General features: G+C 50.4%; 10 protein-coding genes, 1 long non-coding RNA gene and 1 pseudogene across 26 annotated transcripts; 8 read left to right on the top strand and 4 right to left on the bottom strand.

Moving 5' to 3' along the window:
- Window positions 1–11,474: 11,474 nt before the first annotated feature.
- FAIM2 (Fas apoptotic inhibitory molecule 2) lies at window positions 11,475–44,915 on the bottom strand. Of its 2 annotated transcripts, none has more exons than XM_027594979.2 (12): window positions 44,593–44,915; window positions 41,388–41,439; window positions 38,517–38,617; window positions 37,993–38,057; window positions 37,539–37,592; window positions 31,874–31,924; window positions 31,497–31,536; window positions 30,700–30,737; window positions 30,077–30,164; window positions 29,712–29,807; window positions 27,953–28,006; window positions 11,475–15,322 (listed from the first exon to the last, which is right to left on the bottom strand). In XM_027594979.2, exons 1-12 carry the CDS (start codon window positions 44,605–44,607, stop codon window positions 15,173–15,175), a joined length of 804 nt encoding a protein of 267 aa, XP_027450780.2. In that variant the 5' UTR covers window positions 44,608–44,915; the 3' UTR covers window positions 11,475–15,172. The 2 variants fall into 2 exon arrangements, with proteins under 2 accessions (XP_027450780.2, XP_027450779.2); XM_027594978.2 differs by having other exon boundaries at window positions 11,476–15,322; window positions 41,244–41,439; window positions 44,593–44,905.
- A 28,948-nt stretch (window positions 44,916–73,863) lies between these two features.
- Window positions 73,864–74,932, bottom strand: LOC113922333 (annotated as a pseudogene).
- Window positions 74,933–83,198: 8,266 nt separating this feature from the next.
- LOC113922075 (40S ribosomal protein S14-like) lies at window positions 83,199–83,750 on the bottom strand. Its single transcript, XM_035729289.1, has one exon. It carries the CDS (start codon window positions 83,702–83,704, stop codon window positions 83,249–83,251), a length of 456 nt encoding a protein of 151 aa, XP_035585182.1. The 5' UTR covers window positions 83,705–83,750; the 3' UTR covers window positions 83,199–83,248.
- Window positions 83,751–93,701: 9,951 nt separating this feature from the next.
- On the top strand, window positions 93,702–101,929 carry AQP2 (aquaporin 2). Its single transcript, XM_027595720.1, has 4 exons — window positions 93,702–94,128; window positions 97,200–97,364; window positions 97,740–97,820; window positions 98,532–101,929. The coding sequence occupies exons 1-4, from the start codon at window positions 93,769–93,771 to the stop codon at window positions 98,739–98,741; spliced, it is 816 nt and encodes a 271-aa protein (XP_027451521.1). The 5' UTR covers window positions 93,702–93,768; the 3' UTR covers window positions 98,742–101,929.
- Window positions 101,930–105,704: 3,775 nt separating this feature from the next.
- Window positions 105,705–109,980, top strand: LOC113922947 (aquaporin-5). The gene is made up of 4 exons (XM_027595355.1): window positions 105,705–106,722; window positions 107,769–107,933; window positions 108,338–108,421; window positions 109,250–109,980. The coding sequence occupies exons 1-4, from the start codon at window positions 105,958–105,960 to the stop codon at window positions 109,433–109,435; spliced, it is 1,200 nt and encodes a 399-aa protein (XP_027451156.1). The 5' UTR covers window positions 105,705–105,957; the 3' UTR covers window positions 109,436–109,980.
- A 1,616-nt stretch (window positions 109,981–111,596) lies between these two features.
- LOC113922949 lies at window positions 111,597–114,945 on the top strand. Its single transcript, XR_003520114.2, has 3 exons — window positions 111,597–111,946; window positions 112,425–112,608; window positions 114,304–114,945. It is a non-coding gene; the product is annotated as an uncharacterized LOC113922949 (long non-coding RNA).
- Window positions 114,946–115,360: 415 nt separating this feature from the next.
- AQP6 (aquaporin 6) lies at window positions 115,361–120,664 on the top strand. Its single transcript, XM_027595356.2, is given in 9 exon segments — window positions 115,361–117,001; window positions 117,003–117,137; window positions 117,139–117,318; window positions 118,106–118,176; window positions 118,178–118,285; window positions 118,527–118,579; window positions 118,582–118,607; window positions 119,271–119,525; window positions 120,257–120,664. Coding segments are annotated over 8 exon segments (822 nt in total). The 5' UTR covers window positions 115,361–116,965; the 3' UTR covers window positions 119,484–119,525; window positions 120,257–120,664.
- A 9,559-nt stretch (window positions 120,665–130,223) lies between these two features.
- Window positions 130,224–160,421, bottom strand: RACGAP1 (Rac GTPase activating protein 1). 9 transcript variants are annotated; one of them, XM_027592612.2, is made up of 18 exons: window positions 160,099–160,421; window positions 156,109–156,239; window positions 149,167–149,255; window positions 143,760–143,962; window positions 142,653–142,789; window positions 141,630–141,699; window positions 139,488–139,541; window positions 138,742–138,822; window positions 138,017–138,143; window positions 137,340–137,470; window positions 136,523–136,687; window positions 135,205–135,300; window positions 134,737–134,935; window positions 133,412–133,517; window positions 133,103–133,235; window positions 132,841–132,976; window positions 131,816–131,924; window positions 130,224–131,489 (listed from the first exon to the last, which is right to left on the bottom strand). In XM_027592612.2, the coding sequence occupies exons 3-18, from the start codon at window positions 149,249–149,251 to the stop codon at window positions 131,414–131,416; spliced, it is 1,908 nt and encodes a 635-aa protein (XP_027448413.1). In that variant the 5' UTR covers window positions 149,252–149,255; window positions 156,109–156,239; window positions 160,099–160,421; the 3' UTR covers window positions 130,224–131,413. The 9 variants fall into 9 exon arrangements, with proteins under 9 accessions (XP_027448413.1, XP_027448412.1, XP_027448417.1 ...); XM_027592611.1 differs by lacking the exon at window positions 160,099–160,421 and adding an exon at window positions 159,878–160,091; XM_027592616.2 differs by lacking the exon at window positions 156,109–156,239.
- ASIC1 (acid sensing ion channel subunit 1) lies at window positions 159,234–202,621 on the top strand. 3 transcript variants are annotated; one of them, XM_027592609.2, is made up of 12 exons: window positions 159,234–159,374; window positions 179,205–179,582; window positions 180,228–180,423; window positions 196,705–196,855; window positions 197,483–197,610; window positions 197,893–198,043; window positions 198,428–198,484; window positions 198,923–199,076; window positions 199,514–199,605; window positions 200,110–200,189; window positions 200,278–200,382; window positions 200,564–200,900. In XM_027592609.2, the coding sequence occupies exons 2-12, from the start codon at window positions 179,221–179,223 to the stop codon at window positions 200,666–200,668; spliced, it is 1,581 nt and encodes a 526-aa protein (XP_027448410.1). In that variant the 5' UTR covers window positions 159,234–159,374; window positions 179,205–179,220; the 3' UTR covers window positions 200,669–200,900. The 3 variants fall into 3 exon arrangements, with proteins under 3 accessions (XP_027448410.1, XP_027448409.1, XP_027448408.1); XM_027592608.2 differs by lacking the exon at window positions 159,234–159,374 and adding an exon at window positions 177,844–178,369; XM_027592607.2 differs by lacking the exons at window positions 159,234–159,374; window positions 179,205–179,582; window positions 180,228–180,423 and adding exons at window positions 186,278–194,026; window positions 202,490–202,621 and having other exon boundaries at window positions 200,564–200,698.
- Window positions 202,622–203,511: 890 nt separating this feature from the next.
- SMARCD1 (SWI/SNF related, matrix associated, actin dependent regulator of chromatin, subfamily d, member 1) lies at window positions 203,512–217,475 on the top strand. 4 transcript variants are annotated; one of them, XR_003519760.1, is made up of 14 exons: window positions 203,512–203,817; window positions 204,481–204,668; window positions 204,954–204,996; window positions 205,091–205,213; window positions 205,682–205,804; window positions 206,835–206,951; window positions 208,230–208,331; window positions 208,628–208,789; window positions 208,886–208,983; window positions 210,584–210,719; window positions 212,190–212,312; window positions 213,674–213,775; window positions 213,899–214,531; window positions 215,026–217,027. XR_003519760.1 is itself a non-coding variant. In XM_027592620.2 (13 exons), exons 1-13 carry the CDS (start codon window positions 203,641–203,643, stop codon window positions 213,950–213,952), a joined length of 1,548 nt encoding a protein of 515 aa, XP_027448421.1. In that variant the 5' UTR covers window positions 203,512–203,640; the 3' UTR covers window positions 213,953–217,475. The 4 variants fall into 4 exon arrangements, 2 of the variants coding, with proteins under 2 accessions (XP_027448421.1, XP_027448422.1); XR_003519761.1 differs by lacking the exon at window positions 215,026–217,027 and adding an exon at window positions 213,385–213,559 and having other exon boundaries at window positions 213,899–213,913; XM_027592620.2 differs by having other exon boundaries at window positions 213,899–217,475.
- Window positions 217,476–218,303: 828 nt separating this feature from the next.
- Window positions 218,304–225,422, top strand: GPD1 (glycerol-3-phosphate dehydrogenase 1). Its single transcript, XM_027592622.2, has 8 exons — window positions 218,304–218,546; window positions 219,056–219,233; window positions 220,052–220,192; window positions 220,774–220,912; window positions 221,142–221,254; window positions 221,945–222,178; window positions 222,401–222,507; window positions 223,505–225,422. The coding sequence occupies exons 1-8, from the start codon at window positions 218,506–218,508 to the stop codon at window positions 223,599–223,601; spliced, it is 1,050 nt and encodes a 349-aa protein (XP_027448423.1). The 5' UTR covers window positions 218,304–218,505; the 3' UTR covers window positions 223,602–225,422.
- A 650-nt stretch (window positions 225,423–226,072) lies between these two features.
- Window positions 226,073–231,065, top strand: LOC113921682 (cytochrome c oxidase assembly protein COX14). 2 transcript variants are annotated; one of them, XM_027592623.1, is made up of 2 exons: window positions 226,073–226,226; window positions 230,657–231,065. In XM_027592623.1, the coding sequence occupies exon 2, from the start codon at window positions 230,665–230,667 to the stop codon at window positions 230,836–230,838; it is 174 nt and encodes a 57-aa protein (XP_027448424.1). In that variant the 5' UTR covers window positions 226,073–226,226; window positions 230,657–230,664; the 3' UTR covers window positions 230,839–231,065. The 2 variants fall into 2 exon arrangements, with proteins under 2 accessions (XP_027448424.1, XP_027448425.1); XM_027592624.1 differs by lacking the exon at window positions 226,073–226,226 and adding an exon at window positions 226,233–226,415.
- The last annotated feature ends 11,602 nt before the right edge of the window (window positions 231,066–242,667 follow it).

Below are 242,667 nucleotides of genomic sequence, written 5' to 3'. Positions count from 1 at the left end.
ATAATTGGTGTATGAGTTTTTTATTATCTCCTTTGATCTTGATAATTTGTGTCATCAAAAAATATAAAGATAGGAACTCTTAGAAATTCTATTTCGAACAGTTCCCATCAAAAAAGAAGAGAATGGGGTGCCTGAGTGGCTCAGTTGGTTAAGCGACTGCCTTCGGCTCAGGTCATGATCCTGGAGTCCCAGGATCGAGTCCCGCATCGGGCTTCTTGCTCAGCAGGGAGTCTGCTTCTCCCTCTGACCTTCTTCCCTCTCATGCTCTCTCTCTACCATTCTCTCTCTCTCAATAAATAAATAAAAATCTTTAAAAAATAAAAATAAAAAAAGAAGAGAATGTATGGTACATTTATAATGATATACTGTTTTATTGAGTATATTGCCAACAGGACAAAACTTACTTTGACTAGATGTCAATATGGACAGAATCCTCTGCTTATATTTTTGCACAGCTGACAATCGGAAGAATTTTCTTCAGACTAGCTTCTGGCTTCATACATCTTCTAAGCCTTATTTTTTCCTCCACTCCTGCATACTTCTGGTACAAGGTGCTAAATGTAGGACAGGTTTAGATCTTGATTTGAACTCTGGCCTTGCACCTCTAGGTCATAATAGTGGTGGATGAGAGACTTCTAGAGTTATTCCTTCAGCAGGTAAAAGTTCAGCTATGCATGGAAATAATTTAAAACCATGTGAATAGATCCTAAATGGAGTGTATCTCCAACTAAACTTCCCCTTAGCTGGATTCCAAAAATACCTGTAGCCATTACAATGCCATTTAACACAAGGGCAAATGTGAAGGAAGGGACATCGAAGTGGAAATCCAAATTTTAACCACCTGTAGCTAAAATATCGTATTTTTGCAAATTTTACAAAAACAAATGACCCTGTAGACACATTTCTAGGGCCTTAGACATGTTCTATGAGTAAATGAGGACCCTGAAGTTTGAGCTTCATTAGCTCCATGGAAAATTCATCTCTGCCCTGCACAGAACATAAACCCAAGAACAGTTAAAATGCAGAGGTATGTATATATAGAATTGAAAATATACGGGCACCTGGGTGGCTCAGATGGTTAAGCGTCTGCCTTTGGCTCAGGTCATGATCCCAGAGTCCTGGGATCGAGTCCCGCATCGGGCTCCCTGCTCCTTGGGAGCTTGCTTCTCCCTCAGCCTCTCTCTCTTTCTCTGTCTCTCATGAATAAATAAATAAATAAATAAATAAGTCATTAAAACATATATACAAGTCAGGAACGATTGACATATATAATGGTTTCTATGGCTTCCTAAGGAACCTTATGCAGCTGATGTCTTGGCCCATGGTCTAGTCCATCTTACTCTCCCTCCTTTCCCTTTCAAATCATGCCCTAGAGCCCCTGCTCCCTGCTTTTCCACCTCACTCACTGCCTCCATTTGGGGATCAGAGGGCCTCAGGACTGAGGGCTAATCAGGAGTCTGTGTATATTTTAAAATATCAAGTCTATTTTCTCACAGAAACTCCAACAAGGGACTCCTGCCTGGACTTTTGGAACACAACCCATCTGTAAATGGAGAACTTACTCTTTATTATAGTTGAGAAGTTCTATAATTAGTCCTTGCAGAGTTTTAAACCACTTGGAAACAATAACCATACAATTTATAAATGGAGTGTAATAGCTGATACGCAACCAAGAGAACCCCTATTTTGAACCTCTTATTCTCTGATGAGGAAACTGAGATCCAGGAGGTAAAGGCAGTTTCTCCAAAGACAGAGCCAAATTAGTCAGGGCAGGCTAAATGCGATAACAAGTAACCCCCAAATCTCAGTACCTTACCATAATATAATAAAGGGTTATTTCTCCCTCGTTGTCACAGTCCATTGTGGGTCAGTGGGGAAGAAGGGAAGGGCTCTAAATATACTAAAAAATATTACTTTGTACACTTTAAATGGGTGAACTCTACGTTATGTAAATTATATCTTAATAAATCTGTTTGAAAAAGAAAAAAATTGAACAAACACCATATCACCCAAGCCATCACACTCCTGGGCATTTATACTAGAGAAATGAAAATTTATATCCACACAAAACCTTTACATGAATGTTCATAGGGCTTTATTTTTTTTTAAAGATTTTATTTATTTGAGAGAGAGAGAGACAGAGAGAATGAACAGGGGAGAGGGGCAGAGGGAGAGGGAAAAGCAGACTGCCCACCGAGGAGGGAACCCCACATGGGGCTTGATCCCAGGACACTGAGATCATGACCTGAGCTGAAGACAGACGCCCAACCAACTGAGCCACCCAGGCACCGCAGGGCTTTATTTGTAATAGTCAACAATTGGAAACAATCAAAATGTCCTTTAATAGGTGAATGGTTAAATGAAATGTGGGACAGCTGTAGCATTAACTATTACTCAGCAATAAAAAAGAACAAACTGCTGATACATGCATCAGCTCACATGGATGTCAGGGGCATTATGCTGTGTGAAAAAAATCCCCGCAAGATAAAAACTATATGATTCCATTATATAACATTTTCAAAATGGAAAAAAATTATGGAAGATGGAAAACAGATTAGTGGTTGCCAGGGATGGTAGGGGTGGATATGACCATAAAGGGATAGATCAGGGCAGATGTTTGTGACAATGGAATGGTTCTGTGTCTTGATTGCTGTGGTAGTTACATGAATCTGCACGTGTGATAAAATGTCACAGAACTATATACACACATACCAGTGTTAATGTCACAGTTTGGGTAGTGCATTATATGCACAAAAAATGTAATCATTGAGGGAACCTGGTGAAGGGTGTATGGGACCTCAGTGCACATATAGTTATTTTAAAATAAAAAGGTTTTTTTAAAGATTTTATTTATTTATTTATTTGACAGACAGAGAAATTCTGAAGGAAAGTTATTTCCAAACTTTCATTTGATACACAGCCAAATGATGAATTGTGAACACAAAATGAAGACACTTCTAGACATGCAAGAAACCAAAAGTATTATTTCCCATCAATTCTTTCTCAGGAAGTTGTTGGGAAAGGTTTTTCCACCAAAATGAGTAGAAAGCCCGAGAAAGGGAAGTTCATGGGATCTAGAATGCAGGTTTCCAACAGAGGAAGGTGGTGAAGGGGATTCCCCAGGATGGAGATGAGGAGAGATGCCTGCATAACAGCTGCACAATAGAGCTCCGGAGCATCCAGTGCAGGCTAGAGAAGTCAGAAGATTTGGAAAGACGATATGGTGTCAGCAAGATGAAATGATAGAACATCTAGTATATTTGAACATACTGGGAGGATATTTACCCACTTAAGGTGGTGAAGAAAAATAATAAGGACATAGGAAAGTAAATGTACAAACAACTAACAATAACCGATTAATCTCCAGAAAAGCAAAACGTTGTGCAAGAAAGGAAAAATAATCACCATATACTACATAGTCCCGTGGTCAACAGGGTTTACAGTCTTAATATGTAAACATTCAATATTGATCAATTCATAATTATTGATATAACCATACCAGAAGGACCTAGGGAGTGGGTGGAAGAGGAAGAGAGAGAGTGTGTGTGTTTGCATGCCCTGATTTCCATCTCTCTCTCCCAGTTTTTTATTTTATTTTATTTTATTTATTTGACAGAGAGAGACACAGTGAGAGAGGGAACACAAGCAGGGGGAGTGGGAGAGGGAGAAGCAGGCTTCCCGCGGAGCAGGGAGTCTGATGCGGGGCTCGATCCCGGGACCCTGGGATCATGACCAGAGCGGAAGGCAGCCACTTAATGACTGAGCCACCCAGGCACCCCTCCCAGTTTGTTTTGAAAACTTTCTGTTTTTCCCTCTGGCTGCCCTTTTATTTTCTTCTTCAAACTAATGTATTTCCCATGCTTTCAATAATGCACATGTATTCGTTTTTATAGTCAGAAAAAGAAAAAAACCAACACAGCTTATTACAAAGAAAAGGTCAGGAATGATGTCTCCCAAGCATCCTCAGCTCCCATTCTTAATGCACTATGGACTTAGCATCTGTAAATTTTTCTAAATATTATTTGAACCTATGTACGGTTTCAGCATATACAACTGCTTGGGCATAATGAATTTCATAAGGTTACCATGCTATGCAAAGAATTCGTTTATAGAATCATAGAATCCTACCTTTTCATTTGCCATCTTTCAAATCCAGGGGTTCCCTACAGTCAAGGGTTTTTTAAGGTGTGTTTAGGACAGTGTGGCTGAGGCAAGGTCTGGGAAGGGAACAGAGGCTGGAGGCCTGGGGTGCTTTGGCGTTAGAGGAGGCAGAGGGGCTGGTGAAGAAACCATGAAGAGAAGATGAAGAACCACTTCCTCTCCCCTACTAAGGACACAAAGGGAAGACAGATCTGACTGGCAGGCTCCCTGGTGCCTTCTGAAACATGAATATGCAAATGACTCACCTGAACCTCTTGTTAAAATGCAGATTCTGATTTGGAGGTCTGGGGTCTGCATTCTTTTCTTTCTTTCTTTCTTTTTTTTTTCTTTTTCAGAGAGAGAGAATGTACTCTCATGAGTGTGAAGGGAGGAGGGGCAGAGGGACAGAGAGAGAGAGAGAGAGAGAGAGAACCTCAAGCAGGCACCACGCTCAGCAAGGAGCCTGACCCGGGGCTCCATCTCCGATATCATGACCTGAGCTGAAATCAAGAGTCAGACGCTTAACCAACTAAGCCACCCAGGCGCTCCTGGGATCTGCATTTCTGACAGGCCCCCAGGTGATGCCAAGCCTGCTGGCCCAGGGACAATGTTTTGAGTGCCTAAGATGATCTGCAAGGTCCTCTAAAAACTGACCTGTTTCTTCAGCTTCCTCTCCTCCACCCACTCCCCACCCCATTCTAATGTCTCTGTTGCAGCCGTGCTGAACCACTCAGGTCTCTAATGTGCGGGGTGGGGGCTGCTGTCCTTGCACAGGCTGTTCCCTGGGGTTGGATTCTACCCTCTCCCTGCCCCCCAGGATTGCTACTTTCCTGAGACCCAGTTCGTGTGTGTCCTCTTTTGTGAGACATCACCACCCACTCTTCTTCAGAAAGAGTATTTCCCTCCCTCCAACTAGATGTGTGTCTATTACTGCCTTTCTCATACAAGATTGCAATTTTTTATTTATTCTGAACTTACTGAAGGAAGTGACCCTGTCCTGTCTTTTGTATCCCCAGCATCTGGTACAGTGCTGGCAGCTAAATAAATGCCACCTAACGGAATGAATGCTTGTTTTATAAAGAAGGAATAGATTCTCAACAATGTACAGTTTTACATTTTTTTTGTTTTACAAAGAGGACCAAAAAAAAAAAAAAAAAAAAGACTGGGAAAAGGTGCTCAATGCACCAAGTAGGTGATACTTGGTAACTGTCAATAACTGCCGGTTTCCTGCCCATCTGCCTTCCCTTTCTCCCTTCCAACCATCCTTCCCTCTCTCTTTCCCTCTTTTTTCTGTTTATTCTTTGAATTTTTTATTATTTATTTTTTAAAAAAGATTTTATTTATTTGACACACACAGAGAGAGAGAGGGCACAAGCAGGGGGAGCGGCAGAGGCAGACGGAGAAGCAGGCTCCCTGCTGAGCAGAGAGCCTGACATGGTGCTCCATCCCAGGATCCCAGGATCATGACCTGAGCTGAAGGCAGACACTTAATTGACTAAGCCACCCAGGTGCCCCCTTTTTATTTTTTTAAAAAGATTTTACTTATTCATTTGAGACAGCAAGAGACAGACAGAGAGAGAGAGAGAGAGAGCACAAGCCAGGGAGGGGCAGAGGGAGAGGGAGACGCAGGCTCCCCACTGAGCAGGGAGCCTGACCCAGGACCCTGGGATCATGACCTGAGCTGAAGACAGATGCTTAATCATCTGAGCAACCCAGGCGCCCCAATTCTTTGAAATATTTTTAAAAGATTTATTTATGTATTTGAGAGAGAGAGAGAGAGTGAGTGGGGGAGGGTGGGCAGAGGGAGAGGGAGAGAACCTTTAAGCGGATGCCCGGCTGAGAGCAGAGTCCAACGCGGGGTTCTATCCCAGGACTCTGAGATCATGACCTGAGATCCTGACGTGAGCCAAAATCAAGAGTCGGCCGCTCAACTGACTGAGCCACTGAGGTGTCCCTATTCTTTGAATTTTTCTTTTTAGTATACTTCATTATACAAGTTATGTAATTTTTCAGTATAGAAAACTTAGTAAATCTAGATAAACCACAAGAAAAGACCTGAAGTCTTATTCACCACCTGGAGATAACCACAATTAACATTTCGGTGTATACCCATCTGATTTTTTTCTTATCCATAAGTGTACATAAAATGTATGTGTGTATCTATGTATTTAATTAACATTAAACAAATTAACTTTTAAAATAGTACTCACTGGGGCGCCTGGGTGGCTCAGATGGTTAAGCGTCTGCCTTTGGCTCAGGTCATGATCCCAGAGTCCTGGGATCGAGTCCCACATCGGGCTCCCTGCTCCTTGGGAGCCTGCTTCTCCCTCTGCCTCTCTCTCTCTCTCTCTCTCTCTGTCTCTCACGAATAAATAAATAAAATCTTTAAAAAAATAATAATAAAATAGTACTCACTGAAATGCAACTGTGGGTATAACCTCCTTTGGAGATAACAGTAGAAGCCTGCATTTCGGAACATTTTTAAAAATTTATATCTTTTTTTGTACTGTTTTTAATTTTAATTCCAGTGTAGTTAAGTACAGTGTTATGTTAGTTTCAGGTGTACAATCTAGTGATTCAACAACTCTACATTATTCTGGGCTCATCATAAATGTACTCTTTAATACCCAATCACCTATTCATTTCAGAACATTTTTAAGGAATATAAGCCAGTTAGCTTGTGGCATATCCCTCAATTTGGTTTTGTCTAGTGTTTTCTCATAAGACTCAGGCTTTGAGCTTTTTTGGTAGGAATTACAGGGGTAGAATGTGTCCTTGTGAGTACATCACATTGGAAGAGGCACATGTTGCTGATTATTTGGTCCCCCAACCTGCCCCCCACCACACACACACCAGGCCTTTATTCAAGCTGTTCCCTCTGTCGGAATGGCCCTCTTCTCTCTTGCCTGCTTGACTAAAATTTGCTCCTCCTTTACGATCCAGCTCAAAGTTCTCAGAGAAGACTTTCCTAACTCTTCATCTAACTACAGTAGTGTGGCACTTACCACGTGACAGTCACTTCCCTGTCATCTCCATATCTGACGGAGCTCCCTGACAACAGGCTCTCTGTCTTAAGGTGGTAGATATGTCATTCAGCATTCTCCTGGGAGCCATACTCTGGTTTTCCTTTGGGGAAATACCCCTCATTTTCCCTATCCCCATCCATGAGTGCAGCTCAGGGCTGAATATATGACCTGGGTCCAGTCACTCAGTGCCTTCCACCCCAGTGCCAGAGGGATTGGTCTAGTGAAGAGCTAGCTTCTGAATCCAGGAGGTCTCATCAGGGTCAACCAGGACTTCTGCCAGAATTGCTGGACCAGAGAACTCATGGAACACACACAATAGCCCTTCCATCACATTCCATTAGTCAAAGAACTGTGCTCATTGTGTTAAACTGCTCCCTTCCACCCCCTGGCCTCATGCCCCTCCCAAGATCTCCCAAGTTTCATTCCCCTACTATATCAGGTTTAGGCTTGAGGTCCAGAATCACATCTAAATCAAGTGTATGTGCATGTGGGGCTCCTCAGGTTTGGTTCCTTAGGTAAGGCTGTTCTCAATCTGAACTAAATCTGAACTAAAGACATATGAATATATGTCTTATTAAATAACTAAAGTTATTTACCTGCATACACACACACACACACACACACACACACACACACACACACACACACACACACGACATATAATAGCAGGACAGGCATAGGTCCAAAGCCTCTCCATTTTGTATTATTTCCTCTCCCTTTCAGGTTGAGCTGGTGGTGCTTCTACCAATACAAGGCTTTTTTTTTTTTTTTTTTTTTTTAAGATTTATTTATTTATTTGAGAGAGAGAGAGGGAGAAAGCCAGAGAGCAGGGTTGGGGAGCAGCAGAGGGAGAAGAGAATCTCAAGTAGACTCCGTGCTGAGTGCAGAACCTGACGCGGGGCTCCATCTCATGACCCTGAGATCATGGCCTGAGCTGAAACTAAGAGCTGGAAGCTTAACCAACTGAGCCACCAAGGCACAAGCCCCCCCCCCCAATATAAGTCTTAAAAACTCTGGTTTTTCTATGAATCTTACTGGGGTGCAGTAACAAGCTTCATTAGACAAGTTGCACTCATAAATCTAAGGCAAGACCTCCTCTGTCTTGGGCCCCCAAGGAGGCTGCTGAAGGCTAGCATCTTTAAGATTTTGAGAAGCCCTATTGTTTAGCAGAGGGCCTGTGCAATAAACACCTTTAAGACTTTTAGGAGTACTTCCGTCTATTGGAAAGATTCTATGAGGCCCCATCTTAGATCTTTCTGAGGTCTTAACAAAGGGCTTTATAATCACACTTTTGGCCTCTTCTTTACCAGGAGACCGTGTTTTCCTGATAGTGTCCTGGATTTGATTTTTGCCGTGGGGCCCTTTATTACTTTGAGAATTCTTTGCTGGCTCGAAAGACTGTCATGGGGCTTTTTATGTCTCCTCCAAATTCTGCTTAAAAACAGAGTAATTCCTTCTTTAGCTTTCCACTCACTATCTGTTTCTTAGGATACAAAGCCAAGATAAACCCATGGACACTCACAACATTCTGCCTGGAAATCTTCTTAGCCAGATCCATCAGTTCATTAGGTCCTTTTTCTGTTTTTTGTTTTGTTTGTTTGTTTGTTTTTTTATATTAGAGCAGAGAAAAGTTTTGCCAAATTTTCTACCATGATGCAGCAAGGGTCTTTGTTCCTCCAGGTTCCAAGTACATTTTCCTCAACTTTCCTTTGAACGTTCACCTGCAGTCTCCTTGAAGCCCTTCTGGCCTTCCCTAACGGACTCACTGAGGCCTGTCAGGCATCTCCTATCACCTGGAACGCCAAAGCAATGCCAGATGTTTTAAGTTTTGTTATGGCAGCGTCTCACTTCCAGGGACCAAATTCTGTTCCAGTTATCTCTTGCCGCAAAGCAAACTATTTCAAACTTAGTGGCATAAAACAGCAACTATTTTATTATCCTCATGGGTTATGTGGATTAAGAATGTGGACAAGGATGGTTTGTCCATGCTCCATGATGTCTTGGGCCTGAATTGGGAAAACTCAAATGGCTGGGGGCTGGAATAGCTGAAGTTAGGGAATCAACTTCCAAAATGGCCTCTTCCCTCTCATGGCTGCCTCTTGATGGGCACGGTTGGTAGACTGGACTCAGCTGGGGCCCTTGGCTAGAGCACATGGTGTCCTTATCATGGAGAAAAAAGAGCTAACAAGAGGGCATAGAGCTATTGAGGGACAGGGTAAGGCTCACTTCTTTTGGCAAGGTTTTCCCAGTAAAGAAAGCAGAGATCTTGGAGAGGGTTTGGGGCTAGTAGGCTGGGAAAAAAGATCTTAGTTCTGTGTGTGTGTGTGTGTGTGTGTGTGATCAGCAAGAGGGCAAACACTAGTTTGCTGGGAATAGCCATACTTGAGTGAAAGCAGATGGCATATTTATGAGCTGGATTAGGTCAGCTCAGCTCCGTAATTTCTCCAACCTAATTTAGGAGCCTGGGAATATGCGAATGAAGAGCTTGGTGTGGGGACCATCCCAGGGGTGGGGGTAGGGGGATGTGCTTGGAGGCCACCCCTTAAGACAGTAGCTGCCAGAAGGGGATGGATGGTATGGTGGGTTGTATAGTGATATCCAAAAAGAGATGTACAAGTCCTAACACCCTGGTACCTATGAATGTGACCTTTTTCAGAAATAGGGTCTTTGTGGATATAATTAAAGACCTTGAGGAGAGATCATCATCCTGGCTTTAGGGTGGGCCCTAAATCCATGACAGGTATTCTTCATGAGAGAAAGGAGAGGGAGATTCAAGACACAGAGACACAAGGGAAAAGACCGTGTGAAGACAGAGGCAGAGATGGGAGGGCAGCCCCAAGCCTAGGAACAGCAAGGATCTCCAGCAGTCCCCAGAAGCTGGAAGAGAGGCATGGAATGGCTTCTCCCTTGGGGCCTCCAAAAGGAACCAACCCTACTGACCCCTTGATTTCAGGCTTCTAGTCTCCACAACTGTGTGAGAATCACTTATTTCTGCCCTTTTAAGCTACCAGTTTGCAGTAATTTGTGACCGCAGCCCTAGGAAACTACTGAAGAATGAACAGGCCGAAGGCAGACAGAGTGGGGCTGAAGGGCCGGCTGGAAGCAGGAGGAGGAGACCAGGGAGCCCAGTGGTGCCAACCCCGCCCCCACCTCCTGCGTGGACCGCCTTCCCTCCCTTTCCACCAGTGCGCGTGCTCAGCCTTCCATGCGCTTCAGACCCTGACTCGGAGGGCCCCCCCCTCCCGCCTTGCCACTGTTCCACACCTCCTCAGTACTTGCCTCCCTGCCAGGCATGCTTTCAAGAGCATTAACTTGGGACCGTGAGCTAAGTGGCTGGGAGCTGTCGTGTATGTTTTTTCTCCTGCGACACTGCTGTCTTCTCCCTCGCCTATCTTTCTTGTCAATGGAAGTGCGTTGTACACAGTGGGTGCCTAAAAAATGTTATTTATTCTCTCTTCAGAGTCCCCTAAATATTGCCGTGCTCCTTCCCGGCTGCGGCTGAATTTATACCCAAACCTTGTCACAGGTGCGGATAATGTCCCCCACTGCGTCAGTGTGGTGTGTTCCCATCCCACACGACACCCTGGGCCCCAAGTTCCCTGAAGGAACCTGGCAATGTAGTCATCACCCCATGTGCCTTCTAATCCCACTCTCGGCACTAACTTGTGTATAAACTCGGACAAGTCACTGCACCTCTGCTCCTCAGTTTCCTCTTAAGTAAAGCAAAAGGATTGGAGCAGGTTCATTCATGCCTCCATTTATCCAAAAACCACTTATTGAGACTATTTGCCTTAAGTCCTGTGAATTCAAGGGTGAACAATAGTTTGTGCCTTCAAGGAGCTCGAGTGTCATACATAGAAGCAGACAGGAGGAGAGGTTAAAATGCAGCTGGGGTGGTACAGGGCAGGGGGGCTCCAAGGAGGGGGTGGCCAGGGCACCTGGGGGAGGGACTGAGAAAGGCTTCATGGGAGAGGTGACCCCTAAAGCTGCTGCTCTTGGGGATCCTTCCAGCTACAACATAGGCTTTCCTTCTAGGGACACAGGTTTTGGGTCGACATAAGGAAGACTCTTCTAACAGAAGTAGAAGAGAGACACCTCCTGCTCGGCGGCGACAGGAACAAGCATCCAAAGAGCCTCTGCAAAGGGTATATATCGACAGGAGGACCAGTGTTTCTTTTTTTTCTTTTTTCTTTTTTATTCATCTGAGAGAGAGAGAGAGAGGGAGGGAGGGAGGGAGGGAGGGAGCATGAGCGGTGGGGAGGGGCAGAGGGAGATTGAGAAGCCGACTCCCCGCTGAGCAGGGAGCCTGACTCCAGGCTCCATCCCAGGACCCTGGGATCACAGACATGAACCGAAGGTAGTCGCTTAACCATCTGAACCACCCAGGCGCCCCCAGTGTTTCTTTTTCCCCATCAAGATAAGTGTGGAGATTTAATTCACACTTAGCTGTGCTGGGAGAAACAGTTCTGGTGTGAACCTTTCACATCAAATCTGAGTTAAACCTCACACGCGGACTCCCCGGCCATCTGAGGCGACAAGCAAAAGGCAGGCGAAGGAAAGGGTTCAGGTGTCATAATTTTATTTTTATCTCCTGTCAGTCACGGACCGGGAAGGCGAGGCCAGGGAAGGGAACAGGCGCGGACCCTGGGCAGCTTGGAGGAGCTGAGGCCAGAAGGGCTGTGTGTGGCGGTAGGTCTCTGCCCTCAGTCACTTGGGAGAAAGCTCCGGGGCCCGGGCTGCACAGGGTGGATTCCAGCAGACAGAGATGTGACAACGGCTGGACTAAGGGGAACCATCGGAGGCTGATGAGGAGGGAGGTCTGGGGAGGTCTGAGAAGGGTCACGAATGAAAGCCAGATCCCGCCTGGAACCTCAGGCCATACAGCCCTCCTGCTTCCCGCCTGCAGAACCAGGCCCTGCTTTTCCTCCGGCAGCCACCACGGGGCAGCAAAGTGCTAGCGTGAAATCAGCCCGCAGGGAGCTCTGCTCCCTCCTGGCCTTGTCCCAGGAGGGCCGGGGAGGGAGAGGCAGGGCCTTTTTGAAATCAGGGTATCTGTTGGTTCCTGACTCCACTGGGAGGAAGAATCAAGATTCCTGGGGCTTCCTCAGGTGACACAGGAGCCACAGACGCGCCTGGGAATTGGGGCAGGAGTCTGGGGAATTCCATGTGCCTCCGGGGACCCCAGCCGCAATCCCAGCAGAGGATCTCTTGATCTGTCTTCCTCTTGGCAAGAAACCTCTGGCCTCCCATCCCAGATGGTCAGATTCCTGGCTGCCTCGAGCTCTATAAAATCCCACCTACCCCTTCCTGGGCCCGGCCCCACCCCTGCCAAACATGTGAGGGGCCAGCAGGTTCTCCTCCTCCTCTGCAGATTGTGGCACCTGCTCAGCTTCAGGTTCTCAGTTTCTCCTAATCCTGCATTCCTGTTCCTCCGCCCTTCCTCCTTCGCACGTCCCGGCCAGGGGTTCCTAGGGCTCCTCCTGGCCTCGGCGCAGGCGGAAGGCACAGCCCCCAGCCCTGGCTCTGCTGCCAGCTCGGCGTGTCCCAGATCCCTCACAGGACCCGGAGCAGGAGGCTCTGCAGCATATTCTCGCTGCTTTGAGGATGCCCAAGTGGCCCCGCCAGGTTTGTTGCTGAGGGCTTACCTCTTCCCCCCAAGCTTTCGGAGCTCAGCCTTGGATTTGAGCTTCTCAATCCTATTTCTGCATAAACTGTCCTAGGAAGAAGACCTGGACAGAGGATTCTGGGAAGCATGGCCAAGGCCCGGGCTGAGCAAGCCCTTTGGAACTGGGGCCAGAGATTAGGAGAGGAAGTGAAGGGGCCTTGGAGGGAAGGTGGCAACCAGACCAGGAAGTCAGTGGAAACAAGTGTTCTGGCGCCTCTCCCTGCACTGTGCAGACCGAGGTCTTCCATCTTGCTTAATACCATGACCCTGCGGCAGTGAGGCTGGGAATCAGACACCAGAATCCTGCTCCCCAGCTTGTGTCTAAAAGGTGGAAATGACAGAGTACAAAATTTGGTGGTGGTAGTTGGGGGCAGGGGGGAGGCCAGGGGTGGCACAGAGGACAACAAATCTCCAGAGACATCAGGAGATGTCTGGCCTGACCACCTGGTCTCATTCTAGCCCCAACCTAGTAGGTTAGCTGTATGCCCTTGGTCTTGTTACCGATCCTCTCCATCACCTCAGCCTTTCCCTCCGCGATTGGCATGTGCAGACTACTCCCTTTATAGGATTGCTTTAATGGATTAATTGAGACCAGCACACAGTAGGCATCCAGCCATGCTCCCAGTTGCCTTTGTCTCATACACAAACACCACCGTCTGTTTTTGCTTCCCTCTTTCCTCAAATGCCCAAGGTGGAACAAAATTTCAAAGGCTTCTGAAATATTTCTTGAAAGCTGAAAACAGGAAGGGTGGTCTGAAGGAAGAGTCAAAACAGATTGATAACATACCTAAGTCACTCTCTCCAAGGGCAAAAGAGCCCCCAGCATAGGGGAAAGAGGTGAGCCCGGAAGGGAGAGGCCAAGGGAAGGTCAGGTATCTGAACCTCCCTGACCCCACCCAGTAACTTTCCACTGGCCCAGAGCTGGCTGCGAGGTGCCGGCTGTACACTTCCCCCAGGTGTGGCCCCCTCGTCCCCTCCCCAGCAGGGCCTGCAGGGGGCTGGGTGGCTGACGCACACCCTACCCAAGTCTCAGCTCTCAGCTGCCTAGAGGCTGATAAGGAGACCAGACCTCATCACATGGGACCAGCTGGAGGGACGGGCTCTGCTGAACAGCTACCAAACTGGAGAGATAAGGAGATAAGGAATGGAGGGGGCTTAGGATTCCAGGCTGAGTGGCCACAGAAGCCAGGGGGAGGGACATGGGCACTGCCAACTGAGGCCTCAGGAGGCCTGGCTTGGGGATCAGCCAGCACATGGCAGCAGGGGATGGGGGAGAGTTTAGGAAAGAAGTGCAGAAAGGCCTCAGGGTAGGGCAGGATTCCCTCCCAGTGGGGCTGTTTCAGCAACTAGTATAACCATCCCTCTCTCAGAGCATCCAATCCTCTAGGGCCCAAGCACTCCACTCAACCCTAGGCCTAGGGTGGGGGACAACCCAGGGGGTCCAGAGAAGAGGGTGAGAGAAGGTCAGTCCAGCCAACCTCAAACGCCCCCCAGGGAGATGCAGGTCGGGGTGAATTGGTGCTACTACAGAGCCCACGCCTCCCAGAGGGCTGCCTGTTCGCACTTCCCTTACAACCCCTGGACAGGTCCCCACTTTAGAAGCAGAGCCCCCTGTCCGCACCTCCTACCCCAGCAGTGCTCTGTCATGACCCAGGAGGGTAAACCAAGGCAAGTGCAGATGGCTTCCTGTCCCTCTCCCACGGGCCCCAGGGCTCAAGTGCCTAGAACAAGCTGCTGGTCTCAAAGCTGCGAGGATGGGCAGCCTGGGACAACCATTTGGTCCACCCACATCCCCCCCACCTGCAAAGCAGCCTCACTTCCTCGCCCCGCTTCCTCCCACCCCCTTATAAGTGTCAATGCCTGATCTGGAAGGAAAGAACAGAGGGGTGGATTGGACAGAGGACAGTGTACCCCAAGGTCACACAGCTGTGGCAGCCATAGGAGGAACCTCAGTGCGGTGCAGGCTTTAGCTAGGCTTCCTGGGTTCTCTTTCTCACATCTGAAATCCTGCTGGTCCTCAAAGCCAGGGGAGCCTCTGGCCTTGACTGTCCACTTTGGGAGATTAAGTGGGGAGAAGGGGCAGCACAGAGGGGGAGGGTGTGACCTCGGTTCCACAGGGCCCCTAATGCTTGGGTACAAGCTGCAGAGAGTGAGGATGAGCATCGGGCTGAGGGGAGGCCAAAGGATGGGCTGGCAGCTAGTTTTATATCTGGGCTTACAGGAGTACAGGGAGGGTCAGAGGACCAGCAAGGGGACATTCTTGGAAGGAAGGAAGGAAGGAAGGAAGGAAGGAAGGAAGGAAGGAAGGAAGGAAGGAAAGGAGGGAGGGAGGGAGGGCTCCTCATTCCCGGTTGGTGCCAAAAAGCTGCAGGAAGAAGGTGAAGATGTAGATGATGTCTAGGTAAATGTTGAGGGCTCCAAAAATATACTCCTCGGGGCTCAGTGAGTGGCGTCGGTTACCCATCAGCAACTGCGTGTCAAATGCCAGGAACTGAGAGAAGGGGGAAGAGAGAGAAGTCAGAAGGTCCAGCACTGTGACACCGACTAAGGGGCCTCAGTGTCCCCATCCAGCCTCCCCCCCACCCCGATTTTGTTACCATCATCTGCTGCTTGGCTGCTCAGTGACCCTCCTGGAATGGCCCAGAATCTGGAACTTTCTCAACACCTTCTGTCCCTAATTAACACCTATTTCCCCAAGCATCTACTATGTGCCAAGCACAGGGAAATAGTCAAGAAAGACAGACAAGATCAGGCCTTAGAGTCTAGAGTGGAAGTAATCGTTAATATGAGGGAAACCAAAGAGAAATGGGAAGTGTCCCAGGAGGGTGGCTAATAATAAGGATCTTGACCTATGTGAGTGTGGCAGGGAGCTAGGGAAGGCTTCCTGGAGGAAGGGACCTTCAAGCTGAGGCCTAGTCTTCTAGCCATTGCCTCAGGGCCCTGCTCTTAGAAGATGAACAAATGCTTCATTTAACAGTGAGCAGAGAACAGGCACTTATTCTGTGTTCTGTGGACATTAGCCCACTTAGTCCTAATAACATCCCTTGAGTAGGGATTATTCCTAGAGGAAACCATGGCCCAGAGATGTTAAGCTCTTGTGGGAGGTCACAGAGCTGGGAAGTGGCAAAGCTAGGATTTGAACCTGAGCAGTCTGGCTCCACAGGCCCCACCCTTAGCCATTCTGTTCTGCGGTTTGTGAGCAGCACCAGTGGTTAATGTGTCTCCTGCCAGGAAACACTCTCTTCCCGGGGCACCTTCTTGGCCTAACAGACTATGAACAGTGATTCCCTTAGAGACAGCTCCTCTCTGCCCCCCTACTGCCCCCCACAAGGCCTTCCTACTGTCTACACCAAATTAGCTATTCCCTGGGGTCCAAGCACAGGAAGCAGAACCCCCTAGAAATAGCATATGACGCTTCACAGGCACAGTGTAGTTTTCTGGGAGAAAAGAAGCCCAAAAGTTCCACCAGTGTCTCAAAGGTTATGAACCACTGGCCCACATGGGTTTGGAATTCTTTAAATCCATTCACATTCTTGTTAACTGGGCTGTGCCCAGCTCTTCTGTCACTTGTGTGTGGAAGACCTATGTACCTTGAGTCCTCTGGAACATTCATTGCGCAATAAATATGTATGAGGCAAGAGTTGGTGTGAGCAACTTCCTGGCAGAGACACCACCATGCCGTGCCTTCCTTCCAGGACTCACCACTTTGTGGGGTGATTACAATAAAACTCAGTAAATGCCATAATTAGGGCTGATTGAGCAGGAGGAGGGTGGCCCAGGAGAGATGACATTTTACCTGGGGCTTGAAGGACGACTTGGAGTTTGCTAGACTGAGAAGGCCTGGGGAGGTGCAGGCCATGGTGGGGAAAGTGAGGAATTCAGCATGGCAGGAGCAGGGGGCAACGGGGCAGAGGGAGAGGGACTAGAGCCCAGGGGCCGGAGGCTCCGATAGGGAGCATCTCCAGCATGTGGGACATCAAGGCATGACACCCTGGAAGGTGGGGGGTGGGGTGGGGGTGATTATGAGCATGGGCTTGAAAGTCAGCCCGAACTGAATCCAGCCTCAACTCCACTCCCCACTAGCTCTGGGACCCTGGGCAAGGCAGTCTCCCCGAGCCGGAATCCACATCTAGAAAAGGGAGATGAGTGTGCTTGCCTCCTGAGGTTGTGAGAATGAGGATGCGCACAGAGTGCCTGGCCTGGTGCCTGACACGCGGCAAGAACTTAAGGAATGCTGGCTGTTAATGTGGGCTTGTAGTTATTATCTGCAGAAGGAAAGGTGCCCCCTTGAGAACATGTCATAGGCTGCTGCCAAGACCCACGGGTCTCTGGCGGCCCATCAAGAAGGAGGAAATGTTTCTAGGGGACGCTGTGTAGCCTTAACAGAAGGAACGGGGAGAGCCACAGTGGGGGCTGAGGGGGGCCTTGTGCGGTGCAGGTCAGGCTCCCTGAGCTCAGCAGCACTGAGGGGAGGGTGCATGAGGACACAGGACCGGAGTCAGAACACTTGCATTTGAGCACTGTTTCCATCCCTCCATAGCCATCACCCGCCTGACTTTAGTGTCCTCATCTACAAAATGGGACAGTAATAATGACCACACCATAGCGTGGTGTTGAGGGTAAACGTATGACAGTGTATGTGGCATCAAGCATTATTATTCTCTCTCTTCATTCTGCTCTGCTCCTTCTGATTTGGATTTGGATTCCCACGGAAGTTTTCCCCTCTCCAGAGAGAACGAGCAAGGAGAGGGACCTCCATGCTGCCAGCAGAAGTTAATAAATTGCTGACCTGGCTTATCAATCAGTGGCTTGCTTCGTTGATTTCTCAAGAGCCCGGTCACCCCTGGGTGAGCTAATGAAATTGAATCTCTCAACCTAGAAGGCTTGGACCTGACCAGGTTCTGGGGGTGGCTCCTCCAAGGAGCACCCGCCCGGGAGGCCTCCCAGAGCAGCCAGCAGGCTTTGCTCTTGCAGAAAAGAGGAATGAAATGGTCTCTGCCCCTGCCCTTGGCCTGTGGCCATGGATGCTTATCGACGTGGTGCGACCTGGGATAGCCTGGCCCAGATTTCAGTTGCCCTGCCTGGTACCACCCAGCACTGCAGCCTCACACCTGCGAGTCAGCTGACGGCTTTCCACTCATTTAGTCCCAACAATATCGATCGAGCACCTACTATGTTCCAGGGAGCTTGCCTTCAGACGGCCGTCGGTCTAATGAAAGCAAATTATCAGGGATTCCCTTATGAGCATGCACTTATTGCAGGGGAAAGGAACCTGATAACCTTGGGTGATGGTGAGCATTGTTAACTAACGTCTCGGCTGAGAGCAGCTATGTTGGTCATAAGTTAACATCTTGGCAGCTAAGATCTTAGTTGAGAGCTAATACCTGCGTTGACCGCTGACGCCTGAAAGGTCACAGGTGCTTCAGCTGGCAGCCAGCTGAGCACGAGATGAGATGCTGCAGGAGGAGCACGCGGGAGGAGGGGCACGGCTCAGGGCCAAGAGGCAGAGGGGGAGTAGGAGGCTACTAACTTACCTCTGAGGCACCCTTTCACACACTAATCCTTGATCTCAGCTCCCTTCATAGGAGGTGGTATTATTATCACTGTTTTACATACGAGGAAAGGCGTCTTGAGCAAGTGAGTGGCTTGCTGACGGTCACTTCCCTGGAGCTGGATCCAGACCATCTGTCTCCCATTTTGATAGAGAAGCAGGTCGTGGTGGCTGGTGGGGGGGCGGGGGGAGGTCGTTCACAGAGGACAGAGGAGCCAAAGGCCAACTTGCCTCATCCACCCTGTTGGCCAGGCTGGGCCCGGTCAGGGCCCCCTGGCCACACTCCTGGCCTGAGGCTGCTGTGTCCTCGGCTTATGTCTGCTGTCCTCCCAGAGGTGAGGCTGAGAGACACTGGGAAGCCATGCCAGGCAGAGGCCCGCTCAGAGCCAGCAACAAACAGGCACTGAATACAAAAAGCTGGGGTTACCATGTGTTGAATCGGCATAAAAAAATAACACGGGGACCGTGTCCAACCTACAGAAATGCCAGAGTGAGTGTGCCAAGCAGCATACGCCCAAGGCCACGTGCAGCAGTGCTGGTTCTAACAGTGAAGGGTTTGGAAACTCCAGACGTGCAACCAGGGGTGGGTTAAATAAACCGTGGGCAGCACTATTGAGGTAGAAACATCTCTGAAATAAGCTATCATGAGAAAAGAACAGGCTGCAGAAAAATCTACATCATAAAATCCCCTTTCTGTAACAACAACAACAAAATACCTGCACAAGACTATGTCATAGACGCCTATATAGCAGTTACCTATAAAATGAATATAGAAAGGTCTGGAAGGAGAGACAATTGACCACAGCACTTACCACTGAGGAAGGTAGCGAAGGACATGCAAGTGACATTTGCTTTATCTATATTAACTGAAATAAATGAATGAATGTATTCATATATTAGTTAATTGGAAATTTTGAAAAGAAGGATCAAAGTAACACACAAAAAAAGAGCTGGTGAACCTTTTCATTGAATCCTCACACAAGCTTCTAGGACAGGCGTTCCGTTATCATGTCCATCATGAAGCTGAGGAGTCTGGGGCACAAAGAGTGTAAATGACTTGCTCACTTCACATAGCCAAGAGGACGGACCCAAAATCCCGTTCTCCTTCCACCATGTGACACTGCTTTGGGGCGTGTGTCTGTGTGTGTGTGTGTGTGTGTGTGTGTGTGTGTGTGTGTGTGTGTGTGGAAGGCTGGAAGAGGGGGGAAGAGAAGCACAAACAGAGCGCAAGGCCAAGAGTGCTGTAGGCTTCCTGGGGGGCTGTAGGGAGCGCTGGGCCCACCTGGCCTGGGCCTGGGGGATTCTATAGAAAGAGGCTGCCAGCCTTAAGCCCTTGTGCCCTTGGCCGGGTTGCGGGACAGGATGAGGGAGTAGGGGAGTGGAGGAGAGGCTGTGAGTGGAGACCTGGGGTCCACTGTTGCCTGGTGCCAACAGAAGATACTCGGAGTGTCAAAAGTTTAAATGGCAAAACAGCATCTGCCTGCAGCCCTGGGTCCTGGGGAGCACCTCCAGGTGGCCACTGAAGAAACAGGGTCTGGCAGGCACGTGAGCCAGAAAGCCTGCCCCAGGATAAAGGGGAGCAGTACATGAAAGTGTGTGAAAGGGCCCCTGTGTGGTCCTCTGAGGAAGGGCATGAGGGTAATACAGTGCTTAAAAACACGGACTGGGGAGTCATGCAGACCTGGGTTCAAATCTTCCAACTGACTACTAACAGGTGATATTATTTTTTTTTAAAGATTTATTTATTTATTTGAGAGAGAGAGAGAATGAGAGAGATAGAGAGCACGAGAGGGAAGAGGGTCAGAGGGAGAAGCAGACTCCCTGCCGAGCAGGGAGCTCGATGCGGGACTCGATCCCGGGACTCCAGGATCATGACCTGAGCTGAAGGCAGTCGCTTAACAACTGAGCCACCCAGGCGCCCGACAGGTGATATTATTGATTAATGATGTGCCAGGCACTTTCTGACTGCTTTGCATATAGTAATTCACTAGCAAGTCACAACAACCTACGAGGCAGGTACTATTATTATCTGCATTTTAGAGATAAGGAAACGGAAGCACAGGGAGGTGATATGATTTTATCAGCCCACACAGCTAGAATGTGGCAGAGAATGGATTTGAACCCCAGGAACTCTGCTCCAAAATTCGGTGCTCTGAGTTACAAGGTTAACATTTACAATAAGGGTGAAAGCTCTCATGGTAGTTGAGAAAGCACCAAGTTCCAGGTGCTAGGCTGTCTTCATTTTTCCTTTCGTATGTTGTCTTGTTTAGTTATTACCACGGCTTTGTGGAAGAGTTCATAGTAGCCCATTTTGAAGATGAAGCAACTGAGGCACAGAGAAGTCAAGTAACTTGCCCAAGGTCACAGTGGTAAGAGGATGAGCTAGACCTTGAAAATTGTTGGGGTAGCGCGCATGTGGACACCTAGAGAGCCCCCCGGCCCTTCTGATAGCACCTCTTTCTGGCTCTGCTCTGGGTACGAGGGCAGCGACTTGTGCCTCCCCTGCCCCAGCGTGCCAGTTAGATACTCCTCGGCCCTGCAGGAACTCTGAACCACCCCTCCCCTTCAGTCCCCCATCCCTGGGGGGCTGGGAGACGGGCTTCTTGCACCTTCTCCAGGTCAAGATGTCGGTTTGAAGGGCTTGGTTTGAGCAGGGCGTTTGTCGCTGAGCATTAGTGCCTCAGGAAGTGAAACTGAGGAGAGTCCTGGGAGGGGGACGCCAAGTGCACTTTCCCCCTGAAGGAGCAATCACCCGGCAATCCACCCTCCCACCTGTAGCCCTCAGAGGAAAGCACTCCATTTCTGGAGGGTTCAGATGAGGCCTCAGGGGAGGTGTTATAGGGCTGTTTTAGTGGCTGGAGGGTGGGTGGCAGAACAGAGAAGGTTCTCACAAGATCTTTCAGACTCATGTAAAAAACTGAGGCAAAAGAGCCTCTAAGCTCTGAATGAAATAAAGATAAGACTAAAATAAAATCATACACTTCCTTGGGTTTGTGTAGCCCTTTTTGCTTTTCAAAGTGTTTCTCTAATTGTGAAGAAGATAAGGCACATATCATGGCCCTGACTAGAAAAGCAGGGAGAGGGGTGGGGTGGGGGCAAACAGCAGTCTCTTTCCAGAAGCCTCCAGATGCTGTGGGGCTGGCCCAGGCCAGTCATGGGGACACAGGGGACACAGATTCTCTGTTGGGACTGGCTGGAAGTAACTGCTAAAAGCCTGGTCTCAGAGGTTGAGAAAGCCTCTCTGGGTCCTTCTGCTGTGGAGGGAGTCAGTCGGGAGGCCTGTGTTTTCCCTGTGAAATGGACAGGGAGGCAGAGTTGAAAGAATACTGGGCTGAGAGTCAGGAAAATGGGGCTTTCATCCAGCTTTGGCAGCTAACACTGTGTGCCTGTCTATGTGTGTGTGTGTGTACATACATGGTGTGTGGTACATGTGTGGTGTGTGTGGTGTGTGTGGTACACGGGGGGTTGTGTGCTGTGTGTGGTACGTGGGGGGATTGTATGCTGTGTGTGTGGTGTTTGTGTGGTACATGTGTGGTGTGTGTGGTACGTGAGGGGGTTGTGTGATGTGTGGGAGTGTATGTGGGGTGGGGGGCATCTCTCGAGGCCTCAGCACAAATAGGTCCATGCCAGCTCTGAGGGCTCAGTCTCTGCCCTCCTTTCTTCCAGGGGCTGAGGACAGATGGCTGTGTGCCTCTTCCCCATGGTCAGGGGCCAACAGCCAGTATTGGAGGCCCAGCACGTCTACAAACAAAGCATCTTCCTACCTAAGCCTCACTCACCCAAACACCATCGGGCCCTGAAATGTCCAGTTCTGACCAGCACATGTTCTTTCTACCACATATTCTTTCTGTCAGCCTGTCCCTGACCCTGGGGTTTCGCAGTGGCCTCTTAACTGGTCTCTCTGCCTCTGGCCTATCCACACAGCTTCTTGATAATCTTCCTTAAAACACAGAGACTGTGATGTTTTCTGAGGTCCCCAGACTGGCCAGGCTGGGCAGGGGAGAGTGTGTTCCTACTGGGCTTGTCACCTAATTTCTAAAGTCCTATGCCTAGTTTCTTCCCTAAGTTTCCTGGCTTGGCTTCCTGATTTAGGTGGCTGGGAGAAGTTAGCTTCCCGAAAGAAGGCCCAGCTCTGAGGTAGAGCCATGGAAGCACAGAGGCTCAGCCACAGTGGGAAACCTGCTGGCCTGACCTGCTCTCTCTCTCCCTGCCCCAGCCCTCCTGCTTTGTCCCAGCCCCTCCACCTTGCCCCATCATCCCACCCAGCCAAGCCCTCATGCTCCCCTGCCTGATCTTCCACGAGCTTCTACATGAAAGCACCCAAGAAGAGGGAATGACAGGGGTGAGGAGGATGAGGCCGCCCTGAGGTACCTGTGGGCTGACTCACCCGCTTCTATTGGCATTTGTGTCTGGTGCCCAGTGGGGGGTATGAGATAGGGGTGAAGCAGAAAACCCAAAGCCTCTTGAGAATGCACCAAGGCTAGACAGGTGAGGCCTAGGAGGGGCCTGTTCCTCAAGGCTGGACCTCGGCTCTAAGAAGCCCGGGCTCCCCCACGCCCCAGCTCAGCTTCATCCAACTTGGTGGCTCTGCGCGGCCAGATGACAGAGACTGTCAGGGAGGGGCTGAGGTCTCTAAGAGAGGAGACCATTTGATTCTAGCAGCCCTTCCAAGGCCCTGGCTGGGAGGATTGGGTAGGGGAGGGGGCTCCTCCCTGGGGTCTGGGACCCCCTCTGACGCCTCTCGTCTCTCTCACACATCCTCCTTGCAGCAGCTGGGCCGGGATGCTCTGAGCGCTGTCTTGTCATTCTAGTTGCAATGCTGGGAGGGCCCCTCATGGTGCTGAGACTTCTCCACAGGCTGGGGTGGGAGATGCCAGGGTGGGCAGATGAAGAGACGAGGGGACCACAGCTTCCACAGGACAGAACTGACACCGGAAGCAGGGTCATATTGAGGTCAGGGACATTCTGAGTTGGGGTTAATGGAAAGGACCCAAGACAGTTCTTGTGGGGCTGGGCCTCTGATGGCCTCTGTCCACCTGAAACTCAGAGGAGGGAGGAGAATGAATCGAGGGCCCCTCCTCAGCTCTATCCTACCCCAGGGGGCCCAGAGGACCTGTGGCACGTCTCCCCTCCTGGTGACCCAGGTGAACAAGGGGCAAGGGACAGAGCCGGGGGATTCACACTACACCATGCACTCCTGACCATTGTTTACATAATCGGCAGGAGGAGCAGGGCCTTTCAGTGTGTTGCTCTCCTAATGAGACATTAACTGGTAATTAGGCGCTGAGGCTTCTCCTCCCTGTGACTCACTGTACAACTGAGACTGACCAGCACCTTAGCCAGCCCTGACCCCTCGGCCGGCCGGCCTCTCAGGCCTCCACTCATTCCACAAACATCAAGGGGGTGCCTACTGGGTGCCAGGCACTATTCGAGGCACTGGGCATGTGGCGAAGAATGAGCCAGACAAAAATCCTTGCCCTCAAGGAACTTAAATTCTGCTGCAGGGAGACAAGCAATCAACAAAGAAATCAGGAAAATATAAGAGTGTGTCAGAGGATGAGAAGTGCTATGGTGAGAAATAAAGCAGGGAGTTGTGTGTGTGCGCGCGTGTGCGCGTGTGGGCGTGTGTGCATGCACAGTCACACAGGATTATAAACAAAGTGAAGACCTGAAGGCGGGGACACAGAGAGCTGGGAGTGGATCCGAGGGGACAGACGGAGGCAGCTGCAGGTGCAGAGGCGCTGGGCTGGGCGTGAGCCTGTCACGGCCAGGGGCAGCAAGAAGGCAGCAGAGTGAGGGAGGGGGCATGGGAGGAGGTGAGGTCAGCAGGGGCCTGGGGAGCGATCTCTGACGGCCAAGGGGAGGAATGATCTGACCTCATTCACCCTTAACAGGATCACTCTAGCTGCTTGCATTGAGCATTGACTGTGGGGGCCCCACCAGTGGGAGCAATTCAGGACATGGACAAGGGAGTAGCCACGTAGGTGGAGACAAGTGGTCAGATTCTGGCTAGAAGGTGGAGCCAACAGAATTTGCTGCGGGGCCAGATGTGGGGTGTGAAGACAGCAGAGGAGTGGAGGATGTCAGCAGGGCGTTTGGCCTGAGTGACTGGAAGGAGGAGTTGCCATTGACAGAGATGGGGAAGTTGTGGGAGAAGCAGGGGTTCAGGGAGAAAGCAGGCGCTCGGTATTGTACATAATAGGTTTGGGGTGCCTCACAGATTTCCAAATGGGGATACTGAGTAGGCAACTGGAAATTCTAGTCTGGAATTCTGGGCTGGAGATGAGTTTGAGGGCCATCAGCATTAAAGATGGTATTCAAAGTCTTGAGACAGTCTGAGATCCCGTGGGGAGTTGAGGGTAGAGAGAGAAGAGCTGATGGCCCGATGGCGCTCAGTGTGAGCAGGGAGGCTGGAGGAAAACAGGACAGCTGGTGGCCAAGATGCCCAGGGAAGAAGATGCTTCTGGGTGGAGGAATGAGCAGCGGTATCAAACAAGCTGAGTCTGGCAAGGTGAGGGCTGGGAGATGACCTCTGGATTTAGCAACATGGAACCTGTTGCTGACCCTGGTGAGAGCATTAAGAGGATTCAGAGAATTGGAGAAGGATTGGGAGGAGAGCGGGTAGGAGACAAACTGGAAATACAGGTACCCCCTCTTGCCGAAAATTCAAGTTACACCATTTCATTTTTACCAAAGACATGCAGTAGTACCTGATTTCACTAACCAAAAGAAATCCAAAGAGAATTTTCACTTTTATAAAAAAAAAAAAAAGTATCAGCCATAGCATCCAGGATTTGCTTTGCAGGGAGTTGTTATAGAGGCGACATGCACCCTGAGCAATGAGCGGCGCCCCCAAGCTCCTTGCCTCGGAACCACACCCAGCATCTCGGCATCAAGCTGCCGCAGCTTGGAGACATGTCTGTGAGCTCCTGTGTTTTATCTCTATTTATTTTGTGCCAAAGGTCAGCAAGATGCGTCCTAAGGTAGCAGAAAAACCTAAGGGGTTATTTTTGGGGTCTGGGACACTCAAAATCTCTTCCGTATAAATTAATGGTCATTGCTTGTTCAGTTTACACCGTTCTAGTTTACGAAAGCTTTCATAGGAACGCTCTGCTTCCAAGGGGGAGCCTCTAGTCAGTGTAGATTCCCTTATTAGAGCTTCTTGCTCTAAATGGGGGTGTTAGAAGGGGATGTGGGTCAAGAGTGGGCTGTGTGTGTGTGTGTGTGCATGTGTGTGTGTTTCCAGACGGGAGAAATTATAGCCTGTTTCCACGCTGATGGGAATAATCCAGGAGAGAAGGCAATGCTGGTGGGGGTGGGGAGCAGGGGGGTTGTTGGAGAGAGCTCCCCAGCTTCCCCCCAACTCCGAACTCATAAGAGTTGTCTTCTTTGAGGGGGACCACAGGGGCGCTGGAAATGACACCAGGCTGGGCACAGGACACCTGGGTCCTGTCCTAAATCTGCCCCTTACTGGCAACGGGACTCTGTACCAGCCCGAAATACCCAGGGCTTCAGATGTGGAAAGCAGGTCTTATAACATCAGCCGCTGCCTCCCTCCCTGGGTTGTGGTGGAGAGCCCATGAAGTAACAGGCGTGAAAGTGTTTTGTAAAATGTAAAGGGTGGAACAGATGATTGGGATTATTTTTATTATTCTAATAACACAGGGGATTACTAAACAAATTTTAGAGATTACTGTTCATCCAGCCCCACTTGTATGTACAGCCTTCCCGCTAAGCTGACATACTCACTGTGACCTGATCCACATGAAGCCAAGTAACCTCCCAACCCCCCACTGATGCTCCTCTGCCTCTCACTCTGCCCTGCATATTCACCCCTCTTCTTCCATTCGTCCCTGGCAAAAGCTGCCCTCCGAAGCCTCCCAGGCTCGCTCCACCCTGCCCCCCCCCCCCCGGGTGGCCCTGCCTCTTTCTTTCCTCCTGGCCCTATTCCCTATCCATCCTCTTCACCGAAATTTGTTTTAAGTAGGTACTGCCTGGAGGAGAGAGCTTTGGTGCAGGAGCCAAGAGAAGTTAGTGCTGTGTGGTGACCAAGCTTCCCGATTTGCCCAGGATTTAGGGGTTCCCTCAAGAAGTGGGACTTTCAGTGCTCAAACTGGGAAAGTTCCGGGTAAACTGAGATAAATTGGTCAACCTAGTCTTGACCAAGGCCATGGTTAGTTGATATGCCCTTCTCTTGCCAGTCATTCAACTTCTTTGTGGTCCAGTTTTCTCATCTATAAAAGGAAGGGCTTGGAGTTTCACTAGATTCCTTTTCAGTCCCTTCCAGCCTCAGGTTCCAAGCCTGAAGGTCATTTCCTCATTCCACAGATATTTCCTGAATGCCACTATGTGCCACGCACTGTGCCCCTCCTGTTGACCGTGGCATCCTGGGCACAGAACACAGTACCTCACACATAGTAGTGCTCCATAAACAGCTGTGGAGATGAATGAATGAATCTACCACACCCCGTTTCTTGTCCACACCCCTCAAAACATCTGCTCCTAGTTCTGACCCTCCATTTTTTCCAGTCTGTCACTCACAAGCCTGTGGAACCTGTGAATAAGCCTAGAACTCTGGCCAGACTGAGCTGAGCTGAGCATTCCAATGAAGGAGGGAAGGAGGGCCGGGTGGTGGCTGCTAGTGCTGGCAGTGAATGTTGACCTTGGGTGCTCCCTGAGAAGATGTTACCAAGATGAGCTTGCCCACCTCGGGGGTGGGGGTCCTGGAGCACTGTCACATTCAGGTGCACGGAGCCCACCTGAGCAAAGGGCCTGTGGTGGGCTGCTCCAGGCAGTTGTCTGCCCCTGGTTACCTCCTGTCTCCTGGGCCTCTGCTTCCAACCACCCCATGCCCCTCCCCATGTGGCCTCAGACCCAGAGTGGGGCTCTGGAACGAGACCATCCGGGTTCCCAGTCTGGCCCTCCACCTCCTAGGACGCCGTGTGGACTTGGCCAAGTCATTTGGTCTCTGAGCTTCAGGTTCTTCATCTGAATCTGATAACAATAGATCCTATTTTATAGAGTTTTGGTGAGGACGAAATGCACATGAAGGGCTTGCTGGTGGGGGAAGTGCTCAATAAATATTAGCTATTACTGTTATCATCGTCATCCTCATTGTCATTGTCAACACTCTCAGTCCAGTGAGAACAACCAAGAGCGAGCTTGAACTAAGTGCATCTCTCACACTTGGAATCTCCCTGACTCCAAGAAGCCTTCCCACATTACCCCTAGGAGAGCAATGACTTAGTCCCTGTGGCCAGGGCACCCTCATTCTCTCACCCCCCCCCACAAGCAGCACTGGCCCTCCCCAGGACCCAGGGGTGCCTCTTCTCAGCTCTGGCTAAAGCTCTAATCCTGTTGTTACAACCTCCCTCCTTCCCTGCCCAGCTAAGCTGCGTGTCCCAGAGACCAGAGAGAGTTCCCTGATTGCGGCATTGAGCCCTGACCCGCCCCCAGGAGCCTCACATGGTGTCAGGGAGGAGGACGGTGAGGAAGACAGGGACAGAGGAGGGACCTGGGGAGGTGATCAGAGGTTGAGGAGGCGGGGCCCCCCCAGGGAGCCACACTCACCAACGTAAACACGCCCGCTCCCAGGACGGCATATACTGCATGGAGCCAGGGCACCTGTGGAGCAGACATGGAAAGGGTTTAGGTTGGTGGGGGCGAAGGGGCAGAGAGAAGGGCTTAGTCCAGAAACCAGAGGACATAGCACAGACCTCCGTAGTGGATTCCATCTCTCACGGGACCCCCCAACTCTCCCCAGCAGTCCCTAAAAAGCCCCAGAACAGAGAGGGGTCCTTGATTCTCTGTGGGCTCAGGGTGGGTCTGGGGAAGCCCAGGATAGCAGTGATCATGGAGGGACTAGCAGGGCCGTTCCCGGGTGATTGGTACTTGTTCCCTGCATACACAGCCCCAGACTCAGGCTGAATGAGGGAGACTCATCCTGTGGGACCCCTGTCATCTTCCCAGCCTGAGCCTGGCCTCAGGTTGCTACCTCCCCACCACCGCCCAGTGCGAACTCATCCCTGTCCTGTGTGGGGTCTGTCTGTTCCTCTGTAGGGGAGCTCCCGAGCTTTGTCTGAAAGGGTGAGGGGCTCAGGGGGGTGGGGGGGTGTCCTCTGGAGTCCCTACCAGGTGTGCATGATGGGATTGCTTGCAGAGACTGGAACAGCACCCCTGCCCAACCTTGGTTCCCCCTAGGTCTCAGAGGCACCCAGGTGGGTGTGGAAACTCTGCAAGTTTCCAGTCATGTCCCCCTCCATAGGGCCTTCACCCAGAAAAGTCCTGGAAACACAAGCACCCCAGTGGCCTGCGCTGAGTCAATAAAGGGTTCTTTGAAGCTCTGAGGCCCCTTCCTGTAACTGCACCCCCATCCTAGATACACAGAGGGCCCCCAGACCAGCTCCGGTCCCTCCCTTCGTCAACAGGATCTTGGGAAGTGCCAAGGAAATGCTAGAGTCAATCCTGAGGTCCTGGACTTGGAGCCAATAACCCTGGGGGCCGGAGCTGGGCAGGATGGGGTGGGGGAAGGGGAGAGTGAGGAATGCGGCTCCTAGCCTAGCAGAAAAGGGGCAGCGGTGGGGATCATGCACCAAAAGTGGTTAAGAGGAGCCTTGGGTGGGGGCTGGGGGGTGTAAGAACTGAGCCCTCTAGCAGGGGTCTAATAGTCTCATCCCTTGGGTTCCCAGGATTAAATCTCAGGCCCCTCCCGTGATGCCCTCAATCTGCCCCCTTCTCCATCCGCAGCAGCCTGACTGCGTCAGTCACCACTGAGCCCTCTGCAGTCCTGGTTGGATTTCCCGGGACCGACCGGCCGGCTGAGATTCGGCTGGCCCCACTGATACTCTAATGGGGTCGGGGTATGCTCAGAGCCCCACTGCCCCACCTCCTGCCTGCCTGGCCAGCCAGATTCTGTCTCTCTGGACTTCGCTGCTCCCTCAAGAGCTCCGGGGGGCCCTTGCTCAGGGCCCTTCTGGGCCTCGTGGCCCTCTGGCGCTCCTGTGCTCCCTTCTCTGCTCCGGGATTTAAATGTGTTGTGCTCCCCCCCCTCAGCCTCACCTCCCCCCTAGAGGGGAGGATGAGAAAGATGAAGCTGGATGTGGCCCGTGGTGCAAGCAGGTGCCCAGGCCTGCCAAGAAAAGCCTCCTTGTTGGTTTGCTTCTCCTGCCGACAAGCCCAGGGCAGGTGCCAGGAGGCCTGGACAGGAAGGCAGGCTGTAGGCCTTTGGCTCTGGGCCTTCCCCAGAGGGCGGGGGAGGAAACAGCACGTTTGGGCAAGGTGGGCTCTCCCTCCCTCCCCAGGGCCCCACTGAGAGACCCGGGGGACTCACATATTGGAAGGGCAGGAGGATGGCCAGGATGAGTCCACTGAAGAAAAGAGTCATGAGCAGCACGAAGATCACACCCTGGCAGGAGGTGAAGTCAAACTGCAGGGATGGGACAGACGTCAGCTGTTGGGCCTGCACAGGAGGGCTGCGCATTCCCGGGGGGCCCCGGCTGGGCAGCGTGCTGGTGTGCTGGCCAGAGGGCGGAGGCCTACACGGCAGCCTCACGCTGCCCCCTAGAAGCCGGCATTCCTCCTCCAGGGGGCCTCCGCAGACCCTACTCACCCCTCTCACCTCTCCCTAGCCAGGGACCCAAGCCTGGGGCCCCCCATCCCACAGGCCTTGCCCTGCCCACCAGCCCCAGAGCTGACCTTAGTCTGGAAGCTGAAGACGGTGACGGAGAGGCAGACAAGAGCCGTGATGCCCAGGCACAGCAGGACGGACGTGGTGTTGTAGTAGCTGCAGGACGTGGGCCAGGGGCTCAGCTTCAGGCAGGCCTTCTGGTCTCCCTGGCCCTCCCCCTCTGCCAGCACCTGACCCCTTGACCTCAGCTCCCCACCCTCCCCCTTCCCCTGGCCCTCCCTCTCTCTGCCTTCCCAGCTCTTCCCTAGGCCCTGCCCTCCCCAACATGCTTAGACTCAGACTCCTGTTAGAAGGATCTTGAAGAGGTGGCAGTAGAGGGTGGGGGGAGGGGAGGGGGCTTTGTGCTGCTGCCAGGAGGTGGCTCCCAGGGACTGGGGTGATCAGCCAGTCTGGGGTCCTTCAGGCTGCAGCTCGAGAGAGGTCACCTTGCTCCCCTCCGTTCCCCACCTCCACCCCGCTGACCTGGCCAGGTCCCGCTGTCACTGTGGAGTGGAGCGTGCGAGAAGAGGGCTCCAGGCCAATGTTTCCTGCCCGCCTGAACCCCCTCTCATCTGAATGCTCTCTGAAGGGATGTGGTCGGGAGCAGCTCCCCTCAGAGAGTGGTCCGCCCCCCTCCACCTGTCCCCTTTACCTGGACAACATCCCAGTGAGGTAGGCCATGGACAGGGTCTGGAAGGAGAAGCAGGATGAGGGAATGCTCCAGGACTCAGCCTCTGGGGGCCCGAACACCTTCAAGGCCCAGCCTGGGTCTCCACCCCTGGTGCACACCCCTCAGCCCTGCATCGGCCTCGCCCCCACATACATTCACTTCCACAACTCAGGCCTGAGGCCTGGTGAGGAGCGTCCTGGCAGGGCTGCCCTGGCTGTCCCCTTCCTTCTTTTGCAGTCCTGCTTCCACCTCCCCGCACCCCAACTCTCTGCAACCCACCCCTCATTATCCAGAGCTCTAGGATGCCTCCTTCAAACCCCTTAAAGACAACATCACAAAGAAAAGAGAGAGTGGATGGAGTCGGGGGGAGACTAAGACCATTTGGAAAGAGAGGGTGGGACGTCTGTAGCAGAAGTGGGGTGAGAGGGGCGCCTGGGGGGCTCAGTCGTTAAGCGTCTGCCTTCGGCTCAGGTCATGATCCCGGGGTCCTGGGATCGAGCCCCGCATCGGGCTCCCTGCTCCGCGGGAAGCCTGCTTCTCCCTCTCCCACTCCCCCTGCTTGCGTTCCCTCTCTCGTTGTCTCTCTCTCTCTCTCAAATAAATAAATAAAATCTTAAAAAAAAAAAAAAGAAGTGGGGTGAGAATACTCCTGCCGCCACCAGTGACCTCACATTGGACATCCCCATCCCAGACTTCTGGGCCCTCGAAGCCCAGCCTCCTTCTCCGCTCCCACCACCTCCACTCGCATCTGTCCCCAGCCCCACCCCTCGGTCACTTACGAAGATGGTCAGGAGAATCAGGTTCCAGGGGAAATGCCTCCTGCAAGGCAAGCCACCGAGTTCAGAGGAGAATGGGGGGGACCGACAGCCACAGGCCGGGTCACTGCCACGGTGAGGAGGTCTCGGCCTCACCACATCCCCACTCCTCGGAGCCCCTTCCTTCAGCCACATCCCCAGGTACCCCCATCAGTGGATCCACACCGCTCTGTTGCTACCTCATGGGCCCCAAGTAAAGGAGGGAGGGGCAGGCTTGATGGAGCCCAGAAGATAGAGCCCTCTCAGAGATGCACAGACTACTGGGGGCGGGCAGGACCGAGGCCAGAACTTTCCAGATCCTGCTCATGTTCCCACAAGTTGCTCCTCGAGCCATCACATACCTAGGTCCAGAACAGCAGGCCAGGGTCAGATAGGTCGCAAAGAATACAGCGCTGTGAGAGACAGAAGGACGGGCCAGTCAGCCCGTGCCCCCTGAGGCCACTTCACCCAGTCCCCTGCTCCTTCTCCTCTCTGCCACCCCTGCCCACAGGTGCCAGGCAGTAGGATCGGGTTGGGGGAAGGGTGTTTAAGAGGGCAGTCATCCTAGAACCTGGCAATTGGCAGGCTGGTGGTCCAATCCCCAAAGGACAGGAATGGGCATTGGACGAGCTTCTGGAAATACTGAGTCTGGGGTGCCACGGGGCAGCTGACCACCCGATCCAAAGTGGCTTCCCCAGACACTCTCAATACTTCACACAGAAAGTTTGTCTACGGTGTTTTCTATGTGCCAGGCAGAGTGCTAAATGCTTTATGACTATTAATGGATGCAATCCTCGCACCTTCTTGCTCCAAGTCCTAGCTTGTGACCACTGCCTCATACTGCCTCAGCCCCTCCCGCCCTTCTCACTAATTGTAATCATCACCTTGTTACTTTATTGTTGGTCTACCTAACTAGAGTGCAGTTGAATCAAGGGAAGGGCCCTCATCTGTCCTGCCAGCACCTGGCACAAGCAGGAAGTACCTGTGGCATGAATCTCTGGATCAGGTGGCCACGTCCAGCGGACGACTGCCCGGGAGCTCCAGTGCCACACAGTAACAGGGGCTGAGGATTGAGGATTTTCTAGAGAGCAGTGGAGGTGAAGGCCAGTCCAGGAGGTGGAAGACGAGGAGCTGAGGACCCCAGGGGCATGTTCATGCCTACCTAGATTGGTGCCACCACCAACGAATGGTCTCCAGCCCCCAGTGGGCTCTCAACATGGCGCCCGCCATCCTTGCCCTTCTGCCTCCTCGGTTCGTCACCTATCCCCCACAGCAGCAATTCCAACCATCCTCCTCCACCCACAGACCTCCCAGGCTGCCTCACTCCTGCACGGTCCGGCCTGATGCATCCCAGAAAGATTTGAGATGATGCGGGGCTCCCTTGGCTCCCTGGCTGCCACCTGCAAACATCGTATCATGCGTCTATGTGCCCTTTTTCCTGTCCTTCCCAGGTCCCAGACCAACCCAACCATCCCAGGCTCAACTGCCCCACCACCTCTATCTCTAATACCTCACCCTTTCCCCTGGCACCTCTCCCACACAGCCCTCCGCAGCTCTTTTCCATCTTCGGCCTACGTCTTCCCCAGTTCCAGCTACTGCCACTTTATCCACCCTCACAGATAAGCTTGAAACAGTTGTCCCCACTTCACTGTCTCCTTCTTCATCTCCAAATTATTCCCCAACCCCGCAAACCCAAATCCAGCCCCACTTAAGGAGAGCCAGCTTTGCCACATCCCTGTGACCTTGTTGAATCCAAGTGACACTTGTCAGTCCCTGTCTTACCTGACTTTTCAACATCTGATCACTCCCATTGTTCCCCTGGTTCCACAATGACACACTCTTGGGTCCCCGTCTACCTCCCGGGCCACTCCTTCCCAGTCTCCCTCAGGGTATCTAAGTATTGCCTGTTCCTTTGGTACAGAGTCCCACCCGGCTGTCTCCCCTCATGCTCTCCCTGGGGGCTCGCTCTTCCGTAGGACTCCCTTTAGCAGGCAAATGCTCACAGCTCCCACGCCCTTGTTTCTCATCTAGATGCTCCTTCTCAACCCCAGACCTGCAGAGGCAGCTGCCAACTCGGCAGACATAGCCATTCAGAAACGTGCCAAACCCAACAGGTCAGGAGTGAACTCGCCCTCCTCCCTGCCCCTGCTCCTGCGTCTCCTATTGCCGAGAACGTCATGCACATCCAGGTCGCCCAACCAGAGAACTCAGCATCCTTGACTCTCACCTGGCCTCGCCCGATTAATCATGGGGACCTGCCGATCCTCTTACCCAGGCAGCGCTCAGATCTGTCACCTTCTCTCCATGCCCAATTCCACCCTTTTAGGTGGGGCCACCTCTCTCTACCTGGTCCTGCTGCCTCCAGCCCTACCTTCCACCCTCCAAGCGATAGACAGATCCGACCATGGGGCTCCCTTGTTTTAAAATTCCCAAAGACCTGGCAAGGCCCTGCTTGATCTGCCCCGCCTACATCCCCCTGTCCTCTGCACCCTCATAATGTGCCCGCCACACTGTGCTTCTGCTGGAAAGGGCTGACTGGCAGGGACGCCCGAGGCCTGGGTTAGAGGGGCTCCCTCCATGCACCATGGCCGTTCCTCAACTGAGGCCCGCACTCACACACCCTACGGGCCTGTTCATCTGACCCCCCACCCAGATGTAGCATCTGGCGTGAGCTACTCATTTTGCACTCCTACAATTAACCCGGGGCTTGGCAATGGTTAGGTGACCTTTAAATACTTCTGGATGAAATGCAAGAGCATAAGGGATGTAGGGCGGAGAAAAGCCGATTGGATTTGGCAAATAGGACCCCTCCATCTTCACCTTCTCCTATACTTTGGTGGCTCTCAAGTGATGTGGGACAGTGGTCACAGTGATTAAGGGGCTCCTAGTGCCAGGGACCAGTGAGGGACAGTAGAATTGTCCTGCCCCAGTTGTGAAACACTCCAGGATCTGCTCTCTTCTGGTCTCAACTTGAGTCATTGGTCGGTCACGTCGGCAATATTGATAATAATAATACCCTTGTCTATGTGCATCCTGGTTGTGAGTCCTGTCTCCCTACCGGACTGGGAGCTTCCGAAGGGCAAGGGCCCAGTCTCCTTTCCTCCCTGACCCTCAGTTCCTCAGCCAGGAACTCAGACCAGGGGTCGGAGGAAGGGCAGAGGGACACCACCCGAGGGTTATGATGCAGCTTTGGAGCCTGACACCCCTATTCTTAGCCCAGCTTTGCCACTTTGATTGTGTGACCTTGAACAAGCTACTTAATTGCGGAGCCCCCTCGTTTCCTCCTTTGTAAAACAGCAATACTGGTACCAGTTCACGGGGCTGTAGCTGGATTGACAGAGAGCATGCACGCCAGCACTTAGCACAGGGCCTGGCACAGGGTAAGGACCTGAGAATGGGAGTTGTTATTACAATTAGACTGACAGCCTCCTGGAGAGGCTCTGACCCACGTCTCCCAGCTCTGGTCTCACCGTTTCCTCCTCTGCCTGGCCACCCCCAGCCCCGCCCCCCAACAGCCCCAACTCCTTCCCACCGCCAGGGCTCAGAGGGAGCAATCAGACAATATGGCAAGAGCTCGCTAAGGGAGATGACTGGGGCCTCGAGAAGGTGGTGAGTGGAGCGGGGTGCTGGAAGGCCACCATCCCAGGGGGCAGAGAATGAGTCATAGAAGTGAAAGAAAGACTAACATGCATGTCAGAGCCTGGGCCCCAGGGCCTGGGCTGGAGCCACCGTCTGTTTATAGAGTTTCAGAACAGGGGAGTGAGACTCAGGTGGAGGCCAGCGCCCAAACCCAGTGCCTCCCTCAGCGTGTCCCGCTCTAGGGCCGATCCTGGGCCAGCCGAGCACTTAGGGGAAGTGCACAAGACTGCACTGCTTAAGAAGCAGTAACTTCTCTCTGAGCCTCACATCCTCATCTGTAGAATGGGGATAATCATAGTATCTGCCTGGTAGGGTTGTTTTCAGGATCAAATGATAAATACCTGGAAAGCACTTAGCACGGTGCCTCACACATAGGGAAAGAGTGGTTTTACTCTTATTGCTATTAAGGGCTTGGTGTGTGGTAGGAGGTGAGACCCACTAGGTCTCAGACCCAGAAGCGGATTCAGGGGGCAAAGTTGAGGGGCGGGGAGGGGGTAGGGCAGGGCAGAGCCACAGGCTGGCTTTCTGGAGAAAAGGGCAGCATCTTGATGTTGGAATTCCCAAGCACCTCCAAGGCTTTGTGACACCCCATAAAAAGCACAGTGTCCATGCCCACTCCCAACTTCTCTCCGCCCCCACCCCCACCAAGCTGGGGGGAATATCTCTCCTTTCTGTCTAGAGATGTTGAGGAGGAGGGCCATTCAATCCCACCATCCACAGGCCAGATTCTCATGCCTGCCCTCAGTGGGGTGAACTCTGCCCCCACTTGCGAGCCTGCTCATTCCCCGGCTGTGCCCCTGCCACCATCTGCTCAGGACGTGGAATCCCGCCGACCCTCCCATGGAAGGCCTGGTGAAGGGCCTGGGGACTCCATTCCCGAGTCCTCAGGGCACCTGAGTCTGCAGGGCAGTGCTGACGTGCTGGGAGCCATGCCAACCTGCCATGTGGGCTGGCCTGGCAGGCAGTCCCTGGGGTCTCATTAGCTTACCACACAGTGCCTCCCAGTTCCCCAAGTTGTATGCCTCCCCGTGGGGTCTGCAGACAGGCCCTCTGTCCTACGCCCTAAGAAAGACTCCAGGTGTGAATGTCTCCTCCCCTGGGACTCCCAACTTGACTGAGCCACCCGTCCACTCCTCTGCTCCTCCAGGGAGCCACAGAGGCCAGGATGAGGCTCCTTGCTGTCAGCTTATGGTTGGCTTGTGTTAATTCAAGGCCCACTCTTGGACTGTTCTGGACTTGGGGTGGTGCAGGAGGCTGAGCAAACATCTCCACCATTTCTCCGCCCAAGAGCAGGCCTAGCACAGCTGTAGTGGGCCAGCGCCTCGCCAGACGTTCAGAGTTTCCACCCCGTAAGGCTCCACGGCTCTCTCAGGCGTCTCAGATTCCCTAACAGGGAGCCTTCCGGTCCTCCGCCAGCCTCGGCCCTTATTTACCAAATGGACCATGGGCAGTCCCACTCCTATGCTTTTGTTTGAGCCACTCCAGTCCCCGGAGTGGACTGAGGGCTTGGGGATCTCGGGCTCACACCCATGCCGCTTTGTGTTGCTCACTACCTTCCCCTCCAGAGGCTTTCCCCCCAGCAACCCCAGGGGCCAGTACAGGGCTGGGCTCACAGGCGGTGCTGAAGGAGACTTAGGTGAGAGCAGTTCTGCTCTGAGCCCAGGGTAGTTCTGGCCTAGAATTATCCAGAATGACCCCACATTGCCCAGATAAGAGGGCCAAGAATCACCTATACCATCAAAGTTCTTCTCTTAAGTTACCCGCCATGTTCCTTAAAAAGCATAGGACAAGCAGGAGCCAAGTGGCTTGAGAAGAAGGGAATCTGCCAAGCAGAGTGATGAGGAGCACAAACCTCAACCTGAATCCTGGATTTGAATCCCAGCTCCACCACTAACTAGCTGTGTGACCTCGGGCAAATTACTCAATCTCTCTGAACCTTAAGTTTTCTGAGGTAATCCTACCCAGTTGACTCGAGGTTCAAATGCAATACTGTACATCCAGCACACAGAACAAGGCCCAGCCCTTATTAGGCACTCTATAAGTGGTAGCTATTATGATGAATAATTCATAGGCATTAATAACAAAACATTGATAAGAGTCACAACATCATCATTAGTGTGGGCCAAGGTGTTCCAGCCCCCCTTTCCCTCGGGGCCAAGGTCTGGGTCTCTCCAGACAGGGCCCCAGCCCCACCCTCCCCTCTTTGTGCAAGCACCAGAATGTATTCCTGTCTTCTTCCCTCCCCCTCAGATCTAAACACGAGAAGGGCCCTCCTGGCCATGCTCTTGTGAGGAGGTGGAGAGGGGCCATTTCTGTCAGGGGAGATTTCCCACCTTGTGCCACTGAGGGTTCTCTGGCAAGGGGCCTGGAGGCCTGGGGTATACTCACTAGGATGCCCAGTACCATCCTGGGTTGGCCTGAACATAGTCCTTAACGGGGTCACTGTGGAGAAAGGAGGGGGGGAGAATCAGAATGTGCCCTCTGTCTCCATCTCCACATCTGCCCCCCCACGGTTCACAGGACTTGCGAGGAAGAAAGGGGGAAGGCACCCCTGGTGGCACAGGGAGCCCCAGCCACAGTCCCAGGCTGGGATGGGGAGATGTGGGGCTGTGGGCTGGAAGATCCAAGAGGATGTGTGCTTCACAGACACCTGCTGGCCCAGAAGGTACCAGGTCACCCTCCCAGGGAATGGAGGACTCCTCCGTGGGCACTCCCTGAAGTTCCTCCCCAGCACAAGGGCATCCACTGCCCCCACACAAATCTCTTCAGGCAGACATTCCAAGAGCAGTCTGGCCTCGCCATGGCTGCCCTGGAAGGTGCCCGGTCCACACTGCCAACTCACCAGAAGGTAAAAAGAGCCACGACACCCAAGGTCACCAGCAGCTGGATCAGCAGGATTGTATAGACCTAGGGGTGGGAGGGAGTTCTGCTCAGCGTGGGGAGCCCCATTTGTGGCCAGGGAGACTTGGCCCCGCAGTGAAGCTCAGGGAGACCCCAGCTTCCCAGTGACTCAGTCTCCTCTCCAGACCTGCCTCCTGTACCCTCCACTCTCCTTAGGGGTCACCAGAATGGACCCAGGACAAGGTGAAAGAAGAGCAAAGATGTTCCAGAGCCTACCCCCACAGGACAAGGGATCCCAAGTATCTGGAGAGAGGGTGAGACAATGAGTTTAAGAATAGCATGGGGCAGTGGAGTGAAACCTAAGGACACACTTCCCAGCAGGTGTTGTCATCTGTGGTCGCAGGAGAAGGGGAGAGGGATGGCCTCTGCAGGAATCTGCAGACAGAGGGATGGGCCAGGGTCTTCTCAAGGGACTCCCCCTACCTAACCCCCCCACCATCTGGTAGAATTGCGGGAGGTGGTTACCTTTCTGATGAAGACTCGGCGAACTTTCTGGTCATCCCAACTGAAGGTGGTGAAGAGCTCATGGTCTCCAGCCGGGAAACCATTCTCATAACTGGAGCTGCCTGGATGGACATGGGGAGGGCCGTGAGGGCTCATCACTTAAATGCTGCTCCCAATGGCCACCTGCTCAGAGCTGACTTTTGTCAAAGTGGCTATCTGGACCAGGCAAGCCTTTCTCTCTAGCCCCGTTCTCAAATGTCTCACCCCAACCCCATCCCATCCCCAGATCTCTCTCACCACCTGCTTCTCCTGTCTGAGTCCTGAGAATAAACTGTCATCTCCCCTCCCCTTCTTGCACGCTGGCTGGGGCTCCCTGGGGCCAAGCCCTGCCAAACAAATATGGCCCTTTCCTCTTATGTCCCCCACTCTCCTCCCTGAACATGCTGGCTCCCTTGTGGCTAAGAACCAGAGAGGGACAGCCTCTCTCTCCGGGCCACCTAGCACATCCCAGGATCAAAGGTCCTGCCCCAGCTTGCTCTGAGGCCCTTGGGGTGAGACCTGGGGACTAGTGTGGAGGAAGGACCTGCTGGTACTCCAGCTGGGAAGCAAGGCAGGGGGAAGATTGGAGGATGAAGGAGAGCCCGGACAGGGCAAGGAGGAGGGTATGGACGGGGGTGAAGTTTGGGGGCCTACTCCCAGAACTCGGGACCCAGCTATCAGGCCTTGGGAAGAGCATGGGATCCACAGTCGAACAGACCCACATGTGGGTAACTTCCTCTAAGACTAACTAGCTGTGCGACCTTGAGCAAGTCACCAGCCATCTCTGAGTCTTCTCTATGATATGGGTCAGTGATACTCACCTCATGGGGGCAAAACTAGATGAAAATGGAAGCCTCCGGCTCTGTGCCTGTTGGGGACTGTGCTGCCCTCTCCTTTACACCCCTCAGCTCAGCTGGGCCGTTCCTGAGGCTTCTGCTCTGTTCTTGTCCACTGTCATTTCAATTCCCATAGTCTCTTCCTGCAATTTCTCCACGATCTTACCCTCCACAGCCTCCCCTGAGCCCTCAGCCCCAATGCACATTCCTCCCTCCTAACTTTTCTCCAGCCTGACTATATTTTTTCAGCCACGTGCTTTCTTGCCTCTGGACCTCTGCACATCATATTCTTTCAGCCTGAAAACTCATTTCCCCCTCTCTTCACCAGTCGAACTCATGTCATCCTTCAGGACTCGATGTGGATACCCCTTGGTCCAGGCAGTCTTCCCTGACTGCCGGGTAGGTTAGGCAAGCTGCCTAGGCCCCTATCATTGCATACTTGTCTATACAGCCAGGTCTGTGAGGGCAAGTCTTGCAAATCAATGCATCCCCAGAAATTTAGCTGAGTGCTGGACACAGTGCTTGGCCCACACTTAGAAATGTTTGTCACATGTTGACCAAAATGAGCTTCCTTCCTGCCCCAACGGTTCCCTGGAAAACATTACTTAGGGCAGCTAGTCTTGGCCACCTGGAAATGGGAAATGAGGAAAGGGGAGAGAGGGGGAAGCCGCTGCAAACCTGGGGCCTGGATATTTAATATTTGCCCATTAATATTCCACTTCTCTTTCACGTTCTGTCTATAGTCCCTGCCAAAGCCTGAATGGCCAGGCCACAGAGTGGGAGAAGAGGAGAAAGAAATCAGTCCTGTGGGTATGGGGCAGTAAGAAGGCTTCCCACAAACACTAGACCTTCACTGGCCCTCCAATAGGTCACGGTGGGGTAGGGCTGCTTGGCTCTGGGCCTAGGGGGTTTGTGGTAAGGGATGTGGACCACAGTGGCCGCTCCTGGTGAGTAGAGGCTCTGTCTGAGGCGTTGTTCTTGAGATTGCTTCTAGAATTCTGCTGGGGAGGGTGGGAGTTGATAAGATGGGGGTGGGTGGGTGGGTGGGTGGGTTTGAGGGGCTGCTGAGGGAGGCTGCAGGGGCTGAGGAAGATTTGAAGGGGGCCCTTCCTTATAGCTTGTGGGGAGCTGTATGTTCCTAGCCCTGAGGCAAAGCTCCCACAAGCTGTTCATCCTAACAGAGGGGCTCACACTGGCTGCAATCCTTGGTCTGCAAGGAGCTGGCGTTCACCAAGGTGAGTCTGCCTATGAATTATGCCTGGCCGTGAGGGGCTTTGAGGCTGGCATCCACACACCTTCTCCACATCATGTCCTCCTGTCCCCAACAAAGGCTTGGAGAAGGGAAGAGAGACAAAGAAAGTGAGGGTGGAGGGATCCTCAGACCCCTGGCCCCCAACAGCCCTGGGGTCTTCATGGGGACATGTCCCCACTAAGGTTTCAGATCAGCCCACATGGAAACACACTGCACCCCCACTCACAGGGAGCCAGCCACAGCTTAATACTGCCCCTTCCTGTGTCCACTCTCCCCACCCTTTTTATGCACCCCTTTCTTTGAGGAGAGCCTTTCTAGAATGGCCCCCGGTTTCCCCCTCCCCCATCCCCTGTATTTGCCCTAGCTTGGTGACTTGAAAAAAATCCCTCTTCCTTATCCAAGAGCACTGTGACTGCAGACATTGTGTTTCTCCCTTTTCATGGAGTCCTCCTTGACCTACCCTTGGAATAGCCCTCCAAATCCAAAGCCTTTGACTACAGAGCCTCATACAACAACCACACAATGCATCTATTTATGGGCAACTTCCTCCTACCTGGGTTTTTTTTATCTGGGCCCACCACTCCCCTTAATGTTCCTGCCTCCAGGAGCCGAGAGACTTACTAGGGTCCACATAGGCCCAGCTGGGGTGGAGAGGCACAGCCGAAGGGGCTGGGGGGAAGGCCCCTGCCTTCAGTCCCTCCCCAGAGGTGGCCTCCTCATAGGAGGGCGGGGCTGAGGGCACTGCTGGAGTCTCCTTCTTCTCACCATTGGCCTGCTGCTGCCCCTCCATCCCGGGGGCCTTGTTAGCCACGGAGATCTGTGGAGTAGAGGCAGAGAGAGACAGTCACCGGTGAAAGGGAGCCTTCCAAATCCTCCTCACCAGCCCCTAATTTCTGGGACCTTCTCACCTGCACTAGGAAGGGTGCGGGTACACCTCTTGTATGCGGGATATGAAATATTATTCAGCCTTAAGGAAGAAGGAAATCCTTCATTTGCAACAACATAGGTGAATCTGGAGGATGTTATGCTAAGTGAAATAAGTCAGACACAGAAGGACAAAAACTGCATGGTATCATTTATATTGGGAATCAAAAGTAGCCAAACTCAAAGAAGCACAGAGGAGAATGGTGGTTGCCAAGGGCTGGGGGGTGGGGGAAATGGGAAGATGTTGGTCAAAGGGCACAAAGTTTCCATTGTGCAAGATGAATAAGTTCTGGAGATCTAATGTACAGCGTGGTGATTTTAGTTAACAATACTGAATTGTATACTTGAAATTTGCTAAAGAGGGTGGATCTTAAGAGTTCTCACCACACACAAAGAAAGGTAAATATGTGAAGTGATGGATATGTTAACTAGCTTGATTGTGGTGATCATTTCACAATATATATGTATATCAAAATATCAAGTTTTGTACCTTAAATATGTATAATTTCTATTTGTCAATTACACCCCAATAAAGCTGTGGTGGGGGGATTGACTCTCCCTTTTTTTATAGATGGTTGAACTGAGCTCCAGGAGGGTCAGGGCTGGCCCAGGGCACACTCTGAAGCTGGAATAAAAACCGAGGAAGGAGAAATTTTCAGGAGAGCCCACCATTGGCGGTCATCGTCCCTGGGGCAGAGAATGCATTTGTATGATTCCACTGTCTCCCTGGGGTCCAGGGAAGGGCCTGGCACAGAGCAGGCACTCAAGAATATTATTGAATGAAAGATTCTTTGACTTAATCTTCCTGCTACCTTGCTAGTTGTATTTTGACCCCTGTTTTAAAATGAGGGAACTGAGGCTCAGAGGGGAAGAATGACTTGCCCAAGGTCACAGAGCCACACATAGACCATTGGGCTGCAGGGCCCAGGCACCATCCACTGGGACTGGTCTCCTTCTGTTGGGCGGGAGATGACACTAGGCAGGTGGGGATGGGTGAGCAGGGAAACAGAGAGGGGTGAGGGGGAGACACGAAGAAGAATGGGGACTGGAGGAAGGGCAAGAGGTCCTTGGTAAAGGGTCCTCTTTTGGCCTTGTGTGTTGGAACCTCAGCTTCTCTCCCAAACCAGAGCAGAATCACTGGCTGTCACTGCTAGAAGGGACCTCAGGAGGCATCTAGTTCTGCCCCTTCCTTCATTTTATGGATGAGGAAACTGAGGCCCAGAGGGAAATGTACCATGGCAGGTTGAAAACTCAAGTCTATTCACACTCAGCTCTGCTTGCTGCCCCAGGGTGTCCAGTAAGCTTTGGTGAGAGGATTGGAGCTGGGGCTGGGGGGCCCTGAATGCCGCTGTCAGCCAGGGGAGACTGCGGGGGAGGGGCGGCATGAAAACTGAACTGACAACAGAAAGACTGAACCTCAGAAAATGAATGGGAGTCAGGTGTGGCTGCAGAAAGAATGTGTTAAGCCTGAAGGGCCACAGAGCAAGGCCGCAGAGTTCCCTCTTTGCAGGGTGCTTCTAGCTGAGGCAGCCCAGAGGTGAGCGAGCACCAGATCTCTGCCTCCATGCAGCCCTAAGGACCACTGAACTGGAGGGTTCTTTTCCATCCCCAGAAAGCCTGTGAGCAAAGCTGGGGGTGAGAGGGAGAGGGGGCAGGGCAATGCACTGCACTCATCCCAGGACAGGGAGCAGTGTCAGCAAAGTGACTGGGGGGAGGGGGGTGATCAGCAGGGGTGGGGGGGGGCCGGGGGGGAAGCTCTTCATTTTCACCACGGTGAATACCCTTAGGGAAGGGCCTTGCGGAGCCCAGGCCTGTGGGAATAGGGCCCTGGCTCACCGCTGCCCTCCCACTCCCCGACCTCCTCCATCACCCAGACCAGAAGGGTCACATCCAGGAAAATCCAGTTCAGCCCACCAGAACCAAGGTCCTTTGGTTCACCCCACCAGACCCAGGCAATGGATTATCACCTCTGACTTCCGCCCTGTCCAGAACAGGTCCTCCTCACCAGCCCCCACCCTGCTGATCAGCCCCAGAGACTCCAGGGCCCTGCCCTCATACACACACACACACACACACACACACACACACACACACACACACACACACATCCGGCATTCCCAAGTGAGGTCTGCCCAATGGCAGGAGGTGGTATCACCCAATGACATCATTTTGAGGTCTCATGAGATTAAAAACAGAGAGAGGAGGGTCTGAGAGCCCAGAGAAGGATGCCATTGGCTCTGAGGCTTATCTTGGAGAAAAGAAGGGGGAGTGTAGGGGAGGTTCCTCTTCTGTTTTCTCTGCCCAATCCTTAGCACCCTCAAAACAGAGGGCCAGAGGACCCTCCCCCTTTGCCCCAGGCCCTGGTTGTTGTATAATTCCACAGGCTGTTGACATTATGTAACCATACTAGGCAAGCCAAGTCTCTGCCCCAGCCCCTCCCCTCCATTTCAGGCCTAAAACTGGGAAAAAAGAGAAGACATTTTATCTGGTCCCATCTAGTCCCATGCCCAGCCAAAACAAAAACAAAAATTAGAGCATCCTGATGCAGGGTTGCCATGGTAAATGCCTCCCCAACCCAACTACAAGGGATGTGTCCAGATGTGGAATAATGACAGGGAGTTGGGTGAGGGGTGTTTCTGTGGGGGTGCAAAAGATGAGCATAATGTGGTTGGCATTGGGATTGGACCAGAGGAGGGTGCAGGATAGGCATAGCCTCTTGGGGCTCACCCAGGTGCCCTCCACCACTCCCCCCACCACACCCCGGACACCCAGGCTGGTTCCTTAAGGGAACCTAGGCACCTGTGAAGGGTCCTGAGATGCCAAAGCCCCCTGAGGTGGCAGGGAGGGGAGGTGGGCCTGTTGGGCAGGAAAAAGTCTGGACCCACTCCTTGAAATGGGCCTTTAGGTCCTCTGACTTCAACAAGGACCACAGAGGACCTTTGCACAAGCACCAGGGGAGGATGCTTATAGCGGTCCAGAGAGTTTGCTTAGGAGGGGCCGGAGGATGGAGGATGGTGCAGGTGGGGGGTGGGGGAGATGCCGATACCTTTCCTTGGGTCATGGTGCCGTGTCTCCGGGAAGGGGTCCCTGAGGCAGGGGCGGCCGCTTGGGTCACCGCAGCCTGCCTGCGTCTCTTCCTTCCTCCGCGTGGGTTCTAGCAACATCCACTGCAGCCGGGCCAGGCGGACCGGAACGTACCATTCCAGCGCGGGAGGAGGAGGGGGTCGGGGGCGGGCCGGGAGGCTTGCTGCGGAGGCCGCTGCGGATTTACAAGCCCAGGGGTAGGAGGCAGCGCACCGCCGCCTCCCCCGTCCCCTCCATCCGGTGCCCTCATCCCGGGACCAGGGAGCGCGCACTGCAGAGCCGCCCCAAGTGGATGGGTCCGCAGGGCGGGAGGAGGTGCGGGGACTCCGTGACACCCGACCAGCTGATGCTGCCTGCCTGTAACCGGAGCTGGGTGTCAGGGCCTTATCTCTCCACCATCTCTGCTGCTGACAGGCTCTCTCCAAGCTTCAGCCTCCCACCTCCCCGCCTCTGGATGCGGCCCCAGATTTCTGTCTCCATTTCCACCTCTCTCCTCCTCTGTTTCATCACCCATGGCAGAGTGGGGAAAGTCTCCCAGGGCTTGTCTACCCTCCCTGGCTTCTAACAGGGAGTTAGTTCCTATGGGTCTTTGGGCAAGCCATGAGGGCGCCTCTCTTGCCTCCATGTTCCAGTCTGTGAAATGGGAGCAATGGGCCCCGCCCCACCTTGTCACTGAGGCCTGGTGTGGGAGGATGCTGCTGCTGTTTTTTTCAACCCTGCTGGACCATTTGACCAGACCTTTCCAGAAAGACCTCTAGTTCTGTCTCAAAGCCTCTCCAACCTCCATCCCCACCCCCAAACTGCTCCCTTTCTGCCTCCACTCTCAGCCTCGATCACCCCACCTCCATCTTCCCCCCATTCTGGAGCCCGTCCCATCCCCTTTCCCAGGCTTGTCCCTGGGAATCGGCCGTCACCAGGCCCTGTTTTCCAAAGCTGCCTCAGTGTCGCTGTGGAGTTTGCAATCTCAAGAGCTGGGCTGGATTCCCAATTTAATCACCCACTGGCCTTGTGACTTTGACAAGGCCTTAATGTCTCTGAGCTGCAGCATCTCCTACGGAAAGGAGGAGCTCTGTCCTTCCCAGATGGACTGTAAGACACACAGGGTATGGCAGGGGAAGCACACTGAAGACCACAGAGTGCTATCAGTGTGTGAGTTATTATTAACTGAGCAGCCTCCTACCGGAGTGTCTTGGGCTGCCCCAGGGTGAGGACTCAGAGATCTGCCTAGAAGGATCTGAACCTCATAGGATTGGATGGGAAACCAAGACCAGATGCGGGGGTGGCCGCTGACCTGCTTCTCTGTCACCTCCCAGCTAGACCCACCTAAGGGTGGTGAGAAAGCAGGGCCTTGGGTGGGCAGGTAGATTACTGAATCTTGATTCCAACTCTGCTCACTCTTTGTGCCCCAACTCCCATAGCTACCAACTGCCCACATGCTTTTACTTATGCAACTGGGCCTCCCTGTCTAGAGGCTCTCTCAGCCCTCAAAACCCTGAGGCCCCCCCCATCCTCTCCTCCCTGTCCTTTCAATGGCCTCCCCAGCCCTTCTCCCAACCCCTTCCTCCTGCAAACTGTCGTCATGGGCCCCACCCCGACCCCACACCACTGCGGCCCAAGGGCTGCCTGGCCTGCCGCTCCCCTGTCTGAATCTGTTTTCTGGAGTGGTTTTCTTCTCCTGTTTGACAGCTTAAGTGCCTCCTCCTCCGGGAAGCCCTCTTGGCCCCTGGTCCAGGTTAGATGTTTTCTTCTCTAGTTTCATAGCACCTGTCACATGGCACTGTGGAGTTTCTTTGTCTGTCTCCCTGGTAGATTCTAAGAGATCCTGTCTAGAGGTTTTTATGTCGCAGGACTGAGTACTACTATGCTAGGCATGCGGAATGCGCTCAATAAATCCTCACCGTGACTATTACCCAGACATATGGTGTTACACAGAGCCTGGATTTATGTAGGCCTGAATTTATTTGTGACTCTCACTTGCTCCTTCTCTCCCCGTTTACTCCATTCCTGCCGCACAGGCCTCTTGGCTGTTCTTTGACGGGCTAAGCATGCTGTTAGCTCAGGGCCTTTGCGCTTGCTATGTCCTCTGCCTGGAATATCTACAGATTGCTGCATGGCTCACTCCATCACTTACTTCATGGCTCTGCTCAGACATTACCTTATTGGGGAGGCCTTCCTGATCCTATACAAGTAGTAATGCTGCCAATGTACCCCCACCCAGCTCATTGGACAGTCTCTTCCTTGACCCAGCTTTATTTTTCCTTCCTTGGCAATTGTCATCTCTGACACATACCTTTTGTTTAGATTTTTGCTTCCTCTTTCTGTCTCTCTCTCTCTCTCTTTCTACTAGAATGTCAGCTATACGAAAGGAGGCACTTTGATGGGTCTATGCCCATGCGTTAATATACTACCTGGCATGGATGTATCAGGTGTCGATAAATGTTTGGATGAGCAAAGTACAATATACAGAATCCCTATATTCCTCAGACATTTTGACATTGTCAGTGCTGTGATGTTTCTCAGATGTGGGACTCGATTATCTTGTGTCATCTATATGTCCCCATTTCATGGTCTTTAGCCAATACCTGGAGTTGGGGATGTTTGTTTCACACGCCTCTGGCCTCTGGAGACAGTAAGGTGTGGTGTTAAGAGCACGGACTCCATACATCAAAAACTAGTGATGTAATGTATGGTGATTAACATAACAATAAAAAAAAAGAGCACAGACTCCAGAGTCAGGCGGCCTGGGTTCCCATCCCAGCTTCTCTACTTGGAAGCTGTATGACTCAAACAAATCAGTGCCGCTCTCAGAGCCTCAGTTTCCTCATCTGTGAAATGGGAGATAGCGATCGTACTGACTTCCTAAGATTATAGAGGGGATTAAGTCATTATATAGAGAGAGCGCTTCACATGGTACCCAGCACCTGATAAGCTCTCAGTGTCAGCTGCTAGCATGAGCCTTAAGGGTTCCACAAATGTTGTTTAAAGATCTTATTTTTTTAATTTATTTGACAGAGAGAGAGCACAAGCAGGAGCAGCAGGGAGAGGGAGAGGGAGAAGCAGGCTCCCCACAGAACAGGGGGAGCCCGATGTGGGACTCGGTCCCAGGGCCCTCAGATCATAACCTGAGCCCAAGGCAGATGCTTAACCGACTGAGCCACCCAGGCACCCCTCCAAATGTTGTTTAACGAAATAATTAATTTCCACCCTCATAAGGCAGCTCAGTCCCACATGTGTCGTGCCTACTTCCATGTGACTCACTGTGGTAGAAGCTTTGGTGGCTCAAGAAGGACTCTGACATGCAGCCTTTCTTTGAGGAGGAAAGGTCCATTCAGAGCTCACCTCTGTGCAGTGCTGGGGCAGGAGCAGGCGTGGGCAGGCCCACCAGAGAGGGGTACCTGAGGGGAGCAAGGGACAGGGAGGGCTTCCCCAGGGGAGCCGGGAGCTTATTGGGGTCACATCCCTGAATCCCTTGCCCAGGGAATGGGTTTTATTCTGTTAGCACGAGAAGTGGGGGTGGGGGGGAACTTTCAAGGGTTTCTGAGCAGGGGAATAGCAGGTCAAAAATCATGCTTTAGAAGGACCAAACTGCCACAGCAATTTTTGTTATTAAAGCGTTTTTTCTTCAACAAGAAGGGAAAAAGGATCAGTCTGGGAGCAACGTGGGAGGGCCTGAAGGAGGGCGAGACTGAGGTGCAGCAAGGAGCTTGCAGACTCTGTGAGCTCTCGTGACAGCCCAGAGCCCAGACTTCAGAGCAGGCTGCCCCAGCTCAAATCTGTAGAATGAAACCTGCGAGTTAGTATGGGTAAAGCACTTAGAGCAGAGCCAGGCATTTAACAAGTACTCCATGCATATACGATCATTCAAAAATCGGACAAATAACCCAGTGGCAAAAAAAACTGGAGAGAGGCAGACGGCTGGGGGCAGGATTGACAGAACTTGGGAAGAGGCTGGATGTGGGATAAAGGGAGAAGGGGGGTCAGAAGAGATGGGGCTTGGAGGCTGAGGCCCTGGGAGAATGGTGCCATTAGTAAAAGGAAGGAAGGAGCTGATGTGTTTGGTGGGGTGGTTGAGTTCGTGGTGCCCATAGGACATGTAGGTAGACATGTCCCGTAGGCCTTTAGCTAGAGGCTCCTGGTGCCCAGAACAGAGGTCCAGGCAGAGCCTTACAGAGCTCAGGGGGCACCCTGCATTGTATTCTAGGGGAATGCAACGCCCTGGAGCCCAACTCTGGGGCCTCATCAAGCTGAGCAGTGCAGCAGCTGGGACTGGGCTGGATTTGGAGGTTTGGGACTCCTTGGTAATTAGCTGAATAGTGGCTGAATCACAGAGTACGTGACGATATCCTGCACAGTGAGGGCAAGGATAGAAGAGGGGGAGAGCAGGCCCAGAGCAGCACCTGGGGGTGGTGGTGCGGAGTCGGAAGGGAGTTCTTCTGTCTCCCCAAAACCCCCTCACTGTCTCCAATGACCAGGCCAAGATGAGAGGGAGACCACCAGGCAGTGTTGTCAGGGCGCCTCTCAGGGTAGGGGAAGGGGTTGGCCCCTGTGTTTCCTGTCCCTTCCTCTCAGGCCCACGCAAGGCAACCCCTCCCCTTCCCTCGCTCTACTCTGCTCACCAGTTAGCTCCGTTTGCGGCAAGGCAGGCGCAGGGAGGGGAGGGGGTGAAGGTGTGGGCAGAGGCGAGGCTTCTCCTTTTACAGCCATAGCAGCAAAGGGCCAAAGAGGGTGTGTGACTAACTCAAAGTTACAGGACGTGTTGGGGGCCAAGCCAAGATGAGAAGTGTCCGTGACCCCAGCTCTGGGACCCTCAGGCCAAGTATTTCAGTGACAACACTCATTCGGGGTGTAGGGGGGCCTTGGGGGGGTTCTCGGGCTCCCTAGGTGGGCAGAAGCTGAATTACCCAGGCACCTCTTCCCAGATCCTCACCCATAACCAGATCCTCCAAACCGGCAATAGTTCCTGCCCCCCAGGGATGGAGAGAGAACCGGAGGCAGCGGAGGCAGGGGGGCTTATGAGGCCGCTGAGGAGGAAGGGCAGAGGCAGGGGCTGGAGCCCAAGTTGCTCACAGCAGGCAGGTTCCCCGGGCTGGGCTGTAAGAGCTGGACGTCTGGGCGAGCTCAGGCTCCAGGGCACCCTCCTGGCTTTACCTGAGCCTCAGCTGTGGCTGCCCCCGCCCCCAGCCCTGACAAATTTCAAAGCCTGTCATTGCCCTGCAAGTCCCTGGCCCCCTGCCCCTCTCGCTGCTATCCGAACAGGCCCTTCCTCCCTCCCCCTCCAGTAGCCCCGCAGCAGAGAAATGGACCTCCTATCCTGGCCAGCCGTAGCCTGGTTGTACAACTCCCCTGTGCTGGGGTCTCCAATCCTGCCTCCCGACCCCCCTTCCCTATGACACACTGCCTCCCCAGATACGGTTGCCAAAGCACAGGGGCAGGAAACCTTTGGCAAGCATCAACACCCTGAATCACCCCTCTTCCCAGCTGCAGGGATTGCTTACAGGTGTGAAACCACATTTCTGTCCCTCTCTCCCCCACCTCCCAACCCCCGGGCTTTTGCTGATTCCTGGGACGGTCATGCATTCTGTTATGATCAGGTGTTGTGCCATGTGATTTCTATATGTGCATTTCTGCTTCTCCACCGAATGGAAAGCTCCTTAAATGTAGGACTGTGTATCTCCATCCTTCCAGCCCCAACTCCTCTTCCACCTGGTAGAGCTCCATGATAAAACAGGTTTTGGAATTAGGTCTATCTGGGTGCAGATTTTGACCTTACCACTTAGGCAAGTCATTAAACCTCTCCAAGCTTACTTTCCTCATCTGTAAAATGGATATTCACTAATTAATTCACTCAGTCAGCCAATATTCATTGAGGGCCTGCTACATCTCAGGCGATCATGTATATACAGCAACTAACACAAAAGACACAAGTCCCTGCCCTGTTGGGCTTGCTTTTTAGTGGGGGATATTAGCACCTGTCTCAAAGGGTGACTGGGAGGGCTCGATGAGCTCACTTAGGAACGAGCTTAGCGCAGCGCCTGACATGATAGGCCCGACAGATGAGAGCTGTTGTGAACACCCCACACAGAGCCCCTTTTCAAGAACTTACTGTGTGCCAGCTCTGTGCTGGGTGCTAGAGACTAGGATGTGGAGCAGCCATCCACATCCTCAAGGAACTGACGGTCTAATGCCCCTAATGTGTGTTGAATCGACGCTACCTTCATCATTGCTCAGAAGCTTATAACAAGCACCAGCCTGTATTGCAAAGGACAAAGAACCCTAGAAGTCTAGAGTGTCAGGTGTAGCACGGAGGGATGTTTATTCCCCGGTACCCTTCAGACTAAGTCGTACATGATTGATGTGCTTTGGGGAGGTTCAGAGAAAGGAGTGGTTATATTTGGTCAGGGGATCAGAAAGGATTTGGGGGAGGTGGCTTTTTGAACTGCATCTGGAAGAAAAGAATAGGATTCCACAGAAAGAGACAGTGGTGGCGAGGGAGGAAGGGAGGCCCTTCAGGGGACCAGAATGGCACACAAATCAAGGCTTGGAGGAAGGAAAACAGGAGGCACCAATTTTGTGCTTAATCCCAACGTGGCTTAGCCCAGGGTGAGGATGGAGGTTGATCCAGGCAAGGCAGCTGTATTCACAAGCACAGGAGGCAACCGTCCGAGAGGTGGGGTTTGAGGGACCCCCTTCCTAGTCTTCTACCTTAGCCAAGACCGCACCGGGCTCAGGATGTCACCATTAGAAATTCATTCCCTTGAGCAAGCATCAGCTTCCAGGAGGTCCCTGACAGAAGCAAACCAGCCCCAGAGGAGTAACATGGAAGGTTGGTTCCAGGCGGAGGAAGGAGTAGTGGGGAAAAGGGCTCTGGAAGCAGTGGAGCGGAGGGCAATGACAGGAATGGCTAACACTTAGGCACTGTTTCCTTCAGGCCTGACACCAGAGGGAGGTCCCCTTAGCGTCTCCCTCCGACAGCTGAGGAAACTGAGACTCAGGACGGCACGTGACTTGCCCGGGGTCTCCCACAGCTGCAGGCCAGCAGGCAGACTCTGAAGCCGGCTCTCCACCACCACACAGCCTCGCCTCGCTCAGTGGCCTCACCAGTTAAATGGGGTTAATGGCAGCAGCTTCATGGAGCCACGAGGCCTCCAGGATGAAAGCGACCCCCCCCCCCCCCAGCGGGGTGACCGTGTTGTAGATACTTCACACGCACTGTGTCCCTTCCCGGCTCCTCAGCGGAAAGCTCCATTTCACAAGCCAGGAGCCTTGTAAATATTTCAGTGGTGTCTGTGGGGTTGAGGCTGTGAAGCCCATTTTCCGAAGCACTTTGTGACAGTGAGGACTGCGACGTGTCTCAGGCCTGTTACGAGTGATCAGCCTCGTGTTCAAAAAAAAAGACCTTTTCCCGGAACAGTTGAAAGCCACTGGCATGAGACAGATCTGCACACTTCTTCTGGAAAGAGGCCAGGACGTGAACCAGCAGAGGGTTTCCTCTTACCAAAGAGGCCTGACGGCTGTGCGTGGGCTCCCCACACCCCCAGCCGGTAAACTGGGCCAGGCAAGGGCTCTGTCACACTAGGGGTCCCCGGAGGACTGCAGGGAGCCCAGGAAAGGAAACAAAGGAGACAGGCTGTGCCCCTACAGCAGGGGCTGAAGCTAGAATTGAGGGCAAGTTGGCCCCAGGTCAGTGCCTTCGGATTCTTTTTTTTTTTAATGTTTCATTGTGATAAGAACATATAACATGAAATGTATCCTCTTACATTTTCAAGTGCCCAATACTATTGTTCGCTCCAGGCACGATGCTGTACAGCAAATCTCTAGAACTTATTCATTTTGCACTGAAACTTTATACTCATTAAATAGCAACTCTCCATTTCCTCCTCCCCCCAGCCCCCAGCAACCACCATTTGACTCTCTGTTTCTATGAGTTTGACTACTTTAGATACTTCATGAAACTGGAATCATGCAGCATTTCTCCTTTCCTGGCTGGCTTATTTCACTTGACATAATGTCCTCAAGTTTCATCCATGTTGTTGCAAATGGCAGGATTTCCTCCTTTTTGAAGGCTGAGTACTAATCCACGACGTGTACACCACCTCTTTATCCATTCTTCTGTCTGTGGACATTGACTTTGTCTCGGCATCTTGGCTATTTTGAACAATGCTGCAATGGACGCAAGAGTTTAATATCTCTTTGAGACCCTTTTGCTTCCTTAATTAACTTTATTTCAAGACATTTTATTCCTTTTGATGTTATTGTAAATGAGATTGTCTTTTTAATTTCCTTTTCAGATACTTTGTTGTTAGTGTATAGAAAAGCAACTGGTTTGTATGTTGATTTTGTATCCCATAACTTTATTGAATTCCTTTATTAGTTCTGATAGGGTGTTCTGCTCTTTGGGGGTTTTCTTCAAATGAGATCATGTCATCTGCAAGCTGACAATTTTACCTCTCTCTTTCCCGTTGGGACGACTTTTATTCCTTTTTCTTGCTAATTGTTCTGGCTAAGACTTCCAGTACCATGTTGAATAGAAGCAGTGAGACTGGGCATCCTTGCCTTGTTCCTGATCTTAGAGGAAAAGCTTTCAGTGTTTCAACATTGAATATGATATTAGGGACGAGATTTTCATATCTTGCCTTTATGATGTTGAGATAATTTCCCTCTATGCCTAGTTTGTTGAGAGTTTTTATCATGAAAAGATGCTGAATTTTGTCAAATGCATCTACTGAGATGATGACCATGTGATTTTTTTTAAATCTTTCATTCTGCTAATGTGGTGTATCACATTAATTGATTTTTGTATGTTGAATCATCTTTGCATCCCCAGCATAAATCCCACTTTTAACGTGTTGAATTAGGTTTGCTAGTATTTTGTTAAGGACTTCAGCTTCTACATTCATCAGGGATATTGGTCTGTGGTTTTCTTTTCTCGTAATATCTTTGTCTGGCTTTGATATCAGAGTAATGCTGGCATGATAAAATGAATTTGGAAGTGTTCCTTTCTCTTCACTTTTTGGCAAGAGTTTGACAAGGAATAGAGTTAATTCTTCTTTAAAAGTTTGGTAGAATTCACCAGTGAAGCCATATAGTCCTGAGCTTTTCTTTGCTGGGAGTTTTTGTTGTTGTTTTGTTTTATTTGTTTGTTTTAAGAGAGAAAATGGGGAGGGTGTGGGGGGGTGCAGGGGGAGAGAGAGAATCTTAAGTAGGCTCCACACCCAGCACAGAGCCCAACTTGGGGCTGGATCTCATGACCCTGAGATCATGACCTGAGCCTAAATCAAGAGTTGGACACTTAACCGACCGAGCCACCCAGGCGCCCCTTTTGGGAGGTTTTTGATTACTGATTCAATCTCCTTATGAGTTATAGTCTATTCAGATTTTCTATTTATTCATGATTCAGTCTTGGAAGGTTGTGCATTTCTAGGAATTTATCCATTTCTCCTAGGCTATCCAGCATTTTTGGCACTGGGAGACTTTGAATTCTGACATGCTCACAACTTACCCAGGGTGGACCCAAGTGGCTAAAGCACGTAACCTACCCAGGAACAGGGAGAGGAGAGGACGGGAGGAGTATGACCCAGGGTTCACACCAGGGACTATGTGAACTCTCAAGATGTGTCCCTGGCACCTGTGGATGTTTTGACTTGATATATTGGGTGATGGAGGTCGGGGAGCAGAGTAGCTTGGCTGGTCACCACGAAGAAGGAACAGCAGGACTCTGTTGAGCCCTAAGGCGTCCAGTCCAGTCAGAGCCCTTCAGGCTCTAGCTTGCATCAATCATCCATTCCACAACGGGTAGAGAGCCCCTGCTGGGAGGCAGACACTGAGGCAGGCCCTATGGTGATGCCAAGACACAGACCCTACCCTCGGGAGGCTGGACAGGAGAGAAGACAGGCCCGTGGTCACACTCAGGACTGGCCAGGCTGTAGTCAGAACCACAACAGAGGAAAGTGAGGCAGAGGGAGGTCCGGGGAGCCTTCAAGGGAGTTGGCATTTTAACTGGTCTTTGAAGACCAGACGGGATTTGCAAAATCTATAGATTAATACAGATTTATTTTTCGAGTTATGTAAGTCATTGAAATGTGTTTATAATTTTAACAATTTTAAGAAAATGTAGAAAAGTTAGAAAAAAAGAGTTACCTGGTTCCATAACCCAGAGAAAATCATGGTTAAAATATAGGTGTGCTGGGGCGCCTGGGTGGCTCAGTCACTTATACAGTAAAGCGGCTGACTTTGGCTCAGGTCATGATCTCAGGGTCCTGGGATCCCCCGGCTCCACGCTCAGCGGGAAGTTGGCTTGTGCCTCTCCCTCTGCCCCTCCTCCTGTTCGTGCTCCCTCTCTTTCTCTCTCTCTCCAATAAATAAATAAGTAAAATTTTAAGAAAATATGTAGGTATACTTTCCTCTGGTCTTTTTTCCATGTTACATTGCTTTCTTTTTTCACTTGATTTTGCAGCTTCAGCACTTCGAAGGTAACATTTTGGCAGACACGGTTGGAGGAAGGAATGGAAAGGCAGGAGGGAGACCGCAGGCCGAGCGCGTGGTGTCTCTGAGCTCTGTATGTGCCCACGCTAGGGTTGTCGGAGCCCACGGGCAGGCCGGACTCCTGAGCTCCCTGCCCCCACCCCCACACCCCTCAGCTCTCAGATTGGTTAATGGGCCACACCCTTGGCCCAGCCTCAGCCCATTTTCCTGCCTGGCACCCCGGGGCTGTGTTCTGGGCAAGAATGTGAGGCAGGCTGTAGCTACCCTTCTTCCCGGCAAGGAGACAGAGCTTGGGTAATGGAGTTGAGTTTCCAGCTCCAAAATTAAGTCGGGCAGACCAAATCCCAAAACTGATCTTCTAGATCCATGCTGTCCAGTATCGTTAACCACTAGCCACCTGGGGCTGCCAAGGACTTAGTATGTGAACAGTCAAAACAGAGATGTACCCTAAGTGAAAAATACACACTGCATTTCCAAGAGAGTATGAGAAGCTAACAATGAAAAAAACTGTCTCCTTCGTAATTTTTTTATATTGACCACATGTTGAAGTGATCATATTTTGGGTATATTGGGTTCAATAAAATATATTAAAATTAATTCTATTTGTTCTTTTTGCTTTTGCTCAGGCAGGTATGAGAACAATTTAAATTACAGACATGACTCGCACTTGTGTCTCACATATTTCTTTCTGTTGAACTGTGCTGATCTAGACAGAACCATTCTATCCTCCCTCCTCTTCTAAGGGAAAGCCCGTGGGGAGGTACGTGGTGCGGTGGGAGGGAGCCTCGCGGAGGTGTTGTGATCCATCCAGAGAGGCCAGGGGCCGGATGGCTAGCCAAGCCCGATGGGGCTCCGCGGGGCTCCTGGGGAGAAGGGAGTGTGGAGCAGGTATTCTGTCTGTCACCCTCCTATTTCTCCGTTCCTGGGTCGACCTCCCTAGCCGACTGAGCTTCCCAAGAGAAAGAAAACCTTGTTTGATTCACCCGTATACCCTCAGTGCCAGGCACTGTGCCTGCCGTACAGTAAGCACTTGAAAGCATGCCCTGAATTACTGAAGGAGGGAGAGGTTGCGGACAGATGAGAACTGTGCTGCGATGGGGCCGCCTGCCTGCATGGCCACAGCACTCAGAACATTTGGAGATTTTAATCCTCCAGGGCTTTCAATTGTCATCGCCAGAGAGCCGGGAGACCAAACTCTTCTATACCTCTCAGTGGCGGGGAGACGATGGGGCACGGGGCCGTGAGGACACTGGAATGTCATCCTCTCCTGTCTCCTTCCCCCTCTCGGAGGGGCAGATTCTGCCCATTGCTGCCGTCAGTCTGCTGGCTCGGGCCTGGTCCACCCCACAGGCACGCACACCTGGGCGAGGGCTCATGGGGCCTCCACACACTCAGGCCGGGAAGGGGTAAGCTGCCGTGGCAGCCTGGGGAAGGAGGAAATGTTCCACTATTCCTGCCTGGCTCCGCCCTTGCCCAGTTCAAGGGTCAGAGACTCTCAGGAGCACTCTTCTCACACACCTCCACTCTCAAGGTGGGGTTCCCCTGTCAGGTTCCCACACTGCCTGCCTCCTCCTGCCTGGCAGCAGGCAAGGTAGGGATGCGGGAGGATCAGGGAGTTCCTGTAAATTTGGAAAGCATCCCGGAGGGGCTCCGAGGGCCGGTTGGTTAGGACGGCATGTTGAGGCCTCTAGCAGAACTTAAGCACCAGGGCTCTGGAGCTGGAATGCCTGGGCTCAGATCTCAGGTTCTCCACTTGCTGTGTGTGACCTGAACAAGTTAACTAACCTCTTTAGACCTTAGCGTCCTTACCTCTAAAATGGGCACAATACAGGTTTCCTGCCCTTAGGATGGTTCCAAGATTCAATGACTGAGAACCGTTCGAGGGCCTAGCACTGTGCCTGGCACATGGTAGACACTCTGTTTACAAACCCTCACTCCACGGCTGGGGACGTGAAGCCCCAAGAGAAGTAATAACTAAGACTCAGTTATAAAGACAAAATTATTTTTTTAAAGATTTTATTTATTTATCAGAGAGAGAGAGAGAGAGAGACAGAGGCAGGCAGAGAGAGAAGCACAGGCTCCTTGCTGAGCAAGGAGCCCGATGTGGGACTCGATCCCAGGACCCTGGGATCACGACCCAAGCCGAAGGCAGACATCTAACCAACTGAGCCACCCAGGCATCCCAAGACAAAATTATTTTATATCATTTGGTTTTTTTCTTCTAGTTTTTATCATGGAAGATTTCAACCATATAAAAATGGAAAGAATAATATAGTAAACTCCTACGTACTCATTACCCCACTTCAATGATTATCAATGCCTGGCCCGCTGAGTCTCATCTACAGCCCTGCCCTACCCCGGGGTTCTTCTGAAGCAAATCTCAGCTATCACATCATTTCATCTATAAATATTTCAGAATGTATCTCTAAGAGATAAGGACTTAAAAATAGTTCTACTGTCATTCTTACACCTAAAAAATTTAACGACAATGTGTCAATGTCATCAAATATCTGATCGTTCAAATTCTCCATTTGTCTCATTTCAGAAAGAATCTGTTTAAATTGGGTTTCCAAATACAGTCTATATAATGCACATGATTGATGTCGCTCCAGTCTTTTTTAAACGACAGGTACTCCTTTTTCTCTTTTCTCCCCCCCCCACCCCGCTTGCACTAAATTTATTCGTTGAAGAAACCAGGTCATTTGTCTGGTAGAGTTTCCCACAGTCTGGCGTTTGGTTTGCATCTCTCTCTGTAGAAACTTGATGCGATTCAGGTTCAACGTCTGGGACGATTACTCCACACGTGGTGGTGTGTTTTTCTATCAAGAGATACACATTGTAAGCAGCTGTTGATAATCAATGCTCAGATCCATGATTTCTTTAGGGGTTGCAAAACAGTGATAGTCTGTAATTCCTCCTGCATCTACTAGCCGAAACACCTTTTACTAAGAGAAACCTCCCTTGGGGCACCTGGGTGGCTCAGTCGTGCTCTGGATTCCCCAATCCCAGAATACCCTAGAAGCTTAAAAAAGAAAATACAGGGGCATCTGAGTGGCTCAGTCGTTAGGTGTCTGCCTTCGGCTCAGGTCATGATCCCCTGGTCCTGGGACTGAGCCCCACATCAGGCCCTCTTTCTGTCAAATAAATAAAAAAAATCTTGAAAAAATAAAAAAGAGAAAGAGAAATGTCCCTCTCTCAACTACTTCGTTAACCTGAGTTAACTTTTGTAAACTATACAGGAAAAGCAGATGAGGGCTTGATTCTTTTCCCTTTCTTTACGGTTTTCAAAATAATGAGTTACTTTTCTTTTTTTTTTAAGATTTTATTTATTTGACAGAGAGAGACACAGTGAAAGAGGGAACACAAGCAGGGGGAGTGGGAGAGGGAGAAGCAGGCTTCCTGCCGAGCAGGGAGCCCGATGCGGGACTCGATCCCAGGACCCTGGCATCATGACCTGAGCCGAAGGCAGATGCTTAACGACTGAGCCACCCAGGTGCCCCATGAGTTACCTTTAACATTTCCAAAAGTGATCCATTTTTTTAAAGACCATAATCGCATGGATTTAAATATATTTGGAGTGCTTCAACTCATTGTCATATAGCTAGCATATATTTTTTAATGTTTTCTGGCTTAAGTTTATTGAATGAAGGCAATAAAAATAAGGGGCAATGTGGGAAAGCCAAGAGAACTCTGACCTTGGAGCCGAACAGCCTGGGGTGGAATCTTAGCTCTACCACTTAGAAGTTTGGTGACCTCGGTCAAGTTACTTAATTTCTCTTTTCTCCTATCTCTTCATCCCCCAAATACGGAAGCAGTTAATAATAACTAACATTTATTGAGTGCTTGCCATCTTCCAAGCATTGTGCTAAGTACTTTAAAGACATGATGACATTTCATCTTCATATCAGCTCAGTGAGGTAGGAGCTATTCTTATCCCCATCTCAGAGAGGAGGAAGAAACGGACGCAGAGTGGTTGAACGGTTTGTCAAGGTTACACAGAGGAGTTGCCTGGGTGTCTTAGTCGGTTAAGCAGCTGCCTTTGGCTCAGGTCATGATTCCGGGGTCCTGGGATCGAGCCCCACATCGGGCTCCTTGCTCAGCGGGGAGTCTGCTTCTCCCTCTCCCTCTGCCCCTCCCCCCTGCTCATTCTCTCTCTCTCTCTGCCAAATAAAATCTTAAAAAAAAAAAAGTTTATACCCCTGGAAAGTGGTAGAGCGGGGACTTGAACCCAGGGCATTTTGGTTCCAAAGCATGCTGTCATCCAGTGGTTATTGTGAAGATTCGAGGTGATGATGGTGATCATTCATCATATGCCTACTACATGCCAGGCATCATGCCAGATACTTGGCCTGACTCCACCAAAGTCCGGGCTCTTAGCTAGTACCCTATTTTCACAGTATGGCCTGTAGTTGCATAATTAGTGAGAATTATCAGTGGCTGTAGAAGTAACCCCCATTAGAGTGAGGGATTGGGCAAGGAGGTAACCAGGAAAAAGGCAGGCTCAGACAGGTAGAAGTTCAGGGCAGGGTCCAGAGCTTAAGCAGGGCTGTCCTTGGCTCTTGGCACTTCCCCTCAAAAATGGAGGACAGTCACTTGGGGGAGGGTGCAAATCTACTGCAGCTGTGGTCTCTCCCTCCCTGGGCTTCCCTCACCTGCTGAGACGGAGATCTCTTCTCCAAGAGTGCAGCTGTCCTTGGCCAGTTCTATTTCTACTGCCATGATGGCTCTCATCCTAATTGCCTTGTTCATCAGTAAGGGCAGGAAAGTGAAAGTTCCCTCTGCTTTCCCAAAGACTTCCCTCGGGTAGCCTTTGAGGATAGGCCAGGACCTCCTGGGCTGTTGGGGAGGGCAGAGATCCTGGGCGCAGCTGGGATACAGGAGGTGTCGAAAAGCACACTCCGAGTAGCAATATTAGCTCTCATTTCCCGAGCACCTGCCGTGTACCAGGCAGGGGTCAGGCCCCGTGTTATCTCAGTTCATCCTCACGGTGCCCCGAAGAGGTGGGTCTTGTTATTATCTCTATTTTGCAGATGAGCAAACCGATGCTAAGAGAGGTTAAGAAACTTTGCCCAAGGTCACTCAGGTCGCAGAGCCAGGAGTCCAACCCAAACCACCAAACTCCACCTCCGGTATAGGGAGACAAGGAAGCAGGTGATGCAAAGGGCGGGGGGGAGGGGGGCATTCCCAGCAGGAAGAACGGTCTGTGCAAAGGTGTGGAGGCATGAAAGGGTATAGCCTATTCAAGGTGGTGACTAACTCTAGCCAGACTGAAGGGTGTGTAGGGAGGAGTGGCAGCACATGGATTTGGGGGTTGGGAGGTGCTGGGTAGAAGAACCTCAGCTTTCAGGACTGCAACTTTGTTCTCGGAGGGTTGGGGGGCCATGGGAGGCGTTGAGCAAGAAGGCTGATGCATGATAACTTGGGTTTGTATGATGATCTGTGGTTTGCCAGGAACTAACAGAGGTACATTGTCACATGGCAGCCTCATGTGGATCCTGGAAGTTAGCCCATTTTACAGATTAGCAAACAGACTTGGAATGGTTACGGGATATGCTCAGGCCACAAAGCAATTAATGACTGGCCCCAAGCCCAGTGCTCCAGACACCACAGGACTTTACTCCCCAAATCAGGGCATAATGAAAGAAAGAGGCAGGGGCATCCTTCAGGTCCCGATTCCTCCTGCCTGGCTCCCGCTCAGCCTTGTGGGGGAGTGCGAGATGAAGATCAAATGGGTTGATGCCTAGGCCCCAGGCATCTCTGCTTACAAAGACTACCACAGTAAGTAATAAGAACCAATTCACTGAATTCCAACTAAGTGCTAGTTTAGTTGGGTTAGGAGAAAGCTAGACAGAGATCAACTAGGAGGTGCCCAGATCTGCCTGAAGAGTTAGAAAGGACCCCAGTGGGAGAGAATTGCCAGAATGCTGGCTTGGGCCCTAACTATGCCCTTCTGGGGGACTGCCTTGCTAAGTGAGGGGACAGCGGGAGAGAAGGGGCTTTTATATTAGAAGTCTTAGCAAGCATTTCAAGCTCACTCGGAAGGTCCAGGGAAAGGACTCTGATTGGGGTATTTCATTTTTTTTTTTTTTACATTTTATTTATTTATTTGTTAGAGAGACAGAGAGAGCACAAGCAGGGGGAACGGCAGGCAGGGGGAGAAGCAGGCTCCCCGTTGAGCAAAGAGCCCGATGCAGGACTCGATCCCAGGACCCTGGGATCATAACTGATTGAGCCACCCAGGCATCCCTGATTGGGGTATCTTAATGAGCTCCATGGGAAACTCCAAAATAGAAATGACTAGATTATCAAGGTCCCTTCCAGATCCAGTTCAAGTTCAATACAACACACATTTATCGAGCACCCACTATGCCAGGTGCTATTCCGTAGGTTAGGGATACATTAGTCAACAAAACAACAAGATAAATAAGTAAAATTTCTGGGAAGGAAGAAAGGAGCACCGGGCAAGGGCAATGAGGAGTGTCAGCCTGGGGGAGAAGTTACAGCATTTGGCAGCGTGGGCAAGGGCCAGGCCCACTGTGAAGGTGACTTGAAGGAGGCCAGGCATAGCTGGGTGGACACCTGGCGGAAGGGCATTCTGAAGATTCAACAGCCAGCACAAAGGCCCTGCTGTGGGAGTATGCGCGCAAGGGAGCCAATGTGACTGGAGCCAGGGGCCAGAGTTGGGGCTGCACTGGGGAAGGGGACAGCCATGGAATGCTGCTCCAAAATGCTAAGATGTATTCAGCCCTGCCTGAGCATCTTGACCCTGATCTTGATCCTGAACCCGTCCCTGCCCTAACTCCTCTCCCACTGAACTTTAATTTTAGGGACCCACCTGTACCCTAATTGCCAGAACTGCTAAATCGAACATAAGGTTGTGTGCCTCGGTATGCATTTGGTATTTTACCTCCTTCATCCTGAGTGTCTCCAACCGGCCCTAGTCTTCTGTCCCACCCAGGTATCTGCGCTTCCTTTCCCGACTCCTCTGTGGCCTGAAGGTAAGGGAGCCGAGCAGCTGGGGAACAGTGGCCAGGGTTATCCTCATTGCCCCAGGGAAATAAGTGGCTTAGGGTATAACATCCAGGAAAGAGAGGACCCCTGCGAGTAACTTTCCCTGGAATACTCATTTACTGAGCGCCTACTCTTAGCTCCTGACTGGGACTCTCAAGGGGAATAAGACTGTCCCTGCCTTCTGGGGGCCCAGCCTGGCGCGGGGTGGGAGGGGAGAAGCTGGGTAGGGAAGGAGACAGACACACAGAAAATTCTAATTCATATCCAACGGATTGGTTAGGATTCTCCAGTGGCCGGCATTGTGAGAAGGAGGAGAGGTACGTGACCCCCAGGGTTGCAGAGTTCAGTCAGCTGTTATTGCCAAGTGGAGGACCCTGTGCAAATTCATTAACCTCTCCTCCCAGGCCCTGAGAAGCACTGAGCTCTATCCATATTTGTAAATGAAGGCACTGCAGTTTCCTTGCATGTAAATGGAAGTAATAATATTGTTGACTGAGGGCTTCCCAGAGAGCCAGCCGCCACCCACTTCTGAGCTCACTCTCCTGTCGTCTGCCTCTGACTGTCCCCTCAGCAATGCCTGCACGTCCCCCCACTGTGGTGTCCGGTGTACCACCAGCTCATATCTGCTGAAAGGAGGATCGTACCAGCCAGCGGATGTGACCTTGGCCGCAAAGGGCAGCACACAGCTGATGCAATGGTCATTAAAGGGTCCTACAAATGTAAGCTGTGATGGCCGATCAATGGCTAGGCTTGCCAACTTTAGCAGATAAAACCCCAGGACACCCAGTTAAATTTGAATTTCAGATAAACAACTTTTTTTCTTTAGCGTAAGTATGCCCCACACAGTATTGGGGACCGCAGGGGAGGCAGAATTCTAGGGTTGTTTGGCCGGGCCTGAGAATCAGATTGACATAAGACAGATGAACGGGAGCAAAGCACACACAGGTATGTAAGTTTCCTAGGACACAGGAAGCCTCGTAAGGAAGCGGAGACCCAAGGCAACGGCAAAACCACATGCTTTTATACTGGTTTGAACAGAGAGAGGCAAATGGGGAGAAGTAACCAAACCAAAATATGGGAAGGTAAGGAAGTCAACTTATTTTAGCAAAGTCTTTTGGCTTTGATTCACCTTTGAAGAATGTTTCTTGTTTTCCTGGTAGAGGGAGAGCATCTTCCACATGGGGAAGAAAAGGGAGGTGGGCCTGCTCTTCTTGCGTCTGCTGTTTTTCCAGGGCCTTTAGCTCAAAATAATCTTCCCATCAGAATGGCACCTTGGGCATGTTCTGCCACCCTTCAGGCACATTTATACAAAAATGTGATTTGTTTGTCTGAAATTCAAATGTAACCATGCATCCTGGATTTTATCTAGAAACCTCTCTGATGACAGTTTATTGGCTGGCTGGGCATGACAGGGATGTGGGGCCAGGAAATGGCTCGGTAAAGGCTGTGTAAACCTGAATCGAATGTGAGGATGAGTTGCCAACACATCCGCCGGGCAGTGACATGATTGTCTTAGGCCCTCCTTATCTGTTAGCAAATCCCTCACACTCAGCCCTGCTTGAGGCTCCCAGTCAACTTCTCTTCCCTCCAGGTCTGGATGCCCCGTCCTGCTATCACCCACCTGGATGCTCCCTGGGTGAGTGGTAACATTAATACCACTTAGCGCATGCTCACGGAGGGCCAGGCGCCATGCAGGGTGCTCTAGGGATGTGAGCTAACAAAGCCCAGCTCTCTCCTCAGGGCACCACGCTATGGGCTGTTCAAAGACTCGAGCATCCAGGATGGCGAGGGAAAGGAGCAGGAGTGGACCTGGAGTGGCCTCCCACCAGAAGTGGCCTCCCACTCTGTCCTGGGCACTGTGAGAATTCATTGAGTTGTCACAAAAATCTTGTGAAGTTCATTCTCTAGGACACTCTGGGAGTTAAGTATCTTGCCCTAGTTCACAGAGATTAAGCAATAGAGCAGGGATTTGAACCCAGGTCTGTCTCACCTCAAAGCCTATGTAATTTTGCTCTCTTTTGGGCATGTGCATTGTGGGATGATGCGTGTGCACTCTCGCGCATGCATGGTCACTTCTAACCTTCCGAGTAGGGCTTTCCAGGCCTCTACAGGCCTCCCTCTCTGGATTTAGGGCCTTGGAGATGGGCACACTCCAGCAGTGCTCTCCCGGGGTTGGTTTTCTCAGGGGCTTGTGCCGTCGTCTGCCCACTGACCCTCAATCAGCAGCTTCTCTTGGGCCTTGCCTTCCATGCCAGCATTTCTAGGGATGACAGGCAGTTGGTTCCCAGGCCCTTGGGCCTTGGGCTGAGGAGATGGGGGCATGAATGGTGAGAGGGGGGTGTAGGGTTGGCACTGGAGAGACTGATGCACACCACGGATGCCTCCACCTCCCGCTCTCACGCACACGCACTCTCTGTGATGCCTGCAATCAAACAGCATTAAAGCTGAGAGGGACCTTAGGAACCATCTAGGCTTACCTCCTCATTTTATAGAGGGAGGAACAGAAGCCCACAAGGCAGAAATGAATTGTTAAGATCCCTCATCCAGCGAACGGTACAGAGATGTGGGACCCAAGCTGTCTACCTCCCAGGCCAGGGCTCCCATCCATGCCTGTCTCTTCCAGTGCGTTGGCATCCATCCTGACATATTAGGACCAAAAGGAACTTCAGGTTAGGGAAAGTGCTGGGAATGCTGGTGAAAGGTCTAGGCATTTCCACTTCAATCAACCGAGAAAAGAGAATATTCAATAAATGGTGTTGGGACACCTGAATTTTTGTTGGGGGCGGTAATAAAGATGAGACCTCAACAAGTTCTATTTGGATCAAAGATTTAAGTGTAATAAGTAAAACCATAGAAGCTCCACAACAAAGTGTGGGTGAATTGATTTATAATTTCTAACACTATGAGACAGGTGCTATTATTATCTCCACCTTTTTTTTTTAAGATTTTACGTCTTTATTTGAGAGAGAGAGAGAGAGAGAGAGAGAGAGAGAGAGAGAGAGAGAGCCCTAGCAGGAGGAGGGGCAGAGGGAGAGAGAGAAGCCATCTCCCTGCTAAGCAGGGAGCCCGATGTGGAACTCGATCCCAGGACCCTGGGATCATGACCTGAACTGAAGGCAGACGCTTAAGCAACTGACCCACCCAGGGGCCCTACTATCTCCACTTTATAGATGAGGACCCAAAAGCAGTTTAAAAAGATAGTCAAAGCATATAGACAAGTACTTTACAGAAAAAGAACTATCAAGAAATCAATAAAAATATCGATATATTTACTTAATATAAATGAAGCCAATTAACATTGTGAAGGATGTTTGATATGACTCATAACTAAAGAAACACAAAGCCCAACTAGAATTTAGGCATCACTTTTGCACCTCTCTGCTTGGCACCATTTGTCAATACTCAAGCTCTGATGGCTTGGAGAAACCCCCTGTTCTGTAACCGTTCCTCTATTCAGAGTTCTATGTTGGTATCTGTTCATGTTGGCAGAAAACTGTACAGTTGAACCATGTCAGCTTAGCTGACCATGTGCGAAGATGCCTTCAGCCCAGTTCCAGTTTAATGTTATACTCTCAGCATCCATTGATGTTTGGTGGAAGAAATGACCATATAAAAATCACTGCATTGTTTTTGTCCTGGAAAAACTACCCCTAAATGCATTATCTACTCTGGTAGTCTATATTACTTATAGAAGGAAGGACCCACCCAGCAAATTATCTTTATTATTTACCACCAGGAAAAAATGATCTTTCCTGAAAACCTGATATGTTTTATTTTACCAGATAATGGTAATTATATAACCCTTCCTGTTTCTCTTTTTGCCTTGGCTACCAAGAAGCTCAGGGCCATATTTTATGGTCCATTACAGCAACGAAATGACTAGGGAGGTTGACATCTGACTTCTTAACTCAATCTGACCTCATTTTAGCTCCGTTTTTCTCTCTCTCCTTCAACTGGTTTCTCTCCTTCCATCTGCTTTTCAATTTTTTAATGCGAGTTTAACAAAATTATTGTAGATGTGTAATTTGTTGGAAGCGATCTCAAAATCTTTTGGAAGCAGGTGGATGTAAGTAACAAAAGTCAAATCCCCTCATTTTATAAATGGGAAAACTCAAGTCCTCTGGAGATTAAGTGATTTACTACCATCACTCTGTTACTTAACACTGACCTCTGTGTACAGGTGACTCTGACACTCTACTGTAAGCTCTTTAGAATTGTATTTATCTTTGAGACCCTGATGGCCAACTCCAAGCCAGGTATATGGTAGGTGCTCAATAGATGTATATCTTAGTTGAAAGCAACGTAAGTACTATAAGGAAAGAGACCACTTTTGCATGGAGCAAGGTCTGGTGGGTAGTAGGTGCCCATGAGAACTGAACTGGCAACAGGGCATGGCTGCAGCCTCTGACCTCACCCTGCCACAGCCTAGGGCCTCCAAGGCTCAGGCCTCTTTGGGCTGGAACCCAGAACAATCAATCTGCCTCACACCCCAACTCTGCCTTTATCTCCGCCTGTCTCCCTCAGCCCTTTTGCCTGGTCCAATCAGCTCCCAAATCTTTTTGAGTTTCACCCTGGGTGGAGACTGGGATATCTGACCTCCTGGTCTCCTGGCCCTGAGAGGCCTGAGGGGTAGGAAATGGCATCACCTTTTGAACCTTGTGTAGCACCAGTAGAGGTAACTGGTGATGATGATGATGATGATGAGGAGGAGGAGGAGGAGGAGGAGGACCCAAGGTCATGGCTTTCTCTGTCCTTTAACACTCAACTGATATGTGTTGAGCAGAGGGGACAGCAGAGGTTGACAGGGTCACTCTTCTGCCACTTCCTATCCTTCCTTCCAGGCTGGGAGACAAAAATGTGAGACAAAGCAAGGAGGTCAAGCTGGACCATGAAGATGAGGTGAAGGGGACAGGCTTCCTCCGTCATGCCATCTTCTACAGTGTGAGACACTGAGCTGGTTTCCCATTGGGTGCCCCCTGACCAACATCCTCCATCCCTGGCTCCCCACCTGGCTCTTTTCCTGAGCAGCCTCTGTGGAGATGTGTAGAAAGAGAGCTAAGGTCTGGGCAAGGCCTTCTGACCCAGATTTCCTGGACTGGCAGGCAACCCATGTTGAGAAACTGTGTCCAGGCAAGCTTGGGTAGCCACACCTGGCAAGCCACAGGGAACCTGGGGCCTGGAGCGCCCCTACCCAGTCATAGCCAGAGACCTAGCCCCATGCAAGGATGATGACTGTGCTCTAGGAAGATGCTTGCCCTTCGTTCACATTCTGGACTTCATCCTTGCAGCCCAAATGAGAGTGCTGGGGGACGGGAGGAGTGTCCCCGCTGGTCTCCCTGTCCTGGCCTCTGCATAGATAAAGCGTTTGCCTTACATTGCATGCTCCAAGAGGTTCGTTGTGTCTGGATGGTGACTTTTCACACGGCTCAGGCAATTCTAGGACAATGGAAAGACAGTGAGCACCACAATTCCAGCTGAAACGTGGATTCCACACCTTCTTCTCTTTTGTTGGTAGCAGAACTGCCAGCTTGAGTGAAAAGTGGCTGATTGGGGGAGGGGGGGCGTTGGGATCTGAACATTCTGGAAACTCTTGCCAACTTCTGTAAGAAATGATGACCCAGCGTGTAGCACCAGGCCCACTCTTAACTTTTGCGGGACCCAGGCAAGGTTCCCAGACCATGTGTTTAAATATGGAAAAGTTATCAGTTAAGCTGACAGAGTGTCAAAGTGTTAAATAAAACATGTTCTATCAGCCTACCTTGATGATATACTTTCACAATGACAAAAAATTTTTAAATATGTAAAGTTATGGTTATTATAGAGCTGAAAATTGACAAAACATTGGAAGACTAAATTAATTATTATTGTGCTTGTCTGGGAGTGCTGTTGATACGCTGGCAATGCTCGGTTGAGTAATAAATGTATACGTAATTATGCAGAATTCATAAGTGATGACACGTTTGTTCAATAAAATTTATTTTTCTTGCCTTTGTCATAGGAAAATCACCAATTATATGGTTATAATTGAGATTTTCACATAATTTGTGTTCTGTTGGCAGTCATACCAAATTAGACAAACTTCCCTGAGTCATTATAGTTCTTTAGTTTTTTATTAACTTCAATTTGGAGAAATTTCACTCTGCTGAGGCTGGAAATTATCAATATAATTCTCAAAGCAATACTTGGATTCAGAATGCAGCAACGGATTTTATGTATCATGTACAAACAAAATAATGGGATGGCATATGATACATTATCACTGTCATAAAAAATTACAAATTTTTTTTCATTATATAAATTGCTATTCCTTATATGGTGAAAATTTCTAAAAGTAATAACTAGATCTATAGAATAGCAGTTTTAATTTTTTAAAAAAATTTTAAATAAAGATTTATTTATTTATTTATTTATTTGAGAGAGAGAGAGTGCAAGTGGGGGAGCAAGCTGACTCCACGCTGAGCATGGAGCCCAACACATCCCATGACCCCGAGATCATGACCCAAGTGGAAATCAAGAGTCAGACTCTCAACTGACTGAGGCACCCAGGTGCCCCCCAAACATTTTTATGTCAGAACGCCTTTACATTCTTAAAAATTTTTAAGAATTCCAAAAAACTTTTGTTTATGTGAATTATAATATCAGTATTTATCATATTATAAATTAAAACTGTTAACTTTTATTTTATTATTATTTTATTTTTAAGTAGGCTCCATGCCCAGTGAACCCAAGACGCTGAGATCGAGTCTGACGCTTAACCAACTGAGCCACCTACATGACCCAAAACTGATAGCTTTTATTTTTTTTAAAGATTTTGTTTATTTATTCATGAGAGACAGAGAGAGAAGGGCAGAGGCAGAGGGAGAAGCAGGCTCCCCACGAAGCAGGGAGCCTGATGCGGGACTCGATCCCCGGAACCTGGGATCATGACCTGAGCCCAAGGCAGACGCTTAACCGACTGAGCCACCCAGGTGTCCCCAGAAAACTGATAACTTTTAAAACACACAAGCACACATTCCATTAGCCATCAGAGCAGTGATGACACCACACACCAAGCAGCCTCTGGGAAACACTGTACGCACAGGAAAGAGTTGGCATGAAAAGGGCAAATAACGTCTTACTGTTATGAAAATAGTTTTGACCTTACAGACCCTCTGGAAGGGCTCAGAGATCTCCAGGAGTCTTTCAACCACACTTTGAGAACTGGGGCTGTCGAACAATGTAAAGAATTGGTATCATGCTCCCTACATGTTACGCCTAGACCTATAAAACACAAATATAAGAATTTTAAGAACTAGTCTCACTGAGGCACCTGGGTGGCTCAGTCGGTTATGCAGCTGACTCTTGGTTTCGGCTCAGGTCATGATCTCAGGGTCCTGGGATCGAGCCTGTCATGGGGCTCCGCGTTTAGCATGGAGTCTGCTTCAGGATTCTCTCTCTCCTTCCGCCCCTCCCTCCACCTGTGTGCTCTCTCTTTCTCTCTCTCTCTCAAATAAATAAATCATAAAAAAAAAATTAGTCTCACAAAACATTCCCCAACTGCTGTGCGCAAAATTTGTGAATATTGCACTAATTCATGAGTACCTGCAAAACCCCAAATAAGAACATGAAGAGAAGCAAGAAAATGGACCTGTTTTGATGTGCTTTGTCATGTGTCAAATTCAGAAATGCCTCTCAACCTCGCAGAGCTTCAGTTTTCTCTCTTGTGGAATGAGGGTGGTATCCACCTATGCTTCCCACCTAGTTCTGTGCATTGCTTGACGGCAGGCCCTGCCTTCGACCCCTCTGTCCCCAGCACCCAGGCAGCGCCTGGCCCAGAGCAGGAACTCATTAAACATTGTCAAGGTGAGCACGTGTCTCCTGGCTGATGACGAAGGCTGCCCTCCTGTGCACCTTGGAGTCAGGCAGGTTAGTAGGTGGAAGGCCCACCACTTCCGAACCTAGAAACCTGGGTAAACTGCTAACTTGTCAAGAGCTCAGTTTCATCATCTATAAAAGGGAGTAATAATACTAGCAATTACCTCGTTTGGTTGTTGAGAGGAGCAAATGGGATGATCTATATAAAGCACTTGGCACATGACACATAGAAATCACTCAAACTATTTACTCTACTAGGTAAGCAATTTCAATATGGGGCATATAGATTTATTATAAACCAACTCCTAGCTTGGCAAGGGCAAGCACCGTTTCTCAAGTACAAGTAAACTCTAGAACTGAGCTCCCAGGCCTAACACATAGAAGCTGCTCACCAAACTGGTAGATGAATGAATGAACAAATGAATACATGAATGGATGAAAGTTCTTCCTTATGCTAAAGTGCTTTTTGGTGTTTGGTTTTTTTTTTAGATTTTATTTATTTATTTGCCAGATAGAGAGAGAGAGCACAAGCAGGGGGAGTGGCAGGCAGAGGGAGAAGCAGACTCCCCACGGAGCAAGGAGACCAATGTGGGGCTCGATCCCAGGACTCTGGGACCATGATCCGAGCCAAAGGCAGACGCCCAACCGACTGCACCACCCAGGCGTCCCTCTTATGCCAAAGTGTTATACCTTCTGCCCACTGGCAGTGTAGACCTGCTTAGCTTCTTTGGCTCCCAAATATTGAGAATCGCGTTCTTGCCTTGGTCCTCTCAGCTCCTGGCTCTGCCCTGTTGCCAAAAGTAAAAAGCAAATTTTTTTTTTAATTATTTGGTGACCTGTTGATATTGCCTCCCGCTGCCCCTGGATTCACTGGATTCGCCCGTGAATAACCAGAAAATTGGCAAAATGGGATTTTTTTCTCTACCATTTTATCTAAATTAATGTTTATGCTTTTAATGAATACATGTTCATCATAGAAAAGTAATTTTTAAACAGAAAACACAAGACAGGGGCGCCTGGGTGGCTCAGTCGTTAAGCGTCTGCCTTCAGCTCCGGTCATGATCCCGGGGTCCTGGGATCGAGCCCCGCATTGGGCTCCCTGCTCCGCGGGAAGCCAGCTTCTCCCTCTCCCACTCCCCCTGCTTGTGTTCCCTCTCTCACTGTGTCTCTCTCTGTCAAATAAATAAATAAAATCTTAAAAAAAAAGAAAACACAAGACGAAGAAAGTCAAGCTAACTCCACCAAGCAGAGAACTATCAGTAACATTTTAGCTTCTCTATCTCCACTTGGATATAAAGATGGGGTTATAAATAACTTTTTTTTTTTTACAAAAATCAGGTTCTTAGTGTGTTTGCTTTTTTCCCTTAATGTATTTTGAACATCTTTCCATGTGACGTTCTCTCCTACAACTGCAGAGATCCTATTATTGGACACTGGTATGGTTTCCATTTTCTCTCTCTCGTAAATAATGTTGCCATCGCCATTCATTGTTTATTGTGCATACACATGATGAACACTCACTGGTTTACAGGAAGAACATATTTTCAGTATTCAATGGGATGGTGACCATCATCGGAGCCTGCTTCTTGCCCAGATTCTTGCATGACCTCCCAGCTGGGGCCGGCTTATTCTCTCCAGAACACTTCATGGCTCTTCCTTGTCCCGCACGTAGTCTAAGCTGACATTCCGGCCCTCCAAAGGTCTGTAGCAGTCATCCCCAACACTGGCTACACTCACCCCATCCTTTCCCACATCCTTTGCTGATGTGTCCCCTAGCCTGTGACATCATCCTGGTGAAAACGTGGGAGGTGCTTTTTCTTCTCTTTAAAAATATTTGTTTCCAAACTTACCATGATAAGCATGCTGGCGAAGGTCACCAAGAAGTTGTGACCAACAGTTGACCCATGATCTGGACTCAGGTGATAGAGGCTCCTTCCCCCTTCCCCTGTCTTTGGAACGTGGTTCTGCTTATCTTTCCCAATTCCAGAAGCAGCTCTAAGGACATAGCCTTGAGGTAATGGTGTTGAAAACACCCACGTGGTATACGTGACTGAATCCAGTTAAGGCCTCTTTAAAAACTTTTAAGATTTGGTGGGCAGGTGCAGGGATCCATTTGTCTTGCTGTTGCCCAAAACAAGCCTTGTGTGTAAGTTCCCTTTGTTTATTAAAACCATCACCTTCCAACCTAGAGTGGCCTGTCTCCACATTGGGGGCCAATTTCAGATATCACCCAGGAAGCTCTCAGGAAAGTTATGAACCAACACTAGCTTTTTTTGTTGATTGACAATTCACGTAATATAAAATTCACCCTTCTAAAGTGCACAATTCAGTGGTTTTTAGTATATTCACAAGGTCATACCACCATCACCACCCTCTAATTCTAGAACATTTTTCATCACTCCAAAAAGAAATCCTGTACCCGTTAGCAGTCACTCCCCATCCTTCCTCTCCCTGGCCCCCGACACCACTAATCTACTTCCTCTCTCTGTGGATTTGCCTACTAGGATATTTCATATAAATGGAATCATGAAATGGGTGGCCTTTTGTGTCTGGCTTCTTTCACTAGCATGATATCTTCGAGGTCCATCCATGTTGTAGCAGGTGTCAGAATTTCCTTCCTTTTTAAGGCTGAATAATATTTCATTGTATGGCTATATCACCGTGCTTATCCATGAAGCTGTTGATGGATACTTGGATTGCTTCCACTTTTGACTATTGCGAATGATGCTGCTGTGAACACTGGCATGCAATGATCTATTCAAGTCCCGGTTTTCCATTCTGTTGGGCATGCAGTGGAATAGGAGTGGAAGTGCTGGATCATATAGTCTATACTGAGTTTTTTGAGGACCCACCACACTGTTTTCTATAGTGGCTGCCCCATTTTATATTCCCACCAGCAATTTATGAGGGTTCCAATTTCTTCACACATTGTTAACACTTTTTATTGTCTGTTGTTTTTTATTACAGCCATCCTAGTGAGTGTGAAATGGTATCCCATTGTGGTTTTGAGTTGCATTTTCCTAATGACTAATGACCTTGAGCACCTTTTCAAGTACTTATTGGCCCTTTTCTATATATTTATAGAGAAATACCTATTTTCCCTCTCTCTGTATAAATATTTTTAGGAAAAAATCTATTCAAATCTTTTGCCAATTTTTAAATTGGGTTATTTGTCTTTTTATTTTTGAGTTGCAAATGTTCTTTTTTTTTAAGATTTTATTTATTTATTTGACAGAGAGAGACACAGTGAGAGAGGGAACGCAAGCAGGGGGAGTGGGAGAGGGAGAAGCAGGCTCCCCGCTGAGCAGGGAGCCCGATGCGGGGCTCGATCCCAGGACCCCGGGATCATGACCTGAGCCGAAGGCAGACGCTTAATGACTGAGCCACCCAGGCGCCCCTGAGTTGCAAATGTTCTTTACAGATATTGGATACTAGACTCTTATCAGATAGATGATTTCAAATACTGTCTCCCATTCTATCAGTTTTCTTTTTTCATTTTCTTGATGGTGTTCTTTGAAGCACAAAAGTTTGTTTTTTGTTTTTTGTTTTTTAATGGTACAAACTCACACATTTATTAGTGACCAAACAGAGAAACTGGAACTTTGCTTCCTGAGCATACAGGATAAAAACAGATGCCATCATGTTCAGATTTCTTGCTGTCAGACACCACCTCCTTTTTCTTTGCCTTAGACCCTCTTTCACCCTCCTGGGAAGACAATATCCTATACACCAGTCCAGACTGCTCCCACCAAGAAGGAAGGAAAATTATAGAACATCAGGACACTTACCCAACCCGGACTGTGTTCATTCTGTTGCCTTAGCAAGGTTTACAAACAAGAAACGTAGATCTAGGTGTTTCTTTCCCTCTGCTCCTCAAAAAGCTCATCTATGAAACCCTGAAGAACGGTTCCAGGCCTAGAGGGCTAAGGACATGAACACCAGGGGACTTGATATGTGACGGGGGTGGGGAGTCAACGCTGGCCCTCCCCTTGGCGGGCTCAGACGTGTCCATGGCAGAACTGGCATCGATGTCAGCTGATTCTGCCTGGCCAAACTCTGCACCCTGCAGGGACATCTGCATGGCATAGGCGATCTGCTCCTCCTCGGTCAGACTGCTTAGGTCAGGGAGCCCGGAGCAGCCAAGCTCCTGCTGGCTGATGGTCATCTGCAGCAGAGCGTCGTCTGAGCCTTCAGCCCCAGCTGTAGCAATCCCTGCCCCAGCCGCAGAGGCTGCAGCTGCGCACCGGGCCTCCTCTTCCTACCGCTGCTGCTGCTCTTCCATAGAGACACAGAAGGCCAGGGCCGGCTCAGGATCAGCACTGGGATCCACTCCGAATTCAAAGTCACTGGCACCAAGGCCCAGCCAGCATGGCACCACCTTCACCAGCCAGAATCGGAGAACTGATGAGGGCATCGGCCAAGCTGGGCCCAGGGGGCACTGTCACCAGATGAGAACCGGTTCCATCTTTGCCGTTCAATGTGTTTACAAAGGCTGTCAGCTTTTCTGTGTTCGCCTCCTCTTCCCCAAAATTGATAATGTCAACATTTACTTTTTCCTTCTTGAGACGTTTAGCCAGTTTCACCAAATCCTTCTCGTTGTCCTCCACGGGGCTTCCCACAAAGGCAATGACGTGAATCTTGTGATTCTTGCCCTGTCGGTGCTTCAGAGCCAGATGGGCCACGCGGATGCCAGTGCAGAAGGTGATCTTGCCCTTGGGTTGGACAATGTGGAGCTTGGAAAGAATGCAGCCGGTGTCAGGGGTGAGTGTGGTCAGCACTTCGCAGTCATTGGCCAGTGTGATGAGGCCCACGTTGTTCTCAGGGCTGCTGCGGGTCTTAGAGTGACAGACTATGTTGACAGCATCTTGTTGAGCCTGCAGCCGGGTGGGTAAGAGGTCCCCATTCTGCATGTACTCACTGTTGTCCACGCAAACCATAATGCTTTCCAACACCATCTTGCCACCTTCCTCCCTCCCCAACCGGTTCTTCTAAAGTTTTTAATTTTTTTTAAGGATTTTATTTACTTATTTGAGAGAGAGCATGAGTTAAGGGGGAGGGGCAGAGGGAGAAGCAGACACCCTGCTGAGCAGGGAGCCCGATGCAGGGCTCCATCCCAGGGCCCTGAGATCATGACCTGAGCCGAAGGCAGACGCTCAACCCACTGAGCCACCCAGCGTCCCAAAAGTTTTTAATTTGATTTGATTGATTGATGGTGCTTTAGATGTCATATCTAAGAAAGCACCTACCCCAAGGTCAAAGAGACTAACCCATACGTTTGCTTCGACAGTTTTATAGTCTCTTACATTAGGTCTTTGATCATTTTGACTTAATTTTAGTCAAGGGGTCGAAATTCATTCTTTTGCATGTTAGACATCCAGTTGTCCCAGCATCATTGGTTGAAAGATTATTATTTCCTCACTGAATTGTCCTGACACCTTCGCTGAAAATCACTTACCCATAAATATATGGGCTTATTTCTGGACTGTCAAGTCCATTCCACTCATGGAACCACAGTCTTGATACAGAATACCACTGCAGCTTTGTAGTAAGTTCAAATCAGGAAGTGTGACTCCTCCAACTTTGTTCTTCTTTTCCAAGATTTTTTTGGCCATGCTGAAGCATGAACTACTTTTGTAGAAAGAAAAAAAAAATCCTATTTAAATAAATCCTACATATTTAACTCATTCCAACCCCAAAGCCACCTCCTCCAGGGAACCTCTCCCAGACTCTTCATTCAGGATCTGCCTTCCTCTGGACATCTCATTAGTAGAATACTTCTCTTACAACATCTTGCACTCTCGTGAGGTTGGTGGGATCACCCATCTCACTGAAAGACAAGCTCACTGAGGGCAAGTATGGTGTCTTCTTTACTTGAAAATATTTCCCATGGCCCCTGGCATGGAGCCCAGGACAGTGGTGGGGCTGAGTATATGCTGTGTGCATAAATGAATGAGTGGACAAATAAATGAACGCTATTGAGTCACTCATATGGTTCATATTCTGATCAGAACCTGGACAAACACCCTTTACAAAAGACTTAGGAAATGCATTCATTAAATTCACGGTTACACCTCTATTGAGAAGTATAGTCATGTGTTGTTTCACCTGAGGTTTCCATAGCTTATTACAGTCATTACAATGCTTGTCAATACGAGAAAAATGTGCCCAAATTACTGGAGGAATTATGTGTGAATTGCATACTCAGGCATTCCACAGTGAGGGCCTGGCTTCAATCAATACTATAACAATGACAGGTTTTATCGAAGCATCAGAACTTGCTTAAACTAAAAGATTATTAGCCTTTGAATTAGCACTCCAAACAGGGCTCTTAATTAATCTGCTAATGATTTTCTTTGTTTAGAGGGATTAGCCCTGATCAATCCTAATACAAGCTCCCAGAGCTAGATGCATGCATTTGTCCCTTACATGGTCCTTTGGAGAGCTGGGGTTGGAGCCCCTTCCCTCGGGAGCAGAGTCCAGGAGTGGAGCTGACACACACACCACCCCTCGGAGTCAGGCGGCCGTGTGCTGGCTCACACAGGGGGCCCAGAGCAGGAGAGCGGGAGTCATTCTGGCTGCGAGGCAGGGAGGTGTCAGACCACATCAGGCCTTTGAACTGATCCTGGACTCCTGCCTAGGATGCTGTCAGGTGGAGGCTAGGACAGGAGGGTTGCAGGCAGGGTGGATAAGGTGTTCTAGGCAGATGGAACAGCTAGAGCACAGGCATGTTCACAGGCACACACAGGCACCCATACACACTCTTGCGCTCAAACGCATCCTTCTCCCAAGAACTGGGCAAGTCAGAAACTGTCTAAAAGATGTCATTATGTCCACCTGAGTCAGCACACAGCTCAAAGTCCCACCAGGCTCTGGATTCCAGCTGTCCTTTCCTCAAGAGGGCTTTCAATGTCTGCCATCCCCTGCCTTCCTTCCCATCGATGTATCTCTGTCACCAGCTGGACATTCTCCTCAGGGTCCTTACTCACTGCAAAGTTTGACACCCTCCCGGGAGGCCCGGTGGGAACTGGGCCAGAGGTTACCGGTCCTGATGAAGCTTGGGTGTTGCAAGATGAGGACTTTTCCATCTGTCCCTGCGTAGGCCTTTGGCTGACCGGCCAAGCTGTGAGGGCAGGGAGAGCCTCCATAGCACTGTGGACCGCTGATGGGGGCGGGGGGTGTAGCTTTGTCCCATATTTAAAGCATGGGTTAGAAACAGTCCCAAAGTGCTTTCTTCCATCGATCAATGACAAGTATTTATTGATCACATACCTCTTAAAGTTTTTAATTGGCATGTTACAAACATACATCAAGACACACATGTCATTAGTAAAAAGCCTGATGTATTTTCACCAACTGAACACACCTGTGTAACCAGAACTGGATCAAGACACAGAACGTGACCAGCACCACAGAACTCCTCTTGTTCCCTCCCCAGCACCACCTACCCCAAGGATAACCACTGTCCCGGCTTGTGACAGCATAGATCAATTTTGTCTGATTTTGTACCTTATATAGATGGAATCATATAGTATGAACTTTCTTGGCACTTACTCTTTTTTTTTAATTGAGATGTAATTGACCTGTAACATTCTAGTAGTTCCAGGTGAACAACATAATGATTTGATATATATATACATTGCAAAATGATCACAAATCTAATTACCCTCTGTCACCATGCCAACTTACAATTTTTTTGTCTTGTAGTGGGAACTTTTAAGATTTACTCTCTTAGTAACTTTCAAATACACCATACAATATTATTGACTGTAGTTACCATGCTGTATCCCATGACTTAATGTATTTTATAACTGAAAGTTGGTACCTCTTGGCCCCCTTCACCCATTTCACCCGACCCCCCAATCCACCCTGGCAACAACCAATCCATTCTCTGTATCTATGAGTTTTGTTTCTTAGATTCCACATATAAGTGAAATCATATGGTATCTGCCTTTCTCTGACTTATTTTACTGAGCATAATATCCTCCAGGTTCATCCATAGTATTGACTTTCTTGGCACTTACTCTTTTTCTTTTATTGAGGTATAGTTTACATATAACATTATATTAGCTTCAGGTGTACAACATAACTCTTCGATATTTGTATACACTGTGAAATGATCACTGCAGTAAGCCTAATTACCATCCATCACCATACCAACTCACAGATTTTTTTCTTGTGGTGAGAACTTTTAAGACTTACTATCTTAGCAACATTTAAATATGCAATATAATAGGGGTGCCTGGGTGGCTCAGTGGGTTAAGCGTGGACTCTTGGTTTTGGCTCGGGTCAGGATCTCAGGGTCTTGGCATCAGCATCTGCATTGGACTTCTTGCTCAGCAGGCAGTCTGCTTGGGATTCTATATCTCCCTCTCCCTCTGCCACTCTCCCTGCTTGTGCATGCTCTCTCTCAAGTAAGTAATAAATCTTAAAAAAAAAAACTAAATATGCAATACAATACAGTTGCCTAGGGGCACCATGCTTGAATAAATAGTTTGGTCAAGGACTCTAAAGAGGGTGTTTGAAAGACTGACTCTCATAAGGAATAGGGACCCACAAATGTAAAATGGAGCCGATCATGTGTATTGGGGGATAGTCTCTATTCTCCCTGGGAAGAGGGAGAGGGCAGGTGGCCTGGTGGAAAGTGCTCTGGTCTGGGAGTTGGAAACTTGGATTCGAATTTGATATTTATCAGCTGTGCCACCTTGGAAAATCTCTTTCCTTTTCTGGACTTCAGCTGCATCCTCTGTAGGGTTGGCATGGATAATAATATCCTACCTTTTCACCATCAAAGACACCTTCAGTTATCTATTCCTACCCCCTGCTAGTGCCATGGACGTCATGCTTTGAAAAATGTTTCCAACCGATTGGACCACATGTAAGTAATGATTAATTTGTTTCCTCATTTTTTGTTAATGGAAGATGTATGGAGCAGACTCAGATCTGTAGCAGATAGAAAGCGGTGCCAACCCGGCTTGATAGAATTCCAGGAAAAAGCAAAGGCTCTTTATGGCTGAGTTACTTGATGGCAGCTTCATGTCAGGGAAATGTTCAAAGCCTGGTGCACCTGATGAATTATAGTGAAGAGCTTGAGAACCCCCATCCCAGCCTTCATGCAGCCCTGGATGCAGGAACCACTGATGAGACAGGCCCTCACCAGCTTTCCTTCCGGCTCTCATGAGCCAAGGGACTGGGCGTTGCCCAGCTCCCACTGGAATTGACTGCAGAGTTGTGGAATGGGGACGTGCTCCCCTGAGGAGGGCCTCCTTCCCAGGGTGACCTCCACCCCCAAACCCACTCTGTGTCCACAGCTAGACAAGTCCTCAGGGGCCCGGGACTCACATTGCTCCCGGGGACTGTTTTGAAGGTGCTGATGGAGCGTGAATCCCTGGGGCACTGTGCTAACTGCCCTCTGCAGCTCCAGGCAGCCCCCACCAGTCTGGGGAGAGAATTCCAGTGTACTCTTCAGGACTGTGACCTGCCGCCTCCTTCAGGGACTGCCTCCTCCTCCAGTCCTGGCTGCTCGGACTCAGCCTCTGGGGCCTCACTCCACTTTGTGCACCCCCCAGAGCTCTCTACTTTCCAGCCCTGCCCCCATTTCTGTCCATGACCCCAGGATGGGATGAAGCCTGCTTGAGGACAGGACTCGCTCTCACTGATGGGGTATAGCACCACACCCACAAGAGATCAGAATCTGTCCAGAGCTGGGGGCAGCGAGGGAGTTGGGAGGGGTAGAATTTGGTCAAAGAGAGTTTCTTGGCAAAGACGTGACTGGAAGGAGGAGGGGGCAGAGCTAAACGGAGCGAGGTGTTGTGGGGGGTCATTTGGCTCAGACAGTCTCCATGCAGGATTCTGGGCAGGATGAGGGTGTACGGAGCACCCAAAGAGTCACCCCTACGGGAATGAGGTAACCAGAAATTCTCTAGGGGGCAGTGGCCGTGGTGGTCGTGGTGAAGGCAACATGGCGTGGAGGCTAAGGGCAGCGGTTTCAGAACTCAGCACACGTTGGTTGAACCCCAGCGATGGTTGTTATCACCTTGAAGATGGCCCAGAACTCAGCCTTCGAGAAGCAGTTTCAGGGAGGCTGGGAGGTGCAAAGGGTCAGCATCACCCAGGGAGATTTCTCAGTGAGTAGGCACCAGCCCTCCCCATTCTCACCCGTACGTAATTCAGACAATATGACCTTCGGGGAGGTTGACAGTCGTATGGTGAAAAGCCATCCCAGTAAATCTGATCTATCCCAGACACTGTCTTTCTACCCCCCGAACAACTGTCCAGGGATGCCATTGGAAGAGGAACAAGACACTATTCCTTTGAACTAATTAGACCACCAGTAGCTCAGCCCAGCCCAATTCAACCAACTAGTACATTCATTCAAGACATTTTTATTGAGCTTCTACACCGGGCCAGACCCTATGCCCGGTGTTAGAGACCCAAGACCCAGCTCTTGTACCGTCCATGGTGGGGAAGGCAGGCCAGAGCAGAAACATTACAGTGTTGTGAGGGCTCTGTGATAAGGAAAGCCCAGAACACGCTAGGAACACCTAAGAGGGGCAGTCTTGGATCATATGGGAAAGCTTCTTGGGGAAAGAAAAGGATGGCGCCAGGAGCCAGCCAGGAGGCGGAGAAGGCCTTTCAGGAGGAAGGTACTGTGTGCACAGCCTGGAGCGAGAACAGAGACTGTTCAGGGAACTACAAGTAGTCCCAGGCTCAGCCTGTGTGGTGTAAGAAGATTTGGGGGCGGGTGAGGGGGTGGAACGGGGTGGAGTTTATTTTGTCGGGGGATGGGGTGCAGGCAGGGAAGGGTTCTGGGGAAGACTACAGGGCCAAGGTTGCTCTGGGGAATAAAGGGGCCTGGAAAGAGAAGTCTGTAGGGTCAGGGGATAGATACATTGGCTGTTTGGGGGATCAGAGTAAAAGATGCTGAAGGCCTGAATGAAGAGAGTGTCCCTGGGGCCAGAGAAGAGGGCCTGGGTTCCTCAGAAACACAACTCCAGCTGTGGCTGACCCCTCCTGAGAGGCCTGCTGCCCCCATGCAGCAGGGGCCCCCAGAGGGGATTGTTCTGGAAGTCTTGTATCCAGGCTTCATCATCTGGAGCTGAGTCCATGTAGCCATCCAGCCTTTCCCTGCTTTTTCGTCTCTCTGCTTCTCTTCCCTCTCTCCCTCCCCAGCCTTCCTGTTTCCTCAGTTTCGTCCTTAAACCTCCTCTCCACCTGCTGGAAGCCCAGCTCTCTTCCTGTGTGGGGAAGATCCACCTCTGTTCTGTCCATTAACCTTCTCAAACCCAAAGGCCTCCTCATCTCCACGTCAGTCAGTCCCTCCCATAGCCACGGCCTAGAGCTTGTCTTTCCTAAAACGCTTACGTGTCTCAAGGCTTAAACACTTGGTTCATTGGCCACATCCCTCTGTGCTTCTGACTCTCACTCCCTCATTCCTGCCTCCTGTCCCAGAGTCCCGCTCACCTAGACCGCCACCTTGCCCGGCCTCTACCTTCTCCTCCTGCCCCGAGGCCCCCTGGCCTTCACACCCTCCCCAGCCCCTGCCTGGCTGCCCACTGTGCCCTCCTGGCACCCGCTGGGCTGATGAGCCGGCTGCCTTCCCGGCTTCCATGCCTTGGGCTGCCTAGCCAGCTGGAGAGCAGCAAGCCTCCAAGGAGATCCTGGCCTCTTACTCAAACAGGCCCTTTCCACAGCCCCCCACGGGTCCTCTCTCAGCTCTGCACTGTAGCTCTTTCAAAGCCTCTCCAGTGCCCTCTGGCCTCCACGTTTCCCAGCCCCTCTGAGCAGCTGACCTGCCTCTTCATTCGCAAAGAAAGCAGAAGTGCTAAGACGGCAATACCCTCAAGTTCTTGCCACGCACCTTCACGTTGCAACATCCCACCCATACCCTGCCTTTCTTTCTTCGGAAACACACATTTCCCCCCTCCTGACAAGGCCTAGCCTGGAGGCTGGATCCCACCTCCTCCCTCCTTGGGCATGGAGCACCATCTGTTATCCCCTCCCTCATCCCTCTCTCCAACTGCGTATTCTTCCCCAGCTCCTCCCATGAGCCCTGAAATCCCCTCTGGCCTCCCCTTCTGTCTCCTCTCCCATTCGCTCCTACCCACTGCTTTTGGCTTCTGCAACTCCCCCAGAAACTTCTTCGAGCCATCCCAGAAGCACCTCAACATCCAGACCCATCTTATCATTTCTCTCCCAACCTGCTCCCCCTGCAGGGCTCCCCATCTTGGTGAAGGGCAGCAGGGCCCAACTATACCCCTGGAGTCTCTCTGTTCTTGTCCCTCCCTCGACCCCACATCTCACCACCCACCAAGTCCCCTGGAGGCTATTCTCTAATGTGCCCAGAACCCACCTTTGTGCTCTTGTTAAGTGCCCAGCACTTAACCTGCAGGTTCTTAGTTTATTCTTTCACACATTCGTTCAACAACCATTTCTTGGAAAGCCCAACTGAGACAGCCCCGACTGACTCGCGTTCACGAGTCCAACTCAGACAGATGGCCCACTTGCCACCTGACTTCTCTCATCCGAATACCAGTGATTGCACTGCACCTGCACTCCACCCTTATTGACCAACTCTGTCTTACCTCCTAAGCTACCCGGGAGTGTGGCTGTTCCTTCTCCTTGCCATGTCTGCTTTCTGCAGCCTCATCCTGACTGTCCGTGGTGATTGGATGAGTTGTGGTGGCCATGAAGGCTCAGTGTGGCAGTGGCAGTAATGGGGAAACCATCTGAGCTGGGACTGCTGGGGGGAATGACTTGATTAGATTTCCCTTAGGAACATTTATTAATCTCTGCACTCAATAAACATTTATTGAGCATCTACGGTATGCCAGGCACTAGGCTAAGTCCTAGGGATACATCAGGAAGCCAACCACACACAGGTTCCCCTTTCTTACCAGAACCTTACAGTCTAGTAGGGGAGACATTCATCATATAAACATCATAATTATGACCAAGACAAGTGCTCCACCAGGGTGGCGCATGGTGGTCAAGCATGTAATAGGGGGCTTGATCCTCTCTGTGGAAGTCACAGTTACACTGAGATCTGAAGGATGAACTAAAAGAAGACAGGAGGGATGAGCATCCCAGGTAGGAGGACCAGCATGTGCAAAGGCCCTGGGGCGGCGGGGGGGGGGGGGGTAGAAGCAATACATGGGGCAAGAAGTCCCACACAGCACATCCTTTTGTTTATTTTTTGTTGTTGTTGTTGTTGTTGTTTTTAGCTCACACAAAGCCAATTTATTAACAGAAAACAGTAATTTGAGGAATCCTGTTCACAGACGGCGACCACGGCGACCCCCCTTCCCGCGGGTGCTATCGGAGGGGATGGGGGTGACATCCTCAATCCGCCCGATCTTCATTCCTGAGCGGGCAAGGGCTCTGAGGGCTGACTGGGCCCCAGGTCCAGGGGTCTTGGTTCTATTTCCTCCTGTGGCTCGTAGTTTGATGTGGAGGGCAGTGATGCCCAGCTCCTTGCACCTCTGGGCTACAACCTGGGCAGCCAACATGGCAGCATAGGGAGAAGACTCATCTCGGTCAGCCTTCACCTTCATTCCACCAGTCACGCGACAGATGGTTTCCTTGCCAGAAAGATCGGTGACATGGACAAAAGTGTCATTGAAGGATGCAAAGATGTGGCAGACACCAAACACATTCTCTCCTTCAGCTACCTGAGGTCCAAGGCTGATGACCTGTTCTTCCTTCTTTTCCTTCCCCTTGCGAGGTGCCATTTCTGCGTGTCTTCTCCAGACTCCGCTACCGGAAAAAGCCACCCTTTTGTTTTTTAACTGTAAAATAACATAACACAAAATTTTCACCATTTCAACCATCTCAAAGTGTGCAACTCAGTAGCATTGGGTAAATTCACAGTGTTGTGTTACTGCCACCACTCTCCAGTTTCAGAATATTTCATTAAGCCTACAAGGAAACCCTATACTCATCAAGCAGTCGCTCTCCCTCCCCCTCCTCCCCCAGCCCCTGGCAACCACTCATCTGCTGTATGTCTCTATGGATTTGCCTCTTCTGGACATTTCACATCGGTGGACTCACCAGTTTGTGGCTTTTTGTGTCTGGCTTCTTTCCCTCGGCAGTAATCTAAAAAGGTTCATCCACGTCATTGCACGTATCAGTACTTCACTCCTTTTTATGGCTGGATCATACTCCATTGTGTAAATAGACTGCATTTTTGCTTATCCACTCATCTGTAGAGGGCCATCTGGGTAGTTCCCACCTTTGGGCTATTGTGAATGGAGTTACTATGGACATGTGTGCACAAGTTCTTGTTTGGGTGCCTGGTTTCATCTCCTTTGGATAAACACTTAGGAGTGGAAATTGCAGGGTCACGTGGGAACTCTGTCGAACTTTTGGAGGAACAGCACACACTGATCATTGCGCTCGTGTGACACGACTTAAATTCGAGCTTTGGCAGTAAGACGGGGCGAAGGTGACAGCTGAGACACTGTGATTTTCCAATATTTTCAGTTTCTTTTCATGTCCTGTCGTTCATGTTGTTTAACGCGGAGGAGAGGGGCGCCTGGGTGGCTCAGTCAGTTAAGCGTCTGACTTTGGCTCAGGTCACGATCTTGGAGTCCTGGGATCAGCCCCGCATCAGGCTCCTTGCTCAGCAGGGAGTCTGCTTCTCCCTCTCCCTCTGCTCCTCTCCCCACTCATTCTCTCTCTCTCTCAGATAAATAAATAAATTCTTAAAAAAAAAAAAGTGGAGGAGAACAGGCTGGGAAAGACCATCTGATAAACGGTCCCTTGGACTGAGAAACCGGCCCATACAGTCGGCCCTGCCAGGTGGGGGATCTTTGTCAGTTTTGTTCCCTGACGTATCTCAAGCCTAAAACAGTGGTTGGCACACAGCTGGTGCTCAGTAACTGTTGCATGAATAAATAAATAAAATGACCTGTTTCAAGTGCCCTAAAATCCTAAGAAAATGGACATTCGTCAGCTAGAACCAGAGAGAATGGGCCAACACTGCAGCCAGAAGGTGGGTGGTTAGATAAGGAAAGGACTTCCCAGAGCCATGGGCCCTCAGCCCCTGGGGAAGCGAACAGGCGCCACGTGCAGGCACTTTGGCATTTGTTTACCTGGACGGTGGGAGAACCTGTGCGGCTTTGGATCCCAGAGCCAGGCAGCCTAAAAGGTGGAGTCAGGATCCACCCCCAGGCCGCTGGACACCCAGGCCTTGCTCCCTTGGTGGGACAGCAGTCCCTCCCTCCCAAGGTCAATGCTCAGCTCTCAGCTGAGCATGCCTGGGGCTGTGGTCAGCCCGAGGGACTTCCAGGGGGGCCCTCAGAGGTGCCATAGGGAGTCTTCAGTCCTCCCTTCCCCCAGCAGAGGCCAGAGGGAGGAGAGTAGGATGGCAACAGAGCATGAAAATTGGAGGCTAATATTGAATTGCAGCAAAATGAGCAGAGGATTAGGTGCCCCACCTGGACCCACCCCCGGAGAATACCAAGGCCTGGGCTGGCTCTCGTGAGAAGCTGGCAGGCCCAGTACCAGGTGGAAATCTGGTTGGATGAACAGGGGTCACGAGGAGGTGGCTGAGGCCACAGGCAGGAAACACAGTTGTTTTGGCTGAGGTCTTCCTGTCCAGGGCCCCCCCCTCCCACCCAGCCTGGGCATCCCACATTCACAGAGCTCCTCTTGGGTTCCGGGGGCAGACCTGGGGGGTCAGAACCAGGCTGGGATGCCGTCTCAGGACCCTGCCTTCAGGGACTGTGGGGGGGAAGGGAGATAGGAACGCACCAAACACCCAGGATTCTGGGGAGTGGGGTGGACGAGGCTCCCTTGATTAAGTCAAGGAAGGCTTCCTGGAGGAGGGTGAAGGGTGTGGGGCTGGGTTGGTATTCAGGAAGATCTGAGTTTGGGTTATGACTGAGCTACTTCCTAGCTATTTTGACCTTGGGTAAACAGTTTATTCTACAAACATTCTTTCGAGCGTCTACTATATGCCAATCCCGTGCTAAGCAGGGTGACTACAAAGATGAATTTGATACAGTTCCTTTCCTCAGCTTAGCCACTCAGCCAGGAGCATGTTCTGTGCTCTCATGGAGGTGAGGCAGGGGGCTATGGAGTGGGGGCAGAGGAGGTGGTAGCCAGCTTAATGTCCCCGAGCCTCCCTTACCCTAATCCTTAACATGGGGTTGGTACCCACTTCCCCACACAATTGAGATGACTGGGTGAGAGGAGTGTGAGCCCAGCACTTCACGCAATGGGCGTGCAGGGCAGGCCTCAAGGAGAGGTGTGAGGCCGACAGAGGCTGAGGCCTGGGAAGGACACAAAGGGGTGAGGCGCCAGGGAGGGAGGAAGGTGGACACAACGGCACGGTGGGGAGGAGAGGGACCCGGCGCAGAGTCTGAACCGGGTCCTGCAAGTTACCTAGTCACCGGAGCCCACAGAGCCCTCACTGGAGGCGGGCACCCGGGAGCCAGGGTGCTTTAGCTGCAGCTGTTCTGAGTGGGGAGTTAAACAGGTTTGGGTGACCTTTGTGAGCAAGGTGGTGGGGCGCTGCCCGTAAGCCTTCCAGCTCATTACCACCCCTTCCCTGGTAATGACCCCGGCGTGCCCTGGCATTTGCAGCCCCTCTCTCTCCCTATAGGGCAAATACACAGGCTCTCCTGGCCATCTGGCAAATACTTTCCCACTCTGCCCTCGAGCCCTGTGGGAGGAGCCCCCCAGGGTGGGTGGAAACCCAGGGAGCCATGGGGCCACTGAGGCACCCTTGAGGGACACCTGGGTGGCTCAGTCAGCTAAGCGTCTGCCTTCAGCCCAGGTCATGATCCCAGGGTCCTGGGATTGAGCCCCACGTTGGGCTCCCTGCTCAGTGGGGAGTCTGCTTCTCCCTCTGTTCCTCCCTGCCCCCCTCTTACTTCCTCTCTCAAATAAGTAAAATCTTAAAAAAAAAAAAAAAGGCACCCTTGGCTCTTTGGGGCCTCCAGCCTGGCTGCCTCCCCCAGATGTCATGGGGGATGAAGCCAGGGACTAAGAGTTCAGTCAAGGGAGGAACGGTATGCCCTCCTGCAGCCCCCCGCCCCAGCTGGTCTCCCTGCTGCCAGTACTCACAATGGCTCCCAGCTGCCCCCTGTTAGGAGGCTTCATTAGCTTGCAGCCTGGGCTTCTCCAGTCTGCAGAGCTAGACGTATTGGTCCCCATTAGGCAGTTTGTCCAGCCTTCCCCCCTCATGCAGCAACTCCTGCTGCCCCAGCTTTCCCGGTGTTCGCTCAGCTTTTGTGGGACTCCCCCAAGCGACTGGGAACTCCCTACTTCATGAGGCAGGGTTATTAAAATGTCTCCCTGCCCCCAGCCCCTTACTCACACCTGATCCTTTTCAAATGAGGACAAACTTGTTCCTGACCCTTCCTGACCCCACCAGAGCACAAATGCACACTCCCCCTTTCCACCCAAGCTCTGAGTTCTCTCCTAAATCAGGTCCCTAAAGAATGCCGTGTGGCTGCAACATAGAGGGTGTGGGACAGGGTGCAGGGAAGGGGGACAGGGGGGCTTGGAGGGACAATAGCTGATGGTTTTGCTCATTTATTTACTTGATGAGCATTTATCAAGTACGTATAATATGCCAGGCCTTGTGCTGGGCCCCGGAGGGGCAACGGGGAGCAAACCCAGATAGGGTCCCTGCGGTCTGGGAGTTCACAGTCCAGGAGAGGAGTCAGACATGAGCAGATCATTACAAGCCTCTGAGTGATACGAAAGGGCAAGGCACACCATGGGGTGGTCCTAGAAGTGTGTGTTACTGGGGCTACGGGAAGTCTTCCCCAATGAGAAAGTGACTTTTGAGCCAGGATCAAAAGCAGTATTTTTCAAACTGTGAGTGGTAACCCATTAGTGGGTCATGAAATCAATTTAGTAGTTGTGACCTAAATTGCTTTTTCAGTGAGATAGAATAGGATTTTAAAGCCTCCAGAATGAGGAAATATTGTTGGGGAAATATAAGTTTTAGCTATCTATAACCATATCTACATCTATATTATCCATCTACCTACTGAGATCATGTCTGTGGACTAGGGTATCAGGTGTGTGTCTTCCTGCAGGCCTCTGTCAGAAAGGCTGGCGAGCCCCTGGCCCAGAGTTCAAGGAAGAGTTAGCCACGAGAAAGTGCTGGTCACACGTGTCCCAGGCAGAGGGCACCACACTTATCAGGACCCAGAGATGATGGGTTTGGAAGGAGGATGTGCCAAACTCAAGGTCCTGCCTTGTCTTGTGGGCAGCAGGGAACTCTGCGAAGCTAGGTGAGATCCCTGGGCCCCACCCCATGGGATGGAGAGAGCTTGAGTTGCAATTGTCCCTGCCTAAACCCTGGCCCTGGCCATTAGGACTGCCTGGCCTTTGAAGTGGGGTTTGGAGGACAAAGGCAACCCATCAATGGAGGTAAAGCCTGAACTTCTTTTTTTAATTAAATTCAAATAATGAACATATAATGTATTATTAGTTTCAGAGGTAGAGGTCAGTGATTCATCAGTCTTATATAATACCCAGTGCTCATTACATCACATGCCCTCCTTAACATCCATCACCCAGTTACCTCATCCCCCACCCCCCTCCCCTCCAGCAGCCCACAGTTTGTTTCCTGTGATTAAGAGTCTCTTACGGTTTGTCTCCCTCTTTGATTTCATCTTGTTTTATTTTTTCCTCTCTTCTCCTATGATCCTCTGTTTTGTTTCTTAAATCCACATATCAGCAAGATTATATGATAATTGTCTTTCTCTGATTGACTTATTTCGCTTAGCATAATGCCCTCTAGTTCCATCCACGTCATTGCAAATATCAAGATTGCATTTTTTTTATGGCTAAGTAGTATTCCATTGTATATATGGACCACATCTTCTTTATCCATTCATCTGTTGATGGACATCTGGGCTCTTTCTATAGTTTGGCTATTGTGGACATTGCTACTATAAACATTGGAGTGCAGGTGTCCCTTCGGATCACTACATTTGTATCTTTTGGGTAATTCCCTAATAGTGCAGTTGCTGAGTCATAGGGTAGCTCTATTTTCAACTTTATGAGGAACCTCCACACTGTTTTCCAGGGTGGCTGCACCAGCTTGCATTGCCACCAACAGTGTAGGAGGGTTCCCCTTTCTCTGCATCTTCGCCAACATCTGTCATTTCCCGACTTGTTAATTTCAGCCGTTCTGACTGGTGTGAGGTGGTATCTCATTGTGGTTTTGATTTGTATTTCCCTGATGCTGAGTGATGTGGGGCATTTTTTCATGTGTCCGTTGGCCATTTGGATGTCTTCTTTGGAGAAATGTCTGTTCATGTCTTCTGCCCATTTCCTGATTGGATTACTTGTTCTTCAGGTGTTGAGTTTGATAACTTCTTTATAGATTTTGGATACTAGCCCTTTATCTAATAAGACATTTGCAAATATCTTCTCCCATTCTGTCGGTTGTCTTTTGGTTTTGTCGACTGTTTCCTTTACTGTCCAGAAGCTTTTTATCTTTTCTTTTTTTGTTGTTAAGATTTTATTTATTTATTTGACAGGGAGACACAGCGAGAGAGGGAACACAAGCAGGGGGAGTGGGAGAGGGAGAGGGAGAAGCAGGCTTCCCACCGAGCAGGGAGCCCAAAGCAGGGCTCGATGCAGGGCTTGATCCCAGGACCCTGGGACCATGACCTGAGCCAAAGGCAGATGCCTAATGACTGAGCCACCCAGGCGCCCCAGAAGTTTTTTATCTTGATGAAGTCCCAAAGAGTTCATTTTTTCCCTTGCTTCCCTTGCCTTTGGAGACGTGTCTAGCAAGAAGTTGCTGCGGCCGAGGTCATAGAGGTTGTTGCCTGTGTTCTCCTCTAGAATTTTGATGGATTCCTGTCTCACATTTAGGTGTTTCATCCATTTTGAGTCTACTTTTGTGTATGGTGTAAGGAAATGGTCCAGTTTCATTCTTCTGCATGTGGGCTGTCCAATTTTCCCAACACCACTTGTTGAAGAGACCATTTTCCCATTAGATGTTCTTTCCTACTTTGTTGAAGATTAGTTGGCCATAGAGTTGAGGGTCCGTTTCTGGGCTCTCTATTCTGTTCCATTGATCTATGTTTCTATTTTTGTGCCAGTACCATACTGTCTTGATGATGACAGCTTTGTAACAGAGCTGGAAGTCTGGAATTGTGATGCCACCGATTTTGGTTTTCTTTTTCAACATTCCTTTAAGCCTGAACTTCTGTATCCGACAGACCTGTATTCATAGCTTATTTCCTCTATTTACCAGACTTGTGATCTCAGACAACTTTTACAACCTCTCTCTGCCTTAGTTTCCTCCTGTATAAAATGGGGCTAGTGAGACTCAACCCCAAAAGTCCTTGTAAGACTTAGTTTGAAACCCAGCTGTCCCCAGGTCTTCAGTCCTCTGGGTTCCCCTTTTGCTTTCAAATAGAATAGGGTTGCCAGATTTAACAAATAAAAATACAGGACAACCAGTTAAATTTCAATTATAGATAACAGGTAACTTTTCAGTGTGAGTATGTCCTAAATATTGCTTGGAATATACTTAGGCTAAAAATGTATTGTTATTTATCTGAAATTCAAACATACTCAGGCATTGTGTATTTTATCTGTAACCCTACGTAGAAATCCAATGGCTTACACTTTGTCCCCAAACTGTACGGACTTGACACCCTACAATACTTCTCATGCCTCCTACAGGGCTGAGCCCCAGTCTCCCACCCCTCCCGCCACTGCTGCCCACAGTTGCTCTCTTCGCTCTGTCCCACTTCACCTGACCATGGATTGGCCCTGTCCCTTTTCCCTCATTCCCTGATGTCCCAGCCTCACAGGCTGTGGAGCGTGACCCACTTTTACTGACCTTGTGGGGAGAATGGAGGGCATTTGCAGCTCAGCTCAGAGCAGGAAACACACCTTATGTCAATTGGCAGACAGCACCAGTCCTGAATTCTGTCCCTGCGCTGCCTCGTGGCGCATCGTTGCTGGCCCGGCTCCCCACACACACCCTCCTCCTAACTCCGCTTTTCCGGGGTCTCAGCCCCTCCTTCAGGCCACCAGCAGATGACACACACTCCTGTTTTCTCACGAAACAACAGCCAGGTGTCTTATAGGACCTAGGAAAGAAAGAGCCCCAGAGGTAGATGAAACTGTGTTATGTCTGATCACTGAGACCGGGGCCAAATGATTGCCAGTCACGTGTGAAGCAAGAAAACACGTGTGGCAAAGCCTACGGAAGGAGTGTCTAAAGCTTGGAAAGAAATTCTGGACACGATCGCGACACTCTTGTAGGAAATGGTACGTCACTACACTCCTGATGGCACAGAGGGTGATGCTGTGTAGGAAAACCCTGAGCACTCTGAATCAAAAAGAAATTTAAGAAATGTGGACTCCGAATGTGAAGACATTTGGGGACTATCTTAGCCAGTTTGTTTCACCAATCATTTCCTTTTCGATAATTGTGAAAGAGTGATTTTGACTTTAAAAAAAAAAAACTGATATCTAAATCAATCCGAAAGATTTCTTTCATTAGATACAAACCAAAATTGGTAAGAAAGCATTTTTCGGGTCATTTTCCTTCATGGCTTTTTAAAATTATTTTTCATTATGGCAAAACACACATAACATAAAACCATTCTAACCATTTATGACTATATAGTTAAGTGGTGTTAGGTACATACACATTTTTGTGCAACTGTTACCACAATCTATCACCAAGGAAGCATTTTTGCAATACTAATTAGTGGTGCCTCATACAATTGATGGCACCTTGGACCTCGTAAGACATGGCGTCGTGGTCACCGTAGACAAAATGCAGTCCTTGCCTAGGGGAGCTCCACTGCCCACCAGGACCCACAGTTTGAACTCCAACCTCCACCCCCTCCCACCCCCCACCCCAGCCCCCCGGGGCTCTGACAGGTACACCTTCTTCCTCCCTGGCTCAAAAGGAATGCACAGCACACGTAGGGCCCAGTCATGGTTGTTGCTCTCCCCTCCTCCCAGTCCTAGGCCCAGACCAGAACGTGAATAGGCCTTACTCTCCCTGGACTGCAGGTTCTTATCTCTATAGTGAGATTCATAGGCTAAATGACCTCTAAGATCCCACTGGGTTCCAAATTTATGACTGTGACTGAATGACCACAAACACACACACACACACATACACACACACATTTGGGTTGGGAATTAATGGGCTTACAGAAAGAAACCGTGACACTTCTTCTGGGTTTATGGGGAGGTAAGAGATTTTCACTTGACGAGGTGAGGGCAGGTCCTGCCCAGAATCAGGGGTCAGCAGGCCACTCCCTCTCTCCGTCTCTCAAGATCATAAACACCTTGACCAAAGAGGAGAGACCAGAAGGGGTGCATGGTCCATCTAAGGGCACACAAGGGGCTCCACTCTGCAGTCTCCGATCCCTCCCAGACTTTGTTCCTACAACTGTGACTTGCCTGGGGTCCTGCTGGACAGGAGGTAGAGCAGGGTCTGGAGCCAGTCCTCCTAACTGCCCTCTGAGCCTGACCCTGTGTTTGGGTCCCCAGGAGTGGGGCCTGGGGACTCCCAGACCTAAATGTCTCCTAGATCCCAGGCCAGGGCAGCACTGATGGTGGGAGGTGGCATTGCCCAGAGACTGGGCTGAGTGGGCAGCAAGGCCAAAGAGTCGCTTCTGGATCATTGTGGCCTCCCTGAGCCTGCACAGCTCACTGCCTCACAGAAATGTCCTCCCCATGTGGCTTGGGTGGCTCTGAGCTCCAGGGGGTGCCTACTACCTGTCACAGCTTCTGGGACACTCTATGTGAGTTTAGGGAGACCTCTTCTCCTCCTCCGAGTATTCAGAGTATAAATAAATAACGCTATTAATAATAGCTGATATTAATTGATGGCTGACTGTGGGCCAGGTGAGGCTCTGAGCACTTTACATTATTTCATTTACCCCATACCCCAACCCCATGTAGAAGTTTATTATCCCCTATTTACAGAGACAGACAAGAAAGGGTAAATCACAGAGATGGACCAGGGTGATGCTGGAATGGAAGCCGGAAGCTTCCTCAGGCAACCGCAGGTTGATCCCATCACCCAGAACCAGGGTCCCCCTGCCACTGACACCACCCCCCTCCGTCCAGGCTACAGGAGCCGCCTTTTGGCTGGAGTTCCTGGGAGGACATGAAGCTTAAGAACTTCTGGGTAACTGACTACAAGAAAGTGAGCCCAGAAGAGACGAAACCTTTATGCCTTGGAAGGTTCACGTCACAAGCCAACCTGTTGTTTTCCATCCCCTTCAAGAAGGAATAATTGAAGGTCAACAACAGGAAGAACTTCCCAATCACTAGAAGGGGTAGCATGGACATCCTCTCTCATGGTCATTCTTGGGTGAGGTGTTGTCCCTGCCTTGACCAATAGTTGGAGTCAGAGGGAGGGGGTTTGGCATCATCCCCTCAGAGAAGCCCCACTCATAGAACCAGTGGGGGCGGGGGAAGCCCTGGGGCCACAGCCCTGGGGGAACCAGGGAACAAACACGGAAAATCAGGGGACGTCAGTCCTTATCTGGAGCTTATTAATGGGGAACATTAGTCAGCTGTGAAGGCCAAGATGGGGTGATAGGCATGCTGGTGGGCAGGGGTGGGGGATGGGAGCAGCCATAGGAGAGACAAGCTACGGACCCAGACTCCACCTCCACCTCACGTGTCCCAATCCAGGATGGAAGAACCCTATAAATGCCCCTAGCCCAGCCTCCCCAGAGACCCTGAGAGAGAGAGAGAGAGAGAGAGAGAGAGCGTGCTCCACAAGCTTCCTTCTGCTGTGACTGCCGGGCCAGCCCACAAAGGGCACAGCATGTGGGAACTCCGGTCCATAGCCTTCTCCAGGGCTGTGTTTGCCGAGTTCCTGGCCACGCTCCTCTTCGTCTTCTTCGGCCTCGGTTCGGCCCTCAACTGGCCACAGGCCCTGCCCTCTGTGCTGCAGATTGCCATGGCCTTCGGCCTGGGTATTGGCACCCTGGTGCAGGCTCTGGCCCACGTCAGCGGGGCTCACATCAACCCTGCCGTGACCGTGGCCTGCCTGGTGGGCTGCCACGTCTCCTTTCTCCGAGCTGCCTTCTACGTGGCTGCCCAGCTGCTGGGGGCTGTGGCAGGGGCCGCTCTGCTCCATGAGATCACACCACCCGACATTCGAGGGGACCTGGCTGTGAATGCAGTGAGTAGCCAGAACTTTGTCCCTTCCCCAAGGGGCAGGTCCTGGGGAGTCCCTTGGAAAGGGTGAGGTGGGGGGACCAGATCTGGATGAGGGTCTGGGTGGGGAGAGAGAAAGATGGAGGGTGGGGAGGAGGGAGAGAGGGAGAGATGCTGAAGCCAGGAACACAGGTGCCATAAGGGAGTCGGGGTAAAAGGAGCAATAAGGTCTGAGCAGAGGCAGGATCCAGGTGGGTCTGCTGGCACCTTCTGCCCTGAGTCTCATGGGGGAAGAGCAAGATCAGGGTTGACCTGATGCCCGCTTTACAGTGAAGGCTGGGCTAGAACTCAGCAGAAGACAAAGTCCCAAAGCAGATGTGCTTTCTGAACTGGGAGGAACCTCAGAGTGCTAGTCCCAAGGGTCTTCTCGAGGGAAGAAGTATTTCTCCAGCATCCGTGTGTGAGCCTCACAGCAGGTGCTCCTCACAAGCCACACGTTGACACATCACAACAGAGCTTCGAGGTAGGGATGGGTATATCCATTGCTTAAGGTGCCAGAAGCCAGCCTTCAAACCCAGGCTTGACTGCAAAACTCATGATCTTTCCACCTGACCAGTGTCCCCTCCCTGAGCCATCAACTAAGACTTGTGTAGCACACAAGGAAACTGAGGCTCAGAGAAGGGAAGGCATGGGCCAAGAGTTCTACAGTGTGTCAATACCAGAGAAAGCACCAGAACTCAAGGAAAAGCTGAAGAGGCAAGGTCTCTCCAGACCCTGGAGAAGGTCCCCAGAGCCTGTGACTAACTGCTGATTATACGAGCAGTGGCTAATCGGACACCTTAGGCACTTTGGGAGCTGGGAGGACACCGCAATCCCTCCCCCTCCGTGTTCCTGCTCTCTCTCTCTCCTGGGTCTGTGCAGCACCCTGGCATCCGAGGCCATGGGTGAGGAGGCCAAGTCTGTGTCCCCTCAATACACATCTCTCTCCACCCCTATCCCAAGCCAGGGCCGCAAGCACCTCTTTCATGCCTCGATGGCCTGCCTTTCCCTGGGCCACTGGATAAAAGCACTGATGTCTCTGAAGAGTCCTACACGGTTTCTGCGGCCACCCCTTCCTTTGCACAGGTGGCCCTTCCTCATGCAAGGGGTAGAGGTGTCCCAATTGAGGAAATTTTTCTTCTTCAAAATGGAAAATATGATGAGGCTGGGGCTCAGGGATGAGGAAAGGCTAGAGTGGCCATGGTGGGAGACAGATTGAGGAGTGTGACTATTTCCAGTGAGTATGAAATTAGTTCTGTTCCCAGGAAGGAGAGGTCCAGTTAGACTGCCGGAGGAACTTCCTGAGAGTATGGCCAAGAAAGTGAATGTGTGGCTAGAGAATCTCCTCTAAGAGCAGAGCAATGGAAATGCTAAGGAGCCATGGGGACACTCACTCCTGCTCCTCCATCATTTGACAGTTAACTGGGGCCCTCAGAAGGAAAGAGTCTGGAGAAGGTCCCCCAAGTTACTGCTCAGCATTTACCATCTTGAGGAACTAGGGAGAACCCTGCCTTGCTGGAAAGGTGCAGCAGTGGGGCTGGGTTGCCCTGAGGCTAGAAAGCTAGATGACCCCCAAGACCATTCCAGGCATCCTCTGAGGTCACTGGAAAGGCCAGCCTAGCTGCCAGGAAGTTACCGCTGATGTGCACCTGCTCTTTGCCAGGCCAGATATCACCTATGTCTGGGTGCAACACTGTAAGATGAATTCTGTGTACCCTCTACCCTGATTGGTAAATTGAGGCCCAGCATTCAATTGACTCAAATCACAGAACTAGCTGATGTCAGCACCTGGAAGTGGATGCAGAGCTGTCTGACACCAAATCCATGTCCACACCTCTCCCTTAGAAAAGCCATTTACCAGTGGGAATGGGGCTGGGGCTCTGCCCTTGTCATTTCCAGTCCTCACACAGTCCTCCGGAATCTGTTATGTTATCCCCATTTTATGGAAGGACAAACTGAGGCTGAAGTAGTAAATAGGGCCCCATGGCAAGTTGTAGGCCTCCAAAATATCTGCCTTCAAAGCTCTTTTCACTGCCCCCCACTAGAGGCTCTAACATTGGACGACGGGAGTGGAGGGCCTGAGGTTAGACCCTAGAGACCCAAGGGTGCCAGCCCAATGGCTAGGACCCAAGAATGGGGGTTCAGGGCCTAGAGAAGGAGCGTGGGAGCTGAGAGCTTTCCTAGTGCCAGCCGGTGCAGTGCCCAGCGCTTGAGGGCAGGGTGTAGGGCACAGGATGACAAAACCCAGAGAGAAATCCAGTGCTGGGTGCGGCCCGGTTATGAAATAGCCTCTTTGCTCGGCCCCAAGTTCTCTCATTACCCAAGGCAGGGTCTGCCAGGACCATGGGCACCCCACCTGGTCCACAGGCCCCCTTGCCACAGTACAGGGCACCAGCGCCCCCATCCCCAACCTCCACGGGATGTGCAGGGAACAAATCCACAGGACAAAACTGAGGCCTGAAGTACAGTGTAGAACAGGCAAGATCCGAGGGGACAGGCAAAGGTGAAAAGAAAGAGTTGTACACTGGGCTCATGGGGTGAGGGTTCTCACTAGGACTTTCCTAGACCCAAGTCCTAAGACCCTTCCCTGGGGACCCTTTGCCCACATGAAGAAAGAGCACAGGCCTCTCGTTACACCAGTAGTATCTTACGGCCTAGAGAGCAAAGAAGGCCTTTCTGTTACCTGCCCTAAAGCTTCCTGCTGCAGTCAAGACCTCTTCCCTTCTTGTTTTTCTGGAAACAAATCGTGGACCTCAGCATCCTTTGCCTCCCACATTAGGCACATAATCACAGCCCCCAAGTCTAATGGGTTGTGTAGTCAGTTTTCCTACCTCTGGCCTAGGGACCACCAGCAGTCCTGGGGTCAATCCCCCTACCTTTGGGCCACAGCCCAGGAAGAAGCCATCATTCATTTGAGCTAAGGTGGCAGGTGAGCCCCGGTGTTCCAGTCCCAGCCCAGAAGCCTCTCTGGAGCCTTGACTGCAGATGGATGGGAAGATGGAGCCAGAGTGGGGAGCCCGCTCAGCGTGCCCCCACCCACCCTCTCTCTTTCCCCAGCTCAGCAACAACACAACAGCAGGCCAGGCTGTCACCGTGGAGCTTTTCCTGACCCTGCAGCTGGTGCTCTGCATCTTCGCTTCCACAGATGAGCGTCGTGGAGACAACCTGGGCACCCCTGCCCTCTCCATCGGTTTCTCCGTGGTCCTGGGGCACCTCCTTGGGGTAGGTCAGGGCCACTGCTTCTAGTCCCCCCAGGGACAGACCTACAGACCTTCCCCAAAGAAGCAGACACACAGACCACTCTAGAAATAGACACACAGACCCGCAAAAGTGACAGACACAAAGACCCCCAGGGGCCAGATACACAGAACTCCCCAGAGGCACAGTCATGTGGCCATCCCAGAAGGTCTGACTCCCAGATTCCCCCAGATCTCACTCCAGCCTCTAATGAAGACAGAACCCTGTACCTATGCGGACTAACTGCCCATCACAGGGGTTCCCTTGAGGTTGAGGGCAAGGGCTAGAGAGGGGCACAAGGACTCCCTGCGCTGTCCTCATCAGCTGCCTTCGGTCCCTGACCCCTGCCTCCCCTTGTAGATCCACTACACTGGCTGCTCCATGAATCCCGCCCGCTCCCTGGCTCCTGCTGTTGTCACCGGCAAGTTTGACGACCACTGGGTAATGGCTGAAACCTCCCCGGCCTTCCCCTCCCTCAGAAACCCATCTCTGCTAGGGCTGGAATAGAGGCGGTCGGAGCTCAGCGAACCCACCGCGCTCCTCCTGGGGAGCCTGGGCTTTCCTCCCTCGGGTCTGATGCGGCGGAACACTTCGTTCTTCCTTTCCATATCCCTCAGTGAGGATAATAGCAGTTGTTGCCTCATTGGCTTTCTGGAAGAGTTAAGTGACGTTCCTTAAGTGAGGTGTAAAACAGCTCACACAGTGGCTGGAACCCCGTAAATGGTAATATTTGTACTAGCTAACGCAGACATTTGTATTATTCAGCACTCATCTAGCCTGAGTAGGGGCCAGGCCTTGTTCTAAGTGCTTTGTTGGTTTTCACGACCACCCTAGGAGGTAGGCATTATTACAATGAAAGGAAACTAAGGCCCAGACAGGGTGGGCACATGGCCTCTGGTCACCCGGGCAGTCCGCTTGGAATTCGCACCCTTAACCCCCAACTAGCCCGCCTGCCCCAACAGCTGCTGCCCTCGTTACTAAGTCCGCCAATCCGCCCCGCCCCCGCACTAGTCCACGAATCGCGTGGGAGACCCCCTTTCCAACACCAAGCGGGGGGAGGGCGTCTGGAGGCTGAGGGGCGCGGGGAGTCGGGGCTCGCCCCCCCCCCCCCCGCCTCAACCCCGCCCCGACCGGCCTCTCCTCCCGCCCCAGGTCTTCTGGATCGGACCCCTGGTGGGCGCCGTCCTGGGCTCCCTCCTCTACAACTACGTCCTGTTCCCGCCGGCCAAGAGCCTGGCCGAGCGCCTGGCGGTGCTCAAGGGGCAGGAGCCCGACGCCGACTGGGAGGAGCGCGAGGTGCGGCGGCGGCAGTCCGTGGAGCTGCACTCGCCGCAGAGCCTGCCGCGGGGCAGCAAGGCCTGAGCGCACCGCCCGCCCGGCCCCGAGGCCCCGGCCCCAGGCTCCGGGGGAAGAGCTCCGAGGGACTGCCCGCCCGCCGCCCAGCCAGCCCCTCCTCTCCCCAGGTCCGAAGGCCGCCCCGGGCGTGCGCCGCGCCCAGGAGCCGCTGCGGGGGCTGCGGGGTGGCGGTGAGGCCGGCAGACCCCCTGTCCCCCAGGCTGCAGGCAGTGAGCAGTCCGGACGCTCTGGCCCCTTGCAGGCAGCTGGACATTTGGGGAGGGAAGGCCAGCAGGCGGAGGAAGGCTCTGGGGAGGCCGCACCGGGTACCGCGGGGGAGGGGGATCTGGGAACGGTGCGGCAGGTTCTGCTAGTGTGCAAGTGTGTGTTCCTCCCCAGTGTCTCTCTGTCCCCAAGTGCACGGTGGTGCATGCTCCTGAATGTAAGTGGCTGTGCCCGTGGTGGTGTGAGTGCACTGGCTGGCAACCTCTCACTCCCCTCTTGACCCCTCCCCACCCCCAGTGCAATAAATCTCCTCCCTCTGCAGCCCCATCCTCCCCAGGAGCTCTAAGACAGTGCTCCTCAGGAGAAGGGAAGGGGAGGGTCTGGAGGCCCCTGAGAGGGCTGAAGGGAGGGCCCTGATGGGCAACCCCTACCCTGCCTCTCCTGGAAAATTCCCCCAAGCTGCAGCGCTGGGCCCCAAGGTTTGCCAATTTCCCATTGCTAGAGACAGAGAATATCAGCTAGAGAACGGCTTCCCCAAAAGTGTCTTCCGGGAAAAGGGAGGGCTGGGTGGCCAAGGACCTCCTTTCTGCCCTGAGGGAAGACCTCTTCAAAGAAGGAAGCCGGCATGTGTGTGTGCATGCCTGTATGTGTGTGTACATGCCCTACGTGTATGCAGGAGACCCCCATCTCCAGGGGGCTCCAGACCCAGAGATTAGCCTGTGGCAGAGAAAACAAAAGCCCTCTGCGGGCCCCAGCCTTTGTCTTGGGAGAGGGGGAGATTTGCAACTGGACACTTGGTGAAAGGAGACACTCCGTTTCGCAAGTGAGGCCTCTCTCCTGGCACGCACCCCTGGCTGGCTGGCCAGGGCCTTCAGGCATGCGGCCACAGGCCTCGCTCCCCCGGAATCTCTCTTCCTCTCCGTCCCTTCAGGTTTCCACCCTAGTTCAGTTACTGGGGGGCGAGAGCAGCCTAGCACTCTCAGGACCACAGAAGGGAAATGACTTGTCCAGGCAGAGGCAGGTCTGTGTCTAGAGCCTGGGCTTCTACGTTTCCAGGCCAGTGCAATGGTTCTCAAATGAGATTAAGTGGGATTAAGTGAGATGATGCATGTGAAGATGCTGTGTGAACTGTAATTCCTCATACCATTAGCACGCATTATTGGGATTATTTCATTATTTCCGCTTCCTGCGGGTAGAGCACAGAAGGGGCCTGATCCTCAGCCTCTTTTACCTTCTTTAGATGGTGGACAGTGCAAAGGACGGCCCTGAGAGTCAAGGCAGAAGGAGATGGGTTTGGGGATGACCCCATCCTGGTCCAGCCTCTTCACCTCTCCTGGCCCTGAGTGCACCCTAGCTGTTCTAGCACTTTCCTCCTCCCATCACCCAGACACCTTCCATTCTCTCCGTCCCTCTCCAGTCTGCTGCATAGCTAACCTCAGAATCACATCTTGAGCCCCTTTCTCCATGCACTAGGGCCTTCCTGCTTCCAGGCTTCTGTCGGTGTCTGTCTCACACGGCACCGAGCACCCCGTGTCCCGGAGTCTCCAGCCCCTTCCTGCCCTCCGCTCCCTTCAAAGATGGACGGTGTATGGGGAACATCTCTGGGCGTGTGCCCACCTCCTCATCTATGCTTTTTGCTGTCATCCTTGACCAAAGTTCCCTCTAGGGTCAGAAAAAGGCTGCCTTGGCCCATAGATGCTATGGAAGAAAGGGTCCCGAACCCCCCGACAGCTGGTGACAGCCACCTGACCTCCTACCAGAGGAGAGGTTGTATCAGAGACCAAAGTGACCTCTGGGGCTGTACTTTGAACTGCTCTCGAAGTTCAAAAGCAGCAAGGCATTGAGCTGTAAGCCAAGCCTGCATGTGTCTCAGGCACCCCATCCCCACCCCACCTCACCCCCACACATCCCCCTAGAAGGTGCCCAGAATTTCTCTTTATGTCTATCCCGCTTCCTGGATTGCACCTCACCTAAAACCAAATGTGACATCACCACAACCTCCTGCCCTGATTGCCCAGATTGGGGTCACTAAGGTCAGAGGTCAAAGCAGGATTCAAAATGGTGAGGATGGAGGGGACCTGACACCTAGTGAGCATCTCTTGTGTCCCAACCTCTGTGCTAAAACCTCAGGCAGGTTAGGGAAGGAGGGCAGCTTCCAGGTCCGCCGGATTTTAGCATTTCCAATGCACTCCCTATCATCCCCCCTGATTATCTCCCAACCCGGTGAGACAGGCAGAGCAAATACTGTTCTTCCCATTTTATAGATTGAAGAACTGCATTTCAGAGAATGATCTAACATCACACAGCTGTATGTGGCGGACTCAAAACTTGAACTCAGGCCTTCTTATTCAAAAATCCCATGATCTGGGGGGTATAGCTCAGGGATAGAGCATTTGACTGCAAAATCCCATGATCTGTCCATTCGGAGCTCAGGAGAGACCAGGTCTGGTCTGGGGCAAGTCCTAATTGCCCCCTTGGGCGCCCCTGGCAGAAACCAGAGCACACAACCGGGGCTGTCCAGCGCAGCCCTCTGTCTAGTGGTGGACACAGGCCCTCGGGGAGGGCCGCAGCAGGGTAGGGAGAAAAGGACAAAGAACACCAGGCTGGTTTCTGCCCTTGAAAAGCTCCTAGTCTGGAGGAGGATGGAGCGCGGACACACCCAAAACCAGACAGACGCAAGGCAGCATGGAGGCAGGTGGACAGGCTTCCGGGTCCTCAAGCTGGGGACAGAGGAGGCTTTGAGCTGTCCCAGCAGCATCCATTCCCACATCCCCACTTTGTGCCTGCAAATGTTGCTTTCATGTGGCTTTGTGTCTTTTCAGCGGCGATTCTGTGTACACGCAGTGCCTCCCAGGCAAGACTGTAAGCCCTTTGGGGGCAGGGCTCCTTCCAGTTCTTGGATGGCATTCTCCTACGTATTTTCCTTCATCAGTCTGGTCTAGTACAGTGCACTGCATATAGTAAGCACTCAATAAATGTTCATTTGCCAATAAGTGCTATTTCTTCCACACCTGAGTGATGGTCAATATCGTCCAAAGTGCCAGAAGACAAACCGGGGTCTCTCCCACGTCTTGAGCCCCCCAGAGCTGCTGTTGGGTACGGTGCAGAAGGGATGTCAATGCTGAATAAGCAGCTCAACGACGGGAGCCTGTGAAGGCAAATCTCCACAGCCGGCCTGGCCGAAAGGGGCAACCCAGGCTTTGTGACTCAGACGGCACCATGGAGGGGGCACCGAGACATGGGCAGGCTGTCTGGCCTCCAGAGAAAGTAAAGAACAGAACAGCCCCTTTTGGTCTCCTCACGCTGGCCTTAGCGCTGTGTTGGGAAGTCAGAACAGGACAACCCCGAATACTCAACGCGGCCCCAACTAACAGACCCAGACCTGCTCCTGCCACCGTCCTCCCCAGCTCAACGGATACAGCTTCAGTCCTTCAAATGCACAGGCCAAACAGCTCCAGTCCCCCTTGACGCCTCGCTCTCACGCACCGCGGGCACTCCATCAGGCCTTCCGCTCAGGGTTCCGTGCGCAAGGGATCCAGGATCTGATCATTCTCACCATCAGTACCTCCACTGGGGTCCAGGCCACTATCACCTCTCCCTGGGTAGGCATCTACCCATCTCCCTGCTTTAATCCCTGTCCCTCTGGTCTCTTCTCAACCCAGGAGCAGAGGGGCGGGGTTAAAAACTTTGTCAGACCATAGCAGTCCTTGGCTCCGCAACTTCCTCCTTCTTGCCAGTGAGGCCTTGTGGGCCTTTTGCTGGTGCACAGTCTGCCCCCTCCACCGCCTCTGCTCTCACCTCCTTCTGCTCTTCCTTGTTCCCTCTGTTCCGGCAACACTGGCTGCTCCCTCTGCCCAGAATGTTCTTCCCCCAGATACAGGCATGGACCTCTCCCTGTCTTCCTTCAAGTCTGCTCAGACGTCACCTTCTCAACAAGACCTACACTGATAGCTCATTTAAAATTTCAAAGAACCTCCACTCCCACCCCAGCATGCCCAGCCCCCCTTAACATATTCTATTTTTCCATTAGCACTTACCAGATTCCAACACACTGTATAACTTACATATACCCATTGTTTATTGCCTGTCTCCTTTCATTAGAATATTAGCTCCTCAAGGCAGAGAAATAGTCTGCTAGTTCACGGCTATATCCCCAGTGCTTAGAACAGTGCCTGCCACATAGGAACTGCCCGATAAGTCTTTGTAGGAAGGACTGAAAGATTCTTCCCCCACACTGGGGAATGCGTGGAGCCCCAGGGGAATATTCTGCTGCCAATTACCCTACGATTTCTGCCTCCAGCCCTCAATGACTCCCAGGGAATACAGGGGTCCCTATATCAGGAGAGGAGGGAAAGGGCTCTCCCTGAGGGGTTCTAACTCTCCCTGCCACAGATGGGGAGATCTATCTCCCAGTCCAGAGACATCCCAAAGAAGCATTCCTCTGGGGCTGCCAGCCCAGAGCCCAAGTGCTCAGGGCAAAGACAGTTCCAGAACATAGTAGCTGCAGTAGTTTCTTGCGACAGCCTTGGAACAGAGGGACCCAGATGGTTGGAGAGAGATGCAAGGACCCTAAGCACAGGCCTAGGAAACGTAACCAACTGCTCCCTCTGAGTCTATGGAGTCATCAGGGTCACTATTCCAGTCTGGGACAGGCCTGCGCTGAGCCCTGAGCCCCGAGCCCAGATGAAAACCCAGTACACACCTGCCATGCCCTTCCAGGGGCAGGGCTCCAGGACCCATGGCAGAAAGGACAAACAGACCTGGCGCAAGAGGACAGAAATGGGGGAGGCCTGGGGGGCTCAGAAGGTTGAGCGTCTGCCTTCGGCTCAGGTCATGATCTCAGGGTCCTGGGATGGAGCCCTGCTTCGGACTCCCTGCTCAGCAGGAAGCCTGCTTCTCCTTCTCCCTCTGTTCCTCCCCCACCAGCTCCTGCTCCTTCCCCCCCCCCCCCCCCCCCCCCCCCCCCCCGCCTTTGAGCTTGTGCGTGTTCGCCTGCGTGCTCACTCCCTCTCTCGGTCTCAAATAAAAAAATAAAATCTTAAAAAAAAAAAAAAAAAGGAGGAAAGAAGTGGGAAAGGAGCTGCTCCAGCTGGAAACACAGAACTGAGGAGGAACAATAGTGGGGTTTCTTTGGTCCCTGTTTTCTTTGGCCTCTTCGCTGCCACGGAGCCCAGAGCCCGCTCCTCCAGGTCCTTGGCTTTCCTCCAGCCCCCCCCCCCCCCCCCGCTTAGCCCCTGCGGGAGAGACTACCAGAGGAGCACCCGTTCTCTCCTTCTGCTGCACCCTCTGTGTAACACCACATAGAGCCCTCAGGGGGGCTGTAAAATTATAGTCACACGCACAACATGAGGAAACTTTACTGAGCCTTACTCTGTAGCAGGCACTATGCTGAGTGCTTCCCAAGGACACGTGGTGGTAGCAGGTGGTGGGGTCTTTTGTGGAACTCCTCTCCTGGGATCCTTCTTCCAAGCCCTGGAGGGCTCTCCAGTCTCATTCCCTACATGCCTCACGTGGGGCTGGGAAGAAGGAGGGCTGGGAAGGCCAGCGGAGAGCAGCTGGGAGCTCAGAGGGAAGGGATAAGTACAGGGGGAGGCGGAAGGGAGCTGGAAGAGAGTGTCACCTAGTCCAGGGGTGGGAGCACTAGAAAAGAACACATGTAAGAGAGACGGGCCTGGAAACTGAGGTAGAGACAGAAAAGAAACGAAGAAAGTCACAGAAATTAAGAGGCCGAGGAAGTAAAACAGGAGACAGAAACAGAGGCAAGGAGAGACTGAGACAGAGCCTAAGGCTAAGACCGTAAACAGAAAGCAAGGGGGTGGGGGGGGAGAAGGGAAATTGGAAAGAGAAAAAGAGGGAGAGCCTAAGAGACAGACTGAGACTGCAAGGAGATAGAGGAACAGGGATTTCGAGGGAGACTGAGACAGAGACGAGAGAGGAAGAGACTGCTAGAAGGACAGACCAGCAGACTGAAGAGAGAGACAAGAAGTCTGAAAAAGAAAGAGTTTGGAGGGAGAGGCTGAAGGAGAAAGAGCAGAGGCAGGTATTGCAAGACTGAGTGAGGGGCGGGGGCGGGGGCTGGCTGGCTGGCTCAGGTAGAGCCTGGGACTCTTGATCTCAGGGTTGTGGGTTGGAGCCCCATGTTGGGTGTAGAGATTACTTAAAGATAAAATCTTAAAAAAAAAAAAAAAAAGACTGAGTGAGGATTTGAAGGAGGGGAAGACTAAGGAGACAGAGGAGGAAGGGGTGAGCGGTGGGAGGAAGAAAAGAAAAACCTGAGATATCCAGAGTAGGGGGGCCTCCGGCAGGGGTAGAAAAGCGGGAGAGGCCAAGACCCGGCATGGGAGGTCAGCGCTGCACCTGCACCCTCCTCGCACCAAACTCCGACCCCCACTCCCAGGGGCTCTTCCCTGACCCAAAACAAAACCGCCCTCGGTCATGCCCCTTCGCGTCCCATGAACGAAGTGAATTCCCGGCCCCCATCCTCTTGGGGACTCGCTGGGATCCCCAGGAGTTCTGTGCTCCTGGAGGGGCTGGCGCGGCTGCCCGGGAGAGGGAGCCTCCTGGGGCTACTGGGCTTCGAGGATTGCCAAACGCGGGCCCGGCTGGCACTGCGCCCGCTTTTCCCAAAATGCCCCCGCTCCAACCCGGGAAGCCAGCCTGGCCCAGCCAGGGAGAGGCCCACGACGGCCGGCCGGACCGCCCCGCGCGGCCCAGCCCGGCCACCCGCCCCCGCCACCGCCGGGCAGGGAGCTGAGTGGCGCTGTCCTCGGAGAATCGCCTCATTCCAGCCCTGCCGGGGGGTGAGGCCGGGCCAGGATGCCCGCGTCGCAGGAGGAAAAGGAGGAGCTGGACCCAGAGCCCGAGAAAAAAAGGGGAAGACAAGGGACGGAGATCGAGGGCCAGCGGAGGTAGGCGCTCGGAGCACGGTAGGACGGGCGAGGCCGGACCCGGCGAAGTCTCCCAGGGAGCCCGGGACGAGCAGCGCGGAGGAGAGCGCGGGAGCCGTCGGGGGCGCACCATGCGCGGGTCCCCAGCCGCCCGGCCGGCCTACACGGCCGCCGCCTGGGTCACGTGGCCCGGGCGCGTCCGCTGCTGCCCCGGCGGGGGGGCGGGCGCCGGGCCGGGGGCGCGCGGGCCCCGGGGCCGCTGTGAGCCGGCGCTGGCCGCCAGATTCCCTCCCTGCGCGCTGCGCTGGGCCCCGGGCGCCGGAGCCGCCCACTGCCCCCCCGCGCTCGCCCCCCCGCGGGGCGCCCGCCCTCTATATAGCGCACCCCTGCACGGCCCGCGCCAGGCCGCTAGCCACACAGTGGGCGCCGCAGAGCGCGCCGCACCCGGGAGCCAGCCCCCCGCCCCCTGCGCCGCCGCCCCGACAGGCGTCCCGCGTCGCGGCCGCCGCCGCCGCCAGGCCCCCGCGGCCACCATGAAGAAGGAGGTGTGCTCCGTGGCCTTCCTCAAGGCCGTGTTTGCCGAGTTCCTGGCCACCCTCATCTTCGTCTTCTTTGGCCTCGGCTCGGCCCTCAAGTGGCCGTCGGCGCTGCCCAGCATCCTGCAGATCTCGCTGGCCTTTGGCCTGGCCATAGGCACCCTGGCCCAGGCCCTGGGGCCCGTGAGCGGCGGCCACATCAATCCCGCCATCACGCTGGCCCTCCTGGTGGGCAACCAGATCTCCCTGCTCCGGGCTGTCTTCTACGTGGTGGCCCAGCTGGTGGGCGCCATTGCTGGGGCGGGCATCCTCTATGGGCTGGCACCGCTCAATGCCCGAGGCAATCTGGCCATGAACGCGGTGAGTGCCCACGGGGCTGGGGTGGGATAGGGACCTTGAAGTGGGCTCCTGACCAGATCCCCGGGCCCCATGTCAAAGACGGGTGCCACAGAATGGGCCAGTGTGGTCAGGAAGGTCAGAAAGATGAATATCCAGGCTGGGTTGTGCCCCTGCTAGCATCCCTGGTTCATACCCACCTCCTCCGCCCTCTCCCCTCCTGCTGCGCTTCCTGGTCTATCTCCTGGTGCCTACTGTCCCTCCTTTCTTGCCCGAAACTTCTGGCTTTCTCCTGTCTCAGCCCTGAGTTTTGCCTTCCTCTTGGGACCGTCCCTGCTCCTGTCTGCTCCTCATTGGAGTGGTTTCATGGAACCACCAAAGATGGGTCATTATCCTGGCTTTGGGTGACCCTTGCTCCTCTGGGTCTCATTTTTCTCAGCCATTCCGTGGGGGTGGTCATAACCTACCATGGCAGGTGTCAAGGGGGTTACATTTAGAAACCATGCGTGTGAACCTCGTAATGTGGTGCCCGTGTGTAGGGTCTGTTGAATATGGGTTCCTGCTCCTGGTTCCCTGCTCCCACCCCCTCCCACAGTCCCAGATTCAGTCCCCATGTCCCATGCAAACTGGGTTCATTAATCAAACACAGAGGAGGATTTTCTCGGCCATTGTCAAGCCGTGAGTCAGCCCCACCGGAGAGACGGGTTTGAGGTTGGCACTGGCAGCGGGTCAGACACAGGCGGGAGGCAGGCTGGGGGTGCAGTAGGCAAACTGGGCAGCTGCCCACAGGAGGGAGGGTAAATGCCAGCTTGTGGGGGTGGGAACTGGGCAGAACCGTTGACAGGACCTTGTCCAGGAAAAGCTCCTCTCACACTCAGCTCCTTGGCCACAGGCCTGTGCTCCAAGCTTTGCGCACACTGTCAGGTCTTTTCAGTCTTTTCAGCAAAAGACCTTCCTGATGTGCGCAAGGCTTGGCCTCCAGGTACAATGGCTCTAAGTGTCCTCAGAGGCCCCAAGCCCCCGGCCATAGAGCTGGAAGGCAGGGGTTCTAACCCACCCTCCCCTTGCAGCTCAACAACAACACAAGCCAGGGCCAGGCTGTGGTAGTGGAGCTGATTCTGACCTTCCAGCTAGCACTCTGCATCTTCTCCTCCACCGACACCCGCCGCACCAGTCCTGTGGGCTCTCCGGCTCTGTCCATTGGCCTTTCTGTCACACTGGGCCACCTCGTGGGGGTGAGCAATAAGGCCACTTGGCTGGAGTTGTGGGAAGCCCCTCGGGGCAAATAACGGGGCCCTAGAGCAGCACCCTTCTGAGCCAGGAACCCCAGCAGTTAAGGCCTGGAGTGGGGTTGCTGTACCCTGTCCCAGGCTGGATCCCCCGAAATCTTCTCTAGCCTGAGGGGATATGGCAGTAAGTGGGAGTTGGGGTGAAGGCGGGAAATCCAGCCCAAGCACAGGACTTGAGAAGAAGGGTGCATGGGGACCCACGGAGGGAGAGGTCACCAGCCTAGGAACTGGGAGACTTGATTCAGAGACCTGGCTGAGCCCCTGAACTTCTGGGTGACTGTGGGAAAGACTGGGCCTTTAGGAGTTGGACAAGCATGTCCCCCCCTCGCCACCTCCCTCCCTCTGTCCAGATCTACTTCACCGGTTGCTCCATGAACCCAGCCCGCTCTTTTGGCCCCGCCATGGTTATGAATCGCCTCAGCTCTGCTCACTGGGTGAGTCCCTGGGTGAGCCCTACACTGGCTCCCTGGCAATGAGGGCCTGGAAACCTGGCCAAGAGCCCCGGGACTGTCTGGATGCTGTGGGCCCAGAGCTTGGGGGTGGCCCTGGGAGGTGTGGCTGGAGAGAGAAAGGAATATAGAAGGGGATGGGATGCAACCAGAACAAGGACAAGGGTAGTTAAATGGCAGAGGACCCTGTTTGGGGCTGGGGTGGGGTGGGGGGACTACCTGTATCTATACCTCTAAAGAAGGGAAGGAGATCTGTTCCTCTGTGTAAACCTCTGAGGACTTTGTCCTTCTGGGGTGGAATGGGGGTGGGGGGGAGGGCAACGTGTCTGTGTGTCTGTCCTCTCTGATGTTTTATTTATCTGTTCCGGTTGAGGAGGTCGAGAGTCTTCCTTCCTGTGGGCCTGTCCCTCTGGACAGTCTATCTGTCGCCTCCTCCTGTTCTCTCTCTCCAGGGTCTGTTTCATTCCCTATGTGGGAGGGAGAGGAGTTCTGTTGTCTCTCCGGGAATATACATGTCTTTTTCCTTCGAAGGGTCATTTGTCTCTCTTTAGGGTGAGGCTGGGGGGCCCTGTCCTTCTGGGGATCTGTCTCCTTTGAAGATCTGAGCGTCTGTAGGCCAAGTCCCGGTCATTGAGGAATAAATAGGGTGTCAGTATATTTTTTCCTTGGGCAGGAGGAAATCTCTCCCTCTGGAGGTCTGGAACTCTGTAGGTCCGCCTCCTCTGATGGTCCACGGGTCTGTCCTCTGGAGGGGAAGCTGTTGGTCTCTGAGGTCTGACACTCAGCCCCCTGATGCTGCCATGTCCCCGCCAGGTGTTCTGGGTAGGGCCCATCGTGGGGGCCATCCTGGCTGCCATCCTCTACTTCTACCTACTCTTCCCCAACTCCCTGAGCCTGAGCGAGCGCATGGCCATCATCAAGGGCACATACGAACCTGAGGAGGACTGGGAAGAGCAACGGGAGGAGCGGAAGAAGACCATGGAGCTGACTGCCCGCTGACCAGTTCCAGGCAGGGGCCGGCCCCCCAGCCCCTGAACCACAGGGGCAAAAAAATATATATATGTATGACAGCAAAGCTTCCTTCCCCTACAGCTGGGTCCTCTGGGCTAGGGAGGAGGTGCTGGCTCTCCCAGCTTCACAGTTAGGGATGGGAGCAGTAACCCATGATGGGACTCTTGGGTGGGGGCCAGGGGCTGGTGTCTGATGCGGAGGGGTCTCTCTGGGACAGGACAGCCTGCTGCCATGAGGTCAGACCTCAAGAGACTGTGAAAGTAGCACCAAGCTTAGAGGCTGCGCTGGGGCCAAGCTAGGAAGGGGTGGCCAGCAGTCTGTATGCCCCTATCTTCCCCCACCGCTCGCCCCCTGTTAAGAGCCAGAGGGGTCCCGGTCCCTAGGACTGCAGAGGCTGCCGCCCCCCCAGATTGCCTAAGGAGGAAGACAAACTGGTTCATTAAATGCTGCCTTATTTATTTCTGCTCGAGGATGCACAGGGTAGGGCTGCTGGTGTTTGGGGCAGGGGCTTACCAATAAACCACTGACATTCATGTTCTGCCTCATCTCTCCCCAGAGCCTCTCCTTGGGACACTCTGACTGATCGTCTCTGTCCCTCTGGACAGTCGGTCTCCTCTTTGTCATCCCTTATGCTCTCCATGGTCTGCACAGTTCTCTGTGGAAAGACAGGGAAGCTGAGGCCAGGGAAGGCTTAGAGCGGCAGAGAGGTGAGGTCGGGACGAGAAAGGGAGAGGAGACCAAAACACAGAAACAGAGCTAGAGGTCAGGAGGAGGCCGTGGGAGCAAAGGAAGGGTCCTCACCCAGTCGCTCGCCTGCTCACCCCTCCCACCTCAGCTATGTCAAGTCTCTGCCACCTGAGGAGGGCCTGGCCCCAGTGCCAGGGTGTGCCAGGCAGGGTGGAGGAGAATTGAACCAGCTGACAGCCCCTTGAGATGCCAAGCGGGTGACCAGCCAGAGCTGTCATCGGGTAGGAGACACAGCCATGGACTCCCCTCTCTGCACCTCACTGTTCCAAAAAGGTGCCATGTTGGGAGCCTGCTGTGGGAGGCAGAAGCCCCCTGCCTCACCCCACACATACCCAGGAGCCACAACCGGCCCCACCCTTCTCTGGGTCTCCTCACTCCTGCCTCTGCCGGCCTCTCTTCTCACTGTCCCACAGCTCTGGGCCCGTGGCTCTGCTCTGCCCTTGTCCCCTTGTCACTGACACTCCTTAGGAAGCCACCTTAAACTCTCTGAGCCTCTGTCTCTTAAGCTATGAAACAAGCACAAAAATGCTTCCCTCACAGGGTTGCTGTGGGAATGGTTTAAGATTAAGGGAGCAAGATACCTGAGCCCAGTCTGCTCTCTGTAGGGAAAATGGAGAGCAGCTCAGGACACAGCCCTGCATCATAGTTAAGGAGTCTGGCTTGGAGTTCAAATCCTACTTTGCAACTTTGGGTAACATAGGTTCTCTGAGTTGTGGTTTTGTGTTGTTTTGTTTTGTTTTTTGCAAGATTTAAGAGAGAGAGAGAGCGCACACATGAGCAAGAGCAGGGGGAGGGGCAGAGGGAGAAGCTGACTCCCCGCTGAGCAAGGAGCCCTCATCTATAAAATGGGGATACTTGTACCCACCTCATGGGTTGTTGGGAACATAAAGTGAGACAGGGGACAGAAGGAAAACAGGGCCGGCACCTCAGTGAGTGCTCAATAAACTAGTGTGAAAAGAACGCAGCACATACACATCTGGGACCCCAGCCACACTCCAGTTCTGGGCACTGCTCTCCTGAGAGTGTTTGAACCTGAGTTCCTGCTTCTCCGGAATGGGAACCTCTCCTGTGGTCTTACAGCTTTGCCTCTGAAGAGGAGGGGCCATTAGGGTCAGGAGAGGGACTGAGAAGCCATAGAGCCTGGCCGGCCAGCGTCAGTCCCAAAGACCATGGGTGAGGAGGGCCAGACTTCCTAGCCCTCCTTCAAACTCGAGCCTAGTATTGGTGAATGAGAGGTGTGTGTGTGTGTGTGTGTGTGTGTGTGTGTGTGTGTGTGTGTACACCTCACAGGGCCCCCTATTGGTGAATGAGAGGTGTGTGTGTGTGTGTGTGTGTGTGTGTGTGTGTGTGTGTGTGTGTGTGTGTGTGTGTGTGTGTGTGTGTGTGTGTGTGTGTGTGTGTGTGTGTGTGTGTGTGTGTGTGTGTGTGTGTGTGTGTGTGTGTGTACACCTCACAGGGCCCCCTTAAAGGAGTAGTCCCTCGCCTGCCCTCATCCACCCCGGCCCCTACCCTCGAGCCAGACCGCAAGTCCCAGCTCCGACCAGCAGGGGGGGACCTCGTCCACCGAATCCGCAGCTGCTGGGCTTCCTCTAACACAAATCCTGGGTCTGGGCCCTAGCCACGCAGGGGTACGGGGAGTCCCTCAGGCCCGGGTCCCCTAGGCCACCAGGAAGCAGCTACCCCCAGCCCACTATCCGGGAGAGGATGCAGAAGAGAGAGGACCCCTATCCCTCTCGCCCCCACAGGACTCAGGTACAGGCTCAGACATGACTGGGAGGCTGGCCTCTCCCTCCAGCCCAGCGACCTGCGTTCCTTTTTTGATGGGTCCGAAGGGGAGCATAACGTGGTGAACGGTGGGCCTATGGGAGACAGACCCTCAGGGATGGGTGGGGCACCCAATTCGAGGGAGTTACAGGCCTGGCCTGGCCAGAGGGTGCAGGTCCCCATAGGGCTTTGGGCCCTCAAGATGCAGAGGCGGGTGGTTTGGCCAGCAGGGGGCGCTGTGTTCCTTGATGTGTGAACTTGGAGTCGGCTCGGGTCCGGAGCCCACAGAGGCCTGCGCACACATGAACACGCACACAGTAGCCCTGCACATCTACGCTGACCTTCAGTTGTACTCACGGGGCTGTGTCTGCTGGGCATAAGCTGCTCACTCGGGGTGGGGGGGTGTGCGTGCGTTTGTGCGTGTGCGTGTGAGGAGCCACATCAACCCTCCCCCATTCTCTCACAGGGCTGCTGGGGACCAGACCTGGAAACCTGGCTCCGTGTGTCACACCCAAGTACACACGTGCTCAGTCACCCCCTGAGCCTCTGCTCCACCTGGAAATGGAAGCCGGGAAAAGCCTTGATTCTCCTATGGGAGGTTTCCTACTCCTCCCCTCCCCCTCTGCCCAGGGCCTGCTGGTTTTCACCTGGTAGGAAGGTGGACATGGGAACAGGATGGGGAGATGGAGGAGGGCTAGGGGTAAAGGTAGAAATCGGCGGCAGGTGTCTAGGGGATGGGAGGAGGGGTTGAGGGGTGGGTGAGCTCTCGAAGCCCCTCCGGAGCCTCAGCTTCCTCTGTCAGGTGTGGACGAGGCTTCCACAGTTCTGGAGGATTGGTGAGATGACGCGAGGGAAGCCACCTTGAATCCTTCCCCTTTCTGCCGTGCTTTCCTTCTCCCTCCTCCGCTCTCCCAGTACCTCCCTCCTTCCACGCCCTTTTGCTCCCCCTCTGATCCCCGAGCTGAGAGGACCTCAGTCAGAGCCCCTGTTGCCCCTTGTGCGCACACCTACACACCCCACTCCCCGAGGAGATAGCCGCCACCGCAGCTGGACCGGCCTCTAGGGGGTTAAAAGCCCACGGCCACCGACAGGCAGCTGTAGGCAGCTGGGCATGGGACCTTGGCAAAGGGCCTCTGAGCATGAGGGACCCGAGAGCTTCGCAGTAGAGCCCAGGACTGGCAGGGTCCGGGGAGGTGCTGGCTGGAGCTGGAGCAAAGCCCTGGCCCGTGCCCACCTGGCCTCAGGGGCTGACCGACCTTGTGCCTGGCCAGACAGGGCCCCAGGAGGCGCTGCTCTAGACCAGCTGGACACCAGGGCTCCGGCTGCCCTTGATTCTCTCAGCCTCCAGGGCCCAGAGCAGGGGCCCTGGGAGCTGCTTGTCTGGGAGCTGCCATGGCAACCAGGACCCTTCCCACCCCACCCCAGTCCTCACACCTGTCTCCCCGGAGGGGTGAGGGAGGGCGATCTGAACAACCAAAATTTTCCTGGCTCAGAGACCCTCTCCTAGGTATCAGCACATTTACCCCGAATGACACATGGGGCAACGAGGATTATCTCCATTTATAAGTGGGGAAACTGAGCTCACAGAAGTTACCCACTGGTCAGGGGTGCAGTATACATGGGGATATGTGAACGCTTTCGCCTGTACGGCCTTATCAAAGGCCCTCAACAGCTAGGCATTAGTGGGGCTGGGTGCTTGGCGTACAGGTGCACCTCACCAAGGCTAGGTAGGGTGTAGGGAAGCCCTCTGCGGCCCTGTCTGCAGGAAGGGAAGGAGAGAGATGCCCTGAGGTTCCCTGGGACAGCCCACCATGCCAGGGAGGAGGGTCACCCACACTTGCCCCTGTGGCCACATTCCTTCATTCCTCGAGCATTTATTGAAAGCCTCTTTGAGACCAGGCAAGCATGGGTCTCCACTGGAACAGGGGAGGCCCTGAGGAGGTCAAAGCCAGAAGTAGCCACTGGCTGGAGAGGAGAATCAGGGCGGCCTTCATAGAGGAACTGGACCTGAGCAAAGTCTTGAAAGAGAAACAAAGAGGAAAGGCTTCCTCAAACCCGCGGTCTCCCCACTACTCTGGGATTACCCAGGCCCCATTATCAAGTCTCGGCCTTGAGAGGGAGAAGTGAAAAACCCCAGATGAGACTGGGACCAGCCCAGAGAGGATCCCAGTCACTCAAAGGGAGGAGCCAGGAGCACAAGGAGGGGCCCCTGACTGGACAGGAGAAGGGCTGCCTCTTCTTCAGGGCCAGAGGGAAGCTGGTGAGGGCATGGAGCAGCAGCAGGTGAGTTTGTGCCTGGGGAAGAAGGGTGGGAAGAAGTCTTACCTGCTAGTTTCTCTTTCTAGGTAGGACAGGGGGCAAGCTGAGCTCCTGGAAGAAAGCTGGAGTAGGGCACTTGGAGAGCATGGACAAGGTTGGAAGTCGGCCTTAGAAGAATGGGGAGAGGGAGAGCTGACTGAGGACGGTGTAAGGATGGCTGAGCAGAGCCGTGACCCCCACTGAAGCCAGAGACCGTGGACTCTTCGTGGCAGAAGCCTGCATGCTGGGCGAGTTGTTCTAGCGGCGCTCAATGGCGCAGATCCGGATGGGGCCAGAGGGCGGTGGAGGAGAAAGGAACGGAGACATGCAGGGGCCGGGGTGGAGAAAAGGGGTGGGCGTGCAGGACAGTGGAGGCACTGATGCCAGGGGATCTGGCTGGGGAGGGGAGGGTGAGGCCAGGAAAGGGAATGGAAGAGGGTGCGTGAACAGAGCCTGTAACCAGAGCTGGGCTATTCCACTTGAAGATTTCAGAGAGCTCAGACCTAGGTGGGATGGGTATAAGGCTGGCTGGAATGAAGTAGATATGAAAGTCACCTGCCTCCAGGAGGTCAAGCAGCTTTTATTCATTCATTCTTTCATCAATAAATATTTATTGAGCACGAGGCACCCGGGTGGCTCAGTAGGTTAAGCGTCTGCCTTTGGCTCAGGTTATGATCCCAGGGTCCTGGGATTGAGCCCCATACAGGCTTCTTGCTCAGCGGGGAGCCTGCTTCTCCCTCTCCCTCTGCCTGCCGCTCCCCCTGCATGTGCGCTGTCTCTGTCAAATAAATAAAATCTTTAAAAAATATATTTATCAAGCACCAACTATGGCCAATCCCTGTGCAAGACACTAGATGTAGGGATGAGCAAAATTTGGTTCCGGCCCCCCGAGGGGCTCACCGCCTCATTAAGGAGACACATTATCACCATGACAGCATTCTGTGGTGACTGAAGTGTACAGAAGTGCTCAGATGGGGTGGGAGCACACGGAGGGGTCATCACCCAGCAAAGGAGATGACCCTGAAGCTGAGCCTTAGGGATGAGTTAGGAGTTACCCAAGAAAAAGACGTGGGAAAGGCTATCCAAGGAGAGGACAGAGCGTTCTCCAAGGAGTGACCAGCATAACGTGTTGCAGAACCACCGGTCATTTGGTGAGGCCACAGGACAAAGTAAGGAGTGGGGAGAGGTGAGGTAGGAGGAGCAGGATCCCCGAGGACCTTGTAGGCCTGGCATGAGGACACTTTGAAGGGATTTTAGCAAAGGAGCAGCAGGATCAGATTTGCATTTTAGAAAGATCTCTCAGGCTGCAGTGTGGATAATTGATTGGAGCTGAGTGAGGAAGCAGACAGAGAGACTCATTCAAGGCCACAGGGCAGCAGGGTGGCAAGAAGAGGGCACAGTCAAGAAATATTTAGGATTCCAAATCAGCCAGACTTGATGCCTTTATTGGTTGGGGGCAGAAGGGAGAGAAGGTTCAAGGATGCTTCCCAGGTGCTACCAACTGAGCTGGAGAAAACAGGAAGAGTGCATGGGGGGTCGGGGGGGCACAGAGAGAAATGAGGATCTCATTTTGAGACAGGTTGCATTTGAGGAGCCTGAAGACAACCAGGGCATACCCACTGAGCAGGAAGTTATGGCCAGGGGTGAGGTCAGGGCCCCCCCCCCCCCCATGTGGTGAAGAGTGAAGACTTACTTCAACAGCTCCACAGATTCTTCTTAGGGAGGAAATCCCTTTGTTTGGGAAAATATCTCGATATGCTGCTGGGGTTAAAAGGGCAGAGCCTAAGGCCTGGGTGACCTCAGGGCTGGCATTGTCACAAAAATGGCTCGGCTGCCCTGTGTGAGACTTGAGAGGAATTGTTCCGGCCCCTGAGAAGGAGGAGAGCAGGGTGTGGAGGGGAGAGGGTTGTGAGGGAGGGGGCAGGCAGGGGAGACAGGACGGGGCAAGGACAAGCCAGTGGAAATTCCCAGCTCACAGGGGAAATTCTCCACTGCGGTGTGTGTCATCTGATCAGCTGTGGAATAAGCCCCTCCTCCCTCTGTCCCCCCTGCACCCACACAGACCCAGGTCCTTAGAAAATTTGACTCTGTTCACATCTGCTTTCTGTGAATAGGGATTTAGGTGGGAATGGAGGAAAGAGCTTCATTTCACATCTGGGTTTATGGGGCATCGAATAGTGTGAGCCCATTTGGAGGCAGAGCCAGCAGGCAGAGGGGGCCAGGGGAACAGGAGCCTCTGGGAATGCATGGGACCCTCGGAAGCAGGCCTTGGACTTGGGGATCTGAGGAGCTCACTGCATCTAAGCTGGAAGCCGACGCCCACCACTACGCCTGCACCTGCTACGCTCAGGCTGGGCCTCTGCCTGCAGCAACGTTAGGGCTGTCGGGCTTGGGAACCAGCTTGGGTTCCAGCTCAGCGCCCAGGGGCTGCCCCCTGTCCCAGCTGTGCTCCGGGCGGAGCAAGCAGGGGAGCACCAGCCCTCATACAGGCCTCACGCCTCCCACCCCCCCAGACGCACACAAGCCTGTCAGCCTGCTCCCGCCAGTCTGACCAGCAGGCCCCTGGGTCAGCAGCGAAGGAGAGGAGCAGGCCAGAGACAAGAGACCCCCGGAGACAGCCGAGATCAGAGGTCCCAGGAGAAGTAAAGGCAGCTGCCAAGGCAGCCAGGCCCGGACCCAGGGTAGCCCGGTGGGTGACGCTGGGCGAGGATGCTGTGGAGAGCTGCCAGCAGGGCGCTGTTTGCCCGAGGTCCTGGCCACAGGGCTGTACGTGTTCTTCGGCGTGGGCTCAGCCCTGCCCTGGCCCTCGGCGCTTCCCACCGTGCTGCAGATCGCCATCACCTTCAACCTGGCCACGGCGGTCGCTGTGCAGATCACCTGGGAAGACCAGCAGGGGCCACATCAACCCCGCCGTGACTCTGGCCTTCCTCGTGGGCTCCCAAATCTCCCTGCCCCGTGCTGTGGCCTATGTGGCTGCCCAGCTGGCCAGGGCCACTGTGGCGGCTGCTCTGCTTTATGGGGTCGTCCCAGGAGACATCCGAGAGACCCTCGGGGTTAACATGGTAGGTGCAGGGAGGGGCACATGGCAGGACCAGGAAAGGGATGTCCACCCGGGTGGTAAGGGTGGACGGCCAGGCCTGAGGAGAGGCGACAGGGAGGAAATAACTCAGCCCCGTGCTCCTTGCCTGCTCTGGGCTGCGCCCTGGGACCCGGGGAAACCAGACCGTGGTCTTAGCGCAGGAAGAGCGGGAATGGGGTTATGGTACAAGGTGGCACAAGGGTAGGAGTCAGGAAAGGACCGGGCATTGAAGGGTCAGGGTAGCCAGGGACGCCTGGGGCTGCGGGTAGTGGCAGGGGACCCGGCATGCCCTTCTTCTCTTCCGGTCCACCCCGTGTGCCCTGCTTCTCTGCGTCCCCATGTTCCTCCTTCCCCAGCACCCTGAGGCCTGTCTCACTCCCCCAGATTCCCCTAATCATCTATCCTTCCACCTACTTCCCCCCCCCCACCCCCGTCTCCTTCTACCCCTCCTACCCACGGTCTCCTCCCAGTCTGCCCAAAAACCTGCATCCCCCTGCTCCGAGCCTTCCCTTCCCCAACAGAACTGAGCCCTTCGCCAACTACTGGCTGCAGCTCCCTGGGGGGGCTAGGAGGGCGGCCACTCCCTTCCGCAGGGAGCGGGTGTCCAGGGCTGACCCGAACTGCACTGCACAGCTCTCCCTGCTCCATCTCCCCGGGGCCTGGAACCGGGGTGGTGAGGCATCACCTCCTTACGGTGAGGAAATGAGGCCCGAGCGGGTCACCACCCGATGGCACAGCCGTGTCACCTCCAGCATAGCCTCCGCACCCAGGTCCGGAGCAGCGTCTCGACGGGCCAGGCTGTGGCAGTGGAGTTGGTTCTGACCCTGCGGCTGGTACTCTGTTTTTGTTTCCACTGACAGCCGCCAGGCATCGGGCTCCCCAGCCACCATGATGGGGATCTCTCTGGCACTGGGCCACCTCATTGGGGTAAGAGGCCAAGGGGACACCGTGTATATGCACACACTGGTCCCTCCCTGAGGAGGCTGCAGGGACCCTGAAGGCCAGGAAGGGTCCCTCCCTGAGCCCCTCATGCGTTGGGTGGAGGCTGTGTTCCCACAGTCCAGGCCTGGGATATGGCGCCGCAGTGGCCAAGGCTGGGACCAAGGCTCTAAGCCAGGGCAGAGGGGGCTGTCCCCTCCTGGGCCTGCCCTAAGCCTCCTCATACCCTGAACCTGCACTCTCCCCCGCCAGGTCTACTTTCACTGGCTGCTCCATGAACCCGGCCCGCTCCTTCGGCCCTGCCATCATGTTGGGAAGTTCGAGGTCCACTGGGTGAGAGCCTCTGCTGGCCGCCGTGGGGTGAGGAGGGGAGGGGCTAGGCAGGGGCCCTTAGGGACGGTGGCTTTCACCAGCAGGGGGTCCACAGGGACGTGGGGAGACAGGTCCCCCTACCACGGACCATCTTGACCCCCAGGGGAGGTTTCCCTAAGCTCAGATGAAGGCAAATATCCTGGCTTGTACTTCCTTTCTTTCCAGCTTCAGTAGCCAAGGGGACCCAGTAGACTGTTGATAAATGGGCCAGAGCGGGAGATGCAGCCTCAGCCCAGGCCTCAAGTCCTGGCTGTTTCCTTATTCACTTCCTCCAGCTGGACCAGTTTCCAAACTTGGATAAAGAAAAAAGACAAACAGAAATAGACACACACACACACACCAGCTGAAGCAGGAACAGCACTTAGCCAAGGCTCCTGGTTGGAACAGGGGAGGCGAGAGGAGGGAAACAGGAGGGGTGAGGAGACTAGGCCTGCCCCCCGTGCAAGGCAAGGTCACCTCACCTGCAGAGACTTGGCGGGCAGGATGCCTGCTTCTCCATTTTGTCATCGTGTAGACAGATCAAGGGGTCCTGGGAGACCAAGTTAATACTAAGGAACCAGGCGAGGGTCCCAAAGCTACCCTATGATCCTGATAACTCATGCCCACTTCTCTCTGCCCCCTCAGATCTTCTGGGTAGGACCCCTGACAGGAGCTGTCCTGGCTTCGCTCATCTACAACTTTATCCTGTTCCCTGACACCAAGACCATGGCCCAGCGACTGGCCATCCTCATGGGTACAGAAGAAATGGAGAAAGTGGCAGAAAAGGAGCCCAAGAAGAGAGAATCCCAGTCCAGTTCAGGGGATACTGAAACAGGGAACGTGTGTCAGATGGTATAGAACTTGGCCCTCACCTTTGGGCTTCTGAGAGGAGCCCTCTAGGTGGGTAGCTTGCCTTGTACAACCAGACTTCAGGTTTTATAGGGGGTGGGGCCAGGGTGGGGGGTTGAGGGCAGGAAGGATGGGGATGTTAGGCCCCTTGTCCTAACAGCGTGGATAGGGAATGCCAGTCCCTATCCCTGGTGTTATATTTCTAGACAGAAAGAATCTGGGGAGCAAATCTGTTCAGTTTCCTCCTCCTACATCTCTTAATGGGACAGAGCAGAAGGAGGCAGGGAAATTCATGATTGCCCTCCCCTTCTCTCATCCATCTGGATCCTAGTGGGCATCCTGAGCCTCCGGATCGCCTTGCCTTGGGTACTGGAGCCCAGACAGCCACTCAGCCCAGACACTAAGGGCTACAGAGACCTTAGGGAACCCCAATGTCTTACCCATCCTTGAGGGGAAAGCCAGACTTCCCAGAAGAATTGGATCCTGGGACATCCTCTGAGCTCCTCATAGGGATATCTCTGCTCCTGGGTATGGTTTGGGGGCTAGAGACCAGCCCTCAGCGTGGGTGCTTCCTGAGGACAAAGACTGTCCTTCTGATCGATCTTCATTCCTCACGCCTCTAAATGCTCAGGAGAGGACCCTGCCCTTGGGAAGAGCTGACCCAGAGAGGAGCCTTTTCTAGGGCTGGCAGAGGGGCAGGATAGAGGCAAGGGAGGTTTGGGCCAAACAGGCCTTTTCCAGGGCAGGCTCCCCCAGATGTTTGCCCACTTTCCACCCCACAGCCCCATTCATGGGAACAATCCTGACGGGGGGGAAGTCCCTATCCCAGCCTCCTGTCCCTGACCTGGGCCACAAGCTGTCTCCAGCCTCATTCTCAATTCTGCCAGGATCCTCAAAAAAGCTACTGAATGAGTCCCAAGGATGGTAAGAACTCAGGAATGACCCAAGAAACCAAGATTTGCAGTTCAGTGCCTCTGAAGGACTACTAATCTCAGTTGGTTTGTTAATATTTACAAGCTGCTGTAAATATACTCTCCCCATGACTTGGGGCCCTATCTGGATCTCAGCTTCCCCAGCTATAAAATGGGCACAGTCCTCCCCCAGGGCCTGCTGTGAAAACAAACCAGAGACTGGAAAATGTTTTCGGAAGTTAAAATGCTAGAAAAACCCAATAAATGATGATTATTGTCGCTGTTACTGTAATTATTGGGTTTGAATACAATTGCTGTTGGTAATGGGAGGGAGGAGGGAAGAAGGGAGAGGGGGATGATTGAGAGGGAGGGAAAAGAGAGTAGGCTTTTCTCCTTTCATCTGTTCCACTTACTTGCACTGCCTCCTCTCCTGGATCTACTGACCCGGGAGCTCTGTGTGTGTGGAGGGGGTTGAGGAGGGCCACTGGAACAAAGAGACAAGCCAATAAAAGTCAGTTCTTCTCATCTCTATGGTGCTCATCACCATGGTACCCTGAGATACAGCAACCAAAACCATAAAAAAGATAGGTCCTTTTCCATGATGTCTCCAACGGCACTGGGGATGGGAGGGGCTACCAAAGTCTTTCAAGGGCAGGGCGACAGTGCCCAGCCGGTGACCAGAGTGAGAGCTGAGTCCCCAAGTGCTCGTGGCCACAGTGTCCATGTTCAGGATTCTGTGATATTGTCAGTGTGGAGTACTATTTACATCTCTCCAAGCCGGGCCCCACTCATCCATCTTCACAATCTCTCAGAGCCCAGGGCTTCTTGTGCCCTTTTATGAGCAGGGACAGCTGGGTGTGTATGGCGGTGGGGGGGAGGTGGGGAGAGATGTGATTGACTTGCTAAAGGTCACCCAGCTCAGTACCACAGCCCCCTAAGGTCTCCTCAGCTCCCAGCTTAGAATTTTCCGAAACAGAGCTCTAGGGGGCTTATACAAGTTAAATGGAAGGAAGGGAGGAGGGGAGGGAGGGAGGGAGGGAGGGAGGACGGAAGGAAGGAAGGAAGGAAGGAAGGAAGGAAGGAAGGAAGGAAGGAAGGAAGGGAGTCCAGAACTAGAAGGCTGACAAGGGCAGGGAGGTGCAGCTCCTGCAGTAGGGCTCTGAAGTTCCTAGACAAATTATCTCTGCGTCCCCAGAGCTGAGCACACACTGGGTGCTCAATAAAAGTTTGATGAATGAATGACTGAGGCTGGGCGACTGGGCAGGGAGGGGAGGCAGGGATCTATCATGAGAATTCAGGAGTTACAACTTCAGATGCGCCAGGATGAGAGCAGCTGAGACACCTATGTTCACAGAGAGGAGTAGCTGGGACCAGGGTGCATAGCACCCTGGAGCCCCCAGCCCCTACTCCGGAGCTGACTGCCAAACCCGTCTCCAGGCCCAAAAGGTGAGAGTGACTGCTCAGAGAGAGACTTGGGGGCTATTTTCATGAATAGTTCTTTAAAGCTGTACTCTGTCAGAAGAGACTAGAGCAAGGAGGAGAAAAGCTTCATGAAAAGTGAGGAAATAGGTTAGAATCTGAAGAGCATCCAAAGTTAGACATAGGAATGAGTAACCAAAGGTTAGCTTCTCCTTCTCTGGAGCCCTTTAATAGGACAGTCAGCCATCTGTTTGGATGAGGGAAGGGCTGGCCCTTGGGGAGCCAAATTCACAGGTTCCAGCCTGCGACAGCAGGGCTTCATAGCCCCAGCTCCTGGGCCTGGGTGGAGGGGGCGGTGGGAGCGTGGGGAGGACTGAGACCCAACCAGGCCGACCCTTGGTGTGCACTCCCTTCCTCCTGGTTGTCAGGGGAAGTTTTTAATTAATGGTGTGTAATCTGATCTGGCCCTTCTCCCCGCTGAGCACTGCCTTCAATCAGCAAAGCCATCTGCAATTGCAATTCATAATTCTCCCGAAAGGGAGTGGGGGGTGCCTTGGTGATTAATACAATTAGCCTTTTATGTTGATGATTGTCTTAGCAGGAGCAGATGATGTGAGCCCAGAGCCTAGGCTGCAGCATCCCCATTGGCTGGCAGGAAGCCCCTCTCCACTTCCCACCCCCACTGATACCTCTGGCTGGAAAGAGGACACACTGGGACCGCACTGTGCGGGGACGGAGGGGGGGCTGTTGTGGGGAGCCCACGAAGGGGCCAGGCTCTGGGACACATTTGGGCTGCTCAGACTGAGGGCAGAGGAGGAGAAGACGATGATCCAGAGACTTTCACTTTCCGAAGAAAATCACTTTGACTTAAAGGATTCTATACACCTTATAAAAAAAAAAAAGAAGGCTACATAAAGGTATAATAGAGGTTGAAAGGGTTGAAAAAGTTTAAATACAGGCTCAGGCAGTTATAACTGTGTGAACTTAAGCAAGTTACTTAAGAATCCTGAGCCTCACTTTCCTTATCTGGGAAATGGGGTCTATTCAATAAGGGGGCTGGAACCACACGGGACGGGATGTATGTGGTTAGCAAGGCACCTGACACAGATCTCAATTGGTACGGTTGTCACCATCATTGCGGTAGACGGTAGACTGCTGTTCCCTCTGCTGCTGGCTCAGCTGCTTCCGCACAGTTCCTAGCGCAGCCCAGCAGCCCAGGCGGCTATTATTAAAGAAGGACCCACTCCCTCTCCAGTCCCCAGCCTTAGTTAGCTTAAGCAAAGGAGAGTGTGTGTGAGTGTGTTGGGGGAGGAGGATCCCAGAGGAAAGAGGAGTCAAGAATCACACCGAGGGCGCCTGGGTGGCTCAGTCGTTAAGCTTCTGCCTTCGGCTCAGGTCATGATCCCAGGGTCCTGGGATCGAGTCCCACATCGGGCTTCCTGCTCGGCAGGAAGCCTGCTTCTCCCTCTCCCACTCCCCCTGCTTGTGTTCCTGCTCTCACTATCTCTCTCTCTGTCAAATAAATAAATAAAATCCTTAAAAAAAAAAAAAAAAAGAATCACACCAAAAGGGCATCTGGCTCGCTCAGTTGGAAGAGTATGCGACTCTTGATCTCGGCATTGTGAGTTCGAGCCCCACATTGGCTGTAGAGATTACTAAAAGTAAATAATTTTTAAAAAAAGAAAAAAGCGAATCAAACCCAAGAAAGAAAGAAAGGTCTCCCCAGAACAGAGAGGTGGAGCACTGGAGTGACTGGGGCAAGAGTTGGTTTGCGGGAAGATCCAGGGAATGAGAGTAAGGAGGCCAGGTGGATATAAAGGGGTAAAAAGACGCAAGACCTTGAGCATCTGGAATTTCATATGAAAGCTAAGAAAACAAAGGGGAGCAGCCATCAGAGCTGAGGGTTTAAGAGGTAGCACAAATCAAAGTCTGGGATCTCTGATCTATAATAAGGTCAAATGATCCAAAACAAGCCGACTGGGTACTTGATGGGAGAGTACACTGGGTCAGGAGAGGGTATTGCCTCAGCCCCTCCCAGCCCACAGCACTGCACTCCGGCACCCGGAGCGGCGCGGGAAGAGAGCTCCTTATCAGCAGGGAAGCTGACCTAGTGCTAATGGCAGGCCCCAGCCATGTTAGCCGGGGAAGACAGGGAGCGAAGAAGGGAGGGGAGCAGTTAAGGGCTAATCAAGAAGCATCCATCCGGCTGAACAGTGGCCACTCGGGGCAGCTGGGGCACGGTCTGTACCTCTTGGGGAGGGGCGGTGGCAGTCAGCCAATGCTGGAGGGGAGGCGCGGTTAGGGAAGGGGGTTTAGGAGACTGTGGAGTCTGACAGCACTGATTAGTAGGCTGCAGTGAATGGGCAGAAAAGGGAGAAATGCAAACTGTTTCAGAGCTCTGATTAAGTCAGCAAAAGGGGCAGTTACTGCCAAAACTGGGGGTGGAGGATGCCACTGACGGTGGCAGGGACCAACAGCTACCCGCCCCCCTCCCCAGCTCCGCAGAAGGATGGAACAAGGCCCAGCCAGGCCAGGGCCCAGCGTGAGATCAGAGGAGAGGCCGGGACGGTCGTTGGTGTCCAGTTATGAGGCACTGGGCTGGAGGTGCCTCTCCGTCCAGGGTATGCTTCCCAGGCCTCTCTAGCTGCCCTGTGCATCCTGAGATGCTGCCTAATGTCATCACGTCTGAGGCTGGTAAGCCTCCAGCCCCTCCCTCCTGAGCTCCCCCAGCACTCTGCACACACCTCCATCCTGGCACTGAACACACTACTTCACAGTTATTTGAACACCTCTCTCTACTGCAACAGGAAGACGATTCTTAAACATAATTAGATTTTTAGTCTACTTCTCATCTCAGGGCAACCTTTCCCTAACTTGACTCTCTGCCCTTTCTTTGTTGGTCCCCAAACCATGGACTTCCAGTTTCACGGGAGGAAAGACCTCTGATATTCTGGATTTGGTGAGCCAATTGGACAAAGGATTACAATAAACTCCCAGCTCCCTGTTCGAGCGGACCTCTAACCTCCTTTGTGTTGAAGCACCCCAGTGTTTTGGTGCTATACTCATTTCACAACTCCCATCGGGGAGGACTAGTATTTTGGTCATAGGCTCACTGATCCACAGTGGCTTTTTTCCCACCCTTCCCAGACTTGAAGGTCACATGTAATGGCTCTAGGGGTCATGACTGGACAGATTTTGATCCTATCATACATATTGCCTGTCTGTCTCTTGGTGCCAGATGTTCTGGGGCTGAGCCCTCCTCTTCCCCATCCTGTAGCTTCCCTCAGACACAAAGAATTCCCTGTTTTAAAGCTCTTGGACCACAAGAAGGAGGTTCCCTGACCTCCACATCTGGTCTAGCCAACAGCCTGTCTCCCGTGAACAGCTAACACTTCCAACCCAAATAACATCGATAATAAGATGCTTGACTATTTTATGAGTCACTAAAGAAAAAACACTACATTGTTTTTGTAAGATGCCATTGATTATAAGACATCCCAATTCTCAGAAATACTAAAACATATATTTTAAGTGCATCTTACAACCAAGGAAATGATCATTTCTCCTTCAGATCTTGCCTCTTTTTTACTATTTTTTAAAATTTATTAGAGAGAGAGTGCATTTGCAGGCACTCGAGTGGAGGGAGGGGCAGAGGGGGAAGGAAGGGGAGAGGGAAGAATCTCAAGCAGACTCTGTGCCAAGCACAGAGCCCAACGCAGGTCTCTATCCTACAACCCTGAGATCATAACCTGAGCTGAAACCAAGAGTCGGACATTTAACCAACTGAGCCACCCAGGTGCCCCAGATCTTGGCTCTAAAAATTCTTTTTTAAGATTTATTTATTTATTTATTGGACAGAGAGAGACACAGAGAGGGAACAGAAGCAGTGGGAGAAGGAGAGGGAGAAGCAGGCTTCCCGCTGAGCAGGGAGCCTGATGTGGGGCTCAATCCCAGGACCCTGAGATCATGACCTGAGCCGAAGGCAGACGCTTAATGACTGAGCCACCCAGGCGCCCCAGATCTTGGCTCTTTAAATCAGATTTCAAAGTGAAGGGGAAGGGCACCTGGGTGGCTCAGTTGGTTAAGTGTCTGAGTCTTGATCTCAGGGTCTTGAGTTTAAGCCCCAAATTAGGCTCCATCCTGGGTGTGGAGCCTACTATGAATGAATGAATGAAGGGGAATGTAAGGCCAAAGTGGGGACCACACTGGAGGGTCTCAGGTCTTCTTCCTCTAAGGGGGATGGGCACCATTGCCCTCATATGCTCTTAACTCTATTGCAGGATTTCAATACCCAGGCCGCCCAACATGGTTAACATAGCTTCTCCCTCAGTGCCAGGGAGGCCAGCAAAGAAAAGCCCACTTTTTTTTTAAGGAGACAAAGTAAGACACAAACCATGCCAAGTAGGGACCACCATTTTCGAGGGGATAATCGCCTAGCACTCCAATACCACTTATCCAACCACTTCCCACCCTACCGGGTTATCTTCCCCAGAGCCTCCAGGCCAGTGCCAGGAGATGCTGAGATTAGTCATTTCCTCCTAATCGGGCTAAGACAGCTCCGTTAAGCTGCCGCCTGCAGGCAGTGCCCGTTAAAGCAAAGCAGCTGGAAAGGGCTTAGCCCCCTTTAATGGCAGCCGCTGTATCTCCACAGTGCGGCTTCTCTGCTGAGGGGCTGGACTCTGTCCATAAGCATCAGGCATTTAGCCCCAGTCAACATCTATTAACCTAGGAGGAGAGAGCAGCCAGCTCCCTGGGGGCACGAGAGGTGGTTCACTTAAGCACCCCACCTGAGGCCTTGCTTTCCAATGAGGAAGAAAAATCCCAGTCCCTTCGTATGTCTTGCTCTACTAAAATCTGGACAAACTGTATTATCTTACAGGCAGGAGCAACTCCATTTTAAAAACTCACCTAAGGACAGATCCACTTGTTAGTTTTGACAACAAAAGACTTTAGGCCACTAACTACACAGACACATTCTCCTTTGAGCTGATTTTTTTTTTCTTTCCTCTGAGGTCTATTCTTCTGATTCCAGGTGTGTGCATGTGTGGACACAACAGACAGACTACCTCTTCTTGGAGAGCACTGGGCCCTGGAGTTGATGAGGAAGAAAGCTGAGCAGCCCTCAGAAAGCCCTGGCACAGAGCAGGCTGCTGAAGAGAGATCACTCGACGACTTCTTACTCAAAGCCAGATGGTGAACATGAGACGGGGTGAGAGCTAATGCCACTCAGGGGGAAAGCCAATAAGCTAATCCGCTGACACGTTTCTAGAAGCAGGCTGATGGCTTTGGCTCAGAGACTCGCCTGTTCTTGGCTCTGAGCTTCAGAGCACTAAAGATGCACATGGGTGACCTGGGAACGGACTCCCACCAGGAGGAATCTCAAACACTCACACCAGCTCATCCACCTCCTTCCACACAGGAAGCAGCCCTGGGTCACCAACCAAGCCCAGGGCTCCCACTCTACAAGACAATAAGCCCAACCATTAAGACATTTCATTCTCCTGTCCCAAATGCTTTTCCCAGCAGTCTGGGCCTCCCTGCTCCTTCTGGGTCATCTGTAAATAAGCACATCCGCATACAGCCTTGCATGGAATCATTTATGTACCTAATAATATATCAACAGACCCCACAATGCTGATCTAAAATAGCAAGCACCACAGCTGAACTCCAGTAGGAGCTGTAATCCCCAGGTTCTTATCCCCGCTAAACTATAGATTAGTTTGTGGGAATTTAAGCCAAATCACCCCTCTGAATTTGTCAACTAGGATAAGATTACCTGCCCACCCTACATGGATGTGGTGACATCAGGTAAGATGATGAATGAAAGCACTTGGTATACTGTCAATCACCATATTACATTTCCTAGAGACTTTATGAGGAATCGGTTAATTCCATCTTCACTGAAAACCAGAGAAGATATTAACCGGCAAGTGCTTTATTAGAAATCTAAATATCCATTTATACGTGTCTGAGCCTAGCACACAGATGGGTGTCCAACTGTGTGAGATGTGAGAGCAATCTGTATCAAAACAATGCAACTAAATGAAGCTGGCAAGTTATAGAGGGAGAAGGTAGACAAAAGGAAAATTCCTGCTTCCAACTCCGAGTCCCTGAAAAGTGGCCTCCTTTCCCATCCCACACAACTGCGGAGGACAAGGCTCCCACACACTACAAGGTTATTCCTAGTGACGTCAAACTGCCTTCTGCCTGACTTCGTGAATAGAAACCATCAACAAATACAGACTCTGAGAAGCAGAGTCTGATAAATTATACAAGTTAAGAACCCTGGCCCCTGGCCTGGGGGCTTCACTTATTTACAAAACAGGCCAACTCCAGGGAGCAGATTTTTTTTTTAAATCACTGAATTCCTAGGTTAAGTGACCATTCTCCAAATCCTGTTTCTATGAAAAGCACAATGACTAACATAACCGAACTCTGCATGCTTAAAATCTTTTTGCACCAGTGGCTGAAACCCGAGTCACGATCAAGACTATCATCGAAGCACATGGATCGAGAACCTACTGTATGAACTGTGCCTCCCTTGCTTCTCAGATCAGGACTCCATAACAGCCCCTTCCCTACGTCTTGCAGAGCCTCAGAAAAGGTGGCGCACGAGTAAGCAAACCACTGCTCGGTATTCCAGACTCACCATGGTGGGTCTCCCAAATGTTTTTCCACCGGGAAATCACATCCCAGGAAATCACACAGTGTATCACGTACTGTATGTATATGTGTATGTGTCTGTTTGAAGCTTGAGGTGGGCAGGGGGGTCCTGCTGTTAACGAAACCAACCCAGCAAGGCTGATGGGTTTGCTGCCTGTACTCAGCACTCCTGGTCACTTTGTGCTGCCCAATAATTTAAGCAGGAATTTAAGAATTCAAGACCCCTTTCAATGCCACAGGTGTAGTTCATAGCCAAAAATGGCCATTTTTGTCATGGTAAATCACTTGAACACTCTATAGTCCTCTGATGGAAACTCAGATGCTTTCTATTTCTGCAATGAATTCACGTTCTTAAGAGAAATCATTAGACGCCCAGTAATAAATACAAATTGTTGCTACTGAATCAAACCACGCAATGCTTGCCCAGTTAAATAAACATCAAACTTGGGGCGCCTGGGTGGCTCAGTCGTTAAGCGTCTGCCTTCGGCTCAGGTCGTGATCCCAGGGTCCTGGGATCGAGCCCCGCATCAGGCTCCCCGCTCAGCGGGAAGCCTGCTTCTCCCTCTCCCACTCCCTCTGCTTGTGTTTCCTCTCTGTCAAAAAAAAAAAAAAATCTTAAAAAAAAAATTTAAAAAAATAAACATCAAACTTAGGAGTCTTACCTAGACTGAGGGAGAACGGACTTAAAAATTTAGATTCTGGTTATTTAGCAAGTGAGAGAGTGAAGTTAAACTGCATTAAAGGCGGGGTAAGAGGCAGCATCAGAAAGGGTTTAGGGGCAGGAGCTACTCCTGCTACTCCAAAGCACTGGACCATTTCCTTAGATCTCACATCAAGGAAATACAATTTAATTAAGAAAGCCCTCGAAAGTCAAGCTGTTCCACATGAAGTACTATTAAAGAAGTTGAAGGTGGGTACATATTTCCCTTTGCTAATATCAGAATTATTTTCATGGCTGAGGTCTCTTGGCCTAGCCCGAAACTGAGCAACTGGCTGCCAACATCTGACACACAGGACCATTTCCTTTTTCGTTAATAGGCCATCAGTTCCTGCATAGGGTAGTCTTGCCTTCACTAACATTATACAATCCATTTACTTCCTCCACATTAGTGACTTAAAATGCACCTTGGGGAGATACTACAGAACAGCAAATATGGAGCCAGGCCAACACAGGCTTACACAGACCTAAGGAAAAAGATGGCATCTAGGACAAAGTTAAAAAATAAAACTTAACAGGCATGTGTGTGTGTGTAAAGGGGGGTAAGAGGAGAAGGGACCCGTCCTCTTTCAATTTGCTGAGGCAAAATATCGCTGCTGAGAGCTGCTACCTCCTGGGAAAAAAGCCAGTAGGTTGCCTCCTCTCTCCGTGGTTACATATTAAGCCTGCAACTGTTTACGCTCAATCTCAGATACATTCTGTTCACCAGCTTCAGAGTTCCAAGTGCAGGTGCCCTCAGTTAATCATCCCAGCTCACTCCAGAGGCACTTCCAGCAGTGAAGGATGTTCCAGGCAGTCAGCCAGCCAGAGTTGTCTTTTTTCTTTTTTCTTTTTTTTTTTAAACTGCACCATTCTGGTCCCTAAAGACTTGTTTAAAAAGTTTGGTTTTTGTTTAAAGTAGTTTCTTCAAAAGAGAGGATAACAGTCAAAAGACAAATCTAGCACTTCAATTTGGACAATGAAAGAGACTGAATGAGAAACGAAGAAACAAACTCCTGGTGGGGGCCACACTGGGGGAGGGGAGAGAATGAAAATGAATAATGGACCAAAACACTGAGGAAAAATATTTTCTTTAAAAAGGCGTTGAAGGTTACCTTCCAGGACAAGAAAACCAACCTCACAGAACTTTTGAATATACGATTTACTTTTTTCCAAATATTATTCTAAATATGTGTTTTACAGACAAAGGTCACTATGGGTCAAAAACATTCTACAGAAGAAAGCATTTTTGTAGACATTGGAAATAATTTTAATAAAAGAAAAAGTTCATATTTATCTAGATGTGGCTATGTTCCATAGGAAGATTTTAGCAACCAAAGTGCAAAGACAAAATGACTGTGGCTTTTGTTGCCACACAAAATATTGACAATCTCCCCTTATAGGCTACTCTTAATTGTGAACTGGGACGCCAAATAGACGGCATATGACCTTTAGAAGTCAGGCTCCAATGGACAAGGGGACGGGAGGGTCAAGCATCAGAATGAATTCAACTGAAATACAAACTGGCTCTGACCCCAACCAAACCCAAAGCCCAGTCAGAGGCCCATTAGAGATAAATACAAGTTGTAGCATCACTTTTACAAGGTTGTGCCACTTAACACTATTACACCTAATCAATCCGAATCAAAGCTAGTAAGCACACCCCCATCACTAGTTCTGTCCTCACCCTATATCCATCTTTATGAAGGCTCCGCGTTACAGCTGAGTTCATGCTGGGGAAAGGGGACCTCCAAGTTCTCAGAAGGAGCCATCCTAAATCCTCTGTCCAACCTTTCTTTACCCTGCCCTCCCACCTCCCACCCTGAGACAAGTCAGTCTTAACCAAAGAGGTGCAGCTTCTGTCACTGTCTCATGGAAATTAGTTCTAAATAACACCCGAGAAAGATCAGTCATGAGCAGCATTTGGCTTTAAGCCAAAGGGATGCGCCTGCCCCAGCCCCCCCACCCCCAATCACAATGAATTCCATATTCTCCCTTCTACCGCTATAAAGATCTCCCATCTAAAAGCTCCCAACAACGACAGCACAAGGTGTTGATATGACATTACTTGAGGAGAAAGAGAGGGAGATATATATAGTTTTAATAAAACCCCCATGCACAATTAAACTTGATGAAAAGCCTGGAGAATGCTAAAAGTAGTAACGAGTACAGGAGGCTGCAAAGCAGAGAGTACAGGTGCGCCCTTCCTTGCAGTCAGGGAATGCGGGCAAGTAACAGGAGATGTGACTTCACTTTAGCATCGGAGAAGCAAAAAAGTTGCCTTGCCGTCCTAGGTTGGTGGCAGACTTGCTTTTGCTCCCAAATCTACGGAGAATGAACCAAAACAGTATTCTATGAAAAGAAGGCAAATCAACAACTCTAACATTACTTGATATTATCAGCTAAAAATAGGAAACCCTCCTCAACTACTCGGCAAACTATTCTTTGTCGCCTGAGATGAGAGAGGGGAAACGAAACCTTTAGACCCTTTTCAAAAAGGGGTCCTTATGGCTCCAGATTAGCTTTTAAAGGCTAGCCGCTAGCTGAAGGCCTCATTCCATTTTCCCTTCAATACGAGCTTCGGTATGCTGGGAAAAGAGGTCTAAGGAAAGAGTCCTTTTTTAGTTCCCAAGCCAGCTGGTTCCACATACCTGGGCGTGTTCTTGGTGAGGGTGGAGCGCACTCTCTGCGACAGGGAACTAGATGAAGGAGTCTTGAGAAGCTGATGCTCAGGAGTGGTCACGGGCCCCAGTAAACTCACTTCAGTCAAAGTTAAGACACATTTTTAAAGGAAGGGCAAAAAGAAAAGCACCCTTGTGGGTGACCAGTTTTCAGCTGAATACTCTACGAAGCACTTTAAGAGCTAAGGTTAGAGACCCAAGCAAAGTCCCAGAGATCATTTTTGTCATCGTCTGTAACACACCAGTCTATCTTCTGAACTATGTAGGCAACTGCTCAATGAAGAGCTGACATTCACTTCCTGATTTAGGCCATTCTCAAACTCCAACATTCACAAATCTAATGTTTGACCACTTGATTCTTACCTATAAAGAACAACGTTCTTTCTTAAAAAGGATCTTGCAAAAATGAGAGGTCAAGTCTCCAATGCCAGTAATGTTGGAAGAAACCAAACTCAAACATTTTTGGTGGCAATACAAATTGGCAAAAGTCTTTAAGAAATCAAGTTGGTGAAACATAAAAATGTTCAAGCCCTTTAATTCAGCGATTCCCACTCCTGGGAATTTAATTTTAGGGGAAACAGAGGTATATACATATAATGCTGATGTCAGCATTATTAGTAACTATGGAAAATTCAAAAATAACATCAATTCCTAATGGAATGTGTTAAGTAAATTACTATTTACAACCATAAAAATAAAATTATATAGTAACAGAAAACATTCTCACAATATGCTAAGCGAAATAAGATCAAATTATATCTAAATTGTTATTGTATTTCTAAAATATCCATATGTATAAGGAAAAGAAGGAGAACCACATTTCATAAAAGTGAAAAAAGAAGTTAGGATGATAGAACTGTACAAATTTTCTTTTAATGTTAGAATCCTCATAACAAACTTAATTTTATTGAAGAATATGAATTCTAAACAGCTCTAGCAAAGGCAGGGAGAGGGTAAATGCCCAAAACCAGAGAGGGAGTCAGGTCGGGCCTTACCTTTAATATCTGGTGTCTGTGGCGTTGAAAAGGCATTTGAGTTTTCAATGACATGCATGGGGTCAATGTTCTCTTGTTCCACCATCATGAACTGACTCCAGTACTCCAGGGGCAGTGAAAGCAGGCGCTCTACCACCTAAACAGCCACCAAACAGGTTAGCACACTTTCAAAGCTTAGGGCCTACCTCTCACCACTCTCTCATGTTATCAGGTCAAACAGGTTTATATATATGTATTTTATATATACAGTGCACTTGCCTACCTTGGGCTGACGCTTGGTGTCCTGTAACATTACCACTGGATCTGGATTGGGCACAGCATGGGCAACTATGGTAGGCCCAAAGACTTTAGCCAGATTGGCCACATCCATTTTAGTGTTTGGGCTCTGAGCCACTCTAAAGCAAGAGAACACTCAATTAGAAGACTTGCTCTTCCGCTTAAACACAGACCAAAACATAAGATCTACCAGTAAACAATTCACCCTTCACATTCCCTCCCTAACACCCAACCCACATTATGTTCCCCGTGGCAAATTCCCAAGCTCCCAGAAGCAAGTTTCTGCCGTACTCACCTCTGCAAGTGAATCATGAGGAATGCTAATGTGTCCCTGTTGGCCTGGGGCAGTTCACCAACGGCCTGGTACATGGCAGCTATGCTGTTGTCCTCGTCTGTGATTTCTGCAAATGCAAAGGAAACACCAAGAGGCCTAGACTTCTTTCCCTTGACAGCGTGCTTCCAAGTGATCGACCACAAAGTCTCATCTATACAGTAAGCTTCTGAAACTTCTGATTAGGTTCATGACTGCATCAAACTCCAGTTTCATTAACAAGCAGGACACTGGCCAATAGCTCAATATTAGAAATCAGAACCTTTAAAAAAAAAAAAACGGCTCCCGCAGTTAGGGAAAGCAGCTAGCAACCCACGTGCTGGGAAGGCAGGCACACAACTGCAGCGACTACAATTACCAAGGTGTTCGTTTATAAACCACAGTCAGGGGCCTACTACGGACCAGGTACTACTGTAGGTACTCAGGTAAAGCAGAATTAAACAAAGACCTTGCCTCATGGAACTCACATTCTATTGGAGGAGTGAGTCAAAAAGCAGGTATCTATCAGTTGTGCTATATAGTAGAAGCTAGAAAGTAATGGGCGCAGTTATTTTGGACAAGGTGGTCAGGAAAGGTGTTTCTGAGGACAAGATACCCAAAAAGAAACCTGAAAGAAATAAAGGAGCAAATCATGCAAATACATTCCAGGCTGAGACAATAACGAATGCAATGGCCTCAAGAGGGGAGTAAGCTTGGTCATGTGCTAAGAACTGCAAGCATCCCAGCGGATCGGGAGAAGAAAGAAGGGAAGGGTGTTGAGATAAATGATTCTAGAGACATAACCAGGAGCCGAATCCTACAGGTGGAGTCTTTGGGGCCATGTGAAGGACTGTGGATTTTATTCTGAGAGCAATGGGAAGTCACTGGAGAATACTAAGGACAGAAGAGACATCATCTAATTTAAACTTTGGAAGGACCCCTCTAGATACTGTTTGAGGATCATACAGAGGGCCGAGAATAGAAAGAGGAAAATCAGTAGGTTCTTTTGTCACTCCAGGATGAGAGATGTCAAGAGTGGTTGCGGTAGGAGTGGCAAATTTCAATTTTAAGATAAATTTTACAAGACCTTTGCTGACAAGATCCACAGGCCTTCACATGGCCCCCCCGTCAGTACCCTGTATAGTTTAGACAAGAAGAGGACGGGCACCAAGAACACTGATATAGCTCTTCTTCCATCAAACCATGTGTGCATCCACAATGTTGCAGGCACTATACTGGGCGGTACAAGGAAGAGTCCAGATTACCTGCCCCTGCGGGACTCACATTCTAGTATTAAGATCTCCTCTTACCTGCCGCCTCCATGAAAGTCTTGTTGAGCCGAAAAGTCAGAAGGGGTTCTTTGAGGTTTCGGAGGAAGTCCTTCAGGAGGCTACAGATAGCGTGGATATCATCCACTTTGCTGAGGAGGGGTACAGTTTTCACTCTGAGGAATTTCTCTTTCAGCTCTTTTACTGTCCGGTCACAGCCAGAGATCCGATACAGGCCTGTCTATTATCAAGGTGACACTTTCAGTTAAGAACTCCTAATTATTAACACAAATAAGGTGGACTTTTTTTTTTTTTTTAAGAGAGAGTGGGGGGCGGGGTGGGCAGGAGTGGGAAAGAGGGAGAGGGAGAGAGAATCTTAAGCAGACTCCACGCCCAGCTCAGAGCCTGACACAGGCCCAGTCTCACAACCCTTAGATCGTGACCTGAGCTGATATCAAGAGTTGGTGGCTTAACTGAGCCACCCAGGCACCCCTGAAGGTCGACTCTTACCTCAGTCAGCCCTCTCTGCTCAATCTCATTTACGCAATGGACAACAATGGAGGGGATCATTGGAGAAGTCTGGGACACATAATCTGCCAGCATTCCCTGAAAAGGGAGAGTTTTAAATTATTATTTATACCACTTAGACCAGCAAATCAAGACTAGTAGGAAGAACCATCTCCAAACTAATACTCAGGCTGGGACATGACGTTTACTTTTAAACTCCTATTCCCAAACCATATATTAGAACAGAGACTCTCAGCTTTTTTTTTCCTACAACTCCAACAGGACTGATCTATGGTCACATACACCACACTCTTACATGAACAAGTAATAAGACCACTAGCTACAACTCTGCTCCTGCTTCTCCTCTCCTCAAGGGCCTCAGAAAGCAAGCAATAATGAGATTACAGGTATGGCCTTTAATATGAACTAATTTATTATTCTAAAAAAGAAAACCTTTTTTACCCTTTAATTATCCTTAGAAAAATTATTTAACACAACTCACAGTCGATCGGGACACAAACCTATCTGTAGAGGAGAACTCCATGGTTCTCTATCAGAGTAGAAAAAATTTGTAACCAATTACATGCACGAATAAGAACTGTTAAGATTAAAGAAAAGTAACATTTGATTTGCTAGGGGCTGGGTAGCAGCATAATCATTTTGTTCTGAATCTTGTTAATGTTATTTGTACAATAAATAATTTCTTAATAGATTGAATCAGTTTTTAAAAATAAGCAATCTAATCTTAATAGCTTAGTATGGAATACCTCTAACATAAGAGGAAGAACATTCACAGATGAAATTATATGATGGCTGGGATTTGTTTCAAACTAATTCACTGGACAGGGCCAAGAGGAAGACATGGGGGTACTGATAAATTAAGACTGGACATGAATTAGTAATCACAGAAGTTGAGTGATAGGAACCAGGGGTTAGTTATCCTAATCTACTTCTGTATATGTTTGGAATTTTAAAAAACAAGAATAGGATGTGGAGCGGAAGGAAGAGAAGAGGAGGAAAGGAAGGGGGAGGCGGAGGGAGGAAGGAGGAAGGAAAGAAGGAAAAGGAGGGAGGGAGGGAGGATGAGTAGAGAAGAGCGGAGAGGGCGGAAGGAGGGAAGGGAAGAGAAGTCTGCTATAGAAAAGCTACTAAACAGACAAAGCCAAGCAGGACTCGGCTGCAAGTTAACATTTTATCATTTCTCTTCATCATTCGTGGGAAAAACTATGCTTGGCATCACTAATTTTAGGATAAAAACTGACATTAAGTTTTCAAAAAGCTAAAGAAGCAGTAACACAAGGACGGCCCCCATAGGTCCTACCTCTCCAATCTTGACAGGCGTTCCTATTAGGGTAGGAATGCAGGGAAGGGGACAGCGGTCCCGACATTCTGGGTGAGAGACCACACGACAGTCACGACACTTCAGAGACAGCTTGCCAAATTTTATCCGCTTTCCACATGGAACACAAGATTCAGGTTTAATAACCTGAGGACAAAAGAGGACAGAAATAACAGAGGGGTCTGATTTAGAAAATTATCATCATCAACAACCAGCATTTATTAAGCACTTAGGATGTACCAAACAACTTCCTAATCCCTTTACAAATACTTGTGTAATTCTCACAATAGTCCTACAACACAGGTTTTGTTCTTCAAGCTAAGGAAACAGAAGCCAACGAGGCTGTGTAATTTGCATAAGGTCATCCAGCTGGAAGGGGGCAGTGTGCAGTAGTGGAAAGAACCTGTTGACAAAATCTCCATGTTAACTCTGCCACTTGCTGTCCTGTGGCTCAAACAAGGCAGTTAACTCTTCTGAGCCTCAGGTTGCTTGGGCTTTTTATGAGGAAATCCAATGGGACAAAGGTAAAGTGTGCTATATTCAAGCATACTATGTAAATACGTATCACTAAAAAGCATAAACAACTGCTTCTGAAAAGCTGCTTTCATGTACTATTACTCACAGAATGGGAAGATATAGACCCTCTGTAACCAGCAGTCAGCCCTGAAGAGTAGAACTGAAAGGAAATCTGACATTTAACTTTCTAACACTAAGTTATTTAAATCTGTTCCTGGTATATATTACTTTCACAATAAAAAAATTAAGTGTGCCCAAAAGAAGAAAGAGCAATCACATCTACCGTCTTAGAGACAAAGTCATGCAGGCGCATCCCTCCATTACTCTGTGGAGTGCTGGAACTGTCTGTCTCAGTTCTTGGCTCCAGCTGCCTATTGCTCAAGGTGGAGTCGCTATTCCAAGGTTGCAAAGTACCTAGAAAACAAGCAACTTTAAGCTTCTTAATATTTTGTTCCTTGTGAATTTTAACCCCGATTTTAATATAACTAGTAGACAACCAGTAATTTGTAACCATAATCAGAAGCGACAACAATGGCTATGCAGAAAAACTCATTTCAAGAATAATGAGTTATGGGGCACCTGGGTGGCTTAGTCGGTTGAGCATCCGACTCTTGGTTTCGGCTCAGGTCATGATCTCATGGGTCCTGGGATCAAGGCCCGTGTGGGCCCATGCTCATCGGGGAGTCTGCTTGAAGATCCTCTCCCTCTGCCCCTCCCTCTCTCGCCAATAAATAAATAAATATTAAAAAAAAAAAAGAAAGAAAGAAAAAGAAAGAACATATTATGTGTGAGTGGCACAGGCCAGGCTAGCAATCCAAAGGTATAACACAGTGCTCTGGCCTTCAGTAAGCAGTAGCAAGAAACTACCCACAATATCCAATCCCTACCTCAAAGGGTTCTAAAAAGCCAAGTCTCCCGAAATTTCACCAGTTGTTTTACACAGGCGATTTAGCTACAAACCCAGTGGACCTGTTTTCCTTCGGCTTCTTGTCCAATATGGCACAGTCTCAATTGTGGACACAGCTTCGATGGGCCCACCATCATTGGGAACAGTCACTGTAGTTTTTGCAACTATGGATTCATTTCCCTGAAACAAAAGTAGAAATGAGGGAAGGACAAACATGTGAATCTAATTTCCCCTCCACCATAGGATAATTTTGGAGTGGTTGAAAAATTCCCGAATCTTGGTCAGGAATTACAACCCCAGCTCAAAAACACTCAGTTGAAACCTCATACTTTCGAACAGAAATATAGGTCACAGAGGCATACATACAAGCAACTAAGAATCAAATACAAAGCTGACAGTTGTTTACTCAATCAGAGTGATTCCATTCATATGGATGATAAGGATCCTATTGTTACATAGAAAAACTTGCCAAATCTCTCTCTCAAAATAACGTTGCAGTGTTGACTCAGGGTTCTATTTATTTAATTATTTGAGAGACAGAGAGAGCACAAACGGGGAGGGGCAGAAGGGGAGGGAGAGGGACAAGGAGACTCCCCACTGAGCAAGGAACCCAACGTGGGGCTTGATCCCAGAACCCCGAGATCATGACCTGAGCCAAAGTCAAATGCTTAACCGACTGAACCACCCAGGCACCCCTTGACTCAGGATTCTTAATGGTTGGGGCCACTAACCTCTGATGTATTCACAACCACAATTCTCTTGGCCTGACTATTCTTACCTGGTCTACTGTGGAGCCAATGGAACGAGTCTTCTTTACAGGTCCGGGGGGACCATCAGTGAACTGTCGGCTACTAGAGCGCTGGAAAGGAGACAAAGACCAAGAAGTTCAGTGTGAAACAGAAGATCTGAAGCACGGAAAATAAAATTATTCCATTAGACAACTTGGGTGAAAGTCCTAGGTACCAGGGCTATGGTAAATAACAATATCCTCTCTCTCATTCTATTTCCACATGAAGCTTAAGTTGTACCAACACAAAAATGCCCTCAGTGCCCTAAAAGAAACAAGCAAGCTTTGGAAAAATTTAGATGACAGCACCAGAAAAAGTCAAGCTGTAATCCTATCTAAGGACATGAAGTCTTTGGAAACATATTAAGTGCCCTAAACAAGCACACACAGAGAGCTCTGCATATCCCATTATACACACATTTCATCTGAAAATTCTATTAGAGTACAAAAGTCCTGTGTAAAATTCCTCTGACAACTCAAAACAAACTCAAGTATATCCTTTTCCACTCCATGAATGAGCTGAGGCAGCCAGAACAGTGAAACAGTTAAGATTCTATCCTGAGTTACTACCCTGAGAATCGTCCATACCACCCCCCAGCATGAATTCATTTGTAATAGGTGTTTAACTATGGTTAGAGCAACATGTCAGGAATGCTGTATCATGGAAAAATTTCTAGAGTAAACTCCTTTATTGTAATTTTGTAAAAACAACAAAAACTAAACAAAACCATACGTACCCTCTTTTCTCTCTTCTTCAGTTTGAAAGTCTTTACCAAAGAAGAATCCCAATCCTGTTGACAATTACACTGCATTAATTTCTTTCTGTGATTAGGCCTCCCCTAAACCCTGTGCAAATAAATTTACAGAGAACTTTAAAGGCTTTTTGAGTCAGACTGCCTAACTTACAATTTGGGCAAAGGGAAGGGAGGGTCTCAAGTGCTGTAGCTAGAGCTATGGTAAGTTAACTTGCTTTCTTTCTAAAATTGAAGCTATTATAATAGAGTCAGGAGTCAATACCACAGAGGCAAGAAAAGGGTAAAGAATCAACTTCTGTCGTGATTATCTCCAGTGCCTGGTCCTTTATTTCTGACTATTTCTGTAATTAGTTGTAGAACTCACAGAATCTCAGGCACTATACTGATCGGGTTAGATGTCCTTCTTACTCTTAAGGGATTGCTATCTAATCAGACGTTCTGTACAATGTAGCCACTTAAAAAGTTCTAGTTCAGGTTTTACATTTCCCAAACATCCCTCTTCCTTGGGCCCCAACAAAGACATTCACCACTGAAGAATTATATTTTTACCATGGTCTAGTTTCACTTCACTTAGTTTAACCATTTACATTCATGTGATTTCCCTACTCCTAATAATTCCTGAAAACACAAAACCCAGAAACAGTAGTACATAGCAACTGGTAGCTTAGCTAAATGAAATCTAATCTCTCCAATTCCTGGTTACGTAATTTAATTTACCTACTGATTATTTGATTCAGTTTGGGTTACAACAGATACACCATAAGTAGGTCTAGCTCCAAAATCAGCTACTAATATGTTCTAGTTTTACTATATATCCCAGACCTATTCATATCATTCCTTACTATGTATATCTATAAAATGGCAATGATTTCCCCAAACACTGATTTGGGACAGAACGCTCCTAGCCCACATAACAAGTAGTCTTCACTTCTTTCACTATCAGAAAACCATCCACAAATAACCTCCTGATTTATTGCTTTGTTTGCTAGCTTTCGGCCAGTAAAACAGGCAAGATACACAAACCAATAAACCACCAGTCTCTGAACATCAAAGACTAAAATATCAAGAGATGACCTTTTATGCAGAAACACCACCATAAGTTAAGAAAAGGGTGCTGCCCCACAAAAGCAGGGTAACAAAGAGTTTAGACCAGTTAATCACTGTTGAACAAAGCATTATAGAGTGCCTGGAAACTTTGTCAGTCTTCTGGCTGAAGCTCCAGAGCACTGGTTTCCTTTTTTTTTTTTTAAAGATTTTATTTATTTATTTGACAGAGAGAGAGAGACAGCGAGAGCAGAAACACAAGCAGGGGGAGCAGGAGAGGGAGAAGCAGGCTTCCCGCTGAGCAGGGAACCCGATGTGGGACTCGATCCCAGGACCCCGGGATCATGACCTGAGCCGAAGGCAGACGCTTAACGACTGAGCCACCCAGGCGCCCCGCACTGGTTTCCTTCTAATTGTGAAGTATGACTAAGTTTTCTTCAAGAACCAAACTAATTCTGAATAAGGCACAAGTCTATTCTCTCCAAGAGCAGCAAATAAACACTGCCTGGGTAGAATCTTATTTTTTTTTTTTTTTTATTGCTAGCTGGGGCTTTTTACTAAGCCAAGATACAGTCAATTAGTACATGTAGCTCACAGATCCATTAAATAAATTTAACCTCATACCAAATCCTGAATTCTATATTCTCACTTCCAGAAACTAAATATATAAGCCAGTCTCTTATAGCCTGTGTGGATTTTTATTTTAAAATGCTAGCTCAGGGGCGCCTGAGTGGTGCAGTTGGTTAAGTGTCTGACTCTTGGTTTCGGCTCAGGTCATGATCTCAGGGTCTGAGATTGAGCCCCGCTGCATCCAGTTCCACTCTCAGTGCAGAGTCTGCTTAAAGACACTTTCTCCCTCTCCCTCTGCCCCTCCCCTACACCATGCGTTGCTTTCTCTCTCTCATAAATAAGTAAAATCTTTAAATAAATTAATCAATAAAATAAAATGCTAGCTCAGTATCTGTATCACATCAACTAATAAAACACTAATAAAGGAATTCCAGAAGAGAGGACAAGAGATTCCTGAGGGAGCAGGGGTAAGAAAAACAGACAATTCTCAGAGATCAAACGTTTATTTACCAGCGATTCGTCAGTCTTGTCAAAGCTGATATCTGATAAAATGGAACCAGATTCGTCAATAGTTGACAATCTAGATGAGAGAAACAACACAGTATTAGATACAGAAGACTCTGGAAAGTGAAATGCATGAACACTCAGAACGAGTCACAGTGGTCAGGTAACACCAGCAATTTCATAGCAGTGCCTTCCTATGGAGACAACTACAAGTTCAAAGCCTAGTTGTGGTGGCTGCTTGCTATGGTTTCCATGGGAGAGAGTGGCTGTGCACGCGTGAGGACACACGCAGCACAGCTGCTTTTTCGGCAAAGACCTCACAACAGCAGTTGAAAGTTACAGTCAGGAGCATGGGTGCTACTCCCTGCTGAACAGGCTACTAAAATTCACAGGCAGAAGAGTGAAGTTTAATCTGATCCCAATTGTAGGTGCTTTCTACAAGAAAGAGTATTACCCAGCATTAGCTTTTGAAGAAATTAAGCCCATATATCTTCTCAGTTATAAAGATTCCCCATAAAACAACCAGGCAACAAAATAAATAGCTCGAAGAGTGCTGACCTTTCCCTACGTATTGTATTGGGGGTGTTAAATTCTAAGCCTGGTTGAGACTATTTTAAATAGTGATGCAGTGGAACCAAAATTATTGTCTGGTCTTGGCTCACAGAAGGCCTTCTAAACCAGAAGAGCTACAAGAGCTCTCTGGAGAGTAAACACTGAAAGTACTGCTGAACTGCCACTTTCACCTTTAGGTTTCTTAGCAATGAGTGGGATTAGTATGTGCAGTTTAGCACCAACATCAAAATTTTACCCATGGTGAAACAACATCCTAAGGAAAGATCAAAAACAAAAGAAGATAAAAGAAATTGGGAGGCCCCTGTGCCTTTATTTCCCACCCACCCTTCCTCCAAAGTCTTTTTCTGCTTTATTCAGCACACATTCCAGAAGCAGCCTATTTAAGAGTTCAGATAGCAAGAACTTCTGACAGCTGTGTTGCTCGTGATCAGATAACAACAGATGCGGTTTCCCCACCTTTTATTCCCAGCATTGCCGCTGGACAGCTGGCCTCTGTTGAGAAAAGCCAGAGCTGATTTTTGCTCCTCACTTAGTTGAATGCTGCCAGATGTGTCACACATGAGCATCTCTCGAATCAGCTGAATCTGTCTTTCCTGCAGACCAAAGCAGAGTAAAACATCCTAACTAACCAGGGGAGAAACTTCACCTCAAATTTATGGGACGGGCAGACCAGAAGACATTAAAATACAGCATTATGCAAATGAGCCTTCAGGAAGGCTGCTACACCGATAGCATATTAATTCACATCAAGCCCAGATTGTGTCTCTGATTTCTGACTGGTAAAATGAACTCCATCCAGAATAGTGGGCTTTCTGCTACAAGACTTTTGGGTCAAGCTGGAAATCCAAGACAGTATTGCAAAATGAGGGTCCCAAAATACATTTTGCTGGCAAAAACAATTTAGTGTCATTTTATCAGGACAATTATTGGCTTCCTCTATGCATCAAAGCAGCCACCCACCTTTCTAAATGGTGGAGCAAAATGTATTAAAATGGATACAAAGCTGTGACACACTGGAACCAGTCAATTTGAGCTTACTGAGGCATTTAACACTGTACCAAGATGGATTAGTGCCTCCTCGTAAAGGCTTTCTTTTGTACCATGACCCATCCTGGTACATCAAAATGATAGTGTTCCACGTTAGTCACATTGCTCAACTGGCTGAATACATCTAGCCCTTTACCCTGAATTAGGAGCAGTAATGATGGAAAACCTTAGAGTAGCTACTCTGGGCGGCATGAGAGATAGCCAACATCTTGTGACAGACCAAGCACGCTAGGAATTCCCTGCCTAATTTTAATTCTTTAAATTCTCATCTGAAATCTAATAAGTCATAGTTTCAAGTCTAAAAGAGAAAAAAAATTTAAATTTCAGCCTATGAAGAGCAGGATTCCTACGCTGCAATTTCAGCTCCAATCAAGGCCAACTTGTCAATGGACTGGTTGCTTTTAGTTCTTTAATGTGGAAGAAGAAACTGAGTATAACTGGCAGGTGGAAACATGACCAGATGATGCCGTCCCCTCCCCCCACTGCCACAATTCTGGCGTAGAGAACAATACACACCAGCTTTTCGCAGTCAGCCTCAGCTCGCTGTCTCCGTTTGATCTCGACATCCACCTGATTGCGTGCATGCTTCAGTTTAACATCCAGAGCACTACGCTCAGTCTCTGCTTTCATCAAAAGATCTTTGTACTTCCCCAGCTCGTGGTCTATTCTCTGCCACTTTTTACGGAAATCCTCAAAGTCCTTTGCCAACTGGATGAATTCTAAGGAAAGGGGGAAACTTCAATAATTCGAGCACCAAACACAGTACTAATGCTCTAATGACAGAGTCCTCTACTCAGTTTTTCTCCAAATATATAATTAAGGGACCAGCTAAACTCTAGACAAAGCCAGCTGAAAATAACCAGGAGCAGATCCTGGATATATGTTCATCACCCTGCATGACAGCTTTGTGGAGAGCAATTCCTGTTTCGATAGGCCACTTACTTTGGCTTAGCCAGTGGCATCTGCTATGGAATAAGTAACTCATTAGTCACCTGGCTCCAGATGTAATACCAACACTGAAAGCTCCTGAACAGGAGGCAATCAAAGGGGGATACCTTTAGGGCAGCTGTCGCACACCAGGACAGTTACAGCTATAAAACAAAAACAGCCTCCTTTAGAGTCATGCATTGCTGCATCAGAGAGACGTTAAACAGCAAATTCAAATGTAACTGCTGTAATATGCTCCAGTAGATGTAGATTAATATTATAGATGTCTAGGCCTGCAATTCCATTCAACTATATAATTATACAAATATTGATTTGAAACTAAAGAGCCAATTTGCTTGTGCTGTTTAACACTGCCCTGAAGGGTGTATAAACATTTCAGTGGGAAAGACACAGGAAGAACAGATCATACTAACTTTGGGTGAGTCACTGATGGCGGAATGTGGACTCTTTCCACATGTCTGCAGAGAGAGCACAGTGCCTCAAAGCATGATAACCCTGGTGGCGTTCACGCTTGCCACCTGCTATTGGCAAAGACTGTTCTACAGTGCCTTCCTATTTTCTCGTTACCCTTGATCTATCTCTAGGCATCACTCCCCACCACCTTCATGGAGGAAGTTCCCAAGGTGTACATCTGCTGCTGGCCAAATTAACCCAGTTTACAGCCGAAACTAGGCCACAGGCACACAAAGCTAGCAGATTCTTGGGTAGTTAAGGGCACTTTTCCTGTTTGCATTTAACCTAAGAGCATAGAAACAATGAATATTGTTTCAGTCTTAATAACTGGACTAATAAAATAACTGGACTAAATTTCAAACTTACAAATTAGACTGCCAATTCAATCTAGAGAAAGCGTCTTACACAAAGGACACTTCAGTTTGTAACAAACAACAGGTTTTAGCAGAACAGGATATTATGACCTAGTTATCTTAGACAATGCAATATATATACACATAAATATATATACACATATATACACATATACATACATATATATATAGCTACAATTCAAATAGCTTTAAACAGTATGTTGGTTTTGTTAAGTTTAGAACACAACTAAATTTTCCTTTTGCCAATTTAACTATTTCAACAATGTAGATTCACAAAAAATTTTTTTAAAGAGCTGGTTCTTAGCCATGTTCACTCTGGCAATTCATCAAGTACTACACTTATGATTTGTGTACTTTTCTGATGTATGTAATAGTACTTCAATTTCAAAAAAATAGAGAACAAGAAATATACTTTTCAACTATATGTCTGAAAACTTTCTAGCTCCACACTGTGGTCCATTAAATGTTTCTAAATATAGTGCTGCATACGCACTCAAATACCTACTGAATTGAAAAACAATTTTGAGAATGAAAAGATTTCCATTGGACCTAATTTTGCTCATTTGTTTGTTCTTTAGGACACTCCTTTTTTAAAAAAAAGATTTTATTTATTTGAGAGAGAGAGAGAATGAGCGGGGGTAGGGGCAGAGGGACAGGGAGAGCCCTGGACCATCCCATCCCAGGACCCTGAGATCATGACCTGAGCCACCCAGGCACCCCAAGGACACTCCTCCTTGATAAACCTTATTAAATTTGGGTTTTAATCCCTACTCATTGTTAACTGGCATATATTATAAGTCTAAGTGAATTGGATGATGGAACTCAAACCAAATAAAGTATCAGTTCATTTCCAGGAAAGAGTTCCTATTTTAATAGTATGAATGATTCAATTACTAGTTCAACTTGGTTTGTGTTAGACCAAAACCAGAACATTTGCATACCTAAGATATTACCTAGGTACATTTCTGTTATGAACTAAATTTGCCAGGATGGGTCAAAATGGCAAGTTAGATCACAGATCAGGAAAAATTCTGATATTGGAGATCAATAAACATGGCATTTTTGGGGTCAGTTTGTGAGTCACAATTCCAACTTGGCACTAGGCCCTGTCATGAAGTACACATTCAAAAGATGTATTAATTTCCTTTAAAAAGTTATGTATATATTAAACTACAAAATGCATCTATCAAAAAGGAATTAAGGGAAATTTCCTTAAAATAAATTGAGGTTAATCTCTGATTCATTAAAAACAAAACAAAAGAGCAACAACAACAACAAAAAGGATTCGATACATAGTTCAGCAAATAGATTAAAACCGTCCCAGAGATCTTGTTTTCTCAGCTCACTCCTCCCGGGGACTTTGCACAGGCTCTTCCTTTGTTTTCCCCACCACTCTCTAAGCTTCTTAAGGGCAAGGGCGCTGTGTCTCTTTTATCTCCAGGGCCTTGTAGCACACAGTAGGCACTTAAATATTCATTGAACAAATAAATGAAGAATTGCTGTTCAGATCAAATTTAAACTCCAGGCATCCAAGCCCACCTCACCAGTCTATTCAAACTTACCTCCCACCACTACACAATACCCTTTCTTGTCCCTGCTCCCAGAACAGACCCATGCTTATTTCTGCCTTCTCCCTTGTGATCAAGCTGCGTACTCCAAACAGAATGCTCTACCTACACTCTTCTTTATGTATCCATTCTAGTCCCATCTGTTCTATGAATCCTTTCCTAATCCGTTTGTTCCACATTACATTTTTCTATACTTCCCAAAAGTATACATTTTGACACTTGTATTATCTTCTGTTTCATAAGAAACCTATCTCTGAAACTTAAGTACCATAATCTCCTTGACGATAGGCACCAAGTCACATACACTGTAGAATCACCTACTGTACACAGCGTAACACAAACCTAGCATTGTGTTGGTACACAACAGGTACCTGATAAATATTAAGTTATATTTATTCCCAGTTTACACACCAACGACATGAAAAAAAATTCAGGCAGTTCATGATAAAATAAGAATAGAAGATAAAAACAATGAAGACCGGGGAAATCATTGTTTGTCTGTTTTTATTTTTTTTTTCTTTTTAGACCGGGGAAATCAAAGATAAGTAGGTTATTACAGTCATTTTATTTGAATATTAACCTTCACTCTGCTCTTTCGGGAATCTTGGACTTAGCTAAAAACAACAACATGAACAAACCTATACAAGAAGGAGAGAGAAAAATGAAGTGACTGACGAAACACAAGAATAAAGAGTCAGGATACTTAACCATGGGAGGAATTCCTAGGGTCAAAGAAGAGGACAGAGACTGAAGTGGTTGTAGAAAGGAGATTCTAGAGTCTAGAAAACATGAAGCCACCCTATTTCCTCAAAAGCCAACATTCCAAGTTTGGGATTTGGAGAGGGAGGCAAAACATACCTCTATTTTAGAACAGGAATCAATGGGAAGATAGAAATGTTTTTATAAAACAAGGATACCTGTAAAAATAAATATCTAACTTTTTTGGCATAATTACTTTCAAAGTATTTTCACAACTAACTAGTATCTCATTTTTATCCACAAATGCTCACAGCACTCCCACAAAGATAAAGACATTTGAATTCCTATTTTTTACAGGTGGAGACACAGACACAGAAATGAGTTAAAAGCCAGCCCGAGTTACTGGGACTCCAAACCGCAGATTCCTTCCTCTGCCCCCATATCCTATCAGCTGCCTCCTCATAATGATCTTATTATCACAGTCTCTTCTACCCATTTCCCCTTATTTCCCTCTTCACAAACACCATTCTAGTTAGGGCTCCTTCTGCCTCTTCCCTGAGCTATGGCAACCACATCCTCATCGGTCTCCCGGCCTCCCCCTCTGCCAGGGTCATCTTCCAGAAGCTCTGCTCTGATTATGCCACCCCCCCCCTTACTCCTACTCCCCTCAAGCCCCACACCCGCTTGCCTCCACCCTAAATGCCCTCTTTCATCTGTGTCTGTTGGGATCCTACCCTACAGCTACGGCTCCACCCCACTTTCGTCCATGAAGCCATTTAGTCAGTCATCCCTTTCCCTCAACTCAACATGTGCTAGAAGCTGTTTTAGGTTCTTGCTAAATATTTGCTGAATGAGCCTGAATTTTAAGATCTCTTATTCAATACTCTTCCCCACTGGGCTCCAAAGTAATCCATCTTCTGAGATGATGTGACCTCAAAGAGAAGCCTAATTAGTATGCCATCATGGTTACTGAGCTGGTATCAGATGATAGGGTCATGCAACAGCTATTCAGAGAGAGAAAAGAGAATATTGTTTTAAAAGGTAAGTGGATAAGAGCTACTAAAAACATCAAATTAAAGAAAAAGCTGAATGGCATAAGCAGGACACCATACTAAGTACTGTGAAGATCTAAAAATAAATAAATAAAGGTTAGAGACACAGTTCTTGTATTACTTTTATACCAATGAGGCTGACTTAAGAGCAAAGCTTACTAAATTAGGTATTAATGAAAATCTGAAATGGAAGACAATGGCAACCCAAAGAAAAGCTGATAAAAAATAATTCCTTAGATCACTTAAGTCAGGGCCATCAGCCCCCCTCCTTCTGCACTGATCTACTTCCCAGACCACCATTCTATCACCACCTCCTTTTTTCTCCCCAACTCTCTACCCAATTTCAATCCTTTCTTCCTAAGAATCAAATACATGAAATAGGTGAAAGCAGATGAACAGTCCCTTCTTCAAAAAGAAATTATGACATTTTTCTCCTCTTCAATTGAAAATGTTTTATAGCACAGAGGGAAAGCCCAGTATAAAAAATAGAGACAACAACTACTCTAAAGAAAGAAGCAACATCCTTGGAACTTCAGATTTTACCCAGTTCTTGGTGAAATTGGCAACTAAGGCCAAGTATTCAATGGAAAGAGACTCCTGATAATGAAAAAAATCTGGGTACACCCACTTAAGAACAACTATAGGAAAAAAGCAACCAGTTAGAATGAGTGTCCATTAAGCTCTGACCATGGATAAGTGACCATCATTTTCCTTTTAGGAAGCCCAACTGAAAAACAATTTTAAGATTGGAACACACTTCAGCTTTGCAGAAAACCCAAATCTGAAATCTGTTTTTTCTCTTCACACAGGCCAGCTCAGGATGACTTACGGAGTTCATTTCCTTCACTGAGAATCTCCACCCGGCGTGCAAGCTGCTCAAACAGATTCCGCAAATTCAGCATAGTCATATCCATCTTTCTGCCAAGAAATCAAATATACATTAGGGGTCCTGCCTTCTCCCCCAGACAAACGATTCAGTAGCAATCCAATATAGCCATCAGTGATTAACATCTGGACTCTTCCATTTGTAGCTACCATTATAAGGATCTCAAGCCAACAATCATTGTTTTGTATGATTTTTATTATAAAAACAAAGTTGGAATGTTTAACATTCATTTGAAAATCAGAAAAGCACTTCAGACCTCCAAATATAACATCCCCTTCCTGCCTACTTCTTTTCCTCCACTCTGCAATCACTCTGGAGCTTGAGGAAAGCAATTAAGGACAAGCATGTCAGTTGATTACTAGGTGACCAACTATAAAATGTGGCTCTTAGTCTATTGATTAATATGCTTTTGCCACTTTAATCCTTCTGGACTCTGAAGACCTTCAACGTTAACTTAAAAGGTTTATTTTTAATTTCATTTTTAGCTAGTACCGCTATTGCAACTGCCTTTTAAAACGCAGGACATGGTCAGCACATTTCCTACCAACGGCTCAGATGACGTCACACGAGTGATTAAGTGAGGAAATTGCCAGCTCAGCAGCACAAGAATTATTTCTGTAATGCAGGGCTCTCCGTTGGACTGTGTGCAGGGACTATGTCTAATAAATTTATACTAAGTATAGGCAAAGGATTATGTTGTACCACATTCTGGCGTCAAGGAGACAATACACCACCTTCACAGTTAGAAGGGCAAAGGAAAAAAATCATTTGCTACTGTGTCCTGTGAAGTGAATTTCAGGCTTCCTATTTCCCCCCAAAGACCTGCTGATACTACATTAAAAACGGTGTCCTTACAGACAGTTCTGTTCTGAATAGACTTTAACTGGAAACACTTAGAGGAAATAATATCTTCATTTAACAGTCAAGAAAAAAAGACATCAACTGGACGTTACAAAAATTATCAAGGAAATGAAATAAAAAATTTCATTTGAAATTTGAACGTCCTTAGAAATACCATTAAAGGATTCTTATTTTTCTCCAAATCACCCTTCAACATTCTGGTCTAGGTCCTTATTTCATGCATCTAAATAAAATTTTAAGAACTCTTTTATGGGGGCACCTGGGTGGCTCAGGTCATGATCCCAGGGTCCGTCCTGGGATGGAGCCTGGCATCAGGCTCCCTGCTCAGCAGGGAGTCTGCTTCTCCCTCTCCCTCTGCCTGCAGCTCTGCCTGTTTGTGTGCTCTCTCTCTCTAATAAATAAAATCTTAAAAAAAAAAAAGAAAAAAAGAAAGAAAGAAAAAAATAACTCTTTTATGAAGGTTTAGTGATTTTACAATGTCTGTAAGATTGTGCCATAAGCTATGAGGGTAAAAAACAAAAAAAAACAAAAAACCCCACAAAGGACAAAGGGATATATAAACATAAAGATATTTTCTACTAAATGCTACAGAGTTATTCATTTGTACTCAAATGATGATTGGTCTAATAGCCAAAAAGCTTCCAATTCCAAGCTTGGAGGCAACATACACCTGAATCAGAGCCGGAAACCAAGATTTTCAAATGGCAATGTATCTGTTCCAAGCTACATAATCACAGCAAGCTGCTAAGCAACCAGACTAACAAATTTATTACAAAGATCTTTCTCTAAACTAAGAACAAAACTAAAAGAATAGCATGAAAACTGGCAGGAAGAGATCTGGAAGCCGTGGAGATGCCCATGGGTTTAACAGTATGACAAAACAGGTACATATACCCAGTGCTACAGGGCAGGAGCAGGGCATTCGGTAGTTTATTCAAATGATGATTTCCTTTGGCTCCAGTAAAAATGGGAAGAGACCAATCAAGTTTAATGTAGGGCACTGATTTCCATTATCTCAGCAGTCATCTATACATTCTGAGACTAAGACAGTGAACTCCGCACATAGGAAAACTTCTAACTGCCCAAGAATGCAGAAAAGGAAGATTTCACAGTGCAACTAGAGTATTAAAAACTGGTTGTTAAAAAAAAAAAAAAAATCAGAAGGTTTGTTTTAAATGACAATACAACAACCTGATCCTTTGTCCCCTTTAAAAGAAATCCTCACATTTTCTCAAGTTCCTCTAGCCCACTATGCTTCTCGCCTATGTTCTTTGTGTATATCACTCCCTAGAGTGAAGGCCATGGGGAGGTACGCTCTTGAAAACACAACCAGATTCCTAAAAAGACTAAAGACACAGAGAACCTACCTGGTGACTACTCTTCTTCGTAGTAACGGTTATCTCATACAACTACTTCCATCTACATTATTGTCCAAACATGCCTGGTACCCAGGAGGCAGCTGTTTAACTGAACTCCCAGTGCTCTGCTATAAAACAACAGAGGTAACTTTCAACTGTCAGACCATCAGAGTCTACAGATTTAGAGTTTTAGGAAGGGTTTATGGATTTTTTTCTATTCTTCCCTCTCAACACCAGATATTCCCTAAAATTCAATCTTCCAATCTCTCAAAGAACTTACCAAACTATCCCATGTTAGTCATTACAGCTCTCCAGATGATCACCCATCCTTCTCCCGGCTCTCTCCTAACTGCAGTCCTATAGCTCTTACTTTGCTTGGGATGCCCTGGAGGTGAAGCTTGATTCTGAGACTTTGTTCTATATCAGCAACTACTCTACCCACTGACCTACTCCACCACCTCTCAATTTTTATATCCTTATCATTCACTCAGTTCCAAACCTCAGAACCACCTTAAGTTACTCCCTTTCTGACAAGTATGATCACCATACCCACGGACCCTTCTCTCATGTTCTCTACCCAACCACTAAAGGAGTGTTCATGTGGGTGAAAATGTGACCCGACAGGAGAATTAGGCTGTCCTCATTCACTTCAACTGACCTTTTCCCCACTGCTTTGCTCAGTTGGCATTCAGACACATACACCTTGCACTCTAATTTAACTTTACCACATTTCTACCCTATATCCCAGGTAGACTGCACATGTGAGAGACCTTATCTTTGGCACTACTGTATTACACACACACATACACACACACTCAATATTTAAAAATAAATAATTGATGGGGTGCCTGGCTGGCTCAGTCAGTAGAGCATGCTACTCTTGATCTCAGGGTCATGAGTGGGAGCCCTATGTTGGGCGTAGAGTTTACTAAAGAAAGAAAGAAAGAAAGAAAGAAAGAAAGAAAGAGAAAGGAAGGAAGGAAGGAAGGAAGGAAGGAAGGAAGGAAGGAAGGAAGGAAGGAAGGAAGGAAGGAAGGAAGGAAGGAAGGAAGGAAGGAAGGAAGGAAGGAAGGAAGGAAGGAAGGAAGGAAGGAAGGAAGGAAGGAAGGAAGGAAGGAAGGAAGGAAGGAAGGAAGGAAGGAAGGAAGGAAAGGAAGAAAGAAAGAAAGAAAGAAAGAAAGAAAGAAAGAAAGAAAGAAAGAAAGAAAGAAAGAAAGAAAGAAAGAAAGAAAGAAAGAAAGAAAGAAAATCAGAGAACACATACACACACGCATGAGTCTACGGTCACAAAGAATTTCCATTCTTCCTGAACATCAATGTGGAATATAGATGAAAACTGAAACAACAGTTTAAAAAAGGGGTGGCTTGGACAGAAGCCCTGGGATAAAGTTTTAGTTCTTCTATTTGCTAGCATAACCTGGGGTAAGTAAAATTCTGAGACTCATTTAGAAGTGGGAACAATAACATTTGGCCTATTGACCTCACAGAATAGCATCAATTCACGTACGTTTTATAATGTATAAATTGAACCTTACTATAGGGTATTATAGTGGGTATGACATTTTTTTGTTTTTTGTTTTGGTCTGATAGTTGTTATTTACATCCTACCACAGTGATTACCAAATCATAGCTGGAACCCAGACCAAGAAGAACAGAGAAGACAGCAAAATTTGACCAGGTCTAGGCTCTTTAGCAAGCTGTCTTACATGAGGCTTGTAGCATCTGAAAATAGCTTTTTCTCTAACACAGGTTTACTTAGGGTAATCCAAAAACAGCACTAGCAAAATATAATCCTCTTCTCTTTATATGCCAGGGGACCATGTATTTTTATTAATGTTCTATAGAAGTGACATTCAGGAATTATTTATAGATGACAAAAATATCTTTCTGCATCAGTACTAACTCTGATATCTCAGCCAAATTGTAACTCAAAAAGCTAAAATTTACTCATCCTATTCAATGTCAATTAAAAATGATGTTAATTTTCCTGTTGGGTCACATTTTCACCCACATGAACACTCCTTTATTTCTCCCCCTTTATTATTTAGCTCCGTAGCTAGGAGATACACTAATGTGAAAGGAAACAAAAACAAAGTCATATTGTAGTACATTGCTTTGTAGCTGTAAAACAGCTGTCACTTTTCACTATAGAGGCAGCTGCCTTTTGGGAAAGCTGAAATGATCCCTGTGTGTAGCAAGGAAATCAGTTTGCGGAGCACTTTAAACAAAAAGGTGCTAGAGAATCTCAGCTGTTATTGATGAGAAGCCCCAGAGGTGGAGAAGTCACTATGTTACAGACTCCCAATCTGTGAGTATCCCTGAGGGAGCAATTTCACATCACCAGGAAAGAGTCTCAGCTTGATGTGATTGCTTTGAGTCCCCAGTTTAATTTCAATCACCCAGCCAAGAGACAGACATCGTCCTTCAGAATAACAGATTATTACAGATCTTAACTGCAGAGTATCCTGGGAAAAGTCTCTATCCTCTTCTTCCTCCTAGAAACAACATGATTAAGAGACCTATACATCACATTTTAGATGCATCAAGGGTGTTAAATATTGTAAGACAAAGCAATGGAAGGTTGTCTGAGTTTTTCAGGAAAGAGTTTTAATGAAAAACATTCTCAAAAACATTACTAAATCTGGAGATTCCCAAGAATTCAGAAAGTCTCAATACTATAAGATTCTTTCATATGAAAGCATTTCAGAGCAATTCTTTTTCCCAAATGTCCAGCTTCTGCTTTACTGTATAAGAAGCCTCTCTACAACTGGCAGACAGAAGGAATATCTTGAAACCAAATGTTCTTATGAACAAATGAATTGCAGAAAGAGTAAACAGAATGTTCTCAGTCCAACGTGAATGAAGACTAAAATAAAAAGACAAGTTGAATTATTATTTCTCAGAAAATTATTACCAGTTTAGTATACTAAGGTCTCTTTTTTTCCTTCCTATTCTGTGGATTCTTCCCATTCTGCAGTGTTCCATTCTTGAAGGTCTAGTGTCTTATCAATTCACTAAAACATTCCCTAACAGTTTCAGTCCAAAATTATTACCTCTATTATTGATAACATCCATTTGGCAGATATAAAACACTGCTTCATACTGTGACTTAGTTCTAAGTTCAAAAAAATTAATGTTTTTAATAGTGAAACCGAAACCTCATCACCTTAAACAATTACATGCCTCTCCTTAACTACTCTTTGCCCATTATATACTCATATCTCATAATATTGCAATCATACATTGATATAACTTGGTGTTTGGCTTTTCTCCATCATGTTTCCATTAAGTTACAAAAAGTTGATTAGCGGTTATTTAACGATTCTCTTCTTTGGATATTAATATAATTTTCAGTTTTTCAGTTACATCTACCTGGAATCTCCTGCAGGGTCACTCCCTCACCTCCTTCAGGGATTTATTCAAATGTCGTTTTCTCATTGATGTCTTTCCTAACTACCCAATTTCCAATTGCAGCCCTTACCCCCTACACTTCTCTGCTTTATCTTCCTCCAAAGCACTTATCTTCATCTAACATACTTACATATTAAATTATTTGTTTATTGTCTGCCTCCCCAACAGTTTAAGTTCCAAGAATGCACAGATTTTTGTCTGTTTTGTTCACTGCTGAGCCCCTGTACCCAGAATAGGGCCTGACATTTGGCAAATGATTAACAGACATTCACTGAATGAATGAATTGAACATCACTGTGAACAGGTTTTTTTTCTTTAGGTGGCTGTATTCCTTAGATTTCCAAGGCTGGGATTACTATATCGTAGGGTAAAAACCTCTTATAGTTCTTGATAAATATTGCCAAAATATTTTCTAAAAGGGCTATACTAATGTACAGTATACTCAATAGGGTAAAGGCCTACTAGATTCACCACAGTTATCTTCAGTTCTATCAGCCCAAATAAAGTGCAAGCTCCTTTAAGGCTAAATAAGATTGTATTGTACTTACATTATGCACTGATTAAATACCTGTTGAATGATTAAGCTATAGGAAAGGCGCCTTCTCTAAGCACTTTCAATAACTCGAAAATCTCACCCCACACATTCAAAAGAATGATAATGACATTTCTTTAAAAAAAAAAAAAAAAGCCTTATCTTCTCACCCACCCTACGTTGCTAAACACTCCCTCCGCCTACGAACCAAATCCAGGGAAGAGAAACGTACGTGAAATTGTAAAAGTAAGGCCTCGTTTTTCCTAAAGCTAAGAATTAGGATGGGACAGGCAAGATGTCATTGCCTCAGCCAGCCTACCTGGATACACACAGCCCCACAAGGGAGAGAGGCTCCACTTCAAGCCGCCCCCGCCTCTCAAACACCAGGGCTTCTCCTTTCCAAAACTCCTTGCTCCTCTGACGAGAATGGGGGTATTACCCCACCCACTCTCAAACTCTGTATTTAGTCACTTCTTGGGGGCGGTTCCTGCCCTGTTCAAGCCACCACCTCAAAAAGACGCCCCCAGCTTTCCGCAAAATACAGCTAGGAGAAAGAAGCCCCCCACTTCCAGCCACCACCCATTCGGGCCGCAGCCTCCCCCGGCCCGTGGAGAGCCCCAGAGGAGGGGCTGTAGGTGCCGGTCTTCTCCCTGAACACGCGGTGGCCACGGCTCACCACCTCGGACACCCTCCCTCCTACCACACACCCAGAGTCAGACGCACCTGTTCCTGCAGCCTCTAGCGCCCACCTGGCCGCGTCCGCCTGGCCCCACTTGGGCCGCCTTCCACTTACTTCCCTCCGCGCCTCACCCAACGGCAGAGCGCCACCGCGCCTCCAGCTCGGGTTTGAAATCCTGCACCAACCAATCACAGAGAAATTTATTCCTCCCGCGCTGCCCCTCTACGCTACGACGCACGCAAGAGAGCCAAGGGGCGGGAGGGGCGGAGCCAGGGCCGGGCATGCGCTTGCTGATGAAAACGACGCCAAAGGCAGCCATTTTGACTAAGGTCAGCAGATGGGCGGGGGCGTTGTCTGTTTTTAGGGTCTCTCCTCCCCAGATCCCTTTCCTGAAGCCGTTCAGGATACCATGTTGACTAAGGGCAAGTGATATTTCTTGAATGCAGGTTATGCTTGGCCTTGCTGTTTTTTCCTCCCAGGCAGGAAAATAGGGCTTTTGGAAATTATCAATTGAACAGTGTCAGGTCCCGCTGTTGAATAGGAAGAATTCTGGAAGGAGATAGAACAGTCATTTGTAACCATATTTATTGAGGTATAAAATGCCATCATTCATTGGTACATTCATCCAGGTTTTCACTCGACACACATTTACTGAGTGCAAGCATAACAAGCGCTATACTAGGTATCAGAAAAATAAAGATGAGGGGCGCCTGGGTGGCACCCTGACTTAAGCCTCTGCCTTCGGCTCAGGTCATGATCTCGGGGTCCTGGGACCCAGCCCTGCATTGGGCTCCCTGCTCAGTGGGGACTGTGCTTTTCCCTCTCCCTGTGCCCCTCCCCCCTGGTCGTGCACTCTCTCTCTCTCTCAAATAAATAAATAAAACCTTAAAAAAAAAAAAAGATTATATGATCTTTGCTTTCCGGTAGCCAAGAATGGAAGAGACAGCCCAGGGGGGAAAAATAAATGCAAAAATAAAAGTGCTAAAATTCCGTTTAATAAGTGTTCACTTAGAACTTGGCATTGTGCTAAGCACAGAGCTTTCTTACTTTTTCATGCAGACTCACAGTGAGAAATACATTTTACACAACCAAGTATCACAGAAATCTGCTCATCCTTACTACAATGTAATGTACTCTGAACTTTTCTATTCTCCCCCCCCCACCTCCATGTTGGTTGTCTCTACATCATTGAATTCATTACTCAATAATGAGTGGCTACCTGCAATTTAAAAAAAATACTGGCTAACACATACAAGAAGCAGTGTGGTCTATCTAAAAGAAAGGTCACAGGTTTTATAACCAGAAAACTTGACTCCATTTAAACATTTTCAGCAAATACTGTTGGAGCCCTTCTGTGCAGCAGGCATACCACCGAACCAGTTGCATTATCACTTTGTAACCCTTCTGTACTTCATGTTCTCCAACTATAAAACAGAAATAATAGTACTATCCCTATCTCACACGTTTAGTCCCAGATCAAACAAAAGAGTGTGTGGAACACTATCAAAGTTTACACTTTGTAAACTGTAATACAGATTGTTATTAATATTATTAGGGAAGATATGAAGAAAGTAAATATTAACTGTACACGTATTATCCCACTTAATCCTCCCCACAACCTTTAAGATCAGGAGCACTCATTGATTGCATTAGTCTGTGCCTCCTTAGATACCTATCATATGATAAGTTTGAGGACACAATATGTGTAAAGTGCTTTAGAAGTACAGATGAGGAAGCAGTTAATCCTATCTGGGGAGTGGGAGTGTTAGTAAAGCCTACAGAGACTTGATGTCAGGGACTTGAAATGTGAATAGGAATTTACCAGATTGAAGGGGGTGGCACATTCCTAGCAATGGGAGGATCCTGTGACTTCTCAGGAATGAGTCATGTGTATATTTAATAAATACACAAGCAAACAATTTATGAAGGTTTAGGGTTGTGAAGGAACATTTACCTCAACCCTCAGGTGATGTTGGGGGTTCAGTGAGTGTGATGCTTTCTTAGGCAGCTTTGGCTTGAGGAAGGGAAGAAGCAAGCTAGAAAATATGTAGAGACCACACTGGGAAGGAATTGGACCTTGTCCTGTAATAGACACAATGACAAGACAATGGGGTTCGGAGGACTTTGACTAGGTTTGCATTTTACATGGGTCATATGCTCAGCTGGCATGGAGGATTGTCTGGAGAGGGAAAAACCTGAAAGTAGAAAGACTCTTCCTGTGTCGTTAGGGAAAAAAAGACATGGCCAAATTAGGCCAGTGGCAGGAGGGATGGAAAGGAGGGGCAGATGGGAAAGATATTCATGAAATGAAGTGCATCTCTTAAACGATTGGACCTAATGATTAGAAAGAGAGAAGAGGGCGCGAAATGACTCAGCTTTCTCTCTCTCCTTTTCACCTCTTGTCCAGTTACTGAGCGCACCTGTTAAGTATCTCTGGTGTGCAAACTTGTCTTTTCCCTACCGCCACCACCCTAGTCCAATTCAGTAGTCCTAGCCACCAATGAAATTGTTTACCCCTCTCTTACATTCTTTACACCCCGAGTGATCTTTTAAAAAATGCAACTCTAATCAATCTCTGTCTTGTTTAAAATCATTAATGATTTCAACTTCCTCCTCAGTAAAGACCAAAATCCCTACCAAGGCTCCCCTAACCTGGCCTGGCTTGCCCCTGGAGCTGCACTTGCTGACCCTTCTAGCATTTCTTTGCACTTCTCCCTCCCCACCCCCACCGCCTTTTCAACTGGCTAAGTTCTACTCACCCTTCCAGGGCAGCTTAAGAGTTTTCTGTCTGTTTCAGAGGTCTCTGAGGCCTGGAGCCATGCGTTTGTTAGAAGCTCCCTTAGCACCCTGCCCCTCACATGTCACCTCATTTGTACTGGGGTTCTTCCAGTTACCAGTTATATGGCCTTTCATAAGTCATCTCTGCCTTTGCTCACTTGTCTATAAATGGAAATCATAATAGTACCTATTTCATAGATCTGTTGAGAGGAATAAATGAAAAGCACTTAGCATAGTGCCTGGTACACATTAAGTGCTAAGTAAATATTCCTTATCTTCCCAACTAAACTATAAACTCCCAGCGAACTGAAGATGGTATTCCTCTCATTTACTGCTATATTCTCTTGCTTTTGCAGCTCCAGTAGCCATCTGAGCGAGCAGAAGTGAGTTCAGTGGGATGGTGGTAGCCATGAGGGTTGGACACACTGTCTGCCCGCCTACACCTCCCTCCACCCAAGGCACCACCACACCCCTCCCGTTCCACTCAAGCCCCTTTACTGTTGCACAAGCCCGGGGAGAAGACACAGAAAAGGTGAGGTTGTGTGTGTGTGTGTTGGGGGGGCGGGGGGCGGGGAGGAAGGTTCTTAACCCCCTTTCTTCCCAAACTACAGTTCTCTGGTGAGGGAGGCATCCTGGGGCTGCACCTGTTAAGGGAAAAACGTGAAAGCTGGTGCCAAAAAGCATGGGTTTGATTCCCGGCTCTGCCACTTATTGGAGGCGAGATCTAGGCTTGGTTACTTAATCTCCTGCTTCTCGAGTCTCACTCGCCGGGTAGTTCTGTGGTGGCAGCGAGGTAATGGCTGTAAAAGGGCTTTCTGCCTCCTAACGCGCCGTCGGAGGACGCGTGAACACCGGGACGCGCCGCCCACGCAGCCGGCGGGGGGGAGGGCGGTCACCTGAGCCTGCTCCCTGCCCCCCACCCCCGCCGCCCGCGCCGCCGCCTCGCGCCGGGAGCCGCTAATGGGATTTATGCTAATGACGAGGACGCGGGTGACCGCCCGAGCGCGCCCGCGCCCCGCCGCCCCCGCGCCCCACCTCTCCAGGGCCGGGCCGCCTGCCCTGAAGTCGCGACAGAGGAACTGTCACCGTGGGTCCCCGGGCGGTGGGAAGAGGCCTGGCGGGGCGAGGGGAGACCGGCTCCCTGGCTGGTCCGTCTAATCACACCCGGGTGTGAGTCTTCATCCTTTCTGCCCGTCTCGGTTTCTTGCCGCCCGGTTCCTTCTCTGATCTCCATCTCTAGAGGTCTCACTCCCTACCTCCATTCGAGAATTGTTCTCCTTGTCAATTAAACCGAGATGTTGTGGGCACTTCTGCGTTCCAGGTAGTGCGCTAGGCAGGGAGGTGGGGGTGCGGTGGGGTACAAAGCGCGCAGAGTGCAGAGGTGGGGATTGTGTTCTGGCGTTCAGGGAGAGCCAGCCCCACTTCCGGCTGAGGATCGGGAAAGTCTGCCCGGAAGAAGAGACATTTGAACTGAGCTTTGAAGTTTGGATAGGATCCCAACGGGGAAGGGAGTAGCAAGTGAAGTGGTCAGGAAGTTCTAAGAGAAAACGGAGAAGTTAGTTGATCCAGTGGGGCGGAAGTGCAAGGATCCTGACTGGTGAGTAGGGGTAGAACTGGAAAGAATTTTGACTTCACAGTGTGAGGGGCCTTGAATACCGCTCCAAATAAATTCAATTTCATTCTCGAGGCACTAGTGAGTCATTGAAGGTTTCTGAGCAAATAACAGGACTGGCCTTTTTTTTTTTTTTTAAGATTTTATTTATTTATTTATTTGAGAATGAGAGAGCAGGGAGGCGGGAGAGTGGGGGAGGGGCAGAGGGAGAAGCGGACTCTCCGCTGAGGGGGGAGCCCCACCCATCCCAGGACCTTGAGATCAGGACCTGAGCTGAAGTTAGACGCTCAACCTTAAGCGACTGAGTCACCCAGGTACCCTGTCAGCCTTATTTCTTCCAATTTCTCTAAGAGAAGCAGCAAAGTAGAGTGGTTGAATGGGTGAGCTCTGGGTTATATTGGCCCTGGTTCAAAGTCTACTTCCATCACTTACGACCTTATGGGCAACTTGACTTCTCTGTGCCTCTATTTCCCTATCTATTAAATGGGGATGAGAATGATAGTGTGAAGGGCTGTTGGGAGGATTCAATAAAACAGTGTTTGCAAAACTCTCAGCACATTGCCTGGCACATAGTTAGTGCTCCAAAGGATCAGTTACTATTATTTTGTGTGTCTCCCTGTCCTCCTGTTTCTTTCGTGTCTTTCTTATTTTCTTTAAACAATTTTTTAAAAGATTTTATTTATTTATTTGAGAGAGAAAGAGCACATGAGGGAGAGGGAAAAGCAGACTCCCTGCTGAGCAGGGAGCTCAGGGAGCCCAGGGAGCCCAAGGACACAGGACTCGATCTCAGGACCCTGGGATCATAACCTGAGCAGAAGGCAGATGCTTAACTGACTGAGCCACCCAGGCATCCCTCTTCTCTTTCTTTTGATGACCCTTCTCCCTCTCATCAAAACAAAAACAAATCTTCCCCAATCCATGGTTTCCCCACTTCATGCCTAGGAACCACCCTCTCACAATTAATAAAATCAGTCGAACTAAAAATTTAGTCGAACTAAATCAGACTGTAATAGAACCAAGGCCCCTTCAGAAACACCAGAGCCTCTCCCAAGCACCCAGAAACCTTGTTTAAGGGAGGGGTGTAGTTATTGTACTGAACTCAACTCCCCCCAATTCCAGTCTCTTTAAGAAACAGAGACTTGGGTGCCTGGGTGGCTCAGTCGTTGGGCGTCTGCCTTTGGCTCAAGTCATGATCCCGGGGTCCTGGGATCGAGCCCCCCGTTGGGCTCCCTGCTCTTCGGGAAGCCTGCTTCTCCCTCTCCCACTCCCCCTGCTTATGTTTCCTCTCCGGTTGTCTTTCTCTCTCTGTCAAATAAATAAAATCTTTAGAAATAAAATAAAATAAAAATAAAAAACAGAGAGCAAAGCTCGTTTAACCCCACTTTGTCCCATCTCTGACAACATGCCTGACCTTCAGTAGGTCCCTGCTCCATACGGGTGGTTCTCAGATGTTGGTGTGGATTAGAATCCCTTCCAGAGTTCTTGTTAAAACACAGATTGCTGGGTCCCACCATTAGAATTCATCATTAGAATTTCTGATTCAGTGGGTCTTTGGTGGGGCTTGAGAATTTGCATTTCTAACACATTTCCAGGTGATGCTGATGCTACTATCCTGGGGACCACACTTTGGGAACCACTGCTCTCTAATAGCTATGGAATGAGAGAGGAAAATAGCTGGTTCTTTAAAAAGATCAGAGATTTATGTAAATCATAGCAAGTATGGTGCGACACCCTCACTAGCTTTGTGAATTTAAACAGATCTCCTCCCTTCTAGCTTGTTTCATCATCTGTGACATGAGGAGTGGTTTAAATCTGTGGTTCCCAAACTGTAGAGGCCATAGAGTGATCACAGGAGATTCAGCCCTTGACCCTATGAAGACTCTGAGGAACCCTCTACGTGTAACTGTGTGATTGCTGGGGGAAAAATAAAATACAAATGAGTTTTAATGATACAGTCCAAAATTCAGTCATTATGTATTTTCTCAACCAACAGATATCAAAAATACAACTGTTGGGACACCTGGCTGGCTGAGACAGTAGAGCAGGCAACTCTTGATCTTGGGTCGTGAGTTTGAGCCCCACATTGGGCGTAGAGTTTACTTTAAAAAAATATGACTGTTAACATGTCAGAATCATGGAAAATTTTTTGGAATGAAAAAGGTTGGAAACCTCTGGGCTAAATATCCCGGAAGGCCCTTTCAACTGCCATCCTACACAGCTGCACTGGTGAATGGGCTTTAGACCACCAGGGGGTGCTGAAACCCCATACTATGTGGAAACTGAGGCCCAAGGGCCAAAGGGCTGTTCCAAACTGAGATAGGGTGGGACCAAGGTTCCAGTCCTGGGTCTGTAAACCGCAGCCAGGACCTGTTACACATAGGCTCTGTAAGAGAGACGTATCGCCAGAGTTCGGGGAGGTAAGGGACCCAGAGGGGACAGTGACCTGTGTCCCAGGGCACTTAGCACTGTGCGTACACCTGTGGTAGTGAGTGGTAATTCCCATCTGGTTGGACCTTGAGCACCATTTCCTAGCCTGCCACATAGAAGGGTCCTCACATTTTACCTCGGCTATCTCCAGGCAAGAGGAAGGGACTGTGGGAAGAAAAGGTACCAAACAAGGCACAGATGGCCATCCTGAGTGGCTTTGGCACACGGCTCAGGGATGCAGGGAACTGATGAAGACCTGTGGAGGCAGGGAAGCCTTTCTGAAGGTGGAGTTGAGGACAATCAGAGAGGAGCAGGAAGGTCAGTTCAGGCAGGGAGTTCTGTATAAAAAGGGAAATAATTATCGCTTGATAATAGGAGGCAGCAGCTCCTGGCAAGAGGGGAGGACAGGAGAGGCCAGCACCCTCCCTCCACTCTCTCACCACACCCTCCACCCCACCCCAGCCCTGCGGAACCCAGGGCAGAGCTATGACCCAGCTCAGCCTCTCCAGTCAGGGATTTCTCCCTGGCAAGGGCCAGAGGGAAGGGGGCTCCCACACACAAACCCCAGAGGCTGACTCAACCTGTCAGGATCCAGAAGACTTTCCAGCCCAACCTGAAGGTATACACAGACAGACAGGCGCTCACCGTGATGGGACCCAGAGACTCTACATGCCGCCCCCCACCCCGCCGCAAACTGACTCTCTCTCTGTCTCTCTCAGGCTTGATCATAGCAGAACAAATGAAGAAGCACCCAGGGCCTGAGGACCGTACCCTCACCCCTTACTGCCTTACTCTTGCTCTAATGGGCACCCACTTCTCCTCCCTGGCCAAGCTCCGCTCATCAGCTGCTCCTCTCTTATGTATCCCAGCTGGCTCTAAGCAGTGAGTTCCTTCCCACAACCACTCTGCCCTACACAGCCCCTCTTCCCTTTTGCCTGGGCTCTGGGTACCAACCCTGACCCCCAGGCTGCACGTCTCCCAAGCCTTGTTCCTTCTGCCCTCCCACACTTCTGCCCCTTCCACGATACCTTTCGGAGGTCTGCCAAGCCTGAGTGCTCATCTAAGCAGAGAAGACCAGAAGGAGAGGCAGAAAAGCAGGGGGCATTCATATTGGCAAGGCTTCTCTGGACAGCAGAGTAGACAGCAGGACAGACAGGGGAGGCCGGACACTCTGGAGAGGGTGGGCACACCCTACCTTCCCCCATCTCAACAGGACCATCTCCCAAGCTTAGAATTTTGGCTTCAACACAAAAGCGTGTGTGTACACACACACACACACACACACACACACACACACACACACACACACACACACACACACACACACACACACACACACACACACACACACACACACACACACACCCCAGACCTGTCTGCTCTGCAGAAGTCTGCTTCCCTGGGGCCCCTAGAACCAGTTTCCCCATTGCCCATCAAGCCTTTCCCATCTGCTTTCACAGGGGAACCCTCAGTCATGGATTCCCCCCAGACATCTCCCAGTTTTTGAGTCTTCCAGGCTTCTAGAGACAAGACCATATCAAATCTGGGATCACTACAGCTGCCCCATTTACAGCCCAGACCCTGCACCTCCCTCCCACCTCAGTGCATCCTTCCCGCCTCTGTGAAGCCTTCAAGGCTGGGAGGGAGGTCAGAATGGAGCCCATCTTGGCAAAATGAGAAAAGATTAGAGCAATACATTTGCTGTCAATGGCAATAAGGCTGCCTGAACAGGGGAAGAGGAATATTTGATTTTGGGCTCTCCAGGGGTCTTGGTGGAGGAACACTGGCAGCCTGCAGCCTCAGGCCTGATGGAGTGGGGAGGGCTAGTCCCAGCCCAGCCACCTGGGGACCGTGGAGTCCTAGCCTTCCCATCTCCATATCGACCCCCTCCTCTGCAGTCACCTGCAGGGTTACAGCTCCCTCCTTCCTCCCCTCCCATCATTTCTCCCTTCTCACTGCCAAACTTGTGCTTTCCCCAAGCAGTTTTTCTACCCAGTGCAGGGTGATGGAGCAGAAAGAACCCTGCTCTAGGGGCTGGAGAGGAGGCCTGGGTTCTCAGCCCCCTGCAGCGTCTACGAGAGACTTCAGGCAAGTCATTGAGTGTCTCTGAGCCTGGGGCAGTGTGGGGTTGGGGGACCACAGGGCATTTGGCATCCTGAGGTCAGCTCAGCCGTTCACCACTTTAGTGCTCTTGGGTCACGTCACTTAACCTCTCTGAGCTCCCATTTGTTCATCTATAAAGTGGGGATGAAGCAAATAATAAGGCCTGTCTATGTCCTAGGGTGGTGGTGAGTGTCAACAAAGCCTCAGGATGAGAAAACTGTAAACAAGTGTGGCATAGCATTGTGTCCTTGTTACATGGGGATTCTGGTATGTTCCCTGGCCGAGGATGGGCCTGAGCTTCATCCAGAAGCTCTAGAGGGTTCCTTCCAGCCTTAGGATCGTGGCTCTGGGCCCCACCCACCCCAGTGGGCAGACGGAGTAGTTTCTCTGGAAAAGGCAGATGAGGGTATTTTTTTTTTTTTTTTTTTGTCAGACAGGCCTGAACTAAGGAGTTGACTGTCCTGGGCCAATCCTGGAAGACATTCTGGAGGGGGAGGTTTTAGAAGCGCTGGTCAATTAATGTCTCTTTCCAACCTCCTACCCTCGTGTTTATGGGCTAGCTGCCCTCTGGAGTTGTGCAATGGATGCAAATGAGACAACTTCTGCCCAGCCTCCAGGCAAATGGACAAGGTGCTAGGCTGGTTAGGGTGCAGGGAGCCTAGGGGATGGAATTAATATTCATTTCCAGGCTGCCCAGAAACATCTGCAGTGTTTTTCATATGATATCTGGTTTCTACATCAGCCTGAGAAGGAAATGTAACCAACACGAGCTTGGATAACTTGCCCATTTTTTATATGCTGGAAGGATGTGTGACTCAGGTGGGCTGGACAACATCACTCCATGCTGCCTCCAATTGGAGCAAAAGGTTTGAAGCTTCAGTCCCAGGCCTGGTTCCTTTGGCTGAGCTGGAAACCTGGGCAGAGCTTTAAGAGGATGGCACTGCTTAGCCAACTGAGCACAGAGAATGCTTTGGGAAGTATAGAGCCCCGCACAAATGCATTATACCTTCATGTGCTTCTTTTCCGGTTCCAACTTCATTTCCCACTGCCCCCCTGCATGGTCCTCCCCTCTGGCCAGATCTCACTTTATTTTCCACCTGACAAATCAGGCTGATTCATGTCTTCCCCTCCCCCTTTGCCTATCTAGATTGCACCCATCCTTTGAGGCCTCCATGAAGCCTTGCCTACCATGCAAAATGGCAATAAGGATAGACTTCCTTGACTTACTGTTCACTTTTTATGAATGTGTCCCGATCCCATAAGAGAGTCCCCAACTGATATCTCGTAGTTCCTGCAGGTCGGGAAGCTGGGCATGGTTTAGGTGGGTGCCTCTGGCTCATTTTCTCATAAGACTGCAACCAAGGCGGCAGCAGGGGCTACAATCTCATCTGCAGTCTCCACTGAGGGAGGATCTCCTTCCAAACTCACACACGTGGTTGTCGGGAGGATTCAGTTCCTCTTGGGCTCTGGGGCCTTGCTGGATGTTGGCCTGAGGCCTCCCTCAGTTCTTTGTCCCCATAGTGTAGGCTGGTAACATGGCAGCCGGCTTTCCTCAGTGCAAGTGAGAGAGCACCCAGGACAGAAGCTACAGTCTCGTTGTAACCTAATCTTGATGTAACGTCCCATCACCTCTGCTGGATTCTAGTCACTAGAAATGAGTCATTAAATACAGCCCATGCTTTAAAAAAATTCTTATTTGAGTATAGTTGACACACAATGTTACATTAGTTTCAAGTGTACAACACAGTGATTCAACTTCTCTATGTATGTGCTGGGCTCCTCACAAGTGTAGCTGCGGTCTGTCACCATGCAACGCTCTTCCAGTACCACTGATTCTGTTCCCTATGCTGTGCCTTTCATCCTGCTGACGTATTCACTCCATAACTGGAAGCCTGTATCTCCCCCTCCCCGTTTTGCCCACCACGCCCCCCCCCACTCTGGCAACCATCAGTTTGTTCTCTGTATTTATAGGTCTGATTCTGCATTTATTTTGTTTATTCATTTGTTACTTTAGATTCCATATATGAGTGAAATCATATGGTATCTTAGTCTGACTTATTTCACTTAGCATAATACCCTCTATGTCCATCCATGTTGTAAAAAATGGCATATCTCATCCTTTCTTAAGACTGCATAATATTCTTTACACACACACACACACACACACACACACACACACACACACACACAGATCACATCTTTATCCATTTGTCTCTTGATGGACACTTAGGTTGCTTCCATATTTGGCTATTGTAAATAATGCTGCAGTAAACATGGGGTGCATATATCTTTTCAAATTACTGTTTTTGTTTTCTTTGGGTAAGTATGCAGTAGTGCAATTACTGGATCGTAGAGTAGTTTTGTTTTTTTTTTTTGGATCGTAGAGTAGTTCTATTTTTAACTTTTTGAGGAAACTCCATACTGTTTTCCACAGTGGCTGCACCAGCTTGCATTCCCACCAACAGTGCACGAGGGTTCCTTTTTCTCCACATCCTCGCCAACACTAATACAGCGCATACTTGAGGGGATAGGATTACACAAGGGCATGAATACTGGGAGGCAGTGGCCTGTGGGAGTCACCTTAGAGGCTGCCTATTACAATGGTGATGGTGGTAATGATGATGGTGGAGGAGGAAAGATGGAGAGTATGATTGCATCAGGGATGGTAGGATGTCAGAGAGTGAAAGTATTAGTGTCCAAATTAAAGTTGAAAAGTGGTTCCTCCAAACTAGACCTGGGCAGAGAAGTGCCATTGACTAGAACCAGATATACAAGACCCACTCTCCTCCACCGCACTCTAGCCCCATCCCAGGCCCATGTCCATTCCCTTCCCCTAGAGTCCTCCCTCCCTATTGCTTTCTTTACCAATCACCCCCACCCTAGGCTGATGTTCTCCTTTAGGCAATTAATGAGCTAAGTAATGGCCAAATGGGGAGCAATTACCACCAGCGATCAAAGGAGGGAAGAAGAGAGTGGTCAGAGGGCCAGGGGAGACAGAGAGGTGCTGCCAGTTTGGGGGCTGGGCTGCTGTTCTCGCAAGTTGGATAAAGCCATCCACCTGACCCTATACTGAGTCCTCATGTCCTCGGTCTCTTGCTCCACATTCCCATAGGACAAAGCCCACCACCACCATCACTTTATCTTCCCTCTCTCGATTCTTCACATAGGTTTTAGGCTAGAGCTTTGCTAAGCTCAGGGTAGCCCATCCTCTCCAGTCCCCCCTGCCTCTGGCTCCTTCCTCTAATCTCTCCCCACTTCTGACTACCTGCTATTTCTTAAAATCCCCCCAATATTACCTCTGTTCTTTGATAAGCACAGAAGAGGCTCATCTTTTCTGATGTCTCATACCTTCCATGACTATCACTAAGCCCCCTAATCCTACCCCAGTGCCAAGGTTTTTAGGTCTGGTAAGCCAAAATAAAGCCTATTATCTGGAAAAGTCTCTTTAAGCAGCCAGGTGATATTGGGTGTCATGGACCCAAGTCCTCTTGCAGTAGAATCATCAGGTTGAGTGACAGGGGTAAAATATATTAGATTGGGAGTAAGGAGACCAGGATTCTAATCCCAGATTTGTCACTCACTAACCATGCCACTTCTGCTCAATGTCCTCATCTGTTTAATGGTGGTAGTTGAAGGTGGAGGGTAGATCAGATGACCTCTGAAGACCCCGCCAGTTCTGAACTTCTCTGGTTCTAATTCCCATGAGAATGTGGAGGTTGAGTGGAGCATGATGGCCAGGCTAGAAGGCCAAGGGCCATGTGGCTGACAGAATAGTGTCTGCAAAGGATAGTCAAACCTGGTCAGAGTGGGGAGCCTTTCGCTCTGTGCACCATAGGGCCCCAGGGCCACCCCAGCCTTCCTTTCCCGCATTTGCCCAGGCTCCCCACCCCCAGGTGCATGACCTTAGAATTGCTGACCCCCGCTCTGGCCCTCATCAGCCTGTCCAGACAGTCCCCATCTGCCACTTCTCTTTCTAAGATATCACTCACCTCTTTTGTTTCCTTCCTTCCTCCCAACACACCCATATTGTCCCCACCCTCCTTCAGACCTTAGCCTCTTCTCTCCTGGACCTCCAGAAGATACACCTGACTGTCCTCATGCCTCCCACCCACTTGGTCTGCACCACATCTCTCTCTCCTGGTTCTTCTCTTTGACCATCTTCCTCAGTTCCCTTTCTCTTCCAGCCTCCTTTCCTGCCTCCCATCCTGCTGCACACCCCTTAAATTTGGGTAAACTCCCTAAGGCTTTGTCCTTGGCCATCTCATAATGGTAACATAATAACAAAAGCAAAAACAACTAAGATTTAGTGGTTCTTATACACCACAAAGGACCTTCACATGTATTTTTATTTGATTCTATGAGGTACACTATTCTCTTCCATTAAATAGAAGTCAATTTTGCCTTCATGGAGTCTCTGAAAACTGTCCTTTCCTTTTTATTTCCATTGCCACTGCTTTAATTCAAGCCTTTAATGCCTCATCTTAGACCCTTGCTTCAGCGCCCTAGCTCACAATAGTGTAGGTCTTAGCAGCACAGTTGAAGGGAAGGATGTAGTTCCAGTTAACCAATTGACCAAGGGCTTTAGACTTAGTTGAACCAGACCAGGCCCCACTCTGAACACAGTGGCTGTACTGTCAAGATAAGGCACTCAGAAGTAGAATCATTCTGGGGAAAAGATTAGGGTCACACACAAAAATTCAGAATCTGTGATTGGTCCAAGCATAAAGAGGACAGTTCCCTGATGAAATAGGTGAAGGGCTGCATAATGAAGTCCAGGAGAATCTCTCTGGAAGCCCCACCCTACCGGGACCCTGTGCCTGGTCCCAGATCAACTCCAGGCAACCCAATCTGCACCCTCAGCCTGCTGGAGCAGGTAAACCTTGACTCTCTAGGTTAAGTCAGGAAAATCCTGCCCCAGGAAGAAAAGAGAATAAGAATGAAGAAAATAATATTAGAAATATTGAACAAAGAAATTTAAATTCATGATATTGTTTTTGTAATGAATGGGCTTTTGAGGGGGGACAACCATTGTAATATTATTTGGGTTTTTTAAAGATTTTATTTATTTTTGAGAGAAAGAGCACGAGTAGGGGGAGGGGCAGAGGGAGAAGCTGACTCCCCGCTGAACAGGGAGCCTGAGGTGGGATGCAAGACTCCATCCCAGGACCCTGGGATCCTGACCTGAGCCAAAGGCAGACACTTAACCGACTGAGCCACCCAGGCACCCAGTAATATTGTTTGTTTTGTCTGCTCTTTAAGATGTTAAAAGTTTTTAAGAACACCTGATTTATGAAGAGTTGAATTAACTCCATTTGTAGTCACTGTTTAAATATTTGGGGAAATACAATTTGCCAAATTCATAAGTTTTTTATTTATTGGTTGTATAAGTGGTATGAGAATATTTAGGGAAATGTTAATAATTGAATAAAGATTAATAAATTGGACATCAAAGTAGAAAAAAATGATGAGTATTCTCCTCCATGCCCCAAAGTGCTTGAGACATTAAAGAATTTATCATCCTAAACTTCCCATTTGTGATTTCTGCTGTCTTCAATTAATTCCCATCCTCTTGCCAAGACTTCTGTGACCCCATTTGCTCATCTATAAAATGGGATAATATTACCACCTACTTAGAGGGTAGCTGTGAGTATTAAATGAGAAAATTGCTTCCATAGCACTTAGAACAATACCCAGCGCACAACAGCTCAGTAATGTTGGCTATCTTTATCTTTCCCCAGTACCACTTTAATCATGCCACCTCCTGCTCAAAACCTTGCAGTTGCTCCCCAGTGACCCCAGACAAATGCAAGCTCCTTCCACATGTCAAGAACCTTCATGTCCTCACCTGTGCCGGCTTCCCAACCTCGGTCCCCTATTCCCCCTCACCCACCAGACAAAGTTACTATCTCTTTGCTTTACCCTCAGCCTCTATGACCATTTCTCCCATTTCTTCCTCCTCCTAAAATGCTTTGCCTCCTTCCTATGCCATTATGGCTAACTCAAACTCCTACCCATGCTTCAAAACCCATCTCAAATGCTCCATCCTCCAGGACACTTTCTTGGTCATCTTCAACTCTCTTCCTCCTTGGAGCACTTGATTAGTAGTTCTTTCCTGGCAAGCATCACATTCTGTCATGCATCACAGTCCATTACTTATGTGTCTGGTCCTCCCAGTGGGGCCATAAGCTCCTTGAAGGTGAGATTCACTTCTAATATTGATCTTGTGGGACACATGGCTGCCCGGCCCAGGTCCTGGTGCGTAAGAGGCGCTCAGTGAACAGGGTTAGATTCCTTTAGCTCGGGGGTGATTGTGTCATCTAAGCAGAAGCAGCAGGGACCTCCAGGCTCCCCAGGCCAGTGTCCCCACCCTCGCTGGCCTATGTAGACCCTAGAGGCACAGGAAACCGAAGGAGCCAGCAGTCTGTATGTGCCAGGGCCCCTGGGGCAGGTGGAAAAATGGCAGAGCCACATTCCAGGAGCATGTGGAGCTCTATCTGCTCAGCTCATCAGCATTCTCCCAGACATTCAACCCCTCAGTCAGTCAACATTTTTTTTTCCTTTGGATTCTCATGTGCCAGGCCCCTTGTGGGGTGTGACAGACACTAATGCTAGTGCCGCTTCCCTAAGAGGTATGCCCGTGTGCCCAGAACTCCTGTGTGTGTACATATGTGTGCCCACACATGCGCCCCACGTGCCCGAGTCTCTTCTCCTGACAAGCCGAGCAGTCGGTAAGCCCAGGCTGAGAGGGCTGCCTTTTACCCTGTTTCCAAACAACTCCCTTTTCTGCGCCAGAGCCCTGCTTCTCCCTTCTGTTTGCCCCTCGCCTCCTCCTCCCTCTGTTGGGGCTGCCGCTGATGATGAAATTTGGCTTGCAACACCCTCTTCCTCCCCTTCCTGCAGGCCTGGGAGAGGATTAAGCCGCTGGAGTCTGAAATCGGAAAGATCCCAGCTTCTGCTCCCCAGCACCTCCCCACGCCCCCTCCTCCTCCCCACCCATGCAAAACCAGAAAATTAATCTTCCCTTCTGCCTGTGATATGGCGGGCTGCATTACAAGCTGGGCGTCGAGATAAACCGGGGAGCCGCGGGACAGCGGCCCAGCGCAGGGGCCCCGGGTGGGGCCGGCCTGGGAGATAAGGGCCTCCCAGCCCCATGAATTATTCACCGGCACTTCCTCCTCCTGCTCAAAGGCTGCCCTGAGCGCTGAGATTGCTCCTTCCAGAGGGGCCTGGGTAAGGTGGGAGGAGGGTCCGTGGGGAAAGGCATGGGCTGTGGAATGGTCCTCCTGAGGTGGGGGAGGGAGGCAGGGAGAGGGGAGGGCTGCGCTCAGCTGAGGGACAGCTCAGAGACATAAGTGCCCCACTGGGCCAATTGTTGCAGAGGATGGAGGATGTCCCCAAGCCCAAGGGACCCTCAGATCCAGCTATGGCCCCCAGGGATGCTCCTCATTTATGCAACTCACTAAACACTTTTGAGCAGCTATAAGTGCCAGGCCAGGGCCAAGTCCTGGCATCCTGAAGCTGCAGATGCAGTCCCTGCCCTCAAGGTACCCAGGATCCAGGGCACCTACTGAGTGTGGGTAGAGCACAGTCACTGCCCCCTTCCATTTGCCTTGTCCACAGCCCTTACCCCCTTCCCTCCTGTGGAGGTCTAGATAGCTACTACCCCTTCCGGGGAAGCACTTCACCTTGAGGAGGGGGTGCGAGGACAGACCTGCTCTCAGGGCAGCCAGAGCTCACGAAACAGAGACCAAGGCAGCTGGTGCAGCAGGGAATGGGAGGTCAGTGCTAGGGTGAGGGATTAACCAGGGAAGTTTCCTGGAAGAGGAAAAGACCCAGGCAGTCTGTGGGTCTTTTGTTTCTCCTTTGTTCACTCTTCAAAGAGCCAGAATGTTAAAGCAGGGAAGGGACCTTAGTGGTCTCTTCCATATCTTGCAGTCTCCATTACCACCTTCTCCTCATCCTTTCTCCCCCCTCAGTCTCTCTTCCCTCCTCCCCCCCCCAACATCTGCCCTTTTAATCTCTGCCTTGGCCCCAATTTCTCCACCTCTCTCTTGCACTCTGCCTTTCTCTGTCTCTCAATCTCTCTGTTTTCTCTTTAATCATCCCTTTCTTCTGAAGCCATGACTCCCTGAGTGTCATGATGACACACAAACTGGGATGTATGATGGAAGAAAGGTGCCCATCTCTTGGACCCCTTCCGTGGGGAGGAAGGGAGAAAAAAGAATGGTCCAGCATGGTCCTGAATGTGGACGAGAATTGTCAAGACCCTGAGAACGTCAGCAGAGAGGCACTGACCCAGGAAAGAGACAGATACCACCCCTCTGAAGAGCCAGGAGTGAGAGGTGCTAGGAGAAGGTAAGGACCAGAGGAGACCCCTTCAAATTACAGAGGTAGGGACTCAGCCTGGCAGACGACCTTGAACCTCCTGACTCCTGGAGCCCCGCCGCACTCCGCACTCCGTATGAGTGAACAAGCCACATTCTCTGAGACCCACATTCAATTGGAGAGGAGTGATAAGGGGCGTGGGAGAAGGGGTGGAGAGTGAAGTGGGGCTAGAGTAAGAGGAGTACATGGGGAGAAGGGTGAGCCCCAAAAGATGGAAGAGGCAATGACTTGGGTGGGAAAGGGAAAGGGAGGGCAAGCTAAATGGGGGAGGAGAGAGATCAGAGACAGGACAGGTAGAAGAGAGGAAAACAGCATGCGGTTGAAGGGAAAGGGCGAGGGTAGCAGAGAAATGAGCCAGGAGGGTAAGAGGAGCATTTGGACCAGAGAAGAGAAAGCGGGGGGGGGGGGGGGGGGGGGGGGCGGGGGGCGGGGGATGAGAATCACAGGGGGCGACAGGGAACCCAGAGGGGTGAAGGAGGAGTGTGTTGATGGGTCCTATCAGCCTCAGGTCCACAGCCCCTTCCCACCCGCCTGCTAATTAACTCCTTAACTGTCTCTGCATTTGCTGAGCTGGCAGATGAAGTGGATGCAGACAGATTGGGGCTTGTGTGATTTCACGCATGGGGGAGCAGAGAAGAGCTGCCTGGGAGTCCCAGGGGGTTTCGCCCCCCTCTTTGCCCTCCTCCCTTCCCCCTTTTCTCTGAGAGGCTGGAGGATGCTTCTGTACCTAGAGCAGATGGGGCCATCTGCAAAGGAAGTGTCCATGGGGAATTTGCCCCCATCAGCCTCTCCGGGATGAAAATAATACTTGCTACTATTGATGGAACACCTACTGTTTACTAGGCACACATTATTTCATCATTGTGAGCTTTAGCCAGATTTTATGGCTTGTTGAAAGAGTGAGGCTCAGACAGGTTGAGTAACTTGTCCATAATCACACAGCACTGGTGTGACAGAGGTGGGATTTGAATCCCAGGTCAGCAGGCCAAAGCTCTGGTGGTGGGGGGGTGGGGAGTCCTGGCCAGATGTCTCATGCCAGTGGAGGGAGGAATATTTCCAGGCCTACTTTTCTCTCAGCCCCAGGGCAGAAAGGGCACTGAGATCTAGGGACTATAGAAGCCAGAAAGGAGGAAAGTGTGGGCAAGGGACTGGGAGGAGGCTGAAGGAGCTAGGATCTGTCACATCCTGCATAAGGGGTAGGTGGGTCCAGAGAAGCAGAAAGGAGCAGTGGGACACTAATCACAGTCCTTGGATCCCTCAAATATCATCTTGCTAAGTCAACTTCCCCTTTTCCTCATCCTTGCAACCCAAACCGCTGTCAGTATGACTTGCCCCTCTGCCACTCTATGCCGGCAGCCCTGGCCCATCCCTCATTTTCACTCCTGGCCTTTGCACTAGAGTCACTTGTCAACACATCCACCTCTCCTTTGACACTGGAAAATTTTATTTTTTAAAATTTTTTTAAAGATTTTATTTATTTGAGAGAGCGAGAATGAGAGAGAGAGAGGGCACATGAGAGGGGGGAGGGTCAGAGGGAGAAGCAGACTCCCCGCTGAGCAGGGAGCCGGATGCGGGACTCGATCGCAGGACTCCAGGATCATGACCTGAGCCGAAGGCAGTCTCTTAACCAACTGAGCCACCCAGGCGCCCAACACTGGAGAATTCTGAAGACAGTGACTGTGCCACTCCTCACCATGTCCCCAGGGCCAATCCTGGGATTTCACACAGTGTAGGTTTGCCGAAATGTACAGGGCAGGGATGGGGGGGAATCTGGGGGGGGGGGGGATCCATCTCACTTCAAATGAAGAGGAAACAATAACATGATGTACTTAGGTTGTGCATAAGAAAGAACTTCCAGGGCGCCTGGGTGGCTCAATCAGCTAAGCATCTGCCTTGGGCTCAGGTCCTTATCCCAGGGTCTTGGGATCAAGCCTCGCCCCTGCATTGAGGCCCGCCTGAGCTCCCTGCTCAGCAGGGAGTCTGCTGCTCTCTCTGCCCTTCCCCCCAACCCCACCCCCACTCGTGTGCTCTGTCTCTTTTTTTTTAAAGATTTTTTTTTATTTATTGAGAGAGAGAGCGCACACACAGGAGAGGGGCAGAGGGAGGGGGAGAAGCAGGCTCCCCACTGAGCAGGAAGCCCAATGCATGAGATCCAGGGCTCAAGCCCAGGACCCTGAGATCATGACCTGAGCCGAAGCCAGATGCACAACCGACTGAGCCACCCAGGCACCTGCTCACTCTTTCAAATAAATAAAATCTTTAAAAAAAAAAAGAAAGAAAGAACTTCTGAGTCTGGGCCTGTCATACAAAGAACCATACTGAAGCCTTGAGTCAGACCTGTGGATTCTCAAGATCGAGGTTTCTCAAGACTGGCTGCTATATATTAGAGGTCTTGAAAAGTTGGGATATCTGAGCCCCACACTCAGAGATTCTGATTTAATTGGACTAAGGTGGAGCCACAGCATCACTTTAAAAAGCTTCCTAGATGATTCAAATGTATAGCCCGGGTTGAGAACCTCTCTCAGATTCTGCCCTGATTTGGCTGCACTGGTGCTTTTATGGCTGGATCTAAACACTAATGCTACTAATAGTAGTTACTTATTGGAGATTTACTAGGTACAAGCTAATGTGCTACCACTTTCTGTGCATTAGCTTATGTAATCCTCAGAAATTCCTGTGAAATAAAGATTATCCCCATCTTACAGATGAGGAAACTGAGCTCAGAGAGGTCAAGAGACCTGCCCATGCTAATGAATGACAGGGCCAGTTCTGGAAGCTGAGATTACCTGATTCACAACTTTTATCTTCCCTCAGACTCTTGAGGCTGTTCGTTGGCCTCGATTAGTCCTTGTCTGCCTCCACCTCACCTCATCACCTTCCTTCCACCCCCGCTGCTCCCTCAATAACATCCCAGGTGACTGAAGCAATTTGCAGCCATTTGAGGAAGCTCCATGTGTCACTCAACCTGCGAGGGTGGGGAGTTATGGGAATTACAGATGCTCCAAGATGGTCCTCCCCTCCCCTGAGACACTTGGAATTCAAGAATCCTGCCCCATACTTCCCCCGTCCCTGTTTGGGGCCAAATTCCCACTCCCAAATGCCCCCTTGGGTTGATTCTAAGTATCTGGAACAGTGCTGCCACCCAGTGGCTACCCAGGGGTATGGCAGCCCTCCAGCACTGCCTGGTGCTGCTGGACAGCTCCCCAACTCAAGACCAGAAACCAAGATCCTCCCTTCCCTTTGGCAGCACCATGAGCAGGCCCCTAGTAAATGGATCCCACTCTCCCTCCTGGGGTCCTAAGCCCACACCCTCTATAGGGATCTCCAGCTCCCTTCTCTGGTTTCTCATGTACCCCCTGCCCCCAACACCTCACAACTTCTCATCCAACTTCTTTCCATTGTGCCAGACTCTTCTCATTACAAGTTCTTTCTTCTCACTTAAAGCCCTGGGAACACATCTCTCACCTTCCTTCTGCCAGAGCTGTGCCAACCTGCAAGTGGATTGAAGGAGTTGCTAGAGACAGAATTCTAGTCCCCCACACCCCCTCTTCCTCATCTGACACCATCAGACCTCAACAGTCTCCGTGCTAAGAGCCCCTAATGAGCATCAGCAAATTAACAACTTCCCTTTGATTGCTCCTTCTCTGTTAATTGGATAGGGAGGGCCCCCCAAGGCCTCTCAGGGAGGAGAAGGGAGGGAGAGAGAGAAGGAGAGAAGTGAGAGCTATAGGAGCAGCCCCCAGGCCTGGGCTTAGTGCCCCAGAATTCTGCTCCATTCCTGAGTACAGCTCCTCCTTCCATCCCTTCCTCATCCTGTCCATCACCACCCTCCTAACCCACCACCTTCCCACCTCATCCCACCCCCTTCCCTTTCCCTGCTTCTTGACTTCTGTCCAAATTCCCTTGACCTCTGGCTATCTCTTTTTTCTCTATGCTCCTTCTTTAGAGGTTTGGCAGTGAGGGGCTGCAAACATGCCACCCTGTAAAGGCAAGCCCAAGGCTACAAGGATGAGGTTTGGGCAGCCAAGCTGTGTTTGTTTACATATGTGCATGTGTGTACATGTCACACATAGGTGGGAGCAGAGAGAAGAACAGGTGTGAATAAGTGTAAGCTCCTGAGTGCCTACCCTGTAGGCCAGACCTCTGGGATGTGTGATATCTGTGGTGTGTGTGTGTGTGTGTGTGTGACTGTGAGTGGCGTGGTGTGACTCTGGTCTTATGAGTGTGTCTCCATACGAGCAAGTGCTTGAATCAGTCAAGTGTGACTCGGAGCTTGCGTGTGTGTGTGTGTGTGTGTGTGTGTGTGTGTGTGTGTGTGTGCGCACGCGCCACCAGAAGAAGCAGCAGCAGAGGCAGGAGCATCGATCCGAAGGAGACAGCGCGGGGAGGGGGACGCTGGGGGCTGACTCCCTCCCTCTCGCGCGCGGGGGACGCGCGCGCGCGCACACACGCCACACATAGTCACACACACGAGCCATAGGGCCTCGCAGGCAGGGAGACGGCTCCCGGACCGGAGGGAGGCAGAGCCGCGGAGAGCGGCCGGGAGGAGGGGGCGAGGCAGCGGTGGGGCGGGGGAGCCCTCGGTCCCGCTCCCGCGTCCGGGGGCCCCGCGCACACACCGGCCCAGAGACACCCTCGCAGACACTCGTAGGCGCGCACGCGCACCCTCTCCCCTCCCCCCCTCCGCCTTCCCTCCCGCCGCCTCCCGGCCGGACGATGGATCCCTGCAGATCCCGGGGCTGAGAGCACCGCGCACCGCGCCGAGCCCGGGCGGACCGAGCCGAGGCGGGCGAGCGAGCGAGCGCGCGCGGGCGAGCGGACGGAGCCGAGCCGAGCCGGGCCGGGCGGGCCGCTCCCTGCAGGGCTCTGCGCGGCGTGCCGCGGCAGCCGCGGGCTCCCGCTCCGGGCCATGAGCCCCTTCGCGGCTCGGCGCTGAGCCCGCGTCCGGCCCCGCGCCCCAGGACCCGCCGCGGCTTGCCGGGTTCCCGAAGCCCCCTCAGGTGGGTCTCCGATACCCCCGCCTTTGGCTGCGGGACTCCCCAGCTCCCCGAAGCCAGGACTTTCCTACCCTCTCGCTTTCCCCAGCTGCTGGGGCGGCTCGGTGGCTGGGGAGGGGGGCGGGGGCCGAGCAGGGGATCTGGCTGCGTCGAGAAGCTGGACTGGAGGGGGGTTGCGTCCGGGGCGGGGACAGCTAGCTATCATAGGGAACCGCGCTCCCCGCCACCATGCATCCACCTCGGGCTGCCCTCCACCCCCCACCCCCCACCCCAAACATAGACACAGCTTGCGCCGTTAAAACTGGAGACGCCCGCAGGTGAGGACTCGGGCTGGGCCCCTCCCCGCCTCCCTGAGGGGTTTTTAGCCCAGGTTTAGCTTACCCGGGTGAAAACCCAGTCCTGGGGACATCCTTGGCCAGGAGCTCCTGACCCTGGGTTCTGTCCGTCTGGGCGAGTTTTTGTCTCCAGGATGGGGTGGACATTCCTGTCCCAGAGTGACCCCACATCTGGAGGGAACTCCTGTGCCTGCCTGTGGAAAAATATTGGGACTTCCCTCTCGCTCTCGGATGTCTACATCTGGGGTCTCCCCTGGCCTGGGAAGCTTTCCTGGGAGAGCATTCTCTTGGCCTGAGCTGACCCCAGAGCCCCCGCATTTGGAGGAACCCTTTTCTAGGAGTGCGTCCCTTGGTCAGCCACCTCTGGGCTCACACACGAGGGAAGTCTCCTGCCCCAGAGGCAGTGACCTCTGGCGATGGGGATCCCGAATGGATGCCTTTGCAGGGACCCCCATGTGTACTCTTATCTCAGGATAATAGACTCTCCCCGCCCCCTTCCCCAGGATCCCCTCGGTCAGGATGGAACTGAAGGCGGAGGAGGAGGAGGCGGGCGGCGTCCAGCCGGTGAGCATCCAGGCCTTCGCTAGCAGCTCCACGCTGCACGGCCTGGCGCACATCTTCTCCTACGAGCGGCTGTCTCTGAAGCGGGCGCTCTGGGCCCTGTGCTTCCTGGGCTCGCTGGCTGTGCTGCTGTGTGTGTGCACCGAGCGGGTGCAGTACTACTTCCATTACCACCACGTCACCAAGCTCGACGAGGTGGCCGCCTCCCAGCTCACCTTCCCCGCCGTCACGCTGTGCAACCTCAACGAGTTCCGCTTCAGCCAAGTCTCCAAGAATGACCTGTACCACGCTGGGGAGCTGCTGGCCCTGCTCAACAACAGGTGGGTGGCTCCCACCCGGCTGCTCACTGGGCTCCCGGAGTTGCATGCACCCCAGCTCCTGGGTACCCCCCTCAGGTGCTTGCCTCTTGAAACCCACCATAGAGCCTGGACCACCCTGTCTTAACTCTCAGGCACCCCCAAACCTGCCACTCACAGCAAAGGAATCGGGGTACTGCTGAGCAACGCAATTAAGAGCACCAATCTCCGATCGCAGCGTAGTCCCAAACAGTTCTGCCCCTACCCAGCCTGAGAGAGACATCAGCAGCCTCTCTGGAGTGACCTTTGCCACCCTCCTGCCACTGTGTCTTGATCTCCTCACTTGAGGGCTGGGGGCAGACCATCTTTAAAGGGTGGAGACTGTAGTATAAAAGACAGTCCCTGCCTTGATCTCTCTGCCCACCCCTCCCTTACCCATGCCGCCACTGCACATCCTAACGTCTTTTCAGACCCCATGGGGCAGGTCCTCTGGACACACCCAGCTCTTCTGTGCCTATGCCCAGGCCAGTTCCCCGGGGGCTGATGGTTGACCCCAGATGGATCCCTGCCACCACCTCCCCCAAGGTTGGATATGGGACCCTGGAGGCCAAATGGAGGCAGGTATGGGAGGTCATGCTGATCCATTCACCACTCACCCCTGGCCTCCAGGTATGAGATACCGGACACACAGATGGCAGATGAAAAGCAGCTGGAGATCCTGCAGGACAAGGCCAACTTCCGCAGCTTCAAGCCCAAGCCCTTCAACATGCGCGAGTTCTACGACCGCGCGGGGCACGACATTCGAGACATGCTGCTCTCCTGCCACTTCCGGGGGGAGGTCTGCAGCGCTGAAGACTTCAAGGTGGTGAGTGAGTCCCCTGGTGTGGGGCAGGAGTCCGTCCTGCCCCCTGAGGAGGAGGAGAGGATTAGGAGCCCCAGGGCCTCCCATGAAGCTTGCTACTCCGGAGAGGAAGCCGTGTGTCCCTGGGGTTTGCTTCTGTCAGGAGAGGACTTGGTTCAGCACAGGGGTCCATTTGCTCTGTGTGAGGGCCTCAGCATCAGCCTCATGACCACGATGACAGGAAAAAGAGCGCTCAGTGCACAACACACAGAGGTTCACACACACACACACACACACACACGCACACACACGCACACGCACACAGAGCCTGGCATGACACCCACCCCGTCACGCTTACTTTTTGGGCCACAGGTGTCAGAGTTGGACATGGTGGTGGGTAAGCTGCAGCCTTGTTACTTGAAATGAGGTCTGAGGACCATCACCTGGGAAATTGAAAGAACTGCAGGACTGAGCCACCTGACTTCCCAGACCTACTGAATAAGAATTTGCATTTTAACAGGTGATTTGGATTTAAGTTAGAGAAGCACCATGAAACATGGGAAGTAAGGGAAGCTTTCTCTTACATAGCTAGACAGGTAATTCTCTCTGTGCCACCCTCTCCCACACACACATGCATACTGTCTGATTGGGTTCCCCCCTGGCCAACAAGAGCCAGGGTCTGAGGAAGGAGAGATTATTTGGGGTACACAGTGATGGCCGAACTGGAGGCTCCCTTTGCTGCTTCTTCTTCTTCTTTTTTTTTTTTCATCTCCTTGCTTCTTAAAATGGAGATGCCCCTCAGTCAGTTAAGCATCTGCCTTCGGCTCAGGTCATGATCCCAGGGTCCTGGGATCAAGCCCGCATCTCACTCTCGGGCTCCCTGCTCTGCGGGGTGCCTGCTTCTCCCTATCCCTCTGCCTGCTACTCCCCCTGCTTGTATATGCCCGAGCTCTCTCTCTCTCTCTGTCAAATAAATAAATAAAATGGAGCTGCCCCACAGACCCACCCACCACTCCCCACAGATGGGGCTGCCTCAAAGCCAGCATCCTGGGGAGGGTTAGGGGAACTGACTTGTATCTCATGTGCCAGCTGATCCTGGGCAATTCATACAGGCTCCCGAGAGGTTACAACCAGACAGAGGCTGGAAAGGGACCAGAGGACCTGAAGCCAGATGTGAAAAATAACAGCAGATGAGAGGCTGATGCTTGTAACTCTTCAGAATGCTTTGTAGGCTCTCCTTCAATCCCCGGGATAAATAGCCATATTATGTCTATTTTACAGATGCACAAACTGAGACACAGAGAGGTGGAATGAGTTGCCTGAGCTCAAGTAGCTGGTTAGTGACAGGTTCAGGATTAGAACTCATGTCTTGTAAAGTTCCAACCTAGTGTGCTCTTTTTGTTACTGTTGCTGACCCTGGAGTCCCCGTGAATCACTTCCAATTCTCGTGATTGCTCTTTGAAAACCCAGTCTCCCCTAGTACCCCTCTGCTATCCATGCCCGCCCCTAATTCTCTGTTCTCAGAGACTCCCTTTTCTCCCTGCTCATTTTCTCCCCTCCTTGCTTGCTTCTTCCTAGCATTATGGGAGCATGAACCCCATTTGTTTGTGTAGAAATGTTGGAGCCGTGGTCATGCTTGTTTTCTTCCTGCTGAGGTTACACAAGAATTCCCAATCTCTTTAAGCCCTGCTCTGCAGACCAGTTTCGTGGGCCTTTGTCAATCCTGCCAGACAAAGGTTACATGACCATACTCCTTGCTGAGCCAAGCTGACGGGGAGCATAGGGTGATGCATTAACCACTTCCCTCTTATCCTTTCTCAAAACAGGGAAAGTCCTGGATTCTCCAGAGCCTGAGACCAAAGGGTTCCCAGGCTCACCAACTATGTACCAATGAGTAGTAGGAGTTAACTGAGGGTGAAAGGCAGAGCCTTCTTCCTCCCCAGCATACCCAATACACGGCAGAAGGGAGCAGCAAGGAAGAGAAAACCCATTAGCTTGGATGGTTTGTAGTATTGGATGAAGGGCAGAATACTTGGCTCAACCTGAGAAGGTATAATGTGGGGGTACAATAGTCCATAGAAAGTGTTTAATTGAGGCTCCATTTGTCCCTCAGGTCCAGAAAGATTCCAGGTGGTGACGCTAGGACATGTTAGGTTCATGAAAATGGAGATACTGAAATGTGACTGGTCCATGTTATCTGAGGGGACAATTCTAAGTAGTCAGATGGAGTTATGACTGATTCACAAAGTTCTGGAGCAATCTGAGTTCTTCCTCTTGCGTGAGGTTGGGGTGGGGGGAGATATGAGAGCTAGTAGCCTGCAGGCAGGCCCAGCACTGGCGTTTCTGGGTTCTGGGTTGCCAGGGAAGACTAGGTTTTTTATGTTTTTGAGCCCATGTCAAAGACTTGACCCGGAATCTGGCTGCACCCAAGGCTCTCAGCCCCTCCTTCTACCCTCTCTCATTGACCTCCCTGTCAATGTTTCTGTGTCAGGAACTCTACCACTTCTGCCCTTATGGATGTTCCTACACAGATGGGAGTTTGGTTGTGAGTCCATGTCTGACATCTCCCTGGGGGAAAAGAAGGGCTCCAGCACCCTCCCCCAGCTCCCTGGTACCAAGGGGCATAGACAGGCTCCACTTTCTCTCTCTTCTCCTTTGGTCTAATAGTTAACATCTGCCTCTCCATCCTTGCCATTCTCTGCTAGGTCAAAAGGTGTGTATCTAGCCCCTGGACAGATGTGGCACTGACAGAAAACATTTGCCTATTGGGTCAGAGCTTAGGAGAGACCGTCTTGGCATCTTCTGCTGCTTTGAAACAGAGGTTCTAACTGGAAGTCCAAGTCCTGGCTCAAAGTTTTTGCAAAACAAAATGTGCACAGGTACATGTGAAGTATGCTGTGGGTTTCCAAGGGCCAAGATCATCCAACTTGTGAGAACCCTGCTCATGGAGGACAGTTCAGGAGGCATAGGAAGGAGCATATTCTGGTCCCTCCTCCGGCAGGGGTCTGCAGTGATGAGCGTTCCCCCTCAGATGTGCTTCTGAATCCAGCTCAACCACAGGGGGATGGACTGGTGGTCACAGGGTGTTTGACTGGGTCCATCCCCCAGCTTTAGCTGAGTCAGCTTGGGAGAGTGGGGATAAATATGGGAAACCCGGGCTAAATCTGGGAGAAACTGGTTTCAGACTGAAGAGGCAGAGGGTCCACCTTAGTAGCTCTCTCCTGAGCTACCAAAAAAGCAACCAACGACCCACTCTCAAGGACCCCTCTTCCCTGGCCACCTCTTTTCCTTTGAGATGGGATGCTTGGTTGCCAGGGGTCTGAGGCTCTGCTCTCCCACCCCACCTCAAGGCCAGTCAGGCCAAGGCAGGGCAGGGGCTCCATGGTGAGGGACCAGGGGCGCAGCTGTGTGCCCGTGTCTGGGTGGGGGCCGGAGGGAGTGAGCACAGTCGCAGCTGGTGCCAGCCTCCAGCTGCACCTTATCTGTCCCTGGCAGTGGTAGCGCCTATGTGGCTGGAATGCTGAGCAGCCCCAAGGGGAGGGGGCTGGCAGATGGCTGCCCAGTCAGCCCTATGCCATCCTCCTCCTCCAGCTGAGACCCAGAGCCTTTGCCTGGGGGAGAGAGAGTGCGGAATTAATTTCTGGACACTGGAAGAGAAGGAAGGGGAGGGCAGAAAATGGAAATCTTGGGGGTGGGTAGGCAGTGGAGACAGTATTCTCTCTCAGGAGAGGGTGGAATTGGGGGACAAGGGATAGGGCACACGAATCCTTGAGGGGGTCCATAGGAGTCCCCCCAGGACCCTGGAGTGGAGGCAGGAATTCCGTAGAGGAGAGATGGAGTGAGGGGGATGGGCACGGAAATCCCCTCAAGGTTCCGGAGGGGGACAGGACTCTTCTGGAGCTTCTACAGGGATGAGAAGCTGATAGAAGCAGTGGGTGTAGGTGGGTGATCCTGGGACCTGGAGAGGGGTGGGAGAGGCCATCTTAAAGCAAGCTGAGCCAGGGATGGCAGGTCCCAGAGAGAGCCAGGCCAGCATGAGGGCTTCCTTATCCCCGACTTAGCTCTGCCCCTTCACTGACACCCCTCACACCCACACACCCTAGCTTGCCTCGCCTGCCTCCCACCCCATAGCAGCTCAAACCAGGAGTCCCTGGGGGAGGGCCCAGCCTCACTACCTGGGTCTCTTCCCTCCAGCTAGCAGGGAGTTGGAGGGCTGCTGAAGGAAAATGCTGCCCAGACTGCTGTAGAGAGCAGGAGGGTCCTGAGCCACCCTGCCCAGGGGCAGAGGCCTGGTGGTCTTTGTGGGGGGTGTGGGGGGAGGCAGGAAGGGGAGCATGCACAGATTGCAGCGGGACAGAAGAGAGGCTGGAGTGGAGAGGTTAACCTTCCAGACTTATCCTTCCTTTCTCTCTCTCCCTCCGAAGTACCTGAGGTTGGAGGGAGGAGACTGGAGTGGAGCCAGTTGCAAGAATCCAGGGGACCCAGGTGGGGTCTCTCTCTCTCTCTCTCTCCCCCCGCCTTTCTGTCTCTCTCTCTCTCATACACCTATACACACCAGCATCCTTTGGATAACGTAGTTTCCTCGCTCTCACCTCCTCTCCCTCTCCTTCCTTCCTTCCTCCCCTGCAGTTCTGGACTGCACCTCTCTCCCAGACTGCAGTTAGCTAAGAGGCTACTCTCAGTTAATTGATCTCCGGGCTGCTGGCTAAAGTAATAGGGAATTGATGTAAGTAACTAAGTGCCTCTGGGGGCAGAGTCAGAAATGCAGGGGTGGGGAGGAGCGCTTCCAAGCCTTGGGCCTTTCTCCTGCCCCAGCCTGCGGAAAACTCAAAGGTATGGTCACTGCTGCACCTGGTGTGCGTCCAAGAAGCAGGGGGGAGGCCTGCTGAGAGGTCCCACGTTTTTGCTGTGGGTGGAGGTTGCTTCTGAGCATGCTTCGACTTTGTGGAAGGCAATTTCAGTTCTGGGGGAGAGGGGGCATGATGTGGGAGACCCGGGTTGTTGGAAACACAAAGCTCCGCTTGGTTCCTTCCTGTGACAGAGCCCCTTCGAAGTGCCAGGCCCTGCGCTGGGCGCCAGAGTGTAGAGGTGAACAGACAGACCCAGTCCCTGCCCTTAGGGAGCTTAGAGTGAAGTGCGGTTCCCAGGGAGGCTCCAAGCTGAGCGGTGGGGATGATGACAAAGGCAGCTGTAGGGAACAGGGAGTCACGTGCCAGGTAGCACAGGACCCTGGACTTCTAGGTGGAGTCCTTCCAATCTCCCCAGCCCAGGGCGCCTGGGTGGCTCAGTTGGTTAAGCGACTGCCTTCGGCTCAGGTCATGATCCTGGAGTCCCGGGATCGAGTCCCGCATCGGGCTCCCTGCTCAGCAGGGAGTCTGCTTCTCCCTCTGACCCTCTTCCTTCTCGTGCTTTCTATCTCTCATTCTCTCTCTCAAATAAATAAATAAAATCTTTAAAAAAAAAATTAAAAAAAAAATCTCCCCAGCCCAGCTCAGCTATTCAGAAACTCCAGTTTTATAGGCTGAGGGGCGTCTCCACCGAGCTGTCCTCCCCTAGCAGGTGCGCAGCCCACTGCTGTCCAGCAGGGGTCATTGCCTGCCATTGGGCACGCCCCCGGAGCACACGCCTGCCAGCACTGGAAGTCTGAGGTGGCAGCTCTGGGAGCTTCTAACCTCGGGCCGAGAACCTTCCAGTCAGGACCCTTGTTCTGGATTCTGGGAGGCAAAACTGGGAAGCAGACAGCAAGACTGAGAAGTGGTGCCTAGTTCTGGTGGAGGATGCGGCTGAACACTGGGACCCCCTGGGTTCTATTTTAGGCATAGTTCCATCTGGCTTCTAGGCACAATTTCCTGTGAGGTAAGGAGGCCCTAAATAGATGGCTAAATTATTCTTTGCCAAGGGGCAGCCCCTCCTTCAGCCTCTGGGACTCCGGCTAAGCCCGCCCTGGCCCATGCATGGATGGCTGTGCGGTACTGACTTTCCCAGACACAGGGATCAGACATCTTCCTCGTGGAAAATTGTATAATGAGCATGAAACAGCTGTGTATTCACCTAGAGGGGAAGTTCCCTTAAGAAACTGTAAGGGGAGAGACTCTGCCACCCCAGGCTCTCCAAGGCCACTCCCAGGGGAGAGGGAGGGCAAGTGGTAGTTTTTCTGAGCTACTATGAGTTCTTGGAAAGAAAACCTTTCCCACCTCTCTCATGCTCACCCCCTTGACATGGCAGCAGTCCCGGGGGTGGGGGCGCTGAGAGGTTGGGTCATGTAGCTTAGTGTGTGCGTCTCTAATTGATGCGTTGCATCAGCCAGCCAGGCTGGGGACCTCCCTGGGGTGAGACTGCTGCAGTGGCCTTGACCATGGACAATGGCCGACTCAGCCTTCCTGTGACATGCTCACTGCATGTGTGCCCCGAGTGTGCAAGAACGTGGATGTGGATTAGGGTATGTAGTGGACGTGTGTGGATGTGCTTGGGGGCGTACACAGCTCACTTAGTGTGGTTGTGGGAGGGAACCTGTGTGCAGGCAAACCTCTGGTTGCATGCAGAGCACATACCAGCAAAATTAATCATCTCTTCCAGTCGAGCTTTGCAATTTACAAATTCCCTTTACTTTAGCTCATGACCCTCCTTATTCTGGGAGGCAGGCAGATATTAATATCTTCACCTGAGAGATGAGGAAACTGAGGCCCAGAGATGTTGGGTGACTTGCCCGAGGTCACAGAGCCGGTGAATGCCAGAGTGGGACCTTGACTTCAGATCTGCGAAGTCCAGCTTCTTTGTGTGTGACTGCTGGAGCAGGTGTGTGGAGCAGGGGGAGGAGGGTGTCCGGCCCCCAGCTTGCCATGCTCTCTAAAGAAGCTGGCGGCAAGACGCAAAAGCAAGAGTGCAAAGGAGAAGGAACCCCAGACTCGGGCTGGCCACACCAAAGCCTTTTGACTCCTCTGCCTTTTCACTGCACCATTTGGCCAAACCCCAACCCTAGTGGATGGCCCTACCACTGGCTTTCCTCAGGCGGCTCCAGGGCAGCCAGGCTCTGCCAGAGGAGGTCACACAACAGACCAGCTTGAAATCACCTTGTGCTCATGATCAACATCCTGAAATGGGTGGGCAGTGCCCCCTGGCAACTCCCTGTTTTCCGGGTCACCTTGCTGGCCCCAATGACTACTTCAGACTTCTCCGCTCATCTCAAACAGCCACCCTTCCTGGCCCCCCTCGCACCCTCGGCAGATAACCTTGTCTTCTGCTTCATAGAGAAGATAGAAGCCTCAGCCAAGACCTTCCCCCCTTTCGGAAGGGAGCATCCCTCCTCTCTAGGCTGAAATCTCAACCTCGCCTTTCCATCTGATCTCCTTCTACCTGTATAGGAATGTTACCCTAAAGATTCTGCCTCTCCCTTGTCTACAGTCAGTCTCTCCCTCTCCAGTGGAATCTACCAGTTGCCACTGAAACATGCTTAAGATTCTCTCATCTTGAAATATATAGCTACAACAGCTAACATTTATTGAGCGCTTACTGTGTATCAGGGTTGAGGTTAACATAAAAACCAAAAACCAAAGGTCTCCCAACTCCACAGCTCCCTCCAGCCCCCCCATTTCCTTTCCCAGACAAAATTCTGAAAAATGATATATATACATTCCACTGTCTTCATTCTCTCATCTCAAACTCACTCTCCAATCCACTTCAGGCTGCCTTCTGCCCGCCCCCAGCACTCCACCAAAACGGTTAGAGCTAAGGCCACCAGTGACCTCCATGTGGCCAGATCCTGCAAACATTTTTTATTCTTAATCTCTCAATAACATTCAAAATGGTTGACCACCTCCTCTTTTTTAAACTGCTCTTTCCTGGGGTGCCTGCATGGCTCAATCAAGCGTCCAACTCTTGATTTCAGCTCAGGTCATGATCTCAGGGTCATGAGATTAAGCCCTGCATCTGGCTCCATGCTCAGCATGGAGTCTGCTTGAGATTCTCTCTCTCCCTCTGCCCCTCCCCTCAACCCCGCTCATCGCACACTCTCTCTCTCTCAAAAAAGAAAAAAAAAGTGTGAAACATTTCCAACACCCCAGAAATTTCCTTTGGGCCCCTTCCCGGTCAATACTACCCCACAAGAGTTAACCATTATTCTGACTTCTGTCAGTACAGATAAGTTCCACCTGTTTTGAAGTTCCTAGAGTATAGTACCCTCCATACAGTATGCACACTTTTGTGCCTGTCTTCTTTTGCTTAGGATTTTGTCTCTGAGATTGTCTCATTCTGTGTGGTGGTAGTTAGCACTTTGTCAATGCTGTGTAGTATCTCATTATATAAATACACCAAAATGTATTTGTCCGTTCTACTCTTGCTAGACATTTGGATTGTTACTAGTTTTTTGGCTGTTATAAATAAAGCTATCATGAACATTCTTGCTTATGTTTTCTGGTTGTCCTATGTACTCATATTTTGGGTATATAACTAGGGGCTGTGGTTAAGTCACAGGTTGGGATTCTGTTTGGCTTTGGTGGATATTGACAAATCAAGCTTGATCTCTTTCCCTCCCTCCCTCCCTCCCTTCCTTCCTTCCTTTCGACTTTCTATCCTTGGGCTGTCTTGTCTTCACTCATGACTCTAGTCAGCATCTAGACCCTGGCAGGCCAGATGTGTGCTTCCGTCCAGCTCTTTCCTCCCAGACTCTGCGCCGGTGGCCAATCTCCCCCTTCACATCTCCACTTGGATGTCCCTGAGGCTCGAAAAACCCAGCATGCGCAAAGCCAAATTCATCATCTTATCTCCCAAACTGGTCCTTTCCTTGTGTTCCTGGCCTAGTGAGCCACCCCACCATTCAGCCTCTTATGCAAACTAGCAAGCATCCCTACATTCCATCTCCTTCACCTCCCTTAACGGGATCTGCCACTCTTGGCTCCTAAACATCTCCACCCTATCACCCCATTCCAAGCTGGTCCACTCCCTGTCTCACCTACACCCGCAATGGTTTCCTGACAGGTCTTCCGGCACCTCCTCTGGCTGTTCCCAAGCTGTCTCTTCAAAACACTGCTCCGATCACTTGAAACCCTTCCATGGCACACCTCCCATTGTCCTTGGACCAGAATCTTTGCTGTGACCTTCAAGGCCCCGGAAGGGTCTGGGTCCTGCCTGTTTATCCAGCCTGTTCTTACCCCGCTCTGGCTCTCCAGCTATATTCTCCTCCTCTGAGCTCTCCACCCAACCCACCTGGGGTCTTCAGGGCCTTTGCATGACTCTGCCCTCTGGAATATTCTTCCCCCACCCCACCTCATACAGACCTAATTACTCCTCCTTATTCTCCTTATTTTTTAGATCACAATTCAAGCATCACTTCCTCAGAGAAACCTGCTTTGATTCCCTAGGGTGGGTCAGATCCTCTGTCACTCCCTCCCAGAGAGCCAAATTATCTTTTCATAGCACTTATCATGATTTGCAATTAAATATTCACTTGTGCAATTTTTAGAAAATGGTGTCTGTCTTCCCCATTAGACAGTAAGCTCCACAAGGGCAGGATCCCGGTTCATTGTATATTCTTCATGTGTCCTCAGCACATAGACACTCAGGAAATAGTTGATGAATAAATGAAAGAATAAAGGAGGGAGGAATTTGCAAGGGGAGATCTAATTCTAATCTCATGCCTACCACTTGCTCTCCATGAAACTTGAACAGGTCACTGTGCCTCAGTTTCCTCATTTGTCAAATGGGGGTGAGGTTACTCAAACCTGCTTATTTCAGTAGGTTGTATAAGGATCCCATGAGATAGCCACTGAAAAGCATGAAACATTCTACAGATGTTGGCAGCAGTGAGGCGGGGGGTGCGGGGGTGTGTTTAGAAAGAGATGCGGAGAAAGTCAGAAACCACTGAGTTGCCACACACAGTTTGAGAGTGGTACTGGGTAGGGATTGACCCGGGGAAGACTTGCCTCCTTGGACAGAGGATTCAGAAGTGGATGTTGTCCTGCATGGGTGTCTGCTCGGCCACTTCTCCTGGGGCCTCTGTGTGCTTGCGGGTCTGCATGTGATGCTTGAGACTCTCCTTACCTCCCATTACTGTGAAGAGTTTGGATTGGTCTACTGGAACAAGATGAGGCGGGAGAGGATGTTAGAGGAGGGAGGAACTGCGGTTGGGGGGGCGTGTGTGTGTGTGTGTGTGTGTGTGTGTGTGTGTGTGTGTGTGTGTTGCCCCACAAGGGAGCTGTGTGTGGTGATGTGTAGGTGTGCAGTGTGGGTTTTTGTGTTGGTGTGGGGGAAGACGGGCCCTGCCATCCTGGATGCGCTGTCCTCTGAAGCTTCTCTGTGTGTGCATGTCCTTCTGTCTAGTGAAGCCGCGTGGTGGAAGTGTCCCCTGCCTTAGTTTCTTCCCTCTGGAAGTCTAATCGCTTCCCCTTCCAGGAAGTCTGAAGGAGAGGAACAGTGCCCTCTAGTGGGTATGGAACACATGGGTAGCTGCAGCCTCCCCACCCCCAACCCAGGCCTAGAACTTACCTCTGCACAGCCTGATGACGTGCAGAGCTCTCTGAGAGCTGAGGTCTGCTAGTGGGGAAGCAAATGCACACAGGGCAGGAAACATAAAAGGAACCCCTTAGTTCATGCAGAAGAAGCCTGAGGACAACACTGGAGGTGGGGTGAGGGTTTATCTCTCTCCTCATCTCTGCAGTGACCTCGCTGGTTGCCGTGGGTGTTCCTGGTCTTCCTTGGTTCTGGTTTCTTCACATGGTCACTGCGTCTTGCTCTTTCATTCTCATAGTCTCTGTCCTCAAGGAGCTATTGGTTACTACTCATGCCTGAAGGGGCTTGAGCAGAATTGGGCCCTTCATTCTGTTTCCTGGGTGGGTACTCACTATGCCCTGTGCAGTCAGGGAAGGCTTCTCGGATGAGGTAATGTGTGAGCAAGGTCTTGAAAAATGAGGAGAAATTCTTCAGATGGAGTCCAGGGAAGGCATGGAGCTGTGGATGAGCCTAGCGGGTCTGCAGAATGGAAGAAGGGCATGGTGGCTAGAGGCTAAACTGCTGTGGAGGGGTGGGGAAGGGAGGCTGGAAGGTAAATTGCAAGGGCCTCACATAACTTTACCTGAGATGGGGGTGATTTCACCAAGAGGCACTAAGGAGTGAAGAAGGTCTCAGGGCTGGAGAACCGTCAGAATTACATACAGAATTATATAAGGTGGGGAGAAACTGTGGGGAGGCAGGGAGTTAGGGAGACCAGTTGGAAGGCCAATGTTTAGGCAAAAGAGGTGGAGGCCAGTCTGAGGGCAATGGGGAAAGGATGGAGAGGAGCCAGATCTCAAAGGCTGCTCTTCTTTTGGGGCCTCTGTGTCCCTGGCAGCAAAGTTGAGGCCAAAGGTCCCACATCAGTCACTTCTGCTGGAACTTGGCATCTTGCCTCCCATCCCCAACATACTCCAGGGTCCCCGCATGCAAATGGAGAAGGGAAGAGGTGTAGGAGCAGGGAGGGAGAGGAGAAAAGGAGGGGAAGGGGGCCTGGGGCTGTGGGATGGTTAAGGAATCACAAGGTCCAAGTAGACTCATCTGACCCCCACTGCTTTGTCTCTGGCCCTGCAGAGGAAGGGTTAACATGCTTCCCCTCCCTCCCTCCCTCCCTTACACTCCTCCCCTCAGGTCACCTTCTAGGCCCTGGAGACTTGACTGGTGGCTCAAGTTCCTCCATCAGTGGCCCCGAGTAACCAGAGCACAGAGGGGCCAGGGACCCGGGGTCAGAGAATGGTAAACTGGGGGCAAGGGGACCCTCAGAAGGGCAAGGGATGAGGGTTTTGGGGGGCATCCCAGGTTGGTTCCTGACACTCTCCACCTGACCTAGCAGATTGCTCTGATCTCAATTTCTTCCACCTACCAGAAAGGATTCCTCGAACTCCTCTCCTGGACCAGTGAGGGGTGGGCAAGCTGGGAGGGGAGTGGTGATCTGCCAGGAAGCTTTTCAGCTGCAAGAGACAGGGTGCCTCCCCCCTGGTGCCGGGAACTGGCCATAAATGAGTCTGTGGTCAGTGAGAGACCTCTGCTAATGGAACCTGGGCTGCCCCCCAAGCCACAGAAGGGAAAGGTGGAGGAGGGGAGAGTGACCTAAGTGCAGCTCAGCATGGGGGAGGGTGCTGACTGGAAGCTCAGCCAGGGTCAGGGGAGGGAGGGGAGGATAAATGCGGTCAAGGACTGGCTGGAGGGAAATTGGAGGTCAAGGCAATGATTGCAGGGGAATTAAGGGTTCAGGAAGTAACAGAGTAAATTGGGGTCACGGCAGTGACTGAAAGGGAACTGGGGTCTTAGGAGTGTATTGGGAGAAGGTGGGGGTGTGGTCAATGAAATAACTGGAAGGGGGGAGATTATGAGTCAGGGGGAGTCAAGGAGGAATTAGAGGTCTGAGAGAGTACGGAGCTCCAGGGTCTCAGGGGAACGGCTGCACCAGGTGGGAATGGGGGTGAGGACCCAGAATTGGGGTAGGAAGACCAAAGGAAGGGCTGAGGAGTAGATGAGAGGGTGACAGGGAGGCTTGAATGTCATGAGGGAGGGGCAGGGACTGTTGCTCCGGGCTGTGGGAGCAGAGGCATCTGCTAGGGCCCATCTCACCTGGAGCCCTGAGGCTTTTCCATGGTTTCCACTATCTTCCACCCTCTCTGTCCTGCGGGAGCTGGTTACCGGAAAGGGGCTCTGGCCCCGCTCCTCTCCATCTGCCTCCCTTTCCCACTGCCATCCATTATTCATCAGCCCAGACGCCTGCCCTCCCCCTCCCCGCTCCGGGCTGGGCAGGCAGGTCCTCCTCTCCACGCCCCGCCCCACCTCCGCCACACCGCCACCAAGGCCCGGGCGAGGGAGAACAGCCGGCTGGCCGGGCTGCCGGGACCCGGCCGACTCGGGCTGGGTGGCTGACCCTGCCAGATCCTGCCCGAGATCCTGTCTGCTTCTCCCTTCTCCTGCCAATCCCCCAGGGGCCAGGAAGCCTCTGAAGAAGATGCCCATCCAGATCTTCTGCTCTGTGTCCTTCTCCTCTGGAGAGGAGGGCCCAGGGCCCTTGGGAGATGTTTGGGGTCCCCACCAGCGGCAGCGGCAGCGGCAGCAACAGTGGGACAACTCAGAATCAGAAGAGGAGGAAGAAGAGAAGGAAGAGGAGGCAGTGAGGAAGGAGCCTAGAGAGGGGGATTCGCCCATGGATTTGGTGGCCTTTGCCAACAGCTGCACCCTGCATGGCGCCAGCCACATCTTCGTGGAGGAGGGTCCAGGGCTGAGGCAGGCCCTGTGGGCAGTGGCCTTTGTCCTGGCCCTGGGCGCCTTCTTGTGCCAGGTGGGGGACCGCGTCGCCTATTACCTCAGCTACCCGCACGTGACTCTGCTGGACGAGGTGGCCACCACGGAGCTGGCCTTCCCGGCCGTCACCCTCTGCAACACCAATGCCGTGCGCCTGTCCCAGCTCAGCTACCCCGACTTGCTCTACCTGGCCCCCATGCTGGGGCTGGATGAAAGTGATGACCCTGGGGTGCCCCTCGCCCCACCGGGGCCCGAGGCCTTCTCTGGGGAGCCCTTTAACCTGCACCGCTTCTACAATCGCTCCTGCCACCGGCTGGAGGACATGCTGCTCTATTGCTCCTACTGCGGGGGGCCCTGTGGCCCTCACAACTTCTCGGTGGTGAGTGGGGGCCCACGCCTGGCACCGTCCCCCAGGGGTGTCTGCCATGGCTCACCCTGAGCATCCCCGGCCGGGGCTGGGGGCTGGTGGCCATCCTGCCCCTCCCCCACTTCACCTGGGCCACTCCCCCCCACCCCTTCTGACATGCCTCAGGGAGGCCTGGCCAGAGAGCTTGCCCTGGGAGCCCCAGGATCTGCGACTGGGCTGCTATTTTTGGATCTGTACCAGTACTGCTCTTCCTGTTAGAATCTGGATATCTATCTGTACTGGTTGGTAATTAGTTGCTGCCCTGAGGCCCCTGGTGTCTTCCTGAATATTCTCCAGCATCTCCAGCCCTTCCCCAGACCTCCCTGTGATCCAGAAGAGCCTAGGACCTTACTCTGTCTTTGAGGTCAACCTTTGATCTGATGGTGGGGACCCACACCTGGCCTTAACAATTTTGACTATGACCCCTGGACTGGAGCTGGGGCAGGTGTCACCTGGTCTCCGGAGGTGCAGGAGAAGGGTGTGGAAGGTGGGGGAAGGGTGAGGACAGTCCCCGACTCCACCCCACCACGCCCCTTCTCAGTAGTGACCACAGCAGGGACTTGAGTGCATCCTCACTTGGTCTTTCAGTGCTCCTCCTACAGTGTGTGTGTGTGTGTGTGTGTGTGTGTGTGTGTGTGTGTGTGTGTGTCCGTCTGTCTGTCTCTCTGAGGGAGGATAACAAGTCTTCCTCTAAATCTTCCCCTCCCTGCAGCTCTAGGTGATCAGGGATCCTCTTCCCTGGGGAAGCCCTCGATGGGGAGTCAGCCTCCTGCTTGCCCTCCCACTCTGGAGTCTAGGGTCTTCCTTGCTGAGAGACCAAGTGGCACCCCATCCCCTCCCCAGTTCAGCTTCCAGTTCTGTCTGGCCTGACTCTTCTACCCCCTCCAGGTGCCAGATGCCAGGCCTTCCTTTCCCACACACCTACCCGCCCCCATCCCCCACTTCCGCCCTGGAGCAGGAGCAGGTGGGTGTCATCATATAAGTGCGTTGTGGACCAACTGCAGACAGGGATCTGGAGGTTTGGGCCACTGGACCTCAGGCAGGCCAGGAAATAGAGGAACATGCGATAAAATGAAGGAGTCAACCTGGCTTCCTCTGGACCTAAGGGTAGAGCAGACACTTCTCGCATAGAACCACCAGGTGGCAGCAGCAGTCCGCAGGTCCGCAGCACAGCTCAGCCCTAGCAAGGCTGTCGTTTTCAGCCACCCTGGAGTCCCTCACGCCCCCGGATGGAGGGTAGGCATGGGTGTGTGTCTGGAGCCTGTGACAGAATGCCACAAAACCTCATAGCGGGCTGGGGGGTTAGGAGTCGTGGGAGTTCCCTCTCTACCTCATCTGTGGACTTTGCCTTTTCTTTTCTGGATGGGGGTGGAGGTTGTTCTAGGAAGGGAGAAGGGGACTAGTACCCCCCACACCACTGACCGCTCTGGTCTGGCCTGACGCTGTCTCTCTTTCTCTGGGCTATGTCTGTCCCTTACCTTCTGACTCACTTCGTGGACTTTGTCACCATGAGGCTGTAGGAAAAGCACACTCACCCCATGTGTGGGAACCTGGAAACATTCCAAGAAACTGTGGGGAGAGGGCTGTAAAGAATTGGTTCGCTCTTCCCTCTGTGGCTGTGTCATCAGAGCCGTGATAAGGGCTGTTCCGAGGCCTGGAGTGGGAAGACTGCCCCCAGGGCAGAGAGCTCCTCTGAGGTCCTCTTAGTTCTGCACAAGCATTGCTAAGCGTTCCTTGCCCTGGAGACTCAGGACCAAATCCAGTACCAAAGCTGGGCTTGGGTGAGCATGGTCCTTGCGATGGCAACTGGGTCTGCTCTCAGGTTCTGGTGATGACAGGACAATGATAGACACAAGGGGCTAATGGCTGGAGAAAACGAAAACGCTTAGCTTGGTTTGGGGGAAGGACCTTGGGGAGAGCAGAATTTCAGATGCCCGGGGCAAAATCCAGGAGAAGATCTCAGGAGGCCCTGGGAGCTTGGGCCTGAAGAGAAGGTCCCAAGGAGGGACCGGGAGTATGGCAGTGACGGGATCCTGGCGATGGAGGTGTGTATGTCAGGGTCCCAGCAGGAAGAAGACTGCCACTCAGATAGTTTAATTGAAAAGACTCGAACAAGGGGACTGTTTATAGAGTTGTGGGCAGAGTGAAGGAAACTCTGCCTGAAGGGGCCTGAGGCACCTGGTGATAGTGGGAAATTGTCACCAACAGGCTAAAGGGGCACAAGGGAACAGCAGTGCTTTGCAGGGAGCCCTCCTGGCAGGATCTATAGTCTCAGAGGATCGAAACCACTGCCAGAGCATTCTCAGAGGGGTGAGGGGTGGGGAAGGATTCACACCCTGATCGAGAGCTCCCTCCTTCTGCCCTCTGATCCCTCACTGAGAGCTTGCATTGGCCAACCCAACCCAAAGCCTGTCCAAGTGGCAGAAGAACACGGGCAGTGCACCCCACAGAGATCAGCTTTCCCGGGGCCCGTATCAGGGCAAAGAAGGGCAGAGAATGAACGGGAGGGAGGACAAATGGAGAATGGGCTGCACAGAAGGGACTGTTCCTGAAGCGTGTTGAGATTCCAGCAGCGGAGGGGTCTGGGGACAGCCCTTGGTAAGTAGGGGGTGCTGGCAGGACTCTCAGGCTCTTCACTCTGCCCTCGCCAGGTCTTCACACGGTATGGCAAGTGCTACACATTCAACTCGGGCCGAGATGGGCGTCCACGACTGAAGACCATGAAGGGTGGGACTGGCAATGGGCTGGAGATCATGCTGGACATCCAGCAGGACGAGTACCTGCCTGTATGGGGAGAGACTGGTATGTCACTTCTCTCAGGGGCCCCTTCCCATGGCCCTAGCCATCAGCTTCCACCAGGGGACTCCTGAGATCCACTGTGGGACCTGAGGCAGGACTCGGGCTCTCCTCCCTTCCTCCCAGCATCTTGCCATCTCCATCTCCGACTCTACCTGCCTGCCACCCTCACAGTTCTCTAGCTCTCCCTTCCTGGCTCAGTTACTCTCCAAGGTAACCAGCCATCCCTTTCCATCAGCGGTCGTCGCTCTCTCTATAAATAACTCCCTCTCTTCTTGGGCTGCCTGCCGTCAGTCTGGTCTCAGAGGACCTTGGGGCTGAGAGAGCTAGGGAGAAGGGAGACAAGGAGGGAGAGAAATAGAGAGTGTCTGGGAAAGAATTTGAAACACCAAGATGCATAGCCGAAGCCAGGTAAGAAAAGTATGCAGGATGCAAGGTTCATCAGGGCAGCATGGAGCTAGCAAACCCGAAAGGAGGCTGGGGATGGGCCAGGGCCCCTATAGATTAACCCCTCCCCCAGTGTCCCAGTGTGCACTGTGCTTATCCCTAGGAGAGGAAGCATGGCCCCAGCTCTGAAGGAGGTTAGGGAGTCAGAAGCCCTCCCAATACACCCCCTGCCCCTCATTCCCATAGATGAGACGTCCTTCGAAGCGGGCATCAAAGTGCAGATCCACAGTCAGGATGAACCTCCCTTCATCGACCAGCTGGGCTTTGGTGTGGCCCCGGGGTTCCAGACCTTTGTGTCCTGCCAGGAGCAGCGGGTGAGAGGGCCACAAGAGGCTGGTCCCAGGGTGGGGTGTTGAGGGATCGAGATGGAGTGGTGGGTAATCAATACAGGAGGGACGGGTGAGCTAGGGCCTGGGTACCGATCTGACGATTGAGCAGCATGAATGAACAGGAGTGCTCTATAAACTCTGAGACCCTCACAGTCTGCGGAGGGACAGGGAGCAGGACTCCCGAGTTCTGCGTCTTATCAGAGAAGTCCATCGAGGTGACTCGGGGAGAAGTCCCCACACCCCCCAGCTCCCCGGCTCTCCCAGCAGCTCATCTACCTGCCCCCGCCCTGGGGCACCTGCAAAGCTGTTACCATGGACTCGGATTTCTTCGACTCCTACAGCATTACTGCCTGCCGCATCGACTGTGAGACACGCTACCTGGTGGAGAACTGTAACTGTCGCATGGTGCACATGCCAGGTCAGGCCCCAAAGCTCCAAACACAATCTTGGGGCCCCTCAGCCTGCACTGCACTGCCCCTCACCAGCTCCCCACGCATATCAACCTCCTGCCAACACGGAAGCAAGATTAAATGCCTTCTCCCCAGCCCAGTTCTAACCCCATCCCATACTCCTAAAACTCTTGACCCTCTCACCTCAATTCCTGCCTGTACCCACAGAAACGTGCGGGAAGGGGTCTAGGAGGGATGGACTGTGGGGTGGGTCACCTGCAGAACACACTGGGGGCTAGCTAGTCCTGCCCTCCAGCCCACTCCCATCTTCCAGTTTCTAGACTCTTGGTACCACCATCATCACAAGACCCTTTAATCTCCATCCTGCACCACTGTCTTTTCTCCTCTGTTAGGGGATGCCCCATACTGCACTCCAGAACAGTACAAGGAGTGTGCGGATCCTGCTCTGGGTGAGCACCCCTGTCTCGGGGCAGTCTGGGGGAAGGAAGGAGCCACATGCATAGGGGTTTCAGACCAAGTTCCTAGAAGCTTCAAATAACTCCTGGATCAGGCTTCACTTGAACTCTCTTGTGTCTGACTTTAGCAAAGCTGGGAATAGCATCTCTAAAGGCCCCTCTGAAAAATCAGCAGGAGTACCTGGGAGGGGCCCTCCCCCTCTCTCATCAGCATCTCGGCTGCTTGACCCCCGAGGGCCCTGAGGCAATGAGATACAGGATTGAGAAATACCCATGGGGAGCACAAGGTGGGCACAGGGCTGAGGTGAAGGACAGGTCAGAAAAAGAGAAAGGGGCCCAGGTTTCCTTTGGACAGGGCCAGAATGTTCATGTTAGGAAGGTGCTGGCCGAAGGGCACCACTCAGCTGGTGCCTCTCGCCTGGTCGGGCACAGACTTCCTGGTGGAGAAGGACCAGGAGTACTGTGTGTGTGAAATGCCCTGCAACCTAACCCGCTACGGCAAGGAGCTGTCCATGGTCAAGATCCCCAGCAAAGCATCAGCCAAGTACCTGGCCAAGAAGTTCAACAAGTCTGAGCAGTACATAGGGTAAGGGCTCTGATTGTGCAGGGCAGGGCCCTTGGGCTGGGACTGTAAAGGGTATGAGTGGGCTCTGAGGGGCCGGCAGACAGGAGGAGATGGAGATGACAAGGGGAAGACAACCAAAGAGACGGGTGGGCATGGAGGGCAGATCAAGTTGGAACAAGCAAAGCAAGCACTTCTCTTTCCTCATCACTTCATTCTGTATCTTCATTTTCACTGCTATAACTGGGATCACTCCATGCCTGCCAGTGTGCAGAGCGTCTTTTTGGTTTTGCCATCACATTTGATCCTCACGACAATTCTACAAGGCCGGTACCCCCATCAACATCTCATTTTATGGATGCGGAGACAGATTCAGAGAGGGTAACTTGCTAAGGTCACCTAGCCAGTGAGGGACAGAGATGTGACCTGAACCTAGGTCTCCTCCCCCAACCCCTTTGCAGGGAGAACATCCTGGTGCTGGACATTTTCTTTGAAGTCCTCAACTATGAGACTATTGAGCAGAAGAAGGCCTATGAAATTGCAGGGCTCCTGGGTGAGCTGCTCATGGCACTGTCCCCTTCCCATGCCATGGGCATGGTGCAACACCCTACCACCCAAAGCAGGCTGCCCACCTCTGTCCCACAAGTTCCTTCCTCCCCTGCCATCCCCCCGACCCCCCACCCAGGGCCTTTCCCCAAACACTGTTGTCTTGGTATGTAGTGGGAGGAGGGGACTGAACCTTCTCTTAGGGCAAAGTGGAAGAGACAGGCCTGTGGGCATGAATGGGGGACTATTTCATAAGCCTTTGAAAATTTACCCAGAGAATGAGTGTTGGGGTATTTTATGTTTTCTGAATAATATCTGTTCACTTTAGGAAAGTAGAAAAATGCAGAAAAACATAGAGAAGAAAGTAAGAACCCCACGAGAATTGCTTTGTGCTCCTTCTGTACAAAGGCTGTCGATCTTTTTGCAAATACGACTTGCCTGCCCCTGTCCCAGTGAGCTCTGCTGCTTCCAGGTGTCCTGACACCACTGACCTCCCCGTGCCCCCCTGCAGGTGACATTGGAGGCCAGATGGGGCTGTTCATTGGGGCCAGCATCCTCACGGTACTGGAGCTCTTTGACTACGCCTATGAGGTAAGCGGCGGTGGGGCGTTGGGGTGGGGTCACGGGCGGGGCGGGGTTCCAGCCCGCCCAACCACTCACCACCCGACCTCCGTCCCAGGTCATCAAGCACAAGCTGTGCAGAAGAGGAAAGTGCCAGAAGGAGGCCAAAAGGAGCAGTGCGGACAAGGGTGTGGCCCTTAGCCTGGATGACGTCAAAAGACATGTGAGGGAGCGAGAGAGGTGCCCTCCGGCCCCGCCCCTTCCCCCCCAGGTTCACCCCCCTCCTCTCCCCCCCCCCGCCCCCCGCCTTACCACCTTTTCTCCTCTGCCTCTGACTCCCCCACACCCCAGGCCCACCTGTGGCCCTTCTGATAACCAGTCCCTGTCCTGTGCCGTTCCCCTAGAACCCGTGTGAGAGCCTCCGGGGCCACCCCGCCGGGATGACGTATGCTGCCAACATCCTACCTCACCATCCGGCCCGAGGCACTTTTGAGGACTTTACCTGCTGAGCCCCGCAGGCCACTGTACCAAAGGCCTAGGTGGGAAGGGCTAGGACAGTAAGGGGGCCCTCGGCCGTGCCCCCCCACATCTGCCCTGGGGACGCCCTCCCCCCTCCCAAGGTAGACCCCCACTCCTGGGCAGCCCTTTCCTCTTGTCTGTGGTGAGGAAGGAATCTTGGCCATAGAGCCCTCTCCCTGCCTCTACCCCATTCTTTTTATTTTTACCAAAACTAATCTAAAACAACAACAACAACAACAAACTAAACTTAACTAAAAAGAGAGAATGGGGCAGGTGACCTCAGGCCGCCCCTCTCTGCTCCATGCTGCCTCCCCCAGCTCCCAGCCTGAATTCTGTCTGTCTGGCTGTCTGTCATCTGAGTGTCCACCTACATTCTGCTGCCACCAGTCACCAAAGCCCCTCCCAGTGGGGGGGTGGAGGGGATCCTTGGGGTCTGGAATTTGGCCCCAAACCAGAGAATGTACCTTGAAGGGGAGGGCTAGTGGGGGGGGGCTTCCCCAGCCTTAAGAGACCCTCTCAGCCCAGTGACCCCCCCCCAACCCCAAGTCTCCAGGCAGGAACTAAGACCCTAGTCCCCATCCCCACCCCCTTACATGTGAAGTCTCCAGGGAGTTGGGGGTGGGGTATCCCTTGAAGAAATGGATGATGGGGAGAAGATGTGGCCCTGGTGCTGTAGGCCACATCCTGATACCCATAAGTTGCCCCCCACCCCAGAACGGCTGGAGAGAAATCCCAAGAGGTAGCACTCCTCTACCATCCCATGAAAGATCCAGCTGGTTGGCTCCCAGCTCAGGGAGAGGGGCACTGGTGCCTAACCTCACTGGTCCCTCTCCCAGGGGCCCCTGCAGAGGGCCACATCCATAAATTTTCTTATGGAACTCTCCCAAGTCCTCTTCCCCAACTTCATTTGCTTCTCTCAACAACCTCATCTGCATTTTCTATTTCTATATGATACAGACTCTATATTGCTATTATCTCTGTATATACTTTCCCCGAGCTCTGTCTGTCTCGACCCCATCCCCTCTTGTCTCTAAGAACCATCCTCCCACCCAGAGTCCCCCTTTCTGTGTCCCCACTCCCTCCCTGGTCTCTGAATGCCTTCGCCTGTATAAAGGGTTGGACTCTCTCCCCTGCTGTCTGTACTGTGTACACACATCCCTCTGAGAAGCACAAGGAGACGACACGCGCATTGTAACCTTCGCACTGTCTCGGTGGCGACATAAAGGAAGCTGTGAATCACAAGCTCTGCCTCTTTCTGGCCTCACCCTCTCCCTCCAACCCCGGGCACCCTATGCCCTCCCTGTAGCCTTAACAATCCCTCCCCTGTTCCACCATCCCAATGCCCTTTGCCTGGCTGACTGTGACCTCCCCAGGGAAGGGGCAGCTACAGACAGAGCCCCCACCCAGGGAATGGAGATCTGCTCTGCACACTAAGCCAAGGGTATCAGAGACAAGGGGAGCTGTGGATTGGTGACTCTTGTAGCTGGAGCAGTGGGGTGCTGACAAGCAGAAGTTGGGGTCCTCAGTCAGTGACCTTTCCTTTCTTCTGGGTGCCCAGCCTCCTTTCCTCACCTGATACCCAAGCCCACCACTTAGATTTTCTGGCGAGGTATGGTTTGGTAATGGGGAAAATACAGGACTAGAGAGGTAGTTGAAAGCTCTGCTGTTCTGTCCCTCCCTTCCTATCTTAAAGAAAAATGAATGAGGTAGAGGGCCTACCATGCCCCCTCCCCCAGGCACTCCTCCTAGGCCAGAGCCCTACCCCTTCCCAAGTCTTCTCTACCCAACTGTCTCTTGGTCTCCAACCCCAGAACAGGACTTTGGCAGGTCACCTGTGCATTGGTCTGGAGCTGCAGAGTGAGGCTATGGGATTTTCGGGAACTCTTGGTTCCTAGAAGTTCCTTGGAGATCAGACCTCTCCAGAGGGAAGCAGGAGCAAGGCCCATGGGTGTGCACCGGATGGGGAACCGCAGGCAGGGCTATGGGTGACGCATGCCTCTGGTCTAATAAACTGGGTTTCAACTATCTCTTCAGTGTCGTTCTTCTCTTAATTGAATAGTACTGAGGCCTTACCAAGAAGTGCCTAGAGCTGAGCTTAGCTTGGGGCCAAACAATCAGGGAGAAGTAAGAAGACTTGAGCCTCCTGGGATGGGGCCGACTGACCATCACACCAGGAATGGTTTCAATCACTGGCCAGGAAAAAAGGGCGAGGTGAAAGGCAACAAAAGTCCCAAAGAGAAGTCCTAGCACAAAAGGATTCTTTAGAGGGGGGCAGGGTCAAAATCCAAAAACAAAATCGGAAGCAGGCTAAGTTTTAAAGGTCAGCGACAAAGTTGGTTTCAAATTGCGGTGTGAGGTAGTTATTGAGGTACTGTATCTGTGGAATGAGCCCTGGGCTGTGAGCTAGAAGATCTGGATTCTGGGCTTTGGCTTTACGGCTAACTTGTTGGTTGATCTTTGCCAAGTCATTCACTAAGATCAGCTTTCCGGTTTGTAAAATGGAATAAACAGTGCAGTCTCCTCTTCAGCCCACGCTTACAGCAGTAAGAGAAGGTAACGAAAAACAAAGCGCTTTGGAAAGTTAAATCTCCTGCGCCTGCACGAAGCAGTTACTCCCATCACCCCCGTCATCAGAGCACTGAGGCTGAGGTGTGGTCCCCTTTTCCAGGGCCTCGTCTTCCTCCCGTCGGCCTGGGGGCGCCCGCTCACAGGGCCTCTCTATCCCGGAATTCTTCTCTATGGTCTTCCCTGCCGGAGCGCGAACGCGGGAGGGAGTGGTCAGCACGCCTTTTCCGCTAGTCGCCCCCCTCTAGCCCACAGTCTCGCTGCCCCGAGCCTCCCGTGCCGGCCGGCCGGCCGGGCGGACAAGCGGGCGTGCGGGGGGCGCGCGGGGGGCGCGCGGGGGGCGGGGGGAGTTCCGGTTCCGGTTCTTTGTGCAGCTGCAGCAGCGGCTCGGGGGAAGATGGCGGCCCGGGCGGGTTTCCAGTCTGTGGCTCCGAGCGGCGGCGCCGGAGCCTCAGGAGGGGCGGGCGCGGCAGCTGCTCTGGGTCCGGGTGGGACTCCGGGACCTCCTGTGCGAATGGGCCCGGCGCCGGGTCAAGGGCTGTACCGCTCCCCGATGCCCGGAGCGGCCTATCCGGTGAGTGGGGCAGGAGGAGGGGCGCGCGGGCTGGGGGCGGGGCCGAGCGGGGGCCTGGGACTGACAGGGGTGGGGGAGAAGTAGGAGGGACTCTCCTGGGAGGGATTCGGGCCCTGAGTAGGGGTGAGGGGAGGCAGTGCGGAGGAAGAGAAGGGAGGCGGTTAGCATCCCCACCTGCTCCTGGGAGCATTGTTTCCGTTGGGGAGTCAGGGTACAGAAACAGCGTGGTTGAAGTGGGGCCAAAGGTGGGCATGTGAGGACTGGAGTGCAAAAGGGCTAAGGCAGTTCCAGTGCCCGGAGGAACACAGAAAGTGTAGCAAGCAAATTGAGGTCAGCTTCTAAGGAGACGATAGCTGGCAGTACCATCTGAGTAAATGTGGGACTTAGAGAAGATGCCTAGTGTCTCAGATACAAAATAAACTGGGGAGCATTTGAGTATAATCTGGGTATGTCTTAGCTTTGGGGCTATATTTCCCTGTGGAATTGTACCTGGAGTACAGGAAGCTCCAGTTATTTGGATTTCGGAGACAGAGGGCTCGCCTCCCATTGTGCTCCACCCCACCCCCAGCCTTGTTCATTCAAAGAACTTTGGCCATCTCCCACTTTTTCTTGGTGGGGTTTGTAGGGAAGCCATGACATCTCTGGGTCCTCTCCTCTCTATAGAGACCAGGTATGCTGCCAGGCAGCCGAATGACACCTCAGGGACCTTCCATGGGACCCCCTGGCTATGGGGGGAACCCTTCAGTCCGACCTGGCCTGGCCCAGTCAGGGATGGACCAGTCCCGCAAGAGACCTGCACCTCAGCAGATACAGCAGGTCCAGCAGCAGGCGGTCCAAAATCGAAATCACAAGTAAGATGACTCTGGGGCGAGGGAGGGAGGGAAGGAGGGAGGAAGCCCGTGAGGACACAGGTGATGGGAGAGACTGAACCCAGAAGTGGTGGTGCTATGTCAGCAAATGGGTGCTCATTCTTCAGAATGCCTCACATGGGTGGGGGTGGGGATGGGCGGAGTGTCTTTGATTTGAGAGATGCTTTGCAGTCCCTTCATTTTCCTGTAAACGGAGGTGCTGACCAGTCTGTCTTCATGTTCTGGCTAGTTCTGTCCCAACCTGATAACAGTATTTATTCCAAACAGTGCAAAGAAAAAGAAGATGGCTGACAAAATTCTACCTCAAAGGGTGAGTCCAGGCTGTAGGTCTTCTTGAGGATGTGCTGAGTTTGAAAATAGAAATGGTCAGCTCTAGATCCCAATGATATCTTTTTGTTCCTAAGATTCGTGAACTGGTGCCAGAATCCCAGGCCTATATGGATCTCTTGGCTTTTGAAAGGAAGCTGGACCAGACTATCATGAGGAAACGGCTAGATATCCAGGAGGCCTTGAAACGTCCCATCAAGGTAATGCAGGAGAGTGCTAGGCAGAGAGCCAAAGGAGAGGACTCAGGAACCTTCACTGGGCTTAGGATGAGAAATCAAAGGCACAGCACAGCTCTCCTTGGCATTTAAATTACATCTCCCTTCCGCCTACAAACTGAGAATTACATTAGAACTGAACAGCAAAGGGGGAGGGGCTTTTGCTATCTCTTGCACCAGAAATATACCCTGTCCGTGTTTTTGCCATAACTGCTCTGCTACCTTGGGAACCTGGCACCTTGCATGACTTTGTCTGTTTGGCATCCTCGTGCATGCACTTGCACTCAGGCCAGGGGCCTGTATTCTTCTAGATGGAGTCTGTATCCACCCACCCCAGGGAATGGGTAGATAGTAAGCCAGTCTGTTAGGAGTAATTTGGGGGTTTGGGGAGAACTTGTCTTCAATATTAAACCACTGACCCCCCACCATCAATCCTGTTTCTGCCTTCCTCAGCAAAAACGGAAGCTGCGAATTTTCATTTCTAACACTTTCAATCCGGCTAAATCAGATGCCGAGGATGGGGAAGGGACGGTGGCTTCCTGGGAGCTTCGGGTAGAAGGACGGCTCCTGGAGGATGTGAGTTCAAAGTCCACTGTGGTTGACGTGTAGGGTGGGAGCTGCTGGGAGCAAGCAATGTTGTCTGGTTGGCAGGAAGCCTGATCGGTGCTCACAGCTCCTGTTGGGAACAGCAGGGAGAGGGTCACTGTGTTCCCTGCACTAAAAGACAATGGTTCTTTGTGTCTGGCTCCCACAGCTTGGCCCTCGCTGTGGTATCATATCAAGAACCTTATTGTTCTGGGATTTGATTTGTTGTTTACCTCCCTTCTGATGGTGCTGGCCATTGGACTTAGCGTCTGCAGATTATTCAGTTTTTGGTTTTTGTTTCTTAAAAATCAAGTGAGTTTGCACTTAGCACTTGAAGACATGCTTTTCCCTCTGAGTCCTTGGGGTCCTTGATTCCCATTGCGGTATCGCCACCTTCCCAGCTTGCATTGGAGACCTCTCACGGTTGAAGAGGGATAGTTTTCTTTGCTTCATGGGGAGCATCAGCTGACAGGTATTAGCCCCCAAACTTCCTACCCCAGAAGCTCACCTTTAATTCCTTACACTCTCTATTTTTAGCTGTTCACAAGCAAGCTAATTTGAATGCATTTTTGCAGGAGAACCAGGGCTCCATGTCAGAGCTTCCTTCTCTATATAGGTCCAGTCCATCTGCTGGTGGTGTCATTCCATCCAAATAAAGCTGTTTTTGTTCTGGCTGCTTACTGCCTGTGATTCATTTCCCCTCTAGAGTGAGACTTTTCTCTGTTCAGACTCGCTTTGTTACGGGCAATGGTTTGGCTTAACTTGCCTCATTTCCCTTAGGGAAATGAGGTAGGTAAGTCAGTGACCCTGTACATGTTATTGGCTGCTGCTTCAGGGTTCTGTGGCTACCCTGATGGGTTTAATACCCCCAGACACCGACCTTGTCATCTCCTGAGAGAGATTCAGAAGACAGTTTTGAGTTTTTTTCCCATTGCTGTTGTGGGTTCCTTTTTAATGGGATTTTGTCTTGAGGAATTTCTTCTGGTCTTTTCTAACATGATCTCTCCCCTCTCTCCTCTAGTCAGCTTTGTCCAAATATGATGCCACCAAACAAAAGAGGAAATTCTCTTCCTTTTTTAAGTCCTTGGTGATCGAACTGGACAAAGACCTGTATGGGCCAGACAACCATCTGGTAGAAGTGAGTAGTTCTGTCCTCTGGTTTTTGACTCCATGACTGGAGGATGATGGGCTTGGGAGCCCAACTTTAATGTTTAAGGAGAGGGGGAGGTATAAAGGGTTACCCCCGGTATAAAGTACTACCCTTGCAGTTTGCACGTTGACCTCCAGGTGGCACTAGCTGTTTAGTTCTGGTACTGTTTGAACCCAAGAGCTCTTGCAGTCTGACTTGTCCCACCTTTTTAATGTTATTATCCTGGGTGCTGCCCCAAGGGAAATTCTAATGGAGGCCTCTTATATATTCCAGGTCATCTCTGCATCTTGCTTATTAATAATGGTGAGATGTAGTTATCCACACCCTACTCAGTTTTTCCTGATAGCAGGTGCTGTAATTGAGGTGGTTAACTAATAGGGTTCTAGTCCTTGCAAGGTTACCTCTATAGATAGATCGGGGACTTCCTTTTGGCTCCTGTTCTGTTTAGATTCACATCCCACGTCATCAGAAATCCTTTGTTAAAAGGCTGGTTACGCAGTGTTCTGAAGACCGTATTAGTGACAGTGTTCTTTGGGGTACAGACAAAACAGAATGAGACAGTCCAGCTCCCTGAGGGAAACTTAACCTGCTCCTTTCTTTGCCAGTGTAGCTGCAGCCCCTTAACCTCAACCACTAAGAGATACGGAAAGGTCTTTACCATCTAATAAGGGAAATAAGTCATAGAATCAATAGAAGTTTGTAAATATATTTAACTTGACTTTATAGCAGTAGAGTATAGTGGCTAAGAAAGTGGGCTTTAGAATCAGACATGCCAGACCTCAAATCACAGCGCTACCACTTAGTGGTTGTTTGACCTTAGACAAGTTACTCTGCTCTTCTAAGCATTAGTTTGCTCATCTGTAAAATAGGTTTAATTGTGTGTATCTTATGTGGAAGTTGTGGGAATTAAATGAGATGATCCCAGGTAAAGGTCTTAGAAGACTCTTGAACATAGTAGGTATTCAAGAAATGATGGCCACGTTTTTTTTTACTGTGCACGTAACGTATTATCCATTTGGTGGATAAAGTTACCGCTGAAAATTTAGACTAATTTAAATGTGACCCTAGACAGAATCAAAGGTTAATCTGTTTATGTACAGACAGTAATCCTAGACCTTTATGCAGTGTTTAGAAATGTTTCATGCTATTGCTCTTTCCCAATAGCCTCAGTAATCGAAGTTGAATATTTAGTCATTACAGACGCTCTTCCCTCCCACCCCAGCTCTTCCTCTGGGAGAGCACCCCCTGACATCTTCCTCTCTGTAGTGGCACAGGACCGCCACTACCCAGGAGACGGACGGCTTCCAGGTGAAGCGGCCAGGAGATGTGAATGTACGGTGTACTGTCCTCCTGATGCTGGACTACCAGGTATTCTGGGGTGATGTCAGGGGGGACCTAGCTTTCACAGCCACCTCCCATCAGCAGCCTGATACTCAGAGGTTTAAGTGTAGTTGCGGGTGATTTGTCACCAGACGATAAACTCCCTAAATATAAGCAGAGGGGCTTAGTCATTTCTAAGTTCCTTCTAGTGTTTTTTGGCCCCAGAGAAAGCACTACATTAATGCTTGTTGAATGGCTTGAATGTGTGGCCACGCTAAAGCACCCCGAAATGCATATAGACCCAGCTCACTAGCTTCATCCCTGTCCTCTTTGGTTCTCTGCAGCCTCCCCAGTTTAAATTAGACCCTCGCCTGGCTCGGCTCCTGGGCATCCACACCCAGACCCGTCCAGTGATCATCCAAGCACTGTGGCAATATATTAAGACACATAAGCTCCAGGACCCTCACGAGCGGGAGTTTGTCATCTGTGACAAGTACCTCCAGCAGGTAAGAGAAGGACCCGTTCGTTTGCCGGAGTCCAGTGGAGCACTAGGTGTGCCCAAAATGCCCACTTCTTAGCTGCCTTTTTCCTCTTTCACACAGATCTTCGAGTCTCAACGTATGAAGTTTTCAGAGATCCCTCAACGGCTGCATGCCTTGCTTATGCCACCAGAGCCCATCATCATTAATCATGTCATCAGGTGAGCGCGCGTCGGAGAGGCGGCAGTGTGCTGCAGTGGGCCGACACCGACTTTCACCAACCAGTTATCCGATTTTCAGGAAGCAGGTTGTCAAATAGCAGTGATGTAAATTCTTTAAATTCACAGTTTAGTGAAAAGGAGGGTAACATACACCCCCAAACTCATTATTTCTTAATTGTTTTATTACATCTTACTAGTATTTCTGTTTGTGAGGTTACTTACATCTGCTGCGTATGTATAGTGGAAATAGCAGTCCGTTTCTCCTGCTGTCCAAGAGTAGAGAGTTCCTGTGAAGACTTTCTCGCAAGCTAAAGTGGCATAAAGCAACAAAGCGATTACCTTTAATTTACGTGGAAACATTTTTGAGCGTCCCAGACCCCCAAAAGGACCTCTTTCGCACAAAATAAATAGAAACAAAGTCCATGTGCTCACAGACACAAGTCACAGCCCTGGCGGCTTGCTGCTGAGATGATGGCTGTGGTTCTCCCAGAGAAGCTGCTCGGGTGCGCCCCTTGCTGCTCGGGGTGCGTGCTGCCTCTGGGATGCTGCTGCAACACCAATGCTGAGCGCCGGTTTTGCTTCTCGCCTGTTCTTGTAAACAGGAAGATCCTCCTCGGAAAAACTTACATAGGTCTTTCAGAAAAGTAAAGTGGTATAATGTGTTATGACGTGTTACTGAACATCTCATCGCAGCTCCGTGATCAGTGACATAACATTGGCAGCTTGAACCCAGCCACGTTGGGAATATTTAAACCACAGAAATCAGCAAATGCTCCAAATTGGCTTTTTTTTCCCTCCTCTTTTGGAGAATCAGTTGTTAGACGTTTACCAGCCCATCATGGACGGGCTCCCATCTCTTTTGTGGATGGTAAAACATCCAGCCTGAGACTCCACAGTTCCATTATCTCCTTTCACTGTTCCATTCAGAAGATGGATGGGCAAGGCGTCTTACTGGATATGGAGTGAAGGAATGCCCTTCCCCCTCCTCAGAGCAGCAGGTGGCTGGCTACAGTCTCTTTGCCTTCTTTCCCTTACTCCGTGTTAATTCCAATAAGGCTTTCCTTCCTTTATATCCTGAACTGTCACTCAGCCAACAGTAACTCCTATGATTTATATGTTGGATTGTTAATAGCTGATCTGCCCCGTGCTTAAAGTTAAGCCACTTGTTACTCTTATTTTGTATGGTGTGTGTTTTATTTGAATTTATTTTCAGGGTCAATTTTAGTTTAACAGGGAAAAAGGTATATAAGATACTACAGTGGTAGTTTTCCTTTGGGGAGGGAGAGAAGCTTCATTTTCACTGGATATCTTTTGGACCATTTGAATTTTTACCACTGATTTAAAAAAACAGTAGCTTTGTTGGGGTTTATATACAGTAGGTCACACACACTTGAAGTATAGTTTGAGACTTTGTCAAATGTAACACCACGTAGCTACCATCAGAAGGAACGTACAGGAAGTTTCTGTTACATGCAGAAGTTCTCTTGTGCCTTTTTGCAATTGACCCCTTACCTTCATTCTTGGGCCTTCTTCTGGATCCTTGTGTAAATAGGGCTTAGGGGACAAGCCCTTTACCAGGCCCTTTTGGTTTCCTCCCCAGTGTTGACCCAAATGATCAGAAAAAGACCGCTTGTTATGACATCGATGTGGAAGTGGATGATACTTTGAAGACCCAGATGAATTCTTTCCTGCTGTCGACTGCCAGCCAGCAGGAGATTGCTACTCTAGACAACAAGGTAGGGGGCCCTGCCTTGGTTAGCTTGGGTGCCACCAGCCCTCTGCCACAGCTCATAGGTTGTCTTTTGATTCTCGACATACCTAGTATATGCCAGCACAGGTGCCAGTTGGAGCTGGATGCTAGGATTCTGGCCATAATTTTGAAGAGCTTGGAGCCTTAGTTTTTGAACTGTGAAATAGAGACTATTACTTTTTTTTAAGGTTGTTGTGAGGATTCAATGAGACGATGTATGTAAAGACACGGTATCTGGCACATGAAAACAATAACTGCTGCTATTTCTGCTGTTATCTTGGTTAGACATAGTCCACGCAGGTAAAGCCAGAAAATGCTCGAAGGAACACAAAGAACAGGGAGGCTTTCCTGGAAGAGTTGGTGCCCCAACTAAATCTTGAAGGACAAAGTGAGAGTAATGAAAGAGGAGAAAGGGTAGTGCTTAGGGGTGTGGGAGGCAGAGGACATTGCAAAAAGAGAGAACAGGGTATGTAAAAATGAGAGAAGTATGTTCAAGAAGTACAAGCCGTTTAATGTGCTAGATCTATTTCAGGGTGCCAGGGATGGGAAGTTTCGGGAAATGAAACTAGACAGGGAAGCAGGAGCCTAACCATGAAGAAGCTTTGATACAGGGAAACTGGTTTCTATTTCGTCCCGAAGACTGGAGGCAGTGATGCTGTTTGCATTTAGAATGATCCCTGGCAGGAAAGTGGAAAGTGAGTTCTAAGAGGGGCGGATTTGGAGGCCAGAAGCCCAGATAGGAGGTCAGTGCAGTAACGCACGGGAGACGTGTGGAGGCCTAAACCTGTGGTACTGACGGTAAGGATGGAAAGAAGTAGATCTGAGAGGTGTCAAAGTGGAACTGAAGAGATTTGGATGGCTGGGAGCGGCTTGAGGGAGAAGGGGGCATTATGACTCCCAGGGTTTTAGCTTGGATGCATGGTAGTATTCATCCAGATTGGCAACAGGAGAACAGAAATGAGTATTGGGGGAAAGGTAGTGAATTTCGTTTTGGAGAGTTTCAGATGCCTTGAGATGTCCAAACAGATGGAGTGGTTGGAGTTTAGAAAATGGACTTGTCTGAAGACTGAGGACTCACGAACCTGTCAGTGAAGGAAGTTGCCAGGACGAGTATGGATGATGAGGGGAGGGCAGGAACAGACCTCCGGAGCACAGGTTTTGAGCCAGCAGTCTGTACCACTGCTCCCACCTCAGAGTGTTTTTGCACCTATTTGTGCTGTGGATTATTTGCCATGCGGCTTCCCCCGTGGTGGACGTTGTGGAGACCAGAAGGAAAACTTCGGCCATGTGGGGTGTGTGACACTGTGCACATACCTGCTGAAAGAATGCCGAGCGCTGGGCAGCACGAGTTGGGGCTCGGTGCAGTACTCCGGGCCTCAGTTGGGAGTGGCACGCACTGTCTGCCGTGTAACTTTGCATTTCCCAGTCTGAAATGTTGGGAGGTCCTTCCTTTCAGATTCATGAGACAATAGAAACTATCAATCAGCTGAAGACCCAGCGGGAGTTCATGCTGAGCTTCGCCAGAGACCCTCAGGGTTTCATCAATGATTGGCTACAGTCCCAGTGCCGGGACCTCAAGGTAAAGAACTAGGAAAGGTGCATAGGGCCTTAGGTCAGTGAGGCACACTTTTGCTTTGTTTCTGTAGCATCTGGTAGAAGAGCCAGAAGGGGAAGTGAAGGACCAGATTTTCTTTAGCCTGCTCTCGAGTCGGTTTTCTAATGAGTCGGGATATGAGGTGGAGCCATCAGTGTTTATCCAGTCCTTACTGTGAGGTGTCACCGTGTACCATGTGGTAGGGGATACGGAGTGCAAACCTGAATCTCTGCTTTCAGAGCAACCTGCATTCTGTTTGGAGAAACTAGGCTAATAGGATTTATGCATTTATTTATTTATTTAAAATGTGAAGATCTAATTGATCTTATTCAAATGACTCATGAATTAGGCAACATCCCTTCCAGTAAATAGGCCCTCTGAGGAGTTGTACAGAATGGAAGGTTTTGATAGACAGGCGTGGGGGGAGGAGCAAGGAAGTTATTAGCAGAAGCAAAGAAAGGATTGTTTCAGACCAGGTTATTTTCTTTTGGGGGGAAGGGAACCGACTGATCCGATACAAAAAAGTTGTAAACCACGTATGTCATGATGGGAACTCACCACTACCACTGCGGTAATTCAGAGGAGAAGGGAGGTAGGTGAGGCTGGGATAGCTGGGGAGCGCCCCATGGTGAAGGTGGGGTCTGAGGTGTTTCTCAGAGAGGGGAGCACCACAAGCTCAGGCAAGGAAGGGGGGGGTGAGCATTGAACGAGTGAAATGTGCCCGCAGTTTCCTCCTTTCCCGTGAAAGGTGACTGTGACTAATTACAGAGGCCGAGCAGAAGAGCGAGGGATGAGGGGTGCCAGAAAGGGTCCCTGAAAAAAGCAATAGACTTATTGATAGCAAGGGATGACTTCGGTCGTTGTATTAGTAGTTTGCGAGGGCTGCCATAGTAAAGTCCACAAACTGAGTGCCTTAAACAAAAATTTATTTTTATCTGGAGGCTGGCATTCTGAAATCAGTGTTGGCAGGGTTGGCTTCTTCTGAGGGCTGTGAGGGAGAATCTGTTCCAGGCGCTCCCCTAGCTTGTGGTAGCCTCAGGCATTCCTTGGTTTGCAGATGGTGTTCTCCAAGTGTCTTCACATCGTCTTCCCTCTGTGCATGTCTGTCTCTGTGTCCAAGTTCCCCCTTTTTATAAGGATACCAGTCATGTTGGATTAGGCCCACCCTAATGACCTCATCTTAACTTGATCATCTGCAGAGACCCTATTTCCAAATAAGGTCACATTCACAGGTACTGGGGGGTTAGGATTTTTGACATCTTTTGGGGGGATACAATTCAGTCCATAACAGGTGTGAAGGAGGGAGACAAGTTTATTCTCTCTCTTCCCCCTCCCATATCCCCCAGACCATGACTGATGTGGTGGGTAACCCAGAGGAAGAGCGCCGAGCTGAGTTTTACTTCCAGCCTTGGGCTCAGGAGGCTGTGTGCCGATACTTCTACTCCAAGGTAGGAGCCTGGGCCTGGGAAACTGACAAAAAGCAAGGGGTCTGAACCCCACATGGGGGTCAGCGGTATGAGGTAACAGCTTCTGGTTTGTCTCATCTTCTCCCTCCACTATTTTCTCACTAGGTGCAGCAGAGACGACAAGAATTAGAGCAAGCCTTGGGAATCCGAAATACATAGGGCCTCTCCCACAGCCCTGATTTGGCTGCACCGATTCGTATTTGGGCCCTGTGCTGCCTGCCTCATAGCACCTGCCTTGGTCTTGCTTGGGGCCTTCCAGGGGATGCTGTTGGTTCAAGGACAACACCAGAATGAAGAGGGTCTCACATTTCTGTCTCACAGGACACCTGTCACTCTCTTCTCCCACCCCATCCCTTCCTGTCCCCCAGCTTCCCTTTGCCCCACAAAGTTCCCATGTGCCTCTACCCTCCCCTGGTCTACATAGGACCTCTAGATAGTATTAGAGAGAGAACCTGTAGTGGTAATCAGTGCATTGAATGGATTGGGCCTAAGGCCAGGTGGTCTTCAAGGGGACCGGCTACACTGAACCTGCCCTTCAGAGACCCAGGAGTTGGGAACTTTAGCCCCTTCTCTGAGACTCAGGCCTGGGGGCACTCTATAAGCTAGTTGATCTTGGCTCTCCGGATAACAGAATCCAATTTCCTTCCTTCCCTCCACAGGTTTGGAGCACACTCTCCCTTTACTTGTTGCCCTCTAGCACTAAAGGAACCCTGGTTCTTGGGCCCCACTGAGCCCCAGGTCAGTCCGCAGCCCTCTGGATTGGCCTGCTGTCTCAGTGCTTCTCTTACTCCCTCGTAGGGGGTCCACATCAGTATTGGGAGTTTAACTAGTGCTCCCTCCCAGCACACTCCCTGTAGCTGCTGTCTTTAGGATCCCCTGCTCTCGAGCTGTCCTAACGCAGGGCATTTGGGTGGGGGAATCTTGCCTTTCTCTGTCAGAGCCCCAGGGATCTAACCTGGGGTATTGTCATTGCCAGCAGAGGCCGTTCCTACCTGCTGTTGCTTGGAGGTGTGACTCATTTATTCACTCCACCCTGCCTCCCCTATCCCTTCATGGAGAAACAGGCCTGAAATCAAACGGGTAAAAGCCCTGGGCCATCCCTGTCTTCCTGTCCCTTGTCTGCCCAGTTGACACCCACTGGTGACTTCTAGGGCACTGAGGAGTGAAAGCGCCTAGGGCTGGCGAATAGCTCTGAGTTGGGTTTGTGACTCTTCCCTCTCCCTGCCTCACAGGATTGTGACTCCCCAGCCCCTGCCCTCAAAGCTTCAGACCCCTCAGGTAGCAGCAGGACCTTGTGATCTTGGCCCCTTGGAACTGAGATGGTTTTGCATCTTTCCAGGAGAGCCTCAGATTCTTCTTCCAGGTTGTATCACCCCAAGTTAGCATATCCCAGGCTCGCAGACTCAACATAGCAGGGTGGGAGACAGCTGGGCACAGAGGGGGAATTCCGTTCAGCCTGGGCTCTAAACCCACAGAACTGACAAAAGCCCCTGCTTCCCCACCCCCTCCTCAGGCTCCTGCGAGCACATCCTCCAGCCCCATATCCCTGCCTCTTCCACACCGGGGACAGAATTTTCTCCCCATCTTCCCCTTCCTCCCATTATCCCATCCCTCCCTTAAAAGGTTCTCCCCACAGACACTGGACAACCTCTGTCCTTGGGGCTGGAACCATGAGAAGGAAGTTCAGCACTCCTACACAGTGTCCCTGTTGAAGATAACTGTTTTTATTAACTGAATTATTATGTTTTTTTCATGGACCAAAATTTTTTTTGTACTGTCCCCTTACCGACGTCACCCAGTTTTAATAAAAGAATCTTCTGAAGGATGGGTCCCCCTACCTATTGAGGGAGAGCTCTTCCCTGAGCTCTTTCTCTGATACCATTAGCCATGCTCATGGTGTCTGTTCATTTTATTTAAATAACAAATATTTCTTGAGCGCCTGCTGTGTGCTAGTTGTGGTGCTAGGCACTAGAGATAGGGTGGAAAACAAGGGTTCTACCCTGTGGACCTCAGGTTCTCACCTGAGAGCTGCTTCTGTCAGCCCAGTGCTCCAAGCAAGGCCGGGTACTGGTTGGGATTATTGGGCTTCCTCACTGGGTCTGAGAGTCCTGCCCCCAGCTCTGGGTAGGGAGGTGCTACGAGACAGTAGCACTGCGATCTCCCTCACCCTGCTGAGCTCCCTGTGGCACCTGCTGGCTCCAGAGCACTGCCCGGGGGGCGCCTGCGGTTCCTTAGGCTTTCTGATCCTGAGCCACCGGTAGGCGAGTTCCTCTCGGCTCCTAGCTAGCGAGGGCCTGCACAGCAGAAGTGTGTGCCTCTGCCTGCCGGTCCTTTTAAGGTTCCACTTTCACGGCCCTGAGAGATTTCAGTTCTTAAGACTGGCCTGGATGTGCTGTGTTGTGCTCCTCATGGCTACAGATAACCTGCCCCTCTGGATTGATCTGTTAGCAGAAGCATGAAATTCTGCATTCCCATCATAGTGTGCTTGCTTCTCACCCGGTGGCTCATACTTGCCTCCTTGGTGCCACTATCTTGTTTGGTTCTACCCAAGAAGGGGGTTCAGAATGTAGGGTGAGTGCAACCACATTCCAAACTTGCAGTAAAAAAAATTATCCTTTGCCTTCACGGGTGGGAACATTCAGGTAGTGCCTTCCATGCAATCAAACCCACCCAGGTTACAACTTGGTCCCAGTTTGGAACTTGGGGTTTATCAGACTTCAGGGAAAAGAAGAATGTGGGGTTGATAACTTGGAGTGGAAAAACTGATGTCAAGGACGCTGAAATGGCATCTGTTTTTACGCAGGGTAATTCCATGTGTAATGAATGGCTGGCGAGCCACTGTTAATTTCAAGCAGCTAGTCTACAGCTCGCTCTGGGGGAAGGAGCTCTAGTAGTACAGAGAGCTCCTGTAACGAGCCAGTGCTAAATCTGCACACTCTGTATTCCTATATAAATGCACAAATTCGTTGTCTCCATACTACTGAAGATGATTTTAAGGGCAAAATGAGAGATGGGAGAATTCAGGCAAAAAACCAGGGGGTTATTTTATGCATAAACATCCATTCTCTGGGGGTCCCGCCATACGTGCCAGGGACAAAAGAGTTCTTTCTCTTGCGTCACCCAGAATGGCACTTGGCATTGGTCCTTTGTCTCGGTGCCAGTGCAGCAATGGAGGCTGGCTCTGTAGCAGGTGCAGTTTCACTCCTAAGGAAAACCATCAACTACCAACTTCATGTATGTTCCCCGATGAGAGGAACTCCCTGGCTATGGGAGGGGAATATGGTGGGCCCCTCCTGGGCAGTCCCTAGAACTTAGAAAAACCTCCCCACAGTTGTGCCCTCGGGCCCATTTACCCTTACTCGGTGGTTGCACCCAGACTCCTCTCTGGCCTGGTGCTCACTGCTGTTGCTGGCCAGCAGGGGCCCCAGGGGGTGAAAACGCCCACTCAGCACTCTGCCAAGCCAGGAGGTCCGCACGTGGGCAGACGCTGGTGTCTGCCCTCTAGGCCAGGGTGCACAGGCAGCAGCTGCATAGGGGCATTTGCCTCACTCCAGATCAGTCTAGGAACCAGAGCTGCTTCTCTTCCTTGTCAAACAGATGGCTGTGCAGAGTCCGGGACTGCTCAGTGTGCTCTTTCCAGCCTCTTCCCATGTCCCAAATCACACACCCCACTTACTCTCAATTACAGGATCTAGGAACACAAAGCGCCACAGAAGTTAATGGCTGCCCCAGGTGCTGCCTCCCTTCCCCTTTCTGGCTTCTTGCAAGCCAGCCACTAACTTGAGGGAGCCCCTAGTGTGGTAGCTGGGAAACCCAAGAAAGAACTGAAGGAAGCTCAAAGCCTCTCAAGAACAGTGAACGCTTTAGCCACCGTCTTTGCTCTCCTGTCCTCCTCTTCAAGCCCAGAGAATCTGCTTGGCATCAGAGCTTCTAACTCTGGCGTTTCCCATCTTCTCTTCCTGGAGGACATTCAGGTGAGGATCCTTTGAGGTGAGGAGAGAAGCCCCAGGGGGAGTCCCTGAGATGACCACTGTGGGTAACAGATGACCTTTTCCCTCGGAGGTCCTGGGGTCTCTTATCCTTGGGCTGGGATGCCCCCAAAGCAGGCCCTTAGCTCTTATGTGGTCTTCAAAAGTGAGCCCACACCCGCCCACCTCACACACAGCCCTGTGGTAGAGCTAGCGTGGGGCCAGTGACATAAAGTCTTTGTCACTGCTAGAGGACAAACCTGTAGAGGAGATTTTGGGTTCCTAAGACGCTATGCGGGGTGATTCCTACCTTAGAAAAGAAAGTATTCCTGCATCTGCTACTAGGACTGAATACAATTTATTTCAGTGCTGGGGGACAGAAGGGAAGGGGGGGCAGTCACTTGCTCCTCATCTGGGCTATTTCTTGGCAGACCTCAGAATGAGACCATTACAGGGAGGGAGGGCTGGGGCCAAGGGAAGAAGCTCATTAGCACCATCAGCTGGCAAACCTAAAAGGAAGAGGAGCCTGGACTCTGCCCCATTCCTGTTCACCACCTGTCTCTACCCTCTTCTCCCCTTTGCCTGGCTTCGCCAGAGTCCCTGTCTCCCTCGGCACCCGCCTCCCAACCCGCCCCTGGAGGGCGGGACTTGGCTGCACCCACGTGTGGCGGAGTTATATGCTCCTAGTCGGCAGAGGAGCTGGGGAGTGGAGCACTGAGCTGGATCAGTTAGAGAAGTGGCACCATGGCTGGCAAGAAAGTCTGCATTGTAGGCTCCGGCAACTGGTAAGTGGCTCTGTCAAGGAGTACTTGGGGGTGGGGTGGGGTTCTTGGGGGAACTCCACCCCAAGGCTAGGGCGAGAGGCAGGAGGCAGACGGTGGGTAGGAAGTGCCCTCCAATTTCTTTCCACCCGTGCTTTCTTCTGCACCTACCCCCACAGGGCAGATGGTGCCCAAACCTTTTGGGTCCTTGCCTGCCTGGGCAGCTGCACCTGTTTGCCACAGGAAGGGAGTTTCCAGAGTGCTCCCTGCCTGAAAGCTGCTTGGGCGCGGGGTTTGGGGAGATCAGAAGGCTGGCTCCCTTCTCCAGCTGCAAAGTGTAAGGTAGACTGAGTCTCCTTTCTACTGCCAGGGACACACTTTCATGGTGGTGGGGGCTCACAAGGAAGATGGCAAGGAAATCCTCTGGTGGGCTGCTGTGCTGTCCCCTCACTGCCACCCTGTGCCTCCTCCCCTGCCCCCATTCCTCCCTCATGCCCTGACTCTTCTACTTTCTGTCCTCCCCCTCCCACCAGGGGCTCAGCTATTGCCAAGATTGTGGGAGGCAATGCAGCCCAGCTGTCACACTTTGACCCCCGGGTGACCATGTGGGTGTTTGAGGAAGACATCGGGGGGAGAAAGCTGACAGAGATCATCAACACGCAGCATGAGAACGTCAAATACCTGCCAGGGCACAAGCTGCCCCCCAACGTGGTGAGCCCCAAAACCCTGCAAGGAAGGGAGAGGGAAGTGGAGGGGTGCTTCCTGCTGAGAGGGGGCCATTTCAGCTGCTACCTGGACTTAGGAAGCGTCTTGGGACGGCTGCTGTGGACACAGGGCACCCCTATGCACAACCCCCAAAGTGGTCTCCCAGGACTTTCTAGAACTGAGGAGAACTTGAACCCACCCCCCCCCATACACTTATGGGCTTCCAGGCAGTAAGGGAGGGGGAACAAGGAAGTTGGTTTTCATGGCAACCAAAGACGGGGGTGGGGGGTGGGGGGGGGTGGGTGGGTGTCTGGGTAGCACCTGCCTCAGGCTCTAATCCTGTCACTTATTCACTGGGCTATTAGCTGAGTTGGAGGCTGTTCCTTGGACTTAAGGTCCCTGGTCAAATCCATGTGGCTTGCTCCCAACCTGGAGAGGGGGAGCAGGGAAGACAGCAGGGAGAGCTTTCCCTTCCCAGTTGGGGGCCCTAAGAAGCCGGGTGATATCTTTCTTGGCCTCTTCCTCCTGCCAAGCTTAGGGCTCCTGTGGCCTCCCTCACTGTCCCACAGCCAAGGGCTAGAAGAGTACTGAGTGGAGTTCCCAGGAGTCCTCAAGAGCCCTAGGCAGTTGGCGGGAGAGGGATGATGGTGAAGGGGAGGGAAGACGGTTTCATTCCTCCAGGTTCAGCCCTTCCAGATTCAGTCCCCCAACTGCCCTTCCTTCTCCCCCCACCAGGCTCACTCTTTAGCTCCTAGATCTCCTGAATGGGCTTCCACAGAGGCTAGAAGTCTGTGAAAGCCCATGAGCACTGGTCACCCCCACAGGTGGCTGTCCCAGACGTGGTCCAGGCTGCAGCAGATGCTGACATCCTGATCTTTGTGGTGCCTCATCAGTTCATCGGCAAGATTTGTGATCAGCTCAAGGGCCACCTGAAGGCAAACGCCATTGGTGTATCTCTTATTAAGGTGCCAGGAACATCTTCATGTGGATGGGGGGGTGCAGCTAACTGCTGTGGGGTCAGGGTGGGGGAAGACAGGAGAACAGAAAATGGCAGAAGGCGGCCAAGAGTTTTTTGGAGAGAGGGGAGGAGTCGCTTTGGGGAGGCTGAGAAATAGGTGCTGGGGACCACTGGGGAGGGGAGGCTGGTTGGGGAGTAGTTAAGAGATCGGGTTGGAGGCCGATGTCTTGAATTTAGGAGGCATACAAGGGATGTCTGGGGATATGAGAAGTGGGCTGGTTTGGAGCAGTATCTGGGATGGAAGCTGGTTTGGGGTACTCTGTGGGGGGTTGTTTAGGGATGTGGAGGGGATACACCGCCTTGGGAGAGGTAGGTTGATTAAAGGTATATGGAAGGAGAATTTTCAAAAGGATTCGTTTTCACGTGCGATCTACCATCCTCACAGCAAGCTCTGGCTGGGTTGGAATGGGGCAGGGCCTTTGGGGACAGATACTGATAACAGTGGATTTGGAAGGGGCAGGATTTCTGGGTGGGAAGCCCTCAGTTGGGCATAAAGGACACCTGGCCTGAGCTCCATCCTGTGCCCAGGGGGTAGACGAGGGCCCTCATGGGCTGAAGCTCATCTCCGAAGTGATTGGGGAGCACCTTGGCCTCCCCATGAGTGTGCTGATGGGGGCCAACATTGCCAGCGAGGTGGCTGATGAGAAGTTCTGTGAGACCACCATTGGTGAGAGCCCTGTCATCACCTACATACACAGTGCAGCACACGTCCCCTCTGTACTCTCCTCCCCGCCATTTAGCCATCTTCTCCTCATTAATCAGGCGTCCCAAGCACCAGAGGTGAGGGAGGACTGGGACACCGCCCCCCCCAGGGAAAGGGTTGCAGGTCCTGCTTAGGGCAGGTGTGGGAAGAGTCAAGAATCCCCTTTTAAAGCCTTGCCGCCTTCCCACTTTAGGCTGCAAGGACCAGACCCAAGGACAGCTTCTGAAAAAGCTGATGCAGACACGCAATTTCCGCATCACAGTGGTGCAAGAGGTGGATACAGTAGAGATCTGTGGGGCCTTAAAGGTGAGAGGGGTGCAGAGGCAGCTATGGGGTGGGGAGAAGGCCCTGAAGGAGGGCCTGGCTTAGCTCTACAAGGTTGCTGGTACTCCGGGCTCTCACTCTTGGGCAATTGCTCCCCTTCCCCATCAAGTCCCCCCCCCCCCCACACACACACACGAAGAACTGTAGCAGGAAGGTCAGGGTCATTCAGGCCTGCCAGTTATTCACTATCAAACATTGGACCTCCTTCTTCCTTTCTTCCCATAGCTCCTTGTGGGACATCCCTATCCCTGCCTCCAGTGGGTGGTCCCGGGGGAGGAGGAGATGTCCTGGGGAAGGACCCGGGCTGACAGGAGATAAGACATCCAGGACACCCAGGCAGATTGATGGCCAGAACTCTGGATCTTGGATAGAGCTGAGGACATCAGGGATATGGAACAGAACAGTCATGGATGGGAGGGCCAGCTGGACAGGAGACTGGTTTTTAGGAAAAGTTCTCAAGGATGGAGTATGGGGCAGGGTTGGGGAGCCAGGAAGCACGAGCCCAGGGGTACAGCAAGTGGGAAACTCAAGAGGTGGAAATAGTTGAGGAGCCCACCCACTGTGCTTCACTTATTCAGTGGCGTGTCATAGCTCATGGAAGGAGCGTGAGGCAGGCGCCGAGGGGCCTGCAGGGAGGGATCCTTTCTCACCTGTGACCTCCACTCTCCAAAGAATGTAGTGGCCATGGGTGCTGGCTTCTGTGACGGGCTGGGTTTTGGCAACAACACCAAGGCAGCAGTGATCCGACTGGGGCTCATGGAGATGATCAGCTTTGCCAAGCTCTTCTGCAGTGGCCCTGTGTCCTGTGCCACCTTCTTGGAGAGCTGCGGTGTTGCTGACCTCATCACTACCTGCTACGGAGGGCGGAACCGAAAGGTGGCAGAAGCCTTCGCCCGCACAGGAAAGGTGGGACCCTGGGGCAATGGAAAATGGAGGGCGGCCCAACAGGTTCAAAGTAGAGGGCTTTGGCTTGAGGCATCTCTTGAGCACAAACATTCAGACTGTTGTGAACATTCCCAGCCTTTCTTTCCTACTAAGACCCCACCTCCCATCCGAGCCCCAGACACTCCACCTCCCACGAACAACCTTCCTCTCCCATTTCCATCACACGTCCTATTTCCTTCACAGCCCATTGAGCAGCTGGAGAAAGAGATGCTGAATGGGCAGAAGCTGCAGGGGCCCCCAACAGCCCGGGAGCTACACAGCATCCTCCAGCACAAGGGCCTGCTGGACAAGTAGGTGTCTGCCCCAGCCCCACTGGGGAAGGGAACCACAGCCAGAAGTGCTCTCCACATTCATCTTCCTGATCCCTCCTCCATCGGTGAAGCAGGTGGAGAGGGAACCCTATGTTTTCCAAGAGACTAGAGTGTGGAAAGAGTCTGCTCTGTCTGCTGTCCTCCAGCTAGTTCATAGTCTTTGAACTACCTCCAGGCTAGTGTTCTTTAACCACACTGCTTGGACACCTCTATGTAGCCTCACTTCTGTCGTTTCCTCCTGTCCTCTGCTATGAGGGCTGGAGCTCTGGGGCAGCAGGAATAGACTCAACTGACTGTCCCACCTCTCTGTCCCTCCACCCCAGTCTAAGCCACTACCTGGAGGCCAACCTTTACGTACCCTGAATCCTCTCCTGGGTGCTAAGGCGTGAGGAGGACAGTCTCTGTGTCAAGGTGCTCCTTTTCAGGGAGCACAAACACAGTGGGGGTGATGGGCTGATCAGAGCGGAGCTCTCTTGGTCTGAGAAAGAATCCTAGTGTAAGAGTGTAAAACAGGTTCAGAAGATCAGCTCATGGCTGGTCAAGGAAAAGCCCCCAGGTAAAGGAAGCAGCCTGTGCAAGAGGATGGGAAGAAGGAAATGCATTTATTGAGCACCTTCACTTTAATACATAATCCCTTCTGCACTACTTTGTTCTGTCTGTCCCGTTTTACAGTTGATGACACTGAGGCTTAGCGACGTTAAGTGGCTTGCCTAACTAGAACAAATAATTCATCCCAGGGAATCATATAGGCAAGTTCAATATGATAGGGAACAGGGCAATTAACAACCTGACCCTAAACCCAGGACTAGAAGTTCAAATTCTCAGCAACTGGAAATTGAGAGCCAGAGTCTGCCTGAGCTCAAAGGTGGGAGAGCAGGGGAGTGGAGGGTTAGGAGGTGGAGGGGGAGTGGGTGGGATTAAAGGGGGGTAGGGGTATACTAGAAGGCTAAGCTGGGTCTTTCCTTCCCCATTCTAGGTTTCCTCTGTTCATGGCTGTGTACAGGATATGCTATGAGAGCCAGCCAGTAGGTGAATTCATCCATTGCTTGCAGAATCATCCAGAACACTTGTGAACGGCGCTGGGGCCCAGGCCAGGCAGCTTCTTTACCCCAATGGAGACAGTCAGCAGCTTGGGGTACCTGGCCACCAGGATCTCTGGGACACTCCATGGAGCAGCCTCTTCTCCTGGAGGATAAGGAGGCTGTGGGGCCCAACTATCTACCTGGGGATCCTGAACCATCAAGCAGCCTATAGCCTCTTGCCACCACCTCTCACCAGAAAATGAGTTGCCTTGTCCCTCTCCAGATGTGGGGCTTTCTCCTTGTCTTCTGGGAGGGGTAGAATCACGCCCCAGTGCTGTCTGCTTTGGGTGTGTCTGTTGGGGGGGGAGGATGAAGGGAGAGGGAGGCAAGGGCTACCCACTGCTGCCTCACACAGACCAGGAGTCCCATCCCCAAGCCCAGTTAAATGGCTAAAGATAAGTACCTCAGCCACAGGAGGAATGAGGCAAGGGCTGCCAAGGAGGGGTCTGGGCTTTTGAGCTGACACAGGCCTCAGGGACCCCTTTGCTCTGACCTCTGCCAGGCCCCACACAACATCAATAGATCTCAGTGTTTGTTAAAAAAATACAAAGCTCTCAACCCCCTCCTAGCTTCTCCTAGCAACATCTGCGTCCTCAGAAACCTGTGGTCGTTCCTCCCCACCTCCCCCAGGCTGCCCTGGCACCAGAGCTGCTGCCACGCTGGCATCTCTGGCCCTGGGGCTTGTCATTCTCCCCAGGGACTTCCTAGCTCTTGATAGCTCCTCCCCACCATGCACGCCCTTTCTAAGCCTTCCCTCGCCCTCCCGGCCAGCACCCTCTTTGGAGAGCAGGAAACTAATCTGCTGACAGCTACACCTTTTCATAGCAGGCTCAGATCACTCAGCTCCCTATGACCTTTGTATTCGCCCCGCCTCCCTTCTCTGGGGGAGGTGTCAGTTGGGTCCCTCCTGCTTCTATCTTCCCAAGGACATCCTGGGCTTCACCCCTTTCCTCCTCCCAAACCCTGTGCCTGTTTCTCAACTGCCCCCAGAGCAGCCAGGGCAGCTAACCAGCACCTGCATCAGGAGGCCAGGGGGCCAGAGAGTGGCCCAAAGGCTGATCGAGGATTGTGAGCAGGGAGGGGTGAGCAGGTCCTTGTTGATGGCCCCCGACATTCCAAGGCCAGTCCTCCGTTGTCACCTGAAGGCTTTCTCATGAGATATTGACGCCATCAGCACCTCAGGAGCTGCGAAACTCAAGGAGGAAAAAATTAAAACCACCCTACCCACTGTGGTGAGGGAAGAACAGGAAGGGGAGGAGGGAATGTGCTTTGAACTGGCCTTGTTCCAGGATGGGTTGGCAGCCAGGGAATGTCACAGGTCAGCAGCCTGGGCCCCTGGCTACAAATAGGCCCTGTGGGCCTGCCAGCCTCCAGCCATGTTCAGCAGAGGATCTCAGCTTCTTATGTGGCAGCACCTGGCACACTGTGGCTCTGGCCAGCATTATGTTAACCCTTTCTTACTCCCTGCCAAATCAGGGAGGTGGGCTCTGCTTCTCAGCCCTAGCCCGTGAGGATTCACTGTCCTACCAGTGAAGGGTAGAGCTGCCTGGATCAGGCTGCGGGAGTGAAGGGCACGGCCACCTCAGATTTGGCTGGGCCCAGGTCAGGGCTTTGACTGAATCCAGAGCTGCCTCCCCAGGAGGTCAAAGTGGGGGCAGAGAGACAGCTCTTTTCCTTCGGCTGCAGCTGTAACCTTGTTAGCTAGTCCGACACCTCTGCCTACTTTTGTTCACTCCACAGTTAACAATCTGAGACCTTCCCATCAAGCCTACTACTTGTCTACTCAATAAACCGTGGTTTTTCCAGAAGGGAGTTGGGGAAGGGCGCTTCAGTGCATGCGGCAGTTCGTAGTGTATCACTGTGGTGTATCACTGCATATATGTTTCCAGTCATGCCACAGGGAAAAATGAAGAAAAGAAGGAAATCCCTCCTCGATAATCCCAGCCACTCCCGGCCCCTGGCAGGGGTGCCCACGCCGTCCCTCTCCCCGCAAGTGGCACCCTAATGCCGGCGCGTCTTTGGGTCTTTACCGCGCCTCCTGCAAGCGGGGAGTTCACAACACGGGCCTGAAACGTTAGAGGTTCGTCCCTCGTACCCACTCTGTGGCCGTGACCAAACCTGCCGCCTTCTTGGCGGTCCAGGCCTCGCGGTGCCCGTCAGGTCCCTCCCTACCTGAGTTCGGCCGAAGCGGGACACGCGGAGGAGGGCAGCTCCGGGCTCTAGGGGGCGCGCGGCCCACCTCCAGAGGGCTGACCCCGACGAATCTACCCAGCTCCCGGAGGCGTCGCCGCGCCCAGGCTGGGGATTGGCTGACTCTGAGTCGGCGAGAAAGACCGTCTTTTCTCTGGTGACTGAGTATCCTAAAAGTTCCAGTTCTAGAGCTGGAGTCACCAAAGACCCTCTGTCAATGGAGAATGGCTACAACCCCCAGAATTCAACAGTCCTCTCCGAGAGGAAGACCGATCTGAGGATGCGTAGTAAGGGTGACTGGCCCGGAAGCGCAAAGGCGGCGACCGGCCGAGCTGCGGCGTGCGCAGGCTCCCTCCTCAGGGGGCGGCTTTGTGTTGGTTCGGGCGCGCGCTGACCTCTCTCGCGTCGGGAGCTGAGTCCTAGAGGGTAAGCGGGACGGGTGGGAGGCAGAAACGCCGGCTCGCCGCGCCCGTAGCGCCCCCAGGAAAGGCCGCTACCCTCGCGTACGTGGTCCGGCGTGCTGCGTCCGGCTGCGCTAGGAAATTGCGCAGGCTGCGGCGGCCAGAAGCTGCTGGCCGAGGCCGCGGCTAGACGCCGGGAAGCGGCAGCACCCAGGTACGCCGTTGCCAGGGCCCCGCAGGGGCCGCGCGTCCGCTGAGGCGCCCCGTCTCGGGCCGGCCTTTGTTTACCCATCCTCCCACGCCCCGGCCTTCAGTGCCCTTGAGATCCCTGAGTATCCTGCGCCGCGGAGCGCGAGCCGCCAGCCGCACCGCTTCCAGCCCAGCAGAGCCCTGACAGCCGTAGGTTCCTGTCAAACCTTGACTTCAGCCCGGCGTCTTGGCCCTCCAAGCTCTGACTTCAGTAGCTCTGACCCTTCCTTGCCTTACAGTCATTTGCGCCTTGGTGTGCGGCTCTTCCGGGCACCCTTCGTGCGGATGGATTAGACAGCTCCACTCCTTTGCCACTTTCAGCTCCCGGAATGCTCTCCCTCTTCCCTGCTGGTATAAATCCTGTCTGCTCTTCTAAAGGACACAGCCACACCTCCCTCCCCCGCTTACTGCTAACTTCTTGAGCCCCCACCTTTTCTCTGAGCTCTCACTTCGCTTCTTCTCTTCTGGTCGCCGCCCGTCTTCTACGTTATGTAACCGAATTAGGGATCTATGGCTTTTCCTCATCAGCTATAAGCTGCTTTGAGACAGAAGACTTTCTCTTCTCTGTGGCTTTCATAGCAGGAGTAAAAGGTAAACAGATAAATGAGTAAATCTAAGCGGAGGTGGATGGAACACATTTGAGGAAATGATTTCCAGGGGCGCCTGGGTGGCTCAGTCGGTTGAGCGTCTGCCTTGGGCTCAGGCCATGATCTCCAGGTCTTGGGATTGATTGCCCCCCCACCCCCGTAGGGCTCCCTGCGCAGCGGGGATTCTGCTTCTCCCTCTGCTTGTTGTCTCTCTCTCTCTGTGTGTCTCTCTGTCTCAAATGAATAAAGAAAATCCTTAAAAAAAAAAAAAGAAAAAAAATGATTTCCAGAGGAGAAGAACCCCGAGGCTTGAGGTACTCCCATGTTTAGGGGGCCGAAAAAGAGAAGAGCCTGAACTTTGCAGATTGCACTCCTATGGAATTTTCCATACTGGTACTTGCGTTTTATTTCCCTGTTTTTGGAAACCTTCAGTTTAACCCCATCACCCCATAACAGACCCAGCATTGACTTTTTTTTTTTTCTTAAGAAAATTGATGTCTCTCAGATGACAGTGTTTTGCTAACCTCAAAAGTTTCATTTCCAAGGTAAATCCTTCTACCTGGGCTTCTAATTTCACCTTTTCCTGGGCCATCCTAGATCTTGTTCCATCCTGTCCACCTCTTTTATCCTCTGTTTAGCCACCAACTTCTTCTCTAAAGCACATTCAAATCTTCCTTACCAATAAGCAAGACATACTAGAATTTCCTTGATCTTGTTGCCTTCTCAAGCTCCTGCCTTATCACTTCTATTCCCTTAACCAGAAAATCACAAGAATTCTTATCTATGAGGTGAAGGGGTTATCCTTCTAATAATCTGTTTCTGTCTCAGAAAAATGCCTAGGCATGTGAAACTTGGGGTTTGTGGGCCTGCTGGAGCTAAGAATCTGTGCTTTGTTGGGGCGCCTGGCAGGCTCAGTCGGTAGAGCATGGGACTCTTGATCTTGCGTGGTGAGTTTGAGCCCCACTTTGGGTGTGGAGCCTGCCTTAAAGAAAAAAAAATCTGTGCGTTTACTTAATACCAGTTCCAGTTCAGTACACTAAATTGACTTCTGCCCTAGGAATGTGTGTTTACCTGTGATCTAGTCACCTTTTCCCATCCAGTGATCCGATCTGACTAGTGTTCATCGCACTTAACTTGCAGTAATGGTTCCCAGTTTTCATTCTGGCTCAACAGGTGGGAAGGATACAGCCCACCTCTGTCAGTGGCAGGGAGTTGATACAGCAGTGATTTTCAACCAGGAGGGGAGATGTAGTTGAATAAAAAAGCCCCCCAGATGTTTCTGAAATTTCCCATCTGCTTTCTTTCACTATTTTCCTCCTTCATATCAGCATTCCCTTGGCTTCTCTCTCCGGTCTTATCCTCTGCTTTGGTGTCACTTATTATCTCTCTTTCTATCTGTAGCCTAGCCTCTCTCCCAAGGTCTGTCCAGATTTGCATATCCATCTGCCTGAAAGACATCATCACATGAATGTTGGGTTGAGCATCTTAATTTTAACATGTCCAAAACCCAGTTGATGATCTTGACTGCCACTCATTGCCACTACTACCCCCATACACACAGTGATACACACCTATTTCTTTTCATTTCTTTTTCCTATTAACAGTATCCCAATCCACAGAGTTTCCTGATTTGCTACCTTGGAGATGTTTCAGCTTTGCCCTAATCCATTCCGTTAATAAATCTTGTTCTACTTCCAGAATAACTGCTGCATCTGTCCTCTCCTTCTCTACTGCCCTGCCTTAGCTCAGGGCCTGTGGAGAGTTTTGGTTAATGTGAAAATAGAAATCTCTCGTTGGGATTAGACAAGAGACGGAAGTGAAGTTCTAGACACCAAAATTACATCTGTTAGTAGGTCGTCTGTCATTCTCCTAGCCAAGGTGTACCATCCTTTTACTTTGTTAGCTGAGGAATGCTTCCAGCCTTCTTCCTCCAGCCCCTTGAAGAAGTGGTCCTATAACTGGTTAGCATCTAGCCAGGGTAATGGGGGGGTAGGTGGAGAAGGAATAAATGAGGAAGACATTGAAGGTTGCAGGTCTCTTTGCTGGGAGCTTGTTTACCACCTTAGTGTCCTGCTCTGCGTGTGTTTGTGTGTTTTCTTCACGGTCTCACAGCTTGGGGTCCTTTCAAACCTCAGAGAACCCAAACACAACTCTTTCTTACCTCAACCTGTGCCATTTGGTTTTCTTCCTCTGACCTTATTTAATGTCACTTTCTATAGTCATTTGGGAATATAATTCAAGGAAGCTGTCCCTCAGCTCAGCTTGGGTTCCGCTCTTAAGGAATGGCTCAACAGCAGTGTTTAGCCAACAGAACTCACTCTGAGAAGCGTTTATGTGTCTCACCCTACTCTTGACCCCCTAAACCAGCTAATCCTGAGCTTCTCTTCTTCCAAATTCTTGACTTTTAAGAAACCTATTCTCACTGATTTGTCTTTTTTTTTTAAGATTTTTATTTATTTGACAGAAACACAGCGAGAGCCAGGAACACAAGCAGGGGGAGTGGGAGAGGGACAAGCAGGCTTCCCGCAGAGCAGGGAGCCCGATGCGGGGCTCGATCCCAGGACCCTGGGACCATGACCTGAGCCAAAGGCAGCCACTTAACAACTGAGCCCCCCAGGTGCCCTCAGTCAGTCTTGTAATATCAATTCCCTCAACAGTGAGGAGCCTAAGAACACATTGAAGAACATTTTGTTCAGGATGAAAGAGTCCCATTTTAAACTTTATCTTATTCCCTAGTTCAGAATATCCAGGGAACTGCTAAATTAGAATTTGTCTTTTGCAAACAATTTGTTGGGGACTCAGTAAGTTTTTTTTTTAACCCTTGGGATAGGTTCTTGGTATTATGTTTGGAACTTAGAATTAATGCCATAGAAGGTTAAGTATAATTGAAATAATATAAATGTACTGTTGGCATTATTTCAGGTATATTATGGCTTACACAGATGCTTGAGGGCTAACATGGGAACTTAGCCACCACGAACAAGATTGTTTTCATGGGAAAACAAATTGGTTATTGTGTAGAAGGCTCCCATTTGATCCTCCCAGAGAGAATAATTCACTGCTAATGTTTAATCCCCAACTACCCCCATTAATTCCCTACTAGCCAGAAAAACTGATGTGTGCTTATAGTTGTATATCAATTAAGAACATTTCTGGGTGGTTCATACCAGTCCTTTATTTCACAAACATAGAGGGCCAGGTTTTACCTGTAATGTCATTCAAATGCACCTATTTCCAGCTGTGTTTCTGTATCTCCTTTGCAGACTTTATCTTTCTGAATTTTTTTTTTTTAGATTTTATTTATTTGACAGCGCGCACCAGAGAGCACAAGCGGAGGGGAACGGCAGAGGGAGAGGGAGAAGCAGACTCCCCGCTGAGCGGGAAGCCCGATGAGGGACTCGATCCTGGGACCCCGGGATCATTACCTGAGTTGAAAGCAGACGCTTAACTGACTGAGCCACCCAGGCGCCCCTCCATCTGGCATATGTGTAGGGGCCGTTCAGAGTAGAGTGTAGACAGACTAAGCAGGATGCAGAAGAAGTGGAGTGACCTTAAAAAGAGAAGGGGGCTGGGCAGATGAGGCCTTATTCTTGGGTCTAAATCCAGTCTCTCTTTGTAGGGGACAACATGCCAACTGCCAAGCAACTAGCTGACATTGGCTACAAGACCTTCTCTACCTCCATGATGCTCCTCACTGTGTACGGGGGCTACCTGTGCAGTGCCCGGGCCTACCGTTATTTCCAGCGGCGCAGCTCCCAGCGCCAGGCTGCAGAAGAACAGAAGACCTCAGGAGTCCTGTAGAACTGCAGGTTTTTCTCCTTGAGCAGAGAGGCCTGAGGCATGCTGTGGAATGATCTCACCTGCAATCATTTCCAAGTCGAGAAAACTAGGGCCTTAATGGTTTTCAAATCCTGCTGAGAAAAAGTGCCCCTGTTTTCTCTGGTCCTGCCAGTTTGGGGCGGCTGTGGAATCACAACAGGAATGGGAGGATGAGGCACACCTGTGGACATTAAATATTTTGCCATGTCTGTGTCTTGGTATTTTTGTTTACTTAAATAGGGTATGGAAGGCAGAGGTGGGGCCTTGACTACCAGTTTCTAGTCACGGACTGGATTTCCATCTTTTGAGCTCTTAGCACCCGTGAAGTGGGGGTATGCAGTTTTAGGGGTAGTAGTGTCAACTCATAGTCTCAGACAGAAGACTGTCCCAGCATCTCTACAAATCCCCTGGAAAGACTCAGTAACGACCACAGCTCTTCTTTGGTCAGTGACCATTCCTAGACCACTTACTGTGTCCAGGTAAAGGGGTACTCTGGCCCGCTCATGGCCACACGTGTGCCTCTCAGTTAAGGAAGGCAGAGGCCCTTGTTCAACAGCCCTATCAAAACTGCTCAAAGTGGAGGAGGCATAGTTCCCAAAGGGAAGGGTTGTTGGGCAGCCTATAGTAATGCAGTCCAGCTCCTTAGGCTCAGTGGGTGTAGCATTAGCATAGGGTTGGTTTCTCCCTATGCCGCTGCACAGGAAATCTACCTGCAGGTCTTTTTGCAGACTTGTGAAGAGGATTTGAAAGAAAACAGTGTATTCAAGGTAAAACCCAACTATGAAGAGAGCTGTTGCTGCCACTTACTCCATTTTGAACCTTGAGGCTTGCAAGTTGACTTCATTCTCATTCTTGCTAATCGCCCGAGGTAACAGTCCCCTTGGACATTTGTCATCTCTCATGCTTTTCATGTGCATACTGCTCTGACCTTTGTCCTACTCCTAAACCTTTCACCTGAAAGCCCTCTTCGGTGATTAAAAAAACCCAGCTTTCCTATACCACCAGGCCTTTTACTCCTATCCTGTCTTGGTATGTTAACCAAGAACTCCATGGCCTCTGCTTGCTCATGGCCACTTCTTGTATGGGAGGGTCACCATTCTCCCAGCTCCCCCGTGCACTTTCAAAAAAGTGTAACATCAGTCTTTTTTTTCATCCCTTCCTCTGCCTCCACCCTCCCCCCGCCCTCTTTTTTTTTTAAGATTTTATTTATTTATTTGACAGGGAGAGAGATAGCTGGAGAGGGAACACAAGCAGGGGGAGTGGGAGAGGGAGAAGCAGGCTTCCCGCTAATCGGGGAGCCCCATGCGGAGCTTGATCCCAGGACCCTGGGAACATGACCTGAGCCAAAGGCAGATGCTTATCGACTGAGCCACCCAGGTGCCCCTACGTCATTCCTTTTTGAGATACTCTCTTACATTCTGATTTCTGCTCTAGAACTTGGAGAATTTTTTTTTTAAAGATTTTATTTATTTGACAGAGCGAGAGAGGGAACACAAGCAGGGGGAGTGGGAGAGGGAGAAGCAGGCTTCCCGCCAAGCAGGGACCCCAATGCGGGGCTCGATCCCAGGACCCTGGGATCATGACCTGAGCTGAAGGCAGACACTTAACAACTGAGCCACCCAGGCGCCCCTAGAACTTGGAGAATTTAAGTCTTGATTCCTTCTATTTTCTTCCAGTCTGTCAGCCCTTTCTTGACTTAAACTGATTTCCTGTCCAGCGTGTGCACATAGCAGAGCCCCTAAACAGCTCCACTGCAGTCTTTGCCTCATTACCCTTTTCAGTCCCAGGCCTTGCTCCATTAGTTGTCTCTAATTCATACTCTTCTTTCTTCTCAGTATACAGACTTGCTTAAGGCCCACCACCTCCTACCAAAACAAACTACTCAAGATTATTTAAGAAATCTATGTGATGCCACTTCCACAGACTTGAAATTCCTTCCACCAATACCATTGTGTTGAAACTCCTGGTTAACATGGCCTCTATTGTGTCACACCCACTGATGATTTCAGTCCTTCCCTGGCTGTTTCAAAGCTGCACTGAAGTTCTGATTTGGCCACAGGGTGGGACCACTATCTTGTTTTCCTCCTATGTCTTTGACTTTTCCTTTTGATTTCCTTTGGGAATTTCTGCCCACTTTAAACACTGATGTGCTTCAAAGTTTTGTTCTTAGACCATTGCTCTCCTTCTGTATGTTTTTCCTAGATTATTCTAGGTACTCAATTGTTTTAACATGAAAATAGTTAAGTGCTCAGTGTTGATATTCCAACTCTACCATTCTAGCTATATTGCAGTAGGCCAGTTACTTTTAACTCCTCAGTTTACCTCTGTCTAATGGGAATTAAAAAAATAATAGTTCCTAATTTAAGAGATTAATTTAAAGATTAAATGCAAATTAAGTATTTCTTTGTCTGACATATGATAAGCACTCAGTAGATGTCAGCTGTTGATGCCTACTGCTGACCTCCAAATCTGTATGTATCTTCCAAATAGACCTTTTGGGCTTCAGCTATACCCAGTTGCTTGACATATCTACTTGAATATCCTATAGTCCTCTCTGACTTGGTGTGTCTACCACTAACCACATTCCTTCTTGTCTCCAGGACCTATTTTTTCCCCCTACTTTAGTTAATGATACTATCATCAAGTCAGAAATAATTGGAGATTTTTATTTTTGTTTTTTAAGATTTTATTTATTTGACAGCGAGAGCAGGAATACAAGCAGGGGGAGTGGGAGAGGGAGAAGCAGGCTTCCCGCTGAGCAGGGAGCCTGATGTGGGGCCTGATCCCAGGACCCAGGGATCATGACCTGAGCCACCCAGGCGCCCCAATAATATGAGTTTTATTAGACTTCCTGTATCCTCCCAACCAAGTAATTGTCTTTGTAATTTTTACCATTTAAACATCTACTTAATCAGTTTAATCCTTATCATTTCTTATAGTTTTGCAGAAGCCTTTTAGAGGTCTTGATTCCAGTCTTGACCTCATCAGATTTATCTGCCAGATTGTTATCAGAGACCTCTGTTTGGAACTAACTTGATTACGGCACTCTCTTGCTTTTGATCTCCTCTGAAGCTCAACCATAGACAACAGGTTAAGAATCTTTGACCTGTAGAGTCAAGTCCAGACTCCTTAGTATGGCATATGAGGTGTGGATGAATAGGTCATTTGTCGTGGTATAATAAACTCAGAAACAGATCAGCATGTATGTGAGAAATTGAGTATGATAGAGTATCACAAACCCATGGGGAAAACTCCATGTTGTGGAGATGGAGATTATATATATATATATATAGGATTATATATATATATATATAATCCTATATATATATGATTGTAAAAGTACAAAAAAATAGATTGAAAGGACACACCAAACTCACAATAGTAGTTATATTGGGGGTGAGGTGAGGTGGAGTAGGGCAGAGGTAGAAGGGGTCTTAAATGACAACTGTTCTATTCACAAGACTTCTGACACCAAATGTGTTTTTCCCACACACAACAATTTTCCCACCTCTGCAGACAGCAGCTGAGTCCCACAATTCAGTTCTGCCCTTAGCTACCTGGAGTTAGCACAGACCCCACAGGTTAAAGGCTTAGTCTCACAAGACTGGCTCCCACTTAAGACGCCAATCACAAGTAGTAGGTCCCCAGGTTATCCACACTCTGCCTGTCTTGGCTACAAATCAGTTCCCATGATGACCTTAGGTTTGGTCATTTGTTATAATGGCTCACAGAGCTGAACTAGGGAAACACTTTATTATTCCTGGTTTATTATAAAGGATACCACTCAGAAACCGCCAAATGGAAGAGATGATTAAGGCAGGGTAAAGGCATACCACCCTATCAACACCTTAGTGTGTTCACCATCCCGGAAGCTCTCTCAACCCCAGTGTTTAGGGTTTTTGTGGAGGTCCCATTACATAAGAACGATTGATTAAATCATTGGCCGTTGGTAATTAGCTCAGTCTCCAATCCCTATCCCCAGCCTGAAAGTTGGGAGAGTGAGGCTGAGAATTATAGTCCTCTAATTATGCCTTTGGTCCTGTTGCTATGGCAATCACCTCCCATCCTGAAACTAGCTAGGGGCCCACCAAGTCACCTCATTAACATACAGACATCACTCTGGAGATTAGAGGTCTTAGAAACTGCCAATAACTGGGGAAGAAGACCAAATGTGTATGTATGTATTGCTTTCTTTTTTTAAGTAAACTCTGCCCTCAACATGGGGGCTTGAACTCAAGCCGGAGATCAAGAGTCACATGCTCTACTGACCGAGACAGCCAGGTGCCCCTGTGTTTCTTATATCACCATGTCACAGGTCTCTAATTTTGTACTTCCTTTACAAGTAAGACTGGAGATAAGACAAAATGTTAGAGATGTTAATTCTGGGTGTTGGAAATAATGGGAGTATATATTATTCCTTGTTTTTCTGCATTTTTTCCCCCAAATGCTCAAAGAAAAACTTGGGGGGAAATATTTTTGATGGCTTCCTGTTCACTACAGTTGTTCTTAGCCGAAGTAGTAATCCCCCCCCTCCACCCATGACCACCTGAGGTAAAAGTGTTTTGAGTGTCACAATGATTGGGAAGCATCTCTGGCATTTGGTGGGTGGAGGCCCAGGATGCTGGATTTTTGCAATGCCTGGGATAGTCTTGGCACAAGTCCCAAGTCCTGCACAACTATCAGATGTCTCCATAGATATTCAAATAAGTGAAAAGAGTTTATAATTAGCTGAGCCTATAATCTAACTCTGTTTTCCATATAAACAAATGTACTTTTTGTACGGGTTTAGTGTACTCGGATTTCTCTAGGCATGCAACTTTATATAAAATGGAGGGAAGACTACAGTAATTCATTTTATTCAGAACTTTTGTATGCCATTTCAGAAAGCCATGCCATCGATGGCAAAGCCTGTTCTTGGTATTTGAGTCTCTGACACGATGTGCTTTTAACAGTCTGCATTTGTAGCCAACTGAATTGTTGGTGAATGTACAGAAGGGCAATCACCTGAATGCTAGTATAACTATGTCCAAATATTTACACACACAAATCATTTTATTACAAATTGTTTTAAAATTCTCCTTTGGGGCGCCTGGGTGGCTCAGTTGGTTAAGCGACTGCCTTCGGTTCAGGTCATGATCCTGGAGTCCCGGGATCGAGTCCCACATCGGGCTCCCTGCTCAGCAGGGAGTCTGCTTCTCCCTCTGACCCTCTCATGCTCTCTCTATCTCATTCTTTCTCTCAAATAAATAAATAAAATCTTTAAAAAAATAAAATTCTCCTTTATGTTACTATTAGGATATTATGCTGATTTTTAAAAATTATGTGCATCAATATGTTAAATAATTATTAATTGTATTTAAGGTTAGCAACAGGAGAGTTACAAATGCTCGTTATAGAAATAATTCACTTTTGGTCATCTTTTGCTGTGGTGGTAAGGTGATGTTTAATTTTGTGTCATCTTAGCTAGGCTATGGTGCTCAGTTGTTTGGTCAAACATCAGTCTGGTTGCTGCTGTGAAGGTAATTTTTAGATGTAGTCAACATTTAAATCAGACTTGCAGTAAAGCAGATTGTCCTCCATAATGTGGATGGGTCTCATCCAATCAGTTGAAGGCCTCAAGAGCAAAGACTTGGGAGTTCCCAAAGAAGGAATTCTATGTCAAGACTGTAACATAGGGGGTGCCTGGCTGGCCTAGCCAGTAGAGCATATGATTCTAGATCTCAGGGTTGTAAGTTTGAGCCCCCCATTAGGTGGAGAGGTTACTTAAAAAAATTTTTTTTAAATCTTTAAAAAAAAAAAAAGTGTAACATAGAAACCCTGAGTTTCCAGCTTGTAGATATATATATATATATATATTTTTTTTTTTTTTAATTTAAAGCAATCTCTACATCCAAAGTGGGGCTTGAACTCACAACCCCAAGATAAATAGTCACATGCCCCACCAACTGAGCCAGCCAGATGCCCCTCCAGCCTATAGATCGTGGACTGCATTATCAACTCTTACCTGAACTTCCAGCCTGCTAGCATTTCAGATTTGCCAGTTGCTACAATAATGTGAGCCAATTCCTTAAATAAGTTTCTTTTTTTTTTTTTAAAGATTTATTTATTTATTTATTTGTCAGAGAGAGAGACAGAACACAAGCAGGGGGAGAGGCGGGCAGAGGGAGAAGCAGGCTCCCCGCCAAGCAAGGAGCCCGATGTGGAACTCGATCCCAGGACCCTGGGATCATGACCTGAGCCAAAGGCAGCTGCTTAACCGACTGAGCCACCCAGGCGTCCCTCCTTAAATAAGTTTCTAACTCTGCTTTCTCTCTAACCTATTGGTTCTGTTTCCCTGAAGAACTCTAATAGAGCAAATGTCATACCTGATAAGGAGTTGTTATCCAAGATATATAGAGAATTTATAAGATTCAATTACCTGGGGCACTAGGCTGGTTCATTCGGTAGAACATGCAACTCCATCTTGAGACTGTGAGTTCAAGTCCCACACTGGGTGTAGAGATTACTTAAAAATAAAATCTTAAAAACAAGACAAAAACTCAATACCCAAAAAACAAATGATCCAATTTAAAAATGGGTGGGGGTGCCTGGGTGGCTCAGTCAGTTGAGTGTCCATCTCTGATTTTGGGTCAGGTCGTCCTCTCTGGGTTGTGGGATCAATCCCTGCATTGGGTTCCAAGCTCAGCAGGGAGTCTGCCTGAGATTCTCTCTCTCTCTCCCCTTGCCCCTCCCCTGCTCACATGCGTGCTCTCTTTCTTTAAAATGAATAAATAGGGCGCCTGGGTGGCTCAGTTGGTTAAGCGACTGCCTTCGGCTCAGGTCATGATCCTGGAGTCCCGGGATCGAGTCCCATGTCAGGCTCCCTGCTCTGCGGGGAGTCTGCTTCTCCCTCTGACCCTCTTCCCTCTCGTGCTCTCTATCTCTCATTCTCTCTCTCAAATAAATAAATAAAATCTTTAAAAAAAATAAATAAATAAAAATGAATAAATAAATCTTTTTAAAAAATGGGCAGAAGACATGAATACACATTTTTCCAAAGAAGAAATATAGATGGCCAACAGACATATGAGAAGATGCTCAACGTCTCTTATCATCAGGGAAATGCAAATCAAAACTACAATGAGCTATCACCTCACACCTGTCTGAATGGCTAAAATAAATAACACAAGAAACAGCAGGTGTTGGCGAGGATGTGGAGAAAGGGGAACCCTCCTGCACTGTTGATGGGGATGCAAGCTGGTGCAGCCATTGTGGAAAACAGTATGGAGTTTCCTCAAAAAAGTTAATAGAACTACCCTATGATCTAGCAATTTACACTAAAGCAAAATATCCTACTAGGTATTTACCCAAAGAATACAAAAATATGAATTCAGAGGGATACATGCACCCTTATGTTTATAGCAGCATTATCTACAGTAGCCAAATTTAGGAGATAACTAACTGTCCATCAACAGATGAATGGATAAAGAACAGGTGGTATATATATATATATATTATATATATATAATGGAATATTAGATACAAAAAAGAATGAAATCTTGCCATTTGCAATGACATGGATGGAACTAGACAGTATTATGCTAAGAAAAGTAAATCAGAGAATGACAAATACAATATGATTTCACTCACGTGGAATTTAAGAAACAAACGAGCAAAGGAGAAGAAAAGAGAGACAAACCAAGAAACAGACTCTTAGCCATAGAGAACAAACCGATGGTCACCAGAGGGGAGGTTGGGGGGATGGGTGAAATAGGGGATGGGGATGAAGGAGGGCACTTGTGATGAGCACTGGGTGATGTATGGAGGTGTTGACTCACTGTATTGTATACTTGAAACTAATATTACACTGTATATTAACTGGAATTTAAATAAAAACTTTATTTAAAAAAACCTAATAGAGCAGATAATGCCAATATTTAGCTGTCCAGTCTGGTTTTCTGGCCCAGGTCCTAGTCCTCCCTTACCTCTAATGGTCTAACAGTCATTTTCACTTGGAACACCTACTGTCGTTTCAAATACAGCTTGTCAAAACCTAAACTCAAGCAATTGTTTAATCTTTTTTTTATCTTTACTGAGCATGAACTTTCTTTCTCCTTCCTTCCTTCCTTCCTTCCTTCCTTCCTTCCTTCCTTCCTTCCTTCCTTCCTCTCTCTCTCTGTCTCTCCCTCCCTCCCTTCCTTTATTTATTTTTTTTTTTAAAGATTTTATTTATTTATTTGAGAGAGAGAATGCGAGAGAGAGAGAGAGCATGAGAGGGGAGAGGGTCAGAGGGAGAAGCAGACTCCCCGCCGAGCAGGGAGTCCGATGCGGGACTCGATCCCGGGACTCCAGGATCATGACCTGAGCCGAAGGCAGTCGCTTAACCAACTGAGCCACCCAGGCGCCCCCTTCCTTTATTTTTTAAAGATTTTATTTATTTATTTGTCAGAGAGAGAGACAGAGGGAGAGAGAGCACACAAGCAGGGGGAAGAGCAGGCAGAGGGAGAAGCAGGCTCCCCACTGAGCAAGGAGCCCAACGCAGGACTCGATTCCAGGACCCTGGGATCATGATCTGAGCCGAAGGCAGACCTTAATCGACTGAACCACGCAGGTGTCCCGTGAACTATATTTAATGAAGAATAGTTATATTTGCTATCAAATTAAAGTGAATACAATCAAATTCATCAGTTATTTCACTATCAATGGACTGCATTAAAAGACAAAGACTAACAGATTGGGCTAAAAAGGCAAATCAAATTATATGTAGTTTCTAATAAACGTGCTCATTATTATTACAGAGAGACTGAATATAGATGGGTAAGACATTCCTGGAAAATGCAGACATAAAAAGAGTGATAATATTAAGAAAAGTTAACAAACGCTACACAGTAAAAAGATCATTTGCTAATGTAAAAAGAAATAAGAAGGGATGACCCTCATAAATTTGTTGGAAACGAACAAAGCAATTAAGAAACTAAAGCAAAGGGTGCCTGGGTGGCTCAGTTGGTTGAGCAACTGCCTTCGGCTCAGGTCATGATCCTGGAGTCCCAGAATCGAGTCCCGCATCGGGCTCCCTGCTCAGCAGGGGAGTCTGCTTCTCCCTCTGACCCTCCCCCCTCTCATGCTCTCTTTCTCTCTCATTCTCTCTCTCAAATAAATAAATAAAATCTTAAAAAAAAAGAAACAAAGCTGACGTGTATGTGTGCATGTATGTGTATTTATAATATAGAATGGTTTTCCATGACTCTAGAACACTTAGAAACGTTGATTATGGGGCGCCTGGGTGGCTCAGTTGGTTAAGCGTCTGCCTTCGGCTCTCCATCTGCTGCTCCCCCTCTGCTGCTTCCCCTGCTTGTGCGCTCTGTCTCTTCCTCACTCTCTTTCTGTCAAATGGATAAATAAAATCTTTTAAAAAATTAAGAAAGAAAAAGGAAAAATCAAAATAAATTTTCAACTTTCTTGAAAGTAATAAAGTATTTCATACTAAACTGCAGAGTTTAGCAGCCCGAGCTGGTGTCAGGAGATGTATGCCCTTAAATGTCTTCACAAGAAAAGAAAAAAAAAGAAAAAGAAAGCAGGCTTTATAAAGATCCACTGGCTACTCGATCAAGGTCAGATTCCCTCTCATGATATTCAAGACTTCTTTTGTGCTCCATAGCAACCAGTACATCCCTTTCACAGCTCTTTTAATATTTAAATAACACAGCATTCTCTTGCTAATGGAAATACAAGTTTGTACAGCCTTTATCAAAAATGTAAAGTGTTGGGGCGCCTGGGTGGCTCAGTCATTAGGCATCTGCTTTCCGCTCAGGTCGTGATCCCAGGGTCCTGGGATGGAGTCCTGCGTTGGGCTCCCTGCTCGGCAGGAAGCCTGCTTCTCCCTCTGCCACTGCCCCCGCTTGTGTTCCCTCTCTCTCTCTCAAATAAGTAAATAAAATCTTTAAAAAAAAGTAGACACTGTGTTTTGTTTAAGGAAAAAAATGTTTATTTGTGTCATCTATACTAGTCTGTGAGCTTCTTAAGGTCAGGAATACATGAATATATTTTCTATGTAAAATATTTAAAAGTAGAGGCAAGTGAGGGCGCCTGGGTGGCTCAGTTGGTTAAGCGACTGCCTTCGGCTCAGGTCATGATCCTGGAGTCCCAGGTTCGAGTCCCGCATCGGGCTCCCTGCTCAGCGGGGAGTCTGCTTCTCCCACTGACTCTCCTCCCTTTCATGCTCTCTGTCTCTCATTCTCTCTCTCTCAAATAAATAAATAAAATCTTTAAGGAGCCAGGCAGACAACTAGGAGCCATAACGAGGAATACCTCTGTGAGCCAAGTCCTTATAATAAATGACTACCAGACAGCAGAGCCCTGTTGCTGTCAAAAAGTTTAGTATTGTTTCCTGGGTGTCTTTCATAGAGCAGTCATTTGAGTGAAAGAAGATTCCCAAATCTGCTTTTTTTTTTTTTAATAGGCTTAGGGCTTGTGGCTAAACTCTGTTGGTGAGGCCTGCTCTGCAGAAGACTTTATTGAACAAGAAAAAAACAATTGCATACAGATGGCTGAGGTGAGGGTGGTACAGATTGTAATCTTACTATCAGTCTGCCGATTCAGTTCCTTTTTTTTTTTTAAGATTTTATTTATTTGAGAGAGAGTGAGCAAAAGAGAGCGAGCATGAGCGTGGGAGGTGGGTAGAGGGAAAGGGAAAAGCAGACTCCCCGCGGAGCAGGGAGCCCGATGCGGGGCTCAATCCCAGGACCCTGGGATCATGACCTGAGCCGAAGGCAGATGCTAGCAGCTGAGCCACCCAAGCACCCTGTCCCTTTTTTAAATAAAGACATTTCTTGTACCTCTAATGTCTAGTCCCAACTAGTAAGATACCTTCCCCTGAGTACTTTTTTTCCCCATGAATACTTTTAAAGTCTCATTTGTTGCTTTAAACTTTTGAGGGCTCCTATACTCTACCATCAAAAATGTAACTCTTCAACATGATAGTCAAGGTTCTTCACTATATGGTCCTAAAGTAGCTTCTTATTCTCACTTCCTGCCTCTTTGATCCAACTCCAGCAGGTTACAGTTCCCTGAAAATACCATATACTTTTTATATTAAAAAATATTTGATATACAATATTTGATATATAAGTGAATACAATTATTCCAAATGTATTGAAAGCACCAAAAATAAAATATGATACCACTTACCCATCCTACTCACATCCTCCTTCCCAAAGAGAAAAACTATCCATCCTTCTGATGCTATGTTTCCACACTTTTACTATAAAAATACACTTAATATTATTTGTGGTTAAAAAAAGTAATGTTAATTGCATCAAATGGGACATTGTCTTTTGAAACTTGCCCTTTTCACTCAGCATGTTTTTGACATTTATCCATTTTATTTATTTATTTATTTTTAAAGATTTTATTTATTTATTTGAGAGAGAGAGAGAATGAGAGATAGAAAGCACGAGAGGGAAGAGGGTCAGAGGGAGAAGCAGACTCCCCGCTGAGCAGGGAGCCTGATACGGGACTCGATCCCGGGACTCCAGGATCATGACCTGAGCCGAAAGCAGTCGCTTAACCAACTGTGCCACCCAGGCGCCCTATCTATTTTTTTTTAAATTTTGGTTAATTTTATGTGGCAGCTGGACTGGGCCGTTCAGTGCCCAGACACTTGGTTAAACAGAATTCCTGATATGTCTGGGAGGGTGTTTATTTACGTTTGAATCCCTAGACTGAGTAAAGTGGCTTTCCCTCTCCAGTGTGGTTGGGCCTGAACCAATTCATTGTCAGCTTGAATAAAACAAAAAGGCAGAGTAAGAGAATTCTCTCTCCACTTGACTGTCT

Source organism: Zalophus californianus, chromosome 9, assembly GCF_009762305.2.
Source record: "Zalophus californianus isolate mZalCal1 chromosome 9, mZalCal1.pri.v2, whole genome shotgun sequence".
Lineage (NCBI taxonomy): Eukaryota > Metazoa > Chordata > Mammalia > Carnivora > Otariidae > Zalophus > Zalophus californianus.
Note: the sequence above shows the minus strand (reverse complement) of the source record. Positions and strands in the feature narration are given on the sequence as shown.

Coding starts and splice junctions, on each gene's coding strand:
- FAIM2 (XM_027594978.2), bottom strand. Junction 31,925..37,538: donor GGATGGTACTGGGCATCCTA/GTGAGTATACCC, acceptor TGTCTCTCACAG/CGCTGTATTCTTTGCGACCT. Junction 29,808..30,076: donor TCTTCAGCTTCCAGACTAAG/GTCAGCTCTGGG, acceptor CCATCCCTGCAG/TTTGACTTCACCTCCTGCCA.
- LOC113922075 (XM_035729289.1), bottom strand. CDS start 83,704: ATGGCACCTCGCAAGGGGAAGGAAAAGAAGGAAGAACAGGTCATCAGC.
- AQP2 (XM_027595720.1), top strand. CDS start 93,769: ATGTGGGAACTCCGGTCCATAGCCTTCTCCAGGGCTGTGTTTGCCGAG. Junction 94,129..97,199: donor GGGACCTGGCTGTGAATGCA/GTGAGTAGCCAG, acceptor CTCTTTCCCCAG/CTCAGCAACAACACAACAGC. Junction 97,821..98,531: donor GCAAGTTTGACGACCACTGG/GTAATGGCTGAA, acceptor CTCCCGCCCCAG/GTCTTCTGGATCGGACCCCT.
- LOC113922947 (XM_027595355.1), top strand. CDS start 105,958: ATGCGCGGGTCCCCAGCCGCCCGGCCGGCCTACACGGCCGCCGCCTGG. Junction 107,934..108,337: donor CACTGGGCCACCTCGTGGGG/GTGAGCAATAAG, acceptor CCCTCTGTCCAG/ATCTACTTCACCGGTTGCTC. Junction 108,422..109,249: donor GCCTCAGCTCTGCTCACTGG/GTGAGTCCCTGG, acceptor TGTCCCCGCCAG/GTGTTCTGGGTAGGGCCCAT.
- RACGAP1 (XM_027592612.2), bottom strand. CDS start 149,251: ATGGATATGACTATGCTGAATTTGCGGAATCTGTTTGAGCAGCTTGCA. Junction 139,542..141,629: donor ACAAGACTGACGAATCGCTG/GTAAATAAACGT, acceptor AATTGTCAACAG/GATTGGGATTCTTCTTTGGT. Junction 134,936..135,204: donor AGCAGAGAGGGCTGACTGAG/GTAAGAGTCGAC, acceptor CCTTGATAATAG/ACAGGCCTGTATCGGATCTC.
- ASIC1 (XM_027592607.2), top strand. CDS start 192,905: ATGAGGGAGGGGCAGGGACTGTTGCTCCGGGCTGTGGGAGCAGAGGCA. Junction 197,611..197,892: donor TGTCCTGCCAGGAGCAGCGG/GTGAGAGGGCCA, acceptor CTCTCCCAGCAG/CTCATCTACCTGCCCCCGCC. Junction 199,077..199,513: donor AAGTCTGAGCAGTACATAGG/GTAAGGGCTCTG, acceptor ACCCCTTTGCAG/GGAGAACATCCTGGTGCTGG.
- SMARCD1 (XM_027592620.2), top strand. CDS start 203,641: ATGGCGGCCCGGGCGGGTTTCCAGTCTGTGGCTCCGAGCGGCGGCGCC. Junction 204,997..205,090: donor ACAAAATTCTACCTCAAAGG/GTGAGTCCAGGC, acceptor TTTGTTCCTAAG/ATTCGTGAACTGGTGCCAGA. Junction 206,952..208,229: donor CAGACAACCATCTGGTAGAA/GTGAGTAGTTCT, acceptor TCCTCTCTGTAG/TGGCACAGGACCGCCACTAC.
- GPD1 (XM_027592622.2), top strand. CDS start 218,506: ATGGCTGGCAAGAAAGTCTGCATTGTAGGCTCCGGCAACTG. Junction 220,913..221,141: donor GTTCTGTGAGACCACCATTG/GTGAGAGCCCTG, acceptor TTCCCACTTTAG/GCTGCAAGGACCAGACCCAA. Junction 222,508..223,504: donor CACAAGGGCCTGCTGGACAA/GTAGGTGTCTGC, acceptor TCCCCATTCTAG/GTTTCCTCTGTTCATGGCTG.
- LOC113921682 (XM_027592623.1), top strand. CDS start 230,665: ATGCCAACTGCCAAGCAACTAGCTGACATTGGCTACAAGACCTTCTCT.